The sequence below is a fragment of the Arvicanthis niloticus genome, chromosome 20 (genome assembly GCF_011762505.2).
Source record: "Arvicanthis niloticus isolate mArvNil1 chromosome 20, mArvNil1.pat.X, whole genome shotgun sequence".
Lineage (NCBI taxonomy): Eukaryota > Metazoa > Chordata > Mammalia > Rodentia > Muridae > Arvicanthis > Arvicanthis niloticus.
The window spans coordinates 18,667,765-18,919,963 of NC_047677.1; the positions used below are offsets into that span (position 1 = coordinate 18,667,765).

The 252,199-nt window shown below is 42.6% G+C and overlaps 4 protein-coding genes and 1 long non-coding RNA gene across 6 annotated transcripts; 2 read left to right on the plus strand and 3 right to left on the minus strand.

The window, feature by feature from the left end:
* Positions 1-40,050: 40,050 nt before the first annotated feature.
* On the minus strand, positions 40,051-43,230 carry LOC143435182 (uncharacterized). The gene is made up of 3 exons (XR_013105244.1): positions 43,142-43,230; positions 41,638-41,988; positions 40,051-40,400 (listed from the first exon to the last, which is right to left on the minus strand). It is a non-coding gene; the product is annotated as an uncharacterized LOC143435182 (long non-coding RNA).
* Positions 43,231-54,641: 11,411 nt separating this feature from the next.
* Ccn6 (cellular communication network factor 6) lies at positions 54,642-63,123 on the plus strand (the record flags this gene model as incomplete). Its single annotated transcript, XM_034524370.3, has 4 exons — positions 54,642-54,963; positions 58,068-58,310; positions 60,854-61,047; positions 62,710-63,123. Coding segments are annotated over 4 exons (1,041 nt in total), but the record flags the coding sequence as incomplete, so codon positions are not given.
* On the minus strand, positions 63,103-79,960 carry Tube1 (tubulin epsilon 1). Of its 2 annotated transcripts, none has more exons than XM_034524368.2 (12): positions 79,829-79,960; positions 79,657-79,730; positions 79,013-79,065; positions 76,421-76,478; positions 73,818-73,933; positions 72,785-72,906; positions 70,668-70,855; positions 70,297-70,472; positions 69,208-69,348; positions 67,415-67,555; positions 66,955-67,129; positions 63,103-65,544 (listed from the first exon to the last, which is right to left on the minus strand). In XM_034524368.2, the coding sequence occupies exons 1-12, from the start codon at positions 79,851-79,853 to the stop codon at positions 65,386-65,388; spliced, it is 1,428 nt and encodes a 475-aa protein (XP_034380259.1). In that variant the 5' UTR covers positions 79,854-79,960; the 3' UTR covers positions 63,103-65,385. The 2 variants fall into 2 exon arrangements, 1 of the variants encoding a protein (XP_034380259.1); XR_013105265.1 differs by having other exon boundaries at positions 65,412-65,544; positions 66,955-67,110.
* Positions 79,961-79,995: 35 nt separating this feature from the next.
* Fam229b (family with sequence similarity 229 member B) lies at positions 79,996-88,554 on the plus strand. The gene is made up of 5 exons (XM_034524371.2): positions 79,996-80,114; positions 81,592-81,723; positions 85,014-85,169; positions 87,137-87,275; positions 88,339-88,554. The coding sequence occupies exons 4-5, from the start codon at positions 87,151-87,153 to the stop codon at positions 88,454-88,456; spliced, it is 243 nt and encodes an 80-aa protein (XP_034380262.1). The 5' UTR covers positions 79,996-80,114; positions 81,592-81,723; positions 85,014-85,169; positions 87,137-87,150; the 3' UTR covers positions 88,457-88,554.
* Positions 88,555-94,413: 5,859 nt separating this feature from the next.
* Lama4 (laminin subunit alpha 4) lies at positions 94,414-233,920 on the minus strand. The gene is made up of 38 exons (XM_034524245.2): positions 233,254-233,920; positions 196,077-196,178; positions 190,325-190,449; positions 183,895-183,975; positions 175,163-175,377; positions 173,011-173,085; positions 171,054-171,205; positions 168,959-169,069; positions 161,952-162,063; positions 158,851-159,018; positions 156,487-156,680; positions 151,794-151,910; positions 149,103-149,251; positions 145,767-145,908; positions 145,098-145,194; positions 140,037-140,153; positions 137,737-137,916; positions 135,702-135,841; positions 132,876-133,055; positions 132,068-132,213; positions 131,524-131,686; positions 130,538-130,671; positions 130,002-130,173; positions 126,967-127,098; positions 125,119-125,261; positions 122,539-122,677; positions 121,953-122,090; positions 116,669-116,802; positions 115,564-115,728; positions 114,696-114,843; positions 111,128-111,315; positions 108,532-108,721; positions 106,413-106,568; positions 105,102-105,261; positions 101,593-101,723; positions 99,866-99,959; positions 99,045-99,164; positions 94,414-94,710 (listed from the first exon to the last, which is right to left on the minus strand). The coding sequence occupies exons 1-38, from the start codon at positions 233,446-233,448 to the stop codon at positions 94,565-94,567; spliced, it is 5,451 nt and encodes a 1,816-aa protein (XP_034380136.1). The 5' UTR covers positions 233,449-233,920; the 3' UTR covers positions 94,414-94,564.
* Between the last annotated feature and the right edge of the window lie 18,279 nt (positions 233,921-252,199).

Here is a 252,199-nt window from a genome sequence, read left to right on the forward strand (position 1 = left end):
ACCCCTACAGTCTAGAGTCTACAGTCTATCAAGGCTGCTCTCTCCTGTTTTCAAAGCCTTGACTATTTTCTCCTTCACAGTGCTTTGAATATAAAGGTGGTTGTTGTATTCCTGTTATATATGTATATATATTTTTGAGTTTAGACTAGAAAGAGAGAGCCTAAACAGTTGCCCTTGGGGGCTGGAGAGATGGCTCAGTGGTTAAGAGCACTGGCTGCTCTTCCAGAGGTTCTGAGTTCAATTCCCAGCAACCACATGGTGGCTCACAACCATCTGTAATGTGATCCGATGCCCCCTTCTGGTGTGTCTGAAGACAGCGACGGTATACTCACACACATAAAATAAATAAATCTAAAACAAAAACAAAAACAAACAAACAAACAAAAAACCCAAAAAACAATTGCCCTTACTGTTGGGTCCTTGTCCAGTTTGAAATGTCAGAATCATTCTATGTCCTTTTAGCCATATCTGGAAAATCCTCTCAGCCATGTCTTGTGTGATGATGATTGCTAGTAACCCAAGGGTTAGAGAGTAAAGTTTCCAGCACCTGACAGCAGTGATTGGACAATCCAGAATGAGCAGCAAGAGGCCTTGGTGGTGGTGAAGGATCAGATGGGAAGCAAACACAGCAGGCTGTAAAACAAAGCTTTGTGAAGCTCTTCAGTGATAATTACAATCTGGGAAACTGATGAGCACCAAGCCCTGTTATGTGCAAGAGAGTGAATTTTATAAGTGATTTAAAGAGAAAGTAAGACAATAGTCTGTCTGTTATCAGTAGCCATATGGTAGCATTTCACAAAGCAAATTCAGCATTATATTGACTTTATTATACTTTCATGTTTTGTTACTATCGATGGGCCAGCCATCATTCTAGGTATGGGGTACACAGTAGTGGTGAGAGAATGTTTTGTAAGACCTTGACTGTCCTCTGACTCTCAAGGGAAATGACCTTTCTTAGGACACGAATGTTTTGTGAGTCTAGGAAATTGAAGATTAACCCTTGGAAGTGAGGGTGTGCTTGCTGTGCAAGTGTGAAGACCTGAGTTCGGATCTCCAGCACCCATCTAAGAGCCAAGCATGGTGGCATGATGGTATCTGTACTTCCAGTGCTGGAGGGGCAGAGACAGCTCAATTCTAGGAGTTCATTGGCTAGCTGGTGTCACTGAAACAGTGAACTTCCGGTTCACTGAGTGACCCTGTCTGACGAGATGGAGAGCGATAGAGGAAACCTCTGGCTTCTGTATGCACATATACCACCTTTTCCCATGTGTGCACACGTGTTCGCACATACAAAAATAAATTAAATAAATAAATAAATAAATAAAATGATGTAACAATGTGTTTTGTGTGTTTGGAAGGAGGGCCCTTGCAAATAAGGTAGTTTGAGGGTTATAACTATCTTGCTTTTTAGAACATGAACTACTCTTGTACCTGACTTTGTTCTTTTTTGTTTCCCAGACTGACTACATAGGAACCTTTGTATTTGATGTTCTCTGAATCTGCTCTGCCTTCCTCATTAATAAGTGACCTAAAAATTATCCCATGATCAGAATACATTTTGAGAATATTGCTTTCACATGTATCTGATGAGTACAGGGAAAGACTGTTGCAAGGCAAGGCAAGGGTAGGTGAATGACAAGGGCTCAAGGTGTGTTCTGTGTAAGAACCCCACCTCAGTCCTCCCCCTTCCATCCCCGTCCCTTCCCCCACTTCCTTTCCTCTCTACTTTTCATGGTGCCCGGGGAGCGAACTCAGGGCCTAACGCATGCTCAGCAAGTGCCGCACTGCTGATGTAGAGTCCCGCCCTCTTTTTGCTTTTGCTTTTGATACAGGGTATCACTAAGTAGCCCAGGCTGTCCTTGAACACACCTATATCTCAAGCATGACTTAAATTTGTGCCCTTAGTAGGGTGGTGCACACCTTTAATCCTAGCATATGGGAGGCGGAGGCAGGTGAACCTGTGAATTTGAGGCTAGCCTCGTCTACAGTGTGGATTCCAGGACAGTCAGGGCTACACAGAGAAACATGTCTGGAAAAAAGAAATCCACCCCCTATCTCCAAAAATATAGCTGTGATCTTCCTGCCTTAGCCTCCTGGGGAGCTGTGATTAAAGGTGTGTGCTATCAATCCAGGGAGCCTGGCATTTCCTAAGTACAGTAATGGGTTCCAGAACACACCGGGAGGCCCGGGAGGCCCGCGAGGCTGCCAGAAGGGGGAAGGCATAGAGCAGATGAGCTCAGAGAAACAGTCATGGAGCGGAGAGTCAAAGAGCCAAAGCCTCCATGGACGTTTGTAAGGCTGTCTTTTCCTGAAGTTTTGATCTGAGGTGCAGATCTTACATGTCTTTAAAGACTCACTCCGTGATCTACAAGAAGGGCCAGGGTGGAAGCAGTTAGACCAGCCAGAAGACACCACAATCCACACGAGAGCTGATGCTGTTCTAGACCCAGACTTGAGAACTAACTACTCTGTGTTTCTACTGAAGGTCTAGGTTAGCAGTAGGGATAAAGACGGAGCGTGCTAGCTGGAGCCATGTCGGGGCAGCCTGAGGTGGGGAGAAGGGCTCTCAGCTGAGCATAACTTCTGGAACCACCTATATGCGGATCAGAGGGATCCTACCCGGTTCCCTCAGGAGTACAGAACTCCCCAAAGTCTGTGGGAATTTGCTAAATCACTGACACAGAAGATGTGAGTGTTCATGACTCAAGCTAGCAAGGCTTTGGGGCTCCCCTAACGAGCTGTTTGTAGGAGCACCCTTCTTTCCCATTTCCCCAAGTTGTGTTTCTTATAATGTCATTACATTTTTTTTTTTTTTGATTATTACTTTTGCTTTACCTTTCATATCTAAAATACCTTTTTTTCAGGGCTGAGGAGATGCCTCAGTTGGTAAAGCGCCTGGTGTGCAAACATGAAGATCTGCTCAGATGCCCCGGTGGGATATAAAAAGCCCCACAGGTCTGTGATCCCACTGCCAGTGGTGAGGTTGGGGTGGGGTGGGGGAAGGGCATGGCTTGGATCTCTGAAGCCCGTGGACCAGCCAGTTTAGCTGAACTCATGAGTTTCGGGTTTAGAAAGAGACACTGTCTCAAAAATTCAAGATGGGGCATGAGAAAGGAGATACCTGCTATTGACCCTTGATTGCCACATGCCTGGGCATAGACCTCTACACACACACCACACACACATACACATACACACACCACACAAAGGCACACAATATACACACTACACCATACCACACACACACATGCACACACACACACATATGTGCACACACATGTGCACACGCATGTGCGTTCGTGTGTGTGTGTGTGTGTGTGTGTGTGTATGCACATATACCACACCCCTGTCATATGCACACACAATTGCATTTTCCATATTGTGGTAAATATTTTTTGAGGTGTTTGGCCAGCTGTACTAACCTTTGAGGAGAGTCATTTCCCCAAATCTCATCTCTGTCATGTAATTGTTGATACATATCTTATGTAATCCTCAACAAGTAAATAACCACTCTTTGATTTGTCAGTTAATAAGCCTTCATTTCCTTAGGTAAGCTTTGTCTGTCAGCAAGAGAATTCTCACAGTATCCACAGAAGATATCATTTAAGTGACTAATGCACACATTTGCAACCATGTATGTTCATATATTGTGTTTATTTGTTATAGTTTGAATGTAAAATATTACCTGTAGGTTCATATGTTTGACCCTTGGTTCTCAGCTTTTGTTGCTGTTTTGAGATGTCTTGAACTTTGGTAGGTGGGACATAATAGCTGAAGGAAATGGGTCCTTGGGAACCCAGCCTTGAGGGTTATAGCTACGTTCTGCTTTCACCAAAGTCTCCGCCTCCTGGTCCACAGCCAGAACAAGTCCTGGTGGTATTCCCAACACCATGCATGCAGCTCTGCCTTCCTCACCACACTGGACGGAACCCTCCCAAATTGTGAACCAGAATAACTTCTTCCTCCCTTAAATCTCTTCTCTCAAGCATTTTGTCAGTGATAGTGAAAACAGTGTCTGGTCTGAATTCATACACATTGACATCCAAAGGCTGTCAACACCTAAAGTATGGGCTCCGGGGCTAGTTCTCAGCTGTGGTCTCTAGACACTCTTAGATTTCAGGCTCTTCTTACTCAAGTCTTCTTGAAAGCTTTGTTCTCCACACAGTGGGACTAGAATCAGAGAATGCTGAAGCATGGGTATCCAGCAGCCTCCCCTCGGCTCTGATTCCTCAGGGGTAAGGTGGCTATGCCTCATGCTCTTTCCTCCTGAATTCAAACTCAGGTCTGTTTCTGGTACTCAGTGATGCCACCCAAGCTATCTGAGTAGCAGCCACCAGTCCACCTTGCTGAGTGCTTGAATGCAAGTGACAGAAACTCGGATAGAGTTGATTATACACAAAATTAATTCACGGGGTAACTCTGGTGGTTTGAATGCGAATGTCTCCTGTAGGCCTTGATGCTTGAATACTTGTCCCAGTTGGTGGCACGGTTGGAGGTGTGGCCTCATTGGAAGAAGCATGTTACTGGCAGGTGGGCTTTGAGAACTACAAGACTTGCCCATTTCTAGTTTTTTCTCTCTGTTTCATGTTTGTTGTTCAAGATGTGAGCCCTCGGCCTCCTACTCTTGATACCATGTAAAATCATCTTTTATTTGCCTGATGTAATTGCCATCTTGGAGGTTAATTGCCTCCATCTGCTAACCTAGGTGTAGCCCTGGAAGCTTCTAGCATCCATATAATCTAATCTAGGTCTAGAATGTTTCCAGCCTCTGAGACTTGCTGCTGAATAAAGTCACCCTTTCATAGTTCTTTCTGATTTCTGGCTAGCTGATCAAACTCCTCTCCAAGCTGACTGATTCAATCTGACTTCTCTTGGCTTCTCCTGAATTGATCTGCTTGGCCTCATACTAACTTTGACAATCTGTTCTAATCTTCTGGTTCCTTCTCATTCTCTGGCTTGTTCTGTCTTCACTTGTGTCTATCTTGTTCTCTCTCTGCAGCCGCCTTTGTATAACTGTCCTGGTAAAACTGAACTCTCTCCTTTTCTCTCTCTGCACTGCTCTCTCTTAAGTAGCATGAGAGAGCTACTTTTCTCTGTTCTCATGAGAGTTGGGCAGATTCTATTCTGTCAAATCTTTCTCTGATTCATCACTTTGTCATCTGCTCAATTAGACATCACTTTCAAACATGGCTGCTTCCTTCTACAAACTAACTTTACCTTCATTGTTTGGGATTAAAGGTGTGTACTAAAGCTGAGACACACTGCAACTAGAAACAGGTTTTTCCAGTAGACAACACAATCTCAGGGTTCCCAGTGTGGTCAAATATCCTGCAACAACACCTGATGCCTTCACTTTGCCATATGGAGTCTAACCTTCTAGAACGGTAAGCTCAAATAAACTTTCATCTGCAAGTTACCACAATGATGGTATTTTATCCCAGCAATAGAAAAGTAAACAATACAGTAACAAACATAAAGGCAGATCCAGACCAGTCTAGCATCAGAAATAGACAGATTCAAGTGTTCCTTGGAGCACCTGGCATAACCTAAGTTAGGAATGTTCATTCCCTGACTCAGATGGCTTTGATTCTCAGGCGGCTGACCCATGAGTCCCCAGGCATTGGCAGCTCCAGGTTAGTTCTCCTGGGCTTATGACTGGTGAAAGGGGAACAGAGTCTAACAGCTCCATCTCATGACTTAGGTCATGTGCCAAAGCTACCCCATCTTCAGAGATGATGGCATTTCACATGGATAATGGGTTTGACCCTGTAGCAAGAAGGTGAGAAAATGACAGAAAATTGAAAAACACCAGAGGAAGGGAAATGGATGTTAAGCTGACCTACCATGAGGGGAACCCCCTTTTAGATCTCTCCCTACCCCCTTGAGCTCCCCTCTAGGGAGGCCTAGCACCCTCCATTGGGGCCAGTGTTCCACTGCCCACTGAATTCCCAACTCAAGACAGAGGATGTCTTTTAAAAGTGAAACAATGGAGTGGCTTCTTGGGAGTTTTAAGAAAAAACATCCTCTCCTACTCCCTGCTTGAATTTAATCTTTTATATTTCCACCAGAAATAATTTCTAGTGTTCTTTCATTTGCAAATAAGGACTGGTGCTGTTTTTTGTGGGTTTTTTTTTTTTTTTTTAACCACATGTATTATTTATCATTCAATTCATGGTGAGCCTCCCTCCCCTCCTGGATCAGCCTGTGGGTGTATGCCCTTGAATTTAAATGAGAATGTATCTGGATGGAAAACAAAACAAAACAAAACAAACAAACAAAAAAAAAACAAAAAAAAAAAAAACCAAAAAAAACAAAAACAACAACAACAAAAAAAAACCAACCTCCCCTAGGAAGTCAGCTCTGGGAAGAGGCTGGGAAGCCAACAGCTTGGCCTTGTGCTGGTGGAGGAGGCAGGGAGCCTGCTAAGCCTGCTTGTAACAGTGAGGCCCACAGTGGAGCACAGGACCCCCTTGGGCTCTAAGATTATCAAAGAACTGGCTCTAGATGCATGGGGAACATTTCACAGATGGACTCCAGCTCCTTTACAGCCAACGTTCTGCCCTGTTGAGTTCCTAGATCTTACCCTGCCAATGACAGGGAGTGGAGGATTACTTTGTATCTCACTACCCGTTCTTGTTTACGATTTGTAATTCTCCTCAAGAGAGAAAACTGTGCTCAGATAAGGAGCCAAGTGGTTCCTTTCTGCTCCTAATTGGGTGTAGTTGTTCTGAGTTGTTTGGAATTTTAGGTGTTGTTTGAAAAACAAAAAAAGAAATAACAACAACAAAAGCAATGTATCTCCACATGTAGCCAGGGGATGGATGTAATAGCTCTCCCTTCCAAAGGGCTCTGTCCCCATAGCAACGGGAGCACTGCAGATAGAAGCTAGAAGACAAATACCCTGGGGCCCTTTGGCTCACTCTGAGCCCTGGGCTTGGTTTTGTCCATCCTGGCTCAGAGATTTTGTTGGCTGACTCAGCAGCTAATGTCCCTGGCTTTTTGGAGCTGGCTCCATCTTGATAAGCCCCAGAGTGCCGCTCTCAAGAGTTCTCTGATGTGTTAAGGAGATTTTATTGAAACTGGATGCTTTTTCAAAGAATGGTTAAGTTGGAAACCTATCTTAGGAATTCCTAAAACATAATTTTTTAAAGGCCAATCTCCTTAAAGTTTTTTCTTCTTTCCTTCCTCAAATATTAAATGCCGTTAGAGGCAGAGCAGCAGTCAATGGAGAAACTGAGACTCGGATAAAGGCAGCACAGGGCAAGAGATGTGCTCGCTGCCCCGTGCACACAATGACCAGTCTCATAAACGTGAAGCAAAAGCAGGCAACTATAGTTCCTTTTGTGACTTACTCAAGAAAACATTTCAACATCAAATCCTCAGAGCATTGTGCAGCACTCGTGAGATTAGCCAAGCTGTCCCTGTAACTGCCAACACCTGGACTGCATTTGAGTTATGACTCTGGGAATGTTGATTGCATTCCCTGCCCCTACCCCCTCCATCTGTCTGTCTCTGTCTCTGTCTGTCTCTGTCTCTCACCCATCTTCCTTTATCAGCGATTTTTGTACAGCATCTCTTCTGTGTCTAGCTTATGATGAATTTTGTTTATTCTTGGGGGGATGAGGGTGAAGAGAGGCTGGAGAGAGAGAGAGAGAAAGAGAGAAGAGGAGAGGAGAGGAGAGGAGAGGAGAGGAGAGGAGAGGAGAGGAGAGGAGAGGAGAGGAGAGGAGAAGAGAGGAGAGGAGAGATATCTTTACCTCTGCATTTCCCTTTGAAACATTCCACAACAGTGAAGCTAAGCCCACAGATGTCAGAACCATTTGCTAGAGGCTGAGCTTGTAGGGTCTCTGTTCTCCTAATGGAAGCCCACTCCAGCAATATGGTCTGCTTACTGTTGAGATCTGCCCAGACCCCACCCTACAACTGTACATATTAATATTGTGTAAAGTGATGATTTTTTAGCCTGTGCCCTGCCTTGGGGCACACCGCCCCCCCTTTACAATGATTCCATTTTGAGTGCAAATTCACAGGTAAGATAACTGCCCCTTGGGGGCCACTTAAACAGCACCTTCAGTCCAGCACCACCTATGAGGCTCAGGTTGATGAATAACTTATTTCTAAAAGTAGAAAGGTCCCTTTATCAATGTATCAAAGGAAATGGAGACTGTAGGAACTCATGAACATATGAAACCTATATCAGGAAAACTAGGCCCAAGAACTTACCAGACACACCACACCAAGGAAACTGTGCAGTTTCCTGACCTGGACCCCCAAACGCAGAGAGTATTCAATGCAGTGATGGTAGTGCCCCCACCAACCTGTCATTTGACCACCCAGTGTGTGCATCAGGGGACTGACAGGCTGAGAACTCCTAACTGACCCAGGTTCTTCACCCCAGCCTGTTACTGACGTAAACTGTCATCTGTTCATCTATCCAGCGGTCCATGTGGACCTGCTGTTCATCTGTCCACCCACTTGTCCATGTGGATCTCTGTCCTGGCCTTCACCCCTACATCCTCCTCCTCAGTTTGAATCTTCAGCTCAACTCTGGCCCTGCAGCCTGACTACAGAGCGGCGGCCACATCTGCAACCCGTGCTTTCTGCATTCCTATCAGTTCCCTGCTTTCAGCAGCCCAGACCCCTTTTAAATTCCCTGAACAACTTGCAGTCTCTTTAACCCTTTGCTGCTATCCTTGAACCTACATATGTACATACAGACAAGAAAAGAGGAGGGGAGAGAAGGGGGAGGGAAGAAGGAGAAGGGGGAAGGAAGGGAAGAGGAGGAGGGGCAAATTACTGTGTGATGTGGAATGCATGCCCTGAGAGTCAATGATTAAAATTGGGACAGAAGAACTCTGTTGGTCTTGGAAGACTATCTAGGAAAGTGACACTGCTTGACAAATTCTTGTACTGTGTGAATTGTCATTCACCAGATTCGCCACTTGAGAGACACAAGTGTGTTCATCTGTGTTTCTGACATAGCCAGGTCGTAACATTTATTAACCTTCTTCTTCTAGGGAGAGAGCCCACGCATATCTTCTTTGCCTCGGCCAACAGGACTTTTCTTGTTATAAGACAGAGCCCAGCTCGCTGTGAATCCCAGAGGCTTTATCAAATGTCATCGACTAAACTTGATGGCTGCAGTGAAGAGTGTGACCCCCTCTGCTACTCTCCTTGGGTTTGAGGGGAGGGAGGGTCACTTTTCTAGATGACCTTGGCAAGACACTTGATCCTTCTGTGCTTTCCTTTCAGCTTTTCCAGATAAGACAATATCGTGTGCATCGTCAGGTGGTTGTGAAGAGTTAGATATTTTCCTTACATACTTGTGCTGGCTAGTTTTGTGTCAACTTGACTCCAGCTAAAGTCATCTGAGACGAGGAGAGCTCAATTAAGAAAATGTCTCTATAAAATCCAGCTGAAGGCAAGCCTGTAGGCATTTTCTTATTTAGTGATTGATGGGGGGAGGACCCAGTACATTGGGGGCCTGGTGATCCTGGGTGTTGCTATAAGAAATCTAGTAAGCAGCACCCCTCCATGGCCTCTTCATTAGCTCCTGCCACCAGGTTCCTGCTCTGATCTCCTTCAGTGATACACAGCAATGTGGGATGTGTCAACAAAATAAACCCTTTCCTCCCCGAGTAGCTTTTGTTTGTGGTGTTTCATTGCAGTAGGAGTAACCCTAACTAAAATAGTACTTAAATTGACCTAAGCACTTAGAACAGTACTTGGTGCTGGGTCAGCTACTGTTAGTAAGTCATTCTGCATGGGCTCCCTTCCCAGGGCCTCCATGTTGGTGCAGTCAGCAAATGACACAGCAGACTCTGGGCTCTCTTTCCTGGATTTCTTTAGCTCTCATTTGCCAGATTTTAGTTTATAAATGCCATGCATACTTTGGAGGGATTAAGACTTGGCGCCATGGTAAAATTCAGTTTGTTAAAAACATTACCATTATGTATTACAAAAAATTAATCTTCATGTGGGTCCCCCAACAACTGGAGTGGGGTCTGTGCCTGAATCTGTTGCCTGCCTGTGGATTTCATTCCCCTTGTCTGGCCTCAGTGGGAAATGCACCTAAGCCCTGCAGTGATTTGATGTGCCAGTGTGGGGTGATATGGGGTGGTGGTCTCCCCCTTTTCAGAGGAGAAGGGGGGATGGGCAGAAGGGCTTTGTGAGGAGGGGAATATGATGGGGGGAGGACTGCAATGGAGACGTAAAGTGAATAAATAAACAAATTAATGAAAAAAAGATAGTATCTTCTGCTGTGGTGGTTTGAATAAGGATTGTCCCCATGGGCTCATGGATTTGAATGCTTGCTCTTTAGGGAGTGGTGTTACTTGACAGGGATTAGGAGGTGTGGAACAGATGAGGTCTTGTTGGAGGGAGTGTTGTCACAGGGGGCGGGGAGGGGTGAGTTTTGGGATTTCAAGTCCTCAAGTCAAGCCCAATCTCCCCCCCACCCCATTCTCTCTCCTGCTCCCTATGGATCCAGGTACAGAATCCTCATCTACTTCTGCATATTTCTCCCTGCCCCCCAATAATGACAATGGACTAAACTTCTGAACTGTTTTTCTTTATAAGGGTTACCATGATCGTGGTGTCTCTTCACAGCAATAGCAACCCTAACTAAACCAGAAATTGGTACCAGGGACTCAGATATTGCTGTGATAGGCTGGAACATGTTTTTGTTTGGAAGACTTTGGGACTTTGGATTAGAAAAGCAATTAGACACATTAATCAGGGATTAATAGTCCATCCTGTTAGGATCATGGAAGACTGTGATACTGAGAGTTATTTGAATTGTGGGATCCTAATTTAAGAAGTTTCAGAGGGAACGAACATTAGTATGTAGCTTAGAGACCATTCTTACGATATTTTGGTGAAGAATGGGGCTGCTTTTTGCCTACATTCAGAAACTGTGTCTGAGATTAAATTGAAGAGTTTTAGATTAATGACATTGGCAAAAGAGATTTCAAGACAGCCTAGTATTGGCTGCGCTGTATGGTTATTAGTGGCCAGTCTTAATACAGATCTATAATGAAAAAAAGCATGGAAAAATACAAAATATACAGTTTAAAGAAAAAAAGGAAGGGCACCAGGAAGTGAAATGGAGCTAAGTCTTATGTTCAAGGAGATAAACAGATTAAAGAAAAGCCTGATTCTAAATGGAATAAAGAGAGTGGTGACCTCAGGGCAAGACCCCACACACCTAAGATTTCAATTTATAAAATGAGATTAAAGAAAAGCTTAAGGTGGGTGCATCTTTAATCCCAGCACCCAGGAGGAGGAAGCAGGAGGATTTCTGAGTTCAAGGATAACCTGGTCTACAGAGCAAGTTCCAGGACAGCCAAGTTTAAACAGTGAAGAAAACCATCAAAAACAGAGAGCTGATATAGACATTACTGAATGAGGAGACCAAGTTCCAGGCCCAATAAGCAGCAGAACTTGACAGCTTGGGCCATGTGGTTCTGGATTTAGAGTCAAGGAGACAAGAAAGGGGTTGTGAAATCTCTCTCTGAGACTAAGGAAAGTTGTTGAGGCCAGACATGTGGCAGGGATGTACTTGTACAGAGGCCCAGAGAGGACACTGTGTGAAGTTGTGAAGATCCTACAATGGTGGGATACCTCCCAATAGAGAGTGGAACCAACCCAAGAGAGAGAAGGATTTTGCAGTCAACAAAGCTGAAAGGATATGGAGATCTGAAGAGTACCTTGACATCAGACATGGAGATGCAGAATTTGGAGTTTGCTCACCTGGTTTTCAGTCTTCTTTGGTCCAGTATTTCCTCACTTTGTTCCCTTTCCTCCCTGTGGCTGTACTTTTTGGCTACTTTATTGGGTTCTTTTACCTACAACCTTTCCCTTCAATCCTGTTGGGTTGGTGTGTGGGTGTCCCGGAACAGTTGTTGGGTTAATTTGTGTCTTGCGTCTGTCTCGACATGGGGCTAGGGCCACTAGGGGAAGACAGAGGCACCGAAGTTTGACTGTGCTCTCCCCACAACGGTGCTGGGCAGGTGTCAGGCTATGTGAACCCAGGGACCCTGCCCTGGGGGTGAGGGAGTGCAGTCTGAGGTCCTGCTGGGGAGCCAGAGCTGGTTCTCAGGCTCTTGGGTACCCATGTCAGGCTATGGGAGCCTCCAAAGGGCAGAGAACAAAGCGGGGGCATATGGGCTGGATTGGCCCGCAGTCGAAAGGGAGAGAAGCTCCAGCTGTGTCCCGCAGGGATGAGAGTCCCACTTGTCTTGGTTGGCTCAGCTTGCTTGGGTTGGTGGTCACCTTGGCTGAGAATGCAGAGGTCTTCTGCAGAAGATTAGACTGTGGCTCTACAGGTGAAAACCTTCTCCTTTGTTCCCCGGGGTGGATTCCAATGAAAGAGAAATGGTCCATGGTTTTAGGATGTTTATTGTCAAGGTGAAAAGTGGGTGAGAAACTATACCCCAGTTTCCTCATGGTGGGCCTGAGGTTAAATACCTTTTGCAGCGAGGAGGGTCTGGAAAGGAATGTTTAATTGACTCCGCCTCTCTGGCCTTTAGGTACCTCATTAATATGGAGATCTGTCTTGAGGCTTACATGACCTGTGGTCATGCCTTCTACCTGTGGAGGGGCTAGGAGGCATTGCCCTTATGTGACTGAAAGACACAAATCTATGGAGGGCTGCGGCCTCGTGTCAGGAGCCTGGAGTCTGGGGGTGTGGCAAATACCTACTGTCCCTTGCATGGGACCCTGTGGGGGTCACCTGCTGGGTCACCGGGGTTTCAAACCTAGCTCAACCAGAAATCAGGCACCTTTCATGGTCCTACATAATCCCCCAATACTAGGTAGGAGAGAAGGAAGGTTAGAGGGGGAAAAGGGATTTAGATCTCTTTAGACTACTTCTTGCTAATTAGGAGCCTAGAGTTCCTAGGAGCATTTTCAATCCTCATTGTCAGGACATCTCCAGATTCCAGCAATCCAGCAATCCAGCAATGCAGCAGCCCAACAACCCAGCAACCCAGCAGCCCAGCAGCCCAGCAGCCCAGCAGCCCAGCAGCCCAGCAGCCCAGCAGCCCAGCAGCCCAGCAGCCCAGCAGCCCAGCAGCCCAGCAACCTAGCAATCCAGCAATCCAGCAATCCAGCCCAGCAGCCCAGCAGCCCAGCAATAGCCAAAGCAGCAAACAGTAGTAACAACAGCAGGAACCAGTAGCAGCAGCAGGGGGAGTAGCTGCTGTCACAGACCCTCTAGGGGCTCTCATATTTATACCATTTCAAGAGTTCCTCAAATTCCAAATGTAAACTAACTGCAGCTGGCAAAAATCACTGCCCTCCTAGAGCACAGGACAAATCATAGTTAGCGGCTATGGGCAACCTGAAATAGTCCCATGTCCCACAGCTGGGATCAAAACAAAAACAATCATATAACATAACACATAGCGTAATTGGGTTTTTATAAAACCAAAATTCTCACTGCATTCTCTTGGAATGGTAATGTATATCCTGTGGCACTGTATATTGGAAGTGTGTGATCTGCTTTTTTTTTTTTTTTAAATTTTTGATTTTACAGAGGGTTTACAATTAAGAGATTGCAGTGAGTTTTCGAAGGGTCTTTGAACCGTGGACTTAAGTGTCGAGACTGCTATAGACAATGGAGACTTTTGTAGTTGAACTGAATGCATTTTTGCATTATTACATGGCTACAAGCCTATGGGGCCAGGGAGTGGAATACAGGGGTTTAAGTGTAAGGACGGCTGCCCTAAGCTCATGTGAGTACTGGGGATTTGGGGATTGAACTCATGGTCCTCTGCAAGAACTGTACTCTTCACTAATGGGTCATCTCTTTATCTCCTTTAATGGAGACTTTTAATGGCGATTTCAGATGTAGGGCAATGAATCCACTGCCATCTAGACATTCGGCTCCTCACAGGCTGTTGCAGCCCGAGCTGCCCTACATTTGGGGGCCAAAATGTCACGGGCCACTCTGTCAGTGTTGGGACCCGAACTGCCAAAAGCCTTGGGGGCTAAGTTGTTAGAGCACTGCCCCAAGCAGCTCCCGTCCGCTGGTCAGGGTTCAGCAAGAGAGAGAGTGAGGACAGACTCGAGGAATGGAGACCAGACAGAGTGTGATTCAATCCCGTTTATTCTTCAGTCTCTCTTCTTCTCTCCAAGTCTTGAGTTCCTAGTCCCTAGTTCCTAGTTCCTAGTCCCTAGTGCCTCCAAGTTCCAAGTTACTTCTTCCAAGTGCCAAGTGCCTAATTCTCTGTTGCAAGTGTCTAACCTAATTCCTAGTTTCCAAGTTGTACTCTAAGTTGTTCTCTTCTGAGTGTGTAATGTCTACTCCTACTCCTAGTGTCTGAATCTCTGTTACTCCAAATTGTTCTTCTCTCCTGTCTGCCTCTCGCCTTTTATATGTCTCACTTCTAAACCACGCCTCTAAGTCACGCCTTTAATCATGCCCTTAGGCCTTGTCTCTAAATCTGATCTCTAAGTCACACCCTTAAGTCACACACCTTTAAGTCTCACACACCCAAGGGAAGATCCTGGGTATCTAAAGCAAGATGTTATCAGAGTGTGCTCAGCTGTTTCAGGCTAATGTAATCAAGTCTCTTATCAGGGTATATGGCTCAAGATGGCTGCAAGGATGATAGCTGCCTTCTGTCGGCTCCCCACACCAGGCCTTGAGTCTCGCTCTCTTTCTGAGCTGCTGACCCCTACCTCACACAGGTGTGGTGGCTGTATAACCACCTTCAGCTTCCAAGGAAAAGACTGGTTACCATGTGAGCTCATTGCGACTCATTCAGCTGCCTATAAAGTGAGACAGGGAGACACCACTGTTGCATAGGACTTTTATGACGATTAAATGGCAGTGCACATGTGTATAGCACGTGGGTCCATACTTGTCACCTAGCGAGCACTCAGTTTGTGATAGCTGGTGCTATACCTCCAATCTTGACTGAAAATTGTCCTAGTGACCTCTTAAGTGTCACCGTTTCAAAGAGGTAAGTGCATTAACTCTTTCCTCGTGCAGCCTAAGCAAGAGCCTCGTGGAGCCCTCTAGCAGACTCCATACAAGCTGTTGCTAATTCAGTATGCTTCCTGACATTAGCACTGAAATAATACCTCACAATTTCTCAAACCTGGAATTAAAATCAGAGACTGTAGTCATTGCCCTGAGTTATACGAGGCATAAATAAACTTCTCTGGGAGAGCTGGAAGCTTTCCTAGTTTGAAGATAATTAGCTTTATGTCTCCAGAGTCAGTATATAAACATGCATCGACTGCCACCAACTCAGAACCTCATAGCGTTTGGAAGCCGGCTGTGTAACAACTACCTAAGAGCCAAGGCATCCCTTCTTGTGTTAGACCGACAGTCAGCTTCCATCACAAAGGAGAGGTTCAATTTCAAGGATAAGCCTTTTATTGGGAGTTTGTTAGAAGGACTCACAAGATAGACTTTGGGAAAAAAAGAGTCAAGGAGAAAAAAAAAAATCCTTCCCTCCATTTCTCTCTTTCTGGCTCCTAGGATTCAACAACACCAGCTACAGCTGGTCTTGGAAGCTGGGGCAGGAGAAGGAATTTTTCCCAGGAGAATCCTTCAACGCATGTTGAAAAGCTCTTAGAAGCTCAGCAAAATGACTTGGTGTCAACATGGCGCTATGGAGCTTTAGTGAGTGACTCTACTTTTACTTTTAGCCTGGTCTGTTAACATTCTGTATAGTGGACTTTATAATCTTTGTTTAACAACATTTAGGTCATTTTCATGTCTTGTCTGTTGTGTACAACAATATGGAAGTGATATTTCGTGTGTGATCTTTGGATATACAGGTGAAATTATCAGATCAACTGGTACTTCCCTTTGTAATTGTTTGAGGGCCTTCCAGATTGGACATCTTTTGTCTACACTTACCCCTTGACTGCTCCGGATTTAAATGGCACCCATAACTTACCACAAAGTACTAAGGGTGTGTAGATTCATGCACCTATCTCTGACAACTCTGAAGTCTAGACTCATCTAGACCATGGCTGAGGTGACATTTCTACCTGGATACCTGCAGTAGGCTGAGAGACAGCCTTCTAAAAACACTTGTATTTGAGCCCCTGCTGCTTGTGTATACCTTTATGTTCTGTGTTAAGGGTCTTAAGGTAGGGGTGATCCTACTTTGCCTACATGGATCATAAAAGCAATCACATGTATTCTTATAATAGGGGAAGACCAGAGACAGCACAGAAGAAGAAATGCTACTGTGATTAGGTGATTATGGAGAGAGAGAGAGAGAGAGAGACAGAGAGAGAGAGAGAGAGAGAGGAAGAGAGAGAGAGGTTGAAGTGATCTAGTCACACAAACAGGGATGCAGGCAGCCACTATGGCAGTGGTTCTCAACCTGGGGGTCTCGACCCCCTTCAAAGACACTGGGAAACACAGACGCTTGCATTATGATTCATAACAGCAGCAAAGTTACAGGTATGAAGTAGCAGCAACAATAATTCTGTGGTTGGGGTCACCCAACATGAGGAACTGTGTTAAAGGCTCTTCATGAGGGAGGTTGTGAACCAGGGCACTAAAGGCTAGAGACAAGTAGGGGGCTTTCCCTTAAAGCTCATGAGAGAGTACACCCCTTCCAATACCTTGTTTTCTGCTCAGACAGACTGATTCTGAACTTCTGGCTTCTACAATCATGAAAGAAGTTTAGTATGTTAAGTCACCATGTTCCTGCTGATGTATAGCTGTACAAAATGAACAGCAACCACTCAGCAGCTCACTCCTACCCATCCAGCTCACTCCCCGCAGGCCTGCCTGGGCTTCTCATCATCCTCCCTGGCCCAGGACAGCGACGATTCTGCTCCTCTAGTCACTCAGGCCAAATTCTCCAGAGCCAATCAGAAGTCCTCTTCTTGGTCCACCCTTCTCATCTTGGCTGATCCCACTTGCTCTGCTAGGCACACAGATCCAGAACAACCCTCTCTGTGGGGGATGTGGAAGTCAACCATTTGAAGGAAAAAGTGGGATAGAGAGCCAGGCACCACAGGCTCCTGTGACACCTTGAAGAGTTCTGATCTGCCGTGCAAGGCGTTAGATCTAAGATGGTGTCCAGAACAGCAAAAAATGGAACCGAGGCCAGGGCAGTGTCTGCTTCCCGTGTTTATACTGAAGTCATTACAGGTAACAGTTCTCTTACACCCTCCTGAGAAACCTCCTCAGACAGAGCTTTCATTAGGGCACAGTGACTGTGGCCTTATGGCTAGATACAATTTGCTGAGGATTTAGGGACCTGGGATTGGCTCAATACTGTAAATAAGCATATGCACTTTGCAATAAACTCACATCTGCACCCTGATGGTAGTCTCTGGAGTCTGATTCCTGAGATTCATCACGTGACTCCATCACCTCTCACCCCTCATCCTGGGTCCTGTTCCCACACCCCTCTGGCACTGTCCTGGCTGAGACATACTCACTTCTTGTTTTAAGTTACCAAATCAGCCTCCCAGCTCCTCTCTGCATACCCCCCTCTTACAGACCACATGGCACGATAGGATCTGCCCTATGGCTCCTTTCTCAACCAATGCAGAATCTAAAGTTTTTATGATAATGCCAGACCTCTTTGAGGCTGGGTTGCTGTTGCTCCATACTTTATCTCCTTTTCTGCAGTATCTGTCATCTCTTTAGTCACCCTGGCTTCCTTCCTGTTCTCAATACTCTAAGCAGACACTTGTTTTGGGGCTCTGTACTTGCTATTCTCTCAGACAGATGGCTTACTGCCTCACCTCTGTCAACTATTCTTTTTAAATGTCAGCTTCTCAGTGAGATTTCCCCGGCCACGTTATCTCAGCCCGTACCTTCAAACCGTGCTCTTACCTCCTGAGATACTCCTGCTTTGATTTTCTTATTAGCATTTATAACTATGACTCTTGCTTATTTTGACCGGTGATCATATTCCCAACATCTAAAGCAGTACCCAGCATATAGTAACTGCTCAAGACAAATCCTTGTGTAATGACTGTCAGAATGCATGTCCTAGTGGCATGTTAGAGTAATGAGGAAACTCACACCACTTTCACCAGAGACCTGTGCAGCTCACATATAACTTTTAATTAATTAAGAATCACACATGACGGTGTTGGTGACTCATGCCTGTAATCTCAGCACTTGGAAGGCTGAGACAGGAGGACTGTGGGCAATGTGAGGCTAGTCTGATGTGGTGGTTTGAATGAGAATAACCCCTTGTCAACTCCTATGTTTGAATACTTGGTCCCTAGTTAGTGGAACTGTTTGGCAAGGATTAGGAGGTGTGGCCTTGTTGGAGAAGGTGTGTCACTGGGGGTGGGGTCTAGGGTTTCAGAATCCTCTGCCATTCCCAGTGTGCTCTCTGCCTCCTGCTAGGAGGTTTTGGACATGACCGCTCAACTCTTTTTGGCACCACGCCTTCATGTGATATCATGGGCTCTTCCTAACCCTCTGAAAGTGTCAACCCAATTAAATGCTTTATTTTATAACTTGCCTTGGTCATGGCTAAGAAGGGGTACTGTTGGTTAAGTAGAGGATCCTCTGGGGGAAAAAAGAACAAAAATTCTTGAATTTTCTTTGGCTTCAGACATTTTCCCCTGAGATGCTCAATTCTTTCATTTACATGAGTAAATTCTCCTGCTAATTTGAGTTGACTGATAGTTTCACAAATATTAATTAATTAGTTAATTGATTAAGATCATAGGAAAACCAGAATTGATAAAAACTTAGGATCATTTTAATTCAAAGTTTTACCTTAGGGAAAAAAATGCATGTAACATTTTCCCTGCGGTCCCACCTGGTTCCACCTGGTCCTACCTGGTCCCACCTGGTCCCACCTGGTCCCACCTGGTCTTACCTGGTCCCACCTGGTCCCACCTGGTCTTACCTGGTCCCACCTGGTCTCACCTGGTCTCATCTGATCCCACTTGGTCCCACCTGGTCCCACCTGGTCTCACCTGGTCCCACCTGGTTCCACCTGGTCTCACCTGGTCCCACCTGGTCCCACCTGGTGTCACCTAGTCCCACCTGGTTCCACCTGGTCCCACCTGGTTCCACCTGGCCATATGAGAGCCTTTGCTCCATTAGTGTCCACTGAAGGTCATAGTGGTCCCACACTTGTCACTCTCATTGATCTTAGGTGTCCTCGTTCCACGTTGAAGATAAATTGTGAGGTGTCCCAGCACAACCGCAACTTTTAAATGAGAACCCATGCCGGAATTCATGACATCTCCTGGCAGTGCCACAGAAATAGAAGGGGTTTTTAATCATGTAAGACCGAATTTTGCCCAAGTTGCTATTCATGCTGCATGAATAGTAACCAGTAGAATCCTCATTACAATTCCACAAGGTAGAATACTTATTTACTCCATAATTACTTTGCCAAAGGTCATGTTTTTAGTTTTCCAGGGCTGCCTTTAGAAATTTATACAGTGGCTTAAGCCCCCAAATTTTCTTTTCTTATAGTACTAAAGACCAGATATCTGAATTGAGGCTGTGTCAATTCCTCTGAAGATCCTACAAAGATACTGGCTCCAGGTTTCTAGGATCAATCCAGCATAACTGAAGTCTTCACAGGAATTCTTCTCCTGTGTACATCTCTATGTCAAATCTGCCCTCCTCCCCCCAAGTCATATTGGATTGGGGATCCACCCTACTCAAGCATGACCGTGTCTTAACTAGGGATATATGCAACAGCCCTAGTTCCAAATATATTTCAAGTTGCTGGGGATTAAGCCCTCAATATGTAAAATTTGACTGACTGCGATTCCACATTTACAGACACCCACAGTATTCGCCATAGCAGAGATTAAGTGCCAGAAATGTGACTTGAACCTGGATTTGCCCGGTTGACAGCACATGGAGCTCTGTTCTGAGCATGCTCAGAGTAGAGTAGGGTAGGTGTTTGGATATTGTGGTAGTTTGAATAGGAATAACTCCCATAGACACATGCTTGAAAGCTTGGCCCATAGAAAGTGGCACTATTAGGAGGTGTGCCCTAGTTGCAGGAAGTGTGTCATTGTGGAGGCAGGCTTTGAAATCTCATATACTCAAGCTATGGCCATTGTGGCTTGTAGTCTTTTTCTGCTGCCTGCAGATCAACATAGAGAACTCTCAGCTCCTTCTCCAGCACCATGTCTGCCTGTATACCACCAGGTTTCCCACCAGGATGATAATGGACTAAACCTTTGAACGGTAAGCTAGCCCTCATTAAAAAAAAATTTTTTTTAAAGAATTGCCTTAGTCATGATGTCTCTTCACCTCAATAAGACCCTAAGACAGATATAATAGTTGTACATATCACCATTGTGTGATACAGAAGATCCACTGTTCTTCCTTCCTACCCTCCATGAAAGAGTATAGAGAAGAAATTAGCAGAGGCTTCACTGTTTCTGTAATAAATTTTATAGACCATTCCATTGAATTTCCAATAGCTTGATGGTTTTCCTTTGGGAATGTAAGATTTACATTGGAGTGTTATTGGGTAAATTATTGAGGAGCACCCTGAGATGAATTAAAAACTTAGTGGCGTATTTTCACATTTTATATAATCAATAATGGTGGTTGAGCCCTCCCATTGTGCCTAAATCGTGCTGGTTGCAGGAGTAACCTGTGACTGTGTGAGGTGTGTGGCGGGGCTCTGAAAGCTCAGCCTTGTAGAACATGGGTGATCACAACAGAGTGTGACAGACACAGGCCTGCAACCTGGAACAAGCCTTGGAAGCCCAAGAGCAAACACACACAAGGACAGCAGTGACAGATAACCGACTTGTAAAAGTTTTGTTTATTCTCCCCCAACCCTGTTATCATAGCCAAAGGAGGATGTCGGTTGCCTTCACAGTCACCTTCTGCTTTATTCCTTTGAGACAAGATCTGTCACTGATCCTGGAGCTAGGCTGGCAGTCACAAGGCCCTGGTGATTCTCCTTTATCTGTCCACTCATCCCACTGGGGGTACAGGCATGTGGCCACACACAGCGTTTTACAGGAGTTCTGAGGATTTGAACTCAGATCCTCACACTTGCGCAAGTGATTTTTCTTGAGCAAGCTATCTTGCCAGCCCAGAACCAACTTGATATTGATGAACACTAATTTATAGTTTAAGGGAAGACTGGACTCTAGCTTCACATCTGAAGCAGCACTGAGGGCACGTGGCTATGGCACCGAGGCCAGGTGTCTATTACTATTGACAAAGGGATACGAAGAAGTAGAGGAAAGGAAAGTCAAGATGGCTGCTCTACCAGGTCCTTTCTGTGGTAAATTCCTACCTGATGATCTCTTGCTTCTGCCCAGCTTGACTGTGTCAGGGCTAGCATCAAAGGCTATGTTAGAAAACAAGCCACGGGACATTGAATAGTTTGCATAAAAGCACGCAGAGCCTGACTCTGCTCAAAGCAGGATCCGCCTTTATATCAGGCTCCAGGTGTGGGAAGAGGCTTTTTTCATCACATTTTTTTCCTCCCATCTTTTTATTCAAAGCACAGGTAGCTCTGGGCACTTGTGCAGGAAATGCACCCACAGCCACTCTTACTGCTGAAAAATGCAGAGAGAATGAGATGCAGCCTCTCAGCCCAGAGAGAAAAAAAGAGTTGCAACTAGCATCATGGGAGATATTGCCAACCCTCAGTCTCCAAACTCAGACCCTGTCTTCACACTGGTTTTCACTAGCCTGAATGACAAGGAGGGAGAATCATTCCTCAGAACCCAATTCATGTCTTTTAGATTTGTGTGCTTAGAGACAGCTATGTGAGCTGTGTGCCAATGGGTATGTAGTTCTTTCTGGCATATTATTTGCTTCAGTCTTTTCCTAGCACATGTTTTGTTTAAGAACCCTCCTAGGCACTGCTTCAGGTGGCCTGACAGAAGTGAGCCTTAGTTAATAATTTAAATCTATTCAAGTTTCAGAGTGGGAAATCCACAGTCTTTCCAGAGTGAAGCTTAGATTGGGTTTATTTCAGTCCGAGCCTGTGCAGCACTGCAAGCAGTCGCTGTCTCTTAGGCGTAAAGTGCAATATCTTATACATGGTAGGCATTAGCTAAGTATATTTTTGTGGAAACTGAATTTCCTAACATTGTCAGCAAAACCTGCATATGATAGGCGGGGATTTTCAGATACCTTGTTCTATCTTGCCCAATAGGGCTCTTCAGATCTCTGAGCTTCAACTGCCTAACCACATCCTGTTGTGCTCGGGTGCTCATAACCAAAGGCTTGCAAAAGCAGTTAATTATACTGAAGTCTACAGTGATAAAAGATTACCCATGATAATATTCTATAGTTGGCCAGCACCGTGTCTGCCTGTATACCACCAGGTTTCCCACTGGGATGATAATGGACTAAACCTTTGAACGGTAAGCTAGCCCCCATTAAAAAAATTTTTTTAAGAATTGCCTTAGTTATGATGTCTCTTCACCTCAATAAGACCCTAAGACAGATATAATAGTTGTACATATCACCAGAGACTGAAAACATTTTAGGCCTAGATTAGATTGTACAGGACTAGAAGCTTCCAGGACTAGGTCTAGGTTAGTAGACAGAGTCAGTAAGCCTCCAAGACAACACTTAAAAGAGAATAAAATTTACTTTTACATTGGCCTGTGAGCATGTCTTGGAGGTCACATGATTACATTAATTGAGGTGAGAAGACTTGCCCACTAAAGGTGGCACCATTCCCTATTCAAACGGATCTTGAATTGTGTGAGTGGAGAAAGGGAGCTGAGCACAAACATCCATGCACTAATCCATTCCTCTCGGCTCTTGACTGTAGATATAATATGATTCACTGCTTTAAGTTCCTGCTGCCTTGACTTCCCCATAGTGATGAACCTACAACCTGGAATTGTGAGCTGAAATAAACCATTTTCCCTTAAGTTTTTTTTTTTTTTTTTTTTTTTTTTTTTTTTTTTTTTTTTGAGGGGGACCAGGGGAGGGTTGGGTTACTTCACTGCAACAGAAAATGAAGACGCAAACAAACAAAAATAAAAATCACATATGTGAAAGTAAGTAAATAAGTCAACACAGTCGCAGGCCAAGGTGGAGGTCAAAGGACTCCTCCTTCTCGGGTGGGAACGTTGTCTGGTGGTAGGTGACTGCTACTCTCCAAGAGGCACAGCTTTGCTTTGGCTTGACTTTGCTTCCCCTTCCCTCTTCTTTCTCAGTTGTCCTCCAATCCATCCAGCCTTCCAGCTCACTTTAGAAAGTGTGGACTTGTGGGGTTAATGGGGTCTGTGATATCAACCCTGTTAAGGCCTAGGGGAGATGTTAAAGCCTGGTAACTGCTGCCTGTCTAGCCTGCCATTTTGTGCTATTACTGATGTCATAAGAAGACTTTCTTCTATGTTGTTACTGCTGTTTCTGGGAAACTTTCTCATGCCCAAGTTGATTACGTATTCCGTTATGTTCTGGCTGTACCCTTGGAAACTAATCCCAGCAGAAGTCAGGACTGCTTTGTAGCATTACCCACTATAAGCTTGGACCCAAACCAACCACCCAGCAGCACTTCCTGCACCTGTGTATAAGCTTTTATGATTTTTGCTTGTGTACGCTGCTCCTGGGATAGACCCCAACATAAGAGTGACACCTGCACCAATATAAGAAACTATTTGGAATAAAACTTCCATTTTGAGTAAGGGTTAAGTAAAGTTTAAGTTCTCAAGATCTCCCTGACATCCTACTTAGCAGAAAGAAACATGTACATGGGTAACTCCATCCTGGTTGGCAAGTCCCCTGACACAGTTGAATACCCCAACCAACGGGAGCAGGGTAAGTGTACAACACAGACATGTTCCTAAGGAAATCCCCTATCCCCAAATCCTGATTGGTGAAATAACTTGGCACAGATGTTTGTAGTTCTCAGGCTTAAAAAGCCTGTAGGATCTTAGCTCGACATCACAGTTCAGTTCCCAAGTCTGGAATGTGTCCCTGATTGATCAGTCTTGGAGTGTGGCATTCAATAAACCACTCCTGTTTGACTGAGATTGCTGTTTGAGATGTTTGTGGGGCAATTCCCAGACCCCAACAAACACCAGCACCCAAGTCAATGAAAGCTGCAGAATAATGGTTTTACATTTGAACTTGATGAATGTCCTCTGGAAGCTCCTTCCTTTATTTTGGCACAAATAAAATGCGATACCAGTGATAGAGTTAGGAAGACCAAAGTCGAGGGGAGAGGCGGGCTTATTCCTGCATCAAGTGCTAGTTTAGGCAAACGGTACAAAGAAAGCACCAAGTGTGGTCCTTGAAATGGCCTGGATTTCTGCTTGCGTGTCATGCAATGGTAAGGGCAAGGAATGGCTTCAGAAGTGTCCTGGTTTGGCTGAGAAATGGCTCAGCAGTTAAGAACGCTCAATGTTCTTGCAGAGGAACTGGGTTCGATTCCTAGCATGGCAGCTTACAACCAGATGTAACTCCAGCTCCTGTCCCCCCTCTTCAGGCCTCTCTGGGCTCTGTACCCACACGGTGCACTTGCATACATGCAGCTAAAGCACTCACATATATAAACTAAGATAATCTTTTTAAAAGTCCTAATTCTCTCAACTGCTCCGAGGTCAAGAGCAATGTGAACTAATTCAATGAGAAGAGACTTAAGGGATCTATTGGGAGATCTTCTCCCTGCTGAGCGAGGCTTGATTCATTCGCCACACCCCCTTTTGTGATCAACACTCCCCCACCCTTTGGTAGTTGTCACAAACCACTTGTTGACTGAAAGAACAACTTTTCATCCGTTCTTCCTTGTTATGCTCAGATGGTTGATGTTGGATGCATAGAAGCAAAGTATTGATTGCTCTGGACTGGTCTAAGGGCCACAGAAACACATTGTAGCTTGTGTACAGCTAGAAGCAAGAGGAGAAAGAGGAGACAAATGCAAACTTCTTTTGCACGGCTTCTGCATGGATTCCTTCTGCTGAAAACTTTCTCCACGGACCAGCAAGTTCTTCATGGGAAGCTCATGATTGTTTCATGTAGAGGGAAAGTTAGTGGAGTCGTTGCATGTAGGGTAAACGTCAGAATGAAGTGGTTGTTTTCTAGAAGTACTTAGGCCTTGAAGAACACATCGTAAAAAGAGTGGGTTGTTTTCTGTGGTTTATACAGCTGTTTTCCTGAGGAAGCTCCATGGCCTTTGCATGGCTTTGGTCACGAGATGGTCCTGGAAAACCTGGAAGGGCTTGAATTACTGAGTACTGCCAACCGTGTACAATAACTGAAGTTGCAAGGCTGAGGCACTCCTTCAAGAAACATGTAGATTAGATCTGGGTTTTGGTTTGAGGAACCTGTTTTACTCTAAAAATAACTTTTGTGTGATAATAAGTATACTTCAGTAGGACGGTTCGGGGTTCAGTCCATCAGAGACTGTTCCACCCTGCAGCTGAGAATCCTTACTGCATCCTGCAGGGACCCTCTTTCTTTGATCAACCCATGTGATTCAGAACACCAACAATTTAAGATTCATAAATTGATTCCTTTACTTCCCATAAAGACGTCCTATGATATGAGTTCTATCTTTGACATTGTTCTAGGAGGAATTTTAGGGCTCAAGAATTAATATGGGCTTTCCTTAGAGAAGAAGCATATGTAGCAAGGTAACAGCCTTGTGTGAACAGCTATTCCAATAGCTGCTCTCCCAGTGGTGGCATTTTCTGTGGTAGGACAACCATGGCACTGATACATTGACCTTCTATTCACTATCTATCCAGATAGTGCCTCTGTCTCAGTTAGGGTTTCCATTGCTATGGAGAGACACCATGACCAAGGCAACTCTTATAAAGGCAACATTTAATTTGGACTGACTGACAGTTTCAGAGGCTCAGTTCATTGTCATCATAGCAGAAAGCGTGGCAGCATCCAGGCAGGCAGACATGGTGCTGGAGAAGAAGCTGGGAGTTCTGTATTTTGAACCGAAGGCAACCAGAAGAGACCGGCATCCTCAGGCAGCTAGGAGGAAGCTCTCTTCCACAATAGGTGGAGCCTGAGCATAGGAGAAAACTTTCAAAGCCCACCTCCACAGTGACACACTTTCTCTAAGTAGGCCACACCTCCTAATATTACCACTCTGTAAGGGCCAAACATATTCAAATCACCACATCTTCCAACCCCTGCCCTGTGTCTGAGTTGTTCAACAGACTGTGGGAGTCCAAAGTCATGAGAAGCTAGAATCCTGCCCATCTGTTATCTCAGAACAATCCCACAAAGATGCAGACATCACATGGGTGTTTTGATGCAGTGTGACGACTAGGACCTGTGACTCGGAAGGACCGTGTCCTGTGTCTGGAATAGTTTGCTCATTTTAAATCAAGCATAAGTTCAACAACTAGCATTCAGACATTAACATTCAGACACTGTGCTCTGAGACTTATGTTAAAGGCCTTTGAGTGGATCCCCTTCTTCCTCTGGCACTTTGTGACATGGCCTCGCCCTGCAAGTCAATCTTACTTTCCACTAAGGCAAAGCTTGCTTTTCCTGGGTATCTCTCTTGGCAGTTGTGAAGTGTGCTACTTCTTGTAGCATGCAGGGTTCACTGACAGCCCCGTCTCTCACCTACCATGTCATTTCCTTCGTCATTTTGCCTGTTTCTATAACGTGCCAATAGCAGCTCTTCCGTGAACATTTGCTCTCTTGGTGAGCTTGTGAGGTCATCATCACTAAGCATCCAGGAAAACATTAGTGCCACAGAAAAAAAATGGGCGTTTTGGAAAAACAGGAATCTAGGGCAGTTTCTGTTTTGCATTTTGAACTAAAGCTGCCATAAAAGGCTGCCAGAAATCTGGAACCATTTTGCTGGCTGCAAGTTGTTAGTGAAAGCATGAACAAGCATGTTTCCTTCCTCTTGAGGCCAGTTCATAACACCCTGGAGCCTGTCCTTGGCTCTGTCATCGGAGCTCTGTGCTCTCCACACTGCCCTTCCCGGACTTCTCAGCCCCAGTGTCTTTGGTTATCTCCTTCCTTCTGGTTCCCAGAATTCATTACCACCCTTGTGCCTTTCTCAGGGACAGTTTGAATGTTACCAGTATCGAATTGATCTTCTTCTTCTGAAGGTTTTAGAAAGTGGCTTTTCAAATGCAGCGCTAATCTGAACAAACACGAGATAGGTTATAATGCAATTGCGGCAGCCATTGGCTGTGCAGTCCTTCTGTAGACAGTCACATGCAGTTGGTTCAGAGCTTTGCACCAACTAATGAGTACTTCTTGCTCTTCCCCTTTCTCTCCCTTCTCCATGATCTTTTTTCTTTCATTTGTAAAATGAAAAGAAAATAACCTGTTTCACAAATTAGATAGTTTATCCCCAAACTTCAATAACTCTGAAGTCCAACACTTTTAGTGTCATTTCTGCCATTTGGCACCATGCCCAGCATGTCATGTCTCATGCTTGGTAATTTTTTGTTAGGAGAATGAATGAATGAATGAATGAATGTCGTGAGAAAGCATCATGTTTGCATGCATTAAAACAAGGCTGTAAAAATGGATGCTCAATGTACCAACAGCCAGGCACAAACAAACTTTACTTCCCAGCATGCCCTCTTTTCAGTCATGGTAATTTTAAAAGATTTGTTTATCTTTATTTTTTGTGTATGAGTGTTTGCCTGCACATATGTGTGTTTGCCACAGGAGTGCGGTGCCTGAGGAGACCAGAAGAGGCGTGGGTGTTGAGAGCCGAGCCTGGTCCTCTGCAAGAACAGCAAGAGCTCTTAGCCGTAGGTATGGCAATTATCCAGACCTTAACTGGTTATTAATGTCCCTCAAGCAAACAAAAAAGTCCCCTAATGTCTACCTAGGTTCCATTTGCTTCACTGACTTCCTCTGACCACCTTGTTCTATGTCTGTCTCACCTGCTGCCATTTCCGAAGACAGTGAACAAGTCCGAGCTATTTGCTTGTGTTACACACAAGTGTGGGTCTGTTTCCCAAAGCCTTCTTCCTGGATACCATGTAAATGTATCAAGACCACTCACGTGCAAATCCAACCTGGCAGGAGGCCTTCTCTTCCGAGGGCCCTACATTAGGCTCCTTGAAATCTGGCGGCTTTAATTAGCAGACATATTCTGTGTACATTTTTGAAATGGCACAGAGGGAAATTTGTTTTGAAAGGAGGGAGAGAAAACAAAGCCCTTCTCCCGGTCGGTCTGTGGCTGACAAGCGTCAGTTTAAGGGTTGGCTTGGACTCTGATTTCCTTTCCAGCGGGTATGCTTTGAGTTGGCACACAAACGCCATGTGTGAACGGCGTGGGAGTCGAGAAAGTTGCCGCGCTGCTTGTCTTTTTAAAATTAACAGTGGAATCCTTGTGAGAGCGGTGTAGGCCCGGGAATGCTCCACACACCATTCTCTTGACTGCATAATTAGGGAGTTCTCCATAATAAAATAGTCCTCATCCTTGCCAAAATCGGCTGCCCCTCCTCCACCCTCTCCTCCAAGACTCAGCGGACTGACGGTTGCTTTGCTGGCTTCCCTAAGCCTTATAATTCATTATCAACCTAGCAAAATGCCCTGGCAATAGGGTTTTTCAGGGAAGGCTGAGAGACTGTAATTCCCCGCTCCAAAGCCTGTCACGTTTATCTTCCTGGCTTTTCTGAACCCATGGCGAGTAACTCGCTCATCTACCCAGTGTGCTCAGGGCTCTCTAGGGAGGTCGATTCCTGGAGGCTGGCTGCTCCCTTTGTAAGAAGACTGCAGGGCTGTAGTCCCTCACCTGCAGCATTCCACTCAACGGAATTAAGGATGCAGAGTCAAAGGCCCTTTACCGAGTCAGAACTGCTTTAAAAAACAAAACAAAACAAAACAAAACAAAACAAAACAAAACAAAACAAAACAAAACAAAACGGCCGGGTGGTGGTGGCGCACGTCTTGTCTTTAATCCCAGCACTTGGGAGGCAGAGGCAGGCGGATTTCTGAGTTTGAGGCCAGCCTGGTGTACAGAGTGAGTTCCAGGACAGCCAGGACTACACAGAGAAACCCTGTCTCGAAAAACCAAATAAATAAATAAATAAATAAATAAATAAATAAATAAATAAATAAATAAAATAAAAAGTTTCCTGAAGTAGAACCCGGGGGCCTTGATCCAGCTAAACAAATGCCCTGTCATTCAGGCCACACCCACCTCCAGAATTTACATCTTAAGATGTTCCTCCTGGTGACTCTCGTGCCCATGAAGTCTGAGTGTACAGCTGGGGACAGTGCAGAAGACAGCCTGGGTTTCTGTGTGTAATATCACTTAAGCACCCAGGAGCCACTCAGTCAGTTCTTGGGGAATATCTACCATGTTTTAGGTGTGGAAACCAGGATCATAAGAAGGAGCTGTCTTTGGGGTTCCTAAGGAAAAACTCCCCTCAAGCTTGCAAGGTCTAGGCCAGTAACTTGGTCTAGAAGTGGAATAATATAGTGACATCTGTCACTCTGTGGCTCTTACAAAGGCAACGTCTATAGTGAAGGCTAGCCCTGCTGTAGCTCCTTGTGTTCGTATGGACTGGGGGAGTCAGCACTGAGAGGAGAGGAAGTTAAAAAAAAAGTGGATTTGGGTTTTTTATAAAAAGTGGTAGTTGGGGCAGATCAATGACTGGGCATGAAGGTGGGCCTGTGTCCTGTGTCCAGTGTGGCTTTCCCACTGGTGACATCATGCATAGTTCTACAATGGCCCCGAAACTGACCCTCAGGGATCCATTTCAAGTGTTCTATTCAGGTTCTCAGAGTCAGGCTTACATCTTTTCTTTCTCTCCCACCATCCAGCAGCCCTCCAACGCTGGTTACTTTTCCTTCAAGATTGCTTTCCCATTCCTTTCTTCCCCTTCCAGTGACATCCCCATAGTCTAAGATATTAGGGCAATGGACTATATCAGTTACATGATTTTCTTGCTTCCAATTTTTTCCTAAGCCTTAACTGTAAAGGCTTATTTTTTTTTTTATTATGTGTTACGGATGTGCACACAAGAGCAGGTGCCCACAGAGGATCTGGCCTGGAGCTAGAGTTACAGGGGCCTTGTGAGCCACCAGATATGCTAGGATTTGAACCTGGTTCCTCTGGAGAAACAGTACCTGCTTCTCTATGACACATCAACATTTTGTCCAAATGTCTTTCTTTGGTCTGCAAAGCGCTAACCACTTGACCTCCCGTCACCTGATGAAGCTTGCCATTTATGGATGCCCCACTTCTAGCTACTCCACCCAAGATAGGAAGGAGTCCCTGTGTTGAGTCACATTATATTTAAGTCTTCACAGGTCTGTCGTGTTTTGTAAAGAGCACTCGTGCTGAATATTTTCTCAATCAATCTGATTTGCAATAGCGAGCTTCCATCTTGGGGCCACATAGACTGAACTCATCACTCATCTGGAATAGTCTTGGGATTCGCTGTTAAAAATGAAGGAAAGGACATTTAATGTGGTTGCAATTACTTCCAAGGCTATGATCTCACGTCTAAAATCCCATGAGTGGTTTTTGTAAAGCTTACTAGAAAAACTGCAGTAAGAGGTGAGGTAGGAGTCATGAATACGCAAGTTTTTAGGAAGAAGGGGGGAACATTCCATACAACTGATCTAGCGGAGGTAGAACTGATAAATTTCAGTTAGGCTAAAACAATTAATAAGCGATTTGCATGTGGATTGAAGCAACACCTTATATCTAAACCATAGGCGACCATTAGGACAATGCTTGCTCTCTGTCAGGAAGGTATGGCTGTAAGTCCTAGTAACGGCACACACAGAGTTGCAACAACTATTCATTAAACAGTTGTGAGAACGGAGACAAGCCAAGCTTGCATGTTGTGTTAACATGCAGCTGTTCACAGCTTGTGAACAAGATGGAGGGAGAGGTACAGCTCAGACTCCTTCAAGGATCGGTTTGCTCGTGGGACACGGGTAGGTCGCGCTACTGCTCAGGTAGAGAGAGCACGCCAGCCTAATGGCTCCCACTCGAGGTAGCTCAGTTTGTGAAGGAATGAACGAGGTAAAACTATGAAGGCCTGGCCACTTCACTCTCATGGAACGAACAGTTCCAGAGTGTGGGAAATGTGGGATCTTTTGGGCTCTCAGGTTAGTGTGTTTCTCTGCCCATTTCTGCTTCCTGCCCCTTCCCGTCACAGCTTCTGGTCTCCAGGAAGCATTTTGCCCCCCAACCACCACTTCAGCATCGAAACTCACCCTTTGGTGACATGACTAGCACATTAGTAGCTCCTGTAAGACACTATGGACCTGGAAAAAGGATGAATGCTTGCTTGCCTTGTAAGCACAGGGCCCCAGTTCAGCCTCCACAGCCTGTGTGGAAAAGTAGGTGTGGGGTGCATGCCTGTGGCTTGCGACCCCAGTGCTGGTGAGGCTGAGACAGGCGGATCCCTGGACTCACTGGTCAGCCAGCCTCCCCTTGGTGAGTTCCAGGCCAGTGAGAGACCCTGGGTGAAAAGGAAACAAAACTGTGGATAGAGCCTGAGGAATGGCGCTCAAGGCTGTTGTCTGGCTTCCACACATGCATACACATGTTCAAGCACATCTCCACATACATGTATATCAACACACACACACACACACACACACACACACACACACACACACTTACTTCCCTTCACTCTGCCAGTCAGCCTCTCACTTCCCTTGCAGCCCAAGCCCCTCCCCCACACTGCATCACTGCATTTTGTCCAATAACCTGGCTCATGACACCTCTGTTCTAAGTGCCCTTTCCTCTGATGGCTTGCATATCCAGACCCTCCTCTTTTTCAAGGTCTTTGAGGAAGCTGTCACGGCCCCTGGAAGATTTTCTCATGTGTGTAGTACTTTCCTTTATTCCTACACTTATTTGTTTTAAATAATAATCATTATTATTATGTAATATAATAATTTAATATTAATTATTATTATTACTATGTGTGTGCATGTGTGTGCATGTGTGTACGTGTGTGCATGTTTGTGTGCATGTGCATGTATGCGTATGTATGTGTACATGTGTGTTCATGTGTGTGTACATGTGTATGTGCATGTGTGTACATGTGAGTATATGTGTGTATGTGTGTGTATGTGTGTGTGTGTGTGTGCATGTGTGTAGGCCAGAAGTTAACCTGGGTTGTCTTCCTCAATTAATCTTCATCCTAGTTTTATTTTTTTTCAGAACCAGCAAGAGTTTAATGAGGTGTCTAGAAATAAGATCAGTATGTCCATGTCAACAATTTTCCTGGAAATCTGCCTAACAAGAAGATGGTCCCTTTCACTATAACAACAAGAAGTCAAAGTATGGGACATAACTCAAATCAAGAGCAATATCATACTGAGATAGAGAACAATATCACATCAGATGAAAGGGTCGATGTTACAGAGCTATTAATATGCTCCAGATTGATTTTTTGAGACAAGTTTTCCACTGACCACATTGCTTATGGATAGATTGGCTGGCCAGTGACCCCAGGGATCTGCTGTGTCTGCCTCCTGGGTCTGAGAGTATTGTAGGGGAACACTGCTGACCTCTGCCTCTGCGTGGGTTCTGGGACCTGAACCAAGGTCCTCATGCTTGCCCACAAAGCACTTTACTGAGCCTTGGCCCTGGCAGCCCCTTACACCTTTATTTTAAAACTCAAATGAAACTTTACTTCATCCTAACAAAACAGCTCAGCTAAGCACAGCCATCCCCCAGTTGTCTCCTGTGAATCAGAGACTAAAGGCATCCGTTCTAATTTTGTTATACCAAAGAGCACAAGGCAACTGATTAAAATGTATGCATGATAACCATGTTGAAAACTTCAGGATGCAGTCAGAAAAACAAACCTTAATGTTCACTGCCTGGAGCAGTACATTCCAAGGCATGATTTCTGCATTTGTCCTTAAAAAGAAATAAGAAAATAAATAAACTAATAACATTTTCTCGGTCAGCTTCATTAAGAAACTGTTGCCTGCATTACCTCCCTCCCGGGAGCTGGCACAGGCTCATGAGATATGGACAGTTTGGTAAATAAATCTGGTTACCTTTATTTAACCCAAATTATGTTACTAAAAATACCCTACTCATTTTTTCCTTTTTAAATGGTGTCCATGTCTCTACAAAGTTTATGTTTTGCAGAGTAGAGCCCATGTGTCGGTCTGAGAATGTGGATAATCTTAGGTACCCAGAGATGGGCACTCCATGGCTAGTTGTCACATCTCTGCAAGAAGGGGGAGAATGTCACCATTAGAAGCACAGGAGGCCACTGGAAGTTGGTGGTCAGCACCAGTGACTCATGTTCTAGGGTAGCTAGGCTAAAACAAACAAACAAACAAACAAACAAGCACCCTCCCAATGCTGTTCTATCAGCCACCAAAGTTGAGCACCTCTGCTCTGGTTATGGGGTTGCTTGAAAACTTTTCTCCTTTCCTGCTCCCTCTTTCCCCCTTCTTTCATTTCCTCTTTCCCTCCAGCCTCTCATCTCTTTTTTTTTTCTCTATCCCTCCCCCCTTCCCTGTCTCGTCTGTGATATGGGTTGAGCTCAGGTCCTTCTGTGTATGCTAAGGAGAGTGCATTACAGCTAAGCTATGGTCCCAGTCCCCTCATTCCCTTTACAGGAAATCAAAAGCTGGATAGAAACAGAGGATTCCTGGACCTCGCCAGCTTTCCTTGTGCACACACCTGAAGGGTAGAGGTTGAGTGTAGGAAGCACTGAGCTGTACCTCCTGAGCAAGGGACACTCCAAATGCCTGTCCTGAGTGACTGCTTCCTTCTTCATCATCACCTCAAAGCTTGGTCAGTCCTGGCCCACAGCAGCTCTGGCTCCAGAGCCATCAGCTACCCTGGGGGATCTGTCTCTCAGATGAGCACCCAATCCCTCCAACTGAAGGTTTCAAAGACTCACCAGTTGATATTTTAAACAGGGACCCTACATTAGTAATGATCTCTCCAGACCGGAGCTAGTAAGTTGGAAAAATAAGAAGTGTCATTTTACTTACACAGATGACAAAGAATATCAAGTGATTCTTTACTCTCTTTGGTTTGGATTACGTAAAGGAGATGGAGAGGTAAAAGCCGAGAGCCTCAGTGGATGGGGCCACTGATGAAATGCATTTGAATGCAGTATAGACAAGTGTGGTAGGCAGGTGGGGTAAGATGCAAACAGAATGGACAGAACCTGGCAAACTCCTGCTTTCAGAGAATCTTGCTAGATCCATCAAACGGGACTTCAGCTGCCCTGGGCAGGAGGACCACTGTATGGCTCAAGTCAGCATTCTGATGGTATTCTTGTTTCATTAGCAAAAGGTTTTGTTTGTAAGATTTTTAAAATTTTTTTTGTAGTAAAAAAATAAACTAAATAGCCTGTGTTGGGTGATAAGTAGATATTGTGGGTCCTCAAATCCACTCTTTTTCTCTACCACCAAGCTTGCCACATGTTATTTGAAAGTGACTATACACCCTTAAATGTTTTTTTTTAAATTCATTTATTTATTTATCTATTCTATCCATCTATCTAGCTATATTTATTTATTTGTTGCTTTTTTTTTTTTTTTTGAGACAGGGTCTCTCCATGTGGACCAGGTATCCTCAAACTCACAGAGATCCCTCTGCCTCTGTCTCCCAAGTGCTGTAATTAAAGATGTGATCCATCAGACACAGTTCCTTTTAATCTTAAGTAGCCATAGCTGACTCTACTCTACTCTTGTTTGCTGCTTGGCATTGACTCATTAACTAGCTTTTTATTTCAATGATGATGATGACGAAAAAGAAGGAGAAGGAGAAGGAGGAGGAGGAAGAGGAGGAGGAGGAGGAGGAGGAGGAGGAGGAGAAGGAGGAGAAGGAGAAGGAGAAGGAGAAGGAGAAGGAGAAGGAGAAGGAGAAGGAGAAGAAGAAGAAGAAGAAGAAGAAGAAGAAGAAGAAGAAGAAGAAGAAGAAGAACAACAACAACAACAAGAAGAAGAACAAGAAGAAGAACAAGAAGAAGAACAAGAAGAAGAACAAGAAGAAGAAGAAGAAGACAGAGTTTCCATGTGTAGCCCTAGCTATCCTGGAACTAGCTTTGTAGACCAGGCTGGCCTCGAACTCACAGAGGTCTTCCTGCCTCTGCCTCCTAAATTCAGGGATTAAAGGCCTGTGCTACCAGCGTCCGGTAACTAGTTCCTCTGTGCACCTGTTCTACAGACCTTGGTTAGCCACTGTGCTGGGGGAGGGGGGCAGCACTCGTTTCCTGGTACACCAGTGCTTGTCCGCAGCAGAACACATAGACAGGACAGTTTCCAGGAATGACCTTGTATTAAAAGAAGACACTGATAAGGCCAGTGATCCCAGCAGTGGAGAGGTGGAGGTAGATGGCCATGGGTTCAATGCCCTCCTTGGCTACAGAAAGGACTCAAGCCCAGACAGAGCTTTATGAAATCCGAAAGTGGAAACTTCTGGTTTCTTTGGAGACTCAGCTGTATCCTGTGATGTTTCTCTGGAAGCTGTCTCATGAGAGGATTTTTGCACAAGCAGACACATGAGAGGGTGTTTTGCTGAGACAGACAACTGAGATGATATGTGATATTTGGAAAGGGTATAAGTAAACCCAACAGACAGTGAATGATGCCCTTGAGTTGGTTCACCTTGCAATGCTTTGCTGGTCTTCACCGATCTTCACTTGTCTTGAATTTGTAGAGAGAAATATACCTTGTGGTATTTCAGCTGCTTCTTGCCACTGTCTCAGAGCCTCACAGTTTTTGTTTTGTTTTGGGGGGGTTGTTTTGTTTTATTTTTTGAGACAGTGTTTCTCTGTGTAGCCCTGGCTGTCCTGGAACTCACTCTGTAGACCAGGCTGGCCTTGAACTCAGAAATCTGCCTGTCTCTGCCTCCCAAGTGCCGGGGTTAAAGGCGTGCGCCACCACTGCCCAGACTCACAGTTTCTTTTGGATTGAGCCATTGCTACTGATTTGTGTTTGGTGTTTTGGACTGGACTGCTAATATCCTGATAATGAAGATTGGAAGCCCCAAAGAACTACATCTAAACAGGCCCACACCCCCCATTTCCTATTAACCTTTCTTCTCCCCTACCTCTGGTAGGTGGGCTACAACAGGGGAGGTTGAAGCACTTAAGAACCTTTATTAAAGTAGGTTTTGAAAAATGTAAGCCTACAGGATCTTGTCTCACAAAATCAAAAAGAAGGGCTGGAGAGTCCTTTTTGGGGTGGTTTTATGCAAAACAACAACAAAACCCCAATTCATTGTCCACAGGTTGGGCAGCCTAAAGAACTGACAGGAAAGCTGAAGAATTAAGCATGAAAATGGACAACCAAGAAAGGCTGGCCTAGAAGGTGGTGAGAGCACCATGGTGCAGGTGCATACAGGCACTGGTCATCACACCAGGCAGTGTGCAGTGACACACAGTAGGCAGTGTGCAGTGATGTGGCATTGGCATCACTGTCACACCAGTGTTGTTTGTACCTCTGTCACTCTTCATGCAGCCAGCCTGGGGCTTACACCCACATTGCACATTCCAACAGGTGGACACAAGCATTGTTTGTTTTGTGCCTTTTCCTGGGGAGATGAGCAGAGATGGCTGTTTGGCTCAAGTAAAGTACCAACAACAGACTGAGGAAACCATTCCTCTCCCTGTGGTTTGGTAAGACAAGGAATTACCTGCTGAGAGATTATGTGTAGAAATGTGGCCAATCTCAAAACATTTGCATCACTAGAGATTCCACAGGCAAAGGCCCCTCCTCTTCAGTCAGCCTTCTACTGGCTCTATGTTCCAGAACCTTCTAAGACCACACGCAGCTGGAACAGGATTGCTTGCAACCAGAAGGAGGTGATTCAGGATGGACTGAGTGTCTAGAATCTCAGGGGAGAGTCTGATGTCTCTCCCCTGACAGGAGAGACCTTGACAGTCTCCATCCTGTGAGTGTCTGTGCAGTAGTCAAAACTTCTCCCATTCCAAGACGTTAATGGACATGCCATGCAACTTCCCACTTCATCAGTAAGACGTCTCTTGCCATAATGCATAGTATTGGAGGTTTGTTACTACCTAAGAAGAGAACGGGGAGGTGTGGCCAGTACCTGACCTGTCCAATAAAGGTGGTACACTTTTTACTTATGCATTCACTATAATAAAGTGACTGACTAATTTTAGATAAAGGTGGTACCTTTAAGACTGAATTCACCCAGCCGGGCAGTGGTGGCGCACGCCTTTAATCCTGGCACTAGGGTGGTAGAGGCAGGCGGATTTCTGAGTTCGAGGCCAGCCTGGCCTACAGAGTGAGTTCCAGGACAGCCAGGGCTATACAGAGAAACCCTGTCTCAAAAAACCAAAAAAACCAAAAAAAAAAAAAAAGAAAAAAAAAAAAGAAAAAAGACTGAATTCACCCATCCTTTTCTGTCCTTTGTCTGTGGTAAGAGTCTGTGAAGGTCTGGTGTTGGGATGGTAGTCACCAGCTAGATCGACACAATCTAGAATCACCTGGAAGAGAATCTCAATGACAAATTGTATAATTGTGTACATTAGATTGGCCTGCCTGTGGGGAACTTTCTTCTTTTCATTCAAGATAGGGTTTCTCTGTGTAGCCCTAGCTGTCCTGGTACTCAATTTTTAGATCAGGAGATTTAAACTCAAAAAAGTTTAAACTCAAAAAGATTTAAACTCAAAAGGTTAGTCTGAATATGCTTGGCCTAGGGAGTGGCACTATTAGGAGGTGTGGCCTGGTTGGGAGAAGTGTGTCACTGTGGGTGTGGGCTTTGAGACCCCTCTCCTAGCTGCCTGGAAGTCAGTCTTCTCCTGGTTCCGTTCAGAATAAGATGGAGAACTCTCAGCTACTTCTGCACCGTGCCTGCCTGGATGCTGCCATCCTTCCCTGCTTGATGATAGTGGACTGAACCTCTGAACCTGTAAGCCAGCCCCGATTAAATGTTGTCCTTCTAAGACTTGCCTTGGTCTTGGTGTCTGTTCACACAACCACCTAAGATACTCTGCCTCCTGAGTGCTAGAATCAAAGGCGTGCACCACCACCTCCCGGCAGGAACTTCTTAATTAGATTAAACGAAGCAGGAAGACTCACCAGGAATACTGGACTGGGTCTAGACTGGATGAAGAGCAGAGGTGCTGAGCATGGGCAAACAAGCACTGAGTTACCGCCCTCTGCTGTCAACTCTGGGTATAACTCCAGTGGCTGCTTTAGGTTCCTGCGGCCCTGACTTCCCTGCGGTGATGGACTGGAACAGTGAGCCAAGCAAACCTCTCTCCTTTTAGTTGCGTTTGTCCTGGAGTTTTATCACAGCAACAGGAAACAGAACTAAGACAGGTCCTTGCAGCTCACCTGGCCTCCTGTGCAGGGAAGGAGACAGGAAGACTTCCAAGTGAAGCACAGCCGCTGCGGCAGGTCCACAAGTCCTGTCTGAATTAGCTTAAGCAAAACCGACAATTTATTGTAAGTGTGGAGAATTGTAAATCACAGCGTAATAAAATGTATAGAGAGAGAGAGAGAGAGAGAGAGAGAGAGAGAGAGAGAGAGAGAGAGAGAGAGAGAGGCAAAGGGAGGGAGGGAGGGAGGGGAGAGGGAGCGAGCGAGCCAGAGAGCCAGAGAGCCAGAGAGCCAGAGAGCCAGAGAGCCAGAGAAATGTGCTTCTTATGGAACCCAATTGACACAAATCCAGAATTCGGAATACTATCAGGCTTCAACTTTAACATCGTTATAGAATTAATACAGTATCCACAGAGTAGTTTTTATATCCTAGGAATGGTGAGTATTTGTTGGGCCCGTTGAATGTTTTCTTTTAACTTTAGGAAATCAGAATTAAAATTATTATCTAGAGTCATAGAGTGCTGCCTAGCTAGTCTCCTGTGACCCAGAGCCTGTCCCCGAGACCATCGCCAGTCCCATTTTCCTGCCTTAGTGCACTGGTTTTTGCCCTTTGTTCCACAGATTCCAAGCACTACCTACACCATCAGAGAGATGTCACTTTTCTATATCTAAAGTTCAGTCCCTCAGGGGTAGAGGGATGGCTAGATAGCTCATGTCTGGCGATGGGGCTGGAAGGCGGGATGTAAGCTCTCAGAGACATGCCTGTCTGCCACTGTGCTCCCCGCCACAGTGATCATGGGCCAACCTTCTGAAACTGTAAGCAAGCCCCCAATTAAATGTTTTCTCCGATATGTTGCCTTGGTCATGGTCTCTTCACAGCAATAGGACAGTGACTAAGACAAGATGTTAAGGGACATGCCCTACTATCTGGGGAGATGAGCAAGCATGTGGCTTTGGATGCAGGAGAGACTGAGGTTGTGGGGCAGCCAAACAGTTGTCAACTGCGGATTCCAACCTGGCCTCTTGAATGCCTCCTTTGTTTTCCTTGCTTTGCAGACACTTAGAGAAGTGTTGAACTTTCAGAGGCGGTGACTTGCCTGTCTAGTCTATGCGCTGTGAGCATCTGATCCCCATTCTCTTTCACACATTGCTTCTTCAACCACTGTCTTGTCGTTAAAAAAATAAAATCAGACCAGTTCTCCTTTTATCTTGCTGTGTTCCTTTTTTCTTTTCTTCTCCTTTTTTTTTTTTCTTTTTTTGCTGAGTTTGAGGCCAGCCTGGTCTACAGAGTGAGTTCCAGGACAGCCAGGGCTACACAGAGAAACCCTGTCTCAAAAAACAAAAACAATAACAACAACAACAACAAAAGAAAGAAAGAAAGAAAGAAAGAAGGAAAGAAATCATTGGCTAAAATGGAAAAAACAAACAAGCAAACAAACAACTCCAGAGTTATGCTGTCCACCACAGTAGCCTCTAGTTACATGTGCCTACTTCAAGTTAAATAACTGAACTAAATACAATTAAAGCGTCTTTTCTTCATTCACTCTGGTCACGGGTTCAGTGCTTAGGAGCACACTAACACTCTGTGTTACAGAATATTCTCGTCACTATACATTGTTCTGCTGTCTAGCGATGGGACTGAGCCCAGCAATGATCAGATGGCCTGAGAAATAAGCTGTGTGGCAGAAGCGACCCCTTGACCTGAAATGGCTCTCCTGCTCCCAGCGGCTGCAGACTCCAGCTCTCTTTCCCACCACTGTGCTTCCTGTTGACTGCTTCCTGTTGACTGCTTCCTGGCAAGCTCCCATGTGTGTTTTCCCAGGACCGATATTTGTATCACGTGACCTTGCATTATTTCTTTGATGTCGAGCAAAAGGCAACTGTAATAGCAGTTTCTTGGGCTGGGACTGACATTTATTCCTGGAAGTGACAGTTTTATGCACTTGCTTAGCTAGAGGCGGGATGGGAGGAACCTACAGACTGGAAATGCTGGTGAACAAGGTGAGGTGTTTATCAGAGAAAAGCTTCAAGAGCCCCAAAAGGGAGTTCCCGTGGTCTCCATCTTTTTATAACCTCCCAGAAATGGCAGGCTATTCATGACAGAGGCACTCATCTTGTTCTCACTGGGACAAAATTTACTTCATGCGATATCAACTCAGAGACTCAGTTTCTGGAATCCTTTGCTTCTACTGAAGACAGGAGGATGTCCTGTAGTCTGACAGGGTTCCCGGTGAATTCCATCCTAGAATGAGAGGAGGGGAATGAGAGTCTTTCAGAGTCTCCAGGCCTCAGGGGAACTATAGATGAAAGGACAGTGTGACCTGCAGGCTACAGAACCTGAAATCCCAATCTAAACCAAGATGGAGGAGGAGTCTGGTAATGACGGGCTTTCGGCTTAACAGAAGGGGAACCTGGGACCTACAGGTAGCTTGATTTAAAGGACTCTAAGTATATCTGACATTCTAAATATATCTGCATAGTTAAGCTTAAGAATGAAAATTCTTGGTTGCTGCAGTTGTATATACTAAGGTTGGATATAAAATCTTGAGACTGTCTGTGATAGGCCCACCCAGCACTCAAATGGCGTTTTAGTAGCCACATCCAGGACCCAAACATGATTTGAAACCTTAACTCAGGCTTATTTGGGGAATCTTGTGGAGGGTTCTGCCAGCTGACAGTTCCATTGTATACAAGAATGAGCTCAGTTAAGATCCACTTCAAAGCAAGGGAAGATGTGTTTCCGGTGAAAGTCTGTGTAATGCTTTGGAAGTCTCATGGAAGAGAAGTCAGGGTAAGATGGTGAGTTATAGTTGAAGGTTGTAGGTGCAAAAGCTCTAGAATTTGTGAGTTGCTCTGGACTGTGTTTAAATACTTAGTTCATTTAGGAGAGTGCAAACCAGACAACATAAAGATGCCTCCTATGTCTGATCTGCAAAGAAAGGGAACAATACAACATTCTAACCTGCAAACCCGTAGTCAAAAGAACACACTGACCAAATAAAAGGACTGCTGCGTTAACACTTTTGCTGTTTGCTCTAAAATGTGTTTGCATTGTCTGAGATTCCCATTTGATCGATCGGTCGCCCTCTACTGGTCAGAAGGCAGAGGCGCCACCGCAGAGATCACGTGGAGGCCACACCCACGGTTGAATGTCAGAGCATTTCTGTCTGTCCAATTGTGCAAATTTCCGGTGACAATGATTGGTGAACACTTGGCTGTGGTTAAATCGGCACAACGAGACCGTTTCTTGTGAAGAGTACTTCCGTTTATCTAGATAAGCATGTTTTGTGATTGGAAAACCAAAAGGAGAAATGGACCCCGCCCGGCCCTGCCCCGCTCCACTATCTCATTGTCTTTCTCCGGATATTATGTATCATTACTCGGTAGTGTATCAAAACAAATGTGGATTGAAAGGAGTTAAAGATTTCAAAAGCTACAGTCTCTGTTCAGAGTGCAATCTGAAATAAAATGATTCTCACCACGGAGGAATCTGATCTTGCTATGGAATGAAAAAAGCTGAATGCTTGCGACGGAGAAGTGCTCTTTCACTGCCCAGCCAAGGACTTTTTGTAGCGATAAAAAGGCCTCCTGCAGCAACCATCCTAGCGCTACTGCAGGAGGCTAGGCGAGATGGCGGCGGGCTCCTCCCACCTCTGCGGCAGCAGAGATCAATAATGCAAGGCTCTGCGGCAAGCACGCGCCTCCTTTCTTCCCTGGCAGTGATCAAAAGCCTTCGGCTGGAACATTGATCCATTGCGCCATCTAGCGACCGTCAGGGCCCAGTGCAGCTTTGAGCTGTAAAGTCCAGAAGGGAGTTTTCAACAGCTGATCTGGTTTAAGAGGACAAAGGAAAAATAAGTTGTGTGTCTATTTGCCCCTGAAAATTAACACGAAGGCTAGAAGCTCCTAATGCCCATCGTCACATGAGACACAGGCTTGTTATGTTTTATGCTACATGTCTTAGGGTTACTATTGACGTGATGAAACACCATGATTAAAGCAACTCGGGAAGAAAGGGGTTTATTTAGTTTTCAGGTCCATGACTGTCCATTGTCGAAGGAAGACAGGACAAAAAAAAAAAAAAGAAAGCAGAGTAGAAATCTGGAGGCCGGAGCTGATGCAGAGGCCATAGAGGAGTGGCGTTTTACTGGCTTGTTCCTTAAGGCTTGCTCAGTCTGCTTTCTTACAGCACGCAGGACCACCTTCTAAGGAAAGACACCACCTATAATGGGTTGGACCTTCCACGATTAATCACTAATTAAGAAAATGCCCTACAGGGTTGCCCACAGCCCCATCTTATATAGGGAGTTTTTCAATTGATGCTCTCTCCTCTCTGATGGCCCTAGATAGTGTTAAATTGACCATAAAACTAGCTAGCACACTTGTTATTTTGAAACAGTCTGTTTTCTACATGATCCAGGCTAATAGGAAAGCCCTATATAAGCATATATGGGCAAATTTGGATTTCAGGTTACCAACCAACAATTACTTAGTATAAGCATGCCATATATACTGGCATCTCACTGGGCATCCTGGCATGATCATTATCTTTCATCTTGTTAGCCTAGGCTGACAGCCCTCCGGATAAAGCGATGATTGTCTACAGGTTTTACAAAGGTTGGTAGCTATGCTTGGACTGCTTCAGGCATTTAGCTGTGGGCGCCCTCTTCTGGTCTCCCTAGGTACTGCACTCACACACTCCCTCCCCACACACCTCCATAGACGCATTATTAAAAACTCCAAGTTAAAAAAGAAAACCAGGAACAGCACACTGCACTGTGCACGCTTTTCTTTCCTTGTGACTTTAGTTCCACCCACAATCGGGAGCATGGTTAATACTCGGTCCTCTCCCTCCCTCCTTCTCATGTGGCGGTTTTCAGGGTCTGTGGCTAATTAACTGAGCTCGCCTTTCCACTCAGAGCTCCCTCTGCAAACCAGACTAACACGGCAAGTGACAGAGTGAATTATACCGCACGGACTTACATTTGGCCTTGCTTTTCTTATGCCCCGGGAACAAGGGCACCCGCTGATTTTCTGGAAGCTCTGACTCAGGGCCACACAGGTGGCAGGGCAGGGCATTTTGTGGTTTGAGGGTTGCTAGGGACCTGGTTCATTAACAGCCAAGCAGAATGTAGTAACTCCTCCATTCCCCATGCGTGGGGGTGGCTGGGGGTGGCGGGTGGCGCTACCTCCCCTAGGCCCTCTCCCCATGCTGCCTCAGGGACTGCACGGGAGTGTTCATTAACCAGGCTGCCTACAGGTTAGTAGGGGAAGAGAGAATGTGTCTTCTCTCGTGCCTGCTTCGCTGCAGTCATGAAGGCAAAACACTGATTCGTGTTTTGCCCACACGTGTCTCTGTGTGAGGGTATCGGATCCCTTGGAACTGGATATGGTTATGATCTGCCATATGGCGGCTGGGAATTGAGTCCGCGCACTGTATATAGAAGGGCACCAGTACTCTTAACTGCTGAGCCATCTCTCCAGCCACTCATGTTGGAGTCTTGAAGGTAGAACTTGGTAAATTTTGGAGAGATATTTAACAGAAAGGCTCAATTGTTAGTATCAGCTAATGGTCACAAAACTAAACTACCAGTAAATGTCCTCAAAATTATACACTGTAAAAGTATCTTTTATTCACCTTATCTCTGTCATTTATTGCCTCAGTCAGCTAACATGGGCCTGGTCCTGGAAGCTTCTCACCTCTGTACAATCTAACCTAGGCCCAGAACGTTCTCAGCCTCAGAGACTTAACTGCTGAATAAGCTCACGCTTTCTGACCTCTGGCTGGCTGCTTCAACTCAGCTGTTCTGGCTCAAACGTCTCTTCAAGCTGCCTGAGTCAATCTGGCTTCTCTGCCTCTGACTTTTTGCTCTGCTTGGCCTCATACTAACTCTAGCAATCTGTTCTAATCTTCTGTCTCATTCTCATTCTCTGGCTCGGTCTGTCTTCACGTCTAGCTTGTTTTCTCTTCAACTGTCTCTGTAAATCTCTCTCTGTAAAACCACCTCCTCTCCCTTTTTACTCTGCTCTGGAAAATAGCTTCCCTTTCCTCTCTGTTCTCGTGAGAGTTGAGTGGATCCTATTCTGTCAAATCTTTCTCTGATTTGTCACTTTGTCTGCCACTCAATTAGTCATCAAACATGGGTGCTTCCTTCTACAAACTAACTTCACCTTCATTGTTTGGGATTAAAGGTGCATACTAAGAGTGTGTTTACATTCCAGTCAGAGAGATTAAAGGCTGTATGCTATAGGTGTTGGCATTTCATCTAGGCTCTGCCCTACAGTTACCTGGCAATAGCCAGCCGTGCCTGACTCGCTATAAAAGGGGATGCTTGCCCCCTCCTCTCTCTCTTGCTCTCTTGCTCTTGTTCTGTCTTCTTGTCCCTTCCCCCCTCTCTCTCCCATGTGCTCATGGTTGGCCTCTACTCCTCTTTCTCTCTCTCTGCCTTCCTCTGTCTTTACTTCCTCAACTTCCCCCAGCCCCCATGCCCTGAATAAACTCTACTCTATACTATACCTGTGTGTGGCTGGTCCCTCAGGGGAAAAGGATGCCTCTGCATGGGGAGGCACCCTCTTCCCCTACACCTGACTGCATATCCACCAAACATATTCCTTCTCTCCTTTTTAGAAAACACAACAATGGGTAAGCCACATCACAACTAGAATCAGGTTTTTCCAGTAAGCAACACAGTATCCGGCAATAACAGATACAGCAATCACAGTATCAGTGTGATCAAACGTTCTGCAACAACACACATGCTTAACACTGGTATTCAAAATATAACACATTCAAAAGAGAACAGTTTTCAATTCCCAGCAAGTTTCTATTGCAGACCTACTATGTGAATGCCCTTCAAGTCTGTTGGGCCTGTGGTACCAATCTGGCTGGAAGAGTCTTGGAATGGAAAAAAAAAAAGTAAATAAAAAAAGGAAAGGACACAACTCCTGAGTATGGCGAAGGAGAAAGTTTATTATACATATGTGGGAGAGCAGAGCCAGAGGCAGGGACATCTGGGGGAGTCCAGAGTGGACAGGACCCTGCACTGGGCCATGTGGGGAGAGGGGGAGGGGGGAAGGGAAGGAAGAGAGGGGAACCAGGAGCAGCACCAGGAGGTCCAATAAGACAAAAAAGAGCAGAGTCAAAATGATTGGGTTATAGAAAGAGGAGCAGCCCAGCGGGGGTGGGGTACGCCAGGCAGGAGGGCTTGGTAACAGGGCTGAGGAATTTGAGGAGGATCTGGGGACCAGGCCCACTTTGGTATGTTAAATAGGCACCTCGGGCATTTGCTTCAGGTTTGAAACCTAACAGACGTCTGGGTATGTAAGTTCCTGGCTGTCTGAGTTACTTTTCCTACTGCTGTAAGAAAAAATATTCTCAGAGCCTCTCAAGGGAAAAGGTGGTATTCTGCCTCACAGTCTGAGGGTGCAGCCCCTAGTGATGGAGAGGTCCTGGGGCAGTGGCCGAGGCTATATCTTACAGTCCAGGAGCAGAGCAGCGAATGTCAGAATGTCAGTTCTCAGCTCACTGCTCCATTTCACTCACGGGGCCCAAGTCCAGACCTGGTTTTGACCCTGAGACGTGAAGATTTTCAAATTACAGTTCATGCAATCATGTGTGTTCTTGGGACTTATACCAAACATGAATCTGGCTCCCTAAGTTCATTTGGTCTGGCTCTAACCCTCAAACCCCTACCTGAGGATGGTTGGCTCCACAGGCTCACTGTCTCTATCTCCATCCCTCCTCCTCAGCCCTACCTAAGAATGGATAGCTCCACAACTCACTTTCTTTGGCTCTAACTCTCCTCCCTCACCCCTACCTAAGGACGGACTTTTTTCCAATGGATCCGTGTGTACCCTTCCTCCTCACCTTCCATATACACTGCTTCCACACGAGTAGAGGCTGAACAGCAGCAATATAGGAGGCCTAGATGGTGCCTGGACAAGAGGTCAGGCTCCTGAGCTTCTGTCACCAAACTTTCTGTCCGCACCTGGAGTTTCCACCTCTGCAGACAGGTGCTTGAGGCTGTGCATCTTTATAAAGTTCTCCATGGAAGTCTGCTGACACAGGAACCTCTGGGGTCAAGTGAGTCTCCTAACACCTCATACTGAGCCAAGTTCCACTGGGCTCTTGGTCCCTCCCTGGGGTCACTCACCGGTGGGAGTTAGAGCATCCTGTCCTCATACCTCAGACACAATCCTCCTCCCAGCATCATCTTCAATGAGACCATTTTAATGATTTCCAATTTCTGTTTGGAGGATGGGCTGGTGGGAAACAGAGCCTCCCTAAGTTCTTGAAATCTAGGAGGAGACCAGAAGAAAAACAAATACGGAAAACACAGGCAAATTAACATGCTACACACTACTGTGTGATGTATAGGCTCTGTGGTAAGGCTGTAGGATACGGCAGGGTGACAGAAGCTTGCAGTCCCGGCCCCTCCTTTTGCTGTTCATGTAACCTTCCCTGGTTACAAACAAAGGAGATAGTAGCAATACCCATCATGCATTGTGAATGTCAGACTCAAGTGGTTCATATACAACAGTGAGTGCCATGTGGAGTCCCAGAATGACGGATCAGATATTATCTGTTATTATAATTCAGCCTACTTTCCTTGAGAGGAACATGGACGCTCCCTCACAGTGTGCTTTCTTTCCAGTAGTTACCACACAGTAATCGCTGTTGCTCTTTCAGACAGAGTGATACACTGCCCCGCTCTATAGCCAGAGAGATTCAAAAAGAAGAATGCAGAAAGGAATTTATCCTGTGCAAAGCTTGCTGACTAACATTAAGGTTTCTGACTTTTGCTTCTCCAGAGGCTGGCAGACTAGCTGTGAAGATATCCTTAGCAATGGGATGTGTTCTTTGCTGACACAGATATCACTATATCACTATAGAGGCATGCACCCTGCCTTACTGGGCATTGCCTCTGAACATCCACTCCCTCGGACATCTCTCTGCAATGTAAGTTAGCTCCTGCCTGTCACTCCTTCCGAGCTTCTTTTGTCATTAGCCTTTATTCAATTTCTAATGATGGATATTTTGGGTGTTTATTTATTCGAGGTCTGCTCTGCCAATAGATCACATAGCTCCAGAGGGCAAGGATAAGGCGTGTTTTATTGACCAAGCACAATGACTTAGCTTTAACTTTTTAATCTGTTAAATGAGGACAGCGATAGGACAGCTTTTGTTCACCTCACTGAGCTGTGAAATTAAAAGAGATAATACGCGAGGAACGTCCTTGTAAGTCACGAAGTGTGCTTCACATATTAGTTATGCTTAAGGCTGTGTCTGTTGGAGGGGACATCACAGGCTGAGTGTTTATAAATGAGATCATAGTGAGAGAGACTAGATCAGAATAGCAAGTGCTTGGGAACGGATACACGCCCGAGACAGCTTTTACTGCATAAAGCTGAATGCAGCAGTTCCAGCTTCTAAAAAAAAAACAAAAAACCTCCCACCCACTGAGATCACTCAGTCGGGAGTGAAATAGTTAAACAGCAGAGAGGCTGGGAAAACCTGAACAGAGCAGTGAGTAACCCAGAGCGGATGGACTCTCTAAACTGCAGGAGGTTCTGTTAATTAGTTCTTTGTTTCCTACTGAGAGGCAAGGACAGACAGACAGCAATGACATCCTCCCTGTTCCACAGTAGAGTTCAGAGTGAAGGAAGCCATTTCCAGGAAAATGGCCGCTGCTGCCAGGTTTTCACAAAGACTATATGGGAGGAGCATGAATCTCTGAGAGACCAATCGCTGCAGACAGAAGCAGCTTTATGTTTGAAACGGGGAGTTAGAGCCAGAGAGATGTATAGTTGACTAACCAGGGATGAAGATATTAAGGCTTGTGGCCAGAAATCATTGAGCCTGGGGATTCAAATGCTAAAAGATCACTAAACCAGGAAAATCAAAAGAGAAAGATTGGACTGGACCAAAAGCAGGCACAGTTTTGTCCACTGAGCCACTCTGGGGCTTTGTCATAATTCTCAAGGAGCAGGATGACCCAGGGATGGTTAATTTTGATTGTCAACTTGGCAGGCTCTGGGATCAATTATGAACTATGTCCTTCCTTGTATCTGTGGGGGTGTTTTAAGAAAGGATTAAGGGAGACGGGAAGACCCACCCTGGATACAGGAGCACTGTCCTGCAGCAGGACAGGGTCTCAGGCTACTTAAGAAGGCTAAGGCAAACCAGTTGATCTCTTCTTCCTGTGAATGCAGTGTGAGCAGTGTCTTCACACTCCTGCTGTGACTTCCCTGGCATGATTGACTGCATCTTCAAAGTGTGAGCCAACATAAGCCCTTCTTCAAGTTGCTTTTGTCAGTTTGTCAGAATGAAAAGTAACTGATCCAAGACCTTAGGGTAGCAACTGCATAGGGTACTGTGAGGTTCACATATGCTTGGCTCAGGGAGTGGCACTATTTGGAGGTGTGGCCTTACTGGAATAGGGGTGTCACTGTGGACGTGGGCTTTAAGACTCTCATCCTAGCTTCGTGGAAGCCAGTCTTCTCCTATTTACCTTGAGATAAAGATGTAGACATCTCAGCTCTGCCTACACCATGCCTGTTTGGATGCTGCCATGCTCCCACCTTGATGATAATGGACTGAACCTCTGAACCTGTAAGTCAGCTCTAATTAAATGTTGTTCTTATTAAGAGTTGCCTTGGTCATGGTGTCTGTTCACATCAGTAAAAGCTTAACTAAGACAGGTACCATCCAGGTGCCCAGTGCACATAGAGCTGCAGGCTACTGTGCTGTGCACATGCTCACGGCACTACTGGCTATGTGGGGACACCAGGCTCCCAGTGGGCACCACTCTGGGAACCGTTACTTCTGGTCTAACTTCACTCTCACAAAGGAGGGCAATGAGTTCAGGAGAAGAAAGAGGCCAGGACATTGTATACATCATGTGACAGGCCAAAGGGAGAAGAGGTGTGGGAAGATAAGTTTTGCCTGCTGGATCTTCAGGAAGACAAGACTTGAATAGAGAAAGGACAAAAGTCAAGAAGAATACACAGAGGTCCTGGTGACAACTCAGAAGGGGACAGTGGTGGCCACATGTGTTTACACATTCACAGTAACTTACTTTCTAGATTTTTAAATATTGTTTTAACTGATCCACAAAAACCAAAATTGTATGTATTAATGGGTATCTTGTAGTGTTTCATAAATTAAAAAAAAAAATTCCACTGTGAATGTGAATGGTCCCAGACTGGGAAAATCTGGGGTTAACTTTTCCATTGTCTCTCAAAACTGCAACTGCAGATAGGGGCCTAGTTTAAGCAAATGTACCATGGGGAGTCTGCTCACACCCACTAGGGTTACTCCTTATGGTTGCCCCAGGGGAGAGATGTGTCAGAGTATAGGACGACATGGGGTGGGGTGGGGGCTCCTCAGAGGCACTGACCTGGGAGCTACCAAAAGGGGAGAGACCGGGCCAACCCCCGGCAGAGAAATCACAGAGACCAAGGGCAAGGTGGGAAAGATGTCTAATGCCACCCAACTCTTGGAAGATGGGCTCTGATCTCAAGAACAGGGCGCCTCCCTCAAAGAAAAGCCTCCACTTGATTTTGCAGAGTCCCTGTAGGAAGGCAGTGGCCTCTTCTGACGCACACTGTGCAGACCCAAGGAGCTTCTAGAAGTCCAATGAAATACGCAGGGCACTGGAACGGATCCTCAGACGGAAAGTGCAGCCTGGGAGTCTGAAGCCCGGGAGGTGGAGACGCGGTTCCCTGTGCTGGAGACAGGGGAGCTTTGTGCCCAGTGCTTCTCCATCTCTCCATCTTCCCACAGTCCGGCATCATGCACAGGCTCCACTTTTGCACTCTGCTCGTTACTGGGCTGACACAGGTAAGTCCTTGTTTCACATTCAGACTCCAGCTGTCCATCTTCAGGACCAAAGTAAAACGTCAAGGTGTGGGGGAAACATACGAGTAATTATTTAATGAGAAATGCGGAGCCATTTTCCCTTCCAGAAAGTTCAGTTTTAGCTCTGGAGTTTCGTGAGAGATACTCGCTTTTCCCCATTTGAGGCGTACACTTCTAGCGATGTGTGAACAGTCCACTAGTGTTCCCTTATACCTATTTACAGAGTCAACCTCAGCTCTCCGATGGGTAGCACTGCTGGCCACAGCTGTAAACATGATCCCTTCATGAGAGGTTACAGGGGTGGACTCATCTGTGCAAAGAGCCCTGGATTAAAAACAGGTTTGGCAGTGATTTTTTTTCCAGCGAAACTAATCCTTGTTTGAAAGGAACATTTAATTTAAAAAATTTACTATTACTTTATTTTTTCTCAGGCCTTGAGTCTCTCACTTTTTGTGAGTGAATCTGTCCATGGAAGCTCTAAATACTTCGGAGGGCAGAGCACAGGAAGTTTAATTTAAAATGAGCAATCCCACCGCCTTGTGTTTTTGAATGAGAAGACTAAAGCAGAGTTACTTGCTGGTTTATTTACACGGTGGTGAAGGTCATTGCTGGCTTCGAGGCCAGAGCTCTGACCTCTTCCAGTGACATAGAAAACACGGAAAGTTTGTATGGAGTTGGAGCCGAGCGAGGCCTGGGCTGCAGAGGTGTTTTACACAATAAGGGAAGTTGCTATACTGTCTAGGGGTGTGAGGTTTCAAAAGGCTCCCAAGGAAGGAGGATCTCAGTGATGGGGTTCTTCCCGCTGTCACGGCTGGGGTACACCTCTTCCCTAGCTGTGCAGCCAGCTCTCTCCTGTTCTACTGTCTAAGGAGAGGCAGGTGGCTACTGTCAACTGAGGGGTAGACCATGATCTTAAACAGCCAATATTCCAGCGCAGAGAGAGACGTACAGAAAACAAGCACAAACACAAAGATATTGTACTTAGACGAGAAAATATCATCTTGTGTTTGATTTTGCCTTAATGATGTGTTTTTGTTGTTTGGGCTTTTGTTTTGCTTTGTTTTGGTGACGGTGATAAAATACCCAAAAAACAACTGAAGGAAGGGAAGGTTTCTCTTGGCTTTCAGTTTCAGAGGTTTCAGTTCATTGTTGTTGGCTGGACTTTCCAGCATCTGATGAGTCACACTATGTCGGCAGAAGCATGTGACAGAGGATGCAACTTACCTCACAAACAGAAGCCAGAGAAAGAGGCTGTTATTAAATATAAAAAGCCAATGGAGTGCCATGGTGGCCCGTGCCAATGTGTGGCCCTGAGAAATTACACCATGCAACAGATCTGGTATAAAGGGAGTTTACTGGGGGAAAGGAGAGGAGTGAGGAGGACCCGGGGAAGGAGTAGAGGCAGCAAGCGAACCACGATGGGAGAGGGTGGGGGAGAGGGGCAGACAGGGAGAGAAAGGGGCTCCGAGGATAAGGGGGAATCTTTTTACACACAGCCTGCCCTGGGTGACAGGGGCAGGTGATGTAAGCCGATATTAGGTTCCTGAGAGCTTATGGAATCACCTGTAAGCGAACAGGCAGGAGACAGGATGTAATGATACAGCCCCAATGATGCACTTCAGTAAGGTACCACCTTCCAGCTGTCCATTCAAGTCAGAGGCCACGAATGTGTGAATCCATCAACCAGGTCAGCATACTCATGACAATCTCTCCCCCACAGTCCACTTGTGAACAGTGAAGACCAGGGTGGTGTGTGTACATATGGCATAAGTGTGTGCACACATGCATGTACTCACTCATGTCTGCGTCTGTATGACGGTCAGTATATAGCATTGAGCACCTGACTAACTCTCCACCTTGTTTTTTGAGTCAGGTTTCTCACTGAAACTGGACCTTACAGTTTCATTTAGACTGGAAGCCAGCAAGCCTGGGGAACTGATTCCTCTGTTTCTAGAGCAACCTTTCCTGGGGCATACTTCCCAACATAATCAAGGGTATGATGACATCGCCGATATATTCGATATATCCACGAGATGCTAAACACTATGCCACACACTTAGTCCATATCTTAATCACCTTAACTGTTAAACAACTGTACCAAGTGTATGTTAAACTCATTTCGCAGGAGACTGATACTCAAGGAATAATAGGAAATTAGTTAAGATCACAGAGCTGTCCCAAAGCTGTCAGTTGTGTTTTTAGAACATCTCTTCCTTCATTCTGTGATCTCAAGACGTTGCTTTTAAAACAAAAATATCTGAAAAGAAAATTATGTAATCTTCCTTATATTATCAACATATTTTCTTTTCCCCGTGAATACAATTTTGTGTGCTTTTATATTACAATCTATTACAATTTCTTTGGTAACTTTTGTGAGGTGAGTTTGCTAGGAAAAAAATCTGTTTCTATTTGCAAAGTTTTATTCCTTCATTAAAACATCTCTATGCATATGCCATTCTGTGTCAGGTGTCACCTTTCACTGTGGTCGAGACAGTTCTGTCCTAGTTTACGTGGATCAGGTGGCCCACAAGCTTCTGGGCTTCTCCTGTTTCCACCTCCCATCTGATATATTGGGGTACAGACGCATGCTCTGCATGGCTGGGGTATGGACGCATGCTCGCACGGTGTGAGGCTTTACATGGGTTCTGAACTCCTGTCCTCACATTTGCAGCAAACCTACCCATGGGGCTGACCTAACACAAATGAAAATAATAACATAATAATAATATAACATATATTTTATATATATGTTATATTATATAATATATTATAATATATAATAATATAATATATATGTTATATATATATGTTATGTTATATAATAAATGTTAGGTCACTGGACACAGAATTCTAGGTTGACAGCTTGGGGTTTTGTCTGTCCTGTCAGCATCATCTCTGGGTACCATCACCCTCCCTCTTCCTTCTTCAGCTAAGTCACCTCTCTTCTGTGTAATGTTTCCCTCTTCTCTGGCCACTGGCATGACTTTCTCTTATTCATGGACTTCCCCCAGTTTTACCCTTTAATTTCTGAGATGTTCTAAAGACATTTCAAGACTGGAAAAAGAAACATTTCCAGGTAGACAGTTTGGAGAGTGGACGTATGAGGGAGTATATTAGTCAGTTTTGTATTGCTAAGGACAACATGTCTGACAGAAACATTTGGCTCATGGTTTCCATAGGGCTCTACCCTTCATGGTGGGGTACATTCAGAACATGATGGCAGAGGCTGCTCACATTGCAGTGGACCAAGAAGCAGGCAGAAATAAAGGGACAAATATACCCATACTCCCTCCTGCCATATTTCATCTAGCCAGACACCCCCCCAACTCCCAAATTTTTTTAGAGCCTCCCAAAATAGCACCACAAGCCAAGGACCAAGTTTTCAAAACAGCCCATGGTTGATATTTCCAATTCAAAAGGGGAGCAACAGGGAAAAGAATGTAGCAACATGCCACATAAACAGCAGGGCATGGTGGAGTATGGGCAGCAATGGTCAGGGCAAGCAGGACTTGAAGGTCCCATGTTCTCAAGTTTGAGTGGTAAGCCACAGACAGTGGGGACCACCGGGGGCAACACAATCAGATACGATGATATTTAGTAATTGCAAAATGAGAACGAGCAGACCAGAGAACATGAGAGAGAGGAGCTTGGAGGACTCCAAGTTTTCTGACTTCAAACACTGTCTAGGTACAGGATGAGTTATGAACCCTGGTTTTTCCTGGAGGACATTTGGGTAGTCAGCTCTGTGGGCCCACAGGTCAGTGGTGACGCCTCTGCTGGGAGTTGAGTTTTACAGGTGCATAGCATGGGAGAAAACAGAAGATGAGGCGGTGAACAAGGCTGCCTGCCAGGTGGTAGTGCGCAGAACCGAGCAATGCAACAAAGTAACAAAGCTCACCAGTCCAGGGTGCCATCAAGCCTAGGCTAACCGGCTGGGAGGTCTGGGGTGATGGTTTGGAGTGATAAAACCAAGGGAAAGGATTTTACACTTGAAGCCAGAGGGAGGGACGCATGCCCTATGAGCCTGGAGTGACACAAACTGACTTAAAAAGTCACCGGGAATGCTGAGTAAAGGTGACTGTATAGGAAGTGTTTCTAATCACCCAGGAAAAACTAATAGTGGGTTGGACCACAGTGGTAGGAGAGGGGCAGGAGGCCGGCCGGGAGTGGTGGTGGTATGTCTTAAAGGTGTGACCAACAAAATTTGTCAATGAGGTTGGATGTTAAAGTGTGAGTCCATCATGACCCAATGTATAAAGTCTGCTGGGAAAAATACATTGCTCAAGTAGGGGGAAAAAAAGATGAGGAGAACAGAGAGTGTGGTCCATCTGGGTGGAGCAGTTTTAGTGAGTTCAGAGGAGTGAGCTGGCCGGGAGATAAAGAGAGGGAAGGGAGAGATCTTAACCAAGAGGCTTTAGTGCAAACATCAGGAGGGTGAAAGCTGTGTAGCACAGGAGACCCAGGGGCAGTTTGGAGGGCGGGGTGAAGATGGGGGAGGGGAGAAATGAATTGGAAACCAATTGAAGCTGGGAGTGGCCATGTCAAATACTTACCAGACTGTAGCCCACCTGTTTGGCACATACCTCCACCAGACCCATGAGTAGTCTCAGGATCCTCTTCTAACGTCACCTTTATCACCAAACGAAGCTCTGCTGCAGGGCACAGGGCAGTGTGCCACCGGACACGGCCCCTGGAGGATGGTCTGGAACGGCGTTGGAAGTGTATCAGCGTGAAGAGGTCTGCCACTGGCCCTGCAGATGCCCCGCTCAGAAGCCCACTTGTCCTCCTGGGGTGAGCTTAGTGAGAGATGGCTGTGGATGCTGCAAAATCTGTGCCAAGCAAGCCGGAGACATCTGTACTGAAGCCGAGATCTGTGACCCACACAAAGGCCTGTACTGTGACTACTCGGGGGACAAGCCTAGGTACGAGACAGGCGTGTGCGCATGTAAGTGTCTTCTGGGCTCATTGGAAAGGCTGAACTGAGACACACTGCTCCTCCTATAACTGTTAATTAAGAGTGGAGAATTCAGTTTGGCTAAATATAAGATGGATTTAGATTTTGTGTACCTGTGGTATGGCTCAGTTTTACTGGATGACAATATGAGGTCCATAGATACATATTTGAAAGCCTATTACTTTTTATTATATTAAAGTAAAATGCAGTTCTCAGCTGAGTCTTTCTTTCTTCCTTTCTTTCTTTCTTTCTTTCTTTTTTCTTTCTTTCTTTTTTTCTTTCTTTCTTTTTTTTTTTTTTTTTTTGTTAGGCAAGGTCTCCCTACTTGACCCTGACTGTCCTGAAACTTGCCATATAGACTGAGCTCCTTAGAACTCAGAGATCCACCTGCCTCTGCCTTGAGTGCTGGATTTAAAGGCATGTGCCACCAAGCCTGTCTCAGGTAGCTGCTTTTCATACAGAATATAGAAAAGATTATGTCTATAGGGTCTGACTTCAAAATGGCAGCTTTTGTTAATAGTTTGAAATAAATCAGAATTCAGCTGCTCCTGTAAGGAGAAAAGAATCCTCTTTAAAAATGTATGATGTAAAAACGTGAGGACGTAGACGTGGTATTCACTTTCTGCTTTGTTTCTTATCTGACAAACCACCGGGTCCTCATACTTATCACCGAACATTTGCAAAACAGAACCTGACTCTAGGCTCTCTGGGTCTCAGTTCACGTCTGAGTCAGACCTAAAACAACAGCATGCTGACAATAATCCAGAATGACAAATCATTTAGGACATATAACATTTCTGACGAAAGCCAGACTCAGTACAGACGTCACCACACAAAAGTTCAAGTGGGAATGCAGGACCTCAAACTATTGGCCAAGGAGAGACCTAGACCACAGTTTGATCTGTAGCTGGTGCCTCATCAGAAGACAGCTCCGCCATTTGTCGAGTATCTGCCTGCTGCAGAGGCAGAACAGGGTGGAGGCCATGCAGCCTACAATGACTAAGCTATTCAGGCTTGTAGAGAAAACTTGCTGACCTCTGACCAAGAACACTGGTTGTAAATCGTCTGTTCTAAAGTCTTAGAAATCACTGAGGACTGGAGCTCTTGTCAATGGATATGTAATTTAAAAGTTCATTTAAATATACCACACCTGTGAGCTGATAGGAATAATACATCTTCTTTAAAAATAATACATTTTCCTTAAAAAGACCATTACTGATAGCAAAGAAGATCTTAGTGAGGGGAATGCCTTTTTATATTATTGAAAATTTCCGTAACGTCTGGCTCAATAGGTAAGTAGATCTTCCACCTGCTTCTCCAAGCTGTTGTTTTGTGGGTGAAATCTGAGGAAAGTGGCTCCACACAGATACACAATTAGAAGAGTGTGGGCCATGTCACCATGCTTTGCAGGCCCTCAAACCCGTACTTCTGATATATTCAAGTGTGACAAGAGGTAGCTCCTTAGAAATTAGCTGCATCTTGGGATCTGAGACTAAGTCAATGAACTTTAATTCTACCATAAGTTAAATGCTGTCTCACAGGTAATTCTGGTACTGACAGGGTGGAGGCAGGATTGGGAGTTTGAGGCCAGCCTGGGCTACATGGGGAAACCTTATTTTTTTTAAACATTTTTTTATTTTTATGTTTATGGTTGTTCAGCTTACATGTATGCCTGTGTACCACACACGCAGCTGGTCCCTCTCAGCAGTCAGAAGAGGGTACTTGATCCTCCAACACTGGAGTTGCCATGTGGGTTCTGAGACAGAGGGGAAAACCCTATCTTACAAAACAAAAACAAATACAAAGTTACCTGGAGTTGGTCTTTGACTCCTGCATGGTTTTGTCTCTGTGTATTTGGAAAGTATCTGTTTCCCATTGTGTGGCTATTCAAGTGTTATCTCACTATGTATTTTAAACCACCACTCGCAGCAGAAAGTTAATACATCTGACAGAAGTCTCAGCAGCGGACTTTTCTATTCTAGTCTATACAAAATTCTATTACTCAGAAGTGTGAGTTCCATCACTGGCAACAAACACTTTGAGCTGTTTTCTTAGAAGTGACTACTAGACAAGCTTCTGTTCGTTTTCAAGAAAATCCGTCCACAGTACCCAAGTCTGAACACCCATGGTTTATCTGAGAGCTACTTAAGAAATGTTCCGACTGAGAACTTGACTCCTTGTGTCTTCTAACAGTAGTATTAGTGTCTAAGACCACTAGTTTACTTTTGTATACTGAATTCTTGATTTACTTTGTCATACAGAATATTAAACATAAATGGGTAGGGTTTAATGAAGTTAGCATACCTGACGCTGTTAAGGCAGCTTTATTATTCTTCCTACAAGTGCAGGAGAGGCAGAACACAGCTGCTGCCTGTGCTGCCCAAGTCATGGTAAGGCATCAGTTTCAGCCATGGCTAACTGTCCCACTGATGATGTCACTTGATGTCACTCATCAGCGACGATGCCTATCACATCCCTGTGTCTTGAAGAATTTTGACTTTTCAGATTCTATAAAAATACTCCAGCCATTCCTGAGGGGTTGGTGGGGCACACTGAACTCACTGGTCCTGAAGGGAAGAACAGCCCTGGGAGGACATCCATGCCTCCTCCTGTTTTCAGTTACCTTGCAGTACCACAGGGAAACTCTGGTTTCTCCAGACTGCCTATGGATGCTTTCTGGCTTGTATTAGTGTATCTGAGTAGAACTATCTCATTAGGTATCACCCACTTATTTATAACTATTTCACTGCAAGCTTAGGACTCTTCCTCCTCTTCTACTTGCTCCTCCTCTCCTTTGCTTTTTCAAGGATTTCTCTGTATAGCTTTGGATGTCTTAGAACTCAATCTGTAGACGTGGCTGGCCTTGACCTCGAGATCTGCAGACCACCGGAATGCGGAGACTAAGGTGTGTGTGGCCACCACATGACAAGCCTTTCTGTAGATGTTTCCCGGAAGGAGATTCTAAAAGAGGCTTAAGGAATTAAGAACTATATTCATTAAAAGAGACAGTTACAACTGGAGTAGGTTTATCTAACCAAACTATATATATTATATAGTTTTATTTCTTTTTTGACAATCTGCTTTTTTCTTTTTAGATCTCGTGGCAGTTGGATGTGAGTTCAACAGGGTCCATTATCAGAATGGCCAAGCGTTTCAGCCCCACCCACTGTTCAGCTGCCTCTGTGTGAGTGGGGCCATTGGATGCACACCCCGTTTCATCCCCAAGCTGGCTGGCAACAACTGTTCTGCAGCTAAAAGGGGAAGGAAGCCTGATCCACCAAACTGCGGCCGGGGAACCCTGCAGCATGGGCGCAGAGCAAGCTACAAAAGAATGCCAGGTGCTCCTCTGCTGGGCTGTTTCCCTGGATCACCTCCTGTGCCTCTTCCCCATTCCTTTAAGCTCCACAGGCAGTAAGAACTTACTGGCTGCTGGCTAGAGACTTATAGTCAGTCAGCATCGGAGTGTTTGCCTTAGGCAGGTATATTCCAAGTATCCGAAAAGAAAACCTTACATTTTGCTTTTGAGAATACTCTGATTTTTAAAACTTACCAGATCAGAAAACTTCTAAAAATCTTATACCTTTGCTTAGTCTCACTCCCTTAGGAAAACTGAACAAATACTGTTCTCAAGCACCTTAAAAAAAAAAAAAAACCTGTCATTTGTAATCTTATTATGATCAAGAAGTTTGACCAGTTAGTTCTTGTGTTTCCAAAGTTTTTATATGGTACCAGGAGAAATGGAAAGTTGATTTATAAAACTTTTTTTTGAGGAGTAACACATTTTGAGGTTTAAAATATCATTTTCAAAACTGTGGGAACAGCTACAGTATTCTCAACACTTTAAATCTATGTATGTGGTCAAGACAGCGAATGAGATCACTGTTGTTTATCCCGAGCACCTGGCTGCAGATATCAATGAGGTTTTAACTCTCACACCAGAGAATTCTCCAGACAGGAGTCCCTCTAGGCTTACTTCATTATGTTTTTAACCAGTAAAAATTATAAGAGAAATGAGTTTTAGATATTTAAAAATATGAAAGAATAAATCCTCAGGGACTCTGGTTATGTCAATTAATTTTAAAAAATTTGCCAGATTGTGTACATGGTCTCTCAGCTAACAGAATGCCATTACTAATGATCCTAAGAACTCTGAAACAGTAAACTACAAAAAACCAAAGCCAATCTCCTAACTTTGGTATTTGAGACTTAGGCCTCAGTGTTTCAAAGGGTATGTTCAGTCTACCAAGACTCTCCATTGCTTACCCGTAAACTTGCATTTATGACCACACAAGAACCTGCTTTCACAGTTAACATCAATGAAAGCATATGCCTTTAGAATGTTCCTGTCATAACTAATACGATCTAGCATGGGATCTAGCTTCGGCTGGGTCAGAACAAAGCATGCAAGTGGTGTAATCCCTCCTGTTTTTCTCAGTGCTCACAAACACTAAGCTTTCATTTTATTAATCCCGTAATTCCTTTGCCTTTTACTGAACATTGAGCAAATTCCTGACCCACAGGCCTTGCTTTACTGTGAGCAGGGTCATCAGTCACATAATAATGTAAGATACCTTTACTTACTGAGGATGTGTGTGCTAGGCCTCTAACCTGATTCCTGCATTGAGGTCTTTAACCACTGTCTACTTCTGCTTCCTGTTGCTCAGCTATGCGCACAAGCAAGGTGTCATGGTTGCACTGAAGGAAGCATCACGCTGCCCCTGTCATCAGGCAGCACACATTTCAAAGTGACTGATACTTTCTTAGATCTGTGCTCTAACTGACTCAACTCACCACCTTACTCCCAAAATGTTGAGTTCAGGAAGTACATTAAAGAAATGCTGTTTACTAATTTGAGCCAAGGGTCTGGTTCACTGGAGTACAACAGCAGCCTTGTAATGTTTTTTCATGGAGATGGAACATTACCTTTCTTCTTTCCGGTTTCTTCTGAGCAGCAGAGGGTAGAGGGAGGGGTGTCTGGTTCCCACTCACAGCTCATTCGAAGTTGCTTCCCTGAGTATCTCACAGGTGCTTTTAAGAGTGTAGAGAATACTGTGGGCCTGACAGGGGATGTGACAAGCTAGATGAAACAGAAATTGCAATGACTTGGTTTATAAAACTTTAATTCAGTTGGTTACAATTTCCTAAGATGGGCCAGTGAGACTTGCCACACAAGGCTGCCGACCTGAATTTAAGCCCTGCATAAAGAAGGAGAGACAACTGACCACAGCTGTCCTGACCTCCAGTCCACCCTGATGCCTGTGTGCCTCACTGTAAAGTTTTCTAAGACTAGAGTTTAAAAAGTGGAAGAGGGCTGAGTTTATCGTCTCATCCTTAAGTAGGATTTTATTTCAGATTTTGACGTGTCGTGAAATGTAAGAACTAAGATCATACTGTTTACATCAAGGCATGGTGATACATGCCTGTACTCCTGACGCATGGAAGGCATAAGGGTCACAAGTTAGAGGACAGTGTGAGCTACACAGCAACACTATGTCTCAAGGAAAGAAAGCCCGCACGACTCTGATTAATGGCCTGAATTCCCCAATCCTACCAATGTTTACTTCTGTATTTGCTAAAAGAATATCAACCAAACAACGGACAGACACTGATCAGAACACGAGGCCCGATACTCAGACGATGGGCGAGGCAGAATGATACAAACAGGTAAAGATAAAGGGCCTTGACCCTCTAGGAAACTACATGGCCACACTTGACTGGAAGGTAATTTAGGTAGCTGGAAGGGAATGGAGACTTAAAAGTGTAAGCTTTTATCCTTTTATGCAAAAAGCCTTACAACTTTTAAATACCGACTTAATGCTTAAAACCTGAGTCCAGGTAAGCACACACCCGCATGCGTATGCATTTCTCCATTTATTTTTAGCTTATAGGAATCTCCCACTTACTTGGAAGAAAAAATGTCTCGTGCAAGCAACCAAGTGGACCCCCTGCTCCAGAACGTGCGGAATGGGGATTTCTAACCGCGTAACCAATGAAAACCGCAAGTGTGAAATGAGGACGGAGAAGAGGCTGTGCTACCTTCAGCCCTGCGGCAGGAACACATCAGAGGCAGTGAAGGTAAAGTGTGAGCAGACTTAACTGAATTACGACTCAACGTAAGGCATCAGTGTGTGAATGTTCTGGAGGGAGGGGTCATGCTTGGGTCTCATCAAACAAAACCGCCTGACCGCGACACTTAAAGTCAAATTGTCTCAGAGGGCTACAGGCATTAATCTAGCTTAACTCTGCTGGGAAATTTTCACCTTGAGAGACATTAAGCACTCTAGGTGTCCTGCCAGTGCAGGTCGTGAGCAGCCCAGTCTCTTGTAACCCTCCATGCATACTGTTCCTTCAGTGTAGACCTTTCTTGGATTCTTTTTCCTTGCTCATATTAATTATAGAAGTGTAACCAAAATAGTGAACATAAAATTCCAGTTGTTACACCATAGAGATGAAAACATAAGTTCTGATCATAGACGGACATACATACATATGACTTAGTTATATACCACTGGTTGTCTTGGAGGGCCACACCAATATGCTCTGTGCATTACAGAGTAAGCTTGCCAAAAGACCATGCTATCCTAAAACTGGCATAGAACCGTAGAGCTGGCCCTACTCTTGACTGAGGCAGGAGAATCTTTTTTCTTTTTCTTTTTCTTTTTTTTTTAGAGGCAGGGTCTCTCTCTACAGCCCTGGCTGAACTGGAACTCACTCCGTAGCCTAGGCTGGCCTTGAACTCACAGAGACACAGCCATCTGCCTCTGCTTCCAAATTAGTGGACGGCGCATCAGTTTGTTACCTCAATGCATTTCTTTAATGTACATCCTGAACTTGACATTTTGGGAGTAAGGTGGTGAGTTGAGTCCACAGTTAACGAAGCACAGATCTAAGAAAGTATCAGTCACTTTGAAACTTGTGTGCTGCCTGATGACGGGGCATCGTGATGCTTCCTTCAATGTAACCATGACACCTTGCTTGTGCGTATAGCACGTGCATTCATCTATCTACCACCCACCCAAACTGTGTGACACGTAGTAAGGAATTTGCTAAGTCTTAGGTAAATAAACACTTAATAAGGCACAGCTCTTGAAATGAAACAAAACAAGAAGTTTTTGCTTATCGTAGAACTGAATGAAAGACAGAACAAGAAACATGAGCATCTGGTAGTATGACAGGGAAGGTGAGCACATTTGATAGAGAGGAGGGTCCTATGTGTCACAAGCAACTATTTAATAGATTTTATAAGCCAAGTCAAGCCGAATTAAAAATATAAAAGCAGGGTTTATTTCCAGCAGCTCTTGGGTGGGTTCACTGGTTTCAGAGAATGGGGCCAGGAACTGCCAAGCACACAGGGAGATGAGGGGGTGGGGTAGTGGGGGAGTGCACAGAGGACCACAGGGACAGAACGAGCTGTGACCAGAATGTCTGGATTATACAGGGAAGAGCCTCTGTGGGAGAGAAGCCCAGTCCCTGGGCTGGAGAGTTCAGGGCAGAGGTCGGGGTGTGCCAGTCACGCCCTGTAACAGGCAGGGACTGAGGGATGCTGGGAGAACCTGGAGGCCAGGTCGGCTGTGATGTTTAACAGGCTCCTCAGCAGCTGGACCCAGCTCTGAAACCCAACATTATTAGTGCCTGAGAAATAACTCTACTTAATGTCTGTTATAAGGCACTCTGAAAAATTATTAAATTATTGTAATTAAATTTAAAGAATAACCTTTTAACTTTGTTCTTTTTCAGATCCCCAGAGGAGAAACATGTCAACCCACTTTCCAACTCCCCAAAGCTGAAAAGTTTGTTTTGTCTGGATGCTCAAGTACTCAGAGCTACAGGCCCACTTTCTGTGGACTGTGCCTGGACAAGAGATGCTGTGTCCCCAACAAATCTAAAATGATTACTGTTAGGTTTGACTGCCCCAGTGAGGGGTCATTTAAGTGGCAGATGCTGTGGGTTACATCTTGTGTTTGTCAGAGGGACTGCAGAGAACCAGGAGATATATTTTCTGAGCTTAGGATTCTATAGAGCCAAACAGGAAAGAAAGGTTAAGGCTCAGGCAATCATGTCATAATGAAAACCCTGGAGTGGATACTCAAGGGTGAAAAGCTTACTTAAGGTATTTAAAACACAGAGATTGACTATTCTTTGCTTGCTATATTTGTGACAATAGAAGTTTCTAAAACATATACTAATAAAACAAAAATGAATGTTTGAAAAATTGTACATAGAACTCATTTCTCGAGTATGGCCTATAATTATGTAATCTACAGATAAATGGCTCCAGGTAAGGATTCCATACATAACGAAAAATATTACACCTTTGATCCCAGGGCATGGGAGGCAGCCAGATCTCTGTGAGTCTGAGGTCAACCTGGTCTACAAAGTGGGTTCCAGGACAGCCATAGCTACAGAGAAACCCTGTCTCCAAAACACTTTATGTAGATATAAAAAGACACAATTTAAAATTTTATTCTGTACTTGGCAATACAGTCTATCAGATCCTATCACATAATTAGTAGAGAGACAGCAAGATTCTAAGAAATAAGTAAGATTGTATTATAAATGCCTCTATAATCACCATCGCCCTGTTCTGTAATCAGTTGAGATTCTTCTAGGAAGGAGAAAATAGAATGTCTGTGGTATTGTTAATAACTATAATACTGTAGTTTTTATACCAAACACTATAAGAGTCTAAACTCCTAAGATAAAAAACAAACACAGAACAATCACTCAGCAAGAAAAGAAACAGAAAGCAGCAGTAGGGAAGCACATGCTGGATTATCTTTGCTTGAAAAGAATTTTTCCCTTAAAATTATTTCCTTGAAAGATGAACCAACCAATGGACTTGAAATATGAACTGCACTGAAAACAACTTAACGATTCGAGAGAGAGATGTGGTGACTGAAGTGACTTCAGTGCACGATAACCACTTACTGCAAAGTTCAGCTGAAGATGTCAGTGTGCGATGGTCACATGCCCAACCATCATAAGCAGCTGTTTACACATTTGCTTTTAAACCGTTTATTATAAAAGTGACTGGATGCCAAGTTGCGATTCTTTGGACTATAAACATGTTATTACTGAAAGAACAAAAACCACGCTGAAAAGTCCAGACATTATATATTATGTTCCTCCACTCCTAGGACCTACTTTCCTAGCATTTAAATAGAGTATGAAAGCACAGAGTGTAAATATAGAAGTGATATGGACATCCTTCCTGAGGTGCGCATCACTGTGAAAAGGGCTGCAAAAGACACAAGTAAAGCTATAGAACCCACCTCCAACAGGAAGACAGGGCATCAAGGAGGGAGGGGCTGCCATCCCAGTCAAAACTCTGACCCATAACTGTTCCTGTCTGAAAGAACTGCAGGGAAGGAAATGGAGAGGAGCCTGAGGAAAATAAGATCAGGTGACAGACCCAAAGTGGGATCCAGCTCAAGGGGAAGCCCCAAGGCCTGACACTATTACTGAGGCTATGGAGCACTCACAAAAAGGGACCTATCATGACTGCCCTCCAAAAGACCCAACAAGCAGCTGAAAGAGTCAGATGCAGGTATTTGCAACAAACAACAGACAGAAGCTGCTGACCGCTGTGGTTGAATTAGGGAAAAGCTGGAAGAAGCTGAGGAGGAGGGCGACCCTGTAGGAGGACTAGCAGTCTCAATTAACCTGGACCGCCAAGATTTCTCAGACACTGGGACACTAACCAGGCAGCACACACCAGTTGATACAAGGCCCCCAACACATATACAGCAGAGGACTGCCGGGTCTGGGTTCAGTCAGAGAAGATGCACCTAACCCTCAAGAGACTGGAGGCCCCAGGGAGTTTAGAGGTCTGGTGGGGTGGGGGTGGGGGTCAGGGGTGGGGACATCCTTGTGGAGACAGGGTGGGGAGAAGGTATGGGATGTGGAACAGTTGGGGGGGACCAGGAGGGGAATAAAATTTGGAGATTAAAATAAATAAATAAATAAATTAAAAAAAAAAAAAGGAGCACCAGGTAGTGGCTAGAGCGTGGTATGATAATAAAGTTCCTTATTTGAATTAAAAAAAAAAAAAAAAACCCAAACTAATAAAGAATAGGGATGGAGTACCGCTCCTCCACCCCACGTCAGCTCTTGCTGCGTAGCCCAGGCTGGCCCTGAACACATGTCCTCCTGCATGTCAGCCACACTGGGATTACATTTGTGTACCACCATGTCGGGCTCTCTCTTCATTTTGGCAAATTGCTACAAGTGATACCACACATTGGTATAAAAAAACTGTAATAAAATAGAAACTACAATCTCAGATAAAATACTTCCTGATACTGTGAAAAACAAATTGGGCTTTCTGAGTCAGAAAAAAATGCTGAAACAGAAAGGGGACGAAACCCAATGAGAATCAGAAAAAAGTGACACTTGCTTTCTGAGCTTCCTCCCTCAGAAGGCCACGCTCAGCCTGGGCACATCCGGCACGGGCAGGCTCTTCGTGGCATCGAGGTCGCTGTACTCCTGTATGAGCGCTGACAGAGAGGACACAGCTTCTGTAAAAGTGCTTTCCTCCATCCCATCAACTTGCAGGTAGTGATGGAGGTGAGCCTGTAATTAAAAAACCGCAATTACCATCCCAGGAACTCTAAGACATGCAACGATCCCATGAAATTCTAGCAAATATTGCTAAAATTATAGGTCATTTGCCCATCTCTCCTTGGGAGCTACAGCAGCTAATGGTTCCTGGGGAAGGGGTGCCTGGGACTCAGTGGTATACCCACCTGTATGTAGCCTTAAGTAAAGAACCCCCACCCATGCTCATTCAAGGAATTATAGCGGGATACAACACGTGTGTGCGAACACACACACACACACACAGCAAAAGTAGGAGGAAGACTCTGAGGAACAGAAGGAGTTCAGATGGCGGAGAAAAAGAGGATGATGGGAAATATGGTCAAAGCAGGTTCTATGTACGTAGGAAATAGGGAAAGATTAAATGAATTAAAAACTCCCATAGGCCATTCAGCTTTAAAATGGAAGCAATGTAAGTCAAATAAATATTGTGCCTAAAGATGTGTTCACCAGTGTGAGAGTGCTGTGGCTGACGTGGGCAGTCTCAACCAGTTTCTGACTGGATTTGAGACTCCCCTCCCTATGAGCTGGGCTGTAACCCCAGCCAAAAGCCCAGGCCTCACAAGGTTACAGGACATAAATCTTTTACCATTGTTTTGCTAAATGGACATGTTATAAAACTATCCATTCATATTTATATCCATAGATCAGTGCTGCTCGAAATGTTGGCCACTGAAGCATTTTTTTTTTCTTTCTTCCAGTGGACAGTGCAAGAGACTCGTAACTGGTCACAATGTGAGGAATAAGCAACTACTGAGTGTCCACTTATAAATGGACACTATAGGATTCCTTCCCCCACACCTGACGCAGCAAGCCTCAGAGAATGCCGCAGAAGACAGGCAGAAAGAACGTAAGAGTCGGAGGGTGGGAGAGCATCATGTGAGCGTGTGCTCTGAGCTCACAGCAGCTACGGTCCCCTGCACAGAGGACGCCTGTCAGTGGTGTGACATGACTGGGGAGGGGCTCCTGAGGCCCCACCTCTAATGTAGAGCGATGGGAGGGGACCCATTCCTGCTCAGTGATGGAGCCACCGGTAAGTTGTGTATGCTTCAGTAAAATCCCAAACTCAGTGTCATTAGGAAAGGGGGGGCTTGATGGGAAAAGGGGGTGCAAGGGGAGTGGGAGGATGAGTAAAGGCAGCGGGCTGAGATACTCAAGAGACGCCCTAACACATGTGGAACTGTCAAAGAATGACTCTTTGAAAACACAATTAGTGTACTGCCTCAATCCTCCAAACACATGGAACTTCTCATTTATATTTGGAATAGCAGGTGAACTTCTCTTGGAGTGCAACTAGGTGACAAATATGCCGGACAGCTTTAGCCCTGAATTCCAATGGCCTAATATGTCTTAGCCAAAATAAATGCGGTCCCAAAGCGTACTTACCTTTTTCTTGTAGAGCCGCATGAACCTGTCTCTCAGCTCCATGAAGGTAGGCTTCACACACGTGTTATTTGCTAAAGCTAACAACGAATGGGAGTGGCCCACGGGTGGTACAGAACACAGGCTCGTCTTCCAGCCTTCTTGATTCCAGGAGACAAACTGCAGAGCAGGTTTTAATCTGAGATTCAGAACCCCAAAGGTAAGAACTAAGTTACTAACACTGCCTCCTTACAGCAGCTCAGTCCACATAAGCTAAACAGGGACGTGAGCCGCTGAGCCGCTGGCATCTGCCATCCTGTGACAGAATGAAGCCCTCACCACACTTCACGCTTACAGAACAAGGCTTGGTACGCAGAGCCACTTACCTAAGGTCACATTTTATGGTAATTTGAACAAAGGCTTTTGTAACTAGTACATTGTCCCAAACTGCACACACAAATTATCTTAAAAATAAAAACCAAACCTTTCAATATTTCTGCGAAGATCGGAAATCTGTACGTTTCCTCTAACGATGAGGGCGCAGGCGAGGTAGAGACTATGTCTGGGGTCTGCTTGGATGAGCTGGTGATCTTTACTAAAGGCGTCTGAGAACATCTGATCCAGTCTACAAGGAAAGGGCCAGTGTCCATCAAAACATACCTTTTTTCTACATGGCCTCGTAACATGGACATGCACACTGGCATGATGGCCGTGCCGTGGGTCACCCATACTACAGCAGACGCAGAAGACCAAACAAAACCCAAGAAACCCTCAACAACAGAAAACGACACCAAGACCAGTCAGTGTAACATTTAAAAGTCCCTTGTGGATTTTTACTAGCACACTTTAAAGAAAAACAGCCAGCACAAATTGTCATGATTAAAATAAAAAATGTTGATACAACTATTATTTCTGTCTAAATACACCAAGTAGATTACTTCACTGACTTTGAAATACTCAAGTTGTAGGACCAAGTCAAACATGGTCCTTTTCATTATGCTGAACTTAGAAATAAGGATTAACTTTAAATACAGAAATTCCATTACCAAACAGTTTACCACTTTTACCACTGCTGGGCAGTGGTGGCACATCCTAGCAGTTGGGAGACAGGTGGATCTCTGTGAGCTTGAGGCCAGCCTGGTCTACAGAGTGAGTTCCAGGATAGCCAGGGCTACACAGAGAAACCTTGTCTTGAAAAACAAACAAACAAACAAATAAACAAACAAAAAAACCCCAAAAAACAGTAACAACAACAACAAAAAAACCAAAAACCAAAAACCAAAAAAAAAAAAAAAAAAAAAAAAAAAACCAAAAAAGGAGTTTACTAACAATTTACACTGGGTGTGTCGGGGTGTCTCCATTAAAGCGCTCATTCTTCTTAAACATGATGAGTTCTAACAACACCAGTGAACAGCCAGTGCTGCGATCCATACTCTACACAGGACTTCTCTTGATGAAATCATTGCAGGGTCCCTGAGAGATGAGGAGCCCCATCTACTGCCTGGGACAACTGGCCACTTGCTGCTCACATAAGTAAAATTTACTAACATTACTTGTAATACTCATTGAATATAGAACTGTTACCTTGCCAAAGTTTTAATCATAAAAAAAAAAAGAGTATATGAGGGGTGGAGAAATAGCCCAGTGGCTACAGGCAGGTATTTCTTTTTCAGCAAACGCCCACATAGGGCAGCTTACAACACACTACCATGTCTGGCCTAAGAGCATTTTTTTTTTTTTTTTTTTTTTTTTTGAGACAGGAACTCACCACATAGACCAGGCTGGCGTCTAACTCAGAGATATGCCTGTCTCTGCCTCCTGAGATCTGGGATTAAGAGTGTGTTATCATGCTGGATGCTAAGAGCAACCTGAGGTGACCCGAGACTGGTATGCAACAGCTACTATAGAAAAGCCTCCCTGGGGCGTGACCGTGGTAACTTAAAGCATAACACTTCATCTACCCCACAAGCAGTAGGATAAAGGATTTAAGACTCTGCCCAAGATCTCACAGCTGGCGATGAAGTCAGCACTCAAATCTGCTGGATCCTATTAATCTTTAGAAGCCTAAACATTTAGTTACCAGATTTCAGTTTAATACTCACATTTTAAAACAATTTACTTCTAAAGAAATACTTGACTAATGAGAAATGACTATCACCAACTATATTTTTTATGATTCTCACCAATAATCTGATACAAATAACCCGAGTTAATTAATACAAACTTTCCCTGAAAAGCTCTCAGGAGCTTTTTCAATGGAACCCAGCTGCAGCTCACCTTCGGGGGGGAATGCTAACATCAGCCAGCGTGTAGAGAGGCGTCAGGCTTGACACGAGATAATGAAGCTTCGGGAAAGGAACCAAGTTCATGCTGATCTCATTCAGGTCCATATTGAGAGAGCCCTCGAACCTCGAAGAGCTAGAAGGCCATCAGAGAACAATGAGACAGGCTTTCATTTAAGACAGTAATTTGGCAGATTATGTTCTCAGATCCTTTGTTGCACTGATCAACAGAAGCAGAAAAGAGCTCTTGTTTCTGAATCACTGAAATTTACTTTCACAAACAGTCGCAAATAGAACCAGTTAAAATACAACATAATTCTTAGCAAATCTTATTTCTAGATTTCTAAAGTGCAAGCAACATCTATTATACCTGCTCATTATACATTTAAAAGCATCTCATTTAAACAGACTTTATATCGAGTTAAACACACACAGGTCAATTATTTAGTATGGAAATTTAATTAAATTTATTAAGGGTCCACTTAAAACATTCATAATCACAGATCATAATCGTGATCTTAAAAGCTTGAGCTTGAGCCCCAAGCATGGAAATGTTTTGGATCGGATGACAGATGTACAGAGGAGCTGGTTTACAGCAGTGGCAGCATGTCTACACTGAGATTGTCTATCACGGGACACCCACAATGTTCCACGTAACAAAGCTGGAGAAGTGCTGGTTTATTACTTACTCCAGCACATGAAAATACAACACAAAACAAGTGTCTGAGCAGCTGGGCAGCACAACTGGCCTTGATGGGGGGAGAGAGAGGATCAGACAGGAAGTTGGGAAGGAAGAGGGACTCAGAGGCCGAGTACGACCAAATCTGTTGTAAGAAATTCTTGAGGAACTAATAAAAAAAGTGTTAGACCAATCTGAAGAAAAAAAGAAAAAAAAAAAAAAAAGGGAAGAAAGCCCCTATAACGTAGAACAACTTTAACCCTACTGGCCGGGCCTCAGCTCAGTGGTTTGGTGCTTGCTTCAATACACCCAAGGGCTAGATTTAATAGTGTCCTGAAATCAAAGGAATGAGGCACAGTAAGTGTGAAAAGCTTGGTGCTTTCGCAGGTGTCCTGAGAGGGCTACCTTGTCAGGCTGAGGAGCAGGTTCGCCACAATGTTGTTCATGGCGTCGAAGGGCTTCTTGTGGCGTGTTTTAACAGCCCCCATGTTCGAAGTGATGAGACTCTTGGGCTTCACAGCTGAGCCCAACTTTCCAGAATTTACCACCAGGTCAATTTTGCTAATGATGTCAAATAAAGACTTGAGAGAAAAAAAAAATATTGGGTGAGAAACTATTAATGAGACTTAGGTGATATTTTTCTATCAAGAAAAAAAAAATAAACGTATTTCTACTCTTCGATGGAAAAGGTTAAAGTAGTAAACACACACAAAGGGATGCGACACAGAATGAAACGTATCTGAAATCCATCCCTGACGCTCAGGACCATCTCTTACTTGGTTGTCAATGGGCAGCACACAGTCTGCGTGCTCACTGAGTTCCTTCATGGCCAGCATGCTGTTGTAAGGTGAGGTGATGACGTCGTCCTCGCTGGACGGGTAAACCGCTGTCACAAACCGGTACACTTCCGGGAATTCATCTTCAAGCACCTTTAACAGAAACGTGCCAAGTCCAGAGCCTGTTCCTGAGAATTAAAATTTCAAAAGAAAACAACCCGAATGGTTAGAAGTGTAAGTCTGAAGAATCCAGAATGTTTTATTTGTAGGTGTAATTTTCAACTCAGAGAGAGCACAAGCCAGGCCACCAGGGTTCAAGTTCCGAATCTCTGAGCACTCGTCTAGGGTGGCTTTCTCTAGCCTTTTTTTTTAATCATTAGATACTAAAAGAACTGAATATGAAAACTTCAATCAATATGGCAACATCCATTATTCCTGATAGCAAGGTAAAAAATAAAACAAAATAAAACAAAAACCTATTTTGACAGCTTTTGGTCTCAAGATACGTACCATCTTAGCAATATAGAAAACTGTCATCAATTAACTTCCAACAGCCAATAAAACATGTCCCCCCAGAACTTACAAAGTTTCAAACACAACATGCCATCACCACTTATTTAAAAGCAGAAACTTTGGAAATCTCAATAGTTACTTTTTGATGTTTAAAGTCACAAATTCAGAAAATTTTAAGGACTAAAGGAGAAAACTGGATCCTACAATTTAGTTTGATGAAACCGGTGATGAAGAGAATTTACAAGCTGAAATGGTTAAAAGTAGTAATATGTCAAACATAGTTTAAATATGTAGTTTTCAGAATCTTGTCTTATAGGGTGTGTGCATGCTATGTTGTTGCATAAAAATTCTATGTGTGTAAAAATAAATATATGTACACACACACATACACACACACACACACACACACACACACACACACACACACACACACACTGTTTATTGTGATTAAAAGTCTCCCAGGAGTAGGGAATGGGCTACATTTAGCCAACATAAACCCAGAAGTCTAAGACATAAGCCTGTCTATTTATTTATTTATTTATTTATTTATTTATTTATTTAATTTCTATAACTCCATTACCTAGTCTTAAATCAGTTTTAGAAAGAAAAAATTATTATTTTTTTCTTCCAGATCTTGTTACTATGACTATTTTAAAATTAGCACATCATTTTGTTTCTGTTTTATTAATAATAGAGCAAAATAATTCCATTTCCAATTCCAGACTTATCTGGGAAACAAAGCAACGTAGATCACGTTTCAAGCCCAGGTTTGAGTGTGTGGAGTGGTGTTTAAGGAACTGAGTGAATTCCTTTCTACTTTTCATTTTTGTTACTGGAGGTAGGGGTGGGACGGTTTGAAGGTGGTTAATAGAAGAGGGTTAGTATCCTGATGAGCAGGCCACATGAGAACACACAGAAAAGCTCAACTCCACTTGGGATAAAGAACTAACCAAGCCCAGCTGAAGCTACGCGTGTCTGAAAAGCACGTACATACTGGAGACTGGAGGGCGGCTGAAAACATTACAAGAGAATGTATATGTGTGCACAAGCACTGTGTACGTGTGTGCAGATGGAGGGCTGAGGGCAAAGACACCACCCGGCGTTACCTTGAGAGCTGGCGTCCCGTGCACCCCAGGAGCCGGTCTGTCTCTTGCTCACTGTTCTGGAATTAGAAGCATGCGGCCCACCCCGCTTTTTGATGTGGGTTCTGATACTCCCACTCAGGCCCCCATGGTTGCAGCTTGAGCATGAACACAGTGCCCCATAAGCTATCTCCTCAGCTCCAACTTCACCACATTTGGAGATGAAAAGCTAAAGCGTACAGACACTCTACAGGCATCCAACCTACATCTCTTTGGGGCATGCGTATCCTAGGCTAGCCATGAACGTGGCCCAGCACAACATATGAAACATCACAAGAGTGTTTCTGCTCAGCCGACTTTGGCCCTTGAGCACGAGCCCTGTGGCTGACACTATGTCTCACTGTGAGAAGACAGGACTCATCTGCTAGTGTATGTTAAGCCAGCATCAGGTCTGACAGGAGGCTTAGGTTGGAGAATGAGCTCCTGCTCACAGGGAACGTTACCATAGCAGGTGGCTGTTACCTCCTCCCATGGAGTGGATGATGAAGAAGCACTGTAAGCAATCGCACTGCTCGGCTGACTTCCGGAGTTTCTCTAAAATCTGTTCCCGGTAAAGACTTCCAAAAACTTTGTGACCCACAGCCCTGAAAATAAAAATACACATTAAAAGAAAAATCCTTGATTATTATTTTATGATTTTATTATTTCCTCAATCTAAAAAGTTTGAAGAAAAATGGAGAACTATTTAAATTGTACTAAGAAATCTATTCTATCATATAATCAACACTATTCATCGTATAGTATATGTCAATAATTCTCGAATATCCTTATAAGCAAGCAGTATTAACTACGGTTTTTAAAACTTTATTTTCAGTTTCTTGCTAGATAAATTATAAAAATTAAGAATTCGGGTATAATTTTTTTTTTTTTATTTCCATTTAAACTCTGAACTGTCTGTTCACAGAAGTAAAACCCTAACTAAGACACCCAGTCACCTGACACATTGAATCCAAATTCATGTTTTAATAAAACTATACATCTGAACTCTACATGTGAACCCAAGTGAATGGTAAACAATGGGAAATTATTTAATTTTTAAGCAAGAGAAAAAAAAATCAATGTGATTTCTTGAACTGTCGGGTGCATTTTCTCATAGAAGAGATTACATATTTAAGAGTCAGCCTCTGACTCAGGTGCAAACAGGAGAGTAGTTTGCCTTATACCTTTCTGTTAACTCTGTTGATTTACACAAACAGGAGAAGTTGAGGAATCAAGTAACATAAGCAAATACTTAAAACCTTTAAGAACAGAGTGTATCAAGTTCTCATGATTCAATTTTAGCTAAACAACAAGAAGAAAGAACAAAGAGGAGTAAAAACCACGCCGGGCAGCTTTGGATTCGGAGCGAGCACCGTGAAGCATTGCCCTCAATTAATTACCGAGGAAGAGGCAGAGAGGCAGATTACGGCCTGCTTCCATTACCCACTATGCAGGGCAGATTAAGATACCGAAATGAATAATCAGCCTTTTCAAATGACATCCAGTACAGTCTCACCAATTATTTCCCGAGCCAGAGATATCAGTGATGAGCTGTTTGCTATCAAACACGTCTCTCAGTGGGCCTTGGAGAATTTCATTCACTACCCCTTCTTCCATGTCAATCAAAACAGCCTGAAAAGAGAATTTAAATTTAACATATTTTCTTTAATAATTTATACTCTATAAAAATTCAAGAATTCATGAGCTATAAGCTATATTATTCTTTTTCACAATTTTAGATTAAAAGTTTTCTTTATGTAATCTATTGTAAGGGTTAAAAGGGTAATTTCATCCAGCTCAAAATGATGAAACCCAATTAAAAAGTGGATTCTGACTCTTAACTCTATTCCAAAAGGGACCAGTAGGGAACAAAGGAAGCCAACAATCCTGTCAACTGAATTCTAACAGGGTCTTAGAAATCTAGAAGGCAAATCTGACCAGAAAACATTTTCAATAAACATAGGATGTATTAATGCATTCGCTCACTAGAAATCAAAACGGAACAGTTACAGCTAAGAAATGTCCAGTTCAAGTGAGCTAATTGCCAAAGCCGAGGCACTGACAGATGGTAAAGGTGACAAGGCTCCTTCACTGTGCTCAAGTAATACACGGGCAAATTCATGGGCTCTGACTGTGCTGACAGGGGAGATAGTTCACACTAGAAAATAAGAGTATGAAAGATAAAATTATAAAGGAGATACGGCCAATATTAACCAGGGATGGTTTGCTATTGCACTTTAGGTGGTGCTACCACCTGGGCTGGTTCCTGATGGTATAAGAAAGCAGGCTGAGCAAGCCTTGAGGACCAAGCCAGCAAGCATCTTCAGTTCCTGCTTCCGGATTGAGCTCCTACCCTGACTTTGATTCTCAACTAAGGTGTGGATGTGTAAATGAGATGAACTCTTTCCCCCATACATTACTGTGGTCACTGTATTTTGTCCCAGCAATAGAAACCCTAAGATGAAAGTACACAACGGACATATCATATATCAAAGCTGGACACATGCCTGTGCCTGCAACTTCTCAGCGCTCAGGAGGCTGAAACAGGATTATTGAAAGGTTTTTTTTTTTTTCTTTTAATCCATTAGTTTTACTTCTGTGTATGGGTGCTTTGCCTCCATGTGTCATGTCTGCTCCTATCACATCATGTTCATGTTTTACAGCATGTTCATCCCTAGTTCCTGTGGAGGCCATGACATCACTGAATCCCCTAACAGACTCTGGAACTCAAACCCTGAGTCCTCTAGAAGAGCACACAGTGATCTTAACCTGGACACCATCTCTCCGGCCCCATGTAACTGTTTATTAAAGATTTATTATTATGATTTTTTTAGTGTGGACATGACTGCAGGTGTCTGAGGAGGCCGGAGGTGTGGGACTTCCCTGGAGCTGTGGGCAGTTGTTAATCTGCCAGACCTCAGTGCTGTACTCTGATCTGCTCTGTAACAGCAGCAGGAACTGCTAATGCTGACAGCTCTCTCTGCAACTGTGTTTATAACTGTGCTCCTTTTTAAAAACATAAATAAGATTACTAGGAGTGTGTATTGGTTAATTCTAGGGCTTTTCAAGGACAGATTGAACAATATGCAATATTTGCCTTAAATGTAGACATTACACAAACAAGAGTCTTGACTGGAACAGAAAAATTGTTTACAAATTGTCTACGATTATAAAACATTGTATCAGTCTTGTTCCAAACCAGATTTGCTACTGTGCATGGAAGTTTCCAGATAAGTGAGCCACAGCACCTGTGGCTGCTTTGCTCGCTGTCATGGAAACAATATGTAGAGCATGCAGTCTAATCTGGGCCTATCCAAGTGGGTTCTGACAGGGTCAGCGCTGCACTAGTAGCCTACTTAGCTCTTCTGATCTTTCCTGAGGCACATCAAGCCCTTGGTTTCTTCTTCCTTTGAGAAGCAACCAAATGTTGGGAGTGTTTTTGAGTCTTTGCTTAGGCATCCCAGTCTGCAGTCACAACTGCTCTAGTAAGGCAGAAGTCTAGATTCCCGTCCAGAGCTGCAGGATAATAACGGAAACACAGGCTTTACAGTGTTCCGAGTGCCTACTAGCCTATGATTCTACGTTTATTTAGTGGTCTAGATGCCGGCGTTTCATTCTCTCTGACGTAGGGATGCCAGCTCTCCACATACATAACTGAGCTCTTTCTTACCATCACATCAGTGAGCAGAGGAAAGGAACGAGAACGCTTCTCACTGAGGAAAGGATAAGTGAGCATATTTCTGGAAAGCCCTTCAGTTCTCTCCTCAGGAGCTTGGTGTTCTGTGATTACAGATGAGTCCAGGCTTCACAGGGCTCCCTCCACTGCTCACCATGTTCATCAACTGCCCCGATGCGCACAGACACAGTTTCTCCTGCAGTTTTGTTTTCCACCAGAGATTACCCAGAGAGAAGCAGTTTTCAGGAGCCTCCCTACTGCTCTAGTCTTTGTGGAGTCTGAACTACAGCACCTCAGTTCCTTACCTAGTCTTAACTGCCTTTCTTTTTCTAATAGTCAGAGACCAGTTAAGAACCAGAAAGGAAAAACACACTGTAGAGAAACAATGAACTCAAATTCCACTACCATGTTACAAAGTAAAAATCCCAGAGTATGTACCTTACCCGTGCTTTTAAAGAAGATATTCTTCCTCTGGAAATACTGCTACCATCCCCACCTGCTCTGAAAGGTAAGGACATTGAGAAAGGGCTGTAAGATTTGTCAGGGCTGCTAATGTTACTTTCATTACACATAAGGCAGCTCTGTCCTTCTTCCATATTGATTCAGGGGATCGAACTCAGGGCTTCACCTCGGCAGCAAGCACCTTGACCTGTGGAGCCATCTTGCCAGTCTCAGTACCTACCTGGTTCTGAGGCATTTCTCTGAACCTAGAACATCTGAGTTCCAGTCCTGTGAGATAAATGCGTATCTTTCCTGTTTTAAGTTAATACTAATTAGGTTCTCTGCTGCAGCCAAACATGCCAACTGACATGCCCTCTTCCTATAATCACAACTCTGCCTGACAGTATGAAAATTCACTTATTCACTTTAATCCTTAATCTCACACTATGTCTCTACCCACCTTCTGAATAGCATGTTGCTTTGGTAGAGTTCTTTCAAACAACAAAAAAGTATGCTTAAAAAGCATTACATACCACTCAAGCTACTTCGAGGATTTTTTTTTTTTTTTTGGTTTTTCGAGACAGGGTTTCTCTGTGTAGCCCTGGCTGTCCTGGAACTCACTCTGTAGTCCAGGCTGGACTTGAACTCAGAAATCCGCCTGCCTCTGCCTCCCAAGTGCTGGGATTAAAGGCATGCGCCCCCACTGCCTGGCTGTTTCTAGGATGTTAGTGAAAGTACTGAAACCTATGCATATATACAGTACCAGTCAATATAGCTCACATGACAGAGATGGGATGAAGAGAAGCTGGCTAACCACAGGTAGCACAGACCAGTAACAAGTAATCCTCAGGACAATTCCAATTAGCTCCTACTTTGCTAAACAGAATTGTATTTAAACAGCCATTCCCACTCACGTGCCCACTATCCATGAAGGCAGGTGAGTAGCTGCAACAAGGCCTTAGGGTCTGGGTTGTCATAGAAACAGTTTGCCAATGTCTAAGTTTGGTAGCTCTTTATCACATGTTATTCAAAAGGATTAACTTGAAAAGCAGGTGTACACAAAGATGTAGCAGCATCTTTCAAAAGGAGTCTTTGGTACTAAACTCATGGGACAGAGGTTAGTACTGACAGCACAGAAGGGAGAACAAGATGCCAAGCCTTTTCAGCCTCTCCAAACTGAGACAGAAGAAAACCCAATGTTTTTATTTAAAAGATATAGGACCTACAAGGTGGATGAAGATTAGACCTTAGGAAAGAAAACCCAGTTTCCACGTGTATGTGGGCTTTCCATTGTTTTTGTTATTATTGAAGACCAGCCTTAGTTCGTGGTGATCTGATAGGATGCATGGGATTATTTCAATCTTCTTGTATCTGTTGAGGCCTGTTTTGTGACCAATTATATGGTCAATTTTGGAGAAGGTACCATGAGGTGCTGAGAAAAAGGTATACTCTTTTGTTTTAGGATGAAATGTTCTACAGATATCTGTTAAATCCATTTGGTTCATAACTTCCGTTAATCCCACTGTGTCTCTAGTTTGTTTCCATGATCTGTCCATTGCTGAGAGTGGGGTGTTGAAATTGCCCACTATTATTGTGTGAGGTGCAATGTGTGCTTTGAGTTTTAGTAAAGTTTCTTTTATGAATATGGGTGCCCTTGCATTTGGAGGATAGATGTTCAGAATTTAGAGTTCATCTTGGTAGATTTTTCCTTTGACGAGTATGAAGTGTCCTTCCTTATCTTTTTTGATAACTTTTGGTTGAAAGTAGATTCTACTGGAAATTAGAATGGCTACTCCAGCTTGTTTCTCGTTTATGACTGAACAGGACTATCCAGCCTGAGTTTATACTGTCCATCACTAACAATGACTTTCCAAGTTTAGCCTCCCGGTTCTTTGAATTTGCCTAATCTGACTCTCCTGGAGGCTCTGGGATTCAAAAACAAACAAACAAACAAACAAAAACAAAACATAACAACAAAAAATAAACAAAGTCAGGTTTCCTGAGAAGAACTCCAACACCTAGTCAAACCAACTCAAACTAAATTTCTGCCAAGTTGGAAAAGCCCACTATTTAGTCGTAATTGTCAGGACAAGCCCACTACAGCTGGTTTATAAAGAACTTTGAAAGTGGATGACAACATTAAAAGACCATGGGCATATCTTAAATGTTAAAAGAATTCTAACACCTGTATCTTACACTAAACAAAAAGTAACTTATGCTGTGAGCAGTTTCCACCTTTCTTTTCAGCATATTCTTAGGGAAAGTAATCCGCAAAATCTTTCAAAAACTGGTCATTGCTAGATTCATAACACGGTAGGTACCCTCAGTGAAAACTTACTGACACATCATTTCAAAATACTGGGAGTCTCTTTAAAGGTTCTTTTTGTCTTACTGAAGTCTGTCAAGTAAGCCTGCTGTTCTGCAAATGGTATGAAAATGTAACATGAGAATCCGATTTCAATCAGAACAGCAGACAAAGGAGATACCGTCTTAGCTGGGGACTGTTTGCTTATCTGTTAAGGAATCCTTCCCTTCTGCTGACAGGGAAAGGATTCCTAATAACCGGAGAGACAGACAGCCTTTCACCCGCTTACCTGGTATCCACATTCCTGAAGAAGCTGCTTATTGCATCGTCATAAATTCCTTTCTAGAAACAAAGCAAACTATAGCATTTAAGTTTATTTTCTCTAAAGCTCTTGTAACTGTAGCAATTCTACAACACTAAAAGGGCTCTAAGAAAAAGAAACCTAGGTCGACTCTTCCAATTGCATGTAAGGGCAAAACGCCAAGAGAACCCCTGACTAAGTTTGACATCACCTATAGCATCTACTGTCTTTCAAAACAACGATGGGAGAGGAGGAGGGGGAGGAGGTGCTGGTGGAGGAGAAAGAAGACCGTTAAGGATTAGGGAAACTTAAAACCAAACTCTTTGGCGAGTGCCTTTTACCTGTGACTTAGAGCAACACGCGTTTAAAAAGAAACTAGCCACGTTCCGCATGAGAAGATCCTATGCAATTTATGGCACAGATTAATAAAAAGCCCAAGTGAACTGGGCATGATAGTGGTCGTCGTGGGGAAGCACAGACGGACGGATCGCTGCAAATTCGAGAACTAGCATGGTCTACACAGCGAGTTCCAGGTCCGCTAGGGCCCCGACGCAGGATCCAAAGCACCCCTCCCCAAACCTCAAGTGAACTCTGCTGGCAGGCTCGGGTGACAGGCAGGTGGCGGCGGGTACCTGGTTAACTGCAGCGTGCTCCCTCAGCGCCAGGTCCCAGAAGCAGCAGCCGATCTGGTTCCCGCACTGTCCGACTGCAGCCAGCAGCGAGGAAGAGAGAGAAGCGCATTAGGAAGGTAAACAGGTGACTGGGCTCCGCAGCGACCCGTCCCCGCGGGCGGGGGTCGCTCACCCTGGACGACCACCGACTGGGTCATTCCGCCCGGAGGACCAGCAGGAGCACGCCCGCCCTCACTCCCGCCTTCGCATTCGAACACAACGACGCCCTTCGAAGGGCGGCCCTAAGTCACGTCGCTGCCGCAAATAGCCCATGTCGTAATGCCCTTGTTTCTTTACGGCGCAAGATTTCAGCGCAAGCGCATTTGCGGCTAGCCGTTACCATAGCGACTGGGCCTCCGGCAGGTAAATCCTAGCTGCCCTGTCAACATCCTTGAGCATCTGCAGCTCCGGAGGCCCTGGTAACTGACGGGTAACTAGGTTTCTGAGTGGCATTTAAAATAAGGGACTTTAACCTTGATCACGGGTTTTGAGAGGCACACAGTCTAAACAGTAGGACAGGGGGTCCGATTCCTCGGGAAGTTGCTCGAGGTGTCGTTATCTAACAGAAAACGAATGTCGAGGAACGCAGAGAAACCTCAGGCAAAACCCCAGGCAAACAGGCTCATCCGAGAGCAACGGAAGCTCGTTACACTCCGACCAAACACCGCAGCTGAGTTCAGAGGCCAGAGCGACATACTTCTCAAACTAACTTTTAAGGTTTCTGGATAATTCAAAGCATCCACACAAATCCCTTTTCCAACAGCCGGCAATGCCGTTGAAGATACACACGATGCACTCAAAAGACATGACCTAAAATATTAAGTGGCGCTGGCAAGGAGAGCAGTAATATTCAGTGGACAAAGGGCTAGGAAAAGAAGAGATGGGTTAAAAGTTAAGCCATTTGGTTTGATGTATGTACAATCTAGACAAGATTTTTTTTTTTTTTAAAAGGCAGGTGTGGGGCACACAGTTCGAAAAAAAAAAAAACCAGTTATTTTCAGAAATTGAATTTTTACTGAACAAAGCAAACAAGGTTTTAATTAAGAACTAAATGAAGAATTTAGGCTAGAGAGATGGCCCAGGAGTAAAATACCTGCCTCTGAAGCATGGGGACATAAATGCAGACCCCAGCACTTAACAAAAATCTGGGAGCCTGTAACCCTAGGCTTGGAAGGCTGGAGAAGGGAGGATCCCCAGAGTCTAGTTGAACCTGTGAGCACCAGATTCACGTTCAATAGGAGACAATATCTTAAAAAGTAAGATGAAGAATGATTAAGGAAAACACTTCATGCCCCGCATCTTGCTTCCATCCATGTGCGCACACACAAGTCCCCTCAAGAACTCTAATGCTTTCATGAAGTTAATATTTTCCACAAAAAATTCCGAGAAACTAAAAAACCGTTAGTCTTCATTTAGCAAAAGTTAAATTATACTTCCTATTCATGTGTTGTGATGTGTGATATGACAATAATGTGACTTGAGCCACAATAATTGATGGGTTAGAACACCTTATTCTGCCAAGATATGATTTAGCCTGTTATTGCACAGTTTTGAAAGATGTGAAGCTTGACGTTGTAGTGGGTGTTTGCATTGCTGAGGCCTTCCCATACTTCTGTTTGGGTGACTTACACTTCTGTTCTTACATCTCTTGTAATTAAGGGGTAGATTTTAGCCAGGAAAAAATTAGAAATTGCTGGATTTACTCTTACCTCCTTCTTGGTAAGCATACAGTCTGTGATAAAGGTAGTCAGACACTTTGGGTCTTAATATTGAAATCCCCAAATCTGGGGCTCTCAAAGTTTTCCAAGCATAGACAAATGGGTAGGCTGTGATGTTACTAGGTCGGATCGGTAGATTGTGTGCCAGCCAATGCACTTGGTGTTCTGGCCTTTGCAGAGCCCCGCCCATGTTGTAGTGCCTGTCATTCTCCAGAAGCCACACAACAGCAAGGAGCTGTAAGAAAGTCCTCACGAGTTTCAGCGATCACTTCAGTCTGGAGTGAATCAGATGTGCCTGCTTCATAGCCAGGTGAGGTGGCACCTTCTGTTCCAGTCACACTAGAACCTTAGAGCATTGCACACTTAGGTGAGCCAAGGTGGCAGGAACAGCTATTGGCAGCTTGTCCACCTTCTTACAAGCAAGAATATTTTTTTTTGCTAAAAAAAAATTATTGAGATTTTGGGGTGCAATTGTATTTGAGTGATAACAGGTTAATAGATGAAATAAACTCAACAAGATTTTGATTGCTAAATAGAAGCAAAAAAAAAGCGTGGATCACGTAGAGTGCTCCTATGAAAGGAAGGAAAGAGGAAAGGAAAAGAGGAGGAGGAAGAAAGGAAGATGACTTTTAGGATGGGTGACATGCATGGTATGAGATAAAATGTAATCCAGGAGGAGAAAAGAACATTCAGGTAAGTATTTCACGCTGCAGGGCTAAGCAATGTAAGAACACAGGAACGAGGTATTGAAACACAACGTAAGAACACAGGAACGAGGTATTGGAAACATACGCTGATTTTGCCCATCTACTGCCATATGTCCAGGACTTGGAACCTTGTCTACTATGCAGTAGATAGTAAGTGTTGAAAGAAGGAAACAAAGATCAAAGCGCAGTAAAAGATTAAAGGACAAGTTTTAAAACCATGGAAAAAGCAGACTAGAGGAATGAAACCAAATCACTGACGGAGAGGACAGGCTTGAAGTAATCAGAGAACACTGAGGGAAAGGCAAACGCATCAAAACTACTAAACATAATATTCATGGTGGAGGCACAAGACGCTGCATAAGATTAACAAATACCCGTGAACTAGAGAACACGGAATATGCAAGGACACATGTTCTCAATGATATAAAAACCATGAAACATATACGGGCTAAAAGGATGCACCATATCTCACAGCAGTGCTCCTATAGAGCCCATGGATGACAGTGTCTTGGTTAAGTTATTCAGGTTTTAGAATAAAGAATTCTTTAGGTTTCTGGGCAAGAAACAAAAAGTGGGGTGGAGAGAAACCGACTCGGCTCCTTTATGCTGGTCTATAACAGGGCATATCTTTATATGCAACTGTAATGTTTCAGCAGCTGTTGGAGATTCTGTCAGAGCTACATGGAGAGACCCTGTCTGACAACAAAATGAAGGAAAAAATGTGAGGAGGAGAAAGGAAAGGAAGGAAAGGAAGAGAAGAAAGGAAGGAAGGAAGAAAGAAAGAAAAAAGAAAGAGAAGGAAATTAGGCAAAATAATAAATCAGGAAAAGGGAAATGATAAGAGTGAAGTAGAGATCAAATCTATGTATAGAAAGAACAAAATTTGTAATGAAAAAAATCAGTGAAATTTGTGTCCTGAGAAGTTAAAATTCTTTGATAGGTTCCATTCATCAGACTTTAAAGTCTTTAGCTTGGTTTCGTTCTTCTTAGTGGTAGAACCACATTTCTATGCTCTGATATTTTTTTAAACTGGCAAAGGACCTTTGCATGTGCTACTGTTTGCCACCTCCCTGACCATCCAGATGTCTTTGTAGTTAATGGCTGCTTATCTTTTACATTTAGAAGGATTGGCCTCATCTAGAATCTATCCTAGTCTGTAAGGAGGTCTACTAGGGCTGTGGTTTTTCTCATTTTTTTCTTAATATTTAACATGGATGTGGCTCATGGTAGAATCTCAGGAAAAAATTTCTGGATGACTAAATGAAGCATAATAATAGTTATGTTTTCTTGGGATATAATCTATAATCTTCTCTGTATTTTATGAATATGATGGTTATTGAAAGATCATTATTTGAGGGCATGTTTAGAGACTTTTCCATCCTTGTATTCCTCATTTACATTTATGTATACATTGCCTTCTGGTACTGCTGTAGATCACACCCGTGTGGCCTTATATATTACACAGTGTTGCCAAATTTCATCGCTAAGTCTATTGTTTGATTTCATTATACCAGCTGCACAGAAAACCTGACACAATCTGTGCCAAGTAAACCATCTAAAATAATACTGAAAGAGCTTAAAGAATAGTAGCCTTGAAGATACGTCACTTTGTGGTTTAAAAACCATTTTTACAGACAAACGTTTGGTGATTTGCTTAGAATTTTAGTGATAACATCCTGTCAAAATTCTTATCTAATTTTGATGCCCAAACTCACAATCTTTTCACTGTTATCTTGTCTCAAGCAAAATTAAACTTTTTTGCCATTTTAAGAAACTGTTTAGCTGGGCAGTGGTGGCGCATGCCTTTAATCCCAGCACTTGGGAGGCAGGCAGATTTCTGAGTTTGAGGCCAGCCTGGTCTACAGAGTGAGTTCCAGGACAGCCTGGGCTACACAGAGAAACCATGTCTCAAAAAAAAAAAATTAAAAGAAACTGGTTAGATGTTCGTCATGTGCTAGCTAACAATGGGCAGCAAGTATGTTAGTTGTCTGAATGTTACTGTAAGTTTAACTGAGTTTTCTCTAAGATGAAATTGTGATCAATGTATTCACAGAAAACCCTTGTAAGAAAGAAGATAGAGGTAAGATTTTTATCCAACATCAACTTCATTCCTAGGATAGACACCAGTCTTTTTGTAGTCTAAGTTCTGAAGCCTAACAGTATGGGCCGAGTATAATGTGCAGCTACAAAGACTTTCATAAAGTTAAACAATTCGCCTCTAGCATCCAACACTTAGTTATTAGCCATAGAAACTGAACAACTTGTTAGTTGAAGATTATTGTAGTCTGGAATATGGGTTAAACTAAAAGCACTACAAAGTAGTGCAGACATTGAGTGAAGCCAGCAGAGGCTACAGAAGCCCAGAGCTGGTGGTGAGGAGGAGTCCTAGAGACAGGGTCAGCAGAGGAGGAACTCTAGGACAAGGCAATAGAATAGCAAGAGTGGACAAAATGTAGTCCTTCTTTGACAACTTCCATTCCTTCCATTTGGGAATGTCAAGGCTGTCTGGATGAAACAGGAAAAAGCTGGTCCAGGCATTACAAGAAATATCCCAGAACACGGAAGAATTCCAAGTAAGATGAGATCCGTATGTGAAAATGTCTTCCTAGCCTTCTAGCTAAGATCAAGTTCAGAGACACAGAGAACTTTGGTCTGTGGGAGAATGGTGTTGACAGATAGGAGTACTTGCTGTTGATAGAGCAAGTCTGGGGGATGGAGAGGAAGAGGGAATGGTGTGTGAGGTGGGAAGAATCAGGAGTGCGGCTTTATGCAAATTGATAGTTCTAGGTCTTCATAGATTAAGATATGTCATGTTGAAAATAAGGCACTGACAAGGATAAACCCCTAAAACAGTTACCAGAGATATGAACTGAACGGCTTGATTTGTCAGCAGGCAGGAAGCTATGTGAAGGAATCTTCTGATGTCATAATTCTGGGTGTCACTGGAACGTTTGATCACCATTCCTTTGGCAAGTCTAGCCTTCTATGGAAAGTCAGTAGAAGCAATTGATTTATTCACCTCTACAGGAATCAGACTTGGCCTATTTTGGTAAGTCTATGTCTCCTTGAGCCCGGTAACTAAGACTTAATTTTCCACAGTTACATGAAGCCACAGGTGACAATGTTTACCCAAGATCTTCATTGAGTAATCTCCCCTTTCTTGATAACGGCCACACTAGTCACACTCTTGGAACTTAAAATTTTGGTTTTATTATTACTTCCAATAAGTATTTACTTATTATGAATAGAATATCAGGCATGAGAAATGCTCTAAAGACATTTTTTATCTTTCCTATCCCTTATGTGTTAATAAAGACATGTACATTTATTCAAGATAGTTATTAAATGTCCACTGGGTGTCCAAACTCATCTAGGTATAAAGAATTAAATGGTGACAAAGATGGACAAAGAGTGGTTAGGGCATTTAAAACATTTATTAAAATAATTAGTACAGTGCTTCTTAACAGGGGGGAATTTTGCTTTTCTCTCCTACCAGGGAGAGAAATACGTGCTAATGTCTGGGGACATTTCAAAAAAAAAACAGTCAAAATACTGGGAAAAGGTTGTTGTTGACATCTAGTGGGCAAATCCTCAGGAACGTTTTACAATGCCTATGACAGTCTACCTTTCTCCAGCTTCGAAGCTTGTGGTCTTAAATGTCCATAGTGCCCTGGCTAGAGATCCTGAATTAAAATGATAACTGTTAAAAAACAGAGAGAGAGAGCGAGCACCATGGAGACTTAGACAGTAAGAGTTATGGGAGAGCTCTTTCTCTAAGAAAGGGAAGTGTACACTCCTGGGAGCTGTGGGCTGGGGAGAGTTCCAGACACAGGAAACAGTAGATAGTAATGAACTTATTTGAGTTTGTGTATTGCGTATACTTAATCTCTCCCATTTAGATATGTGCTTCCCAATGCTCAGCTTCTACTAATACTAGTTATCACTACCAATACTAGTTGTCACTACTAACTAATACTAGATATCACTACTAATACTAGTTATCACTGACTGAGTGTCGGCCATGGTATTTACATGATTATCCCCTTTAAACACACTGTTATCTGAAAGCAGATATTATGAACAACTTACCCTGTAGGAATACAGACAAGCTGTCAGGCAGTGGTGGCCCACGTCTTTTATCCCAGCATTCAGGAGGTAAAGGCAGGAGGCAGGTGGATTTCTATAAGTTTGAGGCCAGCCTATTCTAAGTTCCAGGACAGCCAGGGCCCCACAGAGAAACCCTGTCTCAGAGAGAGAGAGAGAGAGCGAGAGAGCGAGAGAGCGAGAGAGCGAGAGAGAGAGCGAGAGCGAGAGCGAGAGAGAGAGAGAGAGAGAGAGAGACAGAGAGACAGAGACAGAGAGACAGAGAGGAAGAGAGAATATATAACTAACTAAATGAAAAGAATTACTTTCTTAACTAATTCAGCATGACGTAGGGGGTGGGTAGACTAAATGGCCATGGGAACAAGATGTTTATTTTACTCAAAGAGAACCTACATTAGTGGAGAGGCAGGGAAGGGTAAGGAATTAAGACTGAAACTTGCTGATTTCAATAATCATGGGAAGAAAATTTGACCTTTCTTTCTCCACAGCATAGGTCTCACTGTTAACCACAAGCTAACCACAACACAGGCACAGTTTGCTTACATTTCTTGGGGGCCATTTTGAATTTGTTATAAGATTCTGAATTGTTAGTTGGATAATTAACTTTTAAATATTCTTCAGCCGGGCAGTGGTAGTACATGCCTTTAATTCCAGCACTTGGGAGGCAGAGGCAGGTGGATTTCTGAGTTCAAGGCTAGCCTGGTCTATAGAGTGAGTTCCAGGACAGCCAGGACTACACAGAGAAACCCTGTCTCGGAGAACAAAAAAAAAAAAAAAAAAAAAAAAAAAAAAAAGATTTTTCAGATGTCACCTTCTGAATGTTTTTGTATACTTGTAAGAAAATTGAAGCACTAAAAATGTCAACTTATCTTTGAAGATAAGCCCCATTTTTATTTTAACTTGGTATTCTAGGATTTCAGTGAATTATGCCTTTTCGGTTTGGGACCCAGCCAAGGAGGTTTCCAGTGGAAGGAGGAGACTCTTCAATTGAGCTAGAATCAGGCCTGAGCGCCAGTGCTTCCTGTAACGGGAAAGAGACGTCACCCAATAGGTGACTATCTTGACAACCGAGGAGATGGGTATCGGCTCTCGTCAGCATGGGCACTGACACTGAATATTAGCAAGAAACAAGTTAAATCTGGGAAGTCAAGCACTGCTATTGTTACACTAGTACTAACAAGAGCCCGGATTTTAACAGTCTATATCTCGTAACTTTGGAAGTCTAGGCCTCTGCCCCATACATTTTCATCTAGATTGTGTCTATATTCTAAAGGGGGACATCAGGCCACCAGCATTCTTGTGTGAAGGGCATTGTTCTAGACACAAAGGTACAAATGCAAAGACAGATGGAGAGCTCTCACTGGTGTCACTTGGCTTGAGTTAGACCACTGACTGAGCCAACAGTAGAGCATGGACATGCTGCAAGGGAAGCTGCTTTTACAGGATCGAAGCAAACCATCACAATCAGGATTTGCTTCACTTTTCTCTGTTTGCCATACTGAAACAGTAAATAATACACTCCTACTTCTCTTAATGGACTAGAAATTTTGGAGCCACAAAGTTAAGCTTAGGAAGGTAGATACTTTAAAAGTTAGACTTACTTATGGGTGGAAAAGGCTAAAATATCCAGGGTTGGTTATTTGGTAGGAGTGTCAGAAAAGGAACCCAGACTCTCTGAGTTTCATTTTGTATTTTAACTCTGAGGCTCTACCAACATCCGAGCATTCGTCTGCTAGCGTTCACTCCACAAGTGTTTTGAAATTACTCAGCCAAAGTGACTGAAGGCTCATACCTGAATTTACATACTATTACTACTTATTTATATTTATGCATGTTTGCCATTTAATTATCACTGCAAACCCTTGAAAGAGAACACCTGGAACACTGATAGTCTGGGAACAGGTACATGCTGGTTGTCATGTGTGTGTAACAGGCACATGCTGGTTGTCATGTGTGCGTAGATGCTTGTCACAACCTCTGATTACACATCTTTGTGACATTGAGAGGCTCCAGAGAGATTTTAAACAATTGAAAAGATATTGAAATTTTTCTTTGCTTTGGAAAGAATTTCCCTTTTTGTGTCTTCACTACGTATCATTTGCCCTTTCATTCAGGCAGCTCCGAAGATGCCCTGGAAGTCATTGCCTGACAATAACTGATGTTCCCATCACTGTCTATGCAACCATGAGAAAGCCACCTGTGCAAAGCAGCAAGGAAATGCATCCCAAATAGCATCATCAAGTCTTCTGTGAGGGTTGACTAGGTCAAGGGTAACGGGCCAGGATCATCTCATGGTCTGCCTGGTAAACAAATAAAGGTGGTGGCACTAATTGGGTGATGACAATAGTTGACGATTGCATTTTAATAACAAAAGGTGTGGTCAGTAGAGCACTCATGATGCTGAGCCATTGGTTGTGTCTGACAAGACAGACTACTTCACACTTGGTACCCTAGAGGTCACCTTGCTCACAGCAGATTACTAGTTAATTACAGATTACTGGGCATTTGAATTTTCATTAGGTAAAAAGAAAAGACCATGCAGAAAAGTGGGCACCGGGTCCTACCTCTGTAGGTCTAAACTACCTCTCTGGAGAGAGCCTAATGTGTATCAACTTTACTGAAAACGAGGGGCCAAGGTGATCCCTAAGGTGATCCCTAAGTACCCCAGTTGTCTGTCAAAGCAGCAGCACTGCTCAGAGAAAGAAGCCTCGTATGCAGGTTAAAGTTGCCAAGGATAAGAGAAGAAGGAAGCCTGTCATCAAGGACCCTGAGAACTCATCCATGGGGTGGTGATTGTGTCTCAACCAGGGTGGAAAGTCCTTTCCTCCTCCCCTCCCCCTCTCCTCCCACCTCTCCCTCCTTGGCTTCCTCTCTCTGCCTTTCTTCTTCTAGAGATCCTACTCAGGGGCTCCCACATGCTGGGAGAGCTGTCTGCCACAGAGTTACTTGTAAGCTAAAAAGACTGAAATATCACTCACTCTGAAAGCAGAACAAAAGGTAAAAAGAAATGCATATAATAGGTTAAAATTCTATTCCTTACATAGTTGTATCAATTACAAAATGTCTAAACTTCAATTGCACAACAAAGACTATCATATTGGCCAGAAAGAAGAATGTAAGCATAAGCTGTTTGTCACTTTAAATTTGAGACTCATAAATTCAAAGTCCAAAAGGACTGGGGCTGGAGAGATGGCTCAATGGTTGAGAATACTGGATGCTCTTCCAGAAGGCCTAGGTTCAGTTTCCAGCACTCATGACACAGCGTCTCACGCACGTCAGTGATTCCTGTCCTTTGGGATCTGATATCCTCTTCTGGCATCTGTGGTCCCTGAACCCATGTGCTGCACACACATACATGCAGATGAAACACCCACACACATAAAATACTTTTTATAAAGTAAAAAAAAGATGCAAATAGAATAGCATGCAAACATTAATCAAAAGAAGGTGGGAGTAATGATATCAATAATTACATGAAGCTTCAAAGTGCACGGAACCACAGGGACTGATGCTGAAGACCCCCATACTCGGGAGACCCTTCCTCAAGTCTCAGGAAATCACGACCACCCAAAGATCACAAGAAACCATACCTGGATGCAATCAGCAGAGCCTTTATTAGGGAAATTGGCCGGCAGTCAAACCACAAGCTCTTTCTCTGAAGAGCAAGGTTTGGCCTCGAATGGCAGGCTAAGGGGTCTTTTATAGCATGGGGAAAGGAAGGCATTTTCGTGCGGTTACACATGAATGGTTGCATTTTCGAGTGGTTACACATGATTGGTTGTTTTACAAATTTTGAACATAGCACTGGGAAGACCAAGGGAGGGAGGGGTAACCAAGAACAGTGGAACATTTCAAAGGAATCTAGCCCAAATGATCTAGAGTCATGTAAAAATCACTCTGCACACTCATTCTTCTCAAAAATGTGGTTTTACCATATCACTGTCCCTTATACCATCATTACAAAATATTTCTCACTTCCTACAGTCACAGCCCCACCTAGATGCCTTGTATTTTTTATGGTCAGGAATGTGTCTTTCTGCTTCGGCCCCCCCCCCCCCCCACCCACAGGTGGGCCTGCTGCTTGAGGCTTGAGGAATGTAATCCAGCAAGTGTCATCTGATTCAGGGGCAATGTCCTTCACCTGGAATGTGTCCTGGGGTAGTGAAAATCTTACATTCAGTTCCGCTTTCTGGAACTTGCATTTTTCTGCCCAAGTCTAAGGGCAAAGAAAAGGTCTACATATTTCATAAAATAATCTTTATAATTTTTCACTCTACAATGCCAGTGAATCAGTCCACATTTGCAGTATGTATTTCAAGTGGTAGAATAAGAAAGCAACCGAAGACAGAAAGCATGATTCATTTGTACAGAATGCTACCTCACAAAGCCAGAATACGCATATTCTTTTTAAGTGCTCATGAAAACACACTACACAGACCACATTGTGGGCCTTAAACCTCAGAAAGTTGAAAAGCATTAAAGAGTCTGCAGTGTCTTAAAAACGTGTCTAACAAATGAGATAAATCGGAAATAACAAAGATACCCAGAGAAGTTCCAAACACCAGAATATAAAACAACACAGAGGCAATGAGAGAAGTCAGTTTGAGCCAAGTTAAAGCACATATCAAAATACATGAGTTTTAGCTATAGTGGAGGGAGAAGCGGGTGAGATGCACATGCTTATAGTGGCAGCAGGCCAGTGAGGAGGACTGGCACAACTTCCAGGCCACTGTGGGCTATGAGGAAGACTCTCAAAACAACAAAGTGACATGGACAATGACAACAGCAACAGCGACAAAATCCTCAAAAAATGTAATCAACCCTACTCCCAAAAGTAAGCGAGACAGTGGGTGAGAGGGCTTAGCAAGCGAAGATGCTACCAAGGCTGCCAGCTTGAGTGTGATCCTCAGGAGCCAGGTGGTAGGAGAGAACCAGGAGCCAGACAGTAGGAGAGAGCTGACTCCCACAGGACTCCCACAGGTCCTCTGGCCTCCGCACATGCATCTAAGCACCTGTGCCCACACACATATGTGCACCCAAATAAATGTAATACAAAATAAGCAGAGAAATTGAGGAAAAAAGTGACCCCCCCTTTTAACATGGTCAATAAAACATCTCAGCTGAATTATCAGAACAGAAACCACAAATAATTGATATCTGGATTCACAGTGGAGCATCCCTGCCAATCTACGACAAGGATAAACCTTTTCTCAGCACCATGGCTGCTAGAGTATTGAATAAATGCCTCTCACATTCCCTCCCACATTACTGGGTATGCGCTCTCTCAGAGTCGATCGTATTTCTATAACTTGCCTCCAGGTTGACATTAGCTCATGGCCATTTGAAAAGATATTCTGTTGAGGCCGTGGGTGTGGGTGGAGGTGTGGGTGTGAATGGAGGTGGGGTGTGGGTGTGAGGAGGGGTGGGGGTGGGGGTGGAGGTGTGTGTCACTGTGACCTCAGTATTGTCACATAAATTCTGAGCTCTCTTATCACAGCACTTGGGGTGTTCTGGAAAGATTCCAGTGCTGCATCTGATAGGCAGTTGTCGTCCTACACTTTGATGTTTGTGCCTTTGGGATGTCATCCTTCAATCTCATGTACCCCTGTCCCCACCCCTACCCCTGGTTGTGCCGTTCTCAGCTCTTTTGTGGGAGAACTCAAAAGGTTATAGACTTCTCACCTTTCTGACAGCTGTCAGTCATTCCTCCAGTCTTCTCACACCCTCAGGCAAGTCTCCGGGGCTCAGTGCAATCAAAAGTAGAAGCATCAGTTTTCTCTTTTCCCAGAAACTTTATTATTGTCTTGGAAGGGGAGGGGAAATAAACATCATGGAAACTCTGCTTTCCTGAAACTCAATATTTATTGAATATATTCCTATACATGTCAGACTCAGTTCTGAGCTCTTACAACAGATTTGTGAGCAATCCAGAAATTCATGTATTTTATATTAAAGACATTGTATGTATATGAGTGTTTCGTCTGCATGTGTGTACCTGCAATGTCCTAGGAGGTCAGAAGAGGCTGGCAGAGGCCCAGGAACTGGAGTTACAGGTGGCTGTGAGCTATCAAGTGGATGGTAGCAGCTGAATCAGGGTCCTCTGCAAGAACAGTATTTGCTCTTATTCCCCGAGGCATCTTTCCAGCTTCTAGCTTACATTTTTGAAGTTGTATGAGCTTTTTCTGAGCAATGTGGACAGGTGTTATTAACAGGGCATCAATGACAGAAATGATTCCACCCAAGTGTAGCATGGAGATCCAGTGAGTTTAATTGGAGTTGCAGGAGTATGGGTGAGGGGTTGCTTATAGAGACGTGGGCAACTTACAGGTGGCTACACCACTGAAGAGAAAATTAATTAAGCTTTAATCGCCTATTTTAGGAGACATGGGGTTTCATGAGCCTCACACCCAGCGAGGCCTATATATTTTTAGGAAAAGGCAGGAACTGTTGAAACCCCATCACCAATGGGCCCACTTCCTAGCTGGGGCCTGAGGTAACCATTACTGGACAAAGGGTAGGGGAATATGCCATCCTAGAACCACAGAGCAATGCTGTGCTTCTCATTCCTGTGAATGTGCATCTGGAGCTGCTAAAATCACATCTCCTCAGTTGGAATCTCTTTGGCTTCAACTCCGACTAAGTGCCTGATTTCCTTGTTTCATAATCAAAACTTAAACCCATCTTTCCAGACCAGGCAGCATCTTGTTCAGTCGGGTGTGGCTATGAGAAGAAGTGGAACACAGGTACAGAGAAGGCCTCCTTCACACAAGAGCCTCTTCACTCTGTAGGGGCTCTGGCAAGAGCTATGTGTAATGACCAAAAGCACAGAACTCATTGTTTTCTGTACCAAGTACTGGCAATGCTAGAAGAAGGAAGAGGAGGAGGAGGAGGAGGAGCAGGAAGAGGAAGAAAAGGAAGAAGAGAGGAGGAGGAGAAGAAGAAAAAGGAGGAGGAGGAGGAGAAGAAGGAGGAGGAGGAGGAAGAGGAGGAGGAGGAGAAGGAGAAGGAGAAGGAAGAAGGAGAAGGAGAAAAGGAGGAGAAAAGGAGGAGAAAAGGAGAAGGAGAAGAAGGGAGAAAAGAAGAAGAAGAAGAAGAAGAAGAAGAAGAAGAAGAAGAAGAAGAAGAAGAAGAAGAAGAAGAAGAGGAGGAGAAGGAGGAGGAGAAAGAGGAGGAGGAGGAGAAGGAGAAGGAGGAGGAGGAGGAGGAGAAGAAGAAGAAGAAGAAGAAGAAGAAGAAGAAGAAGAAGAAGAAGAAGAAGAAGAAGAAGAAGAAGAGAGGAGGAGGAGAAGGAGGAGGAGAAAGAGAAGGAGGAGGAGGAGAGGGAGAAAAGAAGAAGAAGAAGAAGAAGAAGAAGAAGAAGAAGAAGAAGAAGAAGAAGAAGAAGAAGAAAAGAAGAGGAAGAAACCTTTTCATTTTGTGTCTGGGAGAGTGAAATCTCATCCAAGAACTGGTTCAAGTTCATGTAAATGAGGAGGCAAAGGGTTTCAGGATGTCCTTGTGTGTTCTAAGTGATATCTGAGTCAGAGGAATTCTCATTTTTTGGCTATAAGGATGAGAAGTACTAACTGTAAGAAGGTGGCCTCCTTTCAATCCAGAAAATATTCAATTATACTACAATTTCCTTTAAAATTTTTTTATGTGTTTGTACTTATGCGTGCATACATGTGCCTCATACATGTACCAGGTACAGTGCGCATGAGACACACATGTATCTGTTGGGAGGTCATAGGTTAATTCTCCTGACACCTTCTTTATGGGGCTGAGGATCTAATTCAGTTCATCTGGCTTGTGCTCAAACCCCTACCCTCTGAGTCATCTCCACAGCCATGTAAAACTCACCCCATCAAAGCTAAGCAGGTTTTCCTGCTGTAAAGGTGAAAACGGGTAATCTAATTTAGGTTGTGAACAAGTCAGTACATAAAAGGTAGGAGAAGGTAGCTGAGGATGAGCAAAAGTTGGGTATATGTTGAACGATCTTCCCTGAAAGATGGCTTCCTCTGAGAACATAGTCACATTTGGCTTGCACACCAGGGCTGGTTAAGAACCCCTTCTACTACTAGAGACAGGAGCAGAGACCTCGCCAGCTGAAGCACACGGGCTCTCAGGGTAAGAAACTTTTGCACTTTTAGAATCGATGTCCGCTGCAGACATTTTGGATGCACAGGGTGAATTTGAATTCAAATAAGAAATAGGAAGCAGCAGGGCTCTGATTTATTGAAATCCCCTTCAACCAGGTGAGAGCTTCTGTAGGGAGGGGGAGTTCCAGTCCCCCAAGCCCGCCCCCCACTTCTGTGTTTATTTCAGTGCTAGACAGAACTCTCTTCAGCAGCCTTGCAGCTGTCAGGCTGTGGGACAGGAGTTGATGCTCACAGCACCACTGACCAGAGCTGCCTTACTGAAGCTCACCGGGCGCCCATCAATGACAAAGTGGCGGATGCAGCCTGTGAAGGGTTTGCTGGGAGCCAAACGTGGCGTCAGTAAAGACTCTGAAAAGAGGGACAGGGAAAAACATATCAGTGCAGGGAATTCCAAGCTCCAGTATCACCTCCTGGTATGAATTGGAAGATTGCTCAGACTTTCAGAATGATTCCTCATCAGCAGAGGCTCACAGTTCCCGAGTGGACTCTCAGGAAGAATGAGAACACACTGGGATTTTAATGTTTGCCGTGTTTCTGTGATCACACTCCAGTGCATGCTGTGGTTGTCTTCCAGGGCTGAAACTCACCATTTCCCTGTGAAGCCTCAGCCAGAGAGTTTTCGTGATCTACCTGTGCCATTCTGAGTTAATTTCCCCGCGGCCTTATTTGTTTACTGTGTTTTGCTGAGAACGGAGAAGGAATTTGTGCTTCCCTGTCATTTTTGTACAGAATTATTGTTTCTGTTTAATCCCTATCTTCATTACCAGTCTCACCCTTAAACCTCTACAGTTTTGCTAAGCTTATAGAATATAATGAGAAAATAATGAATTCAAACAAGATAAAATTTAATTTTCCTGAGCTCATGGCTCATGAGCTATGAATAGGGAAGTGCTAAGTAGCATAGATTTTTGTGTGGACACAGGTGCCTTCCAGCATGCCAGGGAACCTTCACTTATTGCAACTAGGCGTCTCGACGAAGCCTGGCGTTTATTAGTTATACCGATACAATTAGGTGTGTTGGTATGATAGAAGCAATATAATTTAAAGCAACTTGGAGAGCCTATAAATATTATGAAATTAAAATCCATTTAGTCAAAGCTCACTGTTATAAACACACAGCAGCTCCATCATCAGCAGACACAAGGAGAAAAACAGTTGGCAATCTGTAACTGAGGGAGGCAGATAAAGCAGGAGACCAAACCAGCAGCACCAAGCAGCTGCCACAGTGCATCCGCATGCAGTGCAGGGTGTGCACAGAACCCGTGTGCCAAAAATAAAGAAGGGAAGTGGCTCTCCCCTTCAGAACAGAAACCATAAAGCTTTAGCTTTGAGCCCAGCAATGGCAGTGCATACCTTCAGTCCCAGCACTCAGGAGGCAGAGGAAGGTGGATTTCTGAGTTCGAGGCCAGCCTGGTCTACAGAGCGAGTTCCAGAACAGCCAGGGCTACACAGAAGAACTCTCTCTCCAAAAAGTTTTAGATTTGAAAGGGGCCCCAGGGATCAGCTCCTTTTATTTGTATCTAATTCACAATGGCTTCACGTTTGTACAGCTTGCTCAGTGTACTTCATTCTTAGAATAAAAACTGAGCTAAAGCCAGAGAAGAGGGGTCTTCCAAACTCTCTGCCATCCTGTGTACAACGGGACACAGCTTCCATCCTGCCTGAGCTGTCCACCCTTGGTTCATGCTGCGGGTTGCTAGTTTCCATGGGGTGGCTTACTAGAAAAACCTTGCTGTTCATTATGTGTCTGGACACCCTGGTCTCAGTTTTAGGTGAATCTTGTTCACTCAGTCTGTGGCGCTTACTGACAGCAGTGCATGGTGCCTGATTGTGCTAGTATCAGACTCAGAAAGCAAATGAGTCCAATAAGAAGTTCTTTTGAAGCTCATGGTAAATGCTTCAGGTCCAGGGATGGGAACAAATGCTGTAACTTTTGCACTGGGGAGATATACTTGTTTTGTCACCAAGAACGTGGACAGATGCTTAACAGTGTGCTGCTGGGTGGGGAAGGAACTGTTGTTTCCTGTCAGAAGGTAGTGTACCATTTAGCTTCAACAGTGTTCTATGGTAAATTCCTGTGATGGTTTGAATGAGATGTTTCCATGGTCTCAGGTAGTTGAATATGTGGATGGTCTTAGTTGGGAGGTTTAGGAAATATGGCTTTGTTGGGAGACGTGTGACACTGAAGGCAGACTTTGGGAGTTTAAGGACATGCAGTGTTTTGAGTTTGCTCCCTCTGCTCTGTGCTTGTCATTTAAGATGTGGTCAGCTCACCTTTAATCCCAGCACTGAGTTCGAGGACAGCCTGGTCTACAGAGTGAGTTCCAGGACAGCCAGGGCTACACAGAGAAGCCTTCCACGACATCCCCCACCACAATGCCCCCCCCCCCCCAAAGATCTTATCATCCTCCTGATCCAGCCTTTACTCTGCCACCATAGATGTCACACCCTGGAACTGTAAGCCTAAATAAACTCCATGTACTATAAATGGCCTTGGTCATTGTGTTTTATCATGGTAATTGAAAAGTATCCAGTACAGTTTTACAACAGTGGTACTGTGTGTGTATCCTAGGGAGAAAGGTTGGTAGGAGAAGGTAAGGCCAAAGGATCAATAAGGAATTAGGTTGGAGGACTAGGAGAAGCTGTTCCATGGAAAGGTACTAGCAGAAAAAGGAAGAGCAATATTTACTAGAAATTGAATCCCCAAGTACTTGTGGGAAGGCCTGGAACAAAGGCAGTATCCCTGAATATTAAGGGACTTCAGGCTCAGATGCTACAGGGAGGCCAGAGGCAAGGGCAAAGAGGGGACAGGTGCTTTGTTTAATTTAATCCTGTGTGCACCAGAAACCTGTGAAATAGCCGAAGCTATACCATGATTTCTAGGAAGGAAGCAACGTGGAGAAATACAACTGACATGGGACAGTTTTCACAGGTAATGCCATGAGGTGCAATGGTGGCCTTTACTGGAATCCCTTTCAGAATCAAAGTCAGAACAGAGGCAGAGGGCTGGGGGATACTGGTGTGAGCATGTGTGTGAAACACAAGAGGGTGTTTGCTTTCTGAGGATCTTAACTATGCCTTTTGGCTCTTGAGTTACCATTGTTGGTAATGTTGGTATCTAACTGTTCTATTGCTATGAAGAGACACCACGACTAAAGAAACTCTTATAAAAGAAAGCACTTAATTGGGGGCTGGTTTACAGCTCCAGAGGTTTATAATGGTGGGAAGGATGGTGGCATGCAGGCAAGCATGGTGCTGGAGAAGCAGCTGAGAGCTTTACATCCTGATCCTTACACAGCAGGGAGAGAGAGACAGACTGGGTCCGACAGACACAGGCTTTAGAAAACTCAGAGACAACCGCCCCCCAACACACACACACACACACACACACACACACACACACACACACACACACACAAACAGTGGCCCACTTTCTCTAACAAGGCCACACCTCCTAATCCTTCCCAAATAGTGCCTGGTGACTAAGCATTCAAATATATGAGCCTATGGCGGCCATCTTCATTCAGACTACCACAGCTGATATCTGAAAACATCAGCATAGAAAGAAGAGGCATATTTGGTTACTACTACTTTGAGAGCACACAAGGTAAGATGTTGGATTTTATCTGTAGATTTTTTTCTCTTTTTAAATTATTGACTACCTTTATATGATACAGTAAAAAAAAAAAATCTAGTTAGGAGATTACTGAGTTTTTCACAAAATTCCAAATGAAAAGCTTAACTCTCTCCATTTTATAACCCCCTCTCTAGGCTTCACTTTCAACCTTTTCCAAGTTAGAGAAATACATAAAGACAGCCGTGTTCAAAATTAAGGTAATGGCTGGCCACTGTTATAGGGGCATAAAGTAATTGTAGGCAGTCCACAAGTGCCTTCTCACTATCCTGAATGAGATGCCATTTTGGCAGCTGTTTACAGAACTGTAGCTGGAAACCCCTCTTAGGGAATGCCATTCCATGGGAGAACATAACTTACGGTCTGCAGCTGTTATCACAATTCAGACTAAGTCTGGGCAGGGGAAGCATTCGTTCTCTCCTATTGTGTAAGGAGGTTCTTGGGTCCAACAGCACTACCATTCATAAGTGAATTCTCTCTGTAGTGTTTGTGTGTGTGTGTGTGGAGGGCATTTAAAGGGGAAGGATGAGAAGAGCGGGGTGGGGGGGGAGGGGGAGAGAGAAACACAGCAAGATAGAATCACATCTCCTGTTGAGCATGATAATTTTATGTGTTATTAATCTTGAATGAAGGGTTAAAGTTTTGGTACATTACTTTTTTTTTTTAAGTGCTGGAATTAAATTCAGTACTTTTTTTTTTTTAATTCAGCTGCTTTTTCCTGTTAAGAACCATGGCGTATAAATCCCTTTGGATTATTAGGTGAGTCATGAAAATACATAGCTCACTGGTTTTTTTTTTTGTTATTGTTTTTTGTTTGTTTGGTTTTTTGAGACAGGGTTTCTCTGTATAGCCCAGGCTGTCCTGGAACTCACTCTGTAGACCAGGCTGGCCTCGAACTCAGAAATCCTCCTGCCTCTGCCTCCCAAGTGCTGGGATTAAAGGCGTGCGCCCCCACCGCCTGGCGCTCACTTCTTAATATAACAACAATTATGAGAGCTCACTGGGTTTTTCTGGATTCGGATGTGTGTACGTTCTCAGAAGCACTTACCTGGAACACCTCCAACAAACACAGGCTCCCTGTGATCAACTGGCTTTGGATTCAATGGTCCAACTACATGGTTCACTTCCGAATCTACATCCAACTGAACCACGTTTGAATCTCTAATGACTGAAAAGCAGGACAAAGACTGGTTATATGTGACACCGGGGTAATTTTTACATGAAATAATTTATTGTAATACCAATACGTTCAGGAATTAAAACCCCCATCCTCCTCTACTGTTGAAAACAGCAATAATGTCTAAGCATAACTAACTGAGCAATCTTAGTGACATTTTTCTTAGAAAATTAGACTATACTGTACTTTTTTTTTCTCCAAAGGTTTCCTGACATATTTTGGCATTATTTTGGCAGCATTCATATTCATGCTTTCATTACTCATATTCATCGCTTTCTAAGAATAGCTGAGGGTGGAAGGTGGTGGTGGTGAAGAGACGGCTCAGTGGTCAAGAGCACTGGTTGCTCTTTCAGAGAACCTGCGTTCAATTTCCAGCATGTACAGAGTAGCTCACAACCATTTAATTCTAAGGGATCCAGCACACTCTTCTGGATTCTGTTGACCCCAGGCATGCCTGTGCCGCACAGACATACATGCAGGTGAACATATAAAATTAATTAAAAAAAAGAAAAAGAAAAAGAATAGCTGTGGGGCTAGAGAGACGGCTCAACAGCTAAGAGCATGTACACATTTCAGTCATCTGTCAGTATCATATAAAATCTAAGTCCTTCCAGGATGCCACCCTCCATGTCTCCACATGCTGTGTGGACTCATGCTTGTACGTGATACCCGGGACATTCCATGTTTTTCACCTGTAATTCTGTGCCATCTGCCATCACAGAGATTCTGCTTGGGAATTACTGAGGTAGAAAAGTCTCTGACCCCATTGTTGACTTTCACTATGACCTGCCAAGATGAGGCATGTTATATAGTTAGTTAAATTTCTCACCATCAGGATAAAACTGAGTTTCATAACTAACTTATCACAGATAAGAAACACCCTGACTAAATACTTACACATGAGTACACTTGCTATATGAACACAAGAGGTCACTCTTGGATCAGTGTTAGAAACACTTTACATTGAAATAGTTTAAATACATCTTTGGAGAGAGAACAAAATAATCCTACTGGGCAGAAATAGAGAAATGGTAAGAACTAAAATACAATGAGTCTGCTTAGTTTACAGACTGTGTTCTGTTTACACAAAGCAGGTTGAGAGCCTGAAGACACTCCAGGGTAGGACCTGGGCCAGGGCGTAGTTTCCAGTACACAGCAAACTCAACTTATTCTTGTAAATTTTTATTTTTGCCATTTTATTTTTTTGTCTTACTGATCTTTTGCTTGTTTGTTCTGATTTTAATTTTTGTCTTTTTTTTTTTTTTTTTTTAAGAGAGAAAAGGACATAAAATTGAGTGGGTAGGGAGGTTGGATCTGGGAGACGTTGAAGGAGGAGAAAAACATGACCAAACTATAACATGACCAAACTATATTTTCCATTCAATATTGAATGGAAAAGTCTTTTCAATCAAAATGAAAAAAATAAAAGATTCTGGTGAAGAGAATGGACTTTCAAGCCAAACTGTTTCTATCCTACTTTTTCTCAATGTAAAATAAGTGTGATAATACTATATGCCTCTTTGAGAGATTAGAGGGCTTAAAGTCAACTCACTTGCATAAGTATTTTAGAATGGTACTCAATACCTAGTAACTAACATATATAATATATAGCATATATTCTATACTAATATGATAAGTAATATATAATACTAATATATAATGTATTTAATTCAAGATATATATATGTTATATACATATACATATATATATATATATATATATATATATATATATATATAATCATACATAGAAAATACACACACACACACACACACACACACACACACACACAAATGTGCTGGGGGATTCATTCCAGAGTCTTAACAAAGCTAAGTTTTATTTTTTTATGGTCTAATTGTATGTACTACAACCCAAATAAAACTTAGCTATATTAAGTTTGAGGCATAATGAAAATATTCCTTTTCCTTTAAACTTATTCTCATACCTTCCTGAATGTTCTTCAGTATTATCTTAGGGTGAATGTGGTGTTTAACTATAACGCAATACAAACGTCTAGTAATTGAAAATAATATGCACTTATATGTATGTACATATAAGCATACACATCTGTGATAAGCATATAAGCATATAGAAAGATGCTTTCACATTCATGGATGTTGGAAAGTAGATATATTTTTTTCCCTTTTATCTGCTGAAAATTTTTCTTCTAATTTTTTTTCTTAAAATGCCATGCTGTTGTTGGTGACTCTCTGGTAGTCTTGCCACAGTCTCATGACTGTTCTAATGAACTCCCAGGACATGAATGTGAACACACACATTGCACACACTTAACACTCAGGTTCAGCTTTTCTCTCCTTTCCATTAGAAGACTGGTGAACTAATGCTATGAAACACGTCTGCTACTTTACATCAGCACTCAAGGTTAGACGAGGTAGACTGTTAACTCTCAGGATACTACCTGTCCGTTTCTCATGTGCACATTCAGGTATTCCCCGTTGACACTGTGGCCATGGACAAGGGTTCCAGAACTGCTCCGGGGACGGACTTCAAACGCAATTTCAAACTTTAACCCAATGTTGAAAGACTCATCTGCAGAGGGAAATAGAGATTACCAAGAGAGCAAAGTAAAATTTCTAGTCATGGTGTGACTTTGTGAGAACAGTACATTGAAAGTACTCTATAGGCTATGACAATTCAGAGGCAGCAGCAGTCCAGTCTGCAGTGCCATTTACTCCTTTAAGAGAGGGAAGGGGAAGGCAGGATGGCTCAGTGGGTAAAACACTTGCTGCAAAAGCCAGCTGCCCTGAGTTCCATCCTCAGGTGGAAGGAGAGAACCAGCTCCACAGAATTGTCCTGTGATCTCACACATGTGCTGTGTTGTGTGCACCCCCATCATGCACACACACAGTACACATAACATACACACTATAATAAATAAAGTGTGCCGACAGTGGGGCAGTACAGGCAAAGAATGGAATCTGAAGACACATATTCAGGCACACATAATTTTTAAAATGAAGGGTAGGAAAGTTTTTGGGCAGAGACTATAATCTGAAGCCATGTACAGTGGCTGGAAAACCTGGAGAGCCCCAGGAAGCAGCTCCAGATGGTCCCATGGGTGTGCCTGGCTGGTTCTACAGGGAAGGTGGGGAACCCTGCTTGGAAGGGCTCCAATGTACAAGTTTGAAAGACCAACTTCATTTTGTAGTTATTTAGGAAGAAACGTGATTAGCAGTATTGTAAGATAGTTTTAACTTAAAAAGTAGCAGGTGCTAGGATTTAGAAACTGTTACTGTGGTGAGCTAAAACATTGCTTATTAAGACTAAGACAGGGTGGAGGTGATGGTGGTGGTGGAGAGATGACCCTGTGGTTAAGAGTGCTGGCTGCTCTTTCAGAGAGCCTGGGTTCAAGTTTCAGCATGCACAGAGCAGTTCACAACCATCTAATTCAATGGGATCCGGCACACTCTTTTGAATTCTGTTGACACCAGGCATGCATGTGGTACAAAGACATACATTCAGGAAAACACGTATACACATAAAATTAATTAAAATGAAAAGAAATAAAAAAAGAATATCTGTGGGGCCAGACAGATGGCTCAGCAGTTAAGAGAGTTTATTATGTCTCCAGTGGATCTGAGTTCAGTTACTAGCAATAACATTAGATGGCTCACAACCATCTGTAACTCCAGCTCTGGGGGAATCAGATACATTCTTCTGGCACTTGTATCCATGTGCACACAACCCACCCCCACTTCTCACATAAACAGGTTATTAAAGGCTTGTTACAAACATAGGCATTTTAATAGTGTCTACTTGATATATTTCCTCATAAATAACTTAAAAATGTTCCCAATGCATCTTTCCTTTCTTCTTGTTTTTAGACTGGGTCTCTCTGTGTTGCTCTGGCTGACCCAGAACTTGCCATGTGGCCGGGCTGGCCTCGAACTCACAGAGATCCTCAGAGTGGTAGGATTAAGAGTGTCTACCACCATGCCAGGCCTTCCAGGTATTAGACAATACTCAAGAAATAGAACATAAATTATACAGTTGACTATACATTTAAAACTGCCCGAACTTTAGGATTCTTTAAGGACTAAGAAACTTGTATGTTTTAGCAGGAGTCATTGTGTAGAGTGAAAAATTATAAAGACCATTTTATGAAATATGTAGACTTTTTCTTTGTCCTTAGACCTGGGCAGAAAAAGTGCAGGTTCCAGAACGTGGAACTGAAAATAAGATTTCAGGCCTTCACTGCCCCGGGATACATTCCGGGTGGAGGACATTATCCCTGAATCAGAGGACACTTACTGGATTACATTCCTCAAGCCTCAGGGAGTAGACCCCACCTGTGGGTGGGAAAAGCCCAAAAGGCAGGAAGACACATTCCTGACCACAGAGAAAGATGCAAGCCATCTAGGTGGTGCTATAGCCAGAAAAAGTGAAAATAGTTAACCTGAAATAGTTGGTAATGACGTGGTAAGACTACATTTTTGAGAAGAATGAGTGTGCAGAGTGATTTTCACATAACTCTAATCATTTAGGGTGAGTACCTCTGAAATGTTCCACTATTTTTATGTTTTGTATCCTTGACAACCCCTCACCCCCCTTCCCACTCCCCTGGTTTGTGGTTTTTCCCTTTAAAACCCTCCTCAGACTGGCGGGCGGGGTCAAACTCTACTCCTGTGCGAGTATGTAGTCAGACCACTGGCTGCCAGCTCTCTTCCCTAATAAACCTCTGCTGATTGCATCCAGGTATGGTTTCTAGTGATCTTTGGGTGGTCATGATTTCTTGAGACTTGAGGAGGGGTCACCCGAGTTTGGGGGTCTTCATTTGGAAGTGGGCAGGGAAGGAAAGCAAAATCCCAACAACGTACACAATGTGCCTCTAGTCCCATTCTACTGGACATGCATGGTCGTTTAATAAAGCGGATTTGGTTACACTATGATTTCTTTACCAGAGGTTGTACAAAATTCCCAATGGATCTGTTGAACCTAGTAAAGGTTTGGATCATTAAGAAGGGTTAATCTTTTATATTTAAGATGTTCGTTGCTGTGGGTTAGATGGCCGGTGTGTGTAGGCTCCTAAGATTTCTTTTGCTTTTGGAATGATTCCAGTCCATCATCCAGCACACGGACTGCCATACATGTTGCATGTAATAAAAGCTGTGGAACGCATGAGCGGGGTAGTAATGGTTGGAAGGACATCTTCAGAATAAGGCCTCCCAAGGACAGCGCACAGGGTTTCAGGGTGGGTGGGGGGTGGGAAGTGAAATTTCCTTCAGTGGGGACAATAGTTCATACTAACAATCAAGAAAACGTAGAGAAATAAGGTGGCCAAGAGCTGACACAGCCTGGGACACACGACAGCACAGGAAGTTCTGCACCAAGATGGTCTGCACCCAGAAGTTCAGCCAAGGAAACAAGGAGATGGGTGCTGCATATTTGGTTTGAAACAGTAAAGGGTGGTCCTTGAGGAAAGAGGTCATCTTACAGAGATGAGCTTGGCATTATTAAATTTTAACAGTGAGCTTAAAATTCCCTGTTAACTATCTCCAGGAAAAAAAAGTATTTCTAGATTCATGCTTTTAATATACACCATTGTCTGTTTTGTTGCTATGACAGAATCCCTAACGCTGGTTTATGTGGCTCACAGTCCACTGGAGTCTGGAAAGGATAGGAGTATGATGGTAGCATCTGTACTGCAGAGGTGGAAAGTCCTATGGATGTGTGTGGAGCGAGAGGGAGAGCGAGAGTGAGAGCGAGTTTGTAACAATGCATTCTGATGTTGAACAATGTAATCTTCATGGAATGAGAACTCACTCAAATGAGGACAGGTTATTCTTTCTAATGACTGGATTGCCTCTCGCAGCCCGCCTCCCGTTCTTCATGTGCTGCACTGGGGAGCAAGCTTTAACTCGAGTTTAGGTGGGGCTAACTGTAATCACACCACTGAGGTCACATTACCTAGCACCACATAGCCGCCTTCCGTGGAAAAGTAAGTCCCCGTTTCCATTGGCCCTTCAAAGCAAGGCGTCACACTAAACGTTTGAGAAGCGGAGTCGATGGAGGCGCCGTTGAGCTGGAGATTGCCAAGGCAGCCACTGAAACTGTAGACGGAGTTAATCTGAAGGAAGAAGAAGAAGAAGTTACTTAAAATCCCCTTGCCCAGCACCCAGATGCATCATGGGAAAGCAAACAAGTGAGTTACTCCTTGTTCATGTTAGCTTTCTGAATGATCGGCATTGCTCCTTCCTGGCACTCACTTTTAATTAATTCACCAAAGCTAGGATTTTGTATCTCATAACATCAGCGTGTAGTTATTATGCAGTGGAAATGTTTCCACAGACTGAGACAAAATAAGTCGCAACTGTGGCTTTCTAGTTGACGATTGTGATATCATTCGTTTTCCTTCAGGGATGCGGCTGGGGCAGAGATCGCAGATGTGGATGAAAGTTCTGTGCCAACGGGAGGAAGCTTGCCGATCTGGCTTCATTAGCTTGTAATGCAGTTGCAAATTTGTCATAGTACAGGACACGACACTTGGGTCACTGTACACAACTGGCTTTATACGACATTTGGGACAGTGAAAATGTCTGTCTCAGTAACTCGCTGTTTACTTCAAGTGTGATTATAACGTTATAAACCACCTTTCCTACCTGTCTGCCCGTGGATCTTAACAATGTACTGACCCTGTGATCAAATCTTAACACCGTTTGTGTTTAAGATACGCTAAGTCCTTTGATACGTTCCTTTCACCCCAAAAAGCACTTTAAAAAAGGTATTCGTTATAAGTTGATTAAAAAAAATGTTTCTTATATTCTCAGTTCTTCCACTTACACGTGCATATCTGTGCATATTTAGAAATTTCGAGAAAGAGAAAAAAATGGAACTGAATTTAAATGAGCTGAAGGTCTCTTTGTTTGTTTGTTTGTTTGTTTGTTTTTACATTCAGTAATATAGTAGAATGACTTGTTCCCGGTCTTAACTGTAGCTTTGCATTAAAATTACAGGTACTTGCAGAACTAATAAAAGCCCCCTGGAAGCATAAGTTTCAGAACAGTTTATACCTATTAAACTTTTTTCATCTCATTTCTATTTTAAAAGTCAAAATGCCCCAGGGCAGGCAGGAATCCTACAGGACAGCCTAGGATGCTTTTTGTCTCCAATAAAACTGCTTCACTTTTACTAGTTTCCTACTCTGTAAAATGAGGACCGGGAATCAGTGTTCTTCCGGTTCAAGGGGTCAGTGGTTCAGCCTTGCCATAGCTGGCTTACCTGGACATTTTTCACAGCCCTTCCAGGAGCCACTCCTCCCAGATAAATGGGACCCTTGATTTTCCAGGCAGCGCCACTAGGGGGAAGCCTTTCTTCTAGGACTCGTAGACCGTCAATGACCAGTCGACCACCGCTCTTTTCCCGAATAAATATCACCTGGACAGAGAGGAGAAAAATAGTTTGTTGTAGGTACGTCCCCTAATTGGGGGAAGGCTGTGTTGTCTACCCAACCCTGGTATTGCAATGCTCTGGGAAGGTACAGAAAAATATGAGCCCATCTTGGAAGGTGTCAGAGCCTCTCTTCTTCTCAGTAAGCTTTTGGTCCTCTTGTTCTTGGAATGCCAGAAGCTTTATTCCTTGATCTTTGTCCTAGAGCAGATGTCTGTTTCTGGGTCCCCTTGCTTTGTGTATATTGGCACCCCCTCGGGTTTACCATTTAATGCGTTAGAGCAAGTGCCCCTCTGTTTTCTTATCTCTAGATAGAATGGCCTACAGCTTTCTGTTTCACTTCTGAGTACAGGTTGTATTTTTGGTGTGGTTCTTTAGGCAGCTCTCCTAGCTGGCCAGCCACATTCTACAGTTAACTGTGACATACCTTGTACAGTGTATTCTTCATCCCGTCCCCACAGGCTAATGCCAGTATTTAGGCACTCCCTGTCTTCCCAAGTGATTTACTCGCTTCATAGCTCCCAAAAAAGGAAGTCAATAATAGTTGTAAAAATGATGAATCTAGCTTACTGGTGAGTGGGGAAAAGTAAAAAATTCACTAGAATTCAAATCTCACCTCATGCTGATTACTGAGCTTTTGATTGAAATGATTACTGCTAAGGTCCAGGTAAAATATTAAGATCTAGATGGAATGTTAAGACCTAGGTAAAATGCTAAGGCCTAGATAACTGTTACCCAGCCAGCTAGCCTGCCGTTGTAAGGAAACTTTCTCCTATGTGTTTCTGCCATTACTAGGAAACTTTCTCATGCCTAAGTTGATTTACATGTTCTGTTTGTTTTGTGCCTTTGGAAACCAATTGCAATAGAAGTCAGTAGAACTGCTTTGTACAGTTACCCACAATCAGCTTGGACAGGAACCAACCACCCGGCAGTACACTTCCTGCACCTGTGTATAAGCTTTTATGGCATTTGCTTTCATAAGCTGGTCCTGGGATGAACCCCAACATAAGAGAGACACCTGCACCAATATAAGAAACTATTTGGAATAAAACTTCCATTTTGAGTAGGGGTTGAGCAAAGTTTATGTTCCTAAGACCTCCCTGGGAACTGGCATCCTACTTAGCGGAAAGAGACACCTACATGGGTAAATGACATCCTGGTTGGCAAGGTAAGACATGAATGTTGGACAAGGCAAGTCCCCTGCCACAATTGAACACCCCAACCAATGGGAGCACGATAAATATACAAAAAGACATGTTCCTAAGGAAGTCCCCTATCCCTAAATCCTGACTGGTGGAATAACTTGGCATAGATGTTTGTAGATATCAGGCTTAAAAAGCTTTGTAGGACATTAACTTGGGGTCATGGTTTGGCTCTTGAGCCTGAGTTATGTCGCTTATTGGTTGGTCAGTCTTGGATTGTGGTGTTCAATAAACCATCCCTATTTGAGATGGGTGTCTGAGTGGTTTGTGTAGGATTTTCCAAACCCCAACGATTGCAAATCACATGCGATTATCTAAAAATATGGCTTAAAATTTTTTAAATAAGCAATTAATAAATTCCTAAAATTGATGAGCTGGAGACATGGCTCAGCTGTTAAGAGCACTGACTGCTCTTCCAGAGGTCCTGAGTTCAAGTCCCAGCAACCACATGGTGGCTCACAACCATCTGTAATGGGATCTGATGCCCTTTTCTGGTGTGTCTGAAGATACCTACAGTATACTCACATATATAACATACATAAATAATTTTAAATAAATAAATAAAATTAAAAAATAAAATAAATAAAATAATTAAAAAATAAATTCTTGAGATTGAACTCTGGGCGCACAGCCTCAGAATTTTAACACAGACTTTTCTATCAAGTCAGTAGTATAGAATTGGCGCAGTGTTAAGTCACCGGGCAGTAGGTAATATTTGCTGACAGCGCTATTTTCTGCACTCAACTTACATCATGCCACAATCCATCATTGTATTTCTCCTGGCTTCTAATCTTCAGTTTTTTGTGGCCAACATTAAACATAAAGACCAAGCGACCATGGGCCAAGAACAGGGTCATGAAATCATTCTCTTCTTGGTCTGAGACATAGAAAATCATCCCATGTGAGGAACGGGTCTTCAGGCGAATGGCAAACTGGGATCTGGTAGATGAAAAGAGAAGTTGCCATATGTGAAGTGAGACAGAATAATAATTCAAAGTAAACTTTTGAAGTAATACAGTCTAAGAACAGTCATTCTATTTAGTCCCAAACAGCTTCTAATTGTCCCCCATGATGGGTTAATGAATTATTGGGTAGGCATGGTTACTTCAAGAATGAAAATTCTTCTATAGACCCTTTATTCTAGAAATCTCAGGCTCACAGGACTCCATGATGTCACCCTTACTCTTCAGGTGTGTTACATATTTAACAAAGTCTTGTGTTGGTTAAGGATCCAATGGTGTTTTGCTTTTAAAATTAGTGTGATGGTTACTTTTGGTTGTCAACTTGACTACATTTGGAATTAACTAAAACCCAAGCAGCTGGTCACAGCATGAGGGGTTTTTCCTAGTAAGATTATTTAAGGTTGGAAGGTCTACCCTAAATCTTGATTTATGGTCAGAAAACCACCATAAATCTGGGCTACACCTTCGGGTAGCTGCTGACAGACCAGGGTATGAAAGAAGGAAGCTTTTGCTCTGTATTTGTTTGCCCTCACTCTCGCTGGCAAGTTCATCTACCCTGTTGCCAAGGCATCACCTTGCTGGCATTAGAATCAACTTCTTTGGGACAGTAACATAGATCAAAACCAGCTGAGACATCTAGGTCATGGGTGGAACAATTGCTGGGGTCTTTGCCTTCTGTTGGGAGATAGCCATTGTTATACTAACCTGACTACAGCCTGTAGGTCACCCTAACAAATCCTTTTTTTTTTTTTGAGACAGGGCTTCTTTGTGTAGCCCTGGCTGTCCTGGAACTCACTTTGTAGACCAGGCTGGCCTCAAACTCAGCAATCCACCTGCCTTTGACTCCCAAGTGCTGGGGTTAAAGGCGTGAGCCACCACTGTCCGACTAAACAAATCCTCTTTACATATAATATATAATGTATAATGTACAATGTACAATATAATTAATATATAATAAAAATATATAATATATGACATATGATATATCATAATATATGGTATATAATACAATAACATATGATATATAACATATAATAATATATAACATAATATAATATATAATATATAATATATAATATATAATATATAATATATAATATATAATACACATACATACTCACTACTTCATATCTTCCATAGATTACCCTTTGAAAGAAAGTAAGTAGTAATTTTCAAAAATTATGACCCTAGCTTACTGGTGAATGGGGAAATACACACACACACACACACACACACACACACACATATTTATATAATCAGTTTTGTTCCTCTAGAGTGGTGGTTTTCAACCTTCCTAATGCTGAAACCCTTTAAAACAAATCCTCATATTTTGGTGACCCCCAACTATACAAATATTTTGTTGCTACATCATAACTGCAGCTTTGCTACCATTATGAATCGTAATGTAAACATCTGCCTTTTCCAGTGGTCTTAGGAGACTGACCGCTACAAAAGGGTCATTTATCCCCAACGGGATTGTGACCCACAGGTTGAGAACTATGGCTCTAGAAAATCCTATCTAATAAAGCTAGTAATCACTAAAACCCAACATGCTAAATTAACTTATCTCTGTGGATAAATAGCAATGAATAATTAACATGCATAGAGAATATTTCACACAGATATTGTTTGTATACCACATACATTACAGATTAAAAGCCTTTCCCCATAGAAGAGTATAGAGTCTATGCTACAGTCAAATATAACATGTCAAAAATAGCCACCTAAAGGGGTGGAAATAAGTGTATAAAGAAACCAGTCTAGAACTTTAGCTCCAGGTATGTGTAAGGTATGTTCATTAACTCTATTTCTTGAAGAATACAAAAACATGGATTTTGCCTTGCTAGGTAAGAGGCATCCAGGATGAAGGGCCTGGAGACATAAACATTATAACAATGTATCTTTAAGAACATCAAAGAGATAGAGAATTGTGAAGACACAATGGGGTTTGAGACAGCGGGAGGTTCACAAACGTACAAGAGCATTTGTATTTTCTGTGTCTCTTGTGTTTTCTGTGTCTAGAAGTTTGGCTGCATTCTCATTCACAAAATCTGAATGCAGTTGTGTGGAGGAAGGGGGCATCTGATGGGCCTTTCCTTGATCAGGTCCTTTGGTCAATCTTGGTAAGTTGAAAGAACGGTGTTTTATGTGCCTGCTATTTGGAGAGAAAGTGGGAGCATAATTTCTTGGAAAGCACGAATCATGTATTGTTTAGTATATACGTTGACATGAAAACCCCAAACAAACTAAAAAACAAAACAAAATAAACAAACAAAAACAGGATTAAGAAGACACAGAAAGAAAAGGTTGGAGAAAGGCTTTGTGTGACAAACAAGAATGGAGAGTGGCATGAAACTTCTAGAAGGAAAGTGCACGCCTTTACTTTTCACCAAAATCTCCTTGCACGTGTTCAAACTCTTGACGGCTGTTGGCGGTGCCGCCATATTGATAGGCGTGCTCTATTGCTCTGGGGCTGCTGGAGAGGTGGCAGTGGGAGTCTCTTGGAGCTTTCTGTTCTGGAAACTTCAGGCCAATAGGATCCCACGAAGGTGCATCCTTACTTTTCTCTCCCTGTAGGAAAAACAAGTGAAATGGAAAGGTGCAAGTCCTGCAGATGGTAACAAAGTTTGTCTTTATCCTTCACTAAGAATACAAAATTAACAAAGTGGCAACTGTGTATTTCTATTCATGAAATAGCAGGCAACTTTGCCTTCTAGTGCCATAAACAAGGGGCAGTGATGGAAACAACACAGTGTGTCAGCAGATCCACAGTTCTAATTTGTGATTGTAAAAGGGCATGAAAGTGCAACCTTAGAGGTAATATCACGTAACCACATGGTGTTGTTTATATATGCTATATAAATAAGTTAAGATATTGGGGCTGGAGAGATGGGTTAGGAGTTAAGAGCACTGGCTGCATCTCCAGAGGACCTGGGCTTGGTTGCCAGTACCAACATGACAGCTCATAGCAGTCATTAATTCCAGTTCCAAGGGATCTGATGCCCCCTTTAGATCTCCTAGGGCACCAGACATGAATGTGGTACACAGACATGCATGCATGAAGGCAGAACACGTCTACACACAGAATAAATAAGTCTTAAATAAAGTTAAGCTTGAAAATATTTATTTTTTTTTTTTAGTTTTGGGCTATATAAAGAAATTTTGTGTGACAGAATCAGTATAGAACAGCATTTTAAAATATGATTTTTTTTCTTTGAGAGTTCCTTACAAATGTAAATTTCAAATATTATGTTGTAACCCTTCAAATTGCCCTGCTGGTGCTACAATGTAGTGTTGTGAAGCTATTGTATAATGTGTAATGATTATTTAGTCTTTATTTCTGAGGCAAAATAAAAGTGTGAATAAATTTGCTTGTAATAATTTATTCAATTTCAAGCAAACATTTATAGAAGGTTGGATGGTATATGTAGAGATGAAAGAGGTCAGTGCTTGTGTGCCTTCTGTGGGTGCTATGTGGTGGGGAAGAGAAAGGTGAGAGATTATTGCTGGATTTTAAGAACCTGTAATCAATGTGAAGAAACAGGTCTATAAAAAGCAACCGGGAATCTGGTTGGTGACTTAGAGAAAGGTCTTTGATGAAAGGTGAGGGGTAGAGTTTTGCTTTTAGGCCACACAGGTTTTAAAAGCAGGGAGTCATCAGATCTGTCCCACTCGGGGGAGCTGATCCTAGAGGAGATGTTGGCAGCGGGGAGAACAGGGAAACCTGGGAAACCTGCAAGATGTTCAGTATGGAGTGCACTTGATGCCTGGTTCCCTAATTCCTGCTCAACTGGCAGATCTATGCATAATTAAAAAGATCTGACAGCACTTCTGGGCATCTAAAGGCGGTTTCTACAGCAGAACAAAGTGGTGGGGAGATTCTGGAGACTCTACACTGATGAGAAAGGACTGCAATGTATCTCTCTTTATCTCATACGAGCAAAGACATCGCTAAGAAACAGGGCCGTGGCCACACCTACTACTACCCTGTATCCAGATAGGTTGGGAGGCTAATTAAGAGTAGACAGGCTGGGCCAAGGCTGGGATTAAAGGCATGTGCCACCGCCCAGCTGCCCAGTTAATCTTAAAGCATAAAAACCTCTTGAGAAAAGTTTAAGCCGGGAACATAATTTTAAAGACAAGTGCTCTCAAGTATCTATAGGTAATTATAAAATCAGTGTTAACAATTTAGGAACACGCTTTGCCTCAATCCAATAATTGTATCTCCTGAAATCTATTCTAAAAATGTATTCAACTATGCCCTCAGAAGAAGTGATAACAATTCTTTAATGCAGCCTTGGTAAAAATTTAAGCCAGGTCTGGGTGTGGTGACACATGCTTTTAATCTCAGTACTGTTGAGAGGAAGAGACAGGCAGATATCTGTGAGTTCAAGGTCAGTCTGGACTACAAACAAAGTTCCAAGACAGCCTGGGCTACATAGAGAAACCCTGTCTCAAGCAAGCAAGCAAGCAAGCAAGCAAGCAAGCAAGCAAGCAAGCAAGCAAGCAAACAAACATTCATTTAAAACAAGTGGCAAGTTATTCTTGGAAGTCACATCTTCATCTTTGTAAGGTACATGAAGCTTGATAGTTAGACTTTCTCCCTATGGGAAATGAGCAACTAGTCAAAAGCAAAAATATCCATAGCCCTGGTGAGGGGCAGAGAGAGGGCAGGCTGCCGTATTAAATAGGCAGCCAGGGCAGGGTGCAATGCGTTAATGAGAGGTTCCTAGAGGGGTAGAAGAGAAATTTGGCAAATATTTGAGAGAAGAGTGGAAGTGGAGACCCAAGGAGAGACAATAAAGATTCTAATGTGGCCAGCTTTGGAGACAGTGAAGAGGCTGGTGGAGGGAAAGAGTGGGTGAGTGGATGAGTGAGGCGGGCAGGCGACATAAATGAAACGAGGGGAAGGGTGTTGCCCTCTCAGGACGTTTCCGGAGCTGTAGGGACTTGGGCTTCGTCTGAGGGTAGTGGGAGGGGTACTCTGATTAGAGGTGTGACTGATAAGGCCTGGATGCCTTATCCAGGCTGAGAACAGATGGAGAAGAACAGAGCAGAAGCAAGGAGCAGGAGCCCTGTCAAGAAATTGTTGCAGTAACTCACCCAACAGAAACATTGTTACAACCACCAAGAAGGACATGGGGAGGGTTAGAACGGGGAGGGACTGTGGCTTTCACTTGTTGCGGAACCCAACAGAGTGCATGAATGTATTAGAAAGAAGAGCAGTCAGAGATGACATCTTCTAGCTCAGTACTTAATGAAGGAGCAGCACGTATCCACCTGTGCATGAAGGTGGAGGAACACAAAGACGGAGGAAGCAAAACGAATTTTAGTAATTTTCATGACTGTGACAAAGGCTTGAAATTACTACTGAATCATAGTATATGTTATATATATATATTAATTAATTATATACTGAAATATGCAATAAAATCAATTAATATATTATGTAATTCATAGATATTATACATTTATATATTATTTATATAGAGAGCATAGATATTGTTTTTATATTTATATATAAATCATATATTATTTATATATATTATTATATATTAACATATATTATATATATAAATATATAAAATTTAATACATTGTATATTATATATGATATAAAATATATAGCATATGTAATTTATATATAATATAAAATAATCTATATAACATAAAATATATACTACACAACATATATATTATATGAATTATATATATATTACTGATTATGTAGATAGTTATACTGCTAAACATTAAACACATACACACACACTTGTTAAGAGCAGGGCTGTCTTGACTGCCATTAAGAAAGACCATTAGGAAAAAAACAAAAAAGAAAGACCATTAGGAGTGGGAGTAAATGGCCGACTCTGAGAGCAGTCCCTGGTGCCACACAGCTGGAGATCTGAGAACAAGGGCAACTGTGAAGTGTGCGCGGTGTTAGCGTTTGTTTACCTGTTTGTTTGTTTTAGGCTTTGAGGAATTCTTTCCTTTTTTGTGAAGGAGAAACAGAGGTGATGACTCAATCGGACACTCATGGAGTGAAGTGTGGACCTTTTCAGAATACCGCTGGAAATCTTCAACCTCCACATCTCTATCCAGCCTGCGTGAGAGCAAACAGACATCCTAAAAATGCTGTCTGTAGTTATATGAGGAAAACTATGGTGGTGATAAAAATGTATGTGTGTGTATATTAGCAAGAATCCTACAATCATCATTCAGTCCGCTAACGTTAACTTCTGGCATTCTACATTCTGGCTGACTCTGGATGACTAGGACCACGTCTGGGTCTCTTAATCTGTGCTCAGTCTCTCCCTTGCATGCTCCTGCATCCTTGGAGTTCTATTGTCACTTAAGGACCCAGATCAGTGGCTTTGATTAAAGCAATGAATTAAATTAAGAGGTCAGTCTTACACTTTGAACAAGGACTGTGGTATGCTTATCTGTAGTTTACTATTAATAACCATGCAAAAAATAATTGTGTCCTATGTTTATAGCTTGTTATATACCAGGGGCTGTGTAAGTACCTTCTATGTATTGTCTTACACATTTCTATGACAAACCCACCAAGCAGACGCACTTGTTTTCTGCATCTTGAAGGTGAAGAAATGAAGTCTTGCTTAGCCTCAGCAGTGCAGGAATTAAAGAACAAGGGACTTTCAAACCCAAGTACATCAATCAGCTGCTCAAGCACACAAACTTTTAACTACTATCTGCTAAGGACTGTAAATTACATGCTTATCGGTTTTAGTAAAGTAAACATTTCACTACTGTATTGATCATTATCAATCAGGCCCATTCACCAATAAAGAATAGTGTGTACCTGGTAAAGTAGGCATTGCTTATACATCCAGTGAAATTAGCATACTGAGGACTAATGGGTGAGCCACCGAAGTAGAACTTCTTCTCAGTTGTCTGAGTCTGCTCTGCCTTCTCTTTTGTAGGATTCTTGCTCCCAAGTCGGCTTTTGTCTACTACCAGTTCATATCTGCAAAGGAACGAGTTGGTACACACAGCACGTTTGACCCAAACGCTACTTTTTGCCAAACAGGTAGGTTTTCTCACAGGGTCAAAATGAAATCTCTTAATGGAAAAACAGATTTCTCAGGAGGCCCAGGAGGAAATGGCTAAATATTCATGTCTGCAAGACGGGCTCTTCAAACCGAGACTGGAATCTAAATCTCCACAGCAAGTATTTTCTCAGTGGAAAAGCAGAGCACACCTCTGGCAGTCATCCCAGTTCTAGGAGGCCAGTGTCATTGCACAGCACACTGGGTGGCTAATCGTTAGAAACACAGCCTAGAGAAACCGGACTGCCGTTTATTTTGGACGAGATGTTCCACACAGCATCAGTCTTCAAAAGAGGTTCATTATTTCAAAACATCTTGTTTTATGAAAAAGAAATTTATTATATATATTATATATAATATATTATTATATATATTATTATATATATATATGTTATATATATATTATATATATATATATATATATATGAAGATGAAGTTAGAGCTTTTAAAATGCTGTCATAAATGTAACATCCTTTACTGTTTAGGTTTAAAATCTAAACACAACCAGTATTTGCTGAAACCCTTCTATGTGCAACAAACCACACTGCATTCACCAAGTAGTGTGAGCATGTGCTGGTGGTACAGAGATGAAAACTACTCTTTTAATGGACACACCCCTCCAACCTCCTGCCCCAAGAGTCTGTACTTGTTAAACAACTTCATGATGGCTTATTTGGTGTCCCTGGAAAATGAGCAGCATCCTTTTGGGATATCCTTTTGGTAATGAGTGGTTCTTTCCATCATTCTTTGGAGTACCAGAAAAGCAACAATGTAGCCTAGGAACCGCAACATCCCTTGTCAGAAGCACACCCTGCAGATAAAGATTCTGGGGGAAGTACAGGAAGTGAGGGGCTGTACCTTGTGGCTGAGATGGAGGTGACAACGAAGTGGGACAGCCCATCATGGTACTGCTTGTCTGCTGACTTAACCTTGATGCCCTTTACATCCATGACGACAGTGCCGTTGTCCAGTGAAATGGAAAACACGTCGGACTGAAACACAAACACAGGTGTTTAAGTAGGAATCTGAGGATAAAAACCAGATGTGTTCTCAAAGTTGACTTGATGATATTGCTTAAAGGAGCATACGGTGTGCAGAAAGCTTGCTGGTAAGATAATTTCTGTGAATAGCAACAACTACACACTTCTGCTGATGATACTGCTACTCACAGAAGTAGGCGTGTCATCTGCAAATATTGTGACTTCTTCCTTTCCTATTTGTATCCCTTTGACTTCTTTTTGTTGTCTAATTGCTCTGACTATGACTTCCAGTACTATATTGAATAAGTAGGGAAACAGTGGACAGCCTTGTCTAGTCCTTGATTTTAGTGGGATTGCTTCAAGTTTCTCTCAAGTTAGTTTGATGTTGGCTACTGGTTCGCTGTATATTGCTTTTACTATGTTTAGGTATGGACCTTGAATTCCTAATCTTTCCAAGACTTTTAACATGAAGGGATGTTGTATTTTGTCAAATGCTTTCTCAGCATCTAGTAAGATGATCATGTGGTTTTCTTCTTTGAGTTCATTTATGTAGTGGATTACATTGATGGATTTCCGAATATTGAACCATCCCTGCATTCCTGGGATAAAGCCTACTTGATCAGAGTGGATGATTGTTTTGATGTGTTCCTGGATTCAGTTTGTAAGAATTTTATTGAGTATTTTTGCATCAATATTCATAAGTTAAATTGGTCTATAGTTCTCTTTCTTTGTTGGGTCTTTGTGAGGTTTAGCTATGAGTGTGCTAGTGGCTTCATAGAACGAATTGGGTAGTGTTCCTTCTGTTTCTATTTTGTGGAATAGTTTGAAGAGAATCGGTATTAGGTCTTCCTTGAAGGTTTGATAGAATTCTGCACTAAAACCATCTGGTCCTGGGCTTTTTTGGTGAGGAGACTTTTAATGACTGCTGCTATTTCTTTATGGGTTATGGGACTGTTTAGATGGTTTATCTGCTCCTGATTTAACTTTGGTACCTCGTGTCTGTCTAGAAAATTGTCCATTTCATCCAGATTTTCCAGTTTTGTTGAATATAAGCTTTTGTAGTAGTATCTGATGATTTTTTGAATTTCCCCAGCTTCTGTTGTTATGTCTCCCTTTTCAGTTCTAGTTTTATTAATTTGGATACTGTCTCTGTGCCCTCTGGTTAGTCTGGCTAAGGGTTTATCTATCTTGTTGATTTTCCTCAAAGAACCAGCTCCTGGTTTTGTTGATACTTTGTATAGTTCTTTTTGTTTCTACCTGGTTGATTTCAACATTGAGTCAGTTAAAGAAAGGAGGATTTCTCACAGACTACATGAAGCTTATGAAGAAGGAAGACCAAGTGTGGGTGCTTTGGTTCTTCTTAGAAGGAGTAACAAAATACTCATGGGAGCAAATATGGAGACAAAGTGTGGGACAGAAACTGAAGGAGGGGTTGTCTGGAGACTGTTCCACCTGGGTATCCATCCCATATGCAGTCACCAAAGGTGGACACGGATGTGGTTGTCAAGAAGTGCATGCTGACAGGAGCTTGTCTCCTTAGAGGTCTCCCAGAGTCTGACATATTCAGAGTGGATGCTCACAGCTAACCACTGAACTGATCATAGGGTTCCCAATGGAGGAGTGAGAGAGAAGACTGAAGGAGCTGAAAGGGTTTGTGGCCCCATGGGGAGAGCAACAATACCAACCAACCAGAGCTCACCAGGGTCTAAACCACCAGCCTGGGAGCATATAGGGAGTGACCCATGGCTCCATCTGTATATGTAGGGGAGGATGGCCTTGTTGGGCATAGGTGGGAGAGGAGGTCCTTGGTCCCACGAAGGGAAGGCTGGACACCCAGTGTGGGGAAATTTGAGGGTGGGGAGGTGGGAGTGGATGGGTGTGGACACATCCTCATAGAAGCAGGAGGAGGGGGGATGGGATAGGAGGTTCCTGGGCCGGTGGGGGGGGGAGATGGAGATGGGGTAAGGGAATAACATCTGAAATGTAAATAAAATATCCAATTAAAAAAAAAAAAAAAGAAGTAGACCTGTTCAAGGCTGGGGAGGGGGCTCAGCAGGTAGAATTGCTTGTACCGAAAGCTTGATGAACTAAATTCAGAACCCCAGAATCCTCGTAAAAAGTAGATCCAGTACCATGCATCTGTATTACAGCACTACTATGGTAAGACAGGATGCATAGACGGAGTATCGCAAGCCAGCCAGCTAGTCTGGACCACCCAGGGAAGTGGCAGAACCAAGAGAGCTCCTGCTGCCTCACAACAAGGGGGCAGTGAGAACCGATGCCCAAGAGTGGTGCTTTGACGGCTACATATGACATGGATACACTTGTTCACATACACACTCTTTCCCTGTCTCTCTGTCTCTCGCTCTCCTCTCTTTCATATACTTCTATGGAAAAAAAGATACATCCATATTTTGAAATGAAAGCCTCTGGTGGTTTTGCCATAACAGGAGATGCTCATCCTCAATGACTTTCCTAACCTAAGCATCTCTACCGTATCAGTGTCATGTGATCCCTCTGAAAGACAGTATGTCAGCCTCCAGGAGGACGTAGTTAGATGAAGAGACTGGAGTTAATTCACTAATATGTTTTTAAAAGATGCTCCTCTTTTTTGATATATTAAGACAGAAGAGAACTTTGAGGAAGCAGAAGTTACATCTTTTCTGAATTTGCTTACTGTGTGTTTGAAAACATCAGCAGATGATAATGTTTTCTTTTTCTTACGTGCACATCAACTTCTAAAGCCATAAATTTCTCAGTCCACAAACCCTGTGAACTGCATATAAACCCAACCTACTGTTTGTGAAAGAAAATTATCTAATGAGCCAGGGTACTCTGAGGCAAGATTTGGGGCAAAGGTTCTACAAAATGCTTTCTATAAAATGTCATAGATGCTATTGATTTAAATTACATTGAGAAAAATAGCAGGGCGAGGAGGAAATAGCAGTGTGCTTGCTGTACGTGCACGAGGACCCCACTTGATCCCTAGAACCCATGAAAAAAGCTGGGCATGGAGGCACACACCTGTAATCCCAGCACTGGGGAGACAGAGACTGGTAGATTTCTGGGGTTTGCTGGACACCTTGTCAGTGAAAATCCCTTCTCAAAACCAAAACAAGGTGGATGGCATTTGAAGAAGAATGACACCTGAGGTTGCCCTTTGGCCTCAACATACGCAAGCACACACACACATGTGCACAAGACTGCGTTCACTCTCCCGGCATACAAAAGAAATAAATGTCAAGGAGGCGACAGATTACAGGTTAGTGTAAGAAGCAAAATTTGTCTTCAAAAAGTGTAGTATGGGCAGAGATACACCAGCTGAACCTTAGCTTTGCCAGATGTCTACAGTTCTTATTTATTTTCACAGGAATGAAGACAGAACCAGGGCTCCACATATGTTAGACCAGCTTGCTTCTACAGAGCCACACACCCAGCCCTTTATTTTTGACACATGTTTTGTAAGCTGAGTTGAGTATTCTACTGTAAATCCAAAGGCAAAGAAGAATGTCATTACATTTCTCTAATTTATAAATTAAACCGTGAGTGTCTTTGTTCTTATGCTCAGAGCTTGTTATGCTGCCATTGATGCTTCTCGCAGGCTGTGGATATGTGTGCTTTTTTTTTTTCATAAATCAATATTCTAAAATGTTTAAGACAAAAATATACAGGAATAGGAAGGTAATCTAGTACATTGAAATGTTGCTCTCCAAACAGTAAGACAGGGAATTTGTGATCTATAATGCTAGTCCTCCTTGTAAAGGCATTAAGTAACAGATCTAGTAGACCTGACAGGAACTACCTTTTAATCTAGTAGAAATGAGCAAGAATGATATTGTCAAGTGTCTGTGCCAACTTTAATGTGGAAAAATATTTGTGATTTTGTTCAGTAACAAAATTTGAGGTTCTGCTAACACTACTGTGGTTCAATGCGATATTAAAAATAGAAGAAAATAATGCTCTTTTTTTTTTTTTTTCATTTTTTGAGACAGGGTTTCTCTGTATAGCCCAGGCTGTCCTGGAACTCACTCTGTAGACCAGGCTGGCCTCGAACTCAGAAATCCGCCTGCCTCTGCCTCCCAAGTGCTGGGATTAAAGGCGTGTGCCACCACTGGCTGGCTTTTTTTTCCTTTCTTTTTAAAAAAGACTTATTTATTTTATTTATATGAATAAATATGAATATGTAGCTGTCTTCAGACACACCAGAAGAGGGCATCAGATCCCATTACAGATGGTTGTGAGCCACCATGTGGTTGCTGGGAATTGAACTCAGGACCTCTAGAAGAGCAGTCAGTGCTCTTAACCACTGAGCCATCTCTCCAGCCCCGAAAATGCTCTTTTAATTAGAGAAAATGAAGATATGATTTTCCACAGGTTAGTCTATAGACTCCTTGAATTCTGCCCATCAACTCCTGAGGTGTAGGACTGAATTCCAGGCCGAGATATCTCTGATTGTAGTAGTGGCAGGAATGTTGCGGAGGTAATCAACTGCTCGAGGTTTAAGACCTGCTCCATAGAAGGAAGCGCATACCTGGTGCTGTCAATCTGGCCAACAACCTATGGTTGGGGAGCTCACAGGCCTCAGGGATGAACCTACCACCATCACTCTGCTAGGCAGACATAGTATCTAACTGCACTCTTAAGTTCTTATCTCTATACCCAAGATGAGTGCGGTTCTCAGGGATCATCAAAGAAGTTTCTTTGTGCAACGGATGGCAGTTAATTCAGAATTCACAACTAGTCAAAGTGTGCATAGTATAAGTTCAGTGGAGTGCACAGCCAAAAATGGGATATGGATTTGGACACACAAACACACACACACACACACACACACACACACACACACACACACACAGAGACACTGGTTGGGGCCAGAAGGAAGGTAGAATGAATTGGAGGAAGTTAGAGGAAAAACCTGTTTGTGTGTGTGTGTGTTTGAAGATGATCAAATACGTTGTATAGATTTCTCAAGGATTAATAAGATATTGTATGTGAAATATGTATATAACATATTTAGCATATGATAGCATGTGTATTTGTGAGTCATATTTTGAGTCAAAAGTCATATTGTGAGTCAAAATTTACTTTTATCATGCCTAAAGCTTGTTTTTGATAGACAAAACAGCTACACAGAGTGTTCTCCGAGGAGAGCAAGTCCTTACCCCTGAAGCATAGTAGAATAGTAACCCATTTGGCTGTAACGTTCGGAAATTGAAGCCTCCTTCGAAGCCATCAAAGAAAGATATTTTCTGAGTTGAAGCAATAAAACTCTGCCCATTGAAATATGCTCTGCGAGATATCTGTGTGGGGAAAAAAAAGGTAAACACAGTGTTTTTGGTAATTACAGGACACTTGAGTTTTCATACACAAAGAGCCGTGCCTGCTGGGCACACAGCTTGTGTTTCCATTGTGTTTGCTGGAGTTCAGGTGCACTAGCTTCCCTTCTGTGTCCCTACAGCAGCTGGCTTTCAGCACTCCCATTTCTAACACCCGAGTGACCAATAGCATTCGTGCAGCCTCTCTGGGCTTTGCATGTCAGGTCCACTGGAAACTGGAGCAGCTGCAGCAGGAGAGTCCCACAGCCTTTCTAGTTTAATGAGTTTTTTTTTTTTTTTTTTTTTTTTTTTTTTTTTTTTTTTTTTTTTTCTCTTGGCAGCAGAAAGGAGCCCAGGGAGCAGAAGGGGCTGATTTAGCTGTAGAAAGCATTCTGTTTACCTGTGAAAAAGCTCTTGAGTGAATGGCACTTACCAGAGAGTCCTCTGGGCACCCATAGCCAACTCCGAGGGTTTCTGTCTGCTCCAGTAAATTGAAATCTTTCTTTTGGAACTGGAAGCCCTTCATGCATCCCCTAAAGTTGACATCTAGGGGAAGATGTGCTCTTAGGGTCCTGGAAAAGGAAATCAGATCTCATTGGTGCTCTCTCTCTCTCTCTCTCTTTCTCTCTCTCTCTCTCTCTCTCCACACACACACACACACACACACACACTATAGAGATCTGTTGACTTACAATCTCAGTAGCTTTAAAACCATTGAGAGTCTCATGCTTTTTTGACAGGCACATGGCTGTATCAAACCTTTGTGTGTAGTGCACGGCTCCAAGTCAAGACAAGTCACTTGCTTCTTTATAGTTTTCAAAATCTTTTAACTTTCATGATCAGTTGCTACTTTTCTAATGGTCAAATGATACAGATGGGAATGTTAACATTCTTTTTTTTTTTTTTTATAGATTCTTGAGACTGAATTGGTAGGCTACAGATAGAAAATACTTTCCTCTTAGCAATTTCATAGAAATTGGAAAGAAACTTATTCTCTTACATATTAAATACCAAGATAGGATTTGACCTTGAGTTTTCAGACATCTTCTAATGGGTTTGGCCTTATTTGTAGCATATTCTAATCAAGGAAAGCTAGAGGCAGGTCCTAGAGAATGTCAGATGGCTGGGTCTCAGGGCCTGTGCAGGTGTTCACCGGATGCGGTCCTAGAGCTGAAGGGAGAAGTGGACACAGGTCTCAGCCCTACCCAGGAGCATCTTCAACTGACAGCTACTTGCGAATGAAAGAACAGTTTTCTCTAAGAGAGTCTCACTGAAGAAACAAATCTTTCTCTCTCCTCCTCACCTCCTCTCTGTCTTTGAGACAGGGTTTCTCTGTGTAGCCCTGGCTGTCCTGGTACTCACTCTGTAGACCAGGCTGGTCTCAAACTCAGAGATCAGCCTGCCTCTGCCTCTATCTCCCAAGTGCTGGGACTAAAGTTGTGTGCTACCACCACCCAGCCCAGACAAACTCTTTAGGTTAGGCCCCACTTCCAGCAGTAACTGACCAACACAACAACATCTTTGTCTCATAATGTCAGAGCACTGTTTTTTTGTTTTGTTTTTTTTTTAAACCTTACCGGTCCTTTGTGTATACATATCATGGCTTCTTGTTTTATGTGCCAACATATTGTCTGCACCTCTATGTATCTTGTGCCTTTTCTTTGTCTCTTTTAGATGTTTTGTCCCTATTCTAATTTTTTAATTTTAGTTTTATCTTATTTTATTATTATTCCTTAGAGGCCTGTTTGTTTTCTAACAAGAGACAGAAGGGAGTGGATCTGAATGGGAAGGGAGGAGGGGGGCACCAGGAGGAGTCTGGGGAGGGGAACTCTAAAATCGGAATATATCACATGAAAGAAACTACTTACGTTAAGAAACTAAAGTAAGAAATGTTTTATCCTCTGATTAGGAATGGCATCCTTGTTCAGTGCTCTATTTTCTTCTCTGTCATGCTCAGTATATGGGAGGTGCCCAGGAACATGCTATTTGGGACTGAATGAATGCCAAGTTGGCTTGGACCAAATCACAGTGGGTTAACTGTGTTGTAAATGTACAGCTCTGCTGTATTTTGTCATCACAGGTCAGAGCTGGAGGAACATATTAGCCAATAGGCTGGCTTAGTGGTCACAGTTCCATAGGACATGGATGAAGGGCTGAAGAGGGGGTTTAGTTCAGAAAAATTTGGAGAGCCTTCTTTAGATAGGATAATTTGCAACACGGAAAGGATTTGACTCAAGATAGATAAGAAACTTGTAACAATTGAAATCTCTCTCTCCTCCCCCTCCCCCCTCTCATACACACATCTATATCTATTTATCTATATATCTATATATATATCTTCATCCTTCTGAGGTAATCATTCACACAGTACTAAATTCACTCATAGGTTTGAATGCTCATAGTGAGGGGTGTTTCTGTTACATGAGGGATGGGCTCCATTGTCAGCTCTCACTTGAGTTCAGGATTATTTTTTCCCCTTTTTTAAACGTTGGGACTTGACTTCAGAACTGTAATAATTTTAGGAAAGCAAGTGGCTTTGTGTAAAGGCCTTCCAGGTTACTCTGATGAGAGCCACCACACAGGATTATCTCAGCGTTGCTTTTAAGTTTCAGAATCACTGTTTGTTTGAATTTATTAATTTTGAGATCTGTTTCTATGAATTTGAATTGAAAAATTCAAATTGAAAAATTCAAATTGAAAAATTCAGCAAGAGCTGAATTTTTGAATTCACTAGAACAACGCACACAAACCATGACTTCTTGTACACCCTGGAGAATGTACAGACTTTCAGATACTATTGATGACTAAGACAAACATAAAAGCATACATGCTGCTTCATCTTTGCACAATACACTGTTCTACTCTTCCTCTCCTTGAGAAACAATATAGGAGACTGTTCTAAAAGTAATGTTATATTATATTAGTTAAGTACATAATTTATACAGTGAGATGCTAATTTATACCCCTTAGTATATCATCAGCAATGAAAAGCCATGTATTTGAAAAGCTTTACCTGGACTGTAAGACTTCTTGGGGTGCACCTCCGATGTAGATGTCTGTGAAAGGTATCTTCTTCTTCTCATTGTCTGTGCTCTTAACATGTCGTCTGTCCACCACCAAAATCATTTTCTTGTCATTGTGGTAAATGATTGAGATCTGAGAGAAATAATGTACTGTAAGTCTGCTTCACAATTGATTTTCTTTGTTTGTTTATAGAAAATGTGATGTATTTTAACTATCCTACTTATAACCGCCTGTATTCTTCTTTGTTCACAAGATAGGGAATAGAGTTTCCCTTTTTACTTGTAGGGGGTGACAACTATGGTTTTTTATATAATGTAAACTCATGGTTTACATTTCCTGGGGGAAGACCCCTTTCTGGGAAAGGAAATAGCCCAGGCTACATTTTTCTGTGAATCCTGTTTTGTTTTTTAAAATTTTCTCCTACCTCTTCTGAGGGGATCTATAAAGAACTTATAAACATCTAGCTTAAAAAAAAAAGCCTTGATTAAGGCATCACTGATTATCAAACTTCACATATTTAAATGGATTATGTAATTTGTTAAATTTGTACACATTTGCTGTATTACTAGCCTAATCAAGTTAGTATATCTAATATTTCTTAAAGTTTCATTGCTTCATTGTACTCTCTTGTTCTCTCTCTCTCTCCATATATATATATATATCTAATCATGTGGTTTCCTATGACTGTACCTGCACAAGGGTTTAAATATAGAAGGCCTGACACTTGCTATAACAGTGCTCTGCCACTGAACTACAAATTCTAATTATTGATATTTGTAATTAAATGTTATTTAATCTCTAAAGTTTATTCCTCCACCGCAATGAAAGCTTTCTATACATTGGACAACTCATTTCCCGTTTCTTCCAGCACTGGGCAGCACGATCACATGCTTTACACAGAGACAGGGACTTTCTGGATTATAGAGTGTGCGCTACCAAGGTGTCAGTTTTTTAGAAACACTTCTTTGTTATTTTGTATTATTAGATTTGCATAAATAAATATTGAATTACTATTTAAAAAACAGTGACTAGTTCTGGTGAATCTGCAAAAATGCTAGTCAACGAAACAATTAAGTTCTTCATTTATAGAAGTCAATCCTTAGAAAGCCTCTGGGCATTGAACTGGAAAGGGCTAGCCATTGCATTTGGGCTCAATTTAAAAGATATTTTGGGCTGGAGAGATGGCTCAGTGGTTAAGAGCATTGACTTCTCTTCCAGAGGTCCTAAGTTCAATTCCCAGCAACCACATGGTGGCTGACAACCATCTGTAATGGGATCCAATGCCCTCTTCTGCTGTGTCAGAAGACAGCAGCAGTGTACTTATACATAAAATAAATAATAAAAACATCTAAAAAAGATATTTCGTCTTTTATATGGCTTATTAATTATATATTTAGAGTAGTTGTTACTGTGGATGAAGGATACTTTTGGAGTCTTCTTCATGAGAAAAATCACTTGTATTCTACATTCTAGAGAAGAAAATTCAAGAGAAAATTTTATATTTACTTACATAACCTCCTTATATTAATGAGGTTCAAAGTATCATAAGGTCTTTGTAATGTTCAACATACGTACAGTATTTTCATAGGTCTTCTATTGTAATCAAGACATTTAAGATTAACAAGAGAATTTTGGTCAACAAGTCCCTCTTAATGAAAAGAAACCTTCCAGTGCCTTTTTGATAGAGATGTCAACATGGGTTGTCCTTGGGTGGAGCAGATGAGGGTACATCAGTTGCTCTGTGGTGTGAATGTGTTCAGTTTACTATTTCCTTACTGCATTGGGTCACCTGGTCATATACATAGATCAAAACCCACCGGAAGTACAAGGACTGTACCTCGTGATATTTTGCATCATTAATCTGGGCTTTTTTCAATGTGTCTTCAAGATGCATGGGGCCTTTGCTGAATCCAAAGTCATAGAACACATGTAGGTAGCCATTGCGCATTTCCAGGCTGAAAAACATACTCTGCAGAGAGAAAGAAACCGTAAGATGGGAGCACTCGCTGCTGTGAATGGAGAACCAAGTTTAGCGGAATTAAAAAAAAAAAAACTATTATGATCCTTCATTAATGGAATTCTTTGAAGATTAAAGTAGACTCATGAAAGTCTTATTCAAGTAAAAGTAAAGTAAAAAGTCCTATTAAAAAGCTCATTAAAAAAATCTGAAATAGCCAGATCATGATCACCTTTAATCTCAGCACTTAGGAGGCAGAGGCAGGTGAATCTCTGTGAGGTTGAGGCCAGCCTGGTCTACAGAGTGAGTTCTAGAACAGCCAGAGCTACACAGAGAAACCCTGTCTTGGGAAAAAATCTTATTAAAGTAAAGTCAGCACTTATTTCTTACATATTAATAAAAGCACTAATGGCAATAATGAAAAAATTATTTCAAGATGGGCTAAACAGTTCCTCCAATATGCCAACAAATACAGATCTAGGATAAAGAGGACCATTTCTGTACTCTTTTGAGCCACTGGATTTGCATAAATGGAATTGGAACACATTTAGGCCAGATGATGTTAGAGAGCAGAAGTCATCTGGTAGCAGTGCAATCACTTGCTGGCTGTACCGTTTCAGTCCAGAACATGGTTCATAGATACAGGAATTAAATGGATTTGAAAAGTAAAGTATCATGGAAACGTCTTCATCTTACACAAAGTGTAGATCTCCTGAATGGAGTCTGCATATTCCTTGGCATGGGAAACAATCCCTGGGGTTGGGGAAAATGGTTTAACTTTTATTTATGTTCATCAAAAAAATCTGAAGGAGCCAGGTGGTGGTGGCACACACCTTTATTCCCAGGCAGAGGCAGGCAGGTTTCTGAGTTCTAGGCCAGTCTGGTCTACAGAATGAGTTCTAGGTCAGTCAGGGATACATAGAGAGGAATGCTGTGTTGGGGGGTGGGAGGGGAGAACATGACCTACTACACCAAGAAAACGGAAATATAGAAAGAAAGTGATCTTTGATATAGCGTAGTAGTGACTCTGGGCCTTCATTTCCAGATTTTCATAGAGTTCACATAGCTGGTGAGACTTCCTGAATCGAGTGCCACACTTGAAGGATTAAGGTGCTCTCTTTGGGCCTATGTGTTGGAGGTTATTGGAGATATGACAATCATTTTGTATTGACATGCAGATTTGATATGGAAGTGTTCTGGGACAGGTAGGTGAAGTTTTGACAATGCTGGCTGGCAACTTAAGAAGACACACTGTTTTTGTTATGAAACGAGTCATTTTAAACTGTTGAACTTTATAGATGCTGACAATACTCTTCAGGAGTATGAGACCTAGCTGTTTCAGCAAACACAGTTGACACATCACCTCACAACAAGGGGAGTTACACCAGTGGCTGAGAAAGAAGCACGTTCTCTCTTTCTATGTCCCCCAAAAGAAAGTTTTGATGTAGATAAATGGTTGTTTGAAAATATTTGGGGAACATTTTTCTATTGTTAAGTGATTTTGGCAATGAAAACAATGTAAATGTTCTGTCTCCCAAAACCTCTTATCTTGGAGCTATCGGGTTCTAGGGATGGGAAGAGGAGGGAGGAGAAGTGCTTATAGGGGAAGGCAAAGACAACTGGGGTCTGATTTGTGCCCGTGTGGAGATATCACAGTAAAATCTTATCAGTTGGTACAATTGGTGATTTCTGTAAGCCATCCTCCATCTGCACTATTTTTTCCCGCCGTGAAATACAGATTCATTTTCCAATGTCAGCACTTTTATATCTCCACAGGAAGTCCTAGCACAACTGGACGGCGGTGTCAACCTTGTGATCAGATCTCATGAAAATCTTCAGTCTCTGGTCACAGTATTAAGTCATAGCTATACTTTCAGTTTTTTGTATATGGGAAAAGATTGCTAACCTGTTTAAAAATCTTTCAAAGACGATGTGTAGTGGCTTGGAGCAATTTTATTAAAGTTTACAAGATAATATAGCATCTAATTTGCTCTGAAGAACTGACTTCAGGAGAGAAAATGGGCCAGCCAAATAGCAAGGGTTACCTGGGCCAGGTGGAGCATGAAATTAAAAAGATGAGTATATGATTTAGTAGGCACAGTTAATAATACATGTCACTCTCACATACACATATGCATATATATACATATATATGTTTAATACACACATATATGCATATATGTACATATATATGTATAATACATACACACATATATATATATATTAATTCAGGAAAAGAATTTTATGTAGTTTTGACAGCCAATAAAGTAGTTGACATTGGATTCAGGATACCATTCTTGAATCACCATATGTCAAAGAGTTGAAAAAAAATTTCAAAATAACACAGAATATTTTATTAAACCATTCTCGCTAACATTGTTATTATTAATAATAAGATTTTTTTAGCAAGTTAAAAAGTTTTCTACATTATTAGTAAATGAGAACTAATTTATTTTATTTAAAATATTTAAAAATATTTATATTTAGATTTCTAATTAATATTATTTATTGTTTTTATTATGACTTTTGAATGTTTCATGACATATTTATATCTGTATTTGTCAAATGTATATGACTTATGAGGAGAAACATCTTAATATATACCATATCTTGGTGGTGAGTTTTTCAAAGTTTTTTATTTATAAAAGGGTATATTAATATATATACACTATATTTAATAATAATTTTATAATATATATTAAAGTTAAAGTGTGGACAAGTACGTCTCAGGATTGCTTTTACTTAATGCTGTCATAACTTTCTTGGAGAAAAATAAATCCAATTTTGCTTTCTAAACTAGGTATCCATTTTGATGGCATGGCACACTTACCCTGGGGGTGGGGCATTTCCTGGGAAAAGGAATAGCAGAGAGCAAAGGAAGAACAGGGGAATAGTTGGGACTTCCTGTTACTTACTCCATTGACCATTAGGAGCACGAGGCCGTTGTCAGCTGGTGTTCGGATTTCTATGTCAAAGCGAGTCACCTGACCAAATTTCCCTCTCCTCGTGATGTCCCTCACCACTGCATAACTGGAGCCATCGAAGAAGTAGCTGGCAGCCCTACTCTGAGTGAAAGCCAGTTTATCCCTGGAACAGAACACAGGGTCACATGAATGCTATTGGTCTGGTATGCTTTCCAAGTAAGACCCTGGAACCCACTTTCAGAACATCTTCCCCTTCCTGATGGCACGCAAGTGAAGGAGGAAGTTCAAAAATAAATCAAATGGGTCTGTTCTAAAGGAGTTTCTCCTTCACCCTATGTACTAGGATAGCTGAAGTCTTCTGGAAGTTTCTGATCATAGAATCCTAAATCAAATATATCACACACACACACACACACACACACACACACACACACACACACACACGAACCTGCGCATTAACTCACACCTGTCCTGTCCGCTGCCCCTGTCTGACTGTCAAAGGCTCTGAGCTCCTGACTGTCGCTCACCTGGCACAGGGCACTGATTTGGATGGATCCATATTGTAGATGTGCTTGAAGTTGTACAGACTGATCACATCATTATTCAGAGTGGCCAGCTCCAGGCAGCCTGAGTAGCTGGGCAGGTTTAAGCTGGCAGGGAGCTGAACAACAGGAAAACAAAATCAATTAGCCCATGGTCATGTTTCCTGCAGAAGCTGCAGACAGAGAATGAAGCTGACAGTGGACTCACCCCGGTCCCTCTGACACGAACATCTCTCTACACTGGAGTTCGCATCAGTATGCCAGATGACTTAGAACTTAGATAAGCAGTCTTACATATCTTAGTGGAGAACTGGTATTTATTGAGTATGGACTACGTGTACTACATATCCTTAACAACAAATTCACAATGAAACCAGTTGTCATTCCAATTCTGTGAGATGGGTATTCTTTATCTTGTAGAAACAGAATCATTCTCAAGAGAGGGTTAACAATGCGCTTACAACTGTAAGTAACAGTCCTTGAGTGGTAAGGCCTGAGATCGGCTTCTCATCTTCTTGGGCCTTTCCTTTACTCACTCTTTGTCAGGTCTCATGTTCTCCCCTAGGTTTTACCTTTTCTCATCTCATGCGTTTTATACTGTGTCTATATATTTCAGGTAACAGCATTCGAAACTGCTGCACGCAGTGCTGAAGTCTAGATCCCAGCCAGTACATTCTTGTAGTAGATAATATTAATTCTTTCCTGGAGTAATATTTATCACCTTGACATTATCAAAATGGACTTTAGTTGATCTTCAAGCATTAGCTATAAACTTGCAAACAACTGACATGGAAAATATGGGTAGTAGGGACCAGACCGGGACAGCAGACTTACAAATAGATTCTACCACCCATTGAACTGAGCTCTTACCATGGTATCCGACTCCCCTACCTCCATTAATTTTGGGGCTATGGATTTATCAAAGAACTACTCCAGGTCTCAACTGAGCCAGATGCAGTTGTATAGCTTACCTTGAAGTTCGAGGGCACCCCACCAACGTAAAACACAGTGTCCTCAGGGGTCAGATCCAGCAAGGAGTCATCTCCTGCAAACTCCCCCTTCTTAATAAACTTTTCTTCTGCTGTGCTACTGAGACTGGGGACTGTCAAGAATACCTTTCCATGTTTCCCTACCCTGGTGAGAGAAGGGCTTATTACTTGCTTGCAGAAAATACTTTCATTGTGTCAAAATGTCAATGTCACCTCAAAAAACACCCCAGGTTATTCGATTGTATCATATTGTCGTGCACAAAGAGAAATATTAATTATAGAAGAAAAGAAGAAAAGTAGACATCTTACTTTTAAATTTTAACTTATGGCAAGGTAAAATGATCTGGTTATCAGGTTGCTATTTAGGAAGGGCTTTTCTTTTTTCTAGTATTTTTTCTTTTATCTCACTCAAGTGTTTGGGAAGGAATAGGGAAGAAAAGGAGTAAGATGGAAGAGAAAAAAGTACTTATGGCATCCACAAGAAGAGTGTGCGTTTGCAAAGCCATTTGCCACAGATTCACCTCACCTCTCAATCTTGACAATACTAAAATAAGCAGGCCAGGAGCTCACAGGCTTGGAATCCAGGAGAATCTCCACATCTTTTGTCCCCAAATTGTAAACATAGACCAGGTTATCATTTTTGATTGCGAGACCCATGTACTCTTTTTTGGCCTGAAATGTCAAGAAGTCACTTAAATAAAATCAACAAGTATAAGGCACACAAGTGGTTATTGTTTGTTTTTATTTCTGTAAAGCCTAATCATAGGTCCTAAGAGTTGCTGAGTACAATTAACTTCCGGCCCAAATGACCACTTTGAGCTGCTGCTAGATTGGCATCTGCTCTCGGTTTCTACCCTCTCTGGGCTTGCATTGGGGCGTGCCGTCCCTGTGTTATCTATTTCTAAGTGAACATTGGTGAAGGGTGAGGAGAGGGGGAAACTACTGAAGGCTCATGGGAATGGCAGTACTGATGGCTGCCAGGAGTGTGCCAGCATTATCAGGCTAACATGGCATCACGTACCTTGACAAAACCAGTCCCTCTGCATCTTTAAGCAAGACTTGGCATCGACAAACAAAGGCTACAGTTATTCCAAAGGCCTTCAAACGCTTTGTTCAGACTCACTCATATTAGTAATGGGATGCTGCCAGAAAGCAATGCAGAAATACACCCCGGCCTCCAGAATCTCTTACCTTTCAATCACAGCTTGTGTCCTGCCATTAAAATAATTTCTGGCCTTTACTATCAGAGTGGGAATTGGTTTGCTTTTCTCAACAGCTTTGTTTAAGGCAGAGGGCAACACTATCTCCTTCAAATCCCCACTCTACGATCTTACATTTTTGCTTCCGAGGTAGAGGACAAACTGATCGGCTACCCAGGCCCCAGTGGGCTCTGCCAGCTTTGGAGGAGGCTTCATGTACAAACTGATGGATGTGAAAGCCTTCAGGTCATCCACGCTGACTTTGGGGTGCACTTCGACAGCTGACTGGCCATCAAACATCATGGAGACTTGGATCTGGAAATATAAAGTTGTTCTGTTGAAAGTGCTTTGAAGAAAGGTGCAGAATGCTCTCCTATAGTTTCCGGAGGAACCCCTACTTGCTCCATTCCTTTACTTACCTTCGTATTCTCAGAGAAAATACTTAGAGCAGATTACAATACAATAGGTTTAGACCAAAATGGGCTAAGAGAACACAAGAGCCAACAGCGACCAAGGACAAGGGCAGATGCATCTCCACAGGGAACTATACACTCAGGCTGGTGAGCTAAACAAGAGGAAGGAACACTTGACTGACGTGACATTGACACTTCATAATGACTCTACAATGCATAGAAGAATTAATTGTTCGGGAGACGTATAACTTGTCTTGGGTACTAAAGCTGCTGGAACTTTCTCCCCAAGGTCGTAATAAGAACAGTATAGAATAAAGTTGTGAACAGCATCCCATCCACCTGCACAGTCAGGGCCCCGGCACAGCCTCTGACTTTCACACATGCCATTTCACTTAATAACTAGGCGGCCCTACATTACCCACTCAATATTCTTCTGTAAAATGACATAATAAACAGGCGGTGAGAAATAAGATGGTAGCCGTGAAGCATCTTCCAGCCCCTGGCTCTACCCTTGTAAATTTGTAATAAGAAGTTCCTCAGGTCATTTCCTGTGATGGTTCTCAGAAAGGCAAGTCACCATTTCAGCCCAGTTCCTAGAGGCCCAAACGACACCAGGGACTGATTTGATCTGTGAAGGATTTTTAGGGCATTTGACAACATGCTGTCTGTACAAACCTTTCTGAATAATTAGGTATCAGCTAATATTGATTGGGCAGATGTGGCTAGTCAGCTAGCTTGAGATTCCATTTCCCAGTGCTTGGGGCATGGCTGTCTCCTGTTGTCTGCTGAGTAGAGATCAATACATCCCTCCAAGCAATCAAGCAGTGTGTGGGACTGAAGCCTCCCTGCAGAACTGAGTCCAAGAGGGCTGCGTGAGAAAACGTCTCCCTTTGGAGTTAAGTGACTGCTCAATAGCTGGGCAGTCTGTCTTTAGAAAATGACTTTTTTTTTTTTTTTGGATCAGGACTCCAATGTTATAACCCAATATAAATTATATTGAACAATATCACCAAGAAAATACTAACAAAAACTTTATTTTTAAGATTCCTCATTTTGTCTTTTAGACAGTCTCATGTACCGTCCTAGAAACTTCTTAAGCATCCAGGATGGCTTTAAACCCACACTCCTCTGTCTAAACCCCAAATTCTGGGAGCACAGGCAATGTGCCACCACACTCAGTTTAAAATGTCATTTCTTGATGTATTTTTAAGATACCATGTCATGAAATACTCACAGAGTTATCCAAATAAGATAATTCATAAGGCAGGAGCCTTTATTACACAGTGCTTGAAAGTCACATGTAATTACCAAGAATAATCCACAGCAGTATCCAATTCATTTCTTATTCTTGTTTCTATCAGTTCCTGGGTGTATGTTCGGTTTGGTATAATTGTCGTCTTCTTCTTCTTTTCTTCCTCCTTCCCCTCTTCCTCCTCCTTTTCCTCCTCCTCTTTCTCCTCCTCCTCCTCTTCTTCCTCTTCCTTCTCCTGATTCTTTTTCATTTCCTTTTTTTCCCCTTGAGACAGGGTTTCTCTGTGTGGCCCTGGCTGTTCTGGAACTTACTCTGTAGACCCGGCTGGCTCAAACTCTGAGATCCACCTGCCTTTGCCTACTGGTTGCTAGGATTAAAGTCATGTATCATTATGTCCGGCTATGTTTGGCGCAATTCTTAATTGAGAAAATAAAACCACATTATTTGGTTGTAAAAAATGAGGCTGATCTATAAATCAATAGAAACAAATTAAAGAGAGGCCCAAGCATGAGTCCTTTCCCGGCACATGGGGATGTTAATTGGGTTGGGACCCGCTCTGACAATGCTGGATCCAGGTATCATGTTGCTCAGTGGCCTCTGTGACAGAACTTAAGATGTTGACCTTTGCTTAGTTTCTTCCACTTGTGATGCCTTGGTTAAGTCTGCAGAGCAATCAATAAAACTATCCAGTAGACAGATGGGCAAGATTATTCTATATGCCAACTGAGTAACACAGCCATTAAAAACAATAATTCTAACATCAAGTTGAGTCTTTTGATCAAAGCTTAAATGGATTTCTATTGTTTATGACTAGAGCTTTGTGGTTAATTCTGGCTCCACATTAGGATAACCATGTGACTTAAAAGATGGTGAATGCTGAGCCTTCCTTGGTTTACTTTTCAAAAGATTTCTTCAGCTGTATGTTTCCTGAGTTGTAAACTTTCCATGAAGCCCAGCGGCTGGGAACTTGCTGTGTAGGTGAAGCTGGCCTGGAACTTGCTGTGGTCTCTTGTTTCCTTTGCTTCTGAGTGCTTGGACTATAGTCATATGCCACCATACCCTACAGGTTCACTTTCCAAAGCTTTCACGTGACTCTAGTAACTAATGTAATAGGAAGGTGCCAGTCCTCAGGAGCTGCGGAGGGGTTGGAGCTCAGTGTCATTTCCCATCATTCCTTGGAGCTCAGTGTCATTTCCCATTATTCCCTGGAGCTCAGTGTCATTTCCCATCATTCCCTGAAGCTTAGCTCATTTCTCCATCATTCCCAGGTAGCTGATGACACCCCTCACCACATACCTTGCTCGCGACACTCCTGGTCTGAGCAATGAGCTCTCGGATCCTCTGGATGCTGGCAGAAACATTGCTTGCAGGCCGCTTCTGCTCCACAGTACGAAGCTGATCCAGTAGCTGGGGGACAACCTCGGTGAGATTTCTCACTGTGATAAGGAAAACAGGTCAATTGAATATTTTATAATATTTTAGAAATCATGTGAGGTCCAGCAAACATGTTGCCTCTGGCAAATCTATGGACATCATTTTTAACCTTACAAAATTAATAGTAGAGCTCAAGGCATAACCTGTTCTGTTCTCTTCTGTGACATTTAGAGCACATATTGATTTATAAATGGAATGCAGTGCGTGCTGACTTGCAGTGTACATTCTAGAGGGCAGGCTCCACGACAAACATACAGATGTTCCTTTAATCACATAGCTTAGTCTCCACACGTCTGTAATACGGACAGTTACGACAGGTGAAAAGGATTTTACTGAGGCACACTGTTGTGGCTGCTGTTACAGTGGAGATGGAGTTAGACGAGGAACCCAGGAGCATGAAGCCAACGTTGCCTCTGCCATAGACAGAGAGGGCAGCTTTGCGGCCACTGATGAGGACCCAGGCAAGGGGACACGGCAAGCAAGACTGTTCTGCTAATGGTAAGGTATATAACACAGACTTCTCACTCTCTTCATATAGAGTCTCTCCAAAGTCTCTTACATTATGGTATGTTGTTTAATTGACTTTGTATTAAATCGCCAAATACTATTTGAGAAAGACAGTAGCTTGAGACAATTTCATTCGGCGCTATCCTTGGTGCTTATTACGACAACATGGTGGTTTGAATAGGAATGGCCCTGATAGACTCATCTGTTTGATGCTTGGCCCAGAGGGAGTGGCACTACTAGGAGGTGTGGCCTTGTTGGAGAAAGTGTGTCACTGTGGAGGTGGGCTTTGAGGTCTCTTATGCTTGAGTTTGACCCAGTGTGAGCCTCAGCACCAAATCTACCTGTGTGCTGCCATGGTTTCTGCCATGATGATAATGGACTGAACCTCTGAACCTGTAAGCCAGCAGCAATGAAATGCTTTCCTTTATACGAGCTGCCTTGGTCATGGCGTCTCTTCACAGCAGCAAAACCATAACTAAGACAGAGAACTTGATAGGACAAATGAAAGAAGATGAAGATAAACTTAAAACAGATGGAGAAAAAAATGCAAAAATTGAATAACACACAGACCACACCCAAGCCCAGAAAGATCACCTACGGGTTTATGACTATTTTGACTTCAGAGGTGTTCTGTAAAGCTACTCTGGAGAATGGTTTGTAGAGAGTGACTAACAATCCCAGGGACAGTTTGTCATGACAGTGGTAAACACTGATATCCAAGAGATTATGAAGATTCTGAATAAAAGTGTGAGGACGGAAAGAGAATTTCTGTGTCATTATGTGATTTTAAACTACATATACAAAACTATATTAAGTAGACATTAATGGATATGGTTTTCATTGCTATAAAATTGTATATGTGAGTTGGCCAAGACATGTAGTTGGCATTAGTTGGTAATAATCTGATCCACTCAACAAGCAGAATGCAAATGTGAGTGAGTGAGATTAATACCATTTACTAGATATTTTTCCCTCTAAAGTAAGACAGTATTTTGCTAAAGTTATCTACTCCGACATTTGATTAAACTTTTATGCTAAAGGATCAGTCTCACACTGATAGGGATATTTGCTATCATTATAATTGCTGCCATATAATAAAAAATCCACTTCATCAATTTAACTACTGTATTACTTCTACCAATGCAACTATCTGTAAGTGTGTGTATATTTCATGTCGGCACACATACATAAGTGTCTAGAATCTGGATAAATCTAGACTCTAGGTAAACACATAGATGAGCCGAGTAAAATGTCCCTCTTTTTCTAAAGTAATTTCTACAGCATTCCAACCTAAAAGGCCAACGGCACACACCGTTTCTTGTCAAAAGCCGTGTAGAGTTTAGTGGCCAGTTCTTCAGACAGACAAGACGGTAAAGCATGCAAGATGTACCTGCGTCCCGAGCAGAGTCCACTGCAGTGTTATATGCAGAAGAGTCAAAAGTCTGCAGGTTCTGTGACCAGTTGCTGAGGTTGTTAGCCATCGGTGTGGTGACCTGTTGGACAGCCATTGTCGTCTTGTTAGCTTCCTCAATGATGAGCTTGGACTGACCCAGGCGCTGGTGGGCGTCCCCTGCACACAGAGCAGAGGGATGTTCCCTTTACTGGAGAGCACTGGTGGATCTCAGTTCAAACAGTAGGGTGAAATGGACCTTAAATTTTGGGCTGTGAAAGGGGACTAAGACGCTTAAATATATGATGACTATGCTATCAGTTAAATGAACTGGAAAGTGATGGATGGCAACAAACGCCTACCTAAAAAGTTTTAAAGTTAAGAAGTAAATGACCAAACCTACGCAATTATAACAATCAGCAGCAATGACACGGAACCTTAGTATTTATTTAGGTTAGCAGCCTGGTTAGAAAGTGACAGAAAATGCACACAAAGTGTCATCTTCCGTGATGTTCACATCCATAAAAACCTCTTCCTTTTATAGAAAAGTAATTTCTTGTAGAAGAACTCTTGCCGTAAAAATGATGCTACATTCAGAACAGAAGTAAATTATTAAGAAAAGGTTTTGTTTTTTCTTTTTTTCAAAAGAAGAAAAAAAACATGGTTCAGAAAAGCTTTAATGTTAAGATCCAAGTTTCGCTAAAAAACTATTACATATTTGGGATGGGATTCCCCAGAACCCACATGAGGTCAGAAGTGGTAGCCACATCTGTAAGCCAGTTCTTCACAGCAAGTTGGCAAGCAGAGATAGGAGTATTCCTAGAAGCTTGTAGACCAGCAGGGGGCAGCGAGGATTACCACAAATTTGAGGCCAGCCTAGCTAGGGTACGTATTAAGTTCTAGGCCAGCCATGACTACATCACCAGACCCCTACCTCACAGAAACAATAAAACAGCCAGGTGTAGTGAGACACATCTGTAATCTGAGTCTTGAGGTAAAGGCAGGAGGATCAAGGCAAGTTCAAGGCCAGTCTGGTGACCTTAACCTAGTGAGTCCCAGGAACTAGAGACCTTGTTTTAAACAGTGCTGACAGTGAAGGCCAGTACCTGAGGTTGGTCTTTGACTTTCAAAGCTCACAGTGAAGCAATGATATGTGTGCTCTCTCTCTCTCTCTCTCTCTCTCTCTCTCTCTCTCTCTCTCTCTCTCTCTCTCTCTCATACTCACCCCCCGAAACAAGCATACATTATACACACAGATAATATTTACTGCACATTTAAAATAAAGATAATGTAAGTTTATAACTCCAATTTTTTTCTAGATGATGGAATTATAGGTGATTTTTCCTCTTTTATTCCCCCCTCTATTGTGGGTTTTCAGATTTTTTTCTATAAGGGTAATGTGCTACTTTTGTAATAACAATACTTAGTTGATATTTTCAGGTTTTTAAAGTGAAAAATGTTTTGTTTAATCTTCTGTGCTTTGGACCCTGCTGGACACTGTTGTGAAACCTGTATCTCCCTTTTATCAGCTGCACACACTGGAGAAAGTTTCCCAGTCCCGACAAACTTCAGGATTCTCTTCCGCTGGAAGACAAACTGTGACTCTGATCTCCACAGAGCCCAGCAAACTCCGGGCAGGTATCTGTAGCTCTGATAGGACTTTTCAGCACATGCACACTCTCCCTGCCAGGGCTCCTGGGTTCGGAGGCTGGCTAATGTCAGCACAACACCCATATCCAGCAGCCGTGTCTTAGCTTTTGCTGTACCCAGGAAGGTGCATCTGTGTCCAATCACAGCCTTTCAAGACACCTTGACTGGAGTCCTAGATTAGCTAAGAGAAGTACTCTTGTTCTCTGCTTGGTGCATTGATCTCCTTGCTTATTTGATAAGAACAATTTGACATCTAACAGAGGATGCTGTTTACAGTGGGGCCCGGCGAAATCCAATGACCAAATTAGGGCATGCTGTAAGCAAGGAATAGTGTTCACAAGAGAGGTAACCAAGCACCGTGAATTGCACAATCCTACTCAAATACATGCGGACATATGCATTCAGGCACAGATCAAAGACGGGAAGAAAACACTCTTCATTTAATGCTCGTCTCTGGGTGATATAGTTACAGCTTTATTTCTACGGATAGTTCTTGGATAGTAATGAACATTTTATTTTTTTGTCATGAGAGAACAAATACCCTAAGAAGAGTAAGGCGCCCATGACTAAGGAGTCACTTAATCCCCCCCTTGCAAGGTTGTTTACACCAGTGGCCAAACACGCAGGACCTTGAAGTTCTGGAGCCTTACCTCTCTCTGCTGCCTGTAATTGCTTAACAGCTTCGTTCAGTCTGTCTCTGAGGGCACCCTTCCTCCACAAGGCTCCTCCCACACGCCTGCTGGTGTCAGACACAGCCTCATCATTGCCTGTGGAGAAGAAGCAGAGGAAAGTACCAGAAGGTCCACGATGCATGAAAGATGTCTCCATCTCAGCAGTATTGCCTCTGACTTGTATGGTGGACACATATGCAATACTCTAGCACTGTAGGAACAGAGACAGTCAGTTCTGGAAAACGGCATTTAGTTTAAGAGGTACAGGATAGCAGAGAAGTAGTGACTCTGGTTGGGAGTGACTTACAGTGCCACGATGCCAATTGTTTTGAGAAGCAGAGCAAGGCTGTGACTAATAAAACCTAGCAGTACAGATGATAAAGTAAAAAAAGTTACCTATTTATATGATGATGCATGGTTATAAGAGAATCTGACTCCTCCATCTTAGTTCTCTCAATACAATTTTTATAAATACATGTCATGTACCTAAGACATGACACAGACTGTATGTGTACAGCTTGGCGAATTTTCACACAGTGAACACAAAACATGGCCACGTGGATGCCATCAAGATGGAACACTATGAGCACTCCCCAGGCTCCTGTGCACTCTATGATTAGCCAGAAATCACCACTATTTGGAGTGCAGTGTTTATCTGCCATTATCTAGTTTTATAGACATTTTATTTTTATCTATGTGTATATGTTTGTGTCTCTGTGGGCCACGTGTCTGTTACTGTATAGCTCACAGAGGCCAGCAGAGGGCGTTAGCTCCCCTGGAGCTCGTTATAGATTGTGAGCCACCAGAGGGAGTCAAGCTTGCATCCCTCTGCAAGAAGAGTTTGTCCTCTTACCTGATGACCCATCTTTCCAGTCCCTTCACTTTGGAAAGATTTATTTCATTTTTAACTATATGTGTGTGTGCTGGAGGGTATGTACACTTGAGTAAAGATATTGTGTGGTTTAAAATTCCCTCCAATGACATGACTAAAGTACTATAATATTTATATATTTGTTTTGATATCTGTAAAGTTATAAGTCTTGATATCTTTTTTTTCCACTTTCATTAGCATCTTCCAATTGCAAAAAAAATCAGTGGATTTCATTGTGACATTGCACACATGTATATAACATCTTTTGATCATCTTCAGTCCCACGTTACCATGTTCTGACCCCTCACTGTTCCCTTCCTTACCTCCAGACCCTCCTCCTTTCATTTGTCATCTCTAGTGTTTTGTTTGTCTTTGATTAATGATCATACATATTATCATACATATCACCATACATTAATGTATCATACATTGATCTGTACAAACGCAACCACTCAGTCCATGTAGTGTTGCTCACATATGTTATCATTTATACTTCACTCTTACGTTCCAAGACTTACTTTTCAAGGCTACTGGAATTTTCTCTCTCTTCTCAAGAAAATTCCAGAATTAGTCAGTCAGTCCGTCCGTCCATCCGTCCATCCATCCATCCATCCATCCATCCGTTGATCTGTCTGTCTGTCTATCTCCACAGTGTTACAGTGTTCCAACTAGCATTGTATAGCACCTATAGCTACACAGTGTAGACTTGTCTATTGTACAAAGTTGGATCTTTCGGTGGATATGGTATCTACTATTTTTTTTAACTTTTACTTAGATATTTTATTTGTGTTTTAAAACATAAAATTGCACACAATACTCGGTTCTACTCTAGAGCACCTTTACTGTCCTTTAGTAGTAGTGAGTTCTAGTTTTATATGTGCCACTCTTATTGAATTCTATTAATTTTTTCCCCTAGGTATTTGATGCTGTTGAAAATGGTGTTATTTTAAAATGCTAATTTCCAGCTATTTTTTTTTAAAAACTAAGCTAGATTTTTATGTATAGAATTGATAATGAGGATAGCCTGCCTTTGTTTGCAGTCTCATTGGAAAAGCCTTTTCATATTTTATTATGAACATGTTTGCTGAATATTACTTGATTATTCTTTATTAGATTATGGAAATTTCCTTCTGTTCTCTGTTTACTAAGAGTTTAAAAAATATTGGATGAGTGCTGTTTTATTAATGAAGTGAAGTGGGTAGGAAGGGGTGATCTAAGAGGAGTTGGAGAAGGGGAAGAATATGAATATATATATATGTAATATGACCTATAGATACATGTTGTAGAATTATCCATTTTACACACACACATTAAATAAAGATTTCCTGTGGATAGTGAGATGATCATATGAATTTTATCCTACAGTTTGTAAATATGGTGGGCTATTTTTTTTTAATGTTAAACTACCTTTGAAATCCTATAATAAATGTATGTTGTTCGCCATGTGCTACCACTTCTGTGTTTGGTGGATTTGATTTGCTAAAGTTTGTTTTTTTTGAGCTGGGGGTCATATTCTCTAGTCTAAGCTGGCCTTGTCTTTGTAGTCAACCTTCTGCCTCAGCAGCCTCCTGAATGCTGAGATTACAGGCATGAGCCACCACTCCTGGCTGATTAGGATTTTTGTATCTGTAAGAGAATTTGGCTTGCATTTCCCCCTTTTCTGTGTTCTTCTGAGGTTTTGATATTTACATTTTTGTTGGCTTTTATAGGAAAAAGCTGGAGCATATTTCTTTTGCTGTTGTCTCTAAGTGTTTTTATAAAAGTGGTGACCTCTAAAATTTTTAAAGAATTCACTGGGAGGCTGGAGGCTTCTTCCTGGGAGAGTTAAATTTCCAAGTTAACAGACCTGCATAATCTATTCTCTGTGTATCATTTGTGAAAGGTTTTGGGGTTTGTTTGTTTGTTTGTTTTTGGTTTTGTTTTTTTTTCCCCTCAAAAATATGCTCTGGGCATGATTTCCAAACTGGGACTATTCTTGAGCAAATCCTAGAGGGCCGTGAAGTTGTGTCCCTTTATCTGAACTGAAGACCAGCTTTCCCAGTAACTAGTGGTTTATACTTCTTGACAAACAGTAAAGGAGTTGCCTCTCTTCTTCCCTCTGTTCCCTCCAGTGGGCTTCTAAAAATCAGCAGACCACCCCCAGGGCCCGTCTCTCCTAGCTCACCCTTCGAGAGCTTTGTCACTGCTCTGTATAGTGGTTATCTACAAAGTGGAGCATCATTGTTTTTACTCTCAGTGTGGTGTAACCAGGAATAAGCATTTATTTCCTCCAGGGTTCTGAGAAGTTCCCAGCATTCTAAGAGTGACTTAACATACTTTTTAGTGACAATGAACCTCCCTTTCCATTTTTTTTTTTAAAGTTTCTGTTTTCAGATATGGCAATATAAAGCTTTAGCTTTTGTTTTGGGACCTGTGACTGCATTAAATGCTGCTTTATTTAACTTATGTTTGGTTTATTTAACTCTTGCTAACAATATGAGGAGAATCAATTTTATAACAAGAAATGCTTTGCTGAAAGTGTTTCCTGATGGATGAAACTACCGTCTTTCCAGAACATTGTGTCAAACACCACTTTCTGAAGTTTATTCCGGATTGTTAAATCTTTGGTACAGACAATGAAAAAGAAAGCCAGCTGAGAAGTGAAGATCATCACAGGAAGTCATTGAAAATGGATAAACACTAATCTGGAATTAGGCTGCAGCTGACTCTATGAAGACTGGAATTCATACGACACATGTGCTTACTGCCCAAAAGAGAGAGTCCTGTCAAGTTTTAGGTCACTCACATGGTCCTAACTCCTTTATGTTGTCCTTTGTACATGGGATGGAACTTAACCCAAAATAAACAGATCACCAAATATATGACTAGATCTGCCAAACAGTCAGAGAAGCTGATGGAGACTTATTGGATATCAAATGCTGGACTCTGAGAGCATGCTCTTTCCAGACAGGAAGGCTGTTTTCAGGAGGTCCAGTAGCTTAATGAGAGGGTTCACTGAGACACATGGGAAGAATCAGCAGGCAGAACAGAACAATTAAAAGACTAGATCATAAGGATCGCCATATGCTGGCTTTCCCACAAACCCAACAAAGCCATCATGCAGATTAGCCAGCACTTAGCTTTCAAAATGGTTTGCTGTTGACATCCTAACTCTTTGCTGCTAGTCTCATTAATTTCCAGAAAGCATATTCAGAATTAGCTCTATAAGACATTAATATAAATTCTGTGATAAATTAGGACAGAGGAAATCAATACCATTCTTAATTACCTTTGTCTATCTAGAAAGCATAAAATATCAGTTGCCCTGTTACTAAGCATGCAGAATATGAAAATCAAAGTCTGCTCACTTCTCCATCTTCAGAAGAGGACAAAGAGACTTTTTTTTTGGTTGACTTGAGAACAATTAATCTGATAAAATTTCATAAAGTACTCCATTTCAAACTCTTGTTTTCAGATGATAGCTAGAAATCAGCTAGCTGCTTCCCAACTCACTAGCCGATGCTCAAATAGCCTTAGGGATGAGTTCATGACTTGAGAAATGAGGGCCATTTAATGGTGTCCTTGGTCCAGTCAGAAAGGGACCCCTGTGTTTCACTGTGTCCTCTGTTTCATTCTCAGTGTGTTTATTTTTACTGCGGTGGAGAAAGCTTCCTTCCATGTGTCCTTTAGGCTTGCCCACAGCCACCCACTGCAGCAAACAAGCTATAGCAACACAGAGACAACCAGGTGGTTTCCGGTTATCCCAGTCGGCTTTCACTGGATTGATTGATCCAGTTACCCAAGCTAACTCTCACTTTTAAAAATGTGAAGGCTCTTCTGGATGATTAATGGAAGATCACATGACGGGGAACATAGTTTCCATGTTTAGTGCATTTTATGGTTTTATCTCTTTGAATATCATGACCTAGAATTAGCCAGAACATTCGATTAGTAGGAATTCCCACCATATGTTGGATGAATATGTTTCCATGCAGTTTTCCTACACGGAAGCTCTTTTTTTCATCATAATTTACTTTGAAATGTCAAGTACTCTGTTTTGTAACTTGATTATAAAGTATTGATGTCATTTAGTGAAATATTATTTATTCCTCAAGCCCAGGTTTTAGAAACCTGTCTACATTTTAAAAAGATGGTTATGAATCAGAAGGAGGAGAAAAGGAGACACTTACTAGAATCCGCCTTTGCTTGCAGCTCTCTAGCTTGGTTGAGAAGGTTGTCGCTTTCATCCTTATGGTAAATGATCTGTGTGTCAATCCCACTCACAGCCTATGAAACAAGTGGTCAGAGAGGTAAGGACAGCTGAATGTTTCATGGATTTTGGGTTGAAATGATGTCACTTGAAATGATGTCAATGTCAAGGGTTAAGGGATTATGATAGAAAACCATATATATATACATACATATATATAACGTAAAAAACTATATATTATATAAAATATATATTTCACACACATATGCAATGTGTTATAGTAATGTATATTATATAACTTATGTATATAGATATATAATATATCTATTACATCATATATATAATATATTCTCTATATATCTATATAGAATATAAATATAATGTGTGTATATAATATATTATGTATTATATATACACATTATATTTTATATAGATAATCCAGGACACACATTCACATAAAAGCAGAAGGAGACTATTTAGGGAAGGGAGAAAAACTAGTAAGTCGGGGGGGAGGAAGTGCAAATAAGAGCAAGTCATAATGGTATTTTTATATAAAAAAAAACCAAGAAAGACAATAGAAATCTGTTAATCAAAACAGGGAAAAGAAAAGGCGATATACCAACAGACCCCGAGGTCAAGGAGTACTCACATCATAAATTCGATCAGTGATATTCAGAGCAAGTTCTGCTGTTTCGTTGGCTTCACTGACGTAATTGGCGATGTTTTCGTAGACGTTTGACGCATCCAAAGCCTTTTGCACCAGCCCATTCATGTCTGAGCTGTGCAAATTTCTGTCAGTAAACAATGTTGTTACTTCTCCTTCTTACTTCCAAAGGAAATGGGGGCCACACTTAGGGTTTCATTTTGGTACTTCAGGGATCACAGATGCTGCCTTCCTGTGTTTTTTTTTTTTTTTTTTTTTTTTCAAAGCCACCTGTCTTGGAAGGTTTTCCTGAGTCTGCCTTCCTGGGGGTACATTACAATCACATTCATTTTCCAGTGCTGCCCCAAGGTGTCATCCTCTTTTGGCTTATGGCAGCTGCTGCTTGGCAGTAGCTGCTAAGAATAGGAGTTTAAGAGTCCCCTGTCCCTCTTTACAAAGGTTTATTTAAGTGGTGCAGGTTGGACAAAGGCCTGAAGCCATATGCTCCTACCTATTCCCAACCCAGTCTTGGGGAAGGTGCAGAGCTTGCCAGGCACACAGTGGTGGGCTAAGGTCTGTCTGATTCCTCAGACAGCCGCAGCTCAGTCTAGTTTCCTCTCTGTCCTGAAGCACCACGTTCTCTGCATTATTCCTTCCGAGTTTGGGTAGGATTTAGGGAACACTCCCGATGAACCTATCACGTAAGTGTTCACGCATACAGAGGTGAGTAGCCACACATCCTCTGAGGAATCACACAGGCATAACAAGGGCCAGCTGAGTAAAATGGCATCCTGCACTTGCATCTCCTGAACTTCAGGATTTATAGTTATATTTAAACCATTTCTGAACTGGACTTAGAAAATGTATTACAGCATTTACTTCCCTGACCGATAATCTACCCCCGCCCCCTATTTGAGACTGGGTCTCTCTACTTAGTCCTGGTTGTTCTGGAACTCACTATGTAGATGAGGCTGGCCTTGAACTCAGTCTGCCTCTGTTGCCTGAGTGCGCGGATTAAAGGTCTGTACCACCGTGCCTGGCCAACCAACACTTTTTAACCCTCTATCATGTAAACATCATGCTCACTTCACAGCTCATCTTGATTCCTCTGTTTTACTGATTCTCAGGTCCAGCAGCTCCTTAGTGTGTCTGAGTCCCAGACACTCACAGCTAATATAACTTCCTATACCAATAACCTGCAAACAATGGCTGTCTATGCCCAGACTGTTGGACTCTGAGGATCCAGTTCTTTCCCAACCACGGACCTGATGAGCACAGTCATCTCTTTCCTAGCCTCCACCATCTGGCTCAGGCCCAGTTTGCTCCCAGGCTGAACAACTTCCTCTGTGTTTCCTCAGCTACTTCTCATTGTTTAAGGCCTTCATCAGCAATCTCCAGTGTAGCAGGGCTGACTTTCCCAGTGGGCACAGTAAGGATTCACAAAAATGGCTCATTTGAATTTTTTTTCAAATCGGAATGAAAAAAAAAAAAGAAGACAATAAAATGATACTGTCTTCATGTTATTGTAGCCATCAAACAGAGCTTGGCTTTGACAGAGAAAAGGATCAATTATGGCAAGAGTACGCCATATGGGAGTGTGTCCCTTCCATATGCTCTCCACCTTCCCTCCCTGGGACCTGTCCTTAGAAATGGCATCAAGAGTAAAACATGAAGAAAGTAGACAAGAAAAAGGGATATCATGCCTGTAATCTCAGCATTCAGAAAGCAAAGGCAGGAGGATTGCCGTGAGTTTCAAGCCAGCCTGAAGAGTAAGACTCCAAGATCTTGTCCAGGAAATCCGAACAGACAAATAAATACAAAGCACCTAGCATGCACAAACCTGGGTTTGATCCCCAACAATGCACACAACAGTACAGCAGCACACACTTGTAATCTCAGCCCTTGGGAGGGAGAGGCAGGAGGATCAGAAATTCAATATCCACCTTGGCTATACAGAGTTGGAAGGCAGTCTAAGTTATGAGAGACTCTGAAACAAAACAAAACAAAACAAAACAAAACAAAACAAAACAAGCTCCCTACCTCACAAAAAGAGTCAAAGTAAAAGTATGCACACCAGACAAATGATGAGGAATTTTCAGTGTTTATATTTTGAGGGTGAAGGCCTATAAATTTTGAATGTTTCCGTGAATAGATTGAGTCAGAAACATGATGTCAGGTTGATTGGCATTTATGCCTGTGGAGCCAGTAAAACAAGCAGTAACTTCCACTGAAGCCTGCTGGACTACCACTGCAGAATGACATTTAGGGAACGGTGCCATGTTATACCCGCCAGTGAGACAGAGGTGCTGTCAAGATGAAGGGATTGTGAGAGAGCCAGAGGATGGCTCAAACTAATAATCAACCAATCTGCAATGTCGTCGAAACTGACATTGTATCTAAGTCCCCTTTACTGCTTTCATTTAAAGCCTACTTCTTAGGGCACCTAAGTATTCAGGACACCACACTGAACATCGCTGTAACACGCCCGCACTGCCATTGCTGTAAGCGGTCATGCTTTCTGTCTCCTCCCTTCTTTCTTCTCTTTTTCTTCCGCTCCCCTCTTCTCTGCCCTCCACCTTTCCCTTCTCTTTCTCCATTCCTTCCTCCCTCTTATTCCTTAAGCCACCTCTGACCCTCCCTCCCCCCCCCACACACTCAGTCAGGAGTGATGTTTGAAAGTTCTGATGAGGAGGTATTAAAGCATGGTGTGCATTAGAACAGATGTTCATCTTGGGCCCTTACCCTTGACCTTTCCAGGTACCCGTTCTCTATAATGACCTCGTGATTTACTTATTTCAGGGTCATGATTTCAATTCCAATCTTTTGGTACATTTCAATTAACATTAACTGAGTGGCCAGAGGGTGTGTGACTCTTCTAGGTGCTGCGAAGGAAATTGTCAATTGATTTTTCCCCCCTCTTAACAGGAATTAAATTAAACATTTCCTGCTGGGCACTGCAGAAAGTTGAGTATTTAGCAGGAGTCAGTTTGTAATGCTAACTCCTAACCAGCTTGACTTATGATATTTGGGTACGGAAAGTAAACGCTGTCTATAAAATAAGCAGGTAATGATGGTTGAATTAGACGCTGTGCAGGGATTTGATTTCTTGCCCCAGTCTCCTTATTAACAACTGTGGAACAGATCTCACTTGCACCCTTGCCTAGAGCACAGGTTTCTAGTCTCAAAGACTGGCTCTGAGAAGACAATTAACAAACCAATCAGTGATCATGCAAAGCCAAGCCCAACCTACTTGCAGCATCCTAGTGACTCTGGTATGGAACTGAATACAGATGTCTCACTTGGCCCATGTAAATATTTGCGTCTCTAAAACTGCGATCTTACCTGCTTAGCTCGTTGGCTTCCTGTTGAAGGTTGTATGCGTGGTCCATAGCTTCTTGGACTAAATCCTGACTGAGGTTACTCAGGTTGGATAGTTTTCCTTGCAGCTCATTTTTGGCTCCATCTATTTCTGCATAAATTCCAGATGCATTCTAAAGAAAAAAAAAAAGACAAATTAAATGACTTGGGTTTAGAGAATCATAGAAGGTTTCTCCAGATAACAACAGAACTGACCATTTTCCTTCTTGGCAATTTCAGGCTTAAATTACTGTGAGGAGGATTTGTGTACTTCTGCATCTTCATCCCCTTCTCTTTGGACTGCTTCCTTGTCATGCAGATATGCTCTATTTCCTCTCTAACAGTGAAACTAAATACGTGGCTTCTGTTAGTCACACAGCCCACTGATGCTCCACCTTTCTAGTCCAGTCATGGCAAATCTCTCTGGGGGATCTACCAGCAGGGAGCTCTTCTCTCAAGCATCTAGTTTCTATACAAACTGGAAAATATATAAATCCAGAGACTTAGCATGTTGCCTTATGTCTGTCCAGCTGAGGTGGAAGCATGCCTCCAGATCTCAGCTAACTGGTAACTAGTACTCAATCCAAGAAGTACAGTTAACCTACCTGGTCAGGCAATGTGACCCTTAGGGGCCCTTGTGCCCAAAGAGCCTAATTATGGAAGAACACAAGGAAATAAGGCTTTCTGTCCTCAGCTTCCATCCAAGAAGAGGGTGGAGTTGAGCAGGGCCTGTACAGTTATTCTTCCTAAATTTGTCAGTGGTGGCAAATGCATCTGTTAGGAGACTCCGTTGCCACCTCACAAGGGATACGAGGCAATTAGAACTAGAGAACGGCAGCAGAGATAGGAAAGTGGCCGGAAGCTAGGTTTCATTTTGGACAGAGGGCTGACAAGACTTGGTAAAAAGTCAGTTAAAGAAAGGAGGATTTCTCACAGACCGCATGAAGCTCATGAAGAAGGAAGACCAAGTGTGGATGCTTCGGTCCTACTTAGAAGGAGTAACAAAATACTCATGGGAGCAAATATGGAGACAAAGTGTGGGACAGAAACTGAAGGAGGGGTCGTTTGAAGACTGTTTCACCTGGGTATCCATCCCATGTGCAGTCACCAAAGGTGGACACTGATGTGGATGTTAGGAAGTGCATGCTGTCAGGAGCCTGATATAGCTGTCTCCTTAGAGGTCTCCCAGAGTCTGACATATTCAGAGTCGGATGCTCACAGCTAACCATTGAACTGATCAAGGTGTTCCCAATGGAGGAGTTAGAGAGAAGACTGAAGGAGCTGAAAGGGTTTGTGGCCCCATGGGGAGAGCAACAATACCAACCAACCAGAGCACCCAGGGTCTAAACCACCAGCCTGGGAGCACATAGGGAAGGACCCATGGCTCCATCTGTATATGTAGGGGAGGTTGGCCTTGTTGGGCATAGGTGGGAGAGGAGATCCTTGGTCCCATGAAGGCTGAACACTGAGTGGGGGGGAATCTGAGGGTGGGGAGGTGGGAGTGGGTGGTAGGTGGGGGCACACCCTCATAGGAGCAGGAGGAGGGGGGATGGGATAGGGGATTTCTGGGTGCCTGGGGAAATGGGGTAAGGGGATAACATCTGAAATGTAAATAAAATATCCAATAAATACAAAAAAGAAAGCAGGAAAGAAAGAAGGAAAGAGAGAAAGAAAGAAAGAAAGGAAGAAAGAAAGAGAGAAAGAAAGAAGGAAGGAAGGATTCAGGAATGGCTAGGACACAAGGAGTGAGCATTGGAGAGCTGGCCCCAACACTTGTGTGCCGTGTAGTGATGTAGACGAGGGAGGGATGCCCTGCCACCTAAGGCAGGCAGAAGAGCTGGCTCCAAGGTCATTTGAGCAGGAGAGCTGTTCCTGCCCCTCACCTGCTGCAGCGTTTGGGAGAGTGGGTCCTGTACCTTGCCTGGGCAGCACAGTAGAGCTGGCTGTCATGACAGGATAAGCCAGCTCTGAGGGAATGAGAGTGGGAGAGCTGCTTCTGTCCCTTGCTAGTTGTGGCACTGGATGAGCTAAGTTAGGCATTGTTGGAGAGTCCTTCAGTTTTATAACTAAGATGGGTCCAGCTGAGTCATACTCTCAAGTGGCTGCACAAGTTTACATTCCCAATGGGTAGTGAATAAGGGTTAATTTCCCCTACATCCTGGCCAGTGTTTGTTTTCTTCTTGTTTGATTGACACAAGATGGATTCTCAGAGTGGTTTTAATTTGTATTTCCTGATAGTTAAGAATGTTGAACACTTTTTCTCCTTTTAAGGATGGTCTGTTTAACTTATGAGTTTATTTAATTGGATTAAATTTGATTGGATGATTTGGGTTGTTCAATAGCTTCCTAGGTAGAGTGCATAGGGAAGAACTATATTAGTGCTTTTAATAGATTTTACCATGACTGTATCTGTGCCATCAAAGCTGCCAGCCACATGTGGCTCTTGAGGATGTGAAATGCAGCTGGTTCGGAGTAGAATTTCTAATTTTACGAAACTGAAATGTAAGTAGCTGTGTGTGCTAGTAGCTACTGTGTAATACATGAAATTAGAGGTCCCCATTACCTGACACTATTTCACAATCCTACTAACTTGAATTGAATTGTATTACTCTGACACTGAGCTGCTGGTCAAAATTGCTATCATGGCAAGCCTGAGCAATCCAGGTATCCCCTTACCTTTATTATCTCATCAAGTTCGTCAAGTGTGAGCCGGGGTATGGTAAGAGAGTCTGCAGACATGCTCAGAGAGGCGCCCACGGCGTCCATCTGCTCCTTCACTCGCTCGTGTTGTTTCTGATGGAAGGAAAACGAAGGAGAGAGGATGTTACTGTGCACCATAGAAAAAAACCTTCTCCAGTTGATGAATACTGTAAATGAAAATTCAGTTTTCTCCAAGGGAGTCTCATTGAGGAAACAAAGTACTCTTAGGCTCAGGCTGCATGCTTAGCAGAGAGATGGCCAACAGAAAAAAAACTTCACCACATCATTGTCTCATAATACTATGTTAGGTTTCTTATAATGTTATGTCAGGGTTTTTCCTCTAATATTAAAAAAGTCTTAATATACCTGTTATATATAAAATTATATATGATATATAACATATGTGTTATATAAATTACATATGATATAATACACACACATATGTTTACCCTACATGTTCTTTGTGTATATATTATGGCTTCCAGTTTAGTGGTTTTATGGGTTTCCTGAGTGTGTGAACAAGTGGGTCTCCGTGTTTATGTCTGTTTCTTGGGCTCTTTTTCTTTTGTTTGTTTTGTTCTATTCCAATGTTAGTTTTTGTTTATCTTATTATGTTATATTTTATCTTATTACTACCCTTTAGAAGTCAGCTTGCTTTCTAATGATAGACAGAAAGGGAATGGATCCACAAGGGAGAAGATCTGGAGAGTAACGGTGAGGGGTAGTGGGAGGGAACCATAAAAGAAAAAATATTTTGCTAAAAATTCTTAAGTTTGGGCTAGGGATATTACTCATCAGTAGAACATGTTCCCACCATGCAGAAGGCCATGGATTTGATGCCAGCTCTATAATTAATTACTTAAAGGAATAAAATTGAGCAGCATAATTTCATGAAAAATTTAAAAATCATATTCTAACTTCCACACAATCAACAGAATCAACTTCCAATAATAAGGTTTCACTTACTCAAATTTGTTAAAGAAAAGACTGCTATATAACTGAAATAGTAGGTTTTGATTAAATATTTCACAACATTTAAACATGGAGGAGTAGGAGAAAGAGGGTCAGTAGTAGTGTTTAGTAATTTGAGAGTCTGGCTAATGTTGGGAAGAGTATTGATGATCAGGAACAATCAGTATTCAGAATCCGTATCTGGGTTACACAGCAGGTGGGATATTCCATGTCCCATTTATACCCATTGGTTGACAAATAAAATGGATGCATGCAAGACATTACGTTAGATCCTGGGAAGACAGAATTCATGTACAGCAGGAGCAGTGCCCTTTGGGTGCTTATGATTTTAGTGGGGATAGACAAAATGTGAACCACAGGTGCACACACACACATGCACATGCATACACAGACACACACACAGAGGATACACAGCTGCACTTGTATACCTTTGAGACTGGATCATAGACTATACCCTAAATGTATTAAAGATGATTGCATTGCTACAATTCATGGCTGTATCAGTGCAGAAGAGGGAGGGGCTCCTTCTGATGGTCATTTTCTTAACCTGGGCTTTAGAAGAACTACCTGAATTTGTCTTCCAACCTGATTCGTATAAATAACAGAACAGGAGGACTGTGTTGGGTATGTACCCATATGTGTCTATACATGGGAGTGACATGTGAGGGTGGGTGGTTTCTATAGTTTTCACAGAACTTTCAGTAGATTTAAGAATAAAAGGATGTAAGAGCTTTAGTAAGTGAGGCATGCTATGTAATGAGTCACGTAGCCTAGATCAAAGGCAGGACAGAATTAGATAAGGGAACTGGGCACAACCACACAGGAAAAGGGGAAACTCCATGGCCTCCATATCTGGGAGGCAGTGTTTGTATAGGCATCAAGAAACACTGTTGAAACTGGCGACTTCGGATCATTAGCTAGGAAGATAGGGCAGCAGGACAGACAGAGGCTCACAATTCTGCGCACCCTGCTGTTCTTTTCCTAAAATTCTGCTCATGCTGTTCATTTGTACTTAGTAAAAGGATTTGTTTAGCAGAGCTAAAAGAGGCCCGCCATCTGTCTGAAATCACTGAAACTCCAAATTCCTGATACCCACATCCATGAGGGTTTTTAAAAAATGTGCATAAGAAGATTTTAATTAAGAGCTAGATTGGCATGCATTTACTTTTAGAACTGAAGTCACTTCACACAGGCGACAATGTTCATTTACTGCTTATGACAAAGTTCTGACACATGTCCGTATTTACCAAATACTGGCAAAGCAGCTGGTCATGCATGCCTGTGCTTTAGTCTTCAGCCCATTGTGTGACACTCCTATTGGTTATGGAGATCACAGAACCCTAAAAATAAGTCAGTGGGGAAATGAGCATGGTAACTCACACTATACTAGAATGTGTTCTCTGGTAAAGGTCGGTGCAGAAGACAAAGCCCTTTCTGAGACTGACAGCTCACAGTTGGAAAAGAGAACCCCCGCAGGGTTTGCAGATACATCAAGGCAGATCTTAGCTTTTTTTGTCCTGTAATGAAACCTTCCTTCTATGGCTAAGGGGGCAGTTTTGTTTGTTTGGTTTTTTTTTTCGAGACAGGGTTTCTCTGTGTAGTTCTGGCTGTCCTGGAACTCACTCTGTAGACCAGGCTGGCCTCGAACTCAGAAATCCGCCTGCCTCTGCCTCCCAAGTGCTGGGATTAAAGGCGTGCACCACCACTGCCCGGCATTCATATTTCTGCTAGCATGTGTATGGTAGCTTGCTGCCTGTTGCACGTTTGTTAGTGTGTAATGGTTAACATCATTTGAAGGCTCTGCCTTACAGGCGTCTCAGCTCTTCACGTGGCCTATGGAACCCTCTCTGATCTGCTCCGTTAGTCTCCTTATCCTTGGCTCATGCATTCAGCTCAGGCAGTCCCTGACTACCTAGAAGGCGCCTTTATTTCCTTTTCACCTGGCTGTGTTAGTCATTCTTTACTTCTCACAGAGGCAACCCCATAATGCAGGCACACTGCTGTGTTTCTCTATTGTGGTCATCCATGAATGGATCAACCTTCCCTCTAAGCTAGAAGATCCACGCTATCGTGGAATTACGTGTTCTTCATCTCTGAACTCTAAACCACCCAGCATAACTCCTGATGCACATTAAACATATCAGTAAAGATTCATTGATTTGATGAAAATATCTTAGGACTTTCCATTTGTGAGAGCTGCTATGGTTTCCTTTTTCAGATTGCACTGGAGTTTATTGAAGATGTAGTACAGATGCATTAAGTAACTAGTGGCCCTTTTGTTTATAAATTTAGTTGTATACCTCTAACCTGTGGTAATGTTGCCCTATAATAAAGGTCAATTCCAAGCACTCACGTGAGACTGGAATAAAAATATCCCTTTATTTGGTTTTCTTTTGAAAATGATTATCATAAACCTGCAAACTTATGTTATAACCCATCGCGTGGTCCACAGAGTTAGCATCCATAGCATCATTATACAAGGTAAGGAATCAATGAAGAGCTTTAATAAGAGCAAGCAGCCATTGTGAGAATTGTTAGTGGGTGTGGCACCTTTGCCAGGATGGGGAGGGTGGCCCGGAGGAATGTCAGGATGGAGGAGAAATAGAACAAGGTCATATTGGCTGGGAAATGACGAAGGTCAGAACGAAAGAAACTGTAGAAGAATGGCAGACAGAATTTGCTTAGATGGTAAAAGTGGGAGGGTCTTGCGGTTGACTGAATGTGAAATAGGCAAATAGGAAGTTGCAGGGCAGGTAGACTCCAGCGGCTATCTTTAAACAGTACTTTAGGCTATGCTTACATGCTTGTTGTACATACATTCACTCAATGCTACACTGGCTACTATCACTCTAAAAAAACAAGAGGACTGAATAAAAGTTTGCTTCTGTTAGAAAAATGTGGTGAGGACAAGCTATTTTTATTTAGGAAATTTTACAACAGCCTACTGAGGGGCAACGACGAGTGAAAAATCTCATCAGTGGACCACCCTTAAGTTAATCCTTTTGACAATAAAACACTCAAATGAACGGATGGATTTGGTACTGGCCATTTCTGTTTGTCTGTGTTGATTTTTTTTAGCCTAAGTTTTACAAACATGCCTGTGTTTACTTGTGTCATCCCTATGAGGATGGTTCTTCATGGTTGGTGGTGGGGACCACAAGTGTGGTGTGGAATGGACACATGGTCAGCATTTCCCAGCCCCGTGGACGTGGGCATCAGAGAAAGATAGGCTGGGCAAGCTATGGTGGTACTTAGAATTTTCCTCACCTTTTGTGTTTGTATGGTTTTAGCTTGAGTTTAACCCCCTTCCTCTAGAGCTGCTGTTAGTGGCCTGGGAAAATTCCCTACCAAAATTTACACCTTCCGAAAACCTGAAAATATCCAAAAGACATAGTTCTGGGCAGACGTATGTTTCTTGAATCCTTTTCTGTCTGGAGAAAGCAGCATAGCCTCATGTAGGAGTGCAATCACTGAGAAGACCTCATTCTTACCTAAGCAAAGACTAAATGTTTATCATCCTTCAACTTAATTTAAGGCACAGATATGGTAGTAACTTACAATAGCAAAAAAGCAACCATATTTAAAATATGAGTGTTTAGGTATATCAACATTTAGGTTTTTAATGTCAGCCACTCTTTCTCTGCAGAAGTTCAGTTCGTCTATGTCTGACATGCGTTTACAGTGCCGCCCACTGTACCTCATGTTCCCGCTGCTTGGGAGTGATGGCTCTATTCATGTCTTCTGCATCCCTGACGTGGTCAAGGGCCTGGTTAATGGATTCCTGGAGGTCGGACAGCTTAGCATTGTAGTCATCCAGCTGCTCCAACACCACGGGGAATAAAGAGCGGGTGTCATTGTGTAGCCGCTGCCAGGTCTCAGCTTGGCTCAGCACTGAGGAGAAATGGAGACAAATTTAGTCTGTGCTCCTGCATTTCACAAAGCAGAAAAAAAAAAAAATTCAGGCCCTGTCTTCTTCAGTGATTGAGACAAGAGAGAGGTTCATAAAAGTAGCCCCACCGTTTCCAGTTAAGGGGGAGATGGTTTTCTGTTGGATTCAGGAACTCCTGACACATCAATTAAAGGAAGGGCTTGATTATTTTTCTGAGAGGATTATATGTTGTGCAAAACCTTGGCTGTTACACCTTTCTGCTTATTAGCCAGATTATCCATAGTTTTATCTTTTAAAGGAAAACTGGATATGCTTACAGTTATTCCTATGAGAAATAACCAATGTTTTCTAGTCAGTGAGACAAACATCTATGCTGTGCCTACCACTTTACCCACTGTTCTAGCTGGTTCCTGAAGTCAAACTCAAACTGAGGTTTTGGGTGGGATAAAGATTAAACAACAATGACACAATATTCTTAAAGTCTCTTTGTATGCACACTTCATTCTTGGCTCATAGGCACATTTATTGATTAGATACCATAATTCTTGGTCCCCCCCTCCCCCCACCCCGCCCCGTGCAACCTCACTGGGGAATGGCAGTCTGTCCTGTTAAAGCTTGCCCTTCCTTTCCTTACTATGGGGAAAATATACAAGTTCCTGATTTAGTAAAGAAAATGTTCGAAATGCATTTACTTATTTCAAGAGACCGAGAGAGAGATGTAATTGGTCTATTTTTCATGGGGGCAGTCTGGTTAAATTTCAGAATAGTCAAGGGCCTTGGGAACATGTGACTCCGATGGTGGAGCTTCAGCTGGCCCGACAGGCCTGAATTCTCTTGGCATTCTCCCTGATGGCAAGACTTTATTTGTTGTTACAATAAACTTCATGCCAATAGCCGCCTTCTGTATCCACAATAATTGATAGCGAAGGTTGGTGAGGTGGCATCTGTGGGAAGACGACTTGTGCCCTTTAACCTTTTCCACTCCATTGATTCCCCTACACTCTAACAAAGCCCTTAGGCCTCCTTCTTATAATGGGTTTTTAAATGTGCAAAATAAAATACGTAAAATTTAAAAGTGACAATAATATAAGTAAAAATAGCTAACATATAAATGCAAACCAATAACTTTTCAATTTATATTTTTATTTACTTATCAATCAATCTTGATTAATGTATTAAGATCTAGCGATGGGTGTATTAACTATAATTCTGAGGGACAAATGGAAGTATTATGAAATATCAGTAACTGCTGAAGTCTGATTTGAAAATCTGTCATTTTCTTTGTTGAATGTATAGATTCTTTGCAACTTTTCTCACTGAGAATGTAACCAACTTTATTCTGAATCCATGTTGGTTCTGACCAAGAGAAGAGATATGATATGACTGAGTTCTAAGCCCTTGGATTTTCTATTCTTTCCCTGTCAGCAGGTCCCCCTGCCATGTGAACAAGTCCAGGCTATTCTCTACGAGATAAAGACTCTACATGGAGGGAGAGGTCCAGCCTGCCTGGTTAGTCCTAGCGTGAAATTCACATGAGTGAATTTCACCTATGCCACATAGAACAGAGCTCAGTGTGAAGGCTGAGGTTAGCCCAAATAACCACCCCATAAAATTAGGATCAAATAAATAGTTATGGTTTAAAACGAATATGTTCAGGGTATATTGGCAAGCAACAATTGACGAGCTCTATAGTAATTAACTCAGGGGTCCAATAACATTGCTCTGTGTACTTGGGTGTTTATATGTGTCATTAAGGACATGCTACATTTCTATTGGAGATTACAATGTATCAAAATTCAGGGCCATCAGAACATCAACACTGTTGACATTTTTTATAAAATTTCTCTCAGTATAGGCTTGGGAATTTTATTTTTGTTTCTTTTCTCTGCCACCTTCTAAGTCTTTATTCTTTCTTCACAGTAGTAAAAGTTATGAAGATTCTCCATAGAATTCTCAAAGTTGGGCCTGGATCAAAAACTTTTGATCAAAAAAAAAAAAAAAAAATCAGGTTTTCCTGAACGAGTCCTCAAGGCTTGTGCATAAATTTTACACAGCTCTGAATATTGAGAATTAGTTGTTTGACTAAATGTTGCCCTGTGGCTTGCTGTCCTTTTCTGATCCCACAAAGAAAGAAGACATGTGCTGTGTTGGCTAGGAATGGAAGACACGTACATTCCTGGGCCTCGTCTGCCTCTTCATCCACAAGCTCCCGATGGGTGAGGAATGGCTGCCGGCTTCGGATCTCTTCCAGCATTTTCTGGGCCAACACCATCTTCTCGGCAATTTCCTCGGGGCCAAATTCCTGATTCTCTCCATAGAAAAGCATCTTGCTGTTGATCTCTAGGAAGAAGAACATGGTGAGATAGGAGTGGGGAAGGATGCTCAGGGCTGTGCAGTCTGGTGGCAAAGCTTAGGACTGACCGTACACTGGAAAGAGAGCTCATTCCTAGGCTGAGCTGGTACTGTGCTGTGAGTGTTGGTGTCAGCGCGGGAGCTCATCATGAGGGGAGAGAGGCCAACCTGAGGAAACCACTCTGGGAATGGGAATGGCTGCCCTAGAGCCTGCCTTGGTTCTATGCTCATCTGGTATCCATGACGATTCGGGAACACTAATATTTAAGGCACACTAATCTGAGGACTTTATTCAACATTTTATAGAAATACTTGGCTTGGGAAAAACATTTGGCAGTGTCTCCTGTCACTTGTAGCATGCAATGGGGATATTAATTCCATTTTAGTCATCAATGATTTAACAAAACAAAGCTCTAAGCCAAAATGAGACTATATTTGTAATTGAACCTTTCACATATTTTATAGTCAAGCTAGTAGAAGGATTAAAAAAATTATCGTGTGATAGTTTTGCTCACACATATTTTTCCTGAATAATATATAATTATATATTAAAAGTCATATACATATATACATACACATACATACATAATACATACATATAACATGATTTTTTCTATTTGCCTTCTGTGATGATATTTTTAAGACTGGGACGTTTGACTTCAAGGTCTGTTTGCCCTACATCTGATGTAGGCTGAAGGTTTTAGAACCAAGGGGGCCATGAAGCTCAGAAGAATTAGGTAACTTGCCTAAACACTGGCATGTAGCAGTTCTTTGCCGCCCTCATCCCTGTTCCATATGATGAGAGGAGAGGCTGTGTGGCTCCCTTGTTCTCTTGCAGCTCTGGGAGGAAGTGCTTTATCCTCCTGGCATAATGACATTGTGTGTCTGTGGTTCACTCTGATCTGTGTGGCTGGCCAGATAGGATGGGTGACAAAAACAGGTGTCACATAAATCACACCAGGGTGAGGAGCTGTACTTTATGTGGGCACCAGCTGGAAGGTCGCCGGTAGCTATTTCAGAGATGGTTGGGAATGAGAAATGACATACTATTGACGCTGTGCAGCATTCTTGAGTTTTGGAAGAAGGACCATAAATGAGGATGGATGGTTTTAATGCTCCAAACATAACTGTGTTACAGGGAGAGCAACATATGCTAACCCTCCGAACCCCAAGTAACAAAGCTTTAAACATTCACTTCTCACACAAAGTCTAAAATAGATTTCTTGAAGTAAACAAAATGTAAGCCTTAAATAAATGAAACACACCATTCCCTACACCCACCCCCCACTTCACGTTTGGTGGGGCAAAGCTGAATTATTTGGCATTTTTATGTAAATTCTGCTCAGTTTCAGGCTGTTTTGTTTCAGCTACGTCTGGGATAGATTAGCAGAAAAGCAATACAGGCAATAACACTTGTGCCTTGGTCTTTGGAAACTATTCATACAATATTTTAAAGAAATGAAAACTGATGAAAAGTAGTTTCCCACTTCCTTTTCCTTGTTATTTTTCCCCTCTGTCCTTTCCCATGACCAAAGGACAGGTAAGATGGTTCAGTTCTCTTCAAAAGAAGCAACTAACGACCTAGGTCTGGTTTGCTAAATAGCAAAGGTGAATTACTTCCTCTGTCTGGCTTAGAAGGGTCTTGACTTTATTTGCTGCCTAGCGGGGCAGTTAGTTCTCAATTGGATGAATACGAGGGCACATTTCTAGGTTCAGTGACACTGAACAAATCAATAGAACAATGCTTTAGGAAAGGAATATTTTATCTATAAATGCAAGCATAGGTACTAGGGAGGAAGGCAGCGGGACATCTGAAATGCATGCCATTTGTTTTTACTGTGCTTTACAGGTGTCCAAGGAAGCAAGGCAAAGGATCTATTTTACTTTTATGTGTCCCTTAGCCTAGAACACGCTCCTGGCTCCTCAGTAGAAAGATGTGAATCTCTCACTGTGAGTGTCTTTACTGTCGTTGTGCCCTGAGATGCATTTGGTATTGTCACCCAACTCTTGATATACAGCATAATAAAAATCCATGGAAACAAATAGCAGATCTTAGCTGACTCTAACCCGAGGAACGTCTCCTTATCCTAGAACAAATGCAGTCTTTTTCTGTTGGGAAATTGAAGACAGCTTTCACTGCACTGTACTTAGTGGAAATCAGAACTCAGATGAGTGAGGTCTCCAGTAGGGTAGGTAGACTCTGCCACAGTGCTTTAGGGCAAGGAATCACTCACAAGCCTCACTCTGTTTATTGCCCCCCCTCCCCCCCCAAAAAAAAACCTGAGCTGTTAATTGTCTGCTGGTCATTGAGGAAGAGCATCACAGAAACAGCCAGAGACTATTTGGACTGGTTTGCTTTCATTCTCTTTACTCCCCCACGCCCCCGCCCCCTTTTTTTTTTGGATCCAGGGTTTCATAGCGTGGCCCAAAACTAGCTTGAAACTCGATATGTAGACCAGGATCATCTTCAACTCACAGATATCCACCTGCCTCTATCTCTCAAGACCTGGAATCAGAGGCATGCGCAACCACGCCCGACATGGTTTATTCATATGCCAAAGACATATTTGGGGGCTGCAAACAACTGGAAAAAATGTGACCTCCTACTAAGCTCTTTCATTCTAAAGACACCACATGTCTTCTAATGGAAAGGGAGTGTGGCATTAAATGTAAGTGGAATGCCTAGAAAGAGTGATTGTGTATATTTATTCTTGAACACGGAGAGATGATACATAGGAATGGGTGTTCAGAAATCTCAATGAGCAGAGTTGCCACGAAGGCTGTATTGACGCTAAAACCTGTACCCCTTTGAACACTACGCTTCTGCCCACAGTGATCCCTGACAATAACCGTTCTTTAATTGTCACCCACACGCTGAGTGTCTCCTTGACAGGAAGTTAAACAGAAGAGAAGATATTTACCTTGGATTTTGTCTCTCATGTTGTGGGTCTGCTCGACAAGCTGAGTTGCTTGGTGAATTGTGTCCATGCTTTCCTTCTCAACCAGTGTCCCCTTTCCCGAGGCTTGACCTCCCTACAAATTATACAAATAAACATTAGACTTATGTTGTATACTCACCTATGAGGGTAGGTGAATATAATGTACTTGTGATGGTTTGTGTATGCTCGGCCCAGGGAGTGGCACTATTAGAAGGTGTGACCCTGTTGGAGTAGATATGTCACTGTGGATATGGGCTTTAAGACCCTCATCCCAGTTCCATGGAAGTCAGTCTACTCCTAGCAGCCTTCAGGTGAAGAAGTAGAACTCTCAGCTCCTCCTGTACAATCCCTGCCCAGAAGCCGCCATGTTTCTGCATCTATGATAATAGGCTGAACCTCTGAATCTGTAAGCAGCTCCAATTAAATGTTGTTCTTTACAAGACTTGCCTTGGTCATGGTGTCTGTTCACAGCAGTAAAACCCTAGGACAGTACTCATTTGACAAACATAAAGAACTTTTCTGGCATGTGTCAGCTCTATTACATACTGAGTGGTCCTAAGAATCATGCATGAAGACTCGGTAATAACCAGTTCTAGGATCCTAGAACACTATTAAAGTTAGATAATATACCAAGGCCGTAAGTCATGGTTTAGTCCTAACCAACCACTTATCACACGTGTTTTATCCTTGCAATTGTTTCTGTGCCTCAGGATGGCAGAATAGGAAATGTATGCTGATCACCTGGACAGTGTTGATTGAAGGGCTTAAACATCATCAAAGAGGGAATAATAAAGAAAGAGGGCAGATCCTGAAATGCTCCTACTGGGTGCTCCAACCACTGGTGAAACGGAATCACCACGGAGATTACAGGGTAATGCTCACTGGGATAACTGCTATTTCCAGAGCTTCGTTCGAATTTCCCATCAACATCGATGGCCCTTGTGTGCAAATAACAAGGCTCAGGCAGATTTGGCACAGAGTAAATGGAACTCTTCTCAGAGGCTGACTCCATGTAGTGTGGCGCCTGTATTTCAGAGCTCCAATAAAGTATTTATCACCATTAAATCCCAACTGCACTGTGGCTTTAGAAGAAAGTGTGTGCATGTGAACATTCATGTACACATGTGTGCACATATATGTGTGCATGTCTGTATGTAGTCATGGACAGGAGATGACCTAAAGGACATTATTTTCATTGCTCTGAGGGTGTGTACTTCCTTTTGACACTGGACAGGACAGGGAGATTGCTGAATTATTGTAGCTAGAAATTCTTCAGCCTGTATTTAATCAGTGCTTGCTTGCCTTTTCTGGCACTTTCTTGTTTCAGCTCTATGAAAAAAGGCTATAGTGATCAATGGATAGCAGGCTGAAGTCTCATGGAGGGAGAGAGTATTGGGAAGCCACTGCACAGGTTCTGCAGACTAGGAAAGTGCTGCTCCAACCTCTTCTTTTATGCAGTGTTTTAGCTGGAGGACTAGGGTATGATATCATTGGCAATGTTTTTGCCTTTTCTAGGATAAACCAAACAAGTGTCCCTCTATAGTGACTAAGGAAGAAGACGCAGAAATGTTATCATAGAAGAAACATTTAAAAGTTGTCCTGGTTAGTTTTATGTCAGCTTGGCACAACACAAGTCACCAGAGTGGAGAAAGTCTCAGCTGAGAGAAATCTCAACAAGGTCCGGCTGGACAAAAGCCTGTAGGGCATTTTCTAAATTAGCGATTGACGCTGAGAGCTGAGCCCATTGTGGGGGGTGCACTCCTGGGCTGATAGTCTTAGGTTCTACAAGAAAGCAGGGTAAACAAGACATGGGGAGCAAGCCAATAAGCAGCATGCCTCCATGACCTCCTCATCAAGCCCTACCTCAAGGTCCCTGCCTCACATAGCTTCCTGCCCTCACTGTGTCTGATGATGAACTGTTCTATGTAACTGTGAGTGAAATAAAACCCTTTCTTCCCCAGGTTGCTTTGATCATGGTGTTTCATCACAGCAAAAGGAACCCTAATTAAGACGAAGCCATTTATCAGCCAAGTCAGAGATTCCTAAATACAAAACAGGGTATTTGCTAGAGGCAACATGGACATGAGACTCTTAATAAACTGCATCCCCTGAATGCACAGTCTCTTCTGAGTCACCACATCCCTTCCCCCCACACCAGTCTTCTCCTGGGCTTATCAAATGCTTTCTGAAGAAGAAATAGTGTAATCATGTAAAGACTAGATGATGTAGAAAATAAAATGGATCTTATTCTTCACACCACCCTTCACTCCTTTTAAAACATAAGTATGACACATAATACATTAAAATGTTTACGTTTGAACCCATTTAACTCTCACATTTAGAAAGAAAACGAGACTCATTTTCTAAATTGAACACACACAGATATATATGTATGTTTGAATTTCCCATCAACATTGATGGACCTTGTGTGCAAATAACAAGGCTCAGGTGGATTTGGCAGAATAAATGGAAGTTTTTCTCAGAGGCTGACTCCACGCAGTGATATATATATATACATACACATATATATATGTGCATACTTTGATCTTATACTTCAAAGAAATGTTCTATTGTTATGACTCTGTCTTTAAACTTATTTTAACTTTAAAATGTGAAGAGACACACCTATAAAAAAACTTACCTAATGAACACCAGAGGGCGCTGTGAGATATAAAGATAGACGGAGACCTATAGTCCTCCATCTTTATCTGTATAGACATACACATTGAAAGGATGTAAAGTGGGACATTTATTCCTGGAAATTGAAAAATCACCAAATATAATACAGTATTTGTGGGTTTTTAAAGGTCTAACTTATTCTCTAGATTGATTATGTACTCACCCCAATGGTGAATTTTTCTCATATTTATTTGAATTAAGCAATGATGATAGCCAATCTGTAAGATCACCATGAATTTTATTATTTAAGTTGCAAATCTTTTGTAATTGAAAGTAAGGAAGTTTTAGTCACTACTCTGGGAAACAAGTGTAAGTGGAGAAAGTAGGAATATTGGTGTGTTTCTTCAAACCTGAACGGTGGATGCCAACTTCTGTGGGCTTCCCTTCCTCCTGTTTAATGACATCCAGATACCTGTGTCCCCTCCATCTTGTGCCTGAGCTGCTGACTCGAGTCTCTAGCTGTCTCTGGATATCTACAGGAAATGACCTCATCCTTAAATCGTCCATAATAATTCAATCTATAGTTTTCATCTTACTCATCCATTCCACCCAGAAGGAACTTCCCTCCTTGCTCCTATGACTTCTAATTGGCCACATGACTTCTAATTGGTCATGTGACCCTTTTTAGCCCACCTTTCAGCCTTGCTTCTCTCCCTTTACATCTCCCCAGTCTCTGTCCATCACACATCTGTGGCAGTCTCTCATTGCACCCCACCCTCAGAGTTTTCCCGGACCTAGTCTATCCTCTCTACAGAAGAGAGAATACTTCTGAAATGCAAATCTAATCAGCTGTTTTGTTGTAAACACTTCAATGGCTTCAACATTTAAAAGCCACACTTCTCTGAGTATATTGGGCAAGGGTTCTTCATGGTCTAGCTGTTGATATTTTCGATTCTTGCCTATTATCTTAGACTTAAATCAACTCGAAGGCCAAAGTCAAGATTCATCAGGTGCCAAGAAAATGTATGTCATATTTTTTACATCTTTTGCATTATGGCACATTTCCCCTGCTTGGAAGTTCTCCATAAACTCCTAGTCACTCTCAACACCCAAGGCAACCTTCCCTAGTGAGAGGATCCGATGTTTGTTCCTCAGACTTACTTACAGTTTCTCCTGGACCCATCGCTAAATGATACATCATTTAAAAAAAAAATGTATCAAAAAAAATGTATCTGCTCCCTGCTAGACTGTGGCACCTTGAGAGCAGGGCCTATGTTTACTTCAAAACTCTTAGCACCTGCTGCAGTACTGTGAAGTAACAGGACTTTTAATGCTTTCAGACTAGAAACACAGGTTTTCCCATTCTGTCTTTTTTGGAAGGATTAGACACTTTTGATATGCTTCCTGTAGTGGGTTGGCCTAATGCTGCTTGTATTCTAATGCTAATTTGGGTTCCTCAAGACTGGTGCCCCAGAGACAGAGAGTCTATACAGAAAATATGGAGTGACCCTGCCCCCACTTAATTGTGATGGGTGAATAAAGATGCTAACAGCCAATAGCTGGGCAGAAGAGACATAGGTGGGCTTAAGGTTTGGCGGGCTTGGGAGAAGCAGAAGGAAGCTGCCATAGGAGAGAAGAACATGCAGGAGAGGAGAAAGGAGAGCCACCATGGGTTAGCTGAGCCATAAAAACGTGGCCATGAGGGCTGGCCAATTGGAGCTAAGAGCAGCCCAGATGAAACATAGTAAGTAACAACTTTGGGATATGGATGGGAAGGTAGATTCTAACAGCACGGAGGGTAGACAGTTGCCCAGCTATTGTGATGTCTAGGAATATTTAAAAATATAAATGCTGTGTGTGTCTTCCATCTGGGGACAAACAGTCTAAGGTGGCTAGAAACCCACTCTGGGATTCTTAATATTTTTACTGTATATCCGTTATGATATTTTTTTTTTTGCATGAGCTGATATGTAGGTACATATGTAGGTATCTGTGTGGGTGAAAGACTGGGGTAACTGATCTCTGTGACCATGACCTCCATTGCAGAATTTTAGGACCCAGAAAGTGAAGTGAAATACTGACATTGGGAGGGAGCTGCTGTTTCCACCTCTGCCTGTAGGCCACCATGCTCTTTCTGCCTGGGGCATTACAGGCTTGGAAGCACAGGAGAGTGGAACCTTGGCCCGGTCTTTGGTATTTTCTATTCAGGATTCATCAGCAGTGGCAACAGAAAAAGCCTTTGGAGCCTAGGTTCTTTGTAACCACAGATATATGGGCATCCTTCAGCATATTCCCAGGGGTAAATGGCATAAAAATGGTTCTAGGGATTTCCAAATGGGGATTGGAAGACTTAGATATGGAAGTTGGCAAATAACAACAACAACAACAACAACAACAACAACATACCTCTCAAACCCCAAACTACTCCAAGACCCCGTGACTAGAGATGAATAGAATGTGTGAGATTTTGACCACATAGAACCCACGGGACAGAGATCCTAAAAGTCAAGCTTGAGACCATATACTATGATTTGAATCACCGTGGGCAGAGTATCAGTACCACATGCACTTGCCTGGTGCCCACAGAGATCAGAAGCGGGTGTTAAATCCCCTGAGACTGGAGTTGTAGACAGTTGTAATTGCCATGTGGGTGCTAAGAATAGAACCTGAGTCTTCTGCAAGAGCAGTCAGCGCTCTGAGCCATTGAGCCAACTCTCCAGCCTTGTGTGAGTTTTCGTAAGCCAATGTTTCTCTCACAGTGTTTTTCTCAGCCTACTTAAATATTGATTTAGTGTTTCTCTGAGAATTGAAATTGTAACTTGTCAAGTCTATTGTCTATATTTTTTCCAATTTTCATACTACATTTATTATATGCCGTTTCCTCTTGGTGTTAATAACTGCTTGATTCTATTTTCCTGTGTACTTGAAATTTATTCTTGACTCTTTAATCTATCTGAAGTTCATTTTAATTTATGATATAAAGGCTAAACTTTGATTTTCTTTTTAAAATTTTAATTTATTTTTATTTGTGAGTGTTCATGCAAACACACAGCATGCATACAGAGTTAAAATAAGAACTTTTTAAAAAATGAGCTGTCTCCACATGGGTTCTAAGGACTGAACTCAGGTTGGTAGGCTTGTGTGGCAAGTTTTTACCAGCTAATTTCTTTCTTTCTTTTTATTAACATTTAAAGTGTTTATTATATACAATAAGGCATATTTCTGGATGCTTGATAGCTCTTATCTGTATAGTGCTATGCAAACAGTTAAATGACTGTCCTAGCTGCAGCACATATCAACTATGTTAGCCGGAACAAATGCATAGAAAGTTCACCGTGAACACAAATTTTCAAGGAAAGCTATTAAAATGGGAAGACAGGAAGATGTCCTTTATCAACTTTCACTGTAGATCTGGCCCCCATTTTTGGGGACACTCATGGATCACTGAACTTTCCCTGGGCTTTGAAAAGCCTCACTGCTTGTGATTTGCTAAGCTTACCCAGGCTAACTGTACTCTTCAAGGTAGACCCTGTTGTTTAAAAGTTTCCTACTAGATTGAAGCATTCAGTACAGAGAATTCTGTAAAAAGGAAAGAAAACCAAACCAAACCAAACCAAACCATGCCAATACAAAACCAAGCCAAAACAAAACCAATTCAAATATATTCAGGAAGTTCCTGAAACAGACCAGATTCACCAGGCCCCTCCTTGTTAGAGTAAACAATAAAAGCTGAGAGTCCTCCGTAGATAAATTGAGCTGAGATGCAAAGAAGACACTGAGACCGCCCGGGCAGTGGTGGTGCATGCCTTAAATCCCAGCACTTGGGAGGTAGAGGCAGGTGGATTTCTGAGTTCAAGGCCAGCCTGGTCTACAAAGTAAGTTCCAGGACAGCCAGGGCTATACAGAGAAACCCTGTCTTGAAAAAACAGAGAGGGAGAGAGAGAGAGAGAGAGAGAGAGAGAGAGAGAGAGAGAGAGAGAGAGAGAGAGAGAGAGAGAGAGAGAGACAGACAAGACCAGGTCCTGCAAGAAGCAGAAAGCAACTGAGGTGCCTGGAAGAGGTTTAGACCAACTGGATTACTTGAAAAGAACCCTCTCCAACCCAATGAGCAGTCTGCAGGCTATACAATGTTTCAGGTTTCCAGCTTTGTAAGCTGTCAGCCATGCTGTGGTGGGCCTTGATGATATAAACTGTTTAGAGTAGTTTATGTTCCTATAAATTGTTCTTCACCCATATTCCTGTAAGTAACTCTAAAAAAAACTCATTGGTTTACCAAGTTGGACTTTGATGGTATCAGGGATGAATAGACATTTGTGTTGTATCTCTCCAGGAGAAGTTTGGCATACAACAGGCACAGACTCAGAACATACCTTCTCATCCAGTTCTTCCACATCAGACAGGAGGCTTCTCAGTGTGTTCTCCGAGTTGTTTATCTGAATCTTTCTTAGGGTATATTGATTTTCTCTTTCTGACAGCCTTGTCTGTGGGGGAAAAAGGGTTAAAATAATTCTTTTTTTATTTGTTTTTTAGATTAATTATGTGTATGTCAGTTAGTGTGAATTTGTGAATGAGTGCAGTATTCACAATGGCCAGAAGAGGGTGTTGGGTTCCCTCGAGCTGGAGTTAGTGGTGATTGTAAACCACTCAGCATGGATATTAGGAACTTAACTCTGGTTATTTGTTATTACTACTAAACTAGTGAGCCATCTTCCCAGTCTCAGACACCTGGGTACATGACACTTTCAGTATAGGAGATTTAGGTAGATTGAAACTTCTCTTTTCTTTTCAAATATATTTTATTGTACACATATGGTTGTTTTGTCTGCATACATATTTGTGCACGATGTGTGTGCAATGCCCAGGAGGCCAGAGAAGGCATTAGATTCCCTGGAATCTGGAGTTACAGACAGTTGTGAACTTCCATGTGGGTGCTAGGAATTGAATCCAGGTCTACCTGTAAGAACAGCAGGGTTCTTAACCATTAAGTCATTTCCCCAGCCAATGGCCTCTGTTTTTAATAGACTGGTCACAGACTGCTGCAGAATTCTGCTAAGGGTGAGGTATGCAGCTTCTGGGAACTGAAAGCCTGCCATTTAATATGGTTCAGTGACCTCTGGCCAGGCACAACCACAGGGAAAGGGCACCCTTTTCTATTGTCGAAAGCGCTATTGTTAAGCTGGAGGTGGCCTTGAGGCTCTGGCAAATTTCAATCTGATCTGGTCTTAGAGAAACTCATCTAGTAGTCAGGATCAAAGCAAATCGATTTTAGAAACACATGTTCCTCCTCTGGGTGTAAAGAGATCAATTCTCGTTATTTTTGGTTACCGCCCTCCTCTCTTCTTGGCATTTTTTGGAAGCTTGGTGGAAATGTTGCGGTTCTGGGGCTACTTTGGATTAAGTCCATTAGGCGTGCCTTATAAAAGGGTTGGATATGTTTACTGCCCTGTGTCTGGGCGAGTCTGAGAACTGATGGTTTTATGTGTCCATGCAGGGGGTGGTTGGCAAAGCAGTTCCAAGTTCTCACTAAGATTTCACCCAGCACTACAGTTTGGGACACTTATTTTAGTCTGCACTACACATTCTCAGCCAATTCATCCAAGATATAATGAATACTTATGCCAGGGACCGTTTTAATGGCTCTACATATCCCAGCTCCCCCAACACCTTCCTCGTTTCTACATGAGGATACTGAAAAGCAAAGAGGTTGATTAACTTTCCTGAGCTCACGTAGCAGAGACTAGAGCTGGGGTGTGGACAACACAATCTTAACCATTATGTTAGCTTGACTGAGAAGATAAACTGGTTGCCAGTATTAAATCTGGTGGCTTTTCACGGAACTCTGTTGTTTATAGAAACATCTGTTGGTTGTGACGGAGGTCCATTGTGGAAGAAAAGTCTTTTAAAGCTTAGACAAGTGAGATTTTTTTTTAAAATTCTTATCTATTTATTTTAATTTTTTTCCATCGCATGCCTTTAACTTCTTTGGTAGAGGAATGAGAAGAAACATATATATGTATATGTTTGTGTGTTTGAGAATGTGTGTGTATGTGAGTGTGTCACAAAGAGATTGAGAGACTGGAAAAACAAGAGCGGACAAGTGTAAGAAGGAAAAATTAGAAGCCTCAAAAATCCTGCAAACTGAACTAAGGTGTAACTGGCAGGCTTGCACTTGAATAATAAATGCACAGTTTTGAAAATAAAAGTTTCTCACATAGATATTAATCTTTTAGTCATTTTGTTTTCCACGAACTCTCTTACGTAAGTCCTTTGCTTTTGATCGAGGCATTAGCTCATGATTGTCGGGAACTTTCATAACGATCCATGTAACTTGATGTCTATGTTGAACCTACACAATCTATAATGTAGCCATGGAGCTCAGATGCCAATAGGTCACAGAGGTTGCTAAGAGGGAGCCTGTGAAACTACAGCGAAAAGAGCCGACAGAAAGAGCGACATTCAGCGTACTTTGAGGAGGTGAATGGTAGAGTTCATGTCGGTCACGTGTCTGTGTGCCGCAGCGCCTGAGGACACGCTCAGCAGCCCGGATTTGCTCTCTTCCATGGAGAGCGCTGCTAATCGCAGGTCATCGGTCAAGTCCCAGACGCACTTATCACAGCCTGGAGATGAAATAGGAATGTCATTTCTGCGGAGCTAAAAGGCAGCCTGGAAACATATGGCTTTAATGTGGACTTCCTCCCCCCCGGCCCGCCCCCTCCCCCCTCCCCCCCGTTTGGCTAATATCATGTTTATTTTTGTTTCCCAAGGAATTGATATGGCCATGTAGAACCAGTCTTTATAAACCAAAGTCATACATCGAGCAGGAATCCTACTTAAAACATAATGAGAACCAGGCACTGGGACAGCAGGTTAATAAGAACACTAATTGCTGACACAAAGGACTATCATGGGATGGGTGGAGAAGAAGCCCTTCCCACTTCTCCTATTAGTCACCCCTCTGTCCCCCAAGATTTCTTTCATGTCAGCTTCCTGTCTTTGCTTGGTGGCAGCTGGTAGAGCAGGCTGGTGGCCAAGCATCGTCCTTTTCTCATCAGCTTTTCTCAGTCAGTCCAGGAATACTGCACCTGACTTTGCCTCCTCCAGGGAAGGTCTGGCTTCTCTTCATGTCTGCCCTCCCCCATCTAGATGAACAAGTCCTCAGAGCAGGTCTATAGGGTACAATTGTTGGCTAATGTCATGACTTGGTCTCTGAGGTAGGTGCCAAAGCTGAGACTAAACCTGGGCATGCTCAAGAGACAAGCCCCAGCTTCTTCTCACTTGTCACCTTTCACACTGTGAGCCCCACCCAGGACCCAGCTGACTTCCATGGACACAATCAGAAAGAACACACACTAAGCCTTGAACCCTATCCTGACCTCTCTGTACCTTGCCGGTTCCCAAGCTCCTTCCCACAGGCTCTGCTGTTTTCTGCAGAGCTGATGGACATCAAAGGGTTAATGCATATTAATTTGTTATTAACATAGCACTACCTATAAGCTCCCTTGGAAAATGAGTCCCCAGAATACACTGCAGGCTGTTGAAGAAACTGTTTAGGGTTATGTAGGCATCTGGCTGCCTTTAGTGGGGCTGGTCAAGGATTCTGCTGTTGGTAACTGCAGACTTTGCCCTGCTGTGTCTCTACATAGGCATCTTCTAAGATGTGATAAAATAGCAGTTTTATAATCTCTTCTGCCCACAAGGACTTTTTGGGACCAATCTACTTTTGTTTGGGGGAAGGGGTGCATAATGTTCCAATAGACTTTGATACAAAAGCTTCCTTGCTCGTGAGTGACAGAACAATTTAGACAAAAGAGAAGGCAGCTCTACTTTGCGACTCCGTGTCAGTTTACTTCTGGTCAGCCTTCACATTCGAGTGAGTTGGGAGAAGCTACTTAAACCTCCTGGTCTTTCCATTTCTACAACTTCCGGGAAGCACCAGTCAAGCCAAAGCAGAAAGGGCTCTATCCTGAGAGCATGAAGCTGAGCATGAAGTCAGATGTCTAAAGTCTCAGAGTGATGTCAGCAAAAACTGCCTCACTGCTAATGAGATCGAGACCACCAGGGACCTTTGTACAGGGCCCATTACCCTGGAGCGAATACCAGAGGCTAAACCAGAGGCGAGAGTGAAGCACTTTGTGGGAAAGTGGTATCACGTCCATCTTTACAGTTTTAAAATACATTTATTACTTATTTTTGTGCGTATGTGTGCGTGTGCGCATGTGTATGTGTGCGTGTGTGTGGTGCACACGTGCGCGTACCTCAGTGTGCGTGTGGAGGTCAGAGGCTATCTTGTGGGAATCTGTTCTTTTCCATATTTTCGATTTTTTTTAAACTACAAATGGGTTACAACACCTGTAGCATATTACAGGAAGTGGGTTAGTCATTAAGGTACTGTTACTTTTCCTTATAGTTGGGCAGTCCTTACCTGTAGGGAGTTCAAATCCTTCTACCAAGCACTCCCCGGTTACGCTGTCACATGGGCCGCCCCCACAGTTGCACACTGCAGGGAACAGAAACAGTACGGAGTCATCTTGTAACTGCCTAAAACAGTTTCCACAGTTTCCATAAATACTGGCTAGCGGTGTGCAGTCATTAATTATATTCATGCTGGAGAGTATGGAGTCTATGATATCAAGATAATGTCCTTTAACCAGTTCAACGCAGGTAAGAGAGATGTTAAAAAAAAATGACCCAAAGCAAAACTGTATCTTGATTTCCTAGGATTCTTTCCCCAACCCTTTGGAATTCTATCCTAACGCAACAGATGCTTCAGTCCCAAAGGGCCCAGGGAATTTTCACAAGGAAACATGTCCCGGAGACTTGAAATCGAAAGCTTTCCTTTCCTCACAGAGAGTCTTCACAGCAGTGTTGGTCCCAGCCAGGTGCGTGGGAAGAGCGGGAGACTGAGGAGATCCAAGAGCAATTCTTGGCTCCCAAGCTTTGACCCCTGGCGAGACTGACTCCAAACTCCAAGGGAGAGTCACCTGGGGAATGGATGCTCGGAATAATCCAGGGAAAGAATTGGGAACACATTTACATGAATTTAAAAGGCTTTCACCCACTGATGGTTTTCCTTAATGCCTTTTGACAAAACAAAATCCAATCTTAGCTGGCTTTTCATTTTTTTGCTAGTTCTTTTATTATTATTATTTTTAACCCCAGCGGCTTGGTGACTGAACCAACTGTATGGTTTACTCCCAATCCCCTCTGGGTTTTTGTGTGGAAGTAAAGTTTGAAGAATTCCTAGGCTCTCTTCTAGCTGGCCGTGCAGTGCTCCAATAGAGCTGTGAATCTCCACTAACACGTCAGCTACGCAGTGTTCTGCACACTGCAGACTTTTGTTTGTTTGTTTGTTTGTTTGTTTTTGAGACAGGGTTTCTCTGTATAGCCCTGGCTGTCCTGGAACTCACTCTGTAGACCAGGCTGGCCTCGAACTCAGAAATCCGCCTGCCTCTGCCTCCCAAGTGCTGGCATTAAAGGCATGCGCCACCACTGCCCGGCATGGCGCCAATTTCTAAGGCTTTATTTTTTTCTCACGGCACTTCTATGGCCTTCGACCCCCAGTCTGACTGACTGGACAATCTTCCTTCTGCCTGTTGTTTTTAAGGCTTGTGGCTCTGGAAGTGTTTCTTTTCCACAGGTATGCTTATTTTCGTTGTTCCCAGGTCCAGGTCACGTGTGCATTCTCCTCAATCTTAAACTCTTCCCTTTGTAAGTCTTACAAGTGATTCTTTCAACTGGAACTTTCCAGGATGCACGCTGTAAGTGCACAAGGCCCCCTTCTCCCTGTCCTTCCTAATAGTCAACCAGGGAGAAGAAGCACTGGGCTTCAGCCCTCCTTCCTCAGGAAGGAGAGCAGTTTAACTTCCCTTCTGAAGAAGAGCTTCATTCTGTGCAGGAAATGTACAGGAGAAGTGCACACTGCAATTGAACCGAAGTCTAAGCCATTAGATTTTTTTTTTTTTTTTTTTTTTTTTTTTTTTTTTTTTTTTTTTTTTTTTTTTTTTTGGTTTTTCGAGACAGGGTTTCTCTGTGTATCCCTGGCTGTCCTGGAACTCACTCTGTAGACCAGGCTGGCCTGGAACTCAGAAATCCGCCTGCCTCTGCCATTAGATTTTTTACACTCAAAGATACTGACTGACTGACAGTCTGGGGAAATGTAGAGGGCCGTGTGTGTGTGTGTGTGTGTGTGTGTGTGTGTGTTAGTGCTTTGCAGAATTACTTAACTGGAATGTTAATTTTATTAAGCATAACTGAGAGAGGAGACAGCTTCCAGCACAAAATAACTCACTTGAGCCACATCAGATACCACTCTCCCTTCAATCAAAATCACACAAATGAATCGAATAAGACAGAAATCACTCTGCTGATGTCTCTTGTGTGTATCCACCCACAAGCTAAGGTTCATTGGTAGCCTCTCTGAGAATGTCTAACTTGGGCAAATTTTGATGCTGCCGCTCTAGATAGATGTCAGGAGGACACTGATGATATTTCCTCCAAAGAAATTCTTCATCTAAATCAGTCCCAATGGAGAGCTATGCTGGCCACACAGCTGGCAGAGGGGTTGGAATTTATACCTGCACAGTTCTTGGCGGTCCTGGCATCTCCATAGTAGCCAGGAGCACAGCGTTCACACTTAAACCCGGTGGTATTTCGTAAGCAGTTTCTACACTGGCCAGTGATTTCATCACAGTCTTCAAAGATCAGGTTGGGATCTGAATTTCCACTGCAGTCACATTTCTTACAGGTGCTTCCAATGAGTAAGGGGTTTCCATAGTAACCAGGAGCACATCTGAAAGGTGTTAAACATGTCAAATTTCTTAGGATCCATAGTTATTTCATTGTTCAAAAAAACCTTTCCCACATAAAAGAAATACATAGTGAATATTTGTAGATGCCCACCTGGGATTCATTTCCATTCTCCTATTTTATTATTATGACCAGATTTCTTAAAAATTATTCTGTTATTTATTTGCATATTTATTTTTGATTTTGTGTGTCCCTATACAGCCAAGGCTAGTCTTGAACTCATAATTCTCATAACATTATTCTGCCTCAGTTTGCCACCTACTAAGATTATAGGCATTATGTCCCCACCTTCAGAGTTCTTTTGATTTTTAAGGAACCACTGTGTCTCAATGTGTTGTAGACTATTCAGGTTGCAGATGCAGGAGTGTCTTGATGAAAGTAGTGTGAGGGCATGGCTGTCATGTGATGGGTGGGGTCACATTTTGTCGTACTGCGTGGCAGCTTGCAGGGAGGAAGCAGGACAAAGTCTACAGTGGTTTCAGGTGCTGCAGGTGTATCTCGGGGAGGGGAAGTCAGGAGGGGAAGTCAGGAATGGCTGCTGTTTATATTGCCTCTTAGGGTATCTATGCTCTAGGCAGGAAAGGGGAATGTGGAGCCCAGGACAAACAGAATCTGGCCTGGGTAGGAGCAAGGTCTGAGAGTATGGGAGGGGCTGGAGAAGAGAAAGCCTTCTTTGGGAGATTTAGAAGAGGGTCTTTAAGGAGAAGGCCTTTCCTGTGGCAGTCATTCATGAAGCAGCTCTCTGAGATGGCCCTTGCTTGTCCACACTGCTTTATTTGACGGTGGATGTGAATGCATAGACTTATTGGGGTAAACCTGGGATTCTATGCCTCTTGGGGGAAGGAGTACCCAGGAAGGGAAGCTCATTGGCTGAAGGCTCAAGGCTCTCTAGTTACCTCACTAGCATGGAGAAGAACTCCGGGTGTTATGCTGTGTGACTTAGTGCCCGCCGTCCTCTCAGTGGTGTGTCATGGTTTCATGTCTCGGAGCCAGAAGAGGGTGGCTCCAGTGCCGCCATCAAATCTCTGCGATTCCTTGAGTTTGAGCCCATTCAATCTTATCAGTTGTTATTTATGCCAGCCTGGCAGCACGGTCCCACATGCCCTACAACATTTGCTACATGTCCAGGAGTGAGACGCATCAATGGGATGCAGCTGGGTAATAGCCTGGTCAAAACGTTAATGGTACCTCTACTTTGACTCAAATCATAACCTGCCCTACCATAATGACTTAGTTCGGGGAACTAAGTCAGTACTGAATAGCCTAAAGTGACTGAATTGGGAGTAATTCCTTGGGAGCTGTCCTAGTTAGGGTTACTTTTGCTGTGATGAAACACCATGACCAAAAGCAACTTGTGGAGGAAAGGTTTTTTTTTGGGGGGGGGCTTATACTTCCAAGATATAAGTGGAGTGGACAATAAGGGAGACCTCTCCAAAGAGATCAAACCATCAGGCCACTGATAATAAGATTCCGAATTAGACAAAGCTTCCCCTTTGAGGTTAGAGAAGCACGATTCAGAACCTTCGGGAAAATGATCAATGAGTACAAACGAATGATATGTAACTCCAGGATCCTCTGATCACACTATGGGTCAACACGTGGTGCACCGCCTCTCAGCCTCTTTCTGCTGTCTGTCCTTTGGAGCTGTTCTGTTGGTATATGTGTCAGTCTATAGCCTTTGCATGTCTGAGACGGCATCTCAGAGCTTCTGTGCTGATCCTTTGGTTTCCACTCACAGCTGGAAGAAAGACCTCTCACATCCAGCATTCTGAGGCCCAGAGGTTACTCCAGTTTTCCTGGATCACAGGGGAGGTCACAGCTGAAGGCCCAGACCTTCCAACCCCGATGTTCTTTCCCTTGCTCTACACTGCACCACACTGCCGCTGTTATGAATGAATAAATTCACCCAACAGAGGGACAATTCACGTCCATTTTATGTAAGGCATAGGGGGAGACAGGGAGAGGAAAAACACATGGCTCCTGTTCTGAAAGAACAGGAAATGAATTAAACATAATATAATTCTCTCTACAAGCCTCTGAAAAGGATGAGGATGAATGCAAGTTCTCCACACTCCACAAAGAAACACCCTGAGAGGAAATGTCCAGGGAGCTCTGTTATTCATATTTCCTCATGTCTCTGTGCCTCAGATTTCTATGGCCTTTGGTCTCCCAGCCAGCATAAATTATTCATCTATGGAGAATGTGACTGGATTGAATTTCTATCCTTTGCTGCAGTTCACCCAACAGAAAATATTAGACTTGTAAGTGCATTGAAATTGGATTCAGATCCACTTCAGTGTGCAATGAGGTCTTGGGGGTAACAAGCCCTGCTTGGCTCATGGAGGCCAGATGCCAATCTCCTCTTTTGCTCTGCTGATTCCATTCCATTTGATCACTATAGGTTGTCTCCTGACAACCAATGGGGATGGATCTGGAGATGGTTCAGGTGGTAAAGTGCTTGCTGTGCAAACAGGAGGCCTAGGTTTAATTTTCAGTATGCACATAGATTAAAGCCTGCATGGTGGCACATACATGTGACCCCAGGACTGGGGAGATGGACATGAGTAGAGTCTTGGAGCTCACTGGTCAGCTAGTGTAGCTGAATTAACAAAATCCAACTTCAGTCGCCTCTGGCCTCCATATGCATATACACATATGTGGTGTACACACACACACACACACACACACACACACACACACACACAAAACACACTTCATGGAAGAGAACAAAGTTTTATATCCTGTAAACTGTAGCCTCAATCACAATGGAAACCTTCTCTGAGTTTCAAGACCATCTGTTGGTGGTAGGTTTAGAGTCGACTCTAAAATTACAAGATAAACTTTGAGCCCTGTGGACTTTACAGAACTAGTGTACAAATGTTTCCTTATTTATTGTCCCCTTCAAAACTACATATTTATATGGAGATATATGCTGGTTTATCCATTTTGCATTAAAGAAAACAATTTTTCTTTTTTGTTCTTTATTTTTTTTGTTTTGCTTTTTGAGACAGGGTGTTATGTAGCTTAGGTTGACCTTGAACTTGCTATGTAGCAAGGAATTACCTTGACCCTTGACCTCCTAGTTCTCCTTTTACCTCCCAGATGCTAGGATTACAGGCCCATGTCACCTTGCACAGCCTTAAAAGGGGGGGGGGGCATTTTGATCTATAGCTATGTTTCTCCTTCCTTCCTCTTTCACTTCACCCCTAAGGGTCGCACAGCTATCACTGAAAGTCTGTTTTGAGGAAACCAAAACTTCTGGCTTGGTTAGCACAGAAATTTTTCTGGGAGGGTCACACTCTAGTCCTCTTTGAGGGTCAGTTCAAGAGACAAAAACCATGTTAGAGAATGCGTATCAACTAAATGTGCTTCACTTGTTTATCAAAGGCTGAGAAATAAGGCTAGGGAAATGTTAAGTCTGTTCAAGATTAGAAGTCTAAAGGCCCAAGTCAAGGTGGAGAATAGCGCCCAGAACTCTATGAAAATGATAGAGCTGATGGCTCGTGCAAAAGACTTGGTGCCTTTTAGAGCAGATTTGGCCAAATTTCTAAATCTTCTATTTATTTATTTATTTATTTATTTATTTATTTATTTATTTATTTATATGAGTGCACTGCAGCTATCTTCAGACACACACTAGAAGAGTGCATTGAATCACATTGCAGATGGCTGTGAGCCAACCATGTGGTTGCTGGGAATTGAACTCAGGACCTCTGGCAGAGCAGTCAGTGCTCTTAACCACTGGGCCATCTCTCCAGCCCTGAATCTTCTTTACTGTTCTTGTCTATCTCTAAGGCCATCATCATCGAAGTCATCAACGTCATCTCTGATGACACTGTTCACTCTGCTTGTGTCTCTTTGCCGGAGTCATTTTCCTGTGTCACACTTTAGGGCACTAAGTTCACTTTGGATTTATTTTGTTTTCCCCATTTTCCTCTCATCCTCTAGCAGCAGCACCTGCATGGTAAATCTTCATGTGGCCTTAGTATGTTCCTTGTTCTGCCACAAAATCGAAAGGATGGAAGTTTACAATAAAAGCACGTGATTAAAGGCAACTTGGACCACTGAGGCAGAAGCACTGAGACCAAGTAAGTTTGAGATCTAAAGCACAGCACTGAGTGCAAGGACTCTGGATTTTGACATTGGAGATTCTGAGCTTAGATTAAGTCTCCTCACGGCTCTTCAGCTTCCCCATCTTTCAGGGATACCTCTTGTGGACCAAAAGAATGAGAAAAGCAAATCTTCCCAAGACTTAGGCTTGTGGTTTCCTAATTATATTCAGCAGCAGCCAACTTCCGTTTAAAGCTATTTAGCCAAAAAACTATTTAGCCAAAAAGTGAGCACATACAGAAAGCATCCAATGAGTATTAGCTATTACTGTTTGCATCGCAGTTGTAGTCTTAGAACAGACAGATCTAAAGTCCTCATCTGGAGGATGTGAGGAGCGGATGTGTAACAAGTAGGAGGAGACGAGGAAAGAAAGGCAGAAGAGTTGTGGACACCACTGTGATGTCAAGGTGGGTGGCTGCATTTGATCTATGTTCCTTCATAGGACAAGAGACAGACTAAGCAAAATGTGTCTTATGTTTTAGACCTTCCAACTTGTATACAGTATGGCTTCACTTTAAAGAATATTCTAATAGACTAAAACCCTTCCAGTATTCATTAAAATGATCTTAGCATATTTCAAATATAAAAGCAGGTGGAAACTCCTTATGCCTATGGCTTTTATATCTCTGAAAAGAAAACCAGAATGGAATTTTAAATAGAGTATGAACAAAACTAAAAGAAATCAGAGGGCCAGAGAGATGACTCCATGGTTAAGAGTGCTCACTGTTCTTGCAGAGGATGGGGTTTTAATCCTAGTACCCACATCTTAGCTCAGCCATCAGCTCCACTTCCCAGGGATCTGATGTGCGTGTCTGGTCTCCTCAGGTAAATACATATATGCAGGCAAGCTTTCATACATACAAAATAATGAATAATGTTTTATAAAACAACAAGCAGTAAGATTCAAATGATTGGTAATGAATTCAAATGATTCAAATCCAAGGTAACGGATGATGTCTTGGTGTAGTAGTGTAAGGCGTGCAATGGGATGTGATTTAGGATTGTGAGGTAGAGTCTCACTTTGTTGCCCTGGCTGGTTCGGAACTGGGCTCAATCCTCCTGCCTCAGGTATGTGGGACTATAAATGTATGTATATACCTGCACCTGTGGACTTTAGCCCTTAGTGTGTTTTTTGCTTTCTTTGAGTAGTTTTCTGGTGTCTCCTCCCCTAGGCTTCACGTTCCTTAATGACAAGAGACTGCATCTTAGATTAACTCATGCCAGAACCACTCGACCCTGTACTGTGAGACCAAGTTTTGATGTACATATTCTCTCTAGGTAGAGGGGGAGAGTTGGGGAAGACAGGAAAGAGCAGACAGAGCTGAGAGAGTTTCCTATGTTGACCCTTTCCATGCAGGTGGTAGATTCTGGAAGGGAAGCTTTCTTTTAGTCTCTCAGTGGATGGTGAAGGCAGAGCATTTTAGAAGGATCTAAGAGGTTAGCATGTCTCCACTGCATCTCAGGGGTTTGTCTAAATGATTGTCTTAAACAGGGGGGCATTTGGGAAAACAAGTGCAAAGACATAACAATAACTTGAATGTGTTTACCCCAAGTGTTCAAATCCTGAGTCCCTACCTGCCCCCAGGAGGAATGAGGCTTCAGACAAGTCCCTTGGCACAGTCTCCTCATCAGCACAATGACAAAATGTGACCTCCTCTCAGAGTGGTTGCAGGGCTGACTGATGACGAACGTAAGGCAGGGAGGATGTAAGAGGTGGGTGGGGGTGATACTAATGTCCTCACAATGTCTAAGGAAAGGGACGCAGAATGATGAGCCAACTCAACCCAGGCACACATGATGCCGGTGAGGACCTGAGTCAGTAGTTACAATGGCTCACTTGCTACCATCTGTCGATCACTGAGCAATTGCGACGTACCAGGGGCTGTCCTCATCCCTGGCAGGGTTATCTCACTGCAGGTGTATGAGGTAGGCGCTTGCCAAAATTTCCCCCATTGTGTGGGAGTGAGAGTCAACACTGAGAGAAGTCAGAGCATCGAAGAGCGGTCAGGATACAGCCCAGTGACAGATCTCTTTAACACCCACCTTCTGCTTCTGAAACTAGCACTCTTTCTAGTCTTAAAGTTTAAATTTTTGTGTATTTTATTTTAAATTAATTTTTAGTATGAGAAGTAATGGGTCTGTGATGGCATTCTCTCTCTCTCTCTCTCTCTCTCTCTCTCTCTCTCTCTCTCTCACACACACACACACACACACACAATTATACTTTTAAAAAATCTGCCCCTCCAGTGTCCTCCCCCATCTGCCTTCTCCCCTTTCTCTTGGTCCCCTTTCTTCCCCAAATGGCCTGCCTTCTGTTTTCATATATATATATAACTAGTTTTTTCTCCTACACCTGCCTTATGCTTTTTCTTTCCCTCTTCTTAATTACCTTTCTATTTTCATGTCACACACACTCGCACCCATGCATGCCCATTTAAGTCTCCGTTCTGAGAAAACCACGCAAAAGCCCGTCTTTTAGAATCTGGCTCAGTTTGCTAAACATAATTGTCTCCATCCTGTTCTATCCATCCTCCCCTACAAATGTCAAAATTTAGTTATGCTTAAGACCTGAATAAAGTTCCGTTGCATATATGTACACTTTTTTATCTACTTCTCCAATGATAGAGCTCTCGCCTTGTTCCATATCTTGCTTGCTGTGAACAGTGCGGCAGTAACTGCGGCTGCGCAAATATCTCCGTGGCATACTGCTTAGAATCCCTCTACCGTATAATGCGCAGCTGGAGTTCTTTCTGCAACATAAATTTTCAGGGGCAGGATAAACATTTGAGACCCTGGCTTACTGGGTAATGGCAGATCCCACGAGCTTCTGATGTGTGCAGGGTAATTATGTATCTGCAATCACATGTCTGTAGTGGGCATGCTGCCCCGTGTCAGGGTAGGGATCCCTGTTTTCCCATAGAAGCCTTATGGGTACCAGTCTGGCACTTGATCAGCAGGGCCAGTAACTCCTCCTGGCAGACACTGGAGAGATCCATCAGCAAGACGCTTTGTCCTAATCAAACTACGGTATTTAACTTCAGACAGAGGAGACAAAGCCCGGACCTTGGCCTGGCACACAATCATCTCAGATCTACGGAGCCTCGTATTTCTGTCTCCAAATAAAGAGGCATGCAACAATTGTGTCACAAATACTAATTAATCACCCCATGTGATCTCCTTGGCCAGTCCTCCTATAGAATGATAATCCTGTGGGTCTTCAGCTCCTAGTTTCCCTCCTGTAGCATTAATTGAAAGGAAACGTCCATTCACCAGGTACAAGGATTATCTACATCCTGTACCTTTAAAAGTTAGTATAGCAACATAGAGATTTTTTTTTTTTCTCCACAAGCTGTGGCTGTTTTTGAGTTTCAGAACTACACTCTGAGAGATGCACGGTGGTTTCTTAGAAGACAGACAGCTTGTAATTAAGGATTTATTTCTTAAGCCACAGGCTGAGTTTGTGAGTCCCACTGAGGAGCTGGCCTGCGTGTGCACTCCATGAGGTGAGAAGCCTGTGGATATCTTGCTAGACTGAATGTTTGGCCGGTACCCCTGGCCCTTCCCTCCCTGTCTTTATGGAATTACAACATCATGAGGTTGCCTGAGCCCAGTGGTGAGGCCAGTGTTCACAGTGTCTCTGTTATGAAGACCTCTGTGTGAGATTCTTTTAGTTAAAGGTATTTCATCTGAGAGAACTGTGAGCAGCTGACAGACGGAATGGATGGCAAATATCTTCCTAGGAAATCATCCAGGGGGGAGCCTCCCATGCTTAGCTCCTGAGGTCTTTCTTCAAACCACAGAGCAACTAAAAAGAACATTTTGTGTAAGCACCCAACAGAGATTCAGAACACTGAAGCTTGTGGATCTTATTTTGTAAGAGGAGGAATAATGAGTGAATTAAATAACCAGTTAGTTCTTTGTCCACTTCTCATTCTATGAGCAATAGAGAATTCAAGGGAGAGAAGCCACTTTCTATTTATTCAGAAAGTCTCACCGTGTATTGGAGAGACATTAATTATAGCACAGGTTTGTAGTGTTGAAGAGAGCAGAGACCGTTACCAGAGTCATCTAGAGAATCTTCCCAGCACACCCAGATTCATTTCCTTCTTCCCCTGTCAATTTATCCCAAGATAAGACCCTGGTCTGGACAAGGGGAGATTCTATCATTGCTGTACTGGGACACGGGGTGTGAGGACAACACCCTCCTTGGGGTTTTGAAATGTTTTTTTTCCACCCCCAATTTGTGCATCAACTTCAAAACTTTTTGAAGAGAAACTCAGCAGAGCCGACACACACACACACACACACACACACACACACACACACACACACACACGGAAAGCTTCCTATAGCCCCACAGGAAAAAGATAAAAGAATTTTTTCTCTTTACCTTTCACAGTTAGGCCCAGCATAGTTTTCTTTACAAATGCACCGCACAGCTCCGTTTTTCCTGTAGCAGGATTCTGCAAAGCTAGAATTGTGACACACGTTAGAAGACATCTCATGGACACTGGTCTGTGATGCTGGAGAAAGGGGCTGGCTGAACTTCGGATTAGGTCACTGCTACCTGGTTGTTCTCCAGCAATGGTGGTATGATTAAATTCTTACCTTTCAGGGGAGACTGGACCAGCAAGCCTGGACTGAAAACCCTACTCCATGTGGGGCTGTCTCCCAGGTATACCATTATGTATCTCTGTATAGAGGTGGTTTATTAGTTTTGCTTGAAGCTGTGGAAATTTCTAAGGTAGCAAGATATATATATATATATATATATATATATATATATATATATATTATATTTTATATAATATATAAAATATTATGTATATTTTATATAATAATATTATATATTATATATAATAACTTTAGTTCAAATATATAAATAATCAAATATATAATATATTTATACATATACATATATTCAAATATACATATATATTCAAATATGTATTTATTCAAATGTGTATTTGACATTTACCTTTCAAATGAAAATTTAAAATATATGCATGAAAACTAGAAATAGGAAATTTACTGGCAACTTTAGACTCATAAAATTCTCTCATATCCCCACTACTATCTGTGTAATGTTAGAAGTTTCTGTCTAGTTTTTTTACACTTAACCTCTGTTCTTAAAGATCAGGAGTCCTAAATGATATCATTCACAGAGGCGTAACCATTTTCTCTGTGTACTTTAAGTCTCAGGACTAAGGGTCAGAGGGTCAAAGTAGATCAAAGAGCCAAAGTCTTGAGGACTTGTTTAAGTCCTCAAGAAAGAAATAGGTCCATAATAAAGATATGCATATCTATAACTATTTATCTGTATCTGCCTATATCATCTAGCTCCCTTCAGACTCCTCTTTTCTTGTTCTTTTCCCCTGTTCTCCTTTCTTCTTTTTTCTTAAGCTAGTAAAAAAAAAAATCAAGATGTAAAACAGAAAAGTAATTAAAAAAAAAAGATTGGTCCAGCAGAATAAATCGCTATCCTAATTTATTGGGACAGAAGAAATGGAGAGTCACTCTTTCGAGTATGGAAAATATCACAGTGAGATACAAGTCGTGTGACATGTGGGCGTGACTTTAGTGTGTGACTTTTGCACTCAGTTTGGCTTGTGTACTCTGCCATCAGAGTGTGACCTCTGCTCTCAGGTTCCTGTGTGTGTCAGCAATTTTACCCTAATGATGGCTGAGGAAAAGCAACTGGATATGTTCAAAGGTGTTATAAATTGTTCAAAGGTGGTTATAAACTGGGATGAAAACAGTGTATGCTCCTCATTCAAAGGCGAAATTCACAATTTATTTTCTCAGCAGTTTGGTGAAAACACTCCGGTGACATTGCATCCCCTTGGCACTCTACCCTTTTCTTTGTCTGATCGTATTCCTTAGCTGACCTAGAGAAGTCTTGCCTGTCCAGAAAAAGTCCAGAAAAGGAACAAATGCTTGTGCGTGTCTTTCTTTGAAGGTGTTCCATCCAGCCTGCCTACAGCTCTGCCTGGGGGTGTCTGGAGTCTTGTGTGTTTATTTGATGTCCTGTGGTTTCAAACAGATCTCATTTTCCTTAAGTGGAGCGATTAGCATAGCTGCTGGTAGAAGCGGAGGATATCTGGTCAGCCCTAGAATAACCAAGTGGACTCTATACAAATGGCCTTGGGAACCCTATCAGGGCCATTGATCGATTTCCGTGGTGCATGCTCTGAGGCGATGTGGTACCAGCCGCTGATGTTCAGTTTTGTTTTTTTACAAGCATTAATTGTTTGTGCTTTAAAATTAAGGAAATCCCTACTACTGGATGTGAAAATGAAAACCTGATGCCTCCTTCAGTCCTCTCTGACTTCTGTGGCACCCTCTGCAAGCGGGAAGGTGGATTTGCTCCTGGAAAACCCTAAGGTTTAAGGAGAAATAGAAATTAAGAAAAAAAAATGTGTTTGCTTCCATGTCTCAAGCATTACCTCCTTACTTAAAAATAACATTTACTTTTACTTTAGTTTGTGTCTGTGTGTGTGTGTGTGTGCGCGCGCACGTGCTCGTGAGCTTGCTTGAGGATACCTGGGGGGCCTGGAGAGGGTGTCCTTCTCTTAGAGCTGGAGTCACAGGCAGCTGTGGGTTTCTGGGCGTTGGGAACAGAATACTAGTCCTTTTGCAAGAGCAGCAAGCACTATTAAGCACTAAGTTACTTTTCTTCTCCATCTCCACTTGTTTTCTGATATATTGTTGATAACTGGAAAACCCAAGCTCTAGGTTGTCAACTCAACCCATAGATCTTTCCAGTATAATTCAGATTCCAAACTAGGTGCACTTCTGGGAAGTTGTCTGATACCTACTTGGTTTAGACAGATACTTATTACTTTTTTTTTTTAATGGAAAATAGCAATATGAATAGTTTTTAAAAACCGAAGATGACAGTGGAACATTTGACTTTTTGTAATACATCTGATCAATGCTTGAGATAGTTCATTAGCTAAATCAATACTAAAAGCAGACCAAGGTTAGACCTTTTGGGGATCCAGCTGTATCTTGTCAGTCTTGTCACAAAAAAATAGCCCCTATGAAGCCAGTTTTCCTCAACAATAAAGCCATTGCCACTACAGAGGAACGTGTCAGTATCTCCGAGGCCTCTCAAGTCCACTCTTCCCACCCCACAAAATGTCGCTTACTCACAGATAGTGTAATTTTGTGTTTGTTTTTATTTTCTGCAGATTTTATTGTATCAGGTCTTGTACCACAGAGAAGATCTTAAGTTCTGCATATGTGAACATGCTTCTAACTTGGGAATGTATTCCTGAGGGCCTTCAGCTGCTGCTTTGGATCCTAGATGTGTGGTCTCTTGATGTCTTTGGGAACTGCTTCTGAGCTGAGGGCCAGAAACTTATTACACAGCCATCAGTTTCTGCTGCGTTTATCAGAAGGGGCTCACAGCCAGAAGCAGTATTTCTTGCTCAACTAAAATACTGGATAATCAGTCTCAAAAGAGAACAGGCCGTTTGCTGTAGGCATGTAAAATCTGCTGTACTTCTGACCTAGTGAAACATGGCTTTCAGCTGTTGGATGGATATACCACTGGCAAGAAATACCAGTTTCATATTGGCACATGGTGAGTGCCTAAGAGGTATTTTGCCTGTTTTTATGTAGACAATGATCCTCGGTCTGCAGGGAACAATATTTTAAAGGTTTGGTACCTTAAGACATTAAAGTCAGATAATTGAGATGAGGAAGGCCTGCCGTGTGAGTGGAGCGGAAACACAGAATTGTGAAGATGCGGTTAAGAGGAACCATTTAAGATTGCTCTCCTAATTCCTGTTACTGTCTAAGGAAGGTGTCTCAGCTCAGAGCCTTTACCTCCTTTTCTGAGCAGATAATGGTGTATGATCTTTATATTGGCGAACAAGTGAGGCTTGTTATTAGGAACTTAGAGGTAAATATATTTAAGTGCAGTAAATCTTAAGTGTGGTAAAAGTCTCCTCAGATGTGGTTAGGATGGATGTTTGAGAACAGAATTTTAATGAGCATTTAAAGACCACACCCTGACGAGGCCAAAAGCTCATAAATCAGGACATTTCTGAGTGAAAATGACAGAATGCTAATGTCTGTACTCTTCACTCTCCTCTTAGGACCATCCATCTTGCACACATTACTAATACTGTTGGACATGACAGATCACTAAGAAAGTCTGAAGCAGTTTAATGGTTTCTGAAAGAGGCAACTGTAGAGGTTCTGGCTTTTGCTGGCTAGCAGGAATTCTGTAAGATTTGAATACAGTTGATTCCTCAACTGACTAGGGAAGACAAGGGGCAAGTCTGATTGCCATTTTTTTTACTTTATCAGGGTGTATGGGGGCAGATTTTTGGACCCCTTTTTGGTGTGTGTGTATGTGTGTTTGCTTATGCATTTCTGTGTGTGTGTATGTGTGTATGTGTGTATGTATGTGTGTATGTGTGTGTGTATGTGTGTATGTATGTGTGTATGTGTGTGTGTATGTGTGTATGTGTGTATGTATGTGTGTATGTATGTGTGTATGTGTGTGTATGTGTGTATATATGTGTGTGTGTAGGTGTGTATGTATGTGTGTGTATGTGTGTATGTGTGTGTGTGTAGGTGTGTATGTATGTGTGTGTGTATGTGTGTGTGTGTGTATGTGTGTGTGTGTATGTGTGTGTGTGTGTATAGGTGAGAGGTTGATGTGAAATGTGCTCAGGATTGTTCTCAAATTTTCACCAGCTTTCTCTGTTTCAAGGCAGAGTCTCTCACTGGAACCCAGAACTCAATGATTCAGCTAGTTGACCTAACCAGATTGCTCCGGTGATCTTTTAAATGCTGTGGTTAAAGGCAGGGTACCACACCTGCCTAGCATTTATACTGGTTCTGTGAATCTAAATCCTGGTCCTCATAAATACATGGCGAGTACTTTACCTACTGAGCTGTCTTCTCAGCCCACTACTTGGACTCTCTAAAGTAATTCATTTAATTTGCTTTCTGCAATTACTATCACTAGTGTAAATACTGCCTATAAGTATTAAAGTGTCTGGCACAGTTATAGACAAGTCTCTATGCTCTATCTTTAGCAAAGCCATGTCTACGTTACCTTTCTCCTGTGTTCGAGGCACCCACACATGGCCCACACATGTCACCATGCCCAGTCTCACAGCCCTATTGTGGGTCTTCACACCTTACTTTAATTTACTTACTAAGGAAAAGGGCTGAGTTCAAAGCAGGCAAAAGAACCAAGGGATGGAACCAAAATTTGAAGCTAGTCTAGCAGAAGCCCTAAATCTCACAGAGAACGGTGCACAAAGACAAGGTAACCAGTCTGAGACCACACAGCTCCTATGTGGCAAGACAGAAATATGAAGGTAGGTTGGTGACTCTGTTTACTTATGGCGTATTTAAAGCACATTTAATCTCTGACCTCCTATTTTTAGCAAAGAGCTTCTGTAACTTTTGACGTTGTCAAGTGAAAAGACTTCTATTTCTTGGTTTATAAAAAGCCTCGTCACTGTATTTGAATATGCTAATGAGGAGACTTAATGACCCTTTAATGGAGTCAGTGTGGGAGTGGACACTAGAAATATCCATGTGGATAGAGGGCTAGAATTTTCAAATCCCCCCACCTCCAACCTCTGGGCTCAGTGACCAATGACCTGGAAGAGAAGCCTGGAGCAGGGAGGCTTGTGGGAGCGTCCAGGTTCTTCACATATGGACCCGCTGAGAAGAGAGGTCTGAACCTCCTCCTTTTGTTCCCTTATATTTTCTCCTCTACATTATATATACCTTTTTATACATTATTTCCTTCTATATATTTCCTTATAGGTTACTTCATTTGGCTTTTCCTGAATTGTATCATTAAAAGACAAAACCCTGATTGTCATAAATATATCAGTATTTTGAGTTTTGTGAATAATTGCAGCGAATAATTAAACGTAAGAGTGCTTGAGGGAACCCCAAATGGCCAAAAGTGTGAGAAGCCTGGGGATTCATTCTCTTTGACTGGCATCTGTAATGGGGCCAGGCTTATGGGACCGAACCCTTACCCTAGGGACTGTGCTACCTTTAGGTGCTTTCATTCAGAACTGAACTGATTGTAGGACACCTCACTGGTGCTAGAGAATTGGAGAGCTGGTTACTATTTGGAAAACCAAATCTGCCATACCATTTTAATTCTATGCTTTTATTTTTCAGTGCTATGGATGAAGTCCAGTGGCTCATGTGTGTCAGGCAAGTGCTCTACCACTACGCCATGTTCTTAGCCCTTCCGTGCTGCCATTCGCTCTCCCTAGATTTCTTCCTTACTGTGTACTTAAAATGCGTTATTTTCACTTCTGCCCAACGGATATATGATTGTTCTCTGGAGCTCCACACTCACGACATAGCTGGGAGTTACTGATTGGCTCTCAGCATCCTTTTTTGTACGTCTGTGTTCTAATTCTGGTTGGAAAGCACATTTGATTGCTTCATGCAGGGAAACAGCTACTGTGGGACAGTCAGAAGGGGAAAGGCTTTTGAAAACACTGTATGTCTGTTGGTATTACTTGTGTAGGTTGTGTAGATTGAAGGAAAGCTAGGAAAGGATGAGATTGGCTTTGGTTGGGACACTAAGGCGATTTCACTGACTTTATTCTCTGTGCTTATATTTTGGAAACAATTGTACCTCTAAGTGCTTAAGCCCCACCCCCAAAGTGTATGTAGATCAGAGCACTTTCTTGCTTTCTTACGCTTTTCTCAACTTAAAGCATTCAGTTTTGCCTGTGACAAACCCCAGAACTGTGCATAGAGCTAAAAAAATTTGTGAGAGTAGTCATTTGGAGAGACTGTCTTTCTTTAGGACTTACTTGGCCAGGTGGGGCAAAGGACAGGGGCATGGCTGGCAGAACCGAGGTGCGCCTCTGATGGAGTCTCCAATATAGCCATCCAGACATTTTTCACAGTGTTCCCCTGTTGTGTTCCGCTGGCAGTTCTGTGGGACAGAAGACAGGAGTATTGGGAAGAATGAAGAAAGTTCACAAAGAGCAAATGTAAGAACCCTGGCTTACTTCAAACAAAGGGGCATCGGGCCTGCACGATACATGGTACAGAATACACGGTATGTGGCAACATAAAGAACCCATGCTAGTCCTAGTCAGAACTACAGGTGTAGTTGAAGATGGAGGCATACGTCCTGCAGGTCTGCGTGTGTACTGGCAAACTGGGACTCCATTTGGAGTCTGTGTGCAGAGGGGACTCATCAGAAAAACAATTAGAGCTACCACACTCTAAGTGTTCTGGATGCTGAAACTTACTGACTTGGAATGAAAATGAAATGAAAACAAATAATATTCCCATAGTGCTTAACCACGACAGTGGAAACAATGAGGATTTTGGAGCATGGAAAGGCAAGTATGTCAGGCTGTGGCACACGTGCATCCGAAGGAAGATACCAATGGTTCCTATCTTGGTTAACAACACATGAAATAATAGCAGGCAGGTTGATTTTTATAATTTCCCATTTCTGATAAAGGTAACAAATAGAAAGAATGACGCAAACCAGGCTGTTCTTTCTGCCTTGTCTGTTTCTTATTGGAGATCTGCAGCAGGCTTCAAAATCTCCAGAAAGTTCTCTTTAATTCTCCCCTCACAGCCCTGTCTGTGTTCTACTATCCACATCAAGCTATCTGTCCCAGGCTCGCCCCTCTTCTCTGACACACTGGATAATAATAGCGCTGTATTACAATTAACGTGTGTGAAGTAGGTCCTCAGTCCAACAGGAGGAAGTCTATGCAGGTAACAAGCTACGCTGACTGGATCCTTCTTAAGCATTTGGCCTTCTGATAGGTATGGCTCCGAAATATAATTGTGCAGCAAAAAAAGAAATTAAAATATGGCTTAGACTGTATGACCAATGAGACTTCTTAAGAATGAAGTTGAACATGCTTCAGGCAAGAGTTAAACCCGTGTCATGTGCTCAACCGCCTCTCAGAAAATATTAAGGAAAATTAAAGGAGGGAAGAAGGAAAACATGAAATGGTGAACCAGCATCTGGAGCAAGTGAAAGCAATAAAAATCCCAAATGAGCCTGAACTAGGGGACAGCGTCTTTCCTAGGAAAGCCAGTGGAGCTGTATCCAACTGCCAGACATCTGAACTACAAGACATTTGTAAAGATGCTTGTAAATTAGAGGCAGATTTGTCTGAGTTCTTGTTACATGGATGAAACAGGTCTGTGTAGAAGAAAACATACTAAGAGCCTAGGCCATCTCTAGTGGCTGAAGTGACTATGAAGGCACAAAAAAGGAGCTAATTCTCAGTTCTGTCTTTTTGTCACTCGACGGATGTTTGAGATGCCCCTTTGAGGCTTTGGTTCTGTTTGTAGTTGCCATAGGTGCCAATGTTCAAGGGTACTGCATGCAATCTCTCTCAGTCGCTAAAATGTCTGAGTGCAAACCCTGGCTTTTTTCACCTTCCTCTTTGAAACAGTTTGTTATGGATTCCTCTAGAAGGCCTTGGTATCAGTTTGGGAGGACTGGTAGAGATAGGGCCAGAGGCAGAGAGAAAGGACATCACTCTTCATTTTCTAACTAGTTCACTTGGAACAGTGCCCTGATCTCCCAGCTTTCGAGTCCTTTCTCTGTGGAATGAAGCTTTAGGATGACCTTCAGGATTCTTCTTGCTCTGAAAGTCTTTAACCCTGAAACTGCGCGATGCTCCTTCACCCTCTGCACTCTGTCATTTTCCAGACAGGAAAATACCTGACAGCAATAAATGTTATTGGGGAGGGTCAAGAGCCATCGTTTAAGAAGCAAGGATCTACCTAAAACATTGGTATCCCCATTAATTAATAAGAGTTTAATGGGTTCATGACGTTCACAAAGGTCATAAGGTTTGAGAATGGGCTATGTCCGTCAGCACTCCTTATATTTCAGTGTGCACGTGTCTCTTAATACACCAAGGAAAGTCCAGATCCTGATGCAGGCCGTCTGGGCTGCAACCTGAGTCCATATATCAATCAAGCTCCTACATAATTGCAAATGCTGCTGGCTTGGGCTCCAGTCAGAGAAACAAGTGTCTGGAGAGCATTCGGTGCTGATTAGTTACTCTGAATTAGGTTGGAGCCAGTCTCCAGCAAAGGGCAATTCATCTTACATTGCACAAAAGGAGTGACATAGGTAGTTCATAAATTAGAAAACGAATTAAAAGGTTTCCTTTTTACATTGATGCACGGCAGACAAGGAGCTGAAACTGGCATTAAGATGAGGAAGACCCAGTTTCTTTATTTCAGGAACTCCCAGGCTCATGAAAGAAACAAAGACCAGCCTTGTGCGCTCAGGGATATGACAGGAATGTGAAGGCTTAGTGGAGGTGTTGATACCTGAAGCAGGCCTTGAAGTTGTCCTTCAAGAAGTCTCCCATAGGGGACAATCCGAGAGCACAGAGGTGGCTTAGGTAGCAGTGTGCTCAGCCTGACTGGAGGCAGGAACCCTTGGAGCATTTTAAAAAGAGGGATTCTTTGACTTGGGCTCTTGAAAGCCAGCTCCAGGTGACAGATTAGAGGGAGCACAGTATGTGGTTGGGAGCCCGAGGTAGTGATCATGGAGGGGTGGTGTGGTCCAAAACTGAGGTAGTAGCAAGTCATAGAAGAGAGGCGGCTACTTGCCGGGCAGTGGTGGTGCACGCCTTTAATCCCAGCACTTGGGAGGCAGAGGCAGGTGGATTTCTGAGTTCGAGGCCAGCCTGGTCTACAGAGTGAGTTCCAGGACAGCCAGGACTACACAGAGAAACCCTGTCTCGAAAAACCAAAAAACAAAAACAAAAAGAAGAGAGAGAGAGAGAGAGAGAGAGAGAGAGAGAGAGAGAGAGCTACTTAACTGTTTGAGCTGTTGGGATCTGGGATCAGATTAATGCTGGGGGGAAAATGGAAGTGGATGAAGACACTGGGGCCTCTGACAGAATGATGCTGTCATTAAGGTGGGGAATGCAAGAGAAGGAACAAGTTTGTAAGGCGGTGATGGACATTGTACAGAGAATCTAGTATCTGCATTCTGTTCCTGGTACATTCTGTACGGGCGTACGAGGCAGCAGGGAACTCCATCAAGCTATTCATCTTTAGCACTCTTTAGACCTTGAGACTTTTTGACTTTCTGATTGACAGCTGACATTTTGATGGCTATGTGCAACATAACAAGGTTGATTTTTTTTTTTATTTGCAATAGACTCAAAAACCATCAAAACTTGTGTATAGCACTATGCCCATCAGTAGTGATTTTATTGCTGTGTTTCTTTAGCAAAATAAAAGTAGTAGATTTTCCCATGGCCAGCGACTTATCTAGCCTCAGATTCTTGGCCACTTTAGCAGTGCCAGGTATAAATTCCATCTTCTGGAGTGGGCTCTAAAGCCAATCAGATAGTGTTGGTTACTCTCATAACATTTCTGCCAGTATTACAGCGGCGTATCCTGCAGGCTAGTTGCTGTTGTAGGTCTGAGGTTGTAGCTGGGTAATGTTAGTGATCACTTTTCTCCTCTGATAGTGTGAAAACTACCTCCCAGCATCACGAAAGCTAGTGAGTAGTAGTGAAGCTTCTAGTTGGGTACCAGTTCAATTCCTCCACATTCAATGTCATAAGTTATCAGTGTCTTCAGCAATAGAGCCCTGCCATCAGGTTGTGGAGAGTAACCAACAGTCTTAACAGTACCCTGTGATTCTTTTTTTTCCTTAGGTGGGGTGTCTTTTTTTTTTTTTTTTTTTGCTAATGATCTTTTGTTTATGTTTAAGTATAAACTGTGCACTTTTTAAAAAATTAAATTTGTAAGAATATAAATATGTTAACCGGGAGAATAGTTGCAGGTGATTCTTTTCCCCTTGATTTTCAAACACTTTTAATATATATCCCATATCTATTTAGTAGTATATGTGTACATAATGTTTATTATTTTCACACAGAGCGTAGTTTATTTAAATTGGAGGAAAAACCATATTTCTCTCTGAATAGAGTATTCATGGGGGAGCTGCCACCAATATGAAAGGAATGGTTATTTCTGTGAGAATTTTCTGTCTTAACAACAATGTAATTGTAGGAAGATTGACAGCAGATGCCCATGAGTGTTTAATGGCCCAGTGTGATACCAGAGTTGGGGAAGGAGCCTGTGATGCTGAGTTCTCCCAGAAGCTCATGTCCAGACCAAAGCCTACAACTGTCCCTGTTCTGACAACATCCTCACAGCTGTGGCTCCATGTCCCTCTTGGTGACCTTAGCAGAGTGAGCTTCTCTGCCTCTTTCATTGTCTTGCCGGTCGCCTAATGGCAGCTGACAGGGGGTGGTGATCCCTTCTGTCTTTCAGTTTAATAAACCAGGTAACCAAAAGTGATATTAACTGGTCACATCATCAGCAATGTACATTGTTTGTTCAAGTGTATGCATGGGATTCCCCCCTCCCCCCCAAAATGTCACTGGGATTAAAATAACAGGAAACCGGAGATGCAAGCATTAAAAAGGGGTAGGTTTTGGCAGCTGTGTATGCCAGAGGGCTGTGAAGGACATCCTGGATGTAATGGTATTTAAGACTATGGTAGGGGGAGAAAAAAACAAATACCATGGGTTTTTGTTTTTTTTTTTTTAAATCCTACAAAATAGCAATTTAATGGTTCCCCAGTTGATTCTTTGTCTCTAAAAAAAGTGACAGCCACTAGGTTCGTAATAACCATTTCTAATTTGCATCGTAATACAAAATGTGAGCCAAATTGCAACTTTGAGCTATACACCACAGAAGGAGGCCACTTATAATAAAATTGTCTGTTCAGTAGGGCTAATTATGCAATTTTGAGTGTATTTAGGTAGGGATTGTGCTTTAAATGAAACTACTCTTGCAGTTGGGTTAAGATTCTTTTTCTATAAGGAAATCTGAAGCGCAGAATTTTCCTGCTTTATACTTGTTGAAGAGGAGCTTGATTAGAACGCACAAACTTTAAATGTGGGCGTGGCTTCTCCCAGAGTCACTCTGGTGGGCGTGGCTTCTCCCGGAGTCACTCTGGTCAGTACTCCAATGCTAAGTTTTACTAAGTTGTCAATCCATTCTTGAAAATGTGAAATATTTAGCAAGGTGTTTTACACTATCAGCCTCCTCTGACTTCATTAGTATCTTACTGTCTGAAAAACAGTCTGCTGGGGGATTCATTTTACTGAAGGAGGGAAAAAGTCTCGTTCCGGCTCTACTGCAGAATTAAACAGCAGAAGGATAAAGCATTTGTCTCCATTGGTTATCTGGTTTAGACGACTCTTTAAAAATTAATTTGGACCCATAGACCTGATTGTCTTACATGCTGCAACCGGCGACGGTACAAGTCTTTTATTGTGGTTTATGTAAGATGAAGCCGAGCACGTGGCCAACTATGCAGAGGAATCTGGAGGGTGCAGTCCTCCTCTGTGTATTATCTTCAGGCCACCACTGGTCTACAGCAGGAAGCCAGCTGCCAGGGGAGGGAAGACAGCACTCGCCTGGAGCACATGAGGCCACTTGCAATCAGAAGGCCTTGACACAATGTGTTTTATAGGAAAAGCGGAAATGCAGAAAAGAGCTTGATCGACCCTTTGCAGCTGCATGTCCCTGACTTACCAGACAGAATCCGGAGCCATCCAAGCACTCATGGGAATTGCCATTACAGTCACAGGGTGAGCATTCTCCTGACAATGTGCGAAAGGATCCAGCATCACATCTCTGAAACAGACAGTGACACACATTTTCATTACTGGAAAGATACATGCTGGACAGCATTTACAGAGGAAAGTAATAAGATGTTTATTAAATTAAATATGTTTAACAAAACACAAATGTGGGCTATTTGTAAGGCCATTCATTGACAGAGACAGTTACACAATCTTCTTTGTTTTTTAATTTCTTTCTTTTTTTTTTTCCTGCTTTACACAAGAGGAATATCCTTAACATCATCCCATCATTATAAGGCAGAAGGAAGAGGTGGTCTTAGGTAGGAGGGAGGGGAAGAGGGAGGGACAGAGGGAGTGACAGAGGGAGGGAGAGAGAGAGCCCAAAGGAGACAGAGACAGAGAATTTTCTATTTTTTTCCAATCCAAACAAAGCAAAGCAAAATCAGACATGACTGGGTTTTCCTCAAGGTGAGAAATTGCACTACAGTCCCTATAATAGGACCTGTTGTTTAGAATGACTGACTGACTATGACAGTCATGCCATAGAGGCTTAGAGATGTGCCTTTCATAAGTGTGAGCCTTTAAATGACTCTGTATCAGGAGCAGGTGAGATGCTCACATTGTAAAACTGCTTGCCGTGCACGCCTGGTGACTTGAGTTGGATCCCCAGAACCTACAGCTCAGCTAAAGGCAGAAGAAGAAAAATGACTCCACAAAGTCGTTCTCTAACCTCCGCATATGTGCCATGTCATGTATGTCCTTCCCCACCACACACACACACACACACACACACACACACACACACACACACCATACACACACTTAACAAAAACAATGATACGGAGAACAAACATTCAAAAACCCCTCCACGTTTTCAGACTGGGACAGTGGGGGTCCTGGTGAGAAAGTTAATGAGATCTTACACTAGTCCAAGCCTGTGTGGGTTCTGATCACCTACTTCACAGATTTTCATAATTTGTGAGAATACATTATTCTTCTTCATTTGGGTGATGGACCTCAAAGAAGCCAAGCGGCTTGTGGGAATGTCAAACCGTCAGGCAGTGCATCCATTGACCTATACAACAATGAGCCCGCCCACCCGGCTCTTCCCTGGTGTTCCTGGTACCTTCAGTGGAGGGACATTATGAATCGCTCTCTTCCTATGTGACTGGGCTTATAGGCATATAGTTCTTAATTTTCTGGGATCTCTCAGTGATGCTGGGCAAAATGGCACCATAGGTCTGAAGACAGACTGACAGCTGCAGAATTCCAGACAGGCATGAAGCTAGATAATCAATTCTCAACCTGTGAGTCTTGATCCCTATAAGGGCCAACCGACCCTTTCACACCCTTTCACAGGGATCACCTAAGAGCATCGTAAAACACAGATATTATGTTACGACTCACAGTAGTGGCCAAATCACAGTTACAAAGTATCAAATGGTAATTTTATGGTTGGGGGGGGGGGGTTACAACATGAGGAACTGTGTTGAAGGGTCGAAGCATTAGGAAAGTTAAGAACCATTGATCTAGATTGTTTCCACGGACCTACAGAGAATATTTCACAGCACATCCCACACCGACCAATTGTAGTTTGCACTATCTTGGATACCAGGACAGTTTTACCACAACTGCCTGAAGTCCCTCTGACAGTGATGTGAATCCATTTCCTATTGCTTTCTTTTCTCTGAAAAGAAAAACATAAAAATGCCAATCTAGCCCCTAAAACTAAAATGTAATATGTTCACTTGAAGAAAGTACAAAAGATAATAATAGCATTTGTTCATGATGTAAAGTCAGAGACATGTCACCCAAATGAGAGAAAGTCAGGCTGAGGAGACCACTTAATAATTTACCATGTGAGGTTAGAGTAGATGGTAAGGCATTTCCTTGGTTTCTCCAAACTGAGAGGGAAGAGAAAGACACTAGCATTGCCACATGAAGGACTTAACTTAGAGCATTTGATTTCACTTTTTTTTTTTTTACCTCAAGTTACAACATACATGTTTTTACTATGATGCAGCCTATAAGCAGGGGTGTGTAACTGCAATGTTCCTATTCATCTTTGATCGCTGTTGATAGACACCAGGCTATAGATTTAGATCTGTATTCACAGGTGTCTACCTCAGCAAAGGTAGTCACATGACAGTAGGTAAGACCCCTATGTGTGGGGTCCGTTAAACTTAGCTACATCATTTAAAACGATTCCTTCGTATGACTAATAAAAATCGATTTGATGCCCCATGAATATACTACATTTTGCAATTTTCAGGGTCTTGGTTATAATAGGAGCAGCTGACAGTGGTGAATATCTGAATATAAATTAGCTTGGTGGCTTCCAAACAGTGGCTCCTGGGTCTATAGCTGAGCATACTACAGTCATTTGGGGAGCTTCAGATTCAGCTCCTCTGGCGCTAAAGCAAAGGATTCATGTTTTATCAATAAACACATTTGCATTCTTAAATAATTTCAGACCTACAGGGAAAGTAGCTGAGATGCATTAAAAACAAAACGGCAACAACAACAAAAAACCTCCCTCAAAGGTTCCAACGTTGGACCTGGTGGGACTGCCTCCAAAGGCGCCATGCTTATGTGAATCGATGTCAACAGGCAGAGATTTGAATGGTTTAGACCCCGATAGCACAGCTGGGGCATATGGGCTTTTGGACACTCAGGGCCTACACATTCCTAATCTACCCTTCACCGTCTCCTAGGGCCGAATTGGTCTTTCTCAATAGCCGAGCCACCAGCATTGCCCAGACAGGACCGTGCGAAGGAGGGAACCACACTGTTTCAAGTTTAGGAGGAGAATCGAGTCCGAGAGTTTATCTGTTTATCGACTCCCAGGGCTGAGGCTTGTGACCTTGGGTGAAGGATGATCTGAAGTTAAGATTACTCTGTGAGAGACAGGAAGAAGAAGGGAGGCAGGGAGAAGTTGTGTTGAGCAGGCATTTGGCTTCCTGCCCACAGGGCAGGGAAACCTGGTAAATTCCTTTCCTTTTGGTTTTGTCCACCTAAGAAAATTATGTGTTACAATTCCTGTATCCAGTTGGGAGTTATCTATTTTTAAAAAAGATACATACAGTCCACAAGTGAGTGGAAGCCTGGGCCTGTGGAAATTCTGATGCCATGATGTGGGCATAAGGACGGGGCAGCTTCCACCTTGTGTTACACAGTCTCAGAGATTCCCTCAAATGGAGTTAGACCAAGGCAAACTTAAAGCTAGTGTTTTAAACATGGAAATATCCAATCATGGTTTACATTAAGTCCCAGATTTCTTTATTAAATGTCTTCATGCAAGTCTGTAGGAACTGGCAAAACAGCTCTTATAGCATGAAAACATAACTATGTCCAGGGACGAAGGCGGAACTGTGACTCTGGATAATAATTGTCTTCCTGTAAAGCAAATTCATATCTGTTTTTTTTTTCCTTTCTTTCTAGAAGATGGTGTTTTGGATGGTTTAAATTTCTTAACATTTTTGAAAAGGCTAAGTTTATTTTTTGTGTGTGTTTTGTCTGTGTGTATGCACGTGTACCACATGTGTGCCTGGTGCCCTCATAGGTCCAAAAAGAGGTGCCAGATCCCCTGGAACTGGAGTTACAGATAGTTGTGAGGCACCATTTGGGTGCTGGGTGGTCCTTTGCAAGAGTGACAAGTGCTTCTGAGTGTCGAGCCCGCTGTGCATGCTTGTTGATGCCACATTAAACTCCCTTTCCCAGGTGAGAAGAAGTCATTACCGAAGACAATTACAACAATACACGGGTGAACAAACTGAGATAATTCAGAGGGACTGGGTACGAGGCTCATTTGGTAGGATGCTTGCTCGGCATGCATGAGACCTTGGATGATATCCCTAGCAATAGATAACCTGGGCTGGTGGTCATCTGCTATCCCAGTCTGAAGGCGGAGGCAGGAGGCGTAGAAGTTTCAGGTCATCACTGACTGCACAGTGAGTTTGAGGTCAGCCTGAACTACATGCAATCCTGTGTGTGTGAGGGGACATGGAGGGGGGAGGAAGAGGGGGGAAGAGGGAGAGAGAGGTCATGCAAAGACGTTACACCTCTGGACCCATGGCCTGTAAAACATTAATAATCAGAATTACAGCACTGAGTTCTCTTGTTAAATGCGGCTCTTATCAATGTCATTCCATGTTGTAAGAGGTTCAGACCGATGCAAATCTTAATCTTTCTTCATTAGAACATGCTGACCCCAATAATTAATTAAATTGAATGTTTAACTAATTGAACATGAATGTCCACAAAGTCCACGTGTGGGTCATGTCCTACAGTTTTCTCATTTTAGCCCTCTGTAAACCTATAAAGGAAGCTCCGTTATCTTCATTTTACAGTCAGGGGCCTTGTGGTCTTCAGGGCTTTGTAAGCTAACTGAAGAAATGCAGATAAGAAATGCCAGACTTGGGATTTATAATCTTTGAGTTTTTTTTAACATTAAGTTTGAACTTCTATTCTATCATTAACATATCCAAGTAAGCCTCCCTTTCTGGATAATTTTGTTTGTAAATTTTTATTATTAAAATCATTACAAGATGGGCTGCAATGAATAAAAAGTGTAACATTTCTCCTTTATACCTCAAGGAATAGTCTTTAAAAAATAAACCCAATGTTTAAAAATATTTAGGTTAGGGATGGAGAGATGGCTCAGTGGTTAGGAGCACTGACTGTTCTTCCAGAGGTCCTGAGTTCAATTCCCAGAACCTACACGGTGGCTCACAACCATCTGTAATAGGATCTCATACCCTCTTCTGGTGTGTTTAAAGACATCGATGTACTCACATAAAATAAATAAATAACTCCTTAAAAATATTTAGGTTATTAGTTTGTGAAAATAACTGAGTGGTACAATTTCCCTTTAACACAGTTTTTACAGTCACATGATCATTTTGACTCATTGCTCTTCACTGAATTTCTCGTAGAAAGTGTGTGTGTGTGTGTGTGTGTGTGTGTGTGTGTGTGTGTGTGTGTGTTATTAATGTTGTTGTTTGAAACAAGGCACTCCTGCCTGTCCTGGAATTCACTATGTAGACTATGCTGACCTGAACTCAGAAAGGCCTATCTGCCTCTGCCTCTCAACTGCTAGGATTAAAGGTATGTGTCATGACACCTGACCCTTTTATGTTTCTTGATAAGTAAGAGGCCCCTTATTATAGCTTTATAAGCTATATATACTTATATAAAATATAATTATATATGTATATAGTATACATATAAAAATAAGAAATTAGTATTATATATAACATATATAATTATATAGAAATATAACATAAATATATATCTTATATATTACATATAAAATATATGTATATAAGATCTAAATATGTATGTATAAATATATATGTTATATTAAATATATGCTATTGTGGCTCTATTATGGTTGGACTAGTCAATGCCATTTACTTCTGCCAGTGAAGAATAGGAGAAATAACTTCCATTTGCTTACGCTGTCATTGGTGTGAGGTCTGGGTTGGAGTGACAAATCAACCAAGGCATGCATACTTACCTAATTTTCCGTTTATAAAAATTGGAATTAGGTGGAGGGAGAAGATGAGATGTGATTTCTATTCATGGCACTTATCCTTAGAGGAGCTGGAGGTGACAATCACTGCTGCCTTTATAGGTGTCATTGTTTCCAGAAGTCATCAGTTCATGATATCAGTTATTTAGTAATGGGATTACAATGAGTTAAGATGAGTTTTTAACATACAACACCATTTGTACAGCTGTTTTTCATTTTTGCTCTCAGTTGAATAAGTCTCCTTGTGGACAACAAGGCTCATTTTGACAATGATGTCATCATGCACAACACTTTTTGAGTTTCCTTTAAAATTGCAATCATGGGGCCTGGAGAAATGGCTCAGTGATTAAGGCACTTGTTGCTGTTGCAGAGGGCCCAGGTTTGATTCCCAGCACTATGCATAACTCCATTTTTATTTACAACTATCGATACCTCATTTCCAGGGATCCAGTGCCCTCTTCTGACCTCTAAGATCACCTGACATGCACATGGTGCACATACATACATACATACATACATACATACATACATACATGAAGGCCATCATACACTGTAGTCGTCTGAATAAGTTTGGCCCCCATTGAGTTCACGTGATTGAATGTTTGGCCCTCAGAGAGTGACACGATCAGGAAGTGTGTCTTGTTAGAAGAGGTGTGGCCTTGTAGGAGAAAGTGTGTCACTGTGGGGGTGGGCTTTGAGGCCTTATACTCCAGCTCCACTCAGTGTGGGGGAGGGGAGTCTTCTTCCTGGCTGCCTTCAGGTCAAGATGTAGAACTCTCATCTCCTTCTCCAGCCCCATGTTTGTCTGGATGCTGCTGTCACGATGATAATGGACTGGAACTCTGAACTGTAAGCCAGCCCCAGTTAAATGTTGTCCTTTTTATAAAAAGGTTGCCTCAGTCATGGTGTCTGTTCACAGCAGTGAAACCCAAACTAAGACACACGAATAAAATAAATAAATGTAAAAGAAACAAGTTTAAAGCTTTTTTTTTCTTTTGAAGAATAGTTCAGTCTGCATCCTTTGGGTGTGGCAAAATTTACTTGTAAGGTATTCAGAATTATTACATAAATCAGGTACCTAGGGAAATACTAAGATTTCATTTGAAAGATTCACAAATCCCACAGTGCCTCTTAAGTACTGTCACAGGGGAGTAAGTTAACTGAACACACACATCACTTCTGCATAGAACTAAATATCTGGAATCTTCAGAATTTCTATCGGAAAGTCCGGTGAGTAAATAACTTAAATGCTCAAATGCAGCCTTTTGAGATCTAAAGTCCCCAATTTGCCCATTAAAAACAGCAAAGTGGCAAATCAATGGGATTTGGGAAGAACCTGAAGGGGCCAGCTGAGGATAGGAGACTTGTCTTGAGGTCTCTAAGTAGATGAACCTATGACCTGGAGGAACTGAGATAGGAATCTCCAGCTGCAGCAAACCACAGGGAATTAACTATCATAAAAATTCATGACAAAGTTCATGCTCTCCAGCCCTGGTGCCTATGCTCAAAGGACCTACCCAATAATTGCAAATGACACTTGCACTGTGTCTGTATCCAAGGCTCTCCAAACATTTCATAAACATCAGCATGACGTCATCTCCCTTCCTGAATTAGATGTCGACTTCTGATGCACCAATTCTCACTTCAATTAAGAGACTTGAAGTAGAAGTCTAAATTTATCCACTGGTATTCAGAGTTGTTGCTAGTTTCCACATTGGTACTTCTCAAACATAAGAATGCCCACTAAGTTGTCCTTCTGCTTATGTCTTTGTATGTATCTAGTCTATTTTCTTGTTTCCAGGCAACAATGTTTTGACTCTAATTTCAGTGTTAATGGGCTCTGTTTGTTGTTTAAATAAATATTCAAATCACGTTAGGAAAGGTAGTATCTATCAGCAGCAGCACAAAAATAAATAAACAAAACAAACAAAAAGCAAAAGGAACAAAACCTAAGTTCTTTCTCCCTCTGTGGGATGAAACTCTAACTCAGTCTCCGTGCTCCTTCACAGGACCAGCTTGCATCTGCTGACAACACGGGCCGACTGAAGCATCAGGTAGCATTGTTTTTAAGAACGGGTGGCGTTCGATACAACTGCATGTATTCAAACACATCAGTTTAGATTTGGCAGCAGAGGAGTGACTCTGGGAACAAACTAATAAACAAAGAGGAATTCTATAGATTTTTGTTGTTTATAGAAACAAAACAGAGAAATACCAGCAATGGGGAACTGCTCTGAATCAAGCCAATGACAACTTTTGGTTCTTTTTTTTTTTTCCAGATGAGGCTTAATGTGTTCTTATTTTTCACATATGAAACCGTTGGCATGGTACCAGACTGAGCTAACTACCTTCTGCAATGTGCCCAGCCAGCAGTTGGAGGATTGATGGATTTCACATGAATTTGGAGCAAATTACCCACATACCCTCCCTTGGGTATTTCTAAGCACTTGTTGTGTAACAAAATTCCCTGCATTTTAATAGGTGAAGTTAATTTTTAGATTCTGACAGTGATTTCACCATCGCTTGATTAGGAGAGAGTGGTTTCAACATTCCTCAGAGATTTGATTTTTTTTTTTTTTCTCAAAGGCATTTGTTCTGACTGCCACAGCAAAACAGAAAAGGTGCATGTGGACAGTGGTGCCTTCTAAGTGGCACTTAGAGCTTCATGTTTGAAGTTTAGGGCCCATGACCACAACGCCTTCTCTAGTTCACAGAGCATTCTGGCTCTCAGTTTGCTCACTAGTAAGATGGCGACAGTGACTCAGCGGCCCAGGAACTCAGAGGATCACAGCGTTCTGACTGTGACGCCCCTTGATTCGTTTCGTGAATAGAGTTATCGTGCCATTCCTGTTTGATCTACGTGTCTATTGCTCAGCCTTCTTGACCTGCTATTGGGTATTCTCACTGGTGGAAGCCACTGATCCACTCCCAGACTTCAAGGAGCTGTCATCCATACCCTGTGTATCAAATATTTATTGGGACTACAGACACCAGAAGATCCAGGGTCTGTTGAAATAAATAGTCCTCTTTATTTGTAAAGTTGAAAGGATCAAGCAAGAAGCTCATAGCCCCTACAGCTAGACAGATTTTCCACTTGAAGTACTTGATTTGGGATGATCGTGTTCATTAACATTGATGAACACTTCTTAAGATTTTTTCTTAGAACATTAACATGCTTTATAGGCTGCTCCTCCGTGGTAGCGATCGGCACTTACATAGGTAATGAGGGGCTAGGTTTTTGTTTTGTTTTGTTTTAAAATAAATCTACTAACATCTGGCACTCTGCTCCAGATTCTGGTCATTTTGCCTTGTCTAACTGGCTTGTTCTTTTCACTCCTTGCCTTCTGGGTCTTGATTACACAACTTAGACTCTGCCAATTTTTTTTATTTAATCTGAAGACTGACTCAGTCTTACTTAACTTACTAGGGGCAAGGGCTGTGGACACATTTCCAAGAAAGGAAGAAACTCAGCCTTCAGGGCCAGCTATAGATCACACAGAGAGAACGGCCAAGTGTAGCCATTCGGGGGATTTTGATGACTTCTTAGCCATTTACAAGGAACTGCACTGCCAGACGACAAACACTGCTGCCATCTGCAACCTTTTTTTAATTTTTTTTTTTTATGAATAGCAACAGCTAATATTTATGGGCAGATGCCAGCACTGAGTTAAGTGCTTTCATTACCGTTTAATGGTCTGCAGTCTTGTACGTGTTTGCCTAAATTACTTCTTCTTTTTATAAGAAATTAGGAGGTTGGATTGTTATGCATGGCCAGAGCTTTTCCTTGGTTTTCTCAGGCAAGACTTGGTATTGAGCAGCAATGCTTGCTTCTGACGACACTACTTTTGTGTTCAGGGTGCTCTGAAACACAGAATTCCTTACCCAGACTCACTTGAGAGACCATGCAGAGAGGGGCCAGGAAAGATTTCCCTTCCTTGTATTTTTTCCTCACTGGTTCACAGACGGCTGAAGACATGCTGCTGTGAATTTATAGAAAGGAGAAACGCGCCCCAAACCTCTTTCCTCTCATTACATAATTTCGCCTTTTGCAATAGAACATAGAGGCCACTGGGTTGGAAATCTCATGAATTCTTATCTTTATGCCTTCTACCCATCCCACATTTTTTTTTCTAATTACCGGAAAGATGAACCTCTTTCTGCTCTGGAGTCCACACATCTGTGGCTTTCAGACTGATCCATTTATCACCTTCTCCTGCTTGTGGGGCTGGGGGAGCTGTGGAGTTGTGGGGTGCAGGCCTGGAGCAAGAGTGAGGGCTAGTAGTGTCCAAACCCCAAAAATCTAATTCTGAGGTCAGCAGGAGTAGGAGCGCTCCTCTCACTTCCAGGCCTGGGTGTCCTAGTGCATGTAGCCTGTGCTTCCACCTTTGCCCCACCAGAGGAGGTCAAGTAGCCAGCAGCCTGGGTAAACTTCCTTTCCACTTATACCGTCATGTCCAGCAGCACCTGGAATTCCTCCTTACGCAAATGAGGTGTCCCCAACATGCCCTGTCCCTGGCCAGTGACGTATACACAGTCTGATAGCCACTACTCACCCCTCAAAGGTTTAAATAGCCTTTGTCCCCCTGTTAAAATAAGCTGTCTCCCTGAAGCCAGTCTCCCGAGAGTCTGTTCTAGTGTGCTCACTCACTGCCTGAGGTCTCCAACGCCAGCTGTTTCCTGCCTTGCTTCCTCACTCAGGATTCACCAATCCACTGGTTGTGACCGGGGAACTACACACCTCCCGTTTTTCCCCTCCCTTTTTTCTTCCCTTCTCCCTCCTACACTATATCTCTTAATCAGCTTTTTATTGCTCTAACAAAACATTTGAGTAACTTAAAGTAACTTTTAAGGATGAAAGGTTCATGGTTTTAGAGCTTTCAGTTCATGGTTGCTTGGTCTCATCGCCAGTGTGTAGCAGCACGGGATGTCACAGTCAGAGTGTGAGGCAGAAGGAGGTCTGTTTACTTTATAGCAACCAGAAAGGAGAGGAGAAAAGAAGGGAGGGGAGGACACCTGGGGTTCAAATACTTGTTTCTATGATGAAATTCTCCAGTGACCTGAGTTCTTTCTAACAGGTCCTACATCTTAAAGGGTATTTCACAGGCCGGGGAAACTTTAGCCATAGCCTTTGGGTAGGCACTCCAGATTCAAATTTCAGTGCCGTCCATGCTATCCAGCCCCTCTCTTCACACTGGTTCTTGTGAGAGGAGACAGGTAATGCACAGGTGCTGGTCCTGTCTGCCTTCAGCTTCCAAGCTCACCTTCCCTGAGCTCGGCTTCTCGTTCAATTCCTCCTCTCTTTCGCAGCCAGCCTTCTCATGTGGAATCACTCACATTGGCTCTGCTTCTGTCATGGCAGTCTGTGCCTCTACCTGTCGTCTGGCTTCTGCAGCCAATGAAGTACAAAGGGTGAAGTCTTGGGGCATCTAAGGCTTGGCTTCCCTGGTCTTATCCTCATTCCCACAGTCATCACTGTTTAATTGTCTCCTCGAGGTTCTTTCTGTCTTCTCTAGGGGAAACTCTCTATTCTTGTTTTTCTATGCTCTTTTTCTCCACTTTATGTTAGGGGCCAGAGGGTGAGTGCCCCTCCTCCACTGTCCTTACTTTGTTATCTGTTTTCCAGGCTCCCTCTTTTCTATCAGCTGTTCAAGATGATACCACGGTCTCCCTGAAGGACTGCAGTCTCCTGCATCGTGGTGAGGGGATTGGTGAATCTCCAATCTGACTTTTTTTTGTTTTGGTCACTTCTGGCTTCTAAGGCCAAGTCATACTTGTTCCTCTCCACTTCTGTAGACACATAGAATTTAATGTGTCCAGTACCAACATTAATCATAACCTTTCCCAAACCTATTTTCTTCCTTCATGTAGGACCTGATAGAAAGAACTCTATCATATTATGTTTCAGTTAGTATTAAAGATAAAAAAAAATAAGTGATGGATTAACATTGCTAAATTCCACACATACACTTGTTATAAATGTAATTTTTTTTAGAAACCCTTCCAAAAGAATAAATATGTCAAGATGAAGAAACAGATTTGCACACAGAAGGGCAGAGAATGTGTGCTGCGTCCCCTTCGCAGTGACTGTGACATCAATCGTCATTTCAAGTCTGTGTTCTGAGTGCAGCAGAAGCAGGTGAGAGAAGGACCCAAAGCAGCCAACTCTCAGGATCTTGAACTGTTGGGAACTTGCGCTCTAAACTCATAGCCCCTGTGTGAGGATGGACAGTAGCAATAGAAGCTCTGCACGCTCATGTCTGTGCTGAATATTGTGCACCATTGACCAATGGTCAAGCAGGTGGGATGTGCTAATTGAAGTTTACGTATCTTCTGTCTGCTGACACTCAACAGTAATGGGAGTAGTTGTCGGAACAGAGACAACAGAAGGTTTGTCACGGAGGAGCATTTTGTCCCCGACGTTGTTTAGAACAGCTTCCATATGTTCATAGCAAACAACCACAACAACAAAACCAGAATGAATTTTAGTACATTTTAATATAATGTTTAAATTCTCTTCATGCAACCATTCCTCGTTGTCTCGTGGGGGTAGATATTCCCGTCTTGTACCAGCTTTGTACATTGTTACCCCACAGAGTTAATGTTGCACCTCTAAAATACTTCCAATACCAGGGCTTAGTTCAGGATCTCCGGCATTTCCTCCCCCTAAGATATTGTACTTACACTTTCCCCTCACAATGCGCATGCGCACACACGTGAGCATGTGTGCGCATGTGCACCAGACTTTCTTCTACTTTACTCTTTGTATAGAATTAACTTCTACAAGTTCTTATTACATTAGCTTTCTGCCTTTTAATGGCTACATGAATAAATAAAATTCCTGACAATAAAACATCCAAGGCTTTGTTATAGAAACCCAACATCTCTTTAGGATAAAGTGCAGGCTCTCTCTGCTGTAATAAAACTACCTTTCCTAACTTCCCGCATGTAACATGTTCTTGCCTGTCTTGCCTTTGCATACATTGTCCATCCTGTGGGAATACTTTTTTCCCAGGCTCTCAGACTTGGTCACTCTCATGACACATTACTAACAGCTCATTAGAGTACAGGGAACAAAATATTACAATTTTAACATTACACCCCTGGTTTCCTGAGGTCACTGACTGGATCATGAAGACATGAACTGCATGTTATTGCATTATTCATCATCATGTCCTCACTGCCTAGCTGATTGACAGGTAGTGATGGACAAATAGCAAAGACATATTAGAATTGCCATCTGGAAAAAAAGTCTTTCCGAGTCAGTAAAGAGTGAGCCACAGGAGAACAAATGTGCAAACACTTTGCAACTAGTTTAGCAGATTTTACAGTACAGACATTTCTAGTTATGAATGAATCTTAATGCTATTGAGGGGAAAGCCAGGTGCTTAGAAGAAATAGTTATGATAGTTATGTTACGTTTAAAATGTGCAAAGTGTACAATGCCTTGTGTAGGGATGCACACATACAAAGGGAAGTAGAGAAACATGAAAGAGAATTGAAGAAATCAGTCTCATCAAGAGCCAAGAATGGGGGTGAGGCTAGGGCTGGAAATATATTGGCCCCTACATTGGCAATGTTTTATTTACTAAGCTATGCAGAGGATATACAATTTGTCATGAGAGTCTGAAAGAGATAAGGAAAGAGAGAAAAGGACATGACATCGCTTAGGTTGTGTGCTGGGTTTCCGTGTTTAGACCTGGTTCTCCAGCATCATCCCTAGGAAGCCACTAATGTCCTCACAGTGATTCAGATGTACACGTGTAACTCCCCTTGCTGCCTGCCTACTTGCTTTGTGGAGTTTTATCATTACATATGGTTAAAGAATGAACATGAGGGTTCCTCACTTAATTTGCTCTTCCTCTGTTTTCCACCTCACAGCTGTGATGCCCTCCCACATCCTTCCACGGGGAAGGCACTCGTTGGTTTCTACGTTCTGCTGGATGGGTACTTAATAATTTTAATAGCCTTTCATTTTAGTGGTAAACTTATTCGCCCTAGGCTACCAGTGAAACCCAGAGAGCTTTAGAATACCTGCTTATTTTGACTAGGCTTTTCTTTGTTTAAAAAAGAAAGACTTTAAAAAAAGAGAGACTTACTTTTATCATTTTTAGGTGTTTGAGTGTTTGCCTGCATGTATGTATGTGCACCATGAATACCCAATTCCCCCAAAGGCCAGAAGGCATTGTATCCTTCAGGACTGGAATTATAGATGACTGTGAGCCATCATTTAGGTGCCGGGAATGGAACGTGTGTCCTCTGCCAGAGCAGCAAGTGCGCTGAACCATTGAGACATCTCTCCAGTTCCTGGTTGGACTTTTCTTAAGGCAAAGTTAGCGATTCTCATAACCATTCACAACAGTCTCATTTTCCAACTGAGAGATAAGCTAACACTGCAGTAGCAAAGGCTCATCCACCAAGTGTCTTTCCTATGAGGAATGTTGGGGTCCAAACTCAGAGCACTTTCTTCTCAGAGCCCCCAGACAGCTAGTAATAGAACTCTAGCCAGTGCTGCCCTTTGATTAATACCATGTAAAAAGAGTGACCCATGGGCTAGACACAAGCTCTCTCTAGCTGGTCTGGAGCTAAGGGGGAATCAGGAAAAGTCTGCGATAATTTAAGATAAACAGAGCTCGGCTGTAGAATTTGAGAGCGTGTTCCTGCAGCCTGCTATTTATATTCTTTTCCCCATTACTTCTTTACATGAAGGGGAAAGGGGGGAATTTAAAGAGTTGACTGAGGTTGTGGGTGTAGCTCAGTTGGTAAACTGCTTGCCCAACATGGGACATAGCCCTGGGTTCAAGCTCATAGCTGCTTAGGATGCACGCCCTTAACTCCAGCACCTTGGAGAGGAAGTAGAGGCTGGAAGATTAGCTTAAGGTCATCCTGGACCACATAGGGAGTTTGAGAGCAGCCTGGAATACATGATCCCATCACACAATAATAAAATGATATAAACCACCTGACTAAAGTAGGTGACTATAGAAAAGGGTTCTCGAAAAGGAAAAATGAAAAAAAGAATTTTAGTCGAGGGGTGTCCTTGACACGTTCTATCAACCAGTTAGAGATGGAGAAAGGAAATTCTTTTCAGTTACATTTTTCTCCTGACTCAGTGCTCTCTTTCCTCACAGGTGGAACACTGCTTTGTGGGTAGCCTCCAAAGCGGAAGCTTCTGGCAGTGTTGCTTTTCACTCTGCTGGGTTTCTTTGGGCTGGGGAATGAGCTGCCTTTAGCTCTTGGCCCTAAGGGTGGGAGATCTTATCAGAGTCACTGGTTCAAGACTCGGTGTTGTCTTTTTATTCCCTACTCTGATAACTTATTCATGCTTCTCCACTAATGATGTGACGTGTCCTCCTGTTTTCTGGCTCCTTGGCCTTTCTTGGGTGTAAGTCAGAAAAACAACCAAACCACAGCAAATCTATTATCTTCTCAGATATCCTGAATCCAACTTTCCATTTAATAGGATCCAAATTATCTCCTGGGTGAGTATTGCTCTTAGTTGAAGTAGGACATTCTCTTTAAGGGTAGGCATTATAAACATCAATTTAATGACAGCAGAATTTTAAACGGTTTCCTTAGGAGTCATGGGTAGAAAGTAGTGGGGATGAAAAGGTTTCCTTCAAGATGCATTTCTGGGATAAACTAACATGGGACTAAAAAATAGCTTAAAATTTTAGTTCGATATACCTAAGGGTTGGAATTACACTACCTTAAGCTGGCCCACACTTCATGTATTTATTATCTTCTTCCATAGATTGTAGAAATCTGAAAAATGGGATACCTTTCCCTGTTTAGTTGCTAGAATTCAAATAGGGAAGCACTCGTATTTAGAGCAAGAACCTGTTTCAACTGATCAGTTTTGATTCCCAACATAACCACGGTGAAGTAGAGGTTAAAGGGCACAACTTGAGGGAATTTCATAGGCAATGAATGTTTCTTCCAAATGCTTTGTCCTTTCCTCCTTATCCTCCTGGCATCTCTACAGGTCCCCTGCCCTTCAAGAATATGCACATTAAATGCTACTTCCTCAGAGCTTACTTCCCCCAATGGCAGGAAATAATGAAAACCTTTTCCTTGGTATCTTAACAAACGTCCACTTGTGTGTACAATCTCAGGGGCCCATGTGGCTACCATTCATGGAACAGGCCCTTAGTACATTCTCCTTCAGTGAGCACATGGATTTCTCTCAGGAACATGGTTGCATTTGGGATGCTTCTGGCTTTTAGGCCTCACAGGCACTGACACGGTTTCCTGCAATGCACTCCTTCCAGTGACCCTAATTCTCTGCAGTTATTTCTTTTGAGACAACCTTTCCAGGCCAGAATGGTCTACATAGAGAGTTCCAGGCCAGCCAAGGATACATAATGAAACCCTGACTCAAAAAACAATCAAACAAACCAAAACACCCAAACACCCAAACACCCAAACACCCAAACACACACACACACACACACACACACACACACACACAGAGAGAGAGAGAGAGAGAGAGAGAGAGAGAGAGAGAGAGAGAGAGAGAGAGAAAGAGAGAGAGAGGAGGTACAGACAGAGGGAGACATGTTGTTCATCTTTCCCTCTCCAGGAGATACTTGTGAGGAAAACCAACTTTACGCATGCCTATTAGACATATACAGAGTCTCACTAAAGAGATTTCAGTAGCATGGATTCCTTATTTTACAGCAGTATGTCACTAGCTCCCTCCTTCTCTCCTCTCCCCTCCACACATGCACTCCCACGATATTGAGTCCTGAATGGTTTAGCTCCCTCCCCCCCACTCCCACACTATTGAGGCAGGGTCTCACTCTGTAGTCCTGAATGGTTTGAAACCATGTAGACCTGCCTGGCCTTGAACTTGTGGATATCTTCTTGACTCTGCCCCCTGAACCATATATCTGAATACTACTCTCTAGGCATCTTTCAGAAGCTAAGAGTGCTGAGTGGAGCAAACACTATTAACTTATTCACATTTTCTCCATAAGCATGTGGCTGACTCTGGAGAGGAAACACTGCCTGCAATTATTTGGCCTGTAGTAACACCCTGTAGTTATTTGGTCTGGCTCATAGGAACTATTCTTAATCTAAATATAATCATTTATAGCTGGTTCTTTAGTTTTCAACTGTTTTTATGTGAACGGCTAGAAATGGATTGTGAAGTAAACACTTCTGATTTCTCATTAGAGAACAGATTTCTTGTGGGAAGTTGATTGCATGACATCCAGCTGTGCATCTGACACCTCCCTTGTTCCATTTGAGAGATCTGACAATAGGCCCTGGGAAAGGATGCCCTTTGTGTAACAGACACCGGTGTGCATGCAGGTGTTTCCCCTCATGAACCAGAAGCAGATGTCTGGTCAGACAGAATATATGGCAGCTTGACATGTCTCTGGACGCATCTAACAGGAAAAGCATGGTTCATAAATTATACTAATAAAATATCCTCATTGAAAATTTGACAGAGCCATGAAATGCATGACTTTGTCCTTCAACACCAAGGGCGAATCTCACAGACCCCTTGTGATTGGTTCCAAATTTAGGATTGTATGCTAAATGCCTAGTCTGCCTTTGGCATATTTTATGAGACATGTAATCGTATGAAACATATAACCACAAGATTCTACCTTACTTTCTTACATATAAAATGTTAGCAGTAGATTCATTTAACATGTCTGCTGTGTGTCAAACTTCGAAGAAGGCTCAGAAGATTGGAATGGGCCTTCAGATCAGGGGCCAGTGATCGCAGAGTGGTGACAAGCGCAGAGTGGTGACAGGCTGTTTTCAAGCAGTTCATAAGCAAATATACATGCCCAGCACCGACTGCTCCGAGAAAGGAAGAGAAGGGCACAACCACCCCCAAACATTACTTCTTTAATTTGGGGTGCTAATAAAAAAAAAAACCAAGAACTCTCTGAACATATGCTAAATATTTACTTATAAAATGTGAACTACACCCTGAACTGTTCACAAAAACCATTTCTATTAATTTTAGGATACGAGGAGCACTAAGTATTCACATAGCTTTCACCCTTTTCATGATATTTGAGGGCATTTCCTAAGGTTTCTTCTCTCTCTCTTTCTCTCTCTCTCTTTCTCTCTCTCTCTTGTATCTCTGTAGATTTCATTTTGAGGTTTTGGCGAGATGACATTTAGTGAAAATCTTTATTTTTTTCAAGTTCACACGGGCAGGTAGCATGGTCCGTGATGGTTGTTTGGGGGTAGTTACAGAATCATTTCATAAACTGTCGTCTGTAGCTTTGAAATTTTTGCTCCCACCTAACCACTGTCATTGGGACAGCTTTTCTGTGGTAGGATGGATGTTTATCAGGGTGAAGGCAAAGTTCAGAAAGTGAAGTAAAAAGAAAGAGACTCAGAAGGAAATGGCAACACACAAGGTACTGCCAACCTAACCCGCGTACTCCATTGCCACGGCCATAAAGTAATGCGCAGAGCAGAGGGGGACTGGATCGTGATGGCCGACTATTTGCTTTGAAGGAATTCTGTTATCTGTTATTTGAGGGAAAAATCATGCTGATTTTAAAACAATACTCTGGTTACAGATGTTTCCAGACCCCTTCCCTGATCCAAGGAAACAAAATACCATTCAGTAACAAGCCCAGATTTAGAGATGGGGCTGGTTCCAATATAAACATTTCTTAGTTAGACCTTCTCTATGAAAGGGCATAGTCAATTTTTCCATATACAGTGGGAAAGAAAGCTTTTAGCTTAAAAGGCTTTCTCTCTCCCCTGCGGTATGGAGACCCTGGGATGGGGCAGTCCAGGGAAGCCACTTCATGGTTTGCTATTGACATTAGGCTGAAGGTTGATGTCTCTCTTGGAATTATAAAGAAACGTGCATGCAGCCCCATGGTTCCCGCTTAGGCGTCTGGTGTTTGCTATAGTCATTTATTCACTTGGTGTTTCTGTTTCATGGGCTACTGTTTAGTTAAGGCTTTGCTGAGGGCTTGGCACAAAGCAGATATTCAACAAACAATGGAGGACGGGTAAACAAGGAAGTTGAGCAGCAGTTATCCTAAAGGCGCTCTTTCCGGGGCCATGTGGGGCGTCAGAAGACGGCTCTCCAATCATCCCACCCTGTGCATATTTATTTACTAGGGGTATCTGAGGCATGCTGCTTGCTACAATACAGGAGCGTGGCAGGAATTGTAAGATGCCTATGTAACTATTGAGAACTAGAGAGAAATCCTGCCACAGTAGAGAAGAGGTAGAGATGGATCCTAACACGGAAGCGAGGGGGTCCAGAATAACTCTTTGGGTGGGATGGTATTTTAGTAGGAAGTTTTAAAAGGAGGAACGGAAGCTGAAGGACTGGGAAATGATAGGAGAAATTCTTCCTTGTTCCTAGGCGGGAGAGGGGTTTAAGGTTAAGTTTCTGTCTGTTGTCCACCATGCACAGCCAGCATCTTTCACTTCTGGTACTCAATCTCAATAAAGGAACCACGTGGGTTTGCTCCTTTTATTTGTTGAAATGTCCTGAAAAGGTTAAGTGGGTGCCAGCGATTACACTTGTGTGAACTCCTCAGCAAATTTCTGGCTTACCATACGCTGTTGACAATACTGAAGACACCCTCTAAGCCCTAGAATGAAGTGTTAGGTGGATCTGGAAGCTTTGTTAATTCTTTGTGGCCTCTAGGATCCCACGGGTCACTTTTATGTGGCTGGAGAGGAATTTTGAAAGTGACAATAAATTTCAAGTTATAACTTATGAATAGGAACAATGTCACTTAACTCTAAAGAGACACTATTTTTATTTCTCTGAACCTCCTTCATTCTATCCAGCTGAGCTGAGGAAGAACTGGAGAAAGCATTTGGTTTTGTGGCTGAGTCCTGCAAGACTGAGTTAACTCATTGGGAGCCCGTGGAAGACTGAGTTAACTCACTGCGAGCACATGCAAGAGTGAGTTAACTCATTGGGAACACATGCAAGACTGAGTTAACTCACTGGGAGCACATACAAGACTGAGTTAACTTACTGGGAGCACATACAAGACTAAGTTAACTCATTGGGAGCACATACAAGACTAAGTTAACTCATTGGGAGCACGTGAAGAAAGGAAGACCCGGATCTCCTCTGTTCTCAATCCTCTGCTGTCTACAGTCCAATCTGCAAGGAGCTCGCACAGGGCTAGCAACTGTTCTAATTTAATGTTTTGACTACAGTATTTCAATTTTTATTCTTTCTTGAAATTTATGAATGTCTTTGATGGTTGAACCACGCTCAAAAAAAAAAAAAAAAAACTCTTTATTTTTGACTTCAAGAAGGAAAAAAAGCACAACCCACATTCTCTCTCTGAATATAATCTTATGTTGGAAGATTAAAACAGAAAAGATTGTAAGCAAACAAAAGCTCAACTGGTTTAAATAAGCCAACTTGAGGATATAATAACGCCTTACTGTTAAAAACAAACAAACAAACAAACAAACAAACGGAATGCAATCTGACATCCTTAATGTTCCAAAAGAAGCAAGTGGAAGATCAGGCAAAAAGAGCATGAAGAAAGGTCATTTCCAGTGAAAATTTGATGTTTTCTATGTCTAAGAAAACAGGCTCAGAAAAGAAATGTGTTCTGTCCGCTGAAACAACAATAAATATTTGGGGGAAATTAGAAAAGGTTCATTCTTTTAGTTAGAACCCAGAGATTTTAAGCATTATAGAGAATGAATTAATCTTCTTTCATAAAGACCATGACTCCATCCTTACCATATTTATATCACCTTAAATATATGCTACACTGAGGTTCTTCCACATATCAAAGACTCAGGATGAACCAGGCATGGCAGTGTCCGCCATATTGAAAGTGAACCAGGCAGCTGTCACCAGGCTAGAGCTATATCCTATCCTTCTGATGCCTTACCAATTTGCGGAGCACACAGGGGTTGCCTTAACCTTCTGTAACGCCCTTTATTCTGTGTTTTATTATGCTCAAGACACCTCGTGATGTTCATAAGTCAAATCTGGATTGTATCAAAAAGCCCAACAATTTCTGCTGTGAATTGTCTAACTCCCTTTGGAGAAATGGATGTTTAATGTCCTTGCTGTCAGAGTGTGAAGAAGACAGTTTCAAAACCAACAGTGAAAAGCTCTCCAAATAAAAGTGGAGACAGAGGGGTTGTTATGAAGCAGGCTGGGTAGGTCACAGTGGGGTATAGACATGAGCAGGCCATCTTTGAGCTACCACACACTGGTTTTCTTCATTAAACTCTCCCGTTTCCATTATTTTGCAACATAATAGGGGAGTTCCTGAAATCAGGAACCTGACTGGAGGCTGTGCAGGGGGAATCCCAGACACATGTGCTTCAGGAATGATGTGAAAACCTCGTTCTGCAGTTGTTTTGCCACAAAAAGATTACTGTTCACTTTTGAAATACATTTGTTCTTTCTTCTTTTTTAAGTTTGAGGATTTGTTCACTTATTTTTTTTTTTATGTGACCATCAGAAAATATTACCGAGAAATTCTGAAGTCTTTTTGCACTTGAATCTTAAACTTAAAAATATAATTGTGGAGAGTTAATTTTAGGGGTCTGACAACTAGTTGTATGAAGCCATGGCTAAAATCTTTAAAATGAAAAGGAAGGGGTGGTTGGTGTCATTGTAAATTAAATTCAAAATTAAGGTAAATGTAATGACTCAAAGCCAAGCGAGCATCTAATGCATATGAGTGTGATATGTATGTGTGATGTGTGCACATGTGTACACCTGTGCATATATATGCATGGGTGAGGAGACATCACATGTCTTACTATGTCACTCTTTACTCTAGTCCCTGAAATGGGGTCTCTTGCTGAACCTGGCAGCCACTGACCCCCAGAAATCCTCCTGCCTCAGCCCTCACAGTGCTAGGGATACAGCTGTGACACAGGCACCTATGCCTGGCTTTTTTATGGGAGTAATAGATATTCACATCCAGGTTCTTATGCTTGGGTAACAAGTGCTATTACTCATGAGAGCATCTCTTCAGGATCCCAGACTTCAACTGTTTTAGTAATTAAATCAGTTCTAAACCATAAATAGCTATGTAAGACTTAGCAAGAAGATAAAGAATTTGGTTTAATATGGCACAACTCATTAGATGATCCAACACAGTCATCTCCAGGTAATGCTTATCCCTTACCCTTGTTCCTTCCATGCTGGGTGATACACTAGGAGGTTGGAGATAGACCTCTGTGGTAGAGCACATGCCTAGCAAGTACAAGGTTCGAGCTTAATGCCTAGCATCTAGTGACAGAGTAAGACATGCTTTCTTTGCTATAGGAGGGGAGCAGGCTACCTCTAAAGCAAGGAACTCAGCTATGCTTCCCACTCCAAAGCCTCTCTGGGGGACCTTGGAAAACTGACTCAATTCTGCCACCCATATCTCCCTCTTCAACGATAGTAGCTGAACAATGGTTCTCCACTGTCTGGAATGCAGTAGCGGAACAATGGTTCCCCATTGTCTGGAGTGCTGTGAAACTTCCTGCTACTTCGGAAGGGTTACCTGGTAGATAGCATCATGTTTCATAAATAGACTAGCAACAAGTGGCCTGGCTTGTAAGACGGTTATGAAGATTAAAGCTGAAAATATGTAGGAAACCACATTATAAACAATGAAGCTTTGTAAGTATTGACACTTCTCAATGGAGTTACTTGTGGTTGGAAATTCCTTTGCTTGGGAGTTGTGAATAATATTTTTTCAATGTCAATGACTTTTAAAAAAATTCTTCTCTCATGCAATACATCCTGACCACAGTTTCCCCTCCTTCCACTCCTCCCAGCTCTTTCCCCCACCCCATATCCACTCCTTCATTTTTTTTTCTTCAGAAAAGAACAGGCCTCTCAGGAATATCAGTGGAACACTGCATAACAAATTATAATAAGACTAGGCACAAACCCTCATATCAGGGCTGGGAGAGGCAACCCCGAGGGGGAAAAGGGTCCTAAGGTCAGGAGGAAGAGTCAGAGACATCCCCACTCCCACGGTTAGGAGTTCCACAAAACAATGTCAATAACTTTCAAAAAGCTGAAGTCTGCAAGAGACAGAAATTCGTTAGACGATTCTTGTGCCTAGGTCTTCTGAATGTATGGCATAAAGCAGCATTTAAAGGCTCTGCAGTGAAACTTGAGGGCACTGAGATCTGTAGGGAACAGCTTATAAAGTAAGTGACAAACAAGATGGAATTTTAGATGCTCTTATCCTTAAATTTTTTTTTTTTTTTTTTTTTTTTTTTTTTTTTTTTTTTTGCTGTTGTTCTGAATTGAATCGTTTTGGCTTTTAGAGACTGGCTTTTGGACAACACATGAAGTGCAATGTTCTTTTGAGGGAAGAGACAGCAAGACTGAGTCCTTTTCAGTGCTGCGTAGAGTTAACAAACCACCTGCTTTATGTTAAAAGGATGTTTGTATTTTAAGATAAAATGCTGACTTTTGTGATAGAATACTAGCTTGGATAAAAAAAAACCTTAACCAAACATCAGGGTATTGGTCGGAAGACCAAAAGATAATGGCTAAGAGTCTGCCTGTCACCACCCACCCTCTTCCCAAAATTCCTCTGTTGTTTTTCTCAGCACTCCCACCCAGGTAACGACTGAGACAAAAGTGGAATTTCCTAGGAAAGGGCCAAAAATATCATCAGACAAGGAAGAGGAAGCATTAAAATATCTCTCTGGAGGGTACCAATTGTTAAAGACTTAAGCTCATGTTAGGAGGTGCTCAGAACATCCGCAATTCTGCGAAGTCAACCGCTAGTACTGGCTGGAGGCAGGTGTTTGTTCTGCTGGGATCTGCCAGGAAGATGGATTTCAATGACACTTTGGAGCCTTGTCATGGTTTATAACGTCAACTTCCTGGGCCTCTGTGTAGTAGTTTTCAAACACACTAGAACAGAGAAGGCCTGTGACAACAACCGATGAAGTTCTCTGAGGAATTCATATACAACCCAAGAGAACTGAAGGTGATGATCAAGTTACAGCTGTTGATTTAGTGGGACTAATGTTAAAGGTCCCTGTATACAGTGCACCTCCACGATTAAATACATGTCTGTAAATATCAGCAATACTGTTGGCTTCTCCCTCATCCTTGCTCTCCAAACATGGGGCAAGCCATCCTGGTAAAACCTTGCCAGTGACCATAGTCTGATTTCTCCTTTTTTAGACAATGGCTGCCATGCGAATGTAGAACGTTTTATTCTTTCCTGAACTGTCATCAGTGCAACAGCACATGTCACCCAGACTCTGGACTGTTTGCTACTATACTCAGTCCATCTCTGTTCCAGATTAAGGTTTATGGAACACAACTTTCATTGCATTTCTCTTTGTTCTGTAGTGAAACCTTCAGTGACTCCCTATTGTCTGTTTAACCAACTGAGACCATCACTCTCCCTCATACGTCTGTCTCCACTCACCTTGTCTCATCATGAGCTGCTTTCCCCCCAAACCTTAAAGGTCCAAACTGAAAGCCACATGGCTCATGGATTGACTTCTCTTCCCAGCAGAGACAAACATTCTTTCTAAACTCTACAAGTTTTATAACATAACAGTTTCACTGCTTGCGTTACCGGCATGCTGCTCTACGTCTCTGGCTGCGTTTTAGTCATATTTGGAGGATACGTGACATTTAGTGGGCATTATAATAAGGGCATGTATCCAGATTTCTTGCTCTGACCTAAATAAATTACTTTATGTTAAATAAGAGAGTGAAGTTATCGAAGCTGATGAAAGCAAATATTTCTAAGTGCCTAAGGAATACAAAGTTTAAATTCAGGGTTTAAGTACTATTTTTTATATTAAAAAAATAGAATTAAAGTTAGTTGCACTGTATCTATAAGAATGTACAACCAACTTGAAAAAGTAGCACATTTTCATTTTTGGCTAAAGTTCAAATAAAACAATGACACTATTTTGTCATCAGCTCCTTTTTGCAGTTACGAATTATCTCATTAAATATTACTGAATATTTTGTTTAGCTGATGCCGTGGGTTGGATCAAACCTCTCAAAATTCAGGCAACGAGATACTCTAGCTCACAGTTTGACTGTGTTAGAAGACAAGGCCCATAGGAAGATAATGAAGCTTAAATGAAGTCACATGGACATGGACTTCATGTGAGATGACTGATGTGTTCTAAAGACACCAGAGACCCATAGAAGGAAGATTTCAGGAAATGCCTGAGTGGCGCCTTCTACCAGCCAGAAAGGGGGTCCTCCTCCTACAACCTGGACAGCTCTTTGGTCTTGGGCTCCAGGTCCTAAAACACTGGAAAAAGTATATTTCTGTTCTTTAAGCCACCTCAACTGGGGTATCTTGTTATGTCAGTCTGAGCTGATGAATACACTGAGTGAAACAATGTGAAACATGAGGTTAGAGAGGAAAGAGAGGGGGTAAAAAGATCCCTGGGATTGAAAAGCCTAAAGATCACAGGGACTAAGATGTCCCCCTCCAGGTTACAAGGGAAAGACGGACGCAGCTGATGACTTCTGCCCCAGTCACTGTGCTAGTCCCAGAGGGACTGCCTGGATCGGTCCAGACCTAACCAGGTGTGCTTGGGCTGACTCTCTACCTTAAGCTGTTGCTCCTTGTTCCCCTGTCTCAGACAATGTGTATCCTACAGTCCTTGGCTGTTTCTAGGAAAGGAACAAGGCTGTTGCTTTTTCATTCTGAGCTGAGTCCTTTTTGTTGTGTCCTGCCTGTCTGGAAATGTCAGAAAGTAGTTGGTATCTAAGGCTTCCGCTCAGTTTCCCAGCTGACTGACCTGTGGATCCTTCCCCCCCCAGAGGCAGCTCAGGTTGTTTCCTCATTCTTTTGATGTAGTTTTGAATCATGGGTCCACTAGGGACTCCACTGAGGAAATGATTGCTGGGCAAAGCTGGGGACATGAGTATGTTCCCGCTCAGAAATTATTTCAGCACTATTCCTCTCATTTCCAAGAGAAGAACGTTCTGCTCCACTATTACCAATCGAGATAGCTTGTTCTGTAATTGTATAACTTCACAAAGGTCAAAGCATGACCATCCTGCTAATTTAAATGCTCTTTACAGACCGACCACTGTCATTCCTGGTGATAATGGGGACCTTTCTTAGCCGAGTTTAAGGTCTGGAGACAGCTATTAGACGATACTACAGTGAGAAAATGAACGGCCTTGAAGCAGAATGCTCAGCTATGTCCTTGCGTCGACGACTCAGCTGCTGTGCAGTTCCACTTCCTGGTTGTTAAATGGCGCTATTATGAATATCTTCCTCAGAGGTGATAGGGGGAGTAAAGCAAGGAGACCCATAAAGCGCTCAGGACAGTACCAGGACACAGAGCAATTAAAGCTAAAACCACAGAACTCAGCAGGTGAGTGCCCCACACAGGGTGAGACACAGCTGTCCCTTAAGGTCATAATAACATGTTGCCTCAGGGCTGAAGCAAGGTCAAGGAGACCTGGAGCCTGTAGGGAGAATGAGGATGCCTGTTTGATACGGAAGACATCCGGAAACTCAAATGGTGCTTGCTTCCTTGCATTTCTAGAACATGCTAGAAACCTCAGCTGGAGGAATCGCCTGGACAGTTACCATTTAGGGAATTAGTTTTTATACATCTTGTGACATTATCTTTGACACTCTTTATTCCATTAAATCAGGATGTCAGGATGATGCCCTTGATATGAAGAAAAAGCACCCCAGCTGTACCATTTCTTAAAGAATCAAAGTGACGGTCTATATTCCAGCAGATTTCCCAAATAAATTCCTCTCTGGCCTCCTCTTCCTGTCATTCCCTCAAGGACACACATTTTAGCTATCCCATATCTGTATTGTCCTGGATACTGGGACAAGTGGGATGGGATCAGGAAACTCTCCATGTCATTTTGTATCTTTTCTTTAAAGCCAGTTCCAAATGCCTACATGTGAGGTTGTGTTTCCGGGAGGTGGCATCATCTTCCGGTCCTTGAAGCAGCATTCTGTGTTGTTTTTCTACTTTAGAGTTACATTTTTGTTGGGAGCCCACTTTAGTAGAAAGCAGCTAGATCAACTTTGTAGCCATCTGGAACCATATACCCTGATGAAAGACTTGGTTTTCAAAAGCCTCTAACAGCTGAAGCACACTCTGATAAATCTATTGTTTATCCCACATAGCTTGTTTTGCTGTTTAGTGACCTCAGCTGTATGGTGCACGTGGTAAAGTGTTTTCACCTGTGTTCTCCTGCTTGTGTATATAAATACCTCAGAATTCCCTTCAATAAGAGAGACTTGAGGAGAGACATGAGAAAATAGAAGAGACTGAATCACACCCTGTCTTGTCTCCATTCTTCGCGTCGCCTGCCCCAAGAGCCCCATTCTCTCTCTTGACCAGAGCACTTAGCCCCAAAAGTGTTGAGGCAAAAGTGTTGAGGCAGAAGGTGGGCCTCAACACATTTTTTTTTTTTTTTTTTTTTTTTTTTTTTTGAGCAAGGCTCTACTATCTGATCATTGAGATTCACTCGGCTATGATTGGGTTTTAATATCTCTGCTTTCTTCCTCCTAATTATATATGTTTTTTAAAAGTCCCCCCTTTCTAGATCTACAGACCTACACCTCCCCCAGCCAGATTCGAACCTGGCTGTATTTTAGAGTTTAGTGTTCTTGTATTTCAGTGTACGAATGAGGATGGCGGCTAGAAGAGAAGGTGGATTCTTGTTCTGATGCTCTGCTTTGCTAGCCTGCGTTCAGGTGGCGTAGATACTGTTCGCATTCTGTCTAAGCTCTCCTCCAGTTACCTGGCAACAGCCAGGTGTGCCTTACTCACTGTAAAAGGGGCTGCTTGCCCCCTCTTCTCTCTCTTGCTCTCTTGCCTTCTTGCTCCCGTTTTGTCCTCTTGTCCCTTCCCCCTCTTTCTCTATGTTCCTCCCCTTCTCTCTCCACATGCTCGTGACTGGCCTCCACTTTCTCTCTCTCTCTCTCTCTCTCTCTCTCTCTCTCTCTCTCTCTCTCTCTCTCTGTCTCTCCCACCCTTTTAAGTCCCCTCCCCCATACCCTTAATAAACTCTATTCTATACTATACCATCATGTGGCTGGTCCCTCAGGGGGAAGGGATGCCTTAGCACGGGCCCGCAGAGGCACCCCCTTCCCCCCACACCTGGTTGAACCTCCACTAAACATATTCTCTCTCTCGTTATCTTTTTATAAAACACAACAGATCCTGCCCTCTGCACCATGCTCAAGGATCAGTCTTTTAGACCCTGGTGCCCTACAGCCAGCAATCATCAGTCACTTACCAAAACAAACTTGCGCACATAAGTCTGACTTCCAGAAAGTTCCTAGAACATATTTGTTTCCAAATATGCTGAATCTAGAGCAAGCTTTAAATTTTTTTTTCCCAGCAGCATTAAGACCTAGTGGACAGGTCTTCAGTGCACAGTATGTATAACAGGGTGGCTTTGTTTGATATTTATAATCTGTCAAGCTTCTTCTTGTTTTCCCTGCTGTTTCCATGGAGGGAAACATGTTTTCATCTGTGGACCCTCTGCTAGTTGATACCTGACTGGCATCTAGGTATGGATGTGTGCTCTCTTTCTGTGGCCTCGTATTTCATTTCATCCTAAAGGGTCTGAGTAGAGGAGATGGGACCATCTAGAAACCCTGGCACAGGATGTATTGACAGACCACAGAGGACATACCTTGCATGCATAGGGGTGTCTGTAGCTCATACTGTCTGAGACACTTCCTTGGTGTGTCATCGTGGAAGGCTCTTGTCTGTGCTTAGCCTGTGCCCTTACTTGTAGCTATCCCCCAGCCTCACTCACAGAAGGTGATGGGAAGCTGGGAAGTTCCTCCATTAAAGTGTTTCTTGTTCCTTCTTCCAGGCCAAGGCCCTATGCCTTCCATACTCTCTGGATTTTTGAGAACTTGGGGCTTTAAGGGATAAGAGCTGTGATTTGTTCCTTAAGCCTGATAGAGTGGGGTGCATCTGTTAGGATGTATATCAGAAGGAACATCATCAATTATGTCATCTTCTTCCTTCTCTGTCTTTTTTTCTGGATAAGGAAACTGGGGTCACAGGAGGTAAAGGGACTAGCCCCTGTTCCTTAATCTTCCAAGAGTGATATGTTTATCAGTGATGGAGTGAAGAAGCATTAAGATTAGTCTATACCCATAGTTCAACTTTTCCTGGTGTCCCAGGTCTCTCTGAGGGGTGATTAGGGGCAAAGGAAAAGAGAAGCAATGAAGACTCTAGTGAATAATACAGTACAGCGAAGTAAATAATTTCCTTCACATAATGCCAGGGTATATGATCATGATCTCTTGTTTTAATGCTGAAGGTGACTAAGTCCACCCAAGCAACTGGGGCAAATCCAAGGCAGAGCCAGAAGACACAGTTCCTTGAGGGGTCTCTAGTGACCTTCCCCATTCCCTCTGCCCGGCTCAACTCTTGCATGAGAGGAGTCTCTAAACTTCATCTCTAGCATCAAGCATCTCTTGCTTTCTGTGGCTTTACAATTCAGGGCACAGTAGGTTTTGAATCCAAAGACAACCTCTCACTGGGTATCAGACAGGTTTCGACCTTAAGCGTATCTCTTTTATGCTGACGTTTGTGCTTCAGTAAGGGCTCCAGGGCTTGTCTCTTTCTGAGAGAAAATTGGAGTGTCTGTTAGCATTGATTGCTATGGACGACAAGATCCGGGAAGACAATAGACTAAAGCAATTATTTATACACTACAGTGAAACATTCACATCCAAGCAATCAGACTCCTTCAGTCTTCAAAAGTCAGACATGTAGCATCCCACCTGCAGCCTGGGGATTGACAGAAAACAGCCCGTGGCTACTAAGATTTGTGGCAGATCAGCAGGAAGAGAGGTGGCACTTAGGGTGTGATTGGTGGCCAAAGTAGATCACTCTTCTCAAGAGCCAGCACACACATCATGAAGCTTAAAAAGAATCATAGAGTAACCTGCTATAGGATAGGTTTGCCACATATTAAGACTGAGGTGTGTGTGTGTGTGTGTGTGTGTGTGTGTGTGTGTGTGTGTGTGTGTGTGTGGATGGTGGGGGACTTGAGAGATGGTTCAGGGGTTAAGAACAGTAGCTGCTTTTCTAGAGGACTCAGGTTCGATTCCTAGCACCCACATGACAGCTCACAATTGTCTGTGACTCCAGAAGATCCAATGCTCTCCTGCTCTATAGGATCCTTTCTGCAGGCACATGGAGCACACAAGCTCTCTCTCTCTCTCTCTCTCTCTCTCTCTCTCTCTCTCGCTCTCTCGCTCTCTCGCTCTCTCGCTCTCTCTCGCTCTCTCTCTCTCTCTCTCTCTCTCTCACACACACACACACACTTAAGTAAACAAACAAACAAACAAACAAATAGTTTTGAAAGAAAGAAACCAGCTTTAAAAAAAAAACTGAAACAAAAGACTGAGGTGTGGAATTGTGCTGAAGTATCACATACTAAGAAACAAATTTTTCTCTCTCTTTCTTTTGAGCACCATGCAGCCATTTTGATATTTTTATCTAAAGATTCTAGGCAGTTCTCCAGTCCTGGTGACTAAGGTTGTGAGGCTCACTCACTTTCTCTCTTGCTTCTAGTTACTATGCTATTCAGTTTTTCGGGCTGGCATTGGTGTTTATAGAATTATTTAGTCCTGTTCTCTGCATTGCAGTGTACTTGGTACAGACAACACTACTCCATGTAACTGTCATATCCTCAAGGCAAGCTTTGCAGAACACATTTTAGATCCCCAGAGTCTCCAGTATTCTTTAAGGCAATAATATTACTCCATGATTTCACAATAAATACAAGCACACAAAGTCCGTACCAAGCCTAGGAGACCTTTTAGCTGTAGGCTACAGCACAGATTTCTATTGTAGGCCACAGGAAATTTGTACTAATGCTTGTTCTAGGTTGCTCACACTTAGCAATTCTCAGGGATTTGTCACACTAGCTACTTCCCTTCATTCACACAAACATGAGATCTCTAACTTTCACGAAATACAAGCTTTAAACAACCCTGGAAGTAAACGTAAGAAGAGGGGCCTTTTGCATATCATGATTACTTTTAAGGCACATCCACCCACTTTTCTCTTGTTATTAAAAAAAGAAGCAGCTTCTGATGTGTCTTTCTTTATGCAGAGTATTTGGGTTTGAATATGGAAAATTTCCCACTACCATTGGTTGGAATGTTGCTCCCCAAAAGTTTCTCATGACAAAAAGGCAGAGAGCTTCAGAGGCAGGCTGCCTGCAGCTGAATTTCATTAAGACTTTGATGGGAAACTCGAGTTGGAATTACAAACATCTGTGGTTAAACTTCCCTTTAGTAAGCCAGTTTCCCAGAATTTAACTTTACCACACCAGGAGCAAAAGAGAAAACAGTTGAAAGTAGCAGGCTGCTCTTATGAAACCCAGGAGAGTATTTAAATATCTGTCTGTGGTCACTGTCTCTTAATGAGCACACAGTTCTCCTAGGTTAGAAAATTAATAATTATTTAGAAATACTAACTTTGGCACTCAAAGCATGTCCCAAAAATTGGATTTGTGTTTTCTAACTCAAATATCTCAATATTATACCTGTTTACCATCATATTTATATGATTGTTATAAACAAGCAGGCTTTCCTAGGCCTTATGCATGTCACAAAATGACAAGTCAGATTTGAACATCTGTGAATTTGTCTTTGTGTTTTTCCCACAACTTGATTTCTTTCCCTTAATTTCATACTTTTTTACTTGGTGTTGTTGTTGCTGTTATTTGGCTTTTCTAGAGATTCAGAAAAACACATCATTTTTCTCAGCCACTCAGACACTGACCATATTTCCTGTAAGAACCATTTGAAAACTATCAGGGAATGAGTGTAAGGGGCTTACCCTAGTCCCTCCACTCTTGGGTTGCAAAACTAGGAACTATGCAGACAAAATAAAATTTACAAAATTATTAAAGATTTAGGTGACAAAGTACAATTGCCAAGACACTAAGCATGTAGGATCTGTGCTTCACTGAAGTCACAGGGAAGAAAGGAGCTGAGAGGGAGAGGAGAAGCAGAGGGATGAGGGGAGGGGAGGGGAGGCTGAGGGGATGAGAGGCTGAGGGGATGAGAGGCTGAGGGGAGGAGAGGCTGAGGGGAGGAGAAGCTGAGGGGAGGGGAGGCTGAGGGGAGGGGAGGCTGAGGGGAGGAGAGGCTGAGGGGAGGAGAGGCTGAGGGGAGGGGAGGCTGAGGGAAGGAGAGGCTGAGGAGAGGGGAGGCTGAGGGGAGGGAAGTCTGAGGGGAAGGGAGGCTGAGGGGAGGAGAAGCTGATGGGAGGAGAGACTGAGGGGAGGGGAGGCTGAGGGGAGGGGAGGCTGAGGGGAGGAGAGGCTGAGGGGAGGAGAGGCTGATGGGAGGAGAGGCTGATGGGAGGAGAGGCTGAGGGGAGGAGAGGCTGAGGGGAGGGGAGGCTGATGGGAGGAGAGGCTGAGGGGAGGAGAGGCTGAGGGGAGGGGAGGCTGAGGGGAAGGAAGGCTGAGGGGAGGAAAGTCTGAGGGAAGGAGAGGCTAAGGGGAGGGGAGGCTGAGGAGAGGGGAGGCTGAGGGGAGGGGAGGCTGAAGCGCACTGCCTTAAAAAGCCTGCAGACATACACATACATGCAATATCACATCAGTCTTGGGAGCCAAAATATGTTTTTACTAATTTTATAATAAAAAAGGCAATCCCTAAAAGATGAGCTAATCTGCTCAAAGTCACCTGCTGAAAGTCTGAGCACTGATTCACACATCTGTCTGGCCACATGCCCACAGTCTGCCTCTGATGAGAGGTGAATTTCAAAGGTAGTGGAGAGATAGCACCATGTTTGAAGTAAATCGCCCTTGGACTAAACCTGGCCTTTGGATATAGTTGCCTAGGAGAAATTTTAATATTGAGTCATCAATTTCAGCAGTACTTAGCTCATAGCCACTCTTACAGAGCATCAGTCTGTTCTGCTTTGGACGATGCTTGGAGTATTCTTTCCCTCCGATTGCTTACCATTTGAACATGATGATAAAGCTCTACTTTTTTTTTTTTTCCTTTTAATCCCTCTTGGTACCTCTACTTTTTTCTCTGTACAACGTAAGTCTCTAAATGTGCTTGCTGTGTGAATGAAAGTAGAGGTTCCAAAGACCTAATTTAGTGCTGGCACAGCAGTCCAGGGTAGCTGCCTAGGCTAGTGGCTGGAAGACTTATTGTCTACATAGTCTCTTTCAAGGTGAGGGGCTGAGATAAGAAAAAGGGAAGCAGATAGTGAAAGAGATAGAGACTTTCAGTAAACATTCTGCAACGCTTCAATGGCAGGGAGCCTAACAATGTGTGGGGGCCTGGGATCACATGTCAACACAGAGAATGAGGGAAAGTCCCTCTGAGTTAGTCTTCTGTGGTGCTTCTTTAAGTGAGTCCAGAATGGGATGGCCATAGGCTTATGAAGCAATGATGGTTTTGGAGGGAAGTTAGCCTGGTAAAGATATTAACAGTAAACCCCACTCAGGTTAGGCCATGAAGTCCTACGTTCTCCTCTCAGGGAAGTTTCCTCACCTTTACCATCAATTTCTCTTATTTTTCTCACTTATCAAAACCAGTAATGAGGATAAAACCCAGCTCCACCCACTTCTGCTTGGTCCTTGCAGCATCCTCCTTTGCCCCAGATTTCTCAATGTCTTTGCCTGGCCTCCATCTAGTTTCTATGGCTAGCCCAGTGTTCTCGACCTTGGTTGACTCCTGCCCTGCGTCTCAATAAACAAAAATCCCTCTTTCCCCAAGGATACTCTGAGACTGGTTCCTTGGTGTCATTCTCTCTCTGTGCCTCCTTTCCCTCTGGTTCCCTGCAATTCTGTGTTTGTCACGAAGACTTTAGCTAGATTCTGAACACTTCCACAAAATCCACACATGGAGATTTCCCTTCCTGTGTTTTCTCATTTCTAGAAATTGCAATGGTCTAACAGGCAAGAGGAGAAAGCTCTGGGCCAACTAACTACATTACCCAACACACTCACACATTCACACACTCACACACACACACACTCACACACTCACACACACTCACATACTCACTCACACACACTCATATACACATTCTCTCTCACATGTACATACACACACTCACTCATAAACACTCACATACACAGTCATACACATACTCAGACACACTCACATGCACACACACATGCACACACATACACACTCACACACTCACTCATACACGCAGTCTCTCACACGTACATACTCACACACACACTCATAAACACTCTCACAGCAGTCATACACACATTCAGACACACTCACATGCACATACTCATACTTATACACACATTCATATACACACTCTCACACACACACTCACACACTCAGACACTCTCCCACACACACTCTCCCACACACACAGACAATTTAGACTCAGTTGCTACAGTGCACTTGACAAAGTGAGTAAGCTCTCTTCTTTTAAAGTCTTGTCGGGATGCTGAAGGTTCCTTTTGAAACTACTAGTCTCCCTCTTGTCCACCCTTGCCTACTGAAAAATCGTTGCTGTCATCAGCAGGAGTGGACTCAGTAAATGGCTTGTCCTGAAGCAGAAGGTGGGAAAACCCCCAAGTGGAGTGTAGAACCCCCTTTGGGTGTGTCTCTTTCACATTCTTTCCGTCCTATGGGAAAGCTTTTTTTCCAAAGGTGGGCCCTTTCTTCCTGGCCTGACACCATTTCTGTCCTTTCATTGTGTTAATTTTTCATTCACGTTCGCTCCCATCTCACACTGAGCCCCACTGTAGGTCACAGACCCTGCCTTAGTACAAGCATCCAGCCATGGGGAAACCGGAGGGAGAGCATTAGGGGATTTTTGCCAAGCTCCTCCCACTGACCCATGCTTGCCTTAGATTTTTTTTTTCTTCCTTCTTTTGGAGAGTTGGTTGAAGAATGACCATTCATATAAATCCAAGTCAAATAAAGTGGAAATATTTTTAGAGCACCCTCCCACCTACATTTTGAACCCCTCCTATGAATAATGTGACCGTATTCTGTTTTATGTAAATACAGTTTCCTGACCCAACCCAGTAAAGTAGTTGTGCCATGTTATTAAGTCTCTGGAATGTATTTGATTTAAGATCTGCTTACTGGCTATAAAGAGCATGGGAAACCTGCTGCTAGGGCACTGAGATCATCCTGAGCCCACAGGCAAGCTGGAGACTTTATGTGAAAGTATCCTTTGGGAGCATAATTGTGGCATTCTCCCCGGAGTGCTGTGACCCCTCCTGGGATGACTAATATCTCCTCTCTCTTCCCTAAATTCCTCAACTAGTATTTTGACCCTAGTAGACCCTGAGAGCACTGCACATTTCACTTACTATGGGACAGTCTTTCTGATGGGAAGAACATACACAAACAGATCCAATATTAAGAAACATTAAGTAAAATAGAAGCATAAAAGTCTCCTAGAAATAGCACCAAATAAGGATTTAAAAAAAAACCAACTAACCCATTTATGGTAATAAGTCAGCAGGTTCAAATCACTTATACCTGTGTCAGACACTGTAATACCTTCATCGTGGCAACTACATAAAGTCTAAAATAGCTATCAATGATTTCCCTAAGCCTTGAGGGGTTGGTTTTATTATTATTATTTTTTTTCATCAGCAAGCTGGGCAAACTATTACTTGGGTAATAGTCTAGATGCTTGTACTTTAAGCATGTTTAGCAAGTCTGCCCTCTAAAATGCTGCCCTGGACATGGCTTGTATGAGAAATTGCTCACAGCCTCTCAATATTAACTTTAAGGTCCTTTAACATTCAAATAATTATTGTAAGTTGCAAATATGAAAAAAAATAGCTTTGCATGATATGATCATCTCTTTAGATTTAACATACTCGAACACAGAATGCCCAGATAAGTTGAATTAAGATGAATGATGAAAAAAAAAATCTAGCACAAATGCATACAGTTGTGACACAATAAAGATTTATTTACTGTTTACCTGCAATTCAAGTTTAATTGAGTGTCCTATACTCAATATCAATTCTGTCCTTATGGCAAGCATTTCATTCAGGGACTTTCCCTGCTGGAAGCAACAGGTGCAGGATAATGTTGCCTGGGTTTGTTCCAAGAGCGCAGAGAAGCAATTTCTCCATTGATGGAGTTGGGCTGTTCTGACCTGTCCCCAGTGTCTCTCTATTTCTCTCAAAATAGACCCATAGGGTAGACCCTCTGTGCTGAAACGAGAGACTGAAACACTCTGGTTCTACTCACCTGCCTCCCCTTTGAGGAAGCATGACTAGGACTTTTACTTAAGAAGAATCATCTTGCATTTTACTTTTAATCAACAATTAATATCTATGGTTATATTACCAATCGGTAGAATTAGGAGCACAGTTGAGACTTCAGTGACTTTTAGCACAATTATCAACTTGCATCACTACTTAGCTTTGTGATTGCTATACATGGACATAGTAGTGTGTGTATATGTGTGTGGTGTGTATGTGGTGTGTGTGTGTCATGTGTGTGGTGTGTGTATATGCTGTGTGTATGTGTTATGTGTGTATAGTGTGTGTATGTGTGTGCTATATGGTATATGGAGTGGTATGGATGTGTGTGGTATGGATGTGGTGTGTATGTGGTGTGTGTGTGTATGTGTATGTATGTGTGTTACATGTTTGCTGTGTATGTGTGTTGTATAGTATGTTGTGTGTGTTGTGTGTGCTGTGTGTGTGGTGTGTGTGTATGTATATGTGTGTGTTATATGTTTGCTGTGTGTATATGTTGTATGGTATGTGTTGTGTGTGTTGTGTGTGCTGTGTGTGCTGTGTGTGTGTGCTGTGTATGTGTGGTGTATACGTGTAGTGTTAGGTCAGTTGCTCTTTCCTTTCCCATGAACTTATGTGACTTCATTTTTTCCTACTTAGCATCCCCCATGGCCTGGGCATGCTACTGTCTATCCAGGCTCAGAGGCTCTTAAATCTCTTACTGTGGACTCATCCTTAGTTCAGCTGTTTCTCAACTTAAAAGTCTCTTCATATATAAAAACAGTAACTCCTGATCTGCTTTACTTTGGGAATGGAGCTTAATTTCATCTGGCTTCTGGATTAGAATGGTCTGCTTTTGATTAAGGTATCCCTGAAATTTTCTAACAGCTACCTTCACGGACAACCCCCACCCCCAGCACCTTACCCCCAGCACCCCACCCCAGCACCCCACCCCAGCACCCCACCCCCAGCACCCCACCCCCAACACCGCAGCCTTGCAGAAGACCTTGTGTTTAGTTCGAGACAGGCTAGGTCTTTTAGTAATATTTGCTCCCATTGTTCAAACAGCAAAGAGGGACAGGAAGACAGTGAGGGGCACACAACATGAAGTGCCAAGGCTTGATAAAATGACTATTGGAACACACCAAAAGACCACCACTGAATACTGTATACATTTCTCATGTAGTCTAACGGACCCATGCAGATGTGAAGGGTACTCTCACTGGACGAGAGAAACACGTTCCAAAGCCTCAACTTTCAACTCACATCCAAATCAAACTTAGAAAACAGAACCCTGTATTTCAACTGAGACCTAGTCCAGATGAAAGCCTAGGCTGTCAAAAAGATGGGGAGAAAGAGAATAATGGCCCAGCTGGTAGACATGGCAGACACAGGTGTGGAACAGGGTGGCAAAGGCAGGGGGTACTGTACCTCAGCAGCGGGAGGCAGGCGTCCCAGTGTCACGCGGGAGTCGCTAGTCTCCGATGGTTCTTGCCTGCCGACCACTGCGCTTCCCTCGATGTCAAAAGGAAAAGCATTGCCGTCCCCTGACGCTGCGTTGGCGCAGACAGCACTCCAGAGGAGCCCCAGGGCCAGGACTGAGCACCAGGCTGTGCTCCAAGCCATCTCTCTGCTGATATTCAACAGGGCCCTTCCTGGAGCGAAAGATCTGGGGGTCTTGGTGGGTACCCCGCCAAGAGATGCAGCGATGCCTGGTGTTTTGTCTTCTCTGGGCCTGCAGTATTTAGATCCAGGAGCCTAAGTTGCAACTTTGTTGTTGTATTAAAGAAGAGAGAGTGAGAGGCAGCGTGGTCTCTTCTCTCTTTCTCTCTCTTGCTTGTCTTTCGCTTCCATCCACTTCTCTTACTTTGTCTCCGGTCTCCCGCCGCTCCTGAGATTCTGGGATCTACAGATGGATGGAGCGTAGCTCCCCGCGAGCATCAAAAGGCAGCGGAGCGGGACTGGCATGAGCCGGGTGAGCGCGCCTGGCCACCTCCTCTCCTAGGCGGCTGGGACCGAGGACGGCGCGGCTCTGGCTTCCTTCCCACACTCATTCTCACCACTCCCTTTCCACCTTCCCCTTCCAGGCCCTCCCACTTCAAGTTGGCTTTCAGACCCCGAGGTCAGGCCTTTCCTTGACGCTGCCTTCCCCTCCCCCTCGCAGTTTGGAGCCTCTCCAAGGACTCGAGATGAATATTCAGCGTTTCTGATTGCTTCCCCACATCCCTTATTTACGTAGCCAAGGCGCCGGATGTCTGATCTATATTTATATAGATTTGTATGTGGCCCCCACTAGTGTACAGGAAAGTGGGTGGAAAAGGGATTCCAGGGGCGGGAGGGAGCCTGAGGTACATGACCTCAGGAGCCAGAGGCAGGGTGTCCATTTCTGGATGCGTTCTGTTCTCCTTCTCTCCTTTTCTAGAGATAGCCTGTGGCTCTCTTCGCTGGCCACTCCTCTTCCTCTGTGCAGTCCTCACCCAGAGGGCTGGAGAGAATATCTTTCACTACAGTGCTAGAAAATGACTTCATTATTGAAATGCATGAACTTTTATTTACAAAGAACATCTTGTCTTCCCTAAAGAGGTGCTTTGTGAGGGACCCAGAACAAGACTTGCAGTGTATGAGCCTGTCAAATATGCAACCCACAGCCCATAGTAGGCCCGACCTCTTCCTCTTGGCCTGTAATCTCATGCCTACTACATTTGTCTGAATCATGTAACCTTTCCACGGCTTCCATAGAACTTGGGCTGCAGTTACGCCGGGGCGCCTTTGAACTGATTAGTGTCCACTGCCGCTGATAGGTGCCTTTATTTCTCTGGGCTTCAGGTCAGAGCTTTGGGTATCTCTGGAAGGCCCCTTAAAAATGACCGGATGAGCAAGATAGGCATATCATGACACTCAGACCAGTTTTAAGGTATTGGGAATTACAATTACACAGTAAAACAACTCTGTGAACATCATTATGAGCCCCATTTCACCGAACGGGCTGTTGTATCTAAAGATACACATAAGCAACTGTTTATTCTCTTCCATGTGCCAGCCACTTTTCATACATTATTTGTAAACACCACAGCATTCTCCCACAGTAGGGCTATTATTTCCTTGTTGTGGAAGAAGAATGGGAGATTCCCCAAGGCCACCCAGTGGATAGAAAGCTGAACTGAAGTTTGAATGTGAGTCTTCTTGGCCTAAAGCTCTGGTTCAAGTCTGTAACACGTCAAACCTGATAAGATAAAGCCTACGCTGGGACACAGGTAGTGGATGATGGGCGGTGGGCGGTGGGCGGTGGGCGGTGGGCGGTGGGCGGTGGGCGGTGGGCAGGGGGTGGCTTCTTTCACTTTGTGAGTGCTTTCTGTGAACCAACAGCGTGCATTTTATTTGATTTCATGTCGATGGATAAGTGGATGTTGTCACATGCATTGGCAATGGTGGAGTAGTCTGGTATTACAGGAATGAAACCAAGACACTGGACCTGTGTGCTGGGTGTGGATTATCTATCCTAACACTGCTTCTATATCCCCAGTTAGGCCACTTAACTAACTCCTTTTGCCACCTGCCAATATTCGAGACAGACTTGAGCTGCTCTGTCTCCTTAATTAATCTGTTGTCAATAAAGTTCTTTTGGCAAAACAAACAATAACAAAATAAATCCCTCCAGGGCAGAAGTATTGGCTTCTGTGCTTGCTGGGCAATGAGCACGCTCCTGGTCACAGTAAGATTCTTGACTTTAAATAATAAAATAATATGACACAGAAGAGCTCGTGTCAGAGGGAGTGAAAAGGGTTCTCACAGATTCCATGGTATCTGTAGTGTTGTCATTTAAAGACTTAACAATAATATGACAAGGAACCATTAAACTGAGTCGTCATATTTTCCCCATAGAAATTGGTTAACATTCTAAATTAAGTGAAAGACATGAAGTGTGTGTGCTTGGTTTGGATGATTCTTTAAGCGATTTCTACTGTGTGCATGGGCACGCACACGCACACACGCACACGCACACAGTCCGGCTTCAGACACTGAGTGCTTTAGCAGACTCAAACTGTTCACATTTGCTTTCAGAAGAACTCAACCTACTCTTCCTTAGCTGTCAGCTGGCTCTACAATTGTAATTTAACGTGGGACGTCATCTCCCTGCCCTGTGGTTAGTCCACATGTTCTACAGGACTTAGCACTAGGAATTGTGTGCATTTATCTGGGTTCTATGAACTCTCTTTTTCATTAAGTATATGCTTCTGTTTCCTCCTCTCATCTATTATTGTTTCTTTGGCAAATGGTAAAATATATACATGCAAATACACATATGTGCATACACACACACACACACACACACACAGGTTTTTGTATGAAATTTAACAGAGTTCGTCTTGGGCCTGTTTATAGTAGTTCTAAGAGCTTGACACAAAACTTTGTCTTTCTTAATGTCAGTTTTATCACCTGTAAAATGGGAATAATGAGTATTGGGGGTAGGAAAGAATGTAAATAAAACATTAATATGCACTAGTATATATAAAGTGCGTGCTTAAAGACAACTTAATTATGCAATGTTTTGAAGTATATAAAGAATACAATGGCACTTCCTACAGAAGGAAAGCAGCCATGTTTATATATCCTGTAGGGCTTGAGAGACCTCCTGTTTGCTAAAATCAGCCATTTCCCTTTCTGGTCACTCCTGGGCCCTTCCCTATCCTCGATGTTCACTGAGGACGCCATGGATCTTAGACAAGGAAGTCAGGAGGTTAGAGAGCATAGAGGAATATTTTATAGTCAGCTAGAAGGCATTAGGATAAAGGGCATTCCCTCTTTACCACTGGGACTCAGACCTTTAAAAGCCTTAATATTGATGGCTCTTTTTTCTACTAAAAGTAAAACTGGGGAACATTTTCAGTGTGTGGCTACTTTCTTTTTTTTCTCTTTCCTAGGATTCTGGAGGAGGGCTCTTCAAGTATCTTCAGGACCCTCACCTTGTTTCCTGAGAAGTAGGGGTCTCCTACCTTCCCCAAGATCAACATGGTCATTCAGAATGGCTTGGAGGATAAATGCCTTGTCTAAGGACACCAAATCAGTTAGCGTTAAGTGAGAGCCCGTTCCTTTCCAACTTCCAGACCAATGGCCTTTCCATGATTATTCTAAGCTATTTTTAGTTTTGGCAGCAGTAGACCTGGGGGTTTTGAGGCTTTATCAAAGGAAAGTTCTGGAATTCCCTTATAAGAACCTGTGGAGTTATCAGCAGATAAAGATCAAGGCTGCCTGCCTCTGCAGTGCTTTGCTGTTGGGCCTGTCCTCAGCATCCAGGGATCTCACCAGCATGCTGTTAACACGTCCCGCCTGCCCTTCTGCAAATAGAAAGTTGTGTCAGCTGCTATTTTGGGTTTGTAGGTGCTAATCTTGGCATAACTAGATGGAGGATTGTTGTGGGGACTGTGTACTAGTGACAATAACTTCATGATGGTATTGGTCAGGGAAAGGTCTGTGAGCTAGGCTGCCTTCCCTAACCCCTCCAGCTCTCTCTCTCTCTCTCTCTCTCTCTCTCTCTCTCTCTCTCTCTCTCTCTCTCTCAGAATACTCCCATTTCTCACACATGGTTAACTGTGATGAAAGTTCAGACTGTATGAGGCAGACCAACAGCAAGAGAGCCAGGAGATAGAGAAGATGGAGGGGATGGAGGAGATGGAGAAGATGGTGGAGATGGAGGAGATGGAGGAGATGGAGGAGATGGAGGAGATGGAGGAGATGGAGAAGATGGTGGAGATGGAGGAGATGGAGGATATGGAGGAGATGGAGGAGAGAGATGGAGGAGATGGAGGAGATGGAGGAGAGAGATGGAGGAGATGGAGGAGATGGAGGAGATGGAGGAGAGAGATGGAGGAGGGAGGCCTTTAAGGGTTGGTTCTCCTCTCATTAGATTCTCCAGGCTGTAGATGGTAAATCATATTGAATACAATTTTTTTTTTCTATCCTGGCCTTTTTTGGATTTGAGCATATATTACCTTCTTCACCCTCCGTTTATTTTTCTACATATTTAAATCAGCATTTATGGAGTGCCTCTTTAGGTCAAGTTTAGGTAATCAAGATAAATGGTCAAAAACATAATCTTAAGCCCTTAGGAACCAAACACCAGATGAAACAGATATAAGTATGCTCCATAAGAAATGTGAAGCGATCAACCAAAGTAGGAGTGAAAATGGGCTACTAATAAAATTAATTGTACAGACTGTCTTAGTTTGGGTTTTACTGCTGTGAAGAGACACCATAACAATGGCAACTCTTATAAAGGAAACATTTATGAGACTGTCTTCCAGTTCAGAGGTTTAGTTCATTACGGCTGTGGTGGGAGCATGGTGGCACTCAGACAGGTGCTGGAGAGGAGTTGAGAGTTCTACACTGGCAGATAGCAGAAAGAAAGAGTGAGAGTCTGGACCTGGCTCTTGTGGACTTGTGAAATCTCCAAGGCCATCTCCAGTGACACACTTTCTCCAACAAAGCCACACATCCCAATACTACTCACTAAGCACTCAAATATATGAGTCCATGGAGGTCATTTTTATTTAAACCACAAAAGCCCTTACCAACATGCAGCTAGATGTTAGAGGACATTTTACAGGAAGGCAACTATCCCGTGTTCTAACTGATGAGGGATAGAAAAAGCAATGGTCCAGGAGTGGAGACCTGCAGGAAAACAGAGACACTAATGTCACACAAGGAATGAGAAAGCCAAAGGAGCATCTAAATCAGTGGTTCTCAATCTTCCTGATACTCTGATCTTTCAGTGCAGCTCCTCATGCTGTGATGACCTGTCACTATGAAATTACTTGTTGCTACTTCATAACTAGTTTTGCTACTGTTATGGATCGTGATATAAATATCTGATATGACATGACCTTCCTAAAAGGGTCATGACCCATAGGTTGAGCATCAGTGGTGTAAATGGTCTCTGAGCCTGTGTCTCTGAAGTTACTGTCTTATGTGCACCAGCAGCTCCTTCCAGATGCAAAGACTGATGGTGGAGAGCTATTCATAATACACGTGTTGAACAAAATCTCCAGGAAACTAGATGGGGGAAGAGAAACATCTAAAGGACTTTCTCCATCACTAGCACCCACCACCCTTCCTCTTCGTGTTCCTTATAAAGGAGAAGACTGGGACATTAGCATACAAAGAGACACCTCGTCCTCCTGCCATTGAGCTCCAGTTGGAGCTTCCAGGGCTGGGCACTGGGGAGAAGCACAAATGTCATTTTCTGACTGGGCTCATCTGTGCCCTTGTAGTCATTGTTTCAGGCAAAGAAATTTAAACCTAAGAATGAGACAGTCCTTCTTATACTTAAAGGACTTAAAAGGTACTAGGCAAAATAATTCCACAAAACAGAAAATTATAGGCATCAAAAGGAGGAAGTAACCAATATAGAGTATTGCCTTTGGGTACTAACTGCACTAAACGTGTTTTGTTGATCATATCTTCAGTGGTGCATTTTATATATTTTTATGTTTTATATACTACACTATATATTTATGCGTGATCTTTTTGTACACTGCATCTGTAGGTTTTACAAAAATTGTCTGTTTCTACTATTTTAAGTTTTTTGGTTTTTTTTCGTTGTCAGTGTGACACCAGTATGTTACTGTGAAGAGCTCAACCTTTTCAAATCTGTTTTTCCGGGAAGAGCATCTTGTAAGGATGGGGTCTTCCCTGGGAGGCAAATTGAGAGACGATTAAGAAGCTGAGAACAGGTTTCTGTTCATACATCAGTCAAAGCCTTGAGAGTAGGGGCTGTATTTACAAACAGGGGATCCTTGAAAGCATTTCAGGGGAACGTAGTCAATGAGGACACCCAGATGCAAGATGTACTTTAGCTGGAGCACAGGTGGCAGCAAATGGTCCTAAAAGCAATTACCGCTTTTTGCCTGTTCTGTGATCACTCTTTTGGCCGAGCAAGAAAATTACTTCATTAGCGATAAAGGAAAATGATTGGCATTCCTGGTAATTTGCCAAACAGAGACTGACTGGTACTGAAATCACTCAGGCAGGTGACAAGATCAGGACAGAAGAGGAGCTCCTGGGATGGTATAATTACAAATTAGATAACCTTCAGGAAGGAGAGAGGGAGAAAGAGAGGCAGGGCGAGGGTTGGGGGGGGGGAGTAAAGGAGAGAGGGAGAGAGAGCAAGGGGGAGAGAGAACAGTTACATAATATAATTTTTTGTTATGTCCATTGTATTTTGGAGAAGAATAAAAAATAAAGGCAAAAGAACAGAGCAGACGAGCTGGGAGTGAGGGATGAAGCTACTGTAGAGCAGTCAGGGAGGCTTCATGGACAAACGTCAGGAGTAAGCCAGGCATCTGTCAGTGTAGAAGAATTGGCTGCAAAGGAAGGCTCCATGCTCGGTACCACAAAGAAGTGTGCTTTTTGAGAAAGAGGGTAAACTCAAGACCGAGAGATAAAGAACAGTTAGAAATCAAATCAGAAAGGTTGTCAGGTACCACTGATCGAAGACCGTTGAGATAATTGTAAAGGCTTTGGCTTTCTGTGCAGAGTGTGCTGGTATTTGGAGGGCATTATGCAGAGAAGAGGAATGTCCTGATTTACTCTGTGTGCTATTTGAAGAGGATATTGTAGGGCAGCAGGCAAGGGAGGATGAAGGGAGACCACGTAGATGCTGTCGCCTTAGTACAGGTTAGAGACCATGGAAGCCGGGCTCAAGATGTTAGCATTAGATGACGTAAAGCCTAACTTATTCTGGGTACAGAGGAAATGGGTTATGATGGATAGAGGGACTAAGAGTAAGAAAAGATCACGACTGATCAATGTACATATTTTTGACATGAGCAGACTTGATGCAGTTGCTATTATAAGAACAGCTTGGAGGTAGCAGAGAAGAGCTTAGTTTTAGACAGTTATTTTTCCCCTGAGAAAAATTCTCATTGTGACCTTGAATGCAGGATTCCCCTGCCTCTAGCTCCTGTGTTCTGGGATGACAGCTGTGTGCTAGCACACTCTGCATGCTTTTGATTCTGCCATGCTTGTTAGACTATTTCTAATTTTACAAAGAAAGGGGTTTTATTGTGACATAAACATATGAGTCTATTGATGTAACTTAATCACATTCCTACATTGCATTCCTTACATTAAAGAGAGTTGTGTAAGAAACAATGCATATCCATAATGTATGATGTGCAATTTTCTTTCAATTGGTATCTTATACAGAGGGGCATTTGTGGCACGAACCTCACTATTCACCACAGCTGGTAAGTGTCTGCATTGATGAAAAGTGATTGAACTTGAAGATTATAGCAGAGAGAGATCTTTTTGAGCCCAGTGACCAAAGGTATATAGTTGAATTCGATTACATACTTGTCCTGGTATAGGAAGGCAGGAGAGGAGGGATGGGAAAGGGGTTTTTGGGAAATGAAACCTTGTAGCACAGGCCTGGAGGTGGCTGGGGTGGGGACTTTAAGTTCAGGCGAAGGCAAGTTGGTATTATATAAAGACGGTTGAGAGAATAATAGGAGATGATAATGTGGACTAGGTCAGAGTGGACTGGTTATTTGTAGATTGCCACAGGCAATGAAGCTGGAGACATCTAGTAATGAGGTTTGCGCACTAGAACAGAGAGAATTCACAACTGGTGAAGCAGCTGGCAAGACAGAATAACATGACCCATCTTTATGCCTTTTTGACATGACTCCTAATCCCAGGGCTAACCTAGAGAAGACACAGATGTTTCAGTTTGTAAAATCAATATCTCCTTGAAGTTTATTTAGATTTTAGCTTGAATACAGTCATTCACTGGGAGAAGAGACCAAGGGGGTGGGGATGGGGGGAGGAAACGGCAAAGTATTACATTTGTGTCTGCCAACCAGCATACACTATTGAGCTTAACCAAGATACCATTCACTTATTGGCTTCTTGAGCAGCAGACAGTGTTCCCTGGCAGCTGGCTAAGAGAGAGACATCATAATTCTGTTTCACAATTCATCCTTCAGTGAAATTCACTTAACTATTGGCCCGGAATCTACCGTGATTATATCAACTACTTCCAAATAAGTCAAGATTTCTTCCCCCTTCATTTCTCCTTCCTCCCTCTACCTCCTCCTTTCCTTCTCTTGCTCTCCCACCCTCTCACCCTCTTCTTCTCTCTTGTTCTCCCCTCTCTCTTCTCTCTTGTTCTTGTTTTATATTCTCCTCTGCTTTTTTGCCTCATGTGTTTCCTCGAAAGTTCTAGATTTTTTTCTTTTTAGTTATATGTGTCACAAGATAAATGTATAATTTACTTCACTCATTCAATAAAAAGTCAGCATTCCTCATAAAATCGAGTTCCAGGGCTATTTTTCTTTTGAAAGATAAAAAAGACATATATATGTAAAAATAAATAATTATTTGGATGTTTGGGGGTGCTAATCCATGCAGTTTCTTATATATCCAGATTCCTCTGTGGCATTCTGTAGACTTGTTCTTTCTTCTGACATGGCTGGGACTCTAGCAATGCTGAGAACCAGTGGGACATTTGGCAGAGAGCTATTGGTAATTACTTTTGATGTATCAGTCAGAATTCCTCCATAGTCTCCATGTTCATGTTTCGTTGTTCTTGAGAGAATTGGTAGAGCCAGGTTAAACCAACCAGTAATGTCCCAACACAGGCTGGGGCACAGTTGGTTTGTGGATTGTCTCATGACTCACCCCAGTGGAATCTCATGAGAGATGTTTGCTAAGGTTTTCTTGAAAGAGAAGTACTATCTATTTGGAAAGTGCTTTCAGTAACAGGCAGCAACAATTTCACTTTTCTGTCTGGAAATTTACCTTAGCGAATTGTCTAAAGGGGAAGTAACTTTAGGGGAAACTCACCCCCACAGAAGACAGAGAGGAAGAGAAGGAAGGAAGTAGGTTTTAGCTAGAAAAATCAATTTATCTGGAGAATCTGAGCTTTCCAATTTTACAGACCAAGAAATATCCTTCATTACCAGGTAAGGTAGTTTTTCTCTTCTCAACCACCCTAAAGATTTTGGGTACTATAAAGAGCAGTAGGAATTCAAGAGATGTAATTTTGAAAGTTAACGGTGGGGCTGGAGAGATGGCTCCGAGGTTAAGAGCACTGACTGGCCTTCCAGATGACTCAGGATCAATTCCCAGCACCTACCTGGCAGCTCACTCTTGTCTGTAATTCTGGTTCCAGGGCCTCTGATGTCCTCACACAGACAAACATGCAAGCAAAACATCAACGATTATAAAATGAATTTTTTTTTTTTTTTTTTTTTTTTTTTTTTAAGAAAAGAAATTTACTGTGCTACATGGATAAGAACTGGGAGAAAGTAGTTTGCTGGGCAAAGTTGTTAGTTGTCTGCAAGAAGAATGAAGAAAAACAAAATAAATACATAGAAAATACTGATTTTTTTTTCTAAGTTCAACACACTGTAGAAATTAGACATTGGTGTTAAGACTCAGTTTTTGGTTTCAAAGACACTGTAATTCTGGTTTTAGGGCATCTGACTCCCTCAGATTGCTTATTGCTTAATCAATGCAGAAAGGTCTGCATGGATGATTCACTCCAAAAAGTAGATTTACTTGTCTCATATAATTTTTTGGGAGAGTCAAACGAGATCATACATATGACTATCCAGCACAAGGCCTGGCATAGAGTGAACAGTCTGCAAACTTGAGCTGTACAATACCACTCTTCATGATAATACTAATCTTTCTACCGTCATGAATGTCTAATATGTTTTGGAGAAATAGAAGAAGACAGGTAGGTTGATGGTGATTATATAATTAAGAGAATTTGCAGTCATTTATAGCATAATGCAGTCAGTGTTCTTTGCCTTCTATTTGTAGTTATTTGTGGCACAGTGCAGTTTTGCTTGGTTTCTCAGCCACTTTACTATTCAGATGCTGTATTTTAGCAGTGCCGTATATTGTTAGAATGGTTAATATTCATTAACATTTCCTGTAGAGGCTGCTAATGAGGCTATCGCATGGTTATGTTCCCTTAGGAACCTGAGACAATAGTGAGCCTTTCTTATAGGCTCCATCTGTTGGGTGTTTCCCCAACTCTTTTTGTCATAAACTATCTTATACAATCTATTACGATCATTTCGCCTCTCTCACCTCCTGTCCAATTCTCTCCACCTCTTCACTCACCCTAGTCCTCAACAGTAGGTCCCATCTCATTTTTAGCACTATGTAAATAATTTAAATTCCAAATACTTTGACTTAGTTACTTAGTTCTTTCTATCTAAATTGGTTTTTATCATAGGAATTTATCCCTAACTTTACTCTTGATTTTCATGTGTAGACCCAGACAGACAAAATAATAGTCCCTAAAAAATGGATGCCTAGAAGTCAATAGAATTTTTTAGGGGAATAGACTTTGTTTTAGGGAGAATTTCTTACCAGAGATCTTCTGTTACTTAGATTTAGATCCTGTAACTCATCAGAGGCTTTTTTTTTTTTTTTTTTTGAATTTCAGCATTATACATTGGCTTTACTCTTTCACTGTTTTGAGTGTGTGGAATGCTGCCACCTTCGTGCTGTCAAATGAATCTCCTGACAAGTTTCTGGGGTAAGCATCACCACTAAAACACAGAGGGGAGGATGGATGGATAGATAGATAGATAGATAGATAGGGAGAAGTCATTTCTATCACACCTTTTCACACATTAACTTTTGATGTTTTTAACTTTGCAGCAGCAGTTAGGAGAAAGAAATGTTCAAGATTCCAACCTATCATATTTTGTGAAAGAACACGCCTATTATAGTTATGAGATTAGTATCTCTTAGAAAACAAAATGCCAGTGGTGGCAGGAGACCAATGGTGATAAGGGAGAGAGGTGCTTCACCCCAAGAAACCAGGGAGAGAAAAGGTTACTGCTTGCTTGGCCTCTCTGTTATGAAAGCAGAGTTCCAGGATTGAACGTGCCATGGCCCATTCTTGGGGAAGAGATGCACTGAGTGACTAAGCTTATGTACCAAGGACCTTTAAGGTAACCTGGACAACCAGTAGGAACAGGCCTGGGGCACTTCTCTGCCTAATTCATCTGGTTAGCCTCTAAGAAGATGTTCAGAGTGACTTCCTGTGTGGGGTCAAGATGAGAGAGAGAGAGGTGGTTATTGTTCCAGGAAGGGCCTAAGGCACATCACAGGGCTGCAGGCTTGTTTGCATCTCAAGACTGCTTCTCCATTGGCACAGCCTTGAGCAACCTCCTGGAGCAACCTCCGTCTTCACTTTCTTTTGCAAAATGAAAAGTGAGACAAGATGAGCCTGGTTCCCCATTCAGCATCCAAGCTCCAATGTTCTAGGAAAGAACTGACCCCCAGGTACAATGTTATGGCCCTGCCAGAGCAGATAGCTCAGAAATCATGCCGAGGACTACCCCTTCTCGATGGAGTAAGTAAACTGAGGACGTGGTAGTGTGTGCCTAAAGCTATATTTGAGATGCCCAAGGAAAGCCTGGGGACAGTTTGTGCAACAAATCAGATTTGGAATTATGAAGTACAGCTTCAAAGCCTGCCAGAGTTGAAACTGTGAGCCAGAAAAGAAGTAATGCTGTGTGAGATGTCTCCTGTCCCGGATTCACTACTCTATTTTACAGCCTTTCCCTGGTTCTGTGGTGCCTGTCTCCTAGGACAGTTCTTGCTATTTGTGAAGATCCCGAACAATTGATTAGGGATGGTAAGAAGTTAAATGGTGTACTTGGACAAAATGCACATGAAGTCCCCAAGTCCACGGCCAAGAATAGTCAGCAGTGTGGCTGTGTTGTGTAGAACAGGAGGGCTTGCTTCTGTGCATCGTGCTGAGGCACATGGAGGCTCAATATTTCTGTAGTTGTACCTGTGAACTCTGGTAACTCAGATTCTATGCAATCTACTATGTAGACTAAGTCTTTTGTAGAGTCTTTGCCCCTGTGAGGAAGCTGTGATACTCAGACTGCCGTATAGCTTTGAGTACCACACACGGCCAAAGTAGGACACGGTGAACTCTGATCTCCATAGAGCATAAGCATTAGGATAGACCATAAAAAGAAAAGAACTTTAAAAACCACTAAAGCCAGGAACACTGAAACACAAATCAGGCACACTGAAATCATGGCTTTACCTTCTGTTTCATCACTCGCGCACCTTGTAAAATAACCGAAACAGTTGCTTCTGATCTTTTCTTGGAATAATGGACAATAGAATATACTATGATTGGACCCTCTTCTTGGTCCATTCCATCATTGGCTAATGTCAGCAGCACCATCAGAAAAGCCAGCTGGCTCAAGGAAGAAGGCATGGTACTGTGCACATGCCCAGAAAGTTCCCACAATAAGGCTGGTGGAGTGGTCAAACATTTGTTCCAGAAATGACTTCCAGGACATGAGCTGTAGAGGCTGTTCTTCTAGTGAAATATACTCAGAAGGCTTCTGTTATGAAGATTGTGACACATGGGAAAAGGCCATAGAGCCAATCTAATTATACTTTAAAAATTTATTGATTGGTTGGCAGGATGAAAAATCTCCGAGTCAAATTTGATATTCCTATGAGAAGGGGGTTGAAAAAAAATTTTTTAAAAGGGGAAAACCACAAGAAGACCTCGAGTATCTATGCAAACAAGCAGAACCTAGTCTATTCTGCTAAGTTAAGTGGTTAAGGCAACTCAAACAATCTTTGGGTATCCGCATAAATCAGTTACAGAAGCAAAAAAAAAAAAGCTGTTAGTCAAAACATAACAAGTACATAGTCACCGCTGTACATTTTTGGGTAGAGATCACTGAGTCAGGGTAATTGAGAACTTATCTTCCAGGGACTAGAGTCAGAGACAAATGACTAGTGGATACCAAGATGGATGCCTGGCATAAAATGGAGTTTCATTGGCCATCACACGCTCCACTGGCTCTAGATCATATGAATCAAATTATTGATTCACATTTATGTAGGGTTAACAGTTGATATCTTAACTGTGTTGAGTGAATGAGTGTGTGTGTGTGTGTGTGTGTGTGTGTGTGTGTATCCCATTATGATACAAGGGCCTATGATAATTTCCAGAAGTAACAGAAGGAGTGGACTTTAGTGTATGATTTTCTCCACTAACTCTAGGAGAATGAACCGGGGAATTTAATTTTAGGGCTTCTGGCATTGATATAGTGTTTGACATTGACATTTATAAGCTATCGTTAGGATGCATTAGCAGCAAGACAGAGAAAATAAACACTTGCTTTACCCGGATGAAATTTGGTAATTATGAATTAAGCCATTTAATCATATCCAAGCCCCCATCTTGAGTAATCCTTTTTAAAATTCTCTAATTTTAACCAGTATTTGTAACATTGAAGGAGTCTGGAGGCTACTATGATTATTGTATGTCAATAGGCACCCTAGACAGTTATTTGTCCCCTTTGACAGTGACAGGGAAGTGACTTCTTTGGTAGAGGGGAACTAGTTTCCTTTGGGCCTAACATTCAGCCTTTTGTTAGTGATACTGGGGTGATGTAGTTTCTTTTGTAACTGTTCTCAGCTGAAATAGAACATTATTGTTGGGGCCCAGGAAGCCTGGAGTGTCAGACAAAAGGTGGAAGGGACAGGGTACATCTGGTTTGCTATCCATATTCTATTGGGCCGTCTGGGGTCCAGCAAAGTGTAGGTAGTTTTATAGAGTCTGGGATTCTGGCCTGAAACTGGAGTTCAAGCTGGTAGGAAATTTTGTCAAAAACATCTGGTTTATATCAGCTTTCAGCAAGTTCAGGGCTTGCTAGTTTTGAAGGACCACCTGTGGCTGGTGTGTTTGAAGCAGTTTATAGTCTTCAGTTGATTGGAAATCTGCCGGGACAAACATAGACTAGGAACAGAAGGTAAAGTTAAGGATTTTAGGGGAAAAAATCTTAACTCCGTGGATTAATGTCGAAAGTCTGAGCTTTTAAGGGCTTAATGTAACAATAGCATAGCAAGAGAGGAAGGAATCTGAAAATAAAAGCTTAGTTGTTTTATACATGTCTTGAATCATTATTTTAGACTTTTATACTTGCTTTTATATGTCTTAAATCATTTTTAGACCCTCCATAGCTTACTTAAGCTTTCATATCCTTAGACCTTTATGTATTTTAAATCACTTTTTAGACCCTTATAACTTAAGTTTTCATAATTTAGACCTTTACAACTTGCATCCTAAATCATTTTCCTAGTCCCTTATAACTTTTATTAACTGTACTTTTATCTAATTATCTACCGCGAGACAACCACATAGGCAGTTGATTACTGAGAGCAGTTATTGCTACAGTTAGCCATCAATATCATCAGAGATATGAGAAGGATAAATTTAAGCAAGAATTATAATTCCAAATGGCCTTTATATCAATTACAATGACAGGGACTTATCTAGACAATTACCCTAGGACACTCCATTGTGGTCTTGGGGGCAGAGGTCATCGGTATTCCATAGGCAGTCACGCTGGACAGTGTTAAGTCTTTTATTGCCACACAGGTAGCTTACCCTTCAGATGCCTGACCCACAAGATCTGGAAGACTCATTTTTGTGTATGAGGAACTTGAGAGACTGGCCTTCCTTATGTAGCAAAGAGAGACTGGCAATATTCTTTTTTTTTTAAATTTATTTTTATTGGATATTATATTTACATTTCAGATTTTATCCCCTTACTCCCATTCCCCCGACCACCCAGGAACCTCCTATCCCATCCCCCCTCCTCATGCTTCTATGAGGATGTGCCCCCACCTACCCCCGACTCCCACCTCCCTACCCTCGAATTCCCCCCCACTCGGTGTTCAGCTTTCATGGGACCAAAGATCTCCTCTCCCACCTATGCCCGACAAGGCCATCCTCCCCTACATATACAGATGGAGTCATGGGTCCCTTCCTATGTGCTCCCAGGCTGGTGGTTTAGAGCCTGGGGAGCTCTGGTTGATTGGTATTGTTGCTCTCCTCGTGGGACCACAAACCCTTTCTGCTCCTTCAGTCTTCTCTCTAACCTCTCCATTGGGAAACCCTTGATCATATCAGTGGTTAGCTGTGAGCATCTGCCTCTGAATGTGTCAGCCTCTGGCAGACCTCTAAGGAGACAGCTATATCATATTCTTGACAGCATGCACTTCCTGCCATCAACATCAGTGTCTAGCTTAGGTGACTGTACATGGGATGGATACCCACGTGGAATGGTCTCCAGATGGCCCCTCCTTCAGTTTCTGTCCCACACTTTGTCTTCATATTTGCTCCCTTGAGTAGTTTTGTTACTCCTTCTAAGTAGGACCCAGGCATCCACACTTGGTCTTCCTTCTTCATGAGTTTCATGTGGTCTGTGAGTTGAGTCTTGGCTATTCCAAGCTTTTGGGCTAATATCCACTTATCAGTGAGTAAATACCATGTGTGTTCTTTTGTGATTGGGTTAACTCACTCAGGATGATAGTTTCTAGTTCCATCCATTTACCTAAGAATTTTTAGAAATCATTATTTTATTTATTTATTGGATATTTTATTTACATTTCAGATGCCATCCCCTTTCCCCATTTCCCCTCCCTAGAAAACCCCTATCCCATGCCCCCTTTTCCTTTTTGCTTTTATACAATTTTTTTTAAATGTTGATCAAAGGCTTTATAAGTTCGGTAATGCTCAATCAGAAGTGTAACCCAATACCCAACCTAGATATATAAATTATCTTTGACTGGTGGAGACACGTGAACATCTGCCTTCATGCCCCCCTCCTCTCTCTTTCTCTCTCTCTCATCACCTAGCTTCTCCTCTTCTTCATCTTCTCCTCTCCTTACTCCATCTCTTCCTCTCGGTACTCCTTCCCCCTTAGCTCTTCCTACATATCACCCTTCCTGTTAAAATAAAACTTTTCTCTCAAGGTACAATTAGAGCATAATTATGCCTATTTGTACCAGTGAGGTACAAGATAGTCCTAATACCCAGTCCATCATTTTGTTGACTAACCAGAACCTCTGTCATCTCTCCTAACTAAAACACTTAGTTTTGAACCTGGCTTTTTTCTTGGCTTTAGAATGAATGTCAGCTGAAAACCATCCACTCAGATCTTTTCTCTCAAAGTAAATAGCAAGGATTGGCTATGAGACTATAGGTCTTCAACCCCGTCAGAAATCCAGAATGACTGAGTTAACTGAAATTATGGGAAGCACAAAGCATAGCTTCTAAAACTTAGCCAATTTATAGAGACCACTGAACACCTGGACAGTCCCTATACTACCGAACATTGGAGCATCAAATCTTCAGCCTTCTGGCCCAGAATCATCTGACAGACCTTAGTGATGCAGAATTATTAAGGGCTGATTACTTTGTCTAGGCAGATATAATCAGTCGACTATTCTGCAAGTGTGTCCTTTTCTGGACAGTAATTTGTCTGTAGATGGAAAGAGGCAATTCTTGCCTAGTGGCTGTCTCCCCACAACTGGCGTAACTCCAAGGATGCTCAATTTCTTCTTAGAATCCAAGACAGGAAGTTGTCAGGAGCAGACAGTTCTCTAATCAAAATGAGCTTGCAATTCTGAACATCTATGCCCCAAATGCAAGGGCACCCATGTACAAAAAAGAAACGTTACTAAAGCTTAAAGCATACATTGCACCCTACACAATAATAGTGGGAGATCTCAACACCCCACTCTCAGCTATGGACAGATCGTGGAAACAGAAACTAAACCGAGACACAGTGAAACTAACAGAAGTTATGAACCAATTGGACTTAACTGACATCTATAGAACATTTCATCCTAAAACAAAAGAATATACCTTTTTCTCAGCACCTCATGGTACCTTCTCCAAAATAGACCATATAATTGGTCACAAAACAGGCTTCAACAGATACAAAAAGGTTGAAATAATCCTTTGTACCCTATCAGACCACCATGGACTAAGACTCGTTTTTGACATGGACAAAAACAACGGAAAGCCCACATACACGTGGAAACTGAACAATGCTCTACTCAATGATAACTTGGTCAAGGAAGAAATAAAGAAGGAAACTAAGGACTTTTTAGAATTAAATGAAAATGAGGACACATCATATCAAAACTTGTGGGACTCCATGAAAGCAATACTAAGAGGAAAACTCATAGCTCTAAGTGCCCACAAAAAGAAATTGGAAAGAGCATACATTAATAACTTGACAGCACACCTGAATGCGTTAGAACAAAAAGAAGCTAATATACCCAAGAGGAGTAGACGGCAGGGAATAATCAAACTCAGGGCTGAAATCAACCAAGTTGAAACAGAAAGAACTATACAAAATATCAACAAAACTAGAATTCATTATTTTAATAGCTGAGTAATACTCTATTGTGTAAATGTACCACATTTTTTGTATCCATTCCTCTGTTGAAGGACATCTGGGTTCTTTCCAGCTTCTGGCTACTATAAATAAGGCTGCTATGAACATAGTAGAGCATTTGTCCTTGTTATATGTTGGAGCATCTGAGTATATGCCCAAGAGTGGTATAGCTGGATCCTCAGGTAATGCTATGTCCAATTTTCTGAGGAACCGCCAGACTGATTTCCAGAGTGGTTGTACCAGCTTGCATTCCCACCAACAATGGAGGAGTGTTCCTCTTTCTTCACATCCTCACCAGCATCTGCCATCAACTGAGTTTTTGATCTTAGTCATTCTGACTGGTGTGAGGTGGTATCTCAGGGTTGTTTTGATTTGCATTTCCCTGATGACTAAGCATGCTGAACATTTCTTTAGGTGCTTCTTGGCCATTAGAGTTTCCTCCATTGAGAATTCTTTGTTTAGCTCTGTACCCCATTTTTAATAGGGTTATTTGGTTGTCTGGAGTCTAATTTCTTGAGTTCTTTGTATATCTTGTATATTAGCTCTCTATCAGATCTAGGATTGGTAAATACTACATCCATCTCCTCTATCTCGTATATCCATCCTTGTCTTATATCCCCCATTGATCTCTATCTTGTCTCCACAGTTTGAGCAGGGTCCTGGCATGAGGCAATCTTTTGCCCAGTGGTTAGAGTTACTATAATCCAGGTAGAGTCATTTGTGTCATGTTTCTTTGAAGGAGACCTTAGAGCTGCTACTAGCATCTAGCAGTTTTGTTTATTATGGGAAGCTTTGTTAAACATTTTAATTGCATATTCAGCAGAACTCTGAGAAGCTTGAGGACCAATATTTAATTTATTGAGTATATTTATTTTTAAATAAATTTTTATTTTTAGTTTACTTGCTTTAGGCTTAACTTTGGGAACATGCACAGAGGGTAAATAAAGCTTGCCCCTGCAACTGAATTACATTTTTACTCAGCAAGGCTTATAAGCATAGTCTTGAGCACATTATTGTTCAGTTACCATATAAATGACCAAATTCTTTAATATGCTCGAAACTATGCTTGTAACCATGGAAAGCTTAGTGAGGCTGGCAAAGACAAAGTGGCTAGACAC

Bases quoted from the DNA above. Each gene is read 5' to 3' on its own strand.
- Fam229b (XM_034524371.2), top strand. From the start codon at position 87,151: ATGCCTTTTCGGTTTGGGACCCAGCCAAGGAGGTTTCCAGTGGAAGGA. The intron at 87,276-88,338 runs GTGACTATCTTG...CCTTTCATTCAG, and splicing joins AAAGAGACGTCACCCAATAG to GCAGCTCCGAAGATGCCCTG.
- Tube1 (XM_034524368.2), bottom strand. From the start codon at position 79,853: ATGACCCAGTCGGTGGTCGTCCAGG. The intron at 76,479-79,012 runs GTAAGCGGGTGA...CTTACCTTTCAG, and splicing joins TTCAGGAATGTGGATACCAG to AGCAGGTGGGGATGGTAGCA. The intron at 67,130-67,414 runs GTTTGGTTTTTA...TCTGAATCTCAG, and splicing joins CTTCGCAGAAATATTGAAAG to ATTAAAACCTGCTCTGCAGT.
- Lama4 (XM_034524245.2), bottom strand. From the start codon at position 233,448: ATGGCTTGGAGCACAGCCTGGTGCTCAGTCCTGGCCCTGGGGCTCCTC. The intron at 171,206-173,010 runs GTAAGGACTGCC...TTTCATCTCCAG, and splicing joins AGGATTTGAACTCCCTACAG to GCTGTGATAAGTGCGTCTGG. The intron at 122,091-122,538 runs GTAAGTGCCATT...TTCCCCACACAG, and splicing joins GGTGCCCAGAGGACTCTCTG to ATATCTCGCAGAGCATATTT.